General features: G+C 38.1%; 1 protein-coding gene across 5 annotated transcripts; it reads left to right on the top strand.

Moving 5' to 3' along the window:
- Positions 1–82,052: 82,052 nt before the first annotated feature.
- POF1B (POF1B actin binding protein) lies at positions 82,053–280,306 on the top strand. Of its 5 annotated transcripts, XM_053699345.1 has the most exons (21): positions 82,053–82,160; positions 83,067–83,332; positions 164,636–164,698; positions 179,705–179,767; positions 187,609–187,671; positions 188,905–188,955; positions 207,067–207,129; positions 220,096–220,188; positions 233,286–233,372; positions 235,126–235,221; positions 256,051–256,181; positions 260,557–260,581; positions 261,225–261,302; positions 261,572–261,664; positions 262,170–262,283; positions 263,319–263,471; positions 264,136–264,255; positions 273,618–273,746; positions 276,232–276,296; positions 276,471–276,579; positions 278,274–280,306. In XM_053699345.1, exons 2-21 carry the CDS (start codon positions 83,117–83,119, stop codon positions 278,292–278,294), a joined length of 1,833 nt encoding a protein of 610 aa, XP_053555320.1. In that variant the 5' UTR covers positions 82,053–82,160; positions 83,067–83,116; the 3' UTR covers positions 278,295–280,306. The 5 variants fall into 5 exon arrangements, with proteins under 5 accessions (XP_053555320.1, XP_053555322.1, XP_053555321.1 ...); XM_053699347.1 differs by lacking the exon at positions 164,636–164,698; XM_053699346.1 differs by lacking the exon at positions 179,705–179,767.
- Positions 280,307–288,358: the final 8,052 nt, after the last annotated feature.

Below are 288,358 nucleotides of genomic sequence, written 5' to 3'. Positions count from 1 at the left end.
CTCCACGACAATCCTTGTCAGCGGTCCAAGATGAATTAGAAACCTTCGGTAGGGTCTCAAATTTCTCAATTAACCTTAATAAATCAGAACTCCTCCCTTTAAATATGCTGGAAGAAGATCTTTTATTAATTAAACAACATTTTCCCTTCAAAATTCAAAATCACGCTTTAAAATATCTAGGGATTTTTCTTACACCCCAGTTAGACGACCTACGTAAATTAAATTATGGCAAACTCTTGGAAGAGTTCTCCCAATTGACCTCCTTCTGGCTCCCAAAGAACATCTCCTGGTTGGGTAGAATTGCCGCAATGAAAATGACCCTTTTACCAAAGGCCCTTTATGTCCTTCAGGCTCTGCCCATCCCTGGCACCAACACTTACATCCGGAAACTACAGGCAATAATCGACACATACATTTGGCATCGAAGACCCCCAAGAATAGCAAAAAGCACCATGTACACCCATAGGGAAAATGGGGGTCTGGGAGTCCCTAACATCTACCTGTATAAACTTGCGGCTTCACTGAGCAGAATAATTGATTGGTGTAGGCAAGGAGAAAATTCCTATAAGAGCTGTGTCCAGTTGGAACAACAAATTTTAGGTGTCCCTTGTTTGGGTGACATTTGTTGGGCCCGCCAAAAACCCTGTATAAACACTATAGCCGCATATCCAATTCTTAAGGAGACTTGGTCAGACTGGCACTGATAAGAAACAAATTCCACCTCATCTCCTCTCACTATTCTCCACTTTCAATATTACACCTGAATAGAGAATTCTCAGTAGACGCTCCTAGAAACCCTTCCATCAGTCCAAACCCAGCCTTTCTGAGAAGCCATATGCCTATATATCTCTTATTAACAAAAGGCCAGCTGTCCTCTAGAGAAATACTGCTGGAGAGAGACTTTACCCAATTTCACTCCTGGTTGTATTATAATCAGGTGAGACATTTCCTAGTATCCCATAAGTCACAGAAAGACTTACTTAGTCCTCTCACAATTTTTGAATCCCTTTGCTCATCACCAACCCCCCCCCCCCCCTCTAAAAAAACAATCTCCCTAATGTATCGATGCCTTCTTAAGTCCTTTCACTCCACAAAACCGACCTACACGCTTAGCTGGGAGAAGGAACTTAACAAACGCTTCTCAGCTAAACAATGGTCATCCTGGTTTAAAGCCACGGCCAAGTCAGCCCACTCGGCGTCGGGGTTGGAGACTAACTTAAAAATCACAACTAACACCACCCCACCCCACCACCACCACAAAAAAGAGAAAAGAAAAAAAAATCACAACTAGATGGTACTTAACCCCGAGTAAACTGAAACATATGTTTACAAAAGCCAGTGATAGATGCTGGAGAGGTTGCGGACAAGTAGGCACCATGTGTCATATTTGGTGGGATTGCGCTGCTATAAAATCTTTCTGGGCACAGATTCATGAAACAGCTTGCACCATAACTGGCATCCAAACAGAGCTTTCCCCAGAGGTGATTCTTTTTAATGCCACCTTCCCATCCCCTTGTAAAATCAGAAAACATCTCTACCAAATTTTAATAAATGCTGCCAAACGTCTCATTCCTTTACTTTGGAAAAAGCCCCAAGTTCCAAACATAAGTCAATGGATCGAACAAGTAAAAAACACATTAATCTTGGAGAGATTCCATTATTTCAAGACAGGCCAGCTAGATTTCTTTCATGACATGACGTTCCTCTGGGAACAATATATTTTTGCAAACACATAATACATCCCTCACTAGACTAGATGATAAGAGGGTTGATAGCTGGGAAGTAGAGGATAGAACTGCCCCTAGCTTGAAACCTCTATTGCATATAATTCCCTGATATGTTTTTGTTTCTGTTTGTGTTTTTGTTTTTACCTTTGAATGCTAAGTTATGTTGTTACTTCAATGTTCAATTGCTTTTACATCTCTCAGTACGTAACACCACCATCAGTGCTTGTGGAAAATGATCCACTTTATCCCTCTTCACAGTTGGACTTTTACTTCCTGAACAGACCTTGGCAACTGAGTGGTGGTTACTGGACATTTTTGCTAAATACTATGTTTCTATATGTGAGATGCTACCATTATGCGTGTTGTAACTTGCATACCTGTTATGTTTGACAAATCAATTTGAAATAAAGAGAAATAAATATAAAAGGGACAGGGAAGGATGGGGCAGCTACACTACAGAAAAGGGGTTGCTTCAGAAAAATAAAGGACAGGGAGGGATGGGGCAGCTACACTACAGAAAAGGGACAGGGAGGGATGGGGTAGCTACACTACAGAAAAGGGGTTGTTACAGAAAAAAGGGACAGGGAGGGATGGGGCAGCTAGATGAGACAGGAAGAGCGATAAAGGAATAGGGATAGATGGATAGACGAATAGATGGATAGGGATATATGGATAGAGGTATAGAGATAGAGGGATAGGTATATTTATTTTCTTTAAAGGGACAGTCTACACCAGAATATTTATTGTTTTAAAAGATAAATAATCCATTTATTACCCATTCCCTAGTTTTGCATAACCAACAAAGTTTTATTTATACACTTTTTACCTCTGTGATTATCTTGTATCTAAGCCTCTGCAAACTGCCCCTTATTTCAGTTCTTTTGACAGACTTGCATTTTAGCCAATCAGTGTGGGCTCCAAGGAACTCCATGTGCGTGAGCACAGTGTTATCTATATGAAACACATGAACTAACTCTCTAGTGTTGAAGAACTGTTAAAATGCCCTGAGCTAAGGGGTGGACTTCAAGGGCTTAGAAATTAGCATTTGAACCTCGTAGGTTTAGCTTTCAACTAATATAAGTAAATTGGAATTTGTATAAAATGACATGTCCTATCTGAATAATGAAAGTTTGTTTTGGATTAGACTGTCCCTTTAAAAATTTTAGCCCGTGTACACGGGCTTTAACACTAGTTTACTATAATGGTGGAAAAGGCTTAATAAAGTTCAAATTTACACAATTAGGTGGAAAAGGCTTTGAAAGTTTAAATTTACACTATACAGTAAGGATTTAGCAATGTTCTTGTCAGTTTGATTCTGGTGTCAGCCTTAAAAATGTGTATGCTTCACTTTTGTTTTTCAGTCTTGACCCCATTAAAAAAAAAAAAAAAAAAAGCTTTACGTAAATTCAAGCTACTGCCCTTATGACATTTCCCATAGGAAATAGCACACACATGGATTTTCATTAGCAATTTCAAATTATCCCCTTAACGAATGTCAAATGTATTAAAAAAAAAAAAATGTAATCACAAATTATTTGTTCTAAAAAAAATATGTCCTTGCACATGCCTATTTTTTATGCTAATATTCTAGCACAGGGAAGTGTAACTGGAATATATTTTATTTCAATAAATACAAAATCAAAGTGAACAATCACTCAAGATAAGTAGAACAACAACACGTTCCCAGAACAAAAAACATGCAGATGAGTATTGCAAATCAGGGAAGCTGCAGATCACATTAAAATGTATTAGAAGCCCCAGGGGCATATTTTGGCCTAGGCAAACAAGGCACTTGCCTAGGGCGGCAGATGGGGTAGTGGCAATTTTTTAATCTATGTTGGGAGTGCTAGCCATGTGGCATGTATTGAGCAGCCATAGGAGAAAACCATCGGCCGGCTGGTAAGTACAGCACTGACTCACAAGGGACTCATCAGAATTTTGAGTGCCTAGGGCAGCACAAAACCTAAATATGCCTCTGAGAAGCCCCCATTATGGTCTCCATACCTTAGGTTAGAAAAACCTGTTTTAGCATATTTTACTAAATTTTGTTTTTCCAGAATACAAGGATTAAGGTTTATGAGGCTACATACAGTACATGTTTGACATCAGGATTCAGTACACATGCAGTAAATTATAACTGCACACTTGTGCTTAGAGGCATAATAAAATAGGTCTGGGAATATCTGCAAGTTGATTTAGTATTTCCTTGTTGAACAAGTTTCAGCTCACTCTGACCTGCAGTTTCTGAAATCCAGTGAGAAATTGATTGATTGATTGCCTGCTTCAATTTGTCCAAGTTGCCATATGTTTAGAGTAATTTTAATACTGTATTTGAGAGTCAATTATGTCAAAAGTGTGTGGGATTTAAATTCAATTTACTGCACTATAAGTTTGCAAAACCAATTGGATTGCAAGACATAAAACAGTAGAACATTCAATACTGACTTAAATGAAAATGCATACATTAACGAGAATGCTTATAATCAGAAATGCCAAACCCCCTAGTGAATATGACACTCTATTTGAGTTCAGTTCTCCAGATCACATTAAAATATGTGACTGTACAAATCTCTTCCTACATGAAATGCCAAATCCCCTAGTGAATATGACACTCTATTTGAGTTCAGTTCTCCAGATCACATTAAAATATGTGACTGTACAAATCTCTTCCTACATGATGTCTGGAGACAACAAGATTAGTCAATGTCAGTTAGTATAAAGTTTTGTTTTACATTTGTCATCAGCTAAAGTGAGTTAGAGAAAGATATGTAGTAAGATTAGCCTTGGGACATCTGTAGTGCACTGAAAGTGACTAGTCTCATCAGCATCAAGGACGGCTCCCCATCTGCCCCCTCCCCCCAACAGTGATCATATACTTCCTTTTCATACCACCACTCACACCCAGCTCCATCTGAATCTGCCCACCAGTGGCATATCCGGTCCTGCATTTCCAGCTGTCAGAATTAGAAACTCTATAATATTCAGAGCTAAATTACATGAAAAGGGGAAAAAATAAATAATTAATGTATATTGAATAGTTGTTTTACTACACATAACTAAATATTTTATATAAAAATCTCAAAGTGTTTACTGTCCCGTCCCTTTAAAAAAGGTAGATTTCATAAACTACGTTCAGTTTATGTATACATAATTGCAATATTGTCTAAAAACAGAACATTTGATATTGTAAATTAGATTATATTGATCAAAAGTACAATAAATCAACATTAACTTTAAAATCTAATGATATCTCAGTTATACTATATTTCAACTTTACAATAATTCATTACATTTTTAAAACATCAACAGAATTTACACCGTTTTAACATTGCAAGTTGATTGGAACCACCGTTTCCTTGTTGTCCGGCTACCATCCTCAGACTAATGGGCTGACTGAGAGAGTGAATAAAGATCTCGAAACCTATCTTAGAACTTTTGTTAATTCTCTTCATACCAACTGGTCTGAGTTGTTGCCCCTAGCTGAGCTAGCAAAGAACACTCATTAGCACTCTCTTCTACGATGTTCTCCATTTCAAGCCTCAGTAGGTTATCAACCTTGTGTCTTTCCTCTTTTTGCTCAGTCCACAGGGGTTCCTGCTGCAGACCGACACCTTACTAACCTCACTACTCATTGGCAACGTATTTGCTCTCAGTTATGTTCAGCTGTCTCCAGATACAAGAGGTTTGCTGATCATCATAGAGCTTCTGTTCTTGCCTTTTTGGTAGGTGAGCGTGCTTGGGTCTCTACTCAACATATTCGTCTACGTCAACCCAGTCACAAATTAGGGCCTAGGTTTATTGGCCCCTACAAGGTCCTTAAAAGACTGTCTCCTTTTGCCTACAAATTGGCCATGCCCAGAACGCTGCGCATACACCCTGTATTCCACATCTCGTTACTCAAGCCTTACATCAAGAACAGATATACTCAGCTCTGACCACCTCCTCCCCCGCTCCTGATTCATGATGGAAAGTACCACTCCAATAATGATGAAAAATGATGAAAAAAAACTTTTTGTTGAAAGCTAAAGCAAAGCCTTATGGTTCATATTTCAATAAAGGTTTTTACATCATTATTGGAGTGCTACTTTCCATAATTTATTTTATATTTTTTGGGGTCTACACAGATAATATTATGCTGTTTTGGAGATATGTTGATAATTAAAGGGACATGAAGTTCAATTTTTTTTGTTCATGATTCAGATAGCGCATGCAATTTTCCAATGTACTTCTACTATCTAATTTACTTCATTCTCTTAGTATCCTTTGTTGAAAAGCAAAACTAGGTAGGCTCAGGAGCTGCTGATTGGTGGCTGCCCGTGTATGCATCATGTTATTGGCTCACCGATGTGCATTGCTGTTTCTTCATAAAAGGATACAAAGAGAATGAAGCAAATTAGATAATAGAAGTAAATTAGAAAGTTGTTTAAAATTGTATTCTCTATCGAAATCATGAAAGAAAATTGTTGGGTTTTATGTTCCTTTAAGTGTTCACCTGGAAAAATATTGAAATTACATTAAAGAATATTGTTAACAGGTTTATTTACTAATACAAATATTAAGATTTCAAATACTCCTTATTCATCTTATTCTCAAAAATAGCAAGTAATAAGTTAGAAAAATATGATTGATAATGAATAAAATATAAATATAAAACCAGTTTGTATATTATTATTATTATTATCAGGTATTTGTAGAGCGCCAACAGGTTCCGCAGCGCTATGAACATGGGTGGTATAGAAAAACGATTACAGGGATCAAATGGGTGAAGGGTCCTGCTGAGAGTTGCAATGTTGTAGTCGGCTCTTATGAAGGTGAGCTACAAACAGCTGGGCGCATAGGCTTACATGTTATGGGGTTTTAGGGGATATCAGTGGAGATAGGAAGGTTAGTGTAGGTTGTAATCGTCCCTGAATAGTAGAGTCTTCAGGGAGCACTTGAATGAAACTTTTAAAACTAGGGGAGATTCTTGTGGAGCGAGGGAGAGAGTTCCATAAGATGGGAGCCAGTCTTGAGAAATCTTGTAGACGGAATGTGAGGAGGTAACAAGAGAGGAGGAGAGTAGGGGATCATGAGCGGAGAGAAAGGGACGGGAGGGAGAGTATCTGGAGACAAGGTCTGTGATGTAAGAGGGAGCTATGCAATTGAGGGCTTTGTGTGTCAGAGTGAGAATTTTGTGTTTAATCCTGTAGTCAAGGTGCGGCAGATGGAGAGCGACATGCAAGGAAGATGAGCCTGGCAGAGGCATTTATTATGGATTGTAAAGGAGCTAGGTGGCAGCTAAGGAGACCAGAGAGGATAGAGTTGCAGTAGTGGAGGCAGGAAAGGATGAGAGAGTGGATTAAAATCTTTGTTGTATCTTGTGTAAGGAAATGTATAATTTTAGCAATGTTTTTAAGGTGGAAGTGGCAGGCTTTAGCCAAGGACTGAATGAGAGGAGTGAAAGAAAGATCTGAGTCAAATGTGACCCCAAAACATCGGGCATGTGTGGTTGGGGTAATGATGGAGTTGTCAACAGTTATAGAGACATGGGGGGTGGAGATTTTTGAAGAAGGGGGGAAAATAAGGAACTCAGTTTTGGAGAGATTTAGTTTGAGGTAGTGAGAGGACATCCAAGATGAGATATGAGAGAGACAGTTAGTGACACGGGTTAACAAGGAAGGAGATAATTCTGGTGCAGAGAGGTAGATTTGGGTATTGTCGGCATACAAATGATAATGAAACCTGTGGGACTTTATTAAGGAACCTAGTGAGGACGTGTAGATTGAGAAGAGAAGGGGAGCGAGGAAACCCCAACAGAAAGAGGTAACGGGGCAGAAAATACCCCAGAGAAGGCTACAATAAAGGTACGGTTAGACAGATAGGAAGAGAACCAAGAGAGAGCTGTGTCGCAGATGCCGACGGATTGGAGGGTATCGAGCAAAATAGAGTGGTCGACAGTATCAAAGGCTGAAGACAGATCAAGGAGGATAAGTAGAGAGAAGTGGCCTTTTGATTTTGCTGTAAGTAGGTCGTTGGTAACCTTAACAATTGCTGTCTTTGTTGAGTGAAGGGGACAAAATCCAGATTGCAGTGGGTCAAGAGGGGAGTTTAATGTAAGGAAATGAGATAAACGTGCCTATACTAGCTTTTCAAGAAGCTTTGAGGCAAGAGGTAGTAGGGAAATAGGGTGGTAGTTGGATGGGGAGGTTGGATTGAGAGAAGGTTTTTTGAGGATAGGTGTGACTAATGCATGTTTAAGAGATGTGGGAACTATACCAGTGCTGAGGGAGAGGTTTAAGATCTGTGTGAGTATAGGGGTAAGGGTAGGAGAGGGTGGGGAGTAGTTGTGAGGGGATGGGGTCGAGGGGACAGGTAGTGAGGTGAGATGATAGTATAAGGGCAGAAACTTCATCCTCTGTAACAGGGGCAAAAGAGCTAAATTTATGGCTATGTAGGTTTTGGATGATTGTGAGCTTTTGAGGGGGTGTGAGACCGGTAGTATGTTGAGAGCTGATTTCAGTTCTGATGGAGTCGATTTTGTTGTTGAAGTAGCTGGCAAAATCTTGGGCTGAGAGAAAAGTTGTGGTGGGAGGAGAAGAGTATTGAATGTGGAGAATAGACGTTTTGGGTTTGAAGAAAGAGTAGAGATAAGAGTAGAGAAGTAGTGTTGCTTATATAGATTAAGGGCAGAATAGTAAGAGTTCAAGATGAACTTATAGAGAAGAAAGTCAGCAGAACTCAGAGATTTCCTCCAGTGTCGCTCAGCAGTATGGAAACATCTGTGTAGGTACTGTGTCAGAGGAGAATGCCAGGGCTGAGGATGAGTGTATGTTTTCTGAGCTATGGTAGGTGGGGCCAGGTTATCAAGGACCGATGTAAGGGTGGAGTTATAGTGGAAGATGGATTCATCAGGACAGGAAAAGGAGGGGATGGAAGAGAGAAGAGGTTCGAGAGAGCTAGCGAGCTGTTGCTGATCTAATGACTTGATTCTTCTGTGAAGTTTAGTGTGGGGGGTAGAAGGAGGGAGAGTTGTAGGGAGGGAGGTGATGGTACAAGTGAGGAAGTGGTGGTCAGAAAGTTTTTTTGTGAAGTTTGAAATAGTGCATCGATAACTAAAAATCAGATCAAGGGAGTGACCATCTTTGAGAGTGGGAGAGTCAGTCCATTGTGACAGGCTGAAAGAGGAAGTGAGTTGCAGAAGTTGTTTTGCAGAGGAGGTAGTGGGATTATCAACAGGGAGGTTGAAGTCACTGAGAATGATGGCAGGGGTATCTGAGGAAAGAAAGTAAGGAAGCCAGGCGGCAAAGTGATCTAGAAATAGAGTTGTGGAGCCAGGGGGGCGGTATATGACTGCAACGCGTATAGAGAGGGGAGAGAATAAGCAAATCATGTGTGTTTCAAATGAAGAAAATGTGAGGGAAGAGAAGGGATGTATTTGTTGAAAGGTGCAATGAGAGGAAAGTAGAATACCAACACCACCTCCTTGTCTATTGTCAGACCTAGGAGTGTGGCTGAACTGGAGACCCCTATGTGACAGTGCAGTAGAGGAAGCAGTGTCTGAAGGCCAGGTTTCTGTGAGAGCCAGAAGATTGAGAGAGTGGAAGATAAAGAGGTCATGGATAGATGTGAGCTTGTTGCAAACAGAGCGAGAGTTCCAAAGTGCGCAAGTGAAGGGGGTGGTGGCTTTAGATGCAAGAGGAATGAGATTAGGGTTACCAGAGTTTTGTTTTTGAAGTCTATTGAAGGGTACACATGGGTGTGCAGGGCAAGTAAATGTGGAAGACCAGGATTAGGGGATACGTCGCCAGCAGCTAGTATGAGCAAGAGGGAGAGTGACATGAGATGAGGTGTGGATTTTCAGTAATGAGATTGTTTTTGTGATGAGTTGCAAGTGGGAGAGAGAGTCTTTAGGAATGTGTAAAGTTCATGAATACAGAAGTAAGGTGAGGTTAAGAGAGATGGGCTAATAAGGTGCAGGTGGTTAGGGATAAGGAGTAATTGAGTAAAGTAGTTTGTTAAACAGACAAAAGTTGACAAAAAGAAATATGAAGATATTTAGCATTTTTTTTAAATAGTCAGACAGTGTATAAAACTCAGTATTAAAACAGAACTCGCCTTATCCCTTGTTCAATTCATAGCAGTGTTAAATTTATAGGCCAGAGCATTCAGCTGAATGCAATAAATTAGGTAATGACCTGATCAAAGACAGTCAAAAGGCCAATTGGGAAAATCTGATTCAGGGTGAGATAAGTTAAAAATAACAGACAATAGAATTTGGGGGAGGCTGTGATTAAACCATTAGTGAAATTATAAATTTAGGAAATAAGATAAGTATTTGCAAGGTTTGAACATCACATAGTTAAAGGCAAGATATCAGCAGGGTAAATACATAATTGATTATACAGACAAATGCAAAAAGAGAGGCTTACAATACAGATGACACAAAAAAACAGGGGAATTGGCAGGATTTGAATGCAGGGACCCAATTCACATACCAAAAAGAGACTTGTAGTACAAATGACACAAAATACAGGGAAATTGGCAGAATTTGAATGCAGGGACCCAATTCACATACCAAAGAGAGACTTGTAGTACAAATGACACCAAATACAGGGAAATTGGCAGGATTTGAATGCAGGGACCCTATTCACATACCAAAGAGAGACTTGTAGTACAAATGACACAAAATACAGGAAAATTGGCAGGATTTGAATGCAGAGACCCAATTCACATACCAAAGAGAGACTTGTAGTACAAATGACACAAAATACAGGGAAATTGGCAGGATTTGAATGCAGGGACCAAATTCACATACCAAAAGAGACTTGTAGTACAAATGACACAAAATACAGGGACATTGACAGGATTTGAATGCAGGGACCCAATTCACATACCTGAAAGCAGAAGAGAAAGTTGGTTAACTCGGCATCCCTTAGCAGATGTCAATAGGCATTTTGTTAGTTAGTAAACAGCAGTGTGGTGAGTATTGAGTTTCAGTCTTGTATAATTCGTTGTTCCTCACTTATAAATGTTCACTTAAGAGATGAGAGTAGATTACTTTCAGTGGCAACACCAGATATGCAAATGAGAACACACTATAAGATATTTTTCAAAGTTCAGGTCTGTATAATACTGATGCTCATATCTGCTTACTAGAGATGCACATTCATCACAAAAATCTGATTTTTGTTTTGTTTTAACGAAATGAAAATCTGAATAAATGCACAAAGAAAATGAAAAAATACTGATGAAATTCTTCAGCATTCATTCATTTAGTTAGTTTTTTAAGCGGTTAAAGTGAAGTTAAAGTTTATTTAATTGTAATATATCTATGTATTCCTTCAACATAGAATATGCTAATCGCTAACTTGATTTTAGAAAAAAAAAATATTTGTCTTTTTTTTTTATCTATATTTTTCCCTACCGTTTTGTGGATAACTCCTCCCAACCTCTATATCCGGTTTTGAAGTGCTGTTACGTATAGAGTGATCCCACCCGGCTCTATACATAACTGCAGAAGTGCGTTCATGATGAGCAATGTAACTGCGCATGCGCGATTCTCAGCACACCTATCTCCCTTCACCTACATAAAGCGGCCTTAAGCAGAAGAAGTACGCATGCGTGAAACTAGAACGCCTGTGTAGTCTTTGAAGAATGAAATAGACTCTAGCGCATGCGCAGTACATCGAGTAGGCGGATGACGTGGGGCCAGAATTTCAACTGGTTGCTCTAAAAACGTGACCAAAAATAAAACAAACAAAAAAAACCAAACGGGTTGATTGTGAATATTGGCAAAAAGGGAATTGAAATAGAAATTACTGGATTTGGAAGTAATATTGTATAAAATCATGAATTAAAGTCCCATTCATTTTCAACAAATAATTGGATTCTGTATCAGTGTCAAGTTAACTTTACCTTCACTTTAATACTTACCTTAGCGCTCTCTCCATGCTCTCCAGAGAAAAAGTAAGTATTAACAAAAACAAATGTGAATGTTTAACTAAAATTCAGTATTTGTTTAGTTTTAAACTAAACAAATAACAAATAGTGCAGCCAGTGAATATTCGGGGAACCGAATTTCACTAAATATTTGGAACACAAATTTTGTCCGAAATGAAATTTTCTTGGCTGCACATCTCTTCTGCTTATTATGTACTCCCACCTCACCCTGTAAAATGCTTTTTCTGCGTCCATCAACAGCAGGGCCGTCTTTAACACAGGGCAAAAGGGGCAGCTGCCCAGGGCCCAGTCTCTGTTGAGGGCCCAAGAGTCCTAAAAATTTTTTTATTTTTTTTATGGTTCATACCAGACTGCTGATGTGACATGGGGAACACACACATTCAGTCCTAATACTGTCACAGTCAAAAGTACTCTGCTTTTTAAAAAAAAAAAAAAAAAACGTGCCGGTGTCATGTGACATGCCAAGCTATTGCCATGTGCTGTTTTAGATGTGCACTGTGCAGCACTGAATGCCAAGCCCTAACTCGGCATCCAGCCATTTCCACTGCATCAGAAAAGGTCCTACTGGGGTTACCACTGTTACCAGGTAACTGCTCTGGTTGTGGGGATTGTTTCTGGGTAGGGCTGACTGTAGGCGCATGCAGCAGAAAGCTGGAGCGGCAGGCATGTGAGGATTTGAGCATCTGTGCAGCTGCATACACTGCTCTCTTCAGTCTTGAGGCTATGTGACTCATCTCACACTGTATCCATGCAGCCTTGGACAGACAGCATCCAGTCTACTGGTCCCCTTAGCCCTGCTCTTTATGCTGTGGCTCTAAGATCAACTAATTGAAGTTTGTTAGGGGAACAGTGCTTTGTAGAAAGGTGTTAGTGGGAAGAATAAGTGAGTGCACACACGCCCCTTCCCATGCAGCATTGTCTAGTGCAGGGTGAGAGGGAACTTGTTCCTAGCAAAGAAGCGACATGTGCTGCTGTGGCTTATGTATAGTGTCATGCTGATAATTCACACATTAATGTAAGGTTTATTTTTTATAGTGTTTATTTTCTCTCTGTCTCAGATTTTACAGCTTCCCATAGTAGTTCTGCTGTTCCAGTCAGTAAACTTATATTTGTCTGCACCTCCATGCTTCCTCCTCAGTCTTTACCTTGCTTAACTCCTGTTGGCTGCCCTAAATCTCTTTAGCCAGCTAACCTCACACCAGAATCACATTCAAAAGAATATTAAATGAATCCACAGTGGAGGAATTTATATATTTATTTACTTATTAGTACTGCTTAGGTCCAGTTTCACATTTTACAATTTATTTCATTTTTTAAATGATTAGCCCAGCAGTGGATGAACCACCGCTGGGCTAATAACTAAAAAAAAATTGATTTAGTTGTTTTTTGGGATGTTGGGGTGGAGAGCGAAATTGCATGGGGTGGGGGGGGCAAGAAAATATTTGCCCAGGGTCCAGTCAATATTAAAGACGGCCCTGATCAACAGGGTGAGGAGGGGTATTCCCATATCCGAGACTTCAGTGAAAATGTTGAGGAGAAATCTTGTGTTATCCGAGCCTTGCCTACCTGGGATAAAACCTACCTGGTCAGAGTTCACTAAAGTCGGGAGGTGTCTGTTTAAACGGGTGGCTAAAATTTTAGTGTAGAGCTTGATGTCCACGGTAATTAGGGATATTTACCTAAAGCTCTCACATAATGCAGGGTCTTTTCCTTCCTTTGGGATAGTGAAGATTGTCGCCTCCAAAATTTGGGGTCGTAAAATACCCTCAGAAAAGGCAGTTTTATAAAATCTCAGTAAGACTGGGGCTAATTGTTTTGAAAAGGTCTTATAAAATAATGCTGTAAACCCATTGGGGCCTGGGGCTTTGTTTATCTGTAATGATTTTATTGCTCTTTTGAGTTCCTCTGCAGTGGGTGGGTTTGTAAGATTATGGGATTCTACTTCAGATAATGCCAGGAGGGCTAGGGATGATAAGAACTGTGTGATTTGGGTAGCGGGTGATTTATTGATTAATGTAGATCTATCAAGGTTATATAAAGACTCGTATTAGCAAGCGAATGCCTTTGCTATTTCTTTGGGGGAGAATACCTGTCCCAACTGGGTTTTGATCATCTGGATACATCTTTGTTGGGTACGAATGCGCAGTTTATGAGCTAGGAGACGGTCTGCTCTGTTACTCTTATAGTAATATAGTTTGAGGGTAAAGAGATTAGACTGGACTCTCTTTTCTTCTAAGGAGTTTATCTTGGATCTGATTAAGGCAATCTGTTTTGCCATCAGTCTGGTGGGGGTTTCTTTGTTGGATCGTTTTAATGTGCAGAGGTCTGAGTACATTTTGGCAAGGGATTGTCCTTGTAGTTTATAATCTGTAGTGGCCTGCTTAATAAAGTGACTTTGCAAAAATGCCTTAGTGGCTGCCCACAAACTGGGGTCATCTGTCTCCCTATTGTCGTTGATTGTGAAAAAGTTGTTGATAATCTTAGCTGTGGATATGGAAGATGGGCCAGAGATCAGGGAAGGGGCAAGTTTCCAAGAGGGGGGACTGAAATGTGAGGGTGAGGAGAGGATTTCAAACTAAACCATATCATGGTCTGGTGGGGCATATTGTGATTTTGGGACGGGAGGGTTTATCAATTAACATGGAGTGGCACAAAAGGTAGTCAATGCAGGAGTAGCATTGGTGTGGGTTTGAGTAAAATGTGTAGTCCCTCTTGGTGGGGGAAAGGCATTTCCAAAAGTCGTATAGATTCTATGGAACATTATGGACTAGAAGGAGTGGGATTGAGAGGTGGTCATTTTGTCTACCGCCTTGTGTGTGAGAGCTTTTTTGTCTAAGGTCGGGTCCCAAGTGATGTTAAAGTCTCTGCCTATGATTAAAGTCCCTCTGCTAATTTGATCAATTAATGGCAAGAGTTTTCTCAAGAAAGGAAGTTGTTTGGTGTTAGGGGCATAAAGGGAAACCAGGGTATATTGGACATATTAGAAATCTGCCCTCCGAGTCTTTTTCTATATATTGAATGTCACAGGTAACCGCTTTGTATATCATTATGGCTACACCTCACTTTTTAGATAGAAGAGAAGCCGTGTGACATATTGGAGAATCATTTAGAATTTAGAAGGAATGGGGATCCCCCCCCAAAAAAAGGGTCAGGGTTAGGTGAGGAACGAGTAGTCCTACTGATCTATTTCTTTTTCCTCAATCAAAAATTGGAGGGGCTTGAGTGTCTATAGAGTTAAAGAGGTATGTGATATAACAAACACAGCCGAAATGTGCTCTAATCTTTGGTATTGAGTAGAGCAGATAAGGTAGGGAGGGGGGCCAGAATAAGTAAGCAAATTAGTAGATGGGGGGGACCAAGCCCAATCTCATCAATTCCTAAGCTATGTTAGAAAGAGGTGAGAGTGACAGCAATGAACAGTAAACATTATAAGAGATAATATCTTAGTAACAGTACGTAGTAACATAGTAACAAAATAATACAATTTAACCGTGAGTGTACAGTATTTCTAATAGTGACTATTGATAGGTAGAGTAATCCTTAATACAGTACCTTTAGGCTACCTGCACAGTGAGCAGAACAGCATAGTAGGTTAAATTAGACTATTTATGTGTAGGAGACCAATGGGAGTAGAGTGTATTGGGATATTGGGAAGTTATGGGAAGGGACAGGGAAATAAAAGGGTGTGGGTGGGCAGATAGAAGGGGTTAGGGGATGGGTGGAGGAGGAATATGGATAGGGGAAATTGGAGGTGGGAGGTTAGTTTCATCAATTTAGGAGGATGGTGATTTTGTAGATTAGTAATTTAGAAGGGTAAGATTGTTAGTCTCATGAATGTGGGCTTTAACCAGGCTGTTCGTCTCCTGTCTTAACTGAAAATTGTAACCTGAAGAGGATAATGATAAGAGAGAATGTCACAATATCAGTACATAATAACTTAATAACAACAGAGTTTAACCGTAGTTGTACAGTTTTTCAACCAGTAACTATTGATAGGCGGAGTAGTCTTAAAGGGACAGTCTACACCAGAATTTTTATTGTTTTAAAAGATAGATAATCCCTTTATTACCCATTCCCCAGTTTTGCATAACCAACACATTTATATTAATATACTTTTAACCTCTGTGATTATCTTGTATCTAAGCCTCTGCAAACTGCCCCTTTATTTCAGTTCTTTTGACAGACTTGCAGTTTAGCCAATCAGTGCCTGCTCCCAGATAACTTCACGTGCGCGAGCACAGTGTTATCTATAAGAAATACATGAACTAACACCCTCTAGTGGTGAAAAACTGTTAAAATGCATTCTGAAAAGAGGTGGCCTTCAAGGTCTAAGAAATTAGCATATGAACCTCCTAGGTTAAGTTTTCAACTAAGAATACCAAGAGAACAAAGCAAAATTGGTGATAAAAGTAAATTGGAAAATTGTTTAAAATTACATGCTCTATCTGAATCATGAAAGTTTTTTTTGGCCTAGACTGTCCCTTTAAATATAAAATAATATAACAAAGTAGTAGGACCAGCACACCTTTAAATGTTTAAATGTCAATTAGACAGCAAAGTGGGTGCAAACAAATATACAGGGAGTGCAGAATTATTAGGCAAGTTGTATTTTTGAGGATTAATTGTATTATTGAACAACAACCATGTTCTCAATGAACCCAAAAAACTCATTAATATCAAAGCTGAATAGTTTTGGAAGTAGTTTTTAGTTTGTTTTTAGTTATAGCTATTTTAGGGGGATATCTGTGTGTGCAGGTGACTATTACCGTGCATAATTATTAGGCAACTTAACAAAAAACAAATATATACCCATTTCAATTATTTATTTTTACCAGTGAAACCAATATAACATCTCAACATTCACAAATATACATTTCTGACATTCAAAAACAAAACAAAAACAAATCAGTGACCAATATAGCCACCTTTCTTTGCAAGGACACTCAAAAGCCTGCCATCCATGGATTCTGTCAGTGTTTTGATCTGTTCACCATCAATATTGCGTGCAGCAGCAACCACAGCCTCCCAGACACTGTTCAGAGAGGTGTACTGTTTTCCCTCCTTGTAAATCTCACATTTGATGATGGACCACAGGTTCTCAATGGGGTTCAGATCAGGTGAACAAGGAGGCCATGTCATTAGATTTTCTTCTTTTATACCCTTTCTTGCCAGCCACGCTGTGGAGTACTTGGACGCGTGTGATGGAGCATTGTCCTGCATGAAAATCATGTTTTTCTTGAAGGATGCAGACTTCTTCCTGTACCACTTCTTGAAGAAGGTGTCTTCCAGAAACTGGCAGTAGGACTGGGAGTTGAGCTTGACTCCATCCTCAACCCGAAAAGGCCCCACAAGCTCATATTTGATGATACCAGCCCAAACCAGTACTCCACCTCCACCTTGCTGGCGTCTGAGTCGGACTGGAGCTCTCTGCCCTTTACCAATCCAGCCACGGGCCCATCCATCTGGCCCATCAAGACTCACTCTCATTTCATCAGTCCATAAAACCTTAGAAAAATCATTCTTGAGATATTTCTTGGCCCAGTCTTAACGTTTCAGCTTGTGTGTCTTGTTCAGTGGTGGTCGTCTTTCAGCCTTTCTTACCTTGGCCATGTCTCTGAGTATTGCACACCTTGTGCTTTTGGGCACTCCAGTGATGTTGCAGCTCTGAAATATGGCCAAACTGGTGGCAAGTGGCATCTTGGCAGCTGCACGCTTGACTTTTCTCAGTTCATGGGCAGTTATTTTGCGCCTTGGTTTTTCCACACGCTTCTTGCGACCCTGTTGACTATTTTGAATGAAACGCTTGATTGTTCGATGATCACGCCTCAGAAGCTTTGCAATTTTAAGAATGCTGCATCCCTCTGCAAGATAACTCACTATTTTTGACTTTTCTGAGCCTGTCAAGTCCTTCTTTTGACCCATTTTGCCAAAGGAAAGGAAGTTGCCTAATAATTATGCATACCTGATATAGGGTGTTGATGTCATTAGACCACACCCCTTCTCATTACAGAGATGCACATCACCTAATATGCTTAATTGGTAGTAGGCTTTCGAGCCTATACAGCTTGGAGTAAGACAACATGCATAAAGAGGATGATGTGGTCAAAATACTAATTTGCCTAATAATTCTGCACTCCCTGTAGAGCCAAATCCTCCAGAAAAGTAGATATCCAAAAGCAAAATGATGCACTCTCAGGTGTGGAAGTGAAAAACCTTTATTAGGTGAACAGCAACGTTTCGGGGCAACTGCCCCTTTGTCAAGCTAAAAATGTAATGCACATACAGACAATATATAGCAGTACTGCTTAAAACAAGGACCAATGGGAACACACATGATGGGCGGGGTTATAAACAATCTCACATCAAGAACTACATCAACAATTTTAACCCTATATTGCCTTTTTTTAATGTGTCCCAAAGGATCTGGATTAAAAACAATCTGAAAAGGAAGAAAGGGGTTTACACAGCCACATAAGATGTATCACTCCCTTGCATACAATTATAATTAAACTATAGACTTAAAGTGATAACTTACGGCTAGATTACGAGTTTGGCGTTAGGCTTAAAAAGCAGCGTTGGCCGGTCCTAACGCTGCTTTTTTACGGCCGCTGATATTACGAGTTTCCCTAACGCCACAAAAATATCCGTCTCCGCTGAAATCGTTTACGTCAACCCAGACCCAGTAGTTAACATATACTGCGAAAAAAACGAATTACAAAAAAAACATTACACAAATTACACTTACACTCATACAAACACTACACTATATTTATTTTTAAGATTTTATTTTTTCACATCAAAATAGAACGGATCAAAGTTACGAGATCTCGGGTGTTTGAAAAAAAAGCCACACAAATCCATTCTTACTTACATAGACAGACGGGAACATACACTCATATAGCTACATCTAACTTTTTATTATGAAATAAACACGATTTAGCTACTTTTTTCACACAAGACCATGACGTCACTCACTTTATGCTCAAAACAAGTCTTGGATTTTATTTCTACACACATTTGTCTCCTCCATTGACTTCTATGGGGAAGACGTGCTCGTGCACGCAACAGCCAGATTTATCTAACGCATGGAAAAAGCATAGACAAGAAAACTCGTAATACCAGCGTTAAAATTGTGAAACTAACTCATGTTTTCTTGCGTTAGTTCTGCTATGACAAATAGATCAAGAAATGGCTAGTTCTTTATGGAGTTAGGGCTTTTACTTCTGTGAAATTCACTACAACATCAAATTGTTATAGAAATTTACATTACATCAACTACAAATCACCATCAACAATACGAAATATATTTAATAAATTACATCATATTTAAAAGGACAGAAAAATAATTTGAACATTTCATTATTCATAAACAGTAGACAATTGGAAACACCTCTTATTTACCTCTATTATAGCATTTCATTTATTCAACTCGTATGCTTGCATGAACAGCATATCTACATAGGCTTAACACATGATCATTAATGGATGCACATACATGACTTTTATCATTCACTCATACATGTGCATTGATATGATGGGAGAAAAACACATTAGATTCTCTCTATAAATTTCCCCTTAGCCCTGCTCTTTATGCTGTGGCCCTAAGATCAACTAACTGAAGTTTGTTAGGGGAACAGTGCTTTGTAGAAAGGTGTTAGTGGGAAGAATAAGTGAGTGCACACACACCCCTTCCCATGCAGCATTGTCTAGTGCAGGGTGAGAGGGAACTTGTTCCTAGCAAAGAAGCGACATGTGCTGCTGTGGCTTATGTATAGTGTCATGCTGATACTTCACACATTAATGTAAGGTTTATTTTTTATAGTTTTTATTTTCTATCTGTCTCAGATTTTACAGCTTCCCATAGTAGTTCTGCTGTTCCAGTCAGTAAACTTACATTTGTCTGCACCTCCATGCTTCCTCCTCAGTCTTTACCTTGCTTAACTCCTGTTGGCTGCCCTAAATCTCTTTAACCAGCTAACCTCACACCAGAATCACATTCAAAAGAATATTAAATGAATCCACAGTGGAGGAATTTATATATTTATTTACTTATTAGTACTGCTTAGGTCCAGTTTCACATATTGCAATTTATTTAATTTTTGAAATGATTAGCCCAGCAGTGGATGATCCACCGCTGGGCTAATAACTAAAAAAAAATTGATTTAGTTGTTTTTTGGGATGTTGGGGTGGAGAGCGAAATTCCAGATAACTTCACGTGCCCGAGCACAGTGTTATCTATAAGAAATACATGAACTAACACCCTCTAGTGGTGAAAGACTGTTAAAATGCATTCTGAAAAGAAGTGGCCTTCAAGGTCTAAGAAATTAGCATATGAACCTCCTAGGTTAAGTTTTCAACTAAGAATACCAAGAGACCAAAGCAAAATTGGTGATAAAAGTAAATTGGAAAATTGTTTAAAATTACATGCTCTATCTGAATCATGAAAGTTTTTTTGGCCTAGACTGTCCCTTTAAATATAAAATAATATAACAAAGTAGTAGGACCAGCACACCTTTAAATGTTTAAATGTCAATTAGACAGCAAAGTGGGTGCAAACAAATATAGAGCCAAATCCCCCAGAAAAGTAGATATCCAAAAGCAAAATGATGCACTCTCAGGTGTGGAAGTGAAAAACCTTTATTAGGTGAACAGCAACGTTTCGGGGCACCTGCCCCTTTGTCAAGCTAAAAATGTAATGCACATACAGACAATATATAGCAGTACTGCTTAAAACAAGGACCAATGGGAACACACATGATGGGCGGGGTTATAAACAATCTTACATCAAGAACTACATCAACAATTTTAACCCTATATTGCCTTTTTTAATGTGTCCCAAAGGATCTAGATTAAAAACAATCTGAAAAGGAAGAAAGGGGTTTACACAGCCACATAAGATGTATCACTCCCTTGCATACAATTATAATTAAACTATAGACTTAAAGTGATAACTTACGGCTAGATTACGAGTTTGGCGTTAGGCTTAAAAAGCAGCGTTGGCCGGTCCTAATGCTGCTTTTTTATGGCCGCTGGTATTACGAGTTTCCCTAACGCCACAAAAATATCCGTCTCCGCTGAAATCGTTTACGTCAACCCAGACCCAGTAGTTAACATATACCGCGAAAAAAAACGAATTACAAAAGAAACATTACACAAATTACACTTACACTCATACAAACACTACACTATATTTATTTTTAAGATTTTATTTTTTCACATCAAAATAGAACGGATCAAAGTTACGAGATCTCGGGTGTTTGAAAAAAAAGCCACACAAATCCATTCTCCATTGACTTACATAGACAGACGGGAACATACACTCATATAGCTACATCTAACGACAAATATTATCACATACATACACTAATCGATGCATACAAACAATATACAGCACATTAAATACACAAATAAGATTTTTATTATGAAATAAACATGATTTAGCTACTTTTTTCACACAAGACCATGACGTCACTCACTTTATGCTCAAAACAAATCTTGGATTTTATTTCTACACACATTTGTCTCCTCCATTGACTTCTATGGGGAAGACGTGCTCGTGCACGCAACAGACAGATTTATCTAACGCATGGAAAAAGCGTAGACAAGAAAACTCGTAATACCAGCGTTAAAATTGTGAAACTAACTCATGCTTTCTTGCGTTAGTTCTGCTATGACAAATAGATCAAGAAATGGCTAGTTCTTTATGGAGTTATGGCTTTTACTTCTGTGAAATTCACTACAACATCAAATTGTTATAGAAATTTACATTACATCAACTACAAATCACCATCAACAATACGAAATATATTTAATAAATTACATCATATTTAAAAGGACAGAAAAATAATTTGAACATTTCATTATTCATAAACAGTAGACAATTGGAAACACCTCTCATTTACCTCTATTATAGCATTTCATTTATTCAACTCGTATGCTTGCATGAACAGCATATCTACCTAGGCTTAACACATGATCATTAATGGATGCACATACATGACTTTTATCATTCACTCATACATGTGCATTGATATGATGGGAGAAAAACACATTAGATTCTCTCTATGAATCATGAAACATAAAATAGGGATTTTACTGTCCCTTTAACATCACGATTCACTCAGAATATACCATTAGGAATTACGTACAATAAGAACATCATTAGAACAGATTACAGCTGTCACTTTTTGGGAAGGAACAACAATGCTATACTGCTTTATAGAAGTCAACATATGTGGGAGAGAATCACAATATATATGTATATGTACATAACACGCATCACGCAACCACAAAGCACACATTTATATATTTATTTATTTATTTTAATATATTTTTATTTTAAATAAAGGTGCATTAACAATACAATCAAACATTTTTGCAAGTTATTGTACATGGGTGGAATACATAGATTGCATAAGGTACAAGACGGCATATTGTATGAAACTTAATATTACTATTATTAGTCCAGAATGCCTGTCACAAGATGGTGGACAAATCAGATGATACATTGCTTGACATGACTAGTTTCGCCATATCTGTTTATACTAGTAGCTCTATAATAGTTGCATTTGAGCAAAAACAAGAATAAATACATGCATAAGGGCAGAGCAGAACCAGAAAGAAATATACTTAAATACCTATACAATTTGTTGAGAGTGTAACTGTCTACACTAACAGGCCTATCACGCTAACACTCCCTTCAGAAATCAAGCCAAGGTTCTCTTGCTAGGGAGAGGAATCATCCACAAAGATTGTGAGACAGGAGGGATGGGGTAGCTGGGGTAAGAAAAGGGGGAGGAAAAAGTGAGAGGGGGGGATATGAGGGGAAGGGGGATAATTAGTATTGGTAAAGGGGAAGGGGGAAAAGGGAAAACCCGATTCTTCCAGGCGCCCCCCTAAAGACACGGCGGGGTCTCCTGGTTGGAGTATATAGCATTTAGTAGCACAAGCCTTAACTGCTCAGTCACTAGTCGCTCACACTTCTTAATGTTTATGTTGCGACAGATATGTCTCCCATGGTTCCCATATGAGGCTATAGGCCGCTGACTAGTTCCTCGATCTATAGACATAGTCTTCCATGGATTTGACATAGGCCAGATAATCTACTACACCTTGCCATCTCGGGGGGAGCACTTTTTTCCAATTCCTAGCTATCAACATTTTAACTGAGGTGAGTAGGTATAGGAGTAGGGATCTCCTATGGGTAGGAACCTTCTTTATTCCCAAATGTAGGAGAGCTAAACCAGGATTGGAAACATCTGGTAGCTCCAATTCAGAACACACATTATTCAGTTTAGTCCAAAGCGGCTTAAGTTTGGGGCAAGACCACCACGTGTGTAGCGGGGTACCCACCTCACCACAATCTCTCCAACAAGCGGGAGGATGGTCAGGATAAAGGGCTTGCAGTTTGTTCGGGACAAGATGCCACCTAGAAATTACTTTAAAATACAGTTTGTACATCGCAGTACAATGTAGCACAGCTTTAGAGTTTGCTATGGCTTTAGGCCATTCATTCTCTGTGTATGTAACTTTTAGTTCTGTTTCCCAGGCGATCATATGCCTCGTCTTTGTGAGTCCTGGGTCTCCCAAGAGACATCTGTAGTGTGTCGTGAGAGGTTTGTACAGCTGAAGACCAGTTTTCCATCTGGTCTTCCAGGTTGTGGGATTTCTAAGTTTTTCCGTCAGAAAACCCCAAACTTTCATCAGTGATCTCAGTCTCAAGAGTTCAAACTCCAGATGGCGTGGGAGGTCAAATTTAGTCACCATATCTTGGTGCGATAAAAGACGGTCTCCCATGAAGAAATCTCCAACTGTGGAGATCTCCATCTGTTTCCAAACGTTTATACTCACATTGGGTAGGCCTTGTAGCAGAGGAATTATAGGATGGATAGGGGAGGTGTGAGGGGCTATCAATACATTATGTCGCAATTTATACCACATCCTCTGGCATCCCCTGACCAATTGATTTGAAATGGTGAACTGGGAAGTTAGATGCGAGGGGAACCATAGTAGGTCAGAGAGGTCCATATACGCCGGGAGAGACGCTTGTTCCAACTCCCTCCACCTTGTGGGCGGGAGATCTTGTCCCCATGCTGAGATGAGCGAAATCATGGCGGCCTCATAATACTTACTAATGTTAGGGTGGCTCAGACCCCCTAGCTCTAGAGGGGACTGCAGTATGGCAGCCGCAACTCTAGGTCTCTTATTGTTCCAGACATAGGTATTAAATAAGGCTTGGAAACTCCGCAGCAACCTCGTTGGGACTGACAGAGGAATACATCTCATAAAATACGTCAATCTAGGGAGAACCATAATTTTTAGGGCCGCAATCCTACCCATCCAGGAGATTTCATCGTACTTTTTGGATTTCAGGGTTCTGTCTACCGCCTTCAAGAGAGCGTGGTAGTTCTCCTGAAGAACAATGTCCCTACTATGAGACAGGAACACTCCAAGATGTCGTCTCCCCTTAGTGGACCATTTAAAGAGATATTGTTTTCTCAGAGCCCGCTGCTCATTTTGGTCAATATGTATCATGTAGGCTTCAGTTTTGGCTACATTGATTTTATAGTTTGAAATTTCACTAAAGGCATCAATTACAGCCATCAAAGATGGGAGTGAGTGGGTCGGATCTACTATAAATAGCGTGAGATCATCTGCAAATAACTCCAACTTCTGAAGCGAGTCATGCAACAAAAGGCCCTGAATTCGGTTATCTTGCCTGATCGCCTGTGCAAGTGGTTCTATGACAAGAGCAAAGAGGAGCGGAAACAGGGGACACCCCTGTCTGGTTCCATTATTTATTCGAAATTCTGGGGGAGCAAAAACCAAGTCCCCTAACCACCGCCATCGGGAAGGTATATAACGTCTCTGCCGCTTTACAAAAATAGTGCGTGATGCCAAAGATCTTCAGAGTTTCAAACATATACTCCCACCTCACCCTATCGAATGCTTTTTCAGCATCTAGCGACAGGGTGAGGAGGGGAAGTCCCATATCATTAGCTTCCATAAAGATGTTCAATAATCTACGGGTATTGTCAGTACCCTGTCACCCCTGCATGAATCCCACCTGATCAAGGTGGATTAAAGTGGGCAAGTGTTAACCCAATCTGGCCGCAAGGATTTTTGAATAGATCTTGATATCAACGTTAATTAAGGAGATAGGTCTGTAACTCTCACATTCCGTGTGGTCCTTCCCCTCCTTAGGGATGGTCAAGATGCTTGCTTCTAAAAATTCTTGGAGCAGGCTACCTTCCTCGGCCATTCCACTATATAGGCGAAGAAGCAACGGGGATAGTAGTGGGGCTAAAGTACGATAAAATAAGGATGTGAAGCCATCCGGGCCCGGGGCTTTATGAGGCTTAAGGGTTAGGATTGCTGCTTTTACCTCATCCAAAGTAAAAGGACTCTCCAGGTCTTCTATAGAGTTCTTATCTAGGGTAGGCAAATGTAAATTAACCAGGAACTGCCTCATAACCTCTTTACTTGGTATTGGTTTGTCGGGGGCATTATCAAGGCCATAAGGGGAAGCATAATATTCCGAGAATGCCTTGCCAATCTCTTTGGGCGAACGGACTATCCCTTGATGTGATCTAATAGCAGGGATTCTGCTTTGCACAGCTCGATTCCTAAGTTTACGTGCTAAGAGCCTGTCGGCCTTATTCCCTTTGCTATAGTAGAGCTGTTTTAGTCTAAATAGATTAGCCTGTACTTTCAAGAGCTCCCTTTTATTGATTTCCGATCTAATGGTTCCCACTTGTGCAGCAAGGGCGAGATCAGGAGCACTTTTATTTAATAACTCAAGGCGTCTAAGTTCTGCATATAGTTTTGCAAGAGAGGCCTTATTCTTGGTCTTCCATTGGGCATTCTTTTGGATGAAGTGACCCCGCAAATAAGCTTTGAGGGTAGCCCACACTATTTCTAGGCTTGTATCTCCCGTGTCATTGACTTTCAGGAACTCAAGTATAGTTTCCGTCAACTGAGAAACCTCAATCTCAGCAAGACACTGATCTGGAAGCCTCCAGGGGGCTCTAAAGTCTGGAGGTTGCAGAAGCAAGAAATGAGCACTCACTGTATCATGATCAGACCAGGGGCAAAGTCTAATTTTTAGGGTATGAAATTTGTCAAGGGCCCAGGAATCACATAGCAGGTAATGTTTCCGTGCGTAGGAATTATGTGGTTTTGAATGGTGAGTATAATCTCGGTCTGTGGGGGCCAAACACCTCCAGACGTCAAACAAACTATATTGGTGCATAAGCTTACGAAAAGCATTGGATTGTGTAGTTATATTTCAATCAATTGGAAGGGTTGCCCTAGTTTTCTTGTCTAATATCGGATCCCAAACAAGATTAAAATCACCCCCTATAAGAACATGCCCTCTCTTAAATTCATCTAATCTGCTTAAAAACTTCCGTAAGAAGGGGAGTTGTACCGTATTAGGAGCATATATGGAGGCTAGTGTGCAGAGAATCCCATTCAGAGTGCAGATCATGATGACACATTTATATTTTAATCAGCACACAATAACAATGTAGTAAAATACAACAACAGAATGAGGATTTGATAACTAGACAGGCAGGTTGCTAATATGATGACGTCATTAGAAGCTTCAACCATACACATTACAGCTTTAGGACTGTACCGCCCCTTTCAGAAGTTTAACACTCAATACTACAATACTACATATACGTAAACAACAGTTTAGAACATCATTATTATTGCGATTTTAAAGGGACGCGTACAATATTGACATCTCGCCAATCACTTATATATACAATATTATAGATGTCAGCCGGAAGATCTTCATTATTATTGCGATTTTAATGGGAAGCGTACAATATTGACATCTCGCAAATCACTTATATATACAATACTACAGATATCCGCTGTTACTTTATTGTTTACAAACAATATTGGAGCAACATTGATCCATCAGATTCTATGCCATTACACACAAGTATGCACTTTCATTCATGTTAGCGTGGACATGTGCTTTTTACTATAAGATTGCGTTTATTAAGTATTTATTATGCATATTAACAAACATTACGAAGATGCACTGTATATGTTACATTTTATACTTTCACATTGCGATTCATTGGGGGAAAACAAAATTTCAGTAAACACCTAAAAAAACAGCCCACTTTGAAAGCATTTGCGCCGCTCACATCCAAACAAGTTTATACAATCAGTAATCATTACGAACTCACTACCATTGGACTAATTGCACTATAAAACCCCCAAACAACATGGCCAAAGCGTCTCTTGTGATCAACATTGTATCAAATCGCTTTTGTGTTTTTGCATACCTTGTTACTCCTTGTGCGTTTGCTCTACTGTTTGGCTGTGTGCTGTTTGGCTTGGCAAATATGGATGATGCTCAGTTAGATGCTGCTGGTGCTGCTGCACAAGTAGCGTTCAATAGAATCAGGCGGGCTCGGCGGCTCCAAGGGAGACAAAGGGCTCGTTTGGTTCGAGGTCCTCGTGTTCACAGGGTGAGGCCCACCTTGGACAACATGAGTGACTTTGAGGTTTATGACAAGTATAGGCTCAATCACGAACAGCTCATTAGCCTTTGCGATGTTCTTAGAACTCATATGGAGCCACGTAGACATATGGCAATGGCAATCCCTGGTATGACCAAGATGCTTAGTTGTATACATGTCCTGGCCTCTGGGAGTTTTCAATCTCGAGAGGGGTACATGCATGGACTTGCTCAGGGTACTTTCTCTGTGGTTTTTGACAACTTTCTGGACGCCATGGTACGAGTCAGTAAGCGTTACATAGGATTCCCTCAGAATGATGGTGATTGGAGGCGCCTGAAGAGGGAATTCTTTGCTATCGCTCGAATGCCCAATGTCTTGGGAACAATAGATTGCACCCACATTGTGTTGCATGCTCCACAACATGACTTGCCCTTCCGAAATCACAAACACTTCCATAGTCTCAACGTGCAGTTTGTTTGTGACGCACGTATGCGTATTATGCAGGTGTGTGCGAATTTCGACGGGGCTTGTCATGATGCCTGCATCCTCAGACAGTCGTCCCTGTGGCGGCAGTTTGAGGACAGAGAGTTTCCACCTGGGTGGCTCGTTGGTGAGTACTTGTGCACAACATGGTTAATTAGTTAGACAATTGCCACTGTAGTCTTCAAACCCAGTTGTGTTTGTGTAATGTGCAAAATGTGCAGCTCTAGGATGCAATTTAACCATTTAATTGTCTTTCCGCAAATGTCTAGTTTTAGTTCAAAACAGATATGTAGCATGTCTTAGCTTAAATGGGCAGATAGAGAATGCAATTTAACCATTTTGTTTTTAGTTTAGCAAATGTCTGGTTTATGCGAAATACGCATATGTAGCATGTCTTAGCTTAAATGGGCAGATAGAGAATGCAATTTAACCATGTCATTGTCTCTTTCCGCAAATGTCTAGTTTTAGTTCAAAACAGATATGTAGCATGTCTTAGCTTAAATGGGCAGATAGAGAATGCTATTTAACCATTTTGTTTTTAGTTTAGCAAATGTCTGGTTTATGAGAAATACGCATATGTAGCATGTCTTAGCTTAAATGGGCAGATAGAGAATGCAATTTAACCATGTCATTGTCTATTTCCGCAAATGTCTAGTTTTAGTTCAAAACAGATATGTAGCATGTCTTAGCTTAAAGTGAATGTAAATTTTGATGCTAAAGTGCCCGGTTTTTAAAACTTTGATTAAAAACAGGGGCACTTTAATTCATCAATATTTTCATTTCACTCCTGTTGTGAAAATAAACTTACTTTTTAATCTTCACAGCAGCTCCAGCTTCCTCCACCTGTTTCAAAGCCTCTTCCTGGGTCTAAAATGAGGTATCTGGCTTCCTCCAATCACAGCAGTGAATCAGACACTGAATCCCCCGGGGGGGAATCTGTGATTGGAGGATGACCTATCAATCATTTCTGACATCAGAAATGGCTTGTGAGACCGGAGGAAGCAGCAGCTGCTGTGAAGTTTAAAAGGTAAGTTTTTTGTCACAACAGGAGTGAAATGTAAATTTTGATGAATTAAAGTGCCCCTGTTTTTAATCAAAGTTTTAAAAACCGGGCACTTAAACATCAAAATTTACATTCACTTTAAATGGGCAGATAGAGAATGCTATTTAACCATTTTGTTTTTATTTTAGCAAATGTCTGGTTTATGCGAAATACGCATATGTAGCATGTCTTAGCTTAAATAGGCAGATAGAGAATGCAATTTAACCATGTCATTGTCTCTTTCCGCAAATGTCTAGTTTTAGTTCAAAACAGATATGTAGCATGTCTTAGCTTAAATGGGCAGATAGAGAATGCAATTTAACCATTTTGTTTTTAGTTTAGCAAATGTCTGGTTTATGCGAAATACGCATATGTAGCATGTCTTAGCTTAAATAGGCAGATAGAGAATGCAATTTAACCATGTCATTGTCTCTTTCTGCAAATGTCTGGTTTATGCGAAATACGCATATGTAGCATGTCTTAGCTTAAATGGGCAGATAGCGAATGCAATTTAACCATGTAATTGTCTCTTTCCGCAAATGTCTAGTTTTAGTTCAAAACAGATATGTAGCATGTCTTAGCTTAAATGGTCAGATAGAGAATGATATTTAACCATTTTGTTTTTAGTTTATCAAATGTCTGGTTTATGCGAAATACGCATATGTAGGCCAATTATAGTCTCAATGGTACATTACTGACTGTAATTAAAGAAGAAAGGGATTTGTGAATTATTATTTCAGATGATTTAAAATTTGTTACACAATGCCGCAGTGCAGCCAGCAAGGCCAGTCAAATGCTTGGTTGCATTGGAAGAGGTTTTAGTAGCAGAAATAGCAAGGTTCTTATGCCACTTTACAGATCATTAGTTAGACCAAATATGGAATACTGTGTACAGTTCTGGAGACCATATCTTCAGAAAGATATAAATAAACTAGAAGCTGACCAAAGGAGGGCTACTAAAATGGTACATGGTCTAAAATATAAAACGTACAAAGAAAGACTCTATGATCTAAATATGTATAGTTTAGAGGATAGAAGGGAAAGAGGTGACATGATAGAAACCTTCAAATATATGAAGGGACTTAATAAAATAGAGGCTGAAAGCATTTTTCACACAAAAATAAATGCCAAAACAAGGGGTCACAATCTAAAGTTAGAGGGTAGTAGATTCAGGAGAAATTTGAGGAAGCATTTTTTTACAGAAAGGGTGGTGGATTCATGGAATAAACTTCCATTTGAGGTGGTAAACACAAACACCTAGATTTAGAGTTTTGCGGCCAAAGGGATGCATTAGCTACGCGTGTTTTTTTCCCCCCGCACCTTTTAAATAACGCTGGTATTTAGAGTTGTCTGAATGGCTGCGTTAGGCATAATTTTCCGCCACTTCAACTCTCAATACCAGCGTTGCTTACGGACGCGGCCAGCTTCAAAAACGTGCTCGTGCACAATTCCCCCATAGGAAACAATGGGGCAGTTTGCGCTGAAAAAAACCTAACACCTGCAAAAAAGCAGCGTTCAGCTCCTAACGCAACCCCATTGTTTCCTATGGGGAAACACTTCCTAAGTCTGCACCTAACACCCTAACATGAACCCCGAGTCTAAACACCCCTAACCTTACACTTATTAATCCCTAATCTGCCGCCCCCGCTATCGCTGACCCCTGCATTATATTATTAACCCCTAATCTACCGCTCCAGACACCGCCGCAACCTACATTATCCCTATGAACCCCTAATCTGCTGCCCCTAACACCGCCGACCCCTATATTATTATTACAAGTAATTTTGTAATTATTTTAACTAGGTAGCTATTAAATAGTAAATAACTATTTAATAACTATTGTACCTAGTTAAAATAAATACAAAGTTGCCTGTAAAATAAATATAAATGCTAAAATAGCTACAATATAATTATTCGTTATATTGTAGCTAGTTTAGGGTTTATTTTACAGGTAAGTATTTAGCTTTAAATAGGATTAATTTATTTAATAAGAAATAATTTATTTCGTTAGATTTAAATTATATTTAATTTAGGGGGGTGTTAGGGTTAGACTTAGCTTTAGGGGTTAATACATTTATTATAGTAGCGGCGAGGTCCGGTCGGCAGATTAGGGGTTAATAAGTGTAGGTAAGGTAGCGGCGACATTGGGGGGGGGGCATATTAGGGGTTAATAAATATTATGTAGGTGTCGGCGATGTTAGGGGCTGCAGATTAGGGGTTCATAGGGATAATGTAGGTTGCGGCGGTGTGCGGTCGGCAGATTAGGGGTTAAAAAAATATATTAGAGTGGCGGCGATGTGGGGGGACCTCGATTTAGGGGTGCATAGGTAGTTTATGGGTGTTAGTGTACTTTAGAGCAGCGGTCGCCAACCAGTAGTCCGTGGAACACTGGTGGTCCACGAGAAGATGTAGGTGGTCCCTGACACCATCAAGCAGGAATTAATCTTCTCTGATGGTGTCACCCTTGTTGCGCCGCAACTCCCTACAGTGCCTGGCTGGATATCAGTGAAAACTGACACAGGAGTTCAATTACAATCTCCCTACCCATGTTGCATAGTACTGCGCAACTTGCGTAGATCGATTGTATATTTAACTCCTCCTGCCCGGCGCTCTGCTCAGAGAGGTTGATATAGTCTTGGCTTGAAATAGTGAAATTATAGTATATATAAAAAGAAAATCTTAAAAAAAAAATCTCTTATATTTTATTTATTTTCTTCCCTTTACCTGTCTCTTTGTAGTAGTTTTCCTAATTCCTTCAGATGGACTTACATCACTGTTTGTCTTCCTCCCCTCAATTATTTTATTTTTTTATTAAATATTAATTATTTTTCATTTTAATAATTTTCCAGCACACAAAGCCATTCCACCTGAATTCCATTAATTGCCATCAAGCAGATCAGCCATATCCCACCAGTATTATAGTAATTGCCACTAACATCAGTTGTTGTTAGCTCACATCCATATTGAGAGCTTTCTGATGTAAACTTAATTTATGACTCCAACGTCTTTCCTTGATCATAAGTAGTTTTGAACAATTCATAACTGGGGAGGTAACTTGGAAGTCTTGTGGTCCTTTTAAACACAATTCTTTTTTCCCCACTTTCTGCCTCTTTGTTTCCAGCTCAAAAGTTGACACTCACCCTTCATCTGTCATGTTGAAGTATTCTCTCAGTTCTGTCATTCAGTTAGTTAATTCCAAAAAATAATTCTTAAAAATGTGTAAATATATACATAATGTAAACTTAGCTATGGTCATACTAGTTATTTACAGTATGCGTGTATATATATATATATATATATATATATATACATACATACATACATACATACATACATACATACATAAATACACACATTATAGAGGTTTGTGCCTTTTTAAAAAAAATCATGTTAGTGGTCCACGGGATTCAAAATTGTGAGTTTAGTGGTCCCTGAGGTCCGAAAGGTTGGCGACCCCTGCTTTAGAGCACAGTAGTTAAGAGCTTTATGAACCGGCGTTAGCCCAGAAAGCTCTTAACTCCTGACTTTTTTCTGCGGCTGGAGTTTTGTTGTTAGAGTTCTAATGCTCACTTCAGCCAAGACTCTAAATACCGGCGTTAGGAAGATCCCATTGAAAAGATAGGATACGCAATTGGCGTAAGGGGATCTGCGGTATGGAAAAGTCGCTGCTGGAAAGTGAGCGTTAGACCCTTTCCTGACTGACTCTAAATACCAGCGGGCGGCCAAAACCAGCGTTAGGAGCCCTTAATGCTGCTTTTGACGGCAGAACTCAAAATCTAGGCGAAAGACTGTAAAGGAATTTAAAAATGCCTGGGACATGCATAAGGCTATCCTAAGGAAAAAGTAACATGTAATATGGGTAGACTTGATGGGCCTTTTTGGTTCTTATCTACCGTTAAATTCTATGTTTCTATGTTTATGTTTCTATGTCTTAGCTTAAATGGACAGATAGAGAATGTAATTTAACCATGTCATTGTCTCTTTCCGCAAATGTCTAGTTTTAGTTCAAAACAGATATGTAGCATGTCTTAGCTTAAATGGGCAGATAGAGAATGCAATTTAACCATTTTGTTTTTAGTTTAGCAAATGTCTGGTTTATGCGAAATACGCATATGTAGCATGTCTTAGCTTAAATGGGCAGATAGAGAATGCAATTTAGCCATGTCATTGTCTCTTTCCGCAAATGTCTAGTTTTAGCTCCAAACAGATATGTAGCATATCTTAGCTTAAATGTGCAGATAAAGAATGCGATTTAAACATATAATTCTTTTTTAAGGAAAATGTTTATTTTAGGGGATTTTCGTGTACACAAATGAAAAGTATTTTAATATAATAATTATAAATAAACTATTAATATTTGTCATTTTGTTATGTTCATTATTTATAGGTGATTCTGGTTACATGAGCCGGCCTTGGCTCATTACGCCTATACGTAACCCCACTGACGAGGCCCAGGAGCGCTATAATAGGGCGCACAAGCGGACTAGGGCTGTAGTGGAGAGGATGTTTGGGCTCCTAAAAATGAGACTAAGATGCCTGGACAGGTCTGGAGGAGCCCTCCAATACAACCCTAGTAAGGTGGCGAAGATCGTTATAGCCTGCAGCGTCCTGCATAACATTGCACAGCGGGCTGGGATGCTGCAGGCCGTCCAGGTGCCCCAAGGCCTCCTCCAAGATGAGGAGGACAACCCTGTTCTAGAGGGGCCATTCTGGGATGAGGGGCTCAATGTCAGAGCAGACATCATCAACCGCCTCTGCAGACGGTTAATAATAGAAGCTAGATTGGAGTATTGCGAATATGTGTGAATTCTAGGGAAATGAGAAGTAGAGAATTGTGCAAACATGTTAGGATTGTTCATCAAATGATTATAAAAATTGATTTTGATTATTATAGGTGATGCTCCTGGCATTGGGTCCTGTAACGACTTCACCACCTGGTTTTTAAAGACATCAGCTGGTAAGTATAAATAATGTATGGACTGTGGCTGGCGGGAATTTGGCACAATCACCCATCATATGGCATACATTTTACAAACTAGTATTTAGTTTACACATTACTAGAAATTTGGATACTCAGAAAGGGATCCTCTAGCAAGACTATATGCTTCAAAGTCATATTCAAAGTCACACATCAGAGGTTAGGTCTGCACAATGTATGACTCATCTTCACACTTGATTGATAGAACATAACACAAGATTCTACACATGCTTAGTAAGCTAGTGATAGAAATAGTTTCAGAAATGGGGGGGTGCAGAACTACACACTTCTATTAATATTTTTATTTTCACTTTTTCAGCCATCAGGGAGATGACTTCATCTAAAGACTGAAAGTGAAGAATTCAAGACTGAAAGTGAAGAATTCAAGCCTGAAAGCGAAGAATCCCAGACTGAATGTGAAGAATCCCAGATTGAAAGTGATGAATACCAATGTGATCATGTCTGGCATTGTCTTTCAAATGTGCTGACCTTGAAAACCATACAAAGACACGTTCACATGGTAAGTGGCAACAATTTTATGGACTAAGGCTGTGGATGCATCCTATTTCTTTTAGAGCACTCTTTCTCGGAATACTTGCCCTTATTGGATAATCCTGAATTCTCACCCGGAATTAATCAGAAAGTATTTAGAAGTTGGGCCAATAAGGGTCTTAAAGCAGTCCACCAATTTTTTACAGCTGATGGACAAATAGAAGTGTTTGATAATTTGATAGTTTGATCTACCAAGTAATAATTTTTATGCCTATCTTCAAATTCACCATTTTATAAAATCTAAGAAGTGGAACGGCATTGAGACAATTGCATGGTCTGAGTTAAGAGCTAGTATTACTATCTCTAGAATTAATTCACCTTCAATTTCACTACTTTATAGTATTATGTTGACCAAACAAAGCGACTCCTGGCTGGAAAACCTTAATCTAAAATGGAGAGTAGTGACCCCGGGAGTTGATCGAGAAAAAATAAGAGCTAGCTTTAATTCAATCAATAAAATTCAAATACCAATAAACTGGAAAGAGAGTCATATGAAGGTAATGCATAATTTTTATTATACACCTCAGAGATTGGCTAAAATATATCTTAATAAAATCTTTTCTTGTCCACGATGCTGCTATATTAATGCAGACAGCCTACATATGTTTGTATCTTGTCCTAGAATTTATCAGTTTTGGAAAAAGGTAGCTTTTTGGTTTAACACTCTGTATAGAACTAATATTTACTTTTATCCAGACACCATTTTTTTTCTTGATCAGTCTACTTGGGTGTCTTCTCCATATAGAAAAAGTGTAAATGTAATCATCTTCCTTGTCAGACACCTTACATTAAAGAACTGGAAAGCTAAAAAGATGCCGGGCTTCTCAGTATTTGTGAAAGAAATTCAGATGCAAATAATTTTTTAATCTTTCCACCTGAGAGAAGCTAGTGAAAGAGAAGTTAGGAAGTTCTTATTAAGATGGTTACCAATTATAGTCATATCCAGAAGGAGCTCAAAAAACAATCCTATATCCATTTTTCAGTTCAGATAGTTTTAGTGATCTGGTTCTACTGGGTGATTTCCCAGCGGAATGGATTAGAGGTTATAGAGACCCATAATAGTATAGTCCGGAATTGAAATAGTTAGGATATATTTCGATATTTGACATGCTGCTAAAGAGAGTGTGGGGGGGTGTTTGTTATTTCTTTTTTTTCTTCTTCTTCTTTCCTCTCCTCCTTTCCAGTTTTCTCTTTTTTTGTCCCCGGTTTTTTATGTTAAGAATAAAATAAGCCAGAAGTGTAAAGAGCAGATTTTGCAACGATTATTTTTGATTTATTAAACTTAGAGAAAGTGGATAAGAGTTGTCTGTTTGGTGGATGTTACGGTATATGTTTCTTTTGTTGATTATGTCAGACGATTTTTTTTTTTGTTTAACTGTATCCACTGAAAATGTTGCCCTGCGAGGCCTGCAATTTTTTTGTAATATGTATAGCTTCTACACTGATGGCATGTATAAATAAATATTTAAAAAAAAAATTAAAAAAATCTTTATTTTAGATGGTATTTCACAATCCTCTATTTTGAAAATGATGAATAAGACACCTAATGAAGATAAACTGATATTTTGAAGATAATTGCCTTTCAAAGACCATACATCCAGGTTAGTTTGCACAATGCATGCTAGTTAAGAATCACAGGAGGAAGAATGTTAAAAGAATTAGGAATAGATACATGTCCTATATTAGAATATGTTTATTTTACATACATTCCCCTATTTTGTGCTAGAGAGGGCTCACATTCTGACCAATCAGACAAAGGAATACATTCTATAGTTGATATAGAGGTATATTATTTGAAGGGACATGAAATATTACATTCAATTATGTTCAGCATACAATATAAATAGATTTTTATAATGTGATATGCATTATTTTGTCTAATTTAAAATGCTAATGTTTAATTCTAAGATTGATTAGACAATATAATGGTATTTCTAATTATGGATAGATATAGATTTCATGTCTGAACCTTTTTTTTAATATCAAGACCAAAAAAATACATGTTAGAGCATAGACACAAGATGATTTAACAATTATTCGAGTTAATGAATATTTTAAGACATGTGTTCATGAAATAACTGTTTATAATATTTTTCTTTCTTTTTCAGAGTTTCATCTGTGATGATTTTTTTTTAAGAAATTTTATTTATTTTCTTGTCAATACATTTATTTTCATACTATATCTTCTATTGTTTGTATTAAAATACATATTCTTAGAGACATATCTCTATCACAGTAAGATAAGAAGAAATATATCCATCTAATCTGACAAGTAAACCAAATATTACTCCCATGACTGTTAGTCATCTATTTTACAAACACATGCCAGATATAAAATAGAATAATTTTGATTAATTTATTGAATGTAAAATATCAACACAGCTTATTCAGATAATGTTAAAGTCAAGTATCTTTCAACAATTTAATTTGGACTTAAATACATCTATGCTTTTATTGTGTGATTTATAGATGTTAAAATCATAAAATGTTTATGATGAGGATATGTAGTCTAAATTATACAAAACAACATTGTTCATTTCACTTTTAAGAAAGGAAAGTGTTTAACTTACATTAAAGTGACAGTGTAGTTGAATGTTAGATTTACATAATAATATCTTGGATTTTCCTTAGGTATCCAAAAACATTATTACAATAAATATAGGTTATTCATCTTTAATTTTCTTAAAGGTAATATGTTAGAAATTATTTGTAAATGAAATTGTATGCCATATTGATTACTTTTCAGTTCTAGTGGAGTCATTTGAAGGGTCATTTAACTATAGATAGATCAAAAGATAACTTATAGCAATTATTCTCCTTACCTCTTGGATAGATATTACATAACTAGATGTATTTTCACTCCCCTTTAGTTTCTTTATACAATGTTAACTCCACATATTCCTAATGGTTTGGTCCTTAAAGGGACATTCCAAAAATATTTCATTTAGTGAATTATAGACAATACAAATTTTAGTTAAACACCATTTAAATGTACTATTATTATCTAATTATATTCAGTCTTTAGATATCCTTTGTTAAAGAAATAGCAATGCACATGGGTTAGACAATGGCATAAGGCATCTATGTGCAACCAACAATCAGCAGCAAAAGAGCCTATCTAGATATGGTTTTCAGTCAAGAATATAAATGGAAAAAAAATTAATGAGAGAATAACACTAAATGTGACGTTGTTTTAACATTGTATTATCCATCTAAATCAGTATAGAACATATAGCTTAATGTCACATTAAGGTAAAGCTGTATAAATACAGTCATTAGAAGATATTTTATTCACAGTGGGGCAAACAATACAGAAGGTAATACAAATATGCTTGATTCTCATGTTATACTAATTTTTAGAAAGGGAGGTGCATAGGTTTATGATCAGCAAAGCATTACTGGGAAATATCTACTTAATTGTGGCATATTTACAATGTTTAGACAGATGTATTTAGATCAAGTTCAAGATTGCATATTAGCTCATGAAAGGGACGGTAATTAAAAAGCGTTTCTTTCTGGAATCATAAATAAAATTTAATTATTAACATTTAATTCTATCATCTATTTTAAATCATTATTTTTGGATTATTTCCTTTACAAAAATATCTAGATATGCTCAGTAGCTGAAGATTGGTGGATGCACAGAGATGCCTTGTGTGATTGGCTCAACCATGTGCATTGCAATTTCTTCTGTTAAGGATATCTAAAGATTAATCTAAATAGTTTCATTTTAAAGTATAAAAATGTATTATACTGTATTATATGTATTAAAAATTCAATTCGAATGTCATGCAATAGCACACAATCGATGTGCATTATAAATACATTTAATAGAGCAATGTTAATACTTCACAATAAGTCCAGAAATTTATTGAATAAACAATAAATACATACAATGTTAAATTTGTATTATTACAACTTATTTGTATTAAAGAACATGATCGATATTAAACATCGAAATGTGTAAAACATTTACTAATGTGACTGGATTATATTTCCCAAAAAAATATTTCAAATGAATTTTTAATGGATCACGTATATTACATCTGCGTCACACATATCCGCATAACAGTCCCATGAGTTACAAATAAGTCTACATGAAAAATGTAGTAACAGCACCCCCAGGAGGTATGTGTATGGAAGTTACTAAGATATGAAACATTAAGGAACAACCAATCAGAGTTCATCACACAAACATAACTTGAGTCATTATGGTCTCACAGACATGATAACAAAATTTCAATATTTTATCCAATCAGATGTACAAATAACATGTCCCATGGTGCATCTCATGTTTACTTCACCATATAAAAGTCCATTACACGTTGCCATCTTTGTCAGTTCTCTAATGCCTGCTGGCAGTGTATATATTATATACAGTATATATATATATATATATATATATATTATTTTTTTGTGGACTAGCAGGCATGACGCCTCCCAGGTTCACCAAGCCGGAGAGTGCAGCACTGGTCAACGCCGTCCAGGACTTCTATCCGCAGCTATTTGGGAACAAGAAGAAGTCGACGAAGCAGAGCATTAAGAAGGCCCTCTGGTGACTATCACCAATGATTTTAATTTGGTGTTGGGCGTCCAGAGGAGCCAGGATCAGATCATGCAGAGGTTTGGAGATATGAGGTTGCGTCAGCACAAAAAAGTTGACCTCATAAGGGACTGGGTAAAAGCCTGCAAGAGTGATGGTAAAAAATTGAAGCCTCAACGGAAACTATACCCTTATGAGGTGACTTTATGCAACCTCCTCAATCTCCGGGTCCCCCGCAGATTTAGATCCTCTCGCTCCTTGGCTGCTTCTTCTTCCCCCCCAGCTGCTGGATCAGAAAGTCCTGATCCGGAGGGCAGTGCAGCTGCTTCTCCGTCCGGTGGCCTGGGAGAAGAAAATAGAGAATCTGAACCAGGTAAATATCCAACTTCGCATATATTTATATTTGAGTAGACTTTTTAAGAAATGTGTATATAGTCATATATTCAACATATATAGATCTCACAACATACGCTACATATGATGTTCAGATATCTGATTTTAGATTTGTCACACATGAAATAGGAGTGATGTTTCTTGCGCACTACAGAATATGCGTCACAGAGCGAAAAAGGAATTGCGCATCTAGGAAATACCTATCATCCGCCATTTCATACATTGACTATCGAATCATAACACAGTTCAAAATATTATTTGTTATTGTTCAATATTAACTAATATCCAATTTGAATCTCGTAATACACCTAATTGCCAATATATTTGAAGTCTTTATAAATGATAATCATCACACTACTATATCCAAAACAATTCTGAATCACGGATGCGCAATTCCGCTTGGAATCATTGCTCAATGATCACGAAAGATAGAATTGCGCACACACGTGAACATGTGTTTACTGTAACTGGTATCGCTTTAGACATGTTGGTCAAATCACGGATGCGCAATTCAGCTTGGAATCATTGCGCAATGATCACGAAAGATAGAATTGCGCACACACGTGAACATGTGTTTGCTGTAACTGGCATCGCTTTAGACATGTTGTTCAAATCACGGATGCGCAATTCCGCTTGGAATCATTGCGCAATGATCACGAAAGATAGAATTGCGCACACACGTGAACATGTGTTTGCTGTAACTGGCATCGCTTTACAGATGTTGGTCAAATGTATACGTTAATTAGTATATATGGGAAGAATACAATATCCTTATTTACAATCTTGTACATTATAAAAGCTATACTAGCAAGATCAAAATAAACAATGAACTATCTCTATTAATTGTTGAGAATGCAAAAAGACACAAAATGAATTAAAGCTACAGTCAACATCATAAAAGATTGAAAATAAGAATACAGGATCTCTTTATTTAGACATTAATTGAGGAAACAATGAATTCATGTAAATACAAATAGATTTGTACTTTGTCAATTAGAATTGAAAAATCAGATTGTTTGTCTCCATGACCTGATTTGTATTAATGATATCCAATCCTCAATGAATATTTTACAGATCGTGATGTTGGTGCTGGAACCTCAAGCCAGGGTTGGTCACAGCATGATATGTCTCATATTAATTTACCCTTGTCTTACAAACCTGGACATAACATTACATAATACATTCACATTGTTCAATATTTATATGGATACTCTTACTATCTTTTCTGGTTATTTTAAAATAAGAATCACGAATCAAAGTTGTGATTACATTGTAATATGAAGGATATCCCTTCTATACTTGATATCTTCATTTTAATTTAAGCTTAGGTTCCTGCCCATTTTATATTCTGCCCCTGTGTAGTTCTTGCGATTTTTTGGATACATTTAGACAACACTAACACATTTTTGAAAAAGTGCCGAATCTAAAATATACATTTCATAATTGTTTATTCTTATCATTAAAGGGACATGAAAACAAACATTTCACTTTTAGGATTTAGACACATGTGATTTCAAAATAATTTCAAATTGAATTTGATTTTCTAAATTGCTTCAGTCTATTGTTATTCTTATTATAAAATCAAATCACATGATGTCATAATGATTTTTTTTCAATATAACTTCAGTTTTGCATTGTGATCAATATGTGTTGTGTCCAAAAAAAGATTAATGTACATTGCACAAATGGATCTATGCGCCACATGGCTTTGGTTTGATTTTTCACCAGTTGTTATTCAGTGTTGTTTCTGTGTATTATTTCAAAAACAACTATCAATAGGTATATTTAGATATGCAATAGAATCATATGAGATTAATAGTCTGTCTAAAGAAATTAAACATATGTTAAAGACATAATTTTCTTTATAATCAACTTGATTAACTCATGCATTTATTGTTCATATTAGTGGTCTATTCTTCACATTTCTAAGTATATTCTTTTGAAAATTCGATACTGATGGGATTTAGTGATGTCCAAACTGTGTTCACTAATATATATCTATATCATTAATAGATATAGTTGTTGTGGGGAGCCCAGAGGGATCAGTATATTTTTAATGCATTATTGATGTGTGTCCTTGAGCAACAGTAACATATGTTATAATATCTGATATTAACGTGTACACAACATGTTATGTTTTACAGAGATTGATGTAACATGTGAGATGGAGGAGGAAGAGGCTCCCTTGGAGTCTGATGGTATGTCAAATATATATAACATGTATCCAACATGTATTATTGTTTGAAAACATTCTCTGGAAGAAAAACAAAGTCTACAGCTTTGGCACTTTAAAAATTATTATTCCATTATTTTTAGAAAACCCTACTGCCCCCCTTTTTATATCATGCAGCATGAACATATGTTTGTATTTTTCTTTCATTTATGTATGATTTGTCATTAATGACATCATGATGTCACATGCATATTCCATGCCAAACCACAATAATCATCTTCTGATTGTACAGACAGTCATTGCTATTCATCTGAGTGCCTATATGCAGACCATATCCTTATGTCAACACTGTTTAGAAATTCAAAAGCACTTCTAAGTATACATAAAACATAATCATGTTTAAATGCCTTGATTTCATTTCATGATGTATGAGATGTTAATATATTTTTATTATCAATTTCAGATGGACCTTCCTCTTCTGGGCATCAGCCTCCCGACCCTACCCAGTCCCCTCCCAAGGTAGAAGTCCCTCCCCAGAGAGAAGCCCCTCCCGGACCTTCCCATTCCTCCTGTCTTGTCCCTCCCAAAAAAACGCCCCTTTAACCCCTCTCGCCACTCTCCCCGTATTTTGGCCCGTACAGCTCCCCCACCTGACCAGCCCCCAATTCACCAGGCCCCTGACTCCCCAGCTGTACAGGCTAACCCAGAGTGGCAGCCCAATCCCATCCCTTCCCCCTTACCTCCCCAGCCCAATCCCAACACTCCCCCCAGTCCCCACCTTCATTGTCCTGGGTGTCAGATTATCCTTCCCAGGCACAGTTGTAAGTATAATTCTAAATCCACATTATAACATATTTGATCTCATATCACTCCATATGCCAATCACCACTACTTGGATAGAACAATAGAAAAACCCACTGGGAGTGTAATTTGTTCTGCTTGCTGTGTTTACTCAGCTTGGCCTTGAAGCCAAAAGGTTTAAGGATAGGTGTGGATCCCACAGGCTAACTCAACTTTTTCAAATGCCAATGTAAGGACAATGGAAATAAATTTAAACAATTTAATACACTCAAGCTGGTAAAGTGGATCATTGTGAACATATTAAAGGGGAGAACATGTTTGACCCTTTATTGGTTTATGTGTGAAGAACATATTTAATGTGTAAATCTTCGAGATAGAATATTTAATTATAATAATGATTTGTCTTTATTATTACAATGTATCTTTGCTCTCTTTTTATTATGTTATGTAACTATCATTAATATTCTTTGTTTGCTTTATTTTAGGTTGTGACTCAGCATGGCTGATGCTAGAGACTCTAGCACGTATAGAGCAGGCCGTGCTGAGGAACAGTCTGTTCCTGGGAAGGATATATGACACCATGCATGCCCAGCTACAGGTTGAGCAATTGACTCTACGACATATGATGTGTGTAGAGTCAATACTTGAATCTGTAGCTGGACATGCACAGGACGATGAGGGTAATGCTGATGACCCATAAGTGGAGGATCCAGAGATGCTCCGAGGGCGCAGATACTAATCTTCCGTCCACATGTTACCATATTTACAGTTGTTGCTGTTGTTGTCATTTGGCCTTTTTGTTTTTTGTGTTGTGCCTGTTGCACTCTTTTACCTTGTCAAATGGCTCCAATGTGGCTATGTTGGCCCTTGTCAACTCCCGCCAAGGACTTTGATGCACTCTTTTACCTTGTCAAATTGATCAAATGGGGCTGTGTTGGCCCTTGTCAACTCCCTCCAAGGACTGTGATGCACTCTTTTACCTTGTCAAATGGCTCCAATGGGGCTGTGTTGGCCTTTGTTGGCTTTTGTCAACTCCCTCCAAGGACTGTGATGCACTCTTTTACCTTGTCAAATGGCTCCAATTGGGCTGTGTTGGCCTTTGTTGGCCCTTTTCAACTCCCTCCAAGGACTGTGATGCACTCTTTTACCTTGTCAAATGGCTCCAATGCGGCTGTGTTGGCCCTTGTCAACTCTCTCCAAGGACTGTGATGCACTCTTTCACCTAGTCAAATGGCTCCAATGGCACTGTGTTGGCCTTTGTTGGCCCTTGTCAACTCCCTCCAAGGACTGTGATGAACTCTTTTACCTTGTCAAATGGCTCCAATGGGGCAGATTTTTAAATATGTTTTTTTGTAATGTTATCTTATTTCTTTATGTTTTATGACATAATAATAAAATACATGTAATTCCAATATTATTTGTCCTCTTTATTCATGTCATTGATTGAAATCTATAGTTTATGTGGTTAATCCTTAAAGGGACATGAAACAAAATAATGGTCTTTCATGATTCATAAATATAATACTATTGTCAATAAATGTAATATTTACATCTCAAATTGAATTTGAGTCATTTTCTTGATATACTTTTCATAAAGGTTTATCTTTGCAAGATTATGATTAGCATAGGACTGAAGTTATCTATATATATATTGCTCTAAACTATTTGTGAATTGATGCACCTTTAACAAATGATTCCAAGATTGATATAATGATATAACCTATGTAAATTGAAAATTTTATGTAAATAGTATCCTCTCTGTGAATCCAGAAACTTAATTGTTTGTATTTCATGTCCCTTTAAGTGATGCTGACCACAATTCTTAAGGAATGGATATGCATTTCTAATGTATTTGTGTCCTTTTTACATCAACATGGACATATAATATTTATAAAAACAGACTCTTAGTTGAATGTTGACAGCACATGTATTCCAATTTCACTTATATCTTATTGTAGTAGTGTACCAAAATCAATCACTGTGTGTAATGCGCATATTTTAGATGATTTATATCTTTCTCTTATTCTTTTTTCTCTTTAATTATCCTATGATATATTGCTATAGGTAGGCTGACCATATCAATCAATATGTGTCATTATACATGTGTTATTATTGTTATTCCAAATAAATCTTAACATATCTTAAAGGGACAGTTCACCCAAAAACTTTCTCCCCTTTAAATTATTCCCAGTGATCCTTTATACCTGCTAGAGTGTATTAAATTGGTTGCAAGTAGCTCCTTTACTCATATTTCAGCATTTGAAATAGCTGATTTAGCTTGTGGTGTCCCATCCTATACTGAAAGTTTTGATACTGGCGTATATGCTATTGACAAGCCTAAGTAAAGACAGCCAGCAGAAGAGATTACACCCTCAGTGGGGGCATGATAGTTAAGTAATAAAATTATAATTTTCCATTGTTCTCTCTATGTATTGAGCTTTGGTGTTCCAGACAAATATAACATAAAGAAGCAAGTCTGTATACATAAAAGTGATAACATAATGAGATCTGATATTACCTGAAGCTCAACCCATTGTAATAGGCTGTGGTTTCAAAGCACAAAACCAGCTACTTCAGATACACAAATAAACCCGAAAATGCAATTTCTCAAATATTTTATACTCTGCAGTTGGTATAACAAGTCATTTAAAATACATTTATGGAAAAACAATTTTACAGTGTACTGTCCCTTTAAAACATCCCTGACATATGTATTTCTCAAAAAACATGAAACACAATAATCCAAAGATTAAAATTCAATGTGAAAATGTATTTCAAATTGCAATGTCCTACATAATAGTGTAACATAAAATGTTGTTTTCAGGTCTATTTAAACCCTGTTGCTTGCTAAATAGTTAATAATCCTCTGCTTCTAATGAAATATATCCTTAGTTTCAACAATGGATTCTATTTCATATATCACAGTATTACGTTATCTAGCGGAACATTGCTAGCTACCAATATAGCACATACTAGTTTAAAAAATATAAATACGTTTCTTATTGACATGCCAAGCTGTCAAATGAGTCCTTGTATTGGCTAACATTTTTACGCGATCTTGGATGCGCCATGTTGCTTAAGACATCACCTGCCAAGCTGACAAATGAGTCCTTGTATTGGCTGACGTTTTTACGCGATCAAGGATGCGCCTTTGATTGGATGGCGTTTTTACGCGATCAAGGATGCGCCTTTGATTGGATTGCGTTTTTACATGATCAAGGATGCGCCATAGATTGGATGGCAATTTTACACGATCAATGATGCGCTATAGATTGGATGGCGTTTTTACACGATCAACAATGTGCTATATTAATTAAGACGTCACATGCCAAGGTGTTAAATCCGTCTGATTGGATTACGTAGTCCTGCAATATTTGAATTTGCACGTAACCCAGGTTTGTGAATGAGAAGACAAGTTTAAAACCATGTTGAGTATGGATTGTGTGAATCATGTACATTGTTGAACCATAGATGATAAAGAACACAAAAATCTCTTTTGATGGCTGTCTCGTTGAATAAACGAATGAAAGCAATATGTTTTCCTGCATAAGATATTTTGAGGCAAGTGCAAATCCATGAATATAGTCCATCTTGTTTAATATGTTTGTCAACAATATTTTCCTTTTTATAAATAATGACTGTGTTGTGTTGAATTTTCTACATATCTAATTCCTAAAGATGCGCTATTGTATTTGAATCAAGTAAGCAATATGCACTGACCTTTATCATATGCTAAATATATGAGATGCCTACTTATTCTAGATGTTATGTTGTGTTATTTTTTATTAAAGGGACAATATACACTCATTCTTTCAACACATATATGTTTTTTCAATCTATTTATATAGTCCTTTTTTATAATCAATGTCTAGTTTTGCTTATGTTTAAATAACATTGCAGTGATTTTCTGACTCCTACCCAAGCCTCAAAGTTTTATGTGAGTACCATCAGCTACCTTCTCAAGCTTGCTCCTGTTTGTGTAAAGGGTCTTTTCATATGCAAAGGAAGGGAGATTGTTTTATTTCCCACTTGGAATGGGCTTTCAAGCTAACTTTTCAACATAGCTAAACAGATTTTCTAAGTAAGTCTTTAAACTGTTTTCTCATGGATTTTGATATCAGTATGTGGTCATCTTGTTGTTTATAGTAGTGTCTATTACATGCAGTTCTCTGAAAATGATTGTATACTGTCCCTTTAATGTAAATGCTCAGTATTGTGTCATGTATGAGTTCCACATTGGTTATTCTCCAAATATATTAGTGTGAGCATATATTTCTAAAGTAACTCGTAAAAGGACATGAAACCATATTCCTTCTAAATGAAATGTCTTTCTTAAATAATTCAAACACAATAATGTCTCTTTAAGAAAATAGACTTTATTTAACATGTCAATAGAAATATGGAATACAGGCTTAGTATCCTATTCCAATATTTTCATGTTTGAACAAGTACATGTAGATATACCAACAATCCCTAAGGATTAGTATATGTTAGCATATGTTATTTTTTTAAAGGGACAGTCAAGAAAAACAGTAATGATTTTAATGTTGAAAAATGCATTTTTATCAAAACTATATCTCAAACGTTTATCACCAATTTTGCTTAGTTCTCTTGTTATTGTTAGTTGATATCTAAACCTAGGAGGTTCATCTGCTCATTTCTTGAACAGTGCATCTAATCTGAATGCATTTTGACCACTAGAGGGCATTTTTTTTGCATGTTCATATAGAAAACATTGAGCTCATACAGTATAGTTACCCTGGATTGATCAGTGATTGGCTGAAATGTTGGTCTGTCAAAAGAACATAAATAAGTGGTCATTTTTCCGAGGCAAATATACAAGGTTAATCACAGAAGTAAAATGTGTATTTCTCTAAGTGTTGTTTTTCCAAACTTGATAATGCATAATAAAGTGTTTTCTTTGTAAAAAAACAATAATGTTCTGACTGTCCCTTTAAGCTGTGTTGTTGGCATTCAAACAGTAATATGTCATCATGTATAATTGTAATGGTCATTTTGTTTGAGATTAGGGAAACAGTTTGGACATCACATCACAGAAACCAATCAATGTAATGAACAAGGATAGGTATGTGATGATGTGGTGTCCACACACTTGTAGCCCACACTCTGCAAACAATCTGCCTCCATGGACCTGGTCCCATAGAAGCAGATTATATACAGCGTGTGGTCCACAAATGTAAGAAGACCACATCATCACATACCTATCCATTACACATTAAATAAATAAATATATATATATATATATATATATATATATATATATATATATATATATATATAGGAAAAAACATCCTTCCTCTTCCTTCCCCTCTTCCCACAAGACTGAGACTCTGGGGGGGGGCAACTGCCCCCTCCGACGGGTTCTCATGGGAGATGTTTGTGAAAGAGGGGAAGGAGGAGTACTGGGATGACCCGGCTGAGGAGGAGGTTGAGGAGTACCAGGAGCAGATGGCCCAGGATCAGATAGCCCAGGATCAGATGGCCCAGGATCAGATGGCCCAGCAGCAGATGGCCCAGCAGCAGATGGCACAAGAGCAGATGGCCCAGCAGCAGATGGTGCATTATGCGCCTCCCAGAGGACCTGCAATATATCTCTGAGAGTATTTAAGATCTTGTTTTGTCCTTGGATAATGTCTCTTTGGCCTTGTATAAGCTCTCTTTGGCCTTCTTGAATGGCATGAATATCTTCTGTCATCTGCATTCTGCTTTGAAGATTTTCCCTCCAGGAGGCACGCATCTGTTCTTGAAAATCTGCACCTCTGCTATCTCCTCCTGAGGGGCTGCTGGTGCCCGGCGGGCTGCTGGTGCAGGGGGGGCTGCTGGTGCAGTGGGGGCTTCTTCAGAGGAGGAGTATAGAGGGATGTCTTCCATGTCTCACCACCACTCTCATACCTGGGTGAAGGAGGAGCCTGTAGTTGCTGTGCTGCCTCCTCCCCAGACTCTGTATATTGTAAAAAGAAAGAAATGTATATATTAGCATAGTTCCAAATAAAGATGTAAATGCTTTTGCTTACAATAGAATTACAAATGCAGCCTCATTAATCCACTTTGAAATATAACAATCAATACGATTTCCGCATTTTCCAAACCGTGTTTCTGATATCTATCTGGTTAATCTGAATGTTTTTGTGTTTGTTTTCAGTCTGTTTAAATGCACACCTAACCTGTAGCCTAGATACTAATGTAATCGCAAGTTAATTGTGAATGCGTTTACGTAATAATGTGTTAAAAAGCGTAATAGCATTAATGATATCCTTAAATACATTCTTTATTTTTGATGTTACAAGATTATTAAATGAGCTTACCGTCAGATGAGAGTGGCAGGTTCCCGGTATCGACTCCTCTGATCCCGACTATGGCCACCTCGGAGATGCTGGGAAGCAACATTTCCTCCCATCTGGAATACTCCACGGTCATTTCTGGCCCACCACCGGTCCCTGTTGTGTATTGGTACTCCCTCGATATATTTTTTTTTAGTTCCATTTTTCAGTCCCGGTAGCGGTGCTTGATTGACTCGACATCCCTGTTACGTGCCCCCACTGCATTAACTGCATCCGTTATCTCCAGCCATAACTTCCTCTTCTCCCTAGGGGTGGCCTTCTGAGCCTGCAGCCTCCTAGCCCTCTGCATATAAGCCTCTATGAGGGCCTCCTTCTCCTCCATGGTATACCTTGGCTCCCTAGTCAGCTTGACTTTCCCCTGTGATGGTGTCCTCTGATTCCCGGACTGTGAAGCTCTACCCTGTCCGCCACTGGGCCCAGCCACTTGTTCATCTTGAACCAAGTGGCCGGATCCACCCACTGCTTCCTCCCCCCCACCTTCCTGGCCCCCTTCCTGTCCTGTTCCTCTCCCTCTCCCCCTATCCCCCCTCCTGACATACTCCAGCAAAAAGTGAATGTGGCCAAATGAAAGGGGGTCAAAATAAATAACAAAAATGCAAAACAAAGTGCTCAAAGTGTGAAAGGGATATAAATAAAAGAGAGTAAGGAGTATTTAACAAACAAAAATGTATAAGAAGACTAAAATGAGGATATGTAAACAAAATCTAACTATGGGATGGGTATGGGCTTACAGGGAATGGGGTATGGGATTACAGGGAATGGGGTATGGGATTACAGGGAATGGGACTACAGGGAATAGGGTATGGAGTGTAGTATGAGAGGGTATGGGGTATGGAGTGTATGTAGTGTTATTGATAAGTGTATGTATGTATTGAATGTGTTTGCGTGTAAATGTGTTAAGTATAGAGGAAAACCACTTGCACACTCACCCAAACCAACTCTCGCTCACTACCGCTCTCTTACTATATCACACTACAACTAACTAACTCACACTACCACTAACACACTACCACTAACACATTACCACTAACTCACTCTACCACTAACTCACTCTACCACTAACTCACACTACCACTAACTAATTCACACAATAACACTAACTCTCACAATAAGGCACTAAATCTCTCTCTAATCTCCAAAAACCCACCATCAACACAGTCAAATAAGCCATGCTTGTGGCTTGCTTATATACCCTGTGTAAATGTTTAAAGATGTACCGGTTTGCCTTGTAAATTCTGTTCAGGTGTGCTTTGTTAGTAATTAGTATGTGTGCAATGTGTATTAGTTGTGTGAATTTGCGCATGCTCATATTGAGTTAGTATTTGTGGAATGTGTAGAATGCGTTGATGTCATAGTGATCATTTTCCATAACATTGTCCAAAAGTATTATGTGTAAATGTTGATTTGTGATGGTGTCGTATTTGTGAAGTGTTGTAAATGTTTGTTTGTACTAATATTACATAATGTTGAATGCGAGTGTTTTGCTTGTGTATGAGTGTGCATTTTTTTTTTCGTGTTGTTTTGTTCCGTGTTGCAGGATCATAAGGTATATCTGTATTCCCCGTTTAGTGTAATTTTTTATTTTTTTTCCTGCTTGTGAATGTGTAATTCATCTGTGCTATGTTGTGTGATTGTTGTTAGTACATTTGCTGTGTGTTTTTGTTGTGCATTATGTGGTATACGTAATATGACAGAGCAGTGCGTATTTCTCACAAGATCGAGTGTTAGGTGAAAAATGCGTGCTTCTCTGATTTCTCATTGATCTCCATGGGAGACTGTTTAATGCGGGCGTGATTACGCGTATAAAATAAACGCGGTAGGAGTCGCGTTAGGAGGTTGTTTTGAGACTCGTATTACCTATGTTAAAAAAAGTGCACGTAAGACATAAAAGACGCGTAGCTAACGCACCCCTTCTAACGCAAAACTCGTAATCTAGGCATTAGTGTAATAACTAGATAGAAAAATCACAGAATTGGATTAAGATCAAATTCCCTATTCATGCCTTTAGGGTGTAGTGTGCCTAATTTCCATATCCATTTTGCCTCTTTGTAAAGAAGCTCTCTCTGTCTATCACCCCCCCCCCCCCCTAGGTTTTCTGATGATTTGGTCTAGCACCATAAAATGTAGTTGATTGACCTGGTGACCCATTTGTAAAAAAATGAGCCAGTACAGGGAGGTCCTTAGCCCCTGTATTTCTAATGGTGGATTTATGTTGGCCTATATGATCCCTTATCCTTTGTGTGGTCTCATCTATATATAAAAGCCCACAGGGGCATTTTAGGGCGTATACAACATAGGATGAATTACAGGTATACAGGGAGTGCAGAATTATTAGGCAAGTTGTATTTTTGAGGATTAATTTTATTATTGAACAACAACCATGTTCTCAATGAACCCAAAAAACTCATTAATATCAAAGCTGAATATTTTTGGAAGTAGTTTTAAGTTTGTTTTTAGTTTTAGCTATTTTAGGGGGATATCTGTGTGTGCAGGTGACTATTACTGTGCATAATTATTAGGCAACTTAACAAAAAACAAATATATACCCATTTCAATTATTTATTTTTACCAGTGAAACCAATATAACATCTCAACATTCACAAATATACATTTCTGACATTCAAAAACAAAACAAAACAAATCAGTGACCACTATAGCCACCTTTCTTTGCAAGGACACTCAAAAGCCTGCCATCCATGGATTCTGTCAGTGTTTTGATCTGTTCACCATCAACATTGCGTGCAGCAGCAACCACAGCCTCCCAGACACTGTTCAGAGAGGTGTACTGTTTTCCCTCCTTGTAAATCTCACATTTAATGATGGACCACAGGTTCTCAATGGGGTTCAGATTAGGTGAACAAGGAGGCCATGTCATTAGATTTTCTTCTTTTATACCCTTTCTTGCCAGCCACGCTGTGGAGTACTTGGACGCGTGTGATGGAGCATTGTCCTGCATGAAAATCATGTTTTTCTTGAAGGATGCAGACTTCTTCCTGTACCACTGCTTGAAGAAGGTGTCTTCCAGAAACTGGCAGTAGGACTGTGAGTTGAGCTTGACTCCATCCTCAACCCGAAAAGGCCCCACAAGCTCATCTTTGATGATACCAGCCCAAACCAGTACTCCACCTCCACCTTGCTGGCGTCTGAGTCGGACTGGAGCTCTCTGCCCTTTACCAATCCAGCCACGGGCCCATCCATCTGGCCCATCAAGACTCACTCTCATTTCATCAGTCCATAAAACCTTAGAAAAATCAGTCTTGAGATATTTCTTGGCCCAGTCTTGACGTTTCAGCTTGTGTGTCTTGTTCAGTGGTGGTCGTCTTTCAGCCTCCAGTGATGTTGCAGCTCTGAAATATGGCCAAACTGGTGGCAAGTGGCATCTTGGCAGCTGCACGCTTGACTTTTCTCAGTTCATGGGCAGTTATTTTGCGCCTTGGTTTTTCCACACGCTTCTTGCGACCCTGTTGACTATTTTGAATGAAACGCTTGATTGTTCGATGATCACGCTTCAGAAGCTTTGCAGTTTTAAGAGTGCTGCATCCCTCTGCAAGATATCTCACTATTTTTTACTTTTCTGAGCCTGTCAAGTCCTTCTTTTGACCCATTTTGCCAAAGGAAAGGAAGTTGCCTAATAATTATGCACACCTGATATAGGGTGTTGATGTCATTAGACCACACCCCTTCTCATTACAGAGATGCACATCACCTAATATGCTTAATTGGTAGTAGGCTTTCGAGCCTATACAGCTTGGAGTAAGACAACATGCATAAAGAGGATGATGTGGTCAAAATACTCATTTGCCTAATAATTCTGCACTCCCTGTAATAACCAGGTATTTTAAATTTACAGCCTAAGTAGGGATGGCAAATCTCGCCACCCTTAATGACGCTGTTGCAATGGGAACACCCAAGACATGGGAAGGTACCATTTTTAGGTTTACCAAAGAATGGGGATACTTTAGTGTCTGAATTAATGAATGCTTTGGTTATCCTTCTCCCACATGTATACCCTTTACGGTATGCTGCTCTAGGTATTTTACTAAACTCCTTAATGTCAGGACAGGAATCTCTTAGGATATGCCAATTATGCTTAAGTATACCCTGTATCTTATTGCTAAGAGTATTATATGTACTAACAAAGGTGAGTCTGTCATTTTGTGGTCTGTAGCTTTTATTATGGAAATTTGATCTCACATAGAACAACTCTTTATTGGGATATCCCTGTTTTTCAAAATTAGATTGAATTTCATTCAATCTGCATTCTTTTTTAATAGGGTCCGATTTGGGCACTGATTTAAAAATAGCTAGTGGGTGAAAGCTATTCCTATGCAATAGTGTATTTCTATCAGTTTTCTTAAAAAATAGGTCAGTCTTTAAATGACCATCATCTTTATACACTGGGGTGTCTAGGAATTCAATTTGTGTGTTGTCATGTTTAGATGTAAATTGTATGAACGGCACTGATCTCTCAATGTCATTTCTCAATTGTGTGAGGCATTCAGTGGATCCCTGCCAAATAATAAACAAGTCATCTATATACCTGTACCACGCTAAACAATGTTGTTTAAATAAAGGGTGATTATAAAAAACAGATTCTTCTATATGATACATTACCAAACAGGCATAGGATGGGGCAAAATTGGACCCCATCGCTGTGCCCGTTTTTTGCATGTAAAACATCTTATCAAAAATAAAATAGTTTTGTGTCGAAATAGCCTCCAATAAATCCATCATAAATCCTATTTGAGATTTACTGTATTTGTCACATTTGTCAATTTCTTTCTGAACACAGTCAATACCCACCATATGTGGGATAACAGTATATAGACTGCAAACATCCCATGTGGCAAGCACAGTATTGTCATTTGGGCCTTCAAATTGTTTAATATTACCCAAAAAATCATTGGTGTCCCTAATGTATGATTTGCCTTTCTGAACTAGGCGGGCCAATACTCTATCCATAAATTTAGCGTCATTACTCATGATGGAACCAATTCCAGCCACAATAGGGCACCACAATAGGGCGCCCTGGTAGATTAACTGGGTTTTTGCGGATCTTATGGGTTAAATAAAAGGCAGGTACAATAGGATGTTTGATAAAAAGAAAATCATATAGTTTTTTTACTGATGATCTCATGTTGTAAAGCATTATCTAACATAGATTTAAATTGGGCTTGGATCTTAAGAGTAGGATCACCAGGTAATTTAGTATAAACTGATGTATCACATAATTGGCACAGGGCTTCAGCTATATACATACTAGTGTCCATGACAACAACCGCCCTGCCTTTATCAGCACTTTTTATCGTTATAGCAGTATCCATTTGTAAATTTGTTAACACACGTTTTTCTTTAGCAGTTAGATTAAAGGTATTGCACCCACATTTGTTGCTATTCTTTTTATTAACCAAAGCCTTATACTGACTATCAACAACCTTAATGAACGTTTCTACCCCAAAGTTAGTACAAGGGGGAGTAAAGTTGCTTTTATTGCGCAAACCAAACGCAGCAACATCCAGAGTGTCTTTAACTACAGTCTCAGTGTCTTGTAGCACATCTGGATCTGTGATCTTTGGTTGAGGGATGTTACTAAAGAAAGCTTTTAACCTTAATAGCCTGAAGAATTGTGTTAAATCAACATTTAGATAAAATATGTCAGGCAGTTCTGTGGGGCAAAAAAAAAAAGAATTAAAAAAGAATGCAGATTGAATGAAATTCAATCTAAATTTGAAAAACGGGGATATCCCAATAAAGAGTTGGTCTATGTGAGATCAAATTTCCATAATAAAAGCTACAGAACACAAAATGACAGACTCACCTTTGTTAGTACATATAATACTCTTAGCAATAAGATACAGGGTATACTTAAGCATAATTGGCACATCCTAAGAGATTCCTGTCCTGACATTAAGGAGTTTAGTCAAATACCTAGAGCAGCATAGTGTAAAGGGTATACATGTGGGAGAAGTATAACCAAAGCAGTTGTTAATTCAGACACTAAAGTATCCCAATTCTTTGGTAAACCTAAAAATGGTACCTTCCCATGTCTTGGGTGTTCCCATTGCAACAGCGTCATTAAGGGTGGCGAGATTTGCCATCCCTACTCAGGCTGTAAATTTAAAATACCTGGTTATTATACCTGTAATTCATCCTATGTTGTATACGCCCTAAAATGCCCCTGTGGGCTTTTATATGTAGGTAAGACCACACAAAGTATAAGGGATCGTATAGGCCAACATAAGTCCACCATTAGAAATACAGGGACTAAGGACCTCCCTGTACTGGCTAATTTTTTACAAATGGGTCACCAGGTCAATCAACTACGTTTTATGGTGCTAGACCAAATCAAGAGAAAACCTGGGGGGGGGGGGTGATAGACAGAGAGAGCTTCTTTACATAGAGGCAAAATGGATATGGAAATTAGACACACTACACCCTAAAGGCATGAATAGGGAATTGGATCTTAATCCAATTCTGTAATTCTTCTATATATACTAGTTTAGTTATTACACTAAGTTATCACATTAAGTCTATAGTTTAATTATAATTGTATGTAAGGGAGTGATACATCTTATGTGGCTGTGTAAACCCCTTTCTTACTTTTCAGATTATTTTTAATCTAGGTCCTTTGGGACACATTAAAAAAGGAAATATAGGTTTAAAATTGTTGATGTAGTTCTTGATGTGAGATTGTTTATAACCCCGCCCATCATGTGTGTTCCCATTGGTCCTTGTTTTAAGCAGTACTGCTATATATTGTCTATATGTGCATTACATTTTTAGCTTGACCAAGGGGCAGGTGCCCCAAATGTTGCTGTTCACCTAATAAAGGTTTTTCACTTCCACACCTGAGAGTGCATCATTTTGCTTTTGGATAAAATAATATGATATAACATGACATAACATAGGACCCTTATGCAGCCCACACTGTGGGTGAAACAGTATGGTAGGTTTAATGAGACCATTTGTTTACAAGAGACTAACTGGAGTAGGATGTGTTGGGATATAGGGAAGTTAGGAGGTTGGACTCGTAATAGGAGGCAAATAGAAGGGGGAAGGGGATGGATGGGGAAGGAGAAGGAGTCTTAATAAGGTTATAGGGATAGGGAAGTTAGCTTCTTAAAATTATAGGATTGGCAATTCTCAGAGATTTGCAGATTAGGAGGGTAAAATCGTTAGTCTCAGAAGTGTGGGCTGCCACAAGGCTAATCGCTTCCAGTCTTGAATGAAAACTATAACCTGGAAAAGAAGAATGATCATTACAACATTATGACATAATAACAAAATAACTAAATTTAACCTTGGTCGTATAGTCTTTCAACCAGTGACTATTAATAGGTATAACAATCTTTAACATAAGCCCTCCAGGCTACCTGCACAGTGAATGGAGCAGCGTGGTGGGTTAAATGAGACCATTTGTGTATAGGAGACTAAAGGGAGTGGGGCGTATTGGAATATAGGGAAGTTATGGGATATGACAGGAAAAAGGGTATGGGTGGGCGGGTAGGAGGTGGAAGGGAACGGATGTAAGCAGGAAAAGGGATGTGGATAGGGGGTATAGGGATGGGAGGTTAGCTACTCAAAGTTATAAATTTATGAATTTAGGGGATTGGCGATTTTGCTGATTTTGTAAATTAATAGAATAGGGTGTTAGTCTCTGTAGAGTAGGCTTCCGCCAGGGTGTTAGCCCGCTGTCTTAAGTGAAACTGTAACCTGAAAAAGAATAAAGTACAGTATTACATTATTAAACAATTTTGCCTTAATACACTAGAAAGGATACTGAAAGTTCCAGATGGATCACAGTGGATCATCTGGATAGGTTAATGATCCTGGGCTGCATCTTTACAAAATAAACAAGCTGTAAGGATAAAAGAGGTTGATAGTCACTCAACCTCTTGTGCTGAGGACAGGGTCTGTTTCTGGGTTAACTTCTGTGGGCCCTTTATCTTCACCCTAGGTGGTAGTTGCTTCCAAGATGGGGTGTCCGCACAAAGATTTGTTGAGGTTGTGCTGGAAGATGGGGGTAAAGTCTGCATCGGAAGTTATTCCCATTTGGTGAGGAGGTCTCAGGCTTGACCTGGGGAAATAATGATGTGCTGGACTTCATCTCTAGAAATTAACAGTCTGACCGGGAAGCCCCAGCGGTATTTAATTCCTTGGCTCCTCAGAATTTTGGTATACTCTTGGTAGGTGTTCCTCTGATGCATGGTATACGGAGAGAGATCAGGAAAGATTTGAAGCTGTTCAAACATTGTGGATCTAAGAGACCCTGAGTTGACAGCTCTGAGAAACTTTTCCCTTAAAGTGTAGAAGTTGAGCCTCACCACCACATCTCTTGGTTTGACGTCAGATATAGCTCTTGGTCTGATGGCCCGGTGTGCTCTATCTATTAGGGATTCAAGATCCTGTAGAGCACCTAGGGCTGTGGTGAATAGGTCCTGCAGGTAAGCCTGAAGGTCCTTCGGTGAGATGTATTCCTCCAGGTCTGTTAGTTTGCTCTCCAAGGTTTTGATTTGCTCCGCTAGACATTATGAACAAGAGACCAGATTAGAGTGATCCTCCTGCTTACGCTCTAAGGTATCAGTGCGCTCACCAATAGAGGCTATGGGGCATATTTATCAAGCTCCATATGCAGCTTAAAGCCATGTGTTTCTGACGTGCCTGAAGGCTCGCCAGAAACACAAGTTATGAAGCAGTGGTCTAAAGACCGCTGCTCCATAACCTGTCTACCTGCTTTGAGGAGGTAGACAGTGATCGCCAAAAATCAACCCAATCGAATACGATCGGGTTGATTGACACCCCCTGTTAGCGGCCAATTGGCCGCAAATCTGCAGGGGGTGGCGTTGCACCAGCAGTTCACAAGAACTGCTGGTGCAATGCTGAATGCGGAGAGCATAATGCTGTCCGCATTCAGCAATGTTTGTCGCACATGATCCGCTTATCGGATTAGGTCGGACAGACATTTGATAAATAGGCCCCTATATTTATTCTTAGATCTAGACAGGATTTGTCAAAGCATTTACAAATATAATCATGGTGAGAGGCCAGAATGTTTTTTATTGTGTCGACCAGATTGTTATTTGCTCCCGTCAGTTCAGGCAAGTTTAGAGGTATAGTAGTGGTTGATTGTCCATGATAGAGGTTGATTGTCTGATAACTCATCATCTGATCTGGTCTCTAGGACTGGTTGGGAGTGTTGAAAGTAATCTCTGACTGTCCTTTTAGGGGTGGGAAGAACCTTCGATTTTTTTCTAAGGGCTTGGGCCATGGTTCCCAGAATTGTTGATTAGTTGTGGAGTACTATGTGATTTTAGGATGTCTTAGGGTTGAAGACTGGTAAGGCACTTGGATGTGATGTGAAGTTACATATACATTTGCTGTTTGCTGCTCAGGAATTGTAAGTGGGACCCTAATCCATGTCTATCCTCTAGCCACAGAGCATGGTGAGCTCCCAAGCGTTTATGCTAACCTATAGAACCTGTTATCAGCAGGGTGGCAGGAATGATATTTTGTTTCCTTGCTTTAGGACCTATGAAAATACAGGGAGTGCAGAATTATTAGGCAAGTTGTATTTTTGAGGATTAATTTTATTATTGAACAGCAACCATGTTCTCAATGAACCCAAAAAACTCATTAATATCAAAGCTGAATAGTTTTGGAAGTAGTTTTTAGTTTGTTTTTAGTTATAGGGGGATATCTGTGTGTGCAGGTGACTATTACTGTGCATAATTATTAGGCAACTTAACAAAAAACAAATATATATCCATTTCAATTATTTATTTTTACCAGTGAAACCAATATAACATCTCAACATTCACAAATATACATTTCTGACATTCAAAAACAAAACAAAAACAAATCAGTGACCAATATAGCCACCTTTCTTTGCAAGGACACTCAAAAGCCTGCCATCCATGGATTCTGTCAGTGTTTTGATCTGTTCACCATCAACATTGCGTGCAGCAGCAACCACAGCCTCCCAGACACTGTTCAGAGAGGTGTACTGTTTTCCCTACTTGTAAATCTCACATTTGATGATGGACCACAGGTTCTCAATGGGGTTCAGATCAGGTGAACAAGGAGGCCATGTCATTAGATTTTCTTCTTTTATACCCTTTCTTGCCAGCCACGCTGTGGAGTACTTGGACGCGTGTGATGGAGCATTGTCCCGCATGAAAATCATGTTTTTCTTGAAGGATGCAGACTTCTTCCTGTACCACTGCTTGAAGAAGGTGTCTTCCAGAAACTGGCAGTAGGACTGGGAGTTGAGTTTGACTCCATCCTCAACCCGAAAAGGCCCCACAAGCTCATCTTTGATGATACCAGCCCAAACCAGTACTCCACCTCCACCTTGCTGGCGTCTGAGTCGGACTGGAGCTCTCTGCCCTTTACCAATCCAGCCACGGGCCCATCCATCTGGCCCATCAAGACTCACTCTCATTTCATCAGTCCATAAAACCTTAGAAAAATCAGTCTTGAGATATTTCTTGGCCCAGTCTTGACGTTTCAGCTTGTGTATCTTGTTCAGTGGTGGTCGTCTTTCAGCCTTTCTTACCTTGGCCATGTCTCTGAGTATTGCACACCTTGTGCTTTTGGGCACTCCAGTGATGTTGCAGCTCTGAAATATGGCCAAACTGGTGGCAAGTGGCATCTTGGCAGCTGCACGCTTGACTTTTCTCAGTTCATGGGCAGTTATTTTGCGCCTTGGTTTTTCCACACGCTTCTTGTGACCCTGTTGACTATTTTGAATGAAACGCTTGATTGTTCGATGATCACGCTTCAGAAGCTTTGCAATTTTAAGAGTGCTGCATCCCTCTGCAAGATATCTCACTATTTTTGACTTTTCTGAGCCTGTCAAGTCCTTCTTTTGACCCATTTTGCCAAAGGAAAGGAAGTTGCCTAATAATTATGCACACCTGATATAGGGTGTTGATGTCATTAGACCACACCCCTTCTCATTACAGAGATGCACATCACAAAATATGCTTAATTGGTAGTAGGCTTTCGAGCCTATACAGCTTGGAGTAAGACAACATGCATAAAGAGGATGATGTGGTCAAAATACTAATTTGCCTAATAATTCTGCACTCCCTGTAGGTAAATAGGTTGCTGTTGTTCTCTATTTGTGGATAGGTGATTTAGGAGAGTTGCACACCTGCTGTGATTATTATTGCGGCCTTTTCTATTATTTATAATCAGCTCAAGAAACTGAAAGCCCTAGGCCCTGGTCTGATCGTAGGATGAGTGTAGGTGTGGGTTTAGGCCAATAAAACCTTTTTGAGTGTCTTTAGGTTTTGCACCGGGCAGGAGGTGTGGGAAGCAATCCACTTTAACGTGAACAGAAGAAGCTTGTCCCCTTGACTAAGTCTTGCCAACCCTTTTTGTATCTCTCCCCTAGGGACTTGCCCCCTAAGGACGATGTTGGTAAAGGGTAAGGGGGTATGACCTGCAGGCAAAAAGGGCCGGTGGGAAAGGGAGGGGAGAGAGCAGTAGGCAAAAAGCAAAGGGTTTGGACCCAGTTGGTGGAAGAAAGAATAGCGTTCAGGTATTTGTCACAGTTCTAGGGTTGGAGTATGTGTTTATGTTCACAATAGTAAAGTACTTGCTGTGTCCCAGTTTCCAGGTCATTGGATGCAGGGCAGGATGATGATGTTACATGCTGGGAGAGACCAGCACAATCTGTGTGTGCCTTGAGGATCCACCTAGTCACTGCGCTGTGTGGTGTATATTTTCTCTCTTTCTTTTTCTTTAGCCGTGAGACTGTACTCTATCATGTGGCTGTGGTGTTGGTCCTGTGAGTCTCTGGTTCACTTTGACAGTTTTATAGCTGCTAGGGACTGTGGTGAAAGGTGTGGATCAGGATTCCCAGCAATCTGCTATTTGTTTGTTTGTTAGTGCTGCTGCACTTATGTTGGGCTTGCAGGCATAGTGGAAAGATGGCAGCATTTTGCGCCCAAAAGAGCAAGGGCCATGTGTGGAGAAGAAGCCTTCATGGATGCCGGTTAGTGACTTCTATGGGGCGAAACAGTACTAAGGCTTAACTGTTGGTCTGTCCTGAAGACCCAAATCTCATGCAGATCTGTGTCACTGGCCACCTCTAATTCACGGGCTACAATATTGGTTCCTGGAGCTGCTGATTATCAGTCATTAGTTCAAAAAAGAAAAAATAATTAGTAAGCTCAACTACAGATAATACCTAATATATTATATTCTTATTTCAAATCTTTAAATCAGAAGGTGCAGCCTGGTAAGTAGATATACATATATCAGTCATTAGTGACCGGACTGTGGGAGACCTAATTTCACGTTGGCTGTCCTGATCTCCAGAGCGGAGCTCCGACCCTCCTGAGTGCTGTGAATAGCTATGAGTTAGGTTTGGATGGCGATCTGCTGCTATCCGTAGTAGGCTGCAGCCGCGGCTTCGTAGAGCTGCCGGGTCTGTTCTGTTGATCTGCTGATCCACCTCAGGCCCAGGGATGGGTGACGGTGTGGGTGATTAGATACCGGGATTTAAGTGCAGAAGGGTAGTTTCCCGGTGTTATATGTCCAAATATGTGTTATTTGGATGTAAGGTCGCAGAGCTCCCAGGCTATGCAACTTTTCAGCTCGGCGGTTAACTTTGCCCCCATACTGTTATTCTATATATAGGTAACACTGAATGTTAGGACAGTGGGGAGGCCATACTGGGGGCAGGACATACATGGGGGGGGGGGGAATAAGAGTGCTGGGCTGTGGGTCCCCACATATTTGTCTTGCCCAGGGCCCCGCAAATGCTAAGAGTGGCCCTGTTTCCAGGAGATGTCAATTAAAATATATCCTAAATATTAGCTCCTTTGCTGTAGCCAATTAGACACAGTTAAAAAGAAGAGCTTCTGCACATATCAAACAATCAATGTACAACATATAGGCAGGTAAGGGTTCTGCATTTCAAATAATGTACACCAGCCTCTCATGAGGTAGTGGGAAAACTAAAGTTTAAGTTTAAACAGGCAAAATAAATAATGAAAGTGAATTGAAACTTTTTTTTAACTCAATTTGAGTTTCATGTCCCTTTAAGTAACTGAGAATAGAGAGCTTTTTTTATAATTTTTGTGGGTTTGTTGTGTGAACATATATTCATATACATATATATTTAAATTAGCTGCCCATTGCTGCACGACTTAACCCCTTCGATGTACTAGGCTCTCATGTCGTGTCTCACGGCATGCGATCAAGGCTCTGATTGGAGCCTATGGAATCGCACTGCTTCCGTGCAATGCGTTCGCATTGCACCTTACTTGTAAAGCAGTGCACATTTGCGTGCACTTGCATTACTGAGTGAAGCGCTAATATCGTGCTCCCGCAAGTGATATTTTGCGCTCCACTCGTAATCTGGCCCTAATTGTTTAGTGGAATGTTAGTGTTCTGTTTGCTCTGCTACTTTTATAGTTTATGTCCTCCCCTGTACCAAGCCTGTACTTTATTTTTACTTTGCCCTGGCTTGTCTGCATGAATGCTGGCTGATAATCTTCCTGCACCTGACCACTGGTCTAACAGCCTGTCTGCCCCTGGCTATTGATAACAGCCTGCCTGTACCTGACCTTACAGCCTGAATGAACCTGATTGTTGTCTTTACCTCAGGCCTATCAGTTGTGTATGACCTTATATCTAACCACAGGCTTATCATAGCTGTCTGATGTCATTTTCCAGTCCTCTGACCTGCTCAATCAGCCTATAGCTACCCTCTGACTTGCCTGACCTGTTGATATCATCCACTGCATGCACTGCTGAAAATGCTTTGCTTAAAAGGGACAGTAAAGACCAAGTAAAACTTTCATTATCCCAATTTGGCATTTTAAATAATTTAACTTCTGTTAGCTAATTTGCTTTGTTTTCTCCAGATGTCCTTTGATATAAGACATACCTAGGTATCCTTTAGGAGCAGCAATGCATTTACTGTGAGCATGCTGCTGAATGGTGGATGCAAATAAATGCCTCTCGTCACTGGCTTATTGGCTCCCAGTAGTATTTGCTGTTCCCTCAATAAAGGATACCACAAGAATAAGCAAATTTAATAACATTAGTAAACTGGAAATTTATTTGTAAGGGTACTCCAGAGTTTGGCCCTCATTTCCCCCTCCCCCCAATGTAGCTATTGTAAAAATGCATATCAAAGAAAGCTGTGTTTCTCCTTTCTACCCTCAAGCACTCCTAACAGGGCAGAGTGTGAGTATTTCCAGCATAGGTTGGATTACTGCCCAATCACTGATTCACCTCAAATTGCTAAAACCTTAGATAATCTGACATAGGAGGGCTGGTGTTGAGCTTCACTGATATGAACAGAGAAAGTGTATTACTGTGACCAAATATCACAGAGACAAGTGGCAGATAAATGTGCCACTGTGAAATAGGTAAAGTGCATCATACTGTAGTGTGCAGCAGTAAAATGAAACAGATAAACTGGGCATGAAATGGTTATTAAAAATAGAACAATGGTAAATATGACTTTCCTCATGCTTATTCTTTATTACCTATTGTTACATACCAGACAAGCTTCTTGCAATGGGTTCTGCATCTATGGGCTTGTAAAAAGTACATGCAACTTTTAAATACTGATTGTTTCTTAGCAACAGAAAATGGCCACCAAGCTCCGCCCACAGCTTTCTTCTTTGCCAATTAGCTGTTTTCTTCTATGACAGCTAAGCAGTGCCCATTTAATATTTTTCAGTTAGCTATTTAAAATTGCACATGCACAAATCAGCGGGTACAAGTAGGAAAACGTATCCACGAGTCGATCGTGATTGGAGAAACTTAACATACCAGAATATAAATGCAATAGGTGGGCGGAGCTTGGCGGGCAATTTCAGTTCCTAACAAACAATTTAAATGTTTCATGTACTTTTTACAAGCTTATACGTGGGGCCAGTTGCAGGATTCTTATGAATGGGATCAGCATGATTTATACTGCAGGAAAGTTCTTTTCTGTGAAAGCACATGTAGGGCATAAAGAGATTGCATCCTGGGTTGGCACCATCCCATAAGGCAGGCTGCTGAGCTCTATGTGTCTTCAGTTGAGTTTTTCTCTTTTCTGTTTTTCTGTATGATGAAGTTCACTTTGGCATTCTAGTGAAATTTTCAAGTGCAGTGCTTCATGTTGAGCTCCCAGACCTGTTTCGTTCTCCATATGGACCACAAGATTTGACTGTGAAAAGTTGGGTTCTTGAGAGGCAGATGAAGAACCACCCACTTCAATTGCAGCTAGCAACAACTTTCAGAGATGTACACATCTTGTGAACCCAATTACTGCCAATTCCAATTGCCAACTACTCCCAATTAATGCTGTGGAAATGAGTCATCTTTGGCATAAAGGCATCATGTCCAGCCATCTAAAAACAAAGCCCAGCTTACAATGAGTGGATATATCACTTTTGTTATTGTTCATGCAACTCTCCAGGTTAGCATGGCCTAGGTGGCAACCCTAGTTACCACCCGTTTACACTAGCAATGAAAACTAGACCATAGTTATATGCAGGAAACAGTGAAATAATAAACTGCTGCTGCTCTAACACTTTGAATCATTTAAATTTTTTGCTTTTATGTCCCTTTAAATTTCTCTGAAAACTCAATAAATATCTATTTTTTTTAAAAAAGGCTGTGTGAGACAATTATTTTAGACTACAAGGATTTGGGATGATGTTAGGGTGTGTTTGAAAGCTAAAGTCTGTTTGAAATGAGACAACCTTACACAATGCAGTTGACTGTTGTAGTCTATACTTGAAAGACCTAGCTATGTCCATTTATCTATTACCTGTGAAAGAAACTTCTGATCATCATTTGACCACGTGGATGTCCATGTGGGAGGAGTAAATGGCTACAAAAGATTTGTTTAGCTGTTATTTCAAGATATCTTGAGAAAAAATGCTTGTTTCCTTATTGCAGAGTTTTTTGTTTAACTATTGAGCTAAAATGCCATTAGAATAGGTACCACTCTCCCTTTATTATCTTTGAAGCAGTGCTACAACATGGTGAACAAAAATTACTTCTAGAAATATAAGCTGTTACAAGAAATGGGTTTTATTTGAAGGCTTTTTACAGAAAGGCCCAATATTGTCTCTGGCGTCTGGGAATGCGTTTTTCTCCGTTTTACAACAGCTATTTAATATAACACCTGGAGGCTGTAGTGACACTTTTTCTACCTGGCCCTCTACTGTCCCAAACAAAATATAGTATGTATTGCACAGTGGCGGTTTTATGCAGTACTTGTACAGCAAGCATCTCATGTGACTCATCCATTTTGCATATGAAGTTAGGAGAGAGCTTTCACTTTTTCTATAACTTGTTCATTCTTCTTCTCCCTCTAGTAAAAATCCAATATTTTTGTCTATTGTTGTAAGTATATACATAGGCTTATGCATATAGGCGTTTTTGGATTACTTGTTAACCTTTGACATCATGCTGGTAGCACTTACATTAATATGTTTACTGCAGGTACCTAGTCTTTAGCAGGTAAAAGTGTGCCATAATAGCTATTGATCGTTGACATCACAAGTCTTAATGGGTGCTTATATTGGCCACATGACACATTTGCACAATTTTCTCTTTATTATGCTACATATTCTAAAGCGTTTTCTTGTGTGTTACACCACAACATTCCTGCATGTGCGTGCACTCATTATGAATAACTACTAGTACTGTACTTTGGACAACTCACCCATTTCTGGCTTGATCATCTGTCTAGAGTCTGGTCCTAAGGATAAGGAAAAAAAAATAGCAGCTGTACACACATATATATATATATATATATATATATATATATATATATATATATATATATATATATATATATATACAGTATCTCACAAAAGTGAGTACACCCCTTACATTTTTGTAAATATTTAGATCTTTTTATATAACACTGAAGAAATGACACTTTGCTACAATGTAAAGTAGTGAGTGTACAGCCTGTATAACAGTGTAAATTTGCAGTCCCCTCAAAATAACTCAACACACAGCCATTAATGTTTAAACTGTTGGCAACAAAAGTGAGTACACCCCTAAGTGGAAATGTCCAAATTTGGGCCCAAAGTGTTAATATTTTGTGTGGCCACCATTATTTTCCAGGACTGCCTTAACCCTCTTGGGCATGGAGTTCACCAGAGCTTCACAGGTTGCCACTGAAGTCCTCTTCCACTCCTCCTTAACGACATCACAGAGCTGGTGGATGTTAGAGACCTTGCGCTCCCCCACCTTCCATTTGAGGATAGGGTTTAGGTCTGGAGACATGCTTGGCCAGTCCATCACCTTTACCCTCAGCTTCTTTAGCAAGGCAGTGGTTGTCTTGGAGGTGTATTTGGGGTCGTTATCATGTTGGAATACTGCCCTGCGGCCCAGTCTCCGAAGGGAGGGGATCATGCTCTGCTTCAGTATCTCACAGTACATGTTGGCTTTCATGGTTCCCTCAATTAAATGTAGCTCCCCAGTGCCGGTAGCACTCATGCAGGCCCAGACCATAACACTCCCACCACCATGCTTGACTGTAATCAAGACACACTTGTCTTTGTACTCCTTACCTGGTTGCCGCCACACACGCTTGAAACCATCTGTACCAAATAAATTAATCTTGGTCTCATCAGACAAAAGGACATGGTTCCAGTAATCCATTCCCTTGGTCTGCTTGTCTTCAGCAAACTGTTTGCGGGGTCTCTTGTGCATCATCTTTAGAAGAGGCTTCCTTCTGGGACGACAGCCATGCAGACCAATTTGATGCAGTATGCGGCGTATGGTCTGAGCACTGACAGGCTGACCCCCCACTCCTTCAACCTCTGCAGCAATGCTGGCAGCACTCATATGTCTATTTCCCAAAGACAACCTCTGAATATGACGCTAAGCACGTGCCCTCAACTTCTTTGGTCGACCATGACGAGGTCTGTTCTGGGTGGAACCTGTCCTGTAAAACCTCTGTTTGGTCTTGCCTACCGTGCTGCAGCTCAGTTTAGGGTCTTGGCAATCTTTTTATAGCCTAGGCCATCTTTATGTAGAGCAACAATTCTTTTTTCAGATCCTCAGAGAGTTCTTTGCCATGAGGTTACATGTTAAACTTCCAGTGACCAGTATGAGAGAGTGTGAGAGCGATAACACAAAATTTAACACACCTGCTCTCCATTCACACCTGAGACCTTGTAATACTAACGAGTCACATGACACCGGGGAGGGAAAATGGCTAATTGGGCTAAATTTGTACATTTCCACTTAGGGGTGTACTCACTTTTGTTGCCAACGGTTTAGACATTAATGGCTGTGTGTTGAGTTATTTTGAGGGGACAGCAAATTTACACTGTTATACAGGTTGTACACTCACTACTTTACATTGTAGCAAAGTGTCATTTCTTCAGTGTTGTCACATTAAAAGATATAATAAAATATTTACAAAAATGTGAGGGGTGTACTCACTTTTGTGAGATACTGTATATATATATATATATATATATATATACAGGGAGTGCAGAATTATTACGCAAGTTGTATTTTTGAGGATTAATTTTATTATTGAACAACAACCATGTTCTTAATGAACCCAAAAAACTCATTAATATCAAAGCTGAATAGTTTTTGAAGTAGTTTTTAGTTTGTTTTTAGTTATAGCTATTTTAGGGGGATATCTGTGTGTGCAGGTGACTATTACTGTGCATAATTATTAGGCAACTTAACAAAAAACAAATATATACCCATTTCAATTATTTATTTTTACCAGTGAAACCAATATAACATCTCAACATTCACAAATATACATTTCTGACATTCAAAAACAAAACAAAAACAAATCAGTGACCAATATAGCCACCTTTTTTTGCAAGGACACTCTAAAGCCTGCCATCCATGGATTCTGTCAGTGTTTTGATCTGTTCACCATCAACATTGCGTGCAGCAGCAACCACAGCCTCCCAGACACTGTTCAGAGAGGTGTACTGTTTTCCCTCCTTGTAACTCTCACATTTGATGATGGACCACAGGTTCTAAATGGGGTTCAGATCAGGTGAACAAGGTAGCCATGTCATTAGATTTTCTTCTTTTATACCCTTTCTTGCCAGCCACGCTGTGGAGTACTTGGACGCGTGTGATGGAGCATTGTCCTGCATGAAAATCATGTTTTTCTTGAAGGATGCAGACTTCTTCCTGTACCACTGCTTGAAGAAGGTGTCTTCCAGAAACTGGCAGTAGGACTGGGAGTTGAGCTTGACTCCATCCTCAACCCGAAAAGGCCCCACAAGCTCATCTTTGATGATACCAGCCCAAACCAGTACTCCACCTCCACCTTGCTGGCGTCTGAGTCGGACTGGAGCTCTCTGCCCTTTACCAATCCAGCCACGGGCCCATCCATCTGGCCCATCAAGACTCACTCTCATTTCATCAGTGCATAAAACCTTAGAAAAATCAGTCTTGAGATATTTCTTGGCCCAGTCTTGACGTTTCAGCTTGTGTGTCTTGTTCAGTGGTGGTCGTCTTTCAGCCTTTCTTACCTTGGCCATGTCTCTGAGTATTGCACACCTTGTGCTTTTGGGCACTCCAGTGATGTTGCAGCTCTGAAATATGGCCAAACTGGTGGCAAGTGGCATCTTGGCAGCTGCACGCTTGACTTTTCTCAGTTCATGGGCAGTTATTTTGCGCCTTGGTTTTTCCACACGCTTCTTGCGACCCTGTTGACTATTTTAAATGAAACGCTTGATTGTTCGATGATCACGCTTCAGAAGCTTTGCAATTTTAAGAGTGCTGCATCCCTCTGCAAGATATCTCACTATTTTTGACTTTTCTGAGCCTGTCAAGTCCTTCTTTTGACCCATTTTGCCAAAGGAAAGGAAGTTGCCTAATAATTATGCACACCTGATATAGGGTGTTGATGTCATTAGACCACACCCCTTCTCATTACAGAGATGCACATCACCTAATATGCTTAATTGGTAGTAGGCTTTCAAGCCTATACAGCTTGGAGTAAGACAACATGCATAAAGAGGATGGTGTGGTCAAAATACTCATTTGCCTAATAATTCTGCACTCCCTGTATATATATATATATATATATATATATATATATATATATATATATATATATATATAAAAAAAATTTAATGTCTTATTACATCCTTGCTTGATAATGTTCAAAATGTATCTTTTACAGTACATGTTCAAATATAGTTGTGTCCACACAGTAACTCAGCTTTTTACCTGACCCTTCACTGCATAACTATGTGCTATAAAAGGGACATAAAGCAAAACAAAAATCTAAAAAAAATGTTAAACACGTATAGTAAAAAATATCCTTTACAATATTGTTTAATTATTCATTATTTATTTTGTCCCTTTTTCCTGTAATTTAACTCTTTAATTTATTGGGAAGTGGGCAGAGCTAGGCAGGATGAGAATGGGGGGGCGGGGGGGGGGGGTAGCTAGAAGTCCTTAGTAAACAAATACTGTTATAAAATTCTAGATTGATACATGAGGGACAGAGTGGACATAGTTAACCAAAACGAGGACAATTTCACAAATTGTGGGTCAGTTGGGATCTCTGTACTCCAGACTTCAGAAGTGACTGTTTTCTCACTGTGGTAGCTCATTTATATCTGTCCATAACTGGTCTCAACAGAGAAGACAAGATAAGAGGCTTTTAAAATGGTATATCCTTGGAATGCAAAGTAATGCAAACTTTGTTAAATAAGTTACACTTTAAATGCTGTTAAAACATGTATTTTTATATTGATGTGGTCCAGTATTTAATTGTTGCTTAATACTAGTTTTATGTTTCTTTAAGCATTCCAATCAAATTATATTGGGTCAGATTACAAGTGGTGCAGTATTTAGTGATTTTGCTTATGCGCAGACACCGTCAGAAGTAAACACATGTGGGTTTGTGTGCATATTACAAGTTGAAAGCAAAAAAACATTGCATGCTAACTTCAGGACTTCGGATATTGTGACCGTGGTAACATCTCCCGATAGACGTCAATAGAGCGTGCAAACCGGAAGAAACCTAACACTTATCTCACACGTGGTAACTCAACAACACTTTAGATTAACTTTGCTAACCCGAAGGTACTGTAGCTATGAATGTTTTTACATTCCAATGTTCTTCACATAGAAGATTTTTTTTTTTTTTTTAAATAGATATTTCTATATATATATGATTATATATAGGCATAGGTTTATATATATATAGCTATATATAAGAATATTTAGTAGAACATTGTCCCCTAAGTGAAGAATATTGGTATGTAAAATATTTACAGCATATACACAGTAAAACACATTATTAGATATTACAATTGACTAAAAATTATTTTTCTTCTTTTCAGGTATATGACTGAAAAGGGCTCCAAAGTATATATATGTACAGTATATGTGTATACATATGTATATATGTATATACATATATACACATGTAAACATAAATACACAAGTATAGGCCAGGTGAGAGACATGGTGGCGGTTTTGGAATCTTACTCCTTCCTCCTGCTTCTATCAGTACATACCTCCATTTCCATCTGTCTCATTGTCCTGCTTTGAAGTCCACTGCATTTGCCTCTTCTCCCCCCTCTCTCTCTCAGAGTGGCAGTTATCTATCACCCCCCTGATCCAACCTCCCAATTCCTTGACAACTTTGCTGCCTGACTTCCTCACTTTCTCATTACAAATACACCTACTCTAATTCTAGGGGAATTCAACATCCCTATTTATAACCCATCTGCCCCGGCTGCCTCTAAACTTCTCTCACTCACTAACTCCTTTGGCCTCTCACAATCCTCTCTATTCCCCACTCACCACGATGGACACTCTATCGATCTGGTATTATCCTATCTCTGATGTCACCTGTCGTTTCTCTCCCTTGCCCCCGCACCTGCAGAAATCTGCACACTGTGAATCCTCTCCAACTTTGCAACCGTATTCAACAACACCTCCCCTACACTTCCACGATATCCTGCCCTGACCTTGCTACAACCCACTACAACAGTACTCTCTCCTCTGCACTTGACACTGTTTCTCCTCACCAACTACGCAAAACCCCACGTCATCAGCTCCAGCCCTGGCACTCTTAGCAAACACGCCACCTACAAAAATGCTGCCGAACTGCTGAATATGCCTGGAGGAAATCCCGCTCTGAACCTGAATTCATCGACTATAAATTCATTCTTTATTCTTACACCTCTGCCCTTCACTTAGCTAAACAAACCTACTTCTCTTCTCTTATATCTACTCACTCCTCAAACGCTAAACGACTCTTCCATTTTCAACTCTCTCCTTTACCCATCTGCACCACCCCTTTCATCTGCCTTTAGTGCTCAAGACCTGGCAGACTACTTTTTCAATAAAACACTTACAATCCAAAACAACATCCCAACACAACCCTGCAATCTTCCATCTTTTCCCCCGGTCACCCCCTCTGCCACTCTCTGCACCCTCCCCCAACAACTGAGAATGAAGTGTGGTCCTTATTGTCTTCCACACACTTTATTACCTGCCCACTTGACGCTATCCCTTCACATCTAATACTTTCTCTGTCATCCACCATCACTCCAGCTCTTACTCACATATTCAACCTATCCCTTACTACCGGTTCATTCCCATCTTCCTTCAAACAGGAAAAGGTCACCCTCCCTCAATCCTAATTCTCCTGCAAGATACCGCCCCATATCAATGCTCACTCATCAACAAATATACTCCAGCCCCACCCCTAAGATCCAACAATGACCTGCTCCTTACATCCTCTACCATCACATCCTCCCACGCTATACTGCAGGACTTCTCTCATGCAGCACCAACCCTCTTGAACGCACTTCCTCGAGCTATCAGACTTTCCCCTAACCTGTTTAAATGCTCCTGAAACCTTTTTGTGCAGGAAAGCCTATCACCCAACTCAGTAACAAATTAATTCCACTTACCTAACAGTTGCCCTCATCTAACTCTGCACTAACATTATTCTCACCTTTGCAGTCCCCATCTCCTGTTTCTCATCCTCCTTCCAATCTAGATTGTAGGTACATTTATAAAATAACAAGCTTTCGGAAGAGTGTCTTCCTTTTTCAAGTCTGAAGCAATACTGACCAATTTGATGGAATTTACAGATTATATCTTAAAACACAGGCTAAAAAGACAAAGTGTTACAGAGGTCTGAATGCAGGGGGAGGAGGGGTGTCGTAAAAATCATGATGGGGGTTTAGGAGACAGGCAGATAGTGTCAATAAAAGATTACAGGAAGGGGAAATATTTGGTAATACACAAAGCATATACTGACATAAAGTTATATATCAACATAGAATCCATGTGAATAAAGATGGGAAATTAGGTATACAGGGGAATATAAAATAGTCAAAAAAGGACTGCTTCAGACTTGAAAAAGGAAGACACTCTTCCGAAAGCTTGTCATCTTATAAATGTATAGTTAGTCCAATAAAAAGGTATCATTGCTCAATGCAATACTCTTGTTATTTTGATATATATATATATATATATATATATATATATATATATATATATATATATATATATATAGATATAGATATAGATATGTATATACACATTATAGACCTCTCCATTCAAATGCATTATAACTTTTTTCAAATATTTATATGAATACTTATTATCATATAGTTTATATATATATATAAATATATATATATATATATAAATATATATATATATATAAATATATATATATATATGTGTGTTACACTTTATTTTAATGTATTTATATTGTGTTTGGTGCAACTTTTTATTTAGCCCTAACCCTTTACGCAAGGACTTCAGTCACGTTAACCAATCAAGTGCAAATTTAGGTTGCGCATGTGATGCTCCGTTTACTTTTAATTTGTAATATGAGTGCAAGTTAGCCTGGGTGTGGTATATCAATATTGTGCGCTCACTAACGTTTTCATGCCACATAAACAAATGTTTTTAAGTATTTTGTGCATGTGCAATATTGCTTCAGTATTCCCCTTTGAAAATGAGCAACTGGAATCTAAAATTTCATAAAAATGAATACCTCATAAGTAGTGTGCCCAAAAGGTAAACCAAGATCTGACTGGTAGATTGTTGAGCAAGTAAACTTAGAAGCTAAATTAATGCAGCAAAAGATTGGTAAACTGTATTAATATTTCTGATAAATAGAGTATAAATTCTCTAAAATGTAAGTAAAGTTAAATTTACTTTTATATTTAAACAATACGTAGTATATCCACATAGAATCAGAATGATCCTATAACATGGACTAGCAGACCTCCTCTGTGTGTAGAGAGAAATGGATGTTCATTATGGGTTTGGTCAGTTAAAAATTGGTGGGCTGGCTAATGGCCCCCAAATTCTTACATTGTACAACATTTGAAAAACGTAAAGAAAAAAAAAGAAAAAAACGTCTTGACATTAATTTCACCTCTTGTATAAGATTTATAATATGCCTTATGTTTTACATTGAAAGATTGTTCAATTTTGCCTCATAGATAGGTCATTTAAATGGCCACTGATGCTTATACAGGATATGCATGAAGTGTATATTGTGACACTACCAGTTTTACTGGGGCTGTTGTCTGACGCTATCCCTTCACATCTAATACTTTCTCTGTCTTCCACCATCACTCTATGTCAGGGGTGTCCAAACTTTGCTCTCCAGAGGTTTTGGAACTACATTTCCCATGATGCTCAGCTAGATAAAATGCTGGCTGAGCATCATCGGAAATGTAGTTCCAAAACCTCTGGAGAGCAAAGTTTGGACACCCCTGCTCTATGTAAAGTTATAAGACACAGACAGTTATGAACATCTTAGACAGAACCCTACCAACAGGTTTCAACGAGAGCTAATGCACCTTCTAGATGGAGCAGTAGAGGATGGGCTTATTGATTTAGAAACATCTAAGTACCTTTATGTGGAACATCCAGTTATCCCACTATTTCACCATCTACCGAAGGTGCATAAAACTCTAGTAAATGTACAGGGTAGACCTATAGTCAATGGTATAGGCTCAATGTTGGAGCACCTTTCTGAGTGGCTGGATGGGGTACTTCAACCTTTGGTCAAATCCCTCCCTAGTTATACTAGGGACTCCAAACAGGTGTTGAATAAAGTTGAAGACCTGAGATGGTTACCGGATTGTGGTTGGCTCACTGTGGATGTGGTCTCATTATATACCTCTATACCCCATGTTTGGGGTCTAAAAGCAGTCGCTTATTTTCTAGAGAATGGGACCACACACAGTGAACCTTTCAGAAATTTTGTACTGGAGGTGACACAGTTTTTGTTGTCACATAACTATTTTCAGTTTGAGGGGGAGTTCTATTTGCAGAGATGCGGGACCGCCATGGGAGCCAAGTTTGCGCCAACCTATGCTAACTTGTTCATGGGTTGGTGGGAGCGGTCCAGCATCTATGCGGATAGAAACCCCTTCAGACCTGCCATCCTGCTATACCTACGCTACATAGACGACCTGTTGTTTGTCTGGCAGGGTGAAAAAGAACAGGCTGAATGTTTTGTGGATTACTTAAGAACCAATGATGTAAACTTACGGTTTACACTTGAGTTTAACAAGCACATAGTGCATTATCTTGATTTGGAACTGAAGGGATGGCCAACAGGTAGAGTCACCTCTGAAGTGTATAGGAAACCAATATCAGGCAACAGTCTCCTACATGCTAAGAGCTGTCATCCGAAACAAATGCCCTATTCGGTAGCTAAGGGGCAGTTTGTGCGATTGAAACGCAATTGTACTCTACCCCTCAGCTACAAGAGACATGCAGACGAATTAGAACAATGTCTACTACAAAGAGGGTATAACAAAAAGATCATTAAAAAGGCTCGGTATGAGGTTAATTCCCTGTCTAGAGAACAACTCCTAAAGGATAAGCAACCGTATAGGGATGATCAAGAAAATAAACTAACCTTTGTCACAGATTACTCAGCTCAATATGGAGAAATCTGTGACATAGTCAGAAACCATTTCCACCTATTGGTGGCAGATGATGCCCTTGCTGTGACTGCTAGGAATGGCTGCAGATTCTCCTACAGGAGAAATAAAACTATTGGGAATTCAGTGTCGCCATCTATGCTTAGGAAGCCAGACTCAGCGGCGGTACTATCTTCCTCCTGGCTTAGACACAGGGGTACCTACAGGTGTGGCTATTCACAATGTAAGGCCTGTGAATATGTTCAGGTGGGGAATAGCTTCTCTTCGGTGGTGACCGGAGGAACTTTTGAAATTACCTCTTGTCTAAATTGCAGGTCGACCAATTGCGTATATCTACTCTGGTGCTCAACCTGTGAACTTCAGTACATAGGTTTAACCACCTGGGATGTCAGATCCAGAATTAGAGAACACCTGTCGACCATACGGGTGGGTAAAAGCAGCACACCCCTGGTGTCCCATTTCGTCCAGCGACACGACAAAGACTGTTGTTCGTTGAAATGGACGATTGTGGAAAAGGTTCAACCTCAAAAGAGAGGGGGGAACTTATTTAAGGTCCTGTCCAGACAGGAAATGTATTGGATTTTTAGACTCCAAACTAAAAGACCTTTGGGCTTAAATTCCGAATATGATTTTATTAATCATTGGAATTAGATCCTAGCCACCTTTAATATAATTACATATAAAATTTAAATTTGCACACAAGGTTCAGGAGACATAGGGGCACCTGAATAGGGAAGATCAATCTAATTAATCAAATCAATTAAATAAGTCTTTTGTAAGTGGGTACCAACAAATGTTTAACATACATATAATGGATACAAATTAATCTTTTGTCCTTTGTGGTACATGCTTTGTGGTTACTAGAAAATGCCCCACAGAGTGTGTCTTATTCTACAATATAATACAGTAACTTAGAGCTAACTATTTAAGGTGTATGGTTTGCATTTCAGGGTTTGGATACATATGTATCCTTTCCCAAATTTTGGGATATAAACACTGTCTCCCTTAAATGGTAGGCTATTTGATACTTGGTGTGCTAGCTGGAGGCGCTGGTTCAGCTTGTACACCTCCACTCTTCAAAAACTACTTATGGAAGCATTTAACCAAAATATAATAACAGAAGAGGAATTTGATTTTCTTTATAAAACAGATTCTAAGACCCCAATCTTTTATTTTTTACCCAAATTACATAAGCATGCAACAAGGCCACCAGGAAGGCCGATTATCAGTGGGATAGATTCTTTAAGTTCAAACTTGTCAGCATTCATAGATTTTTTTCTCCAACCCTATGCACAGAAGGCAAAATCTCATTTAAAAGATACCAAACATGTTTTACAAATCATACAAAATATACCCTGGCAAGAAAATTACTTTTGGGTCACCATGGACGTGACTTCTTTGTATACCATAATTGATCACAAAAAAGGGATTGAGGCAGTTAAATGGAAACTATCAGAAGATAAAGATTTATCACCAAAATTACTAGATTTCATACTTAGAGCCATAGAATTTATTCTATATCACAACTTTTTTTGGTTCAATGGGAACTACTATTTACAGATTTGTGGGACTGCCATGGGCACCAGGTTTGCACCAAGTTATGCCAATATTTACATGGACTATTTTGAGACGACTCATGTATGGCATAATCAAGAATTTGGTGCAGACCTGGTGTCCTGGCATAGATATATAGATGACATTCTGTGCATATGGAAGGGGGGTGAGTCCAAACTCATAGAATTTGTACAAATACTTAATAACAATAATCAGCAAGTCACATTATCAGTAGAATATGACAAAAAAGAAATACATTTTTTAGATTTAACTCTTTACACTATAGATGAAAAAATTCACAGCAAAACATACTTTAAGAAGTGTGACACTAACACCTACATTAGACATGATAGCTGCCACCATCCTAACTGGCTAAAGTCAGTACCAAAAAGCCAATTCCTACGAATACGCAGGAACTGCAGCAATATAGATGATTACGAACAACAATCAAGAATACTCAAAGAAAGATTCATACAAAAGGGATATGACCATAGAGCTTTAGAAAAAGAAAGAAATGAAGTTGGAAATAAAATAAGATCAACCCTGTTAGAAAACAAACACAAAAATGAGACCTCATTTAACAATAATTTCCCTAAATTTGTGACCACATTTAATGTAGAACATCATACAATCAAAAAAATTATACAAAAGCACTGGCACATTATAAAAGAGGATGAATATCTAGGACCTATAATTCCAGCTAAGCCCACAGTTATCTTCAGAAAAGGACAAAATTTGAAACAAAAATTAGCTCCCTCACTCATAAAAGGCATAGCCCCCAAAAAACCTTTACAAATAAGTAACATGACAGGTTTCTTCACTTGCGGCAAATGCAAAGGTTGTAACTACACCAGAAGAACACACAAAACATTTGACTCCACAGTTACGGGAAAAAAATTTGAAATAAAAGAATTCATTACTTGCAAAAGTAAAAATGTGATATATTTGTTGCAATGTGGCTGCAAAATCCAGTATTTAGGACAAACGTCCAGATTTTTAAAAACAAGAATCATGGAACATCAAAATAAAATAGAAAAGAATCATGATGACCACGGAGTGCCGCTACACTGCAACAATTGTGAACATTTCACAAAAGAATCCTTTCTATGGATAGGAATTGAGAAGGTTGAACTTCATTGGAGGGGTGGTAATCTGGCAAAACAACTAGACCAAAGAGAATTAAAATGGATACATACACTTAGAACATATGCCCAATGGGGTCTAAATAAGGACACAAAAATTGCTGCCTTTGTCTAAAAAACTCTTAACATAGGAAAGGGGGGACAAAATAAATGATAAATTCAAAAGATGAAAATATGGGGCCTAAATAAATCAGTAACATTTTTTGTTCCTGTTGAGGTGAATACGATTATAAGGACACACACAGAAAAAAAAAAAAAAAAAAAAGGGGGCAAAATAAATATGTATTTATACAGACAGTTCATGTCATATCATCACACTTAATGTTTATATATACACATATTGTACAAAAGAATATAATTCTCACACTTAATTTCAAGAAATTATATGCAACACACAAGTCGCTGAGTCAATATCTAGCATTCAATAAATATAGAAGACTATTTATAATATGAATGTTTAATTATGAAAAGTATCTATTCCAACTTGTAACATACTTCTAAGTGGCAATTTATTCTACCTCCTCTAAATATTTGGATAAGCAGAATTCATATAAGAAACTTTGTATCTGTGAATAACACTTATGTCTTTTTATTTTGAGAAAATCAGAAACTGTTTTTCATTGGACATTCGATAACATGTGATACCCACTGACATATCAGACCTGAATGGGAACCTAAAATAGAGAACTACCTGAAAGGGAACTACAAAACATCACTATACCAGAAACTGAATTTCATTGGACAACCTATAACATGTGATCTTCACTGACATACCGGACCTGAAAGGGAACTTGAAACAGAAAACTACCTGAAAGGGAACTACAAAACCGGCAAAAATGATGATATCTACAGAAATTTTATATTTTAAAACAAACTTATAGTTTCTAATATAATTAATATTGTTTTTTATGTTTTTTTAGATGTTTATTTTAAATTTACAATTGAAATTTTGAATCGGGTGTAAACCTGCTCTCCTCCAATGGGGAAGCAGGTAGCGTAACTGACATGTATTTAAAGGCCGCCTGTGCAGCGGAAAGGTATGCTTTGGTTTGTAAAGCACTTTTATTGCTCTTGAGAAAGACGGCTGGGACCGTTGAAACGCTTTTGCGTTGAGCCAAATAAAGACAAACTTTTTTACTGAATCTGTGATATTGTCTTTTCATATTGGGAAGGAGCCGGTAACCTGCAATATACACTGTGAGTAGATATTCACCTTTGTATGGTGTATTGTCTGATATTTCAGCACCACTATTTTGCACCTAGACTTATACAACTGAGGAAGGAAAGGAAAGGAAGATACCAACGACTGATACAAGCTGAACCAGCGCCTCCAGCTAGCACACCTGATATATTCACACAGACCTTGGGAGAGACTGTGGGACGGCTGCGGTTCACCAGAAGGGGAAAGTATTAATACATATTATACACCTGTTTGCATGTATATTTGATACTTGGACTCTAATCAATCTTAGGGATCAGATTACCTATGACTCTTTTATAGGGGGTCTAGATAGACTTATGTAAATCCTAATAATATAAATGTATATTTATTGTCTACAAAATGTTTGAATTTCATAAGTGAATGATGTTTTTTTTTTTATTAAGCTAGCAGGCTAAATTGCATGCATATAGATCTATGTTTATGTAGCATATCTACTAACTTAAAATTGTTTAACAATGCTCCATCCCCCGTATGCCTTTAAATCTTAATTAGTAACCCACCAATGATATGTGAGCACTGGATTGAAAAGGCGGTTTGTTTTTAAAAGTTTTTAGAGACTATGATTACGGCGTTTTGTGCCGAAACATGTCAGTCTGTTTAACTTTAGGGGTATCTTATCCCCTCTCTCATTATATTTTAATTTTGACTCAATAAAGTTTACTATTTTTAAGCTATTGAAGGTGCCTGGCGAATTCTTCTTTTTCCTCTTGGACTTCCTTTTGCCACTGCTAGGCACCTAGCTGCATTTGCCGGCTGGAGACGCGGACCAAAGTTTTTGCTGATCAAAGACACAGTATCCCGCTGCATAGAAACATAAGTTTCCCTACACCCGGTACAGTTTACTTTTGGTACACAAGACATTCACATTGGATTACTGGGACTGTTGAGATACATTTCTCCGGTTCCTCCGATTCAACTATATTGCGTCAGAGGCTTGACTCCCCACAAGGACCAATCAGTGAGGAGTTTAGAGACACACCCAGGTCCGAGACACAGTCAGGCTGTTGGAGACGGCGTTCGTTCCGCTAATGGTGGACGGGCTGGGGCCCGGTGAAGCGCACACAAAAGACTCCCGGGCTGCCGGAGAAGGATCTCATTCCGCGGTTAGTGGACGGGTCGGTACCCGGTGTAAACGGCAGCCGGTGAGTGAAACTAGCCTTATGTTTGAAGACTGTTTGGTCGGTATACCTGCCTCTGAAATTCTACCTTTTGATATCTGCAACTAACTTACCGGGTAACAGGGTTGTTTACATATGGGATCGAAAGTTCCACTTATGGAAAATATTTACTCAGGACTTTTATACCTTTATTATCTGGGAACCTTTTTTTAGCATTGTATTGGTCTGCTTACTATCCTCCAGGATTGCGGGGTATTGCCAAGTGATTAAAGTGATTGATTGAAGTACAAATCTTCGAATGTAACGAGCATTTGCCCCTGCAAGATATACTAAGATCTACTATCTGGCTTACATATATATATGTTTGATTAGTGACAATACAGGTTGGGTCCTCCTCCTTTTTTCATTTTATGTAAAGTTATAAACCTAGGACTAGATCCATTATGTTTTGCTGTATAGTACACTGTATCTAACATTACTGTCAGGACCGTCTTTAACACAGGGCAAAAGGGGCAGCTGCCCTGGGCCCAGTCTTTGTTGAGGGGCCCTATAGTCCTAAAAAAAAAAAAATTTTTTTTTTTTTTTTTTTTAAGTTCATGCCAGACTGCTGATGTCATGTAACATGGGGGACACACACAGTCAGTCCTAATATTGTCACAGTCAAACGTTCTCTGCTTATATTTATTTGTGAGAAAAGGTGCCAGACCGTGCCAATGTCATATGACATTCCAAGCTAGTGCCATGTGCTGTTTTAGATGTGCACTGGATGCTAAGCCCTAACTAGGCATCCAGTCAATCCAACTGCATCAGAAAAGGTCCTGCTGGGGTTACCACTGTTACCAGGTAACTGCTCTGGTGGTGGGGATTGTTTCTGGGTAGGGCTGACTATAGGCGCATGCAGTCGAAAGCTGGAGTGTCAGGCACGTGAGGATTTGAGCATCTGTGCAGCTGCACACACTGCTCTCTTCAGTCTTGAGGCTGTGTGACTCGTCTGTATCCATGCAGCCTTGGGCAGACAACATGCAGTCTGCTGGTCCCCTTATCCCTGCTCTTTCTGCTGTGGCTCTAAGGTCAACTAACTGAAGTTTGTTAGGAAAAAAGTGCTTTGTAGAAAGGTGTCAGTGGGAAGAATAAGTGAGTGTACACATGCCCCTCCCCCATGCAGCATTGTCTAGTGCAGGATGAGAGGGAACTTGTTCCTAGCAAAGTAGTGACATGTGCTGCTGTGGCTGATGTATAGTGTCATGCTGATACTTCACACATTAAGGTAAGGTTTGTTTTTATAGTTTTTATTTCTCTCTGTTTCAGATTTTACAGCTTCCCATAGTAGTTCTACTGTTCCAGTCAGTAAACTTATATCTGTCTGCACCTCTATGCTTCCGCCTCAGTCTTTACCTTGCTTTGCTCCTGTTGGCTGCTCTAAATCTCTTTAACCAGCTAACCTCACACCAGAATCACATTCAAAAGCATATTAAATTAATCCAAAGTGGAGGAATTTATATATTTATTTACTTATTAGTACTGCTTAGGTCCAGTTTCACATATTGCATTTTTTTTTTAATGATTAGCCCAGCAGTGGATGATCCACTGCTGGGCTAATAATTTTAAAAAAATAAATAAAAATAAATTGATTTAGTTGTTTTGTGGGATGTTGGGGTGGAGAGCGAAATTGCATGGGAGGGGGGCCCAAGAAAATATTTGCCCGGGGTCCAGTCAATATTAAAGACGGCCCTGATTACTGTTATACACAGTGCATGATAAGGTAACAGTCTGGTTATGTCATGTCATTACAAAAGTATTCCCCAGTTTCAATGTCAAATTTGGATACATAAATGTTTGCAATATACTTGTATTAGCAAACTATCAATGTTTTCATAGCATACACATGCACACAAAAACTGCTCCATCTCAAAGAATAAAAGGAGAGCATTTTAAAGGGATATGAAATCCAATTTTTTTCTTTCATGGTTCAGATGCAGCATGCATGCATACTCTAGAGTCTAGCTGAATCATGAAAGATATTTCCTTAATACCCAATCCCCTGCAAACACTCTTACTGAAAGCATTTTTTATATACACGTATTTTACAAATATGATTATATTCAAAACTGAAATGCACCCCCACCTGTTTAATTTAGGTTATTATACCCAGCTGGCTACCTCTGTACAAATGACAAATATACAGTTCTAATTATAGTAAAACATTATAATGCCTGACACTGGTTTTGTGGTAATTAGAAATGATACATTTTAAATACAAATAGAAAACAAATATGTCCTTGTCACGTAGAAAGTATGACAAATTATTTACGGTGCAATGTATTATTTTAATAACATCGTTTGTAACGTAAAGTGAAAAGTATAAATAATAACACTGCAATGCACGGCAAAGTACAGCAGCTATAGCTTCACTGTCATTTTTTCCTAGTAACCATGTGAGCAGGTTCCCCAGCAGCACTGCGTGGTGTCAGCTCTGTGAGTTACACCCATATCTGAGAGACTGCGAGAGTAATCTGAGCTGTTTGAGGCCTCAGGTAAACATACCTGTAACCAATCACGACAAAGCATCACATAGCTGATATCTTCCCTACCCAATCACAACTCAGGCATACTGTAAAGTCCCTCCTCTTGCTTCTAGCACAATGATTGCAGCTTGGGAAGTTATACACAAGAAGCTGAGAGAAAGAACTGGCTGGGTCAGTTGCTGAAGAATCTCTCTGTCGGGTGCAGGTAGGTGATCCAGGGATTTTCTTTATTTCTGATAAATAATAAAAAAAAGCATGTGACGTCCCTGTCTGCTCTGGCAAAGAGGCAGTGGATCTCTACAGGTAGATATGGAGAACAATGGTTCCAGTGTATCAGGAAATGTGACAGTGGGTGTGTATAAAATACGACATAACTCTGGTTATTTATCGTGCAAATTTGATGTAGTTCACTTTTTATATGTATTACTGCTAATAAGTTAGGTTTTAAATATCTATTTTATTTTTATGGCATTCTGTTTATAGGGCAGACGGTATCATTTTAAATTAGCACTGTGCAGCATCGTTATGTTCTACATTACACAGATAGATAGAAAGATAGACACATTTCTGCCATATAAGTAATATTTGGCACTGCAATAAAACAAGTATTTCTAGGGACACTTAGAATATTATCTAATTCTAGTGGTACTTACAATATTGTCTCAAAGTTGATTTTAGTAAAAGTTTGTTATAGGTCTACAAGGGCAGAAAAAAAAGATAAAACATACTTTTTAAATGTATTATTTTTCTTAATTAGTATTATAGGTGTCATATTAATCATATAATAATCATATTTACAACACTTTATTAACCAGAAATGTTTATTTGTGTTGCTAATGATACTTTCTACTGTCATCTGGAGTTTTATTTTTCTGTGCCCTGGGTGTTGAACACATAGAATTTCTTGCCTTAAGCTATTAAACAGGTTTGTTTTAAGTGGGATAAAAGAAACATGTCAAGCTAGCAGGACCTTTTGAATTTGTTTTTTGTTTCCAATTTCCAAGTGTAAAAATGTGAAAAATGTTGCAAGCATACATAATATACTTTAATCGTAAAGGGGGGAATCTCAAAAGTGTCAAAATAAAGAATTAAACATCTGTTTGTTTAACAGGTTTTGAGAGTCTTAGTAATTCATAGAAGTTGACCTGATCCTGAAGAGAGATGTCCACATCCTCTGGATATTGGGTGTCCGAGAATGGTACCTCTGCTGACAAGGACAATGTCTTTTATGAAAGAGTGAGATCCTACAACCCTGTCACCAAAATGGTGCAGTTGGTGGATACCCCTTTATCTCCGAGAGCTGCTTCCCCCAGCCCAGGATACCAGTCTCCTGCCACCTGGTCCCCTGAGCCACACCAAGTGCACCATGTTGTCCAGGTAAAACTAGCTTTACTGTTCATCTTATATAACATTATTGTCCTATGCTTACTTATAGGAACTCAAAGGGACATTACAATATTTTTATATTGATAAAGAATATATTTGAAACTGCTAACTGTATTGCAAACATCTTGCACATAAAATACATTGGTTATAAATATTGATAATTTCAATTCAATTGTGAAATGTGCATTATTTTGTTTTTTTCCAGTAAAGGACATAATTACATTTGCTCCTGCAATGATTAAGCAACCACTGTGCAGCATGTAGCTAGGTTCTGCAGGATTGATTCTATGTTGTGTAAGGAGTGGAAACCATTTCTATATTTAGGAGTAAATTCCATAAAAAGCAGGAAAAAATAAATAATGAAAGTATAATATTTTTAGATCTATACATTTTTTTGTGTAGCGCTTACTCCAATATATACTCAACAGCACACTGTTTTAAAAAGTTATATTATTTTCCCTATACCTAGCATAATATGTAAAATATAGCTGTATCCACATCAATTTTTAAACGTACCTCTACAAAATAGGGTGTTAATCCTCCATAGGGCCTGCTAAAAGCTAAAATTAGCTTTTCTAAGCTTTGACGGACCTCTCAGTACTAATGACACATCTTCAATACTTGCACTAGACTAAAAAAAATAGACCCTTAATTTAGTTTTGCACTTGATTTCTGCTCAAAAATATATTTCAGTATAACTTAATCTTTTATAATAATTCATTCATTAAGTTGTGATTAAATGTTCAATATAAAAATAATTAATAGGTGATAAAAGCAGCACTTTTGCACACTAGGGCCACACCAACATGCATCAATCTGTCTGTTTATTCTTTAGATTTGTTGTACTTGTCACTGTTTCTGCACATTAATCTGTCTCCAGGAGCCGGGGAATGTCTGTTTCTGAATGTTACAGTTTACACCCACACTGATCATTCAAGGTTCACATCTAGCCTGCTGCCACACCTATTTTCTCTGTCAGTTCATTCTCACCATCTTATATACACAACACATTTGTGTTTTAAGTTTTTTAGTCTCTTTGCTGCTTGTTTTCTCCTCACAATAATTTAATAAGTATACTATTTGCTATTTAATCTGTGCTAAAAATTGTGTTTAAGGAGAAATGATAAACTGCTTGCATGTGCAAAAAGGGTCAAACACAAAAACTCTAGACTAGCTTTGTGCTAAACTTGATCACTTAGCCAATCAGGGATGACATATGTGTGCAGCCACTAATCACTGTCCAGGCTCAGCTCAGGATGACAAGGGAATTGGTGCAATGGAGCTGAATTTAAAGGGCTATTATAGTAATACAATGACATGCTCTAATTCATAAGAACGTGTAACTTTATCACTAGCAACGCTGCAACTCTGTGTTGAACACAGCTGGGTCGTACAATAATAGCTGCTGATTGGATCAGCTGCAGTTTCTGCTCGAGATCACCATTGCTCTGCAGGTCAGGATCAGTATTTTAACTGTGTTAACCCCTTAGACTTGCAGCATTAAATGTTCTGTAATGCATTAGATCATGTAATTGATCACTGAAATGGCCCTTTGACTGTATGGTTAAGCCGTTTGCATACAAGAGTATTTTATAATGGTTTCTGTATGTCTCTTTAAACAAATGATAAACCATTTATTGTAAAGTCCATTTTCCTTAAAGGATATTAAACGGTATGAAATTATAATATAAAATGTTTAATTTTGTGTAGTTAAACTTTGTAATATGTTTACATTTTATTTGTTTTGTACCCTTTTCTTGTAATTTAAATCTGAAAATTGTTGTTTTTTTATTTACGAGTTTCTATAAAGTAATGGGCACATCATTGTTTTAACTTAGGTTTTCCCATTATCTCATTCTCCTGCTTAGAACAATTAGGGGCATTTATAAAACAGGCAGTAACAGACTGTCCAAACAAGGCTGTGTGGAACACAAGATTAATAGGGTTAACACGCAGCCTTGTTTACTCAAAATCTTATTTTATTAACTGATGTATTACATAATTTACTGTCTCTAATTGTTCTCAGTGTAAAACAGAGATAAATCGAATACTAGCTCAAACAGAGCACTACTGGTCCAAAGCAGATCTGCCGCTGATCCAACAGTCAGCACAAGTTACACATCTGAGTCGCGTGGTTTACGCTTGGGATCCACAATGCTCTGCAGGTCACAAGCAGTACTTCTACTCTGTATTTAACGCCTTTACGGGGAAACACACAGTAGTGCAGGGTCAATATTTTTAAAATGACAAAAACATTTTCAAGTGTTGCAGGTTTTATGACTAGTTACATTTTATGTTTTTGGAGATGTATCCAAACTGGGTTTACCAGATAAAAGTTTGAGGTTAACCACATTTAAAAAATACTTAAAGGGACATTCCAGTTAAAATTTCAATGCACATTGATTTATTACATCTTTGAATAGAAACATATTTGCAATATACATGTATTGGCGAAAATGCTTCTGGTAAAAGTTATCACTGTTTTGTTGTTAACATTTTTCTCTGCACGTGCATGTGAAGCATAGCTAGATATTCTCAGTGCACCAGCATTTTAAATACTACAGCTGATCAGAGTGCCAGTGTGGCTTGTACTATTTCAGCAATTAACAAATTGAGTCATTACCAGATGGTAAAAATACCTTAGGCTTTCTGAGCAAGTGCTGTGCTTAAAATGCTGGTGCACGATGCATACTTAAATACACTTTTGAAACAGCTATAACTTTTATTAGAAGCATTTTTGCTAATACATTTATATTATAAAAATGCTTCTATTCAAAACTGAAATGCATCAATGTGGATTCCAATTTTGGCTGGAATGTCCCTTTTAAATATGTTTTTCCTAAAATATTGCACTGTCATTTTATCTTTATAGTATTGGAATGTCTAGAAATGGATTGCATTGCTTATGGATTTCCGTGCTCTATAAACATTTGTAAGTGCTGTACCTCTATGTAAAATGATTGACAATAATTACAAAGTCTCCACTGATTGTAAATCATAATCTTTAGTCTAACGATAATATATTTGGCAGTTATAAAATGTAATTTAGGCGGGAATAGCCTTTGTACTTTTAACAGATTATTTATATCAGCTTGTAAATTCTGAATGCAGCACTTTTATGAACACTAGTGTTTTGTGAATGAGAATTGTGTAGGCTGTAGTGCACTAGTAACTGTTTTTAATTTTATTGCTGGATATATAATATAGGGTGGATACAAATCAAAAATTACAAACAATTAAATTTTTTTTATTTAAATCTGATTTTTTTTTTTTTTAATTTAAATTAGGATTTTTAAAAATGTTTTTTTATTAATTGAAAAGTCTATCTAAATATTTATATTTAAGGTACATTAAAATGCAAAGGTTATTCATCCTAAAATGATGGTTCGTTTTTAAAGTGATTTGTAAAGTTTAATGTTTAAGTGCCCGGTAACTAAAAGTAATCTTAAAAACGGGCATTTTCATTCATTCATTAAACTTTACAATGACGCTTATTTTTTAAAATACTTACCTTTTTCGTTATGGTAAACATAACGCTGATCCTCCGCCCACAGATCCTGCTTTCTTTAGCAGATCGATGATGAATCCTACTTCCTCCAATCGTTGTGTGTTCCGTTTCGCGTTTAGCTCGTAGGTACCAAGAGAACGAAGCAAATTAGATAATAGAAGTAAATTGGAAAGTTATTTAACATTGCATGTTCTATCTGAATCATTAAAGTTTAATTTTGACTTTGCTGTCACTGTAATGCTATTGCTCACCTGCAAATATGTACATAGAATCAACTCGTACTAGTTTCAAGAAGCTGAATGAATAGAAGATAGTTTGGAGTGGACTAGATCTGCACAAGGACCTAAGTGTGAGAAAGAAGGGACAAGCATTAAAATTAAAATTGAAGCTCTTTTAATTGTTATTCCTGGTCAGTCAACTCCAAAATTGTTATTGTTTAAAAAGACAGATAATCACTTTTTTACCCATTCCCTAGTCTTGCACAGCCAACAGGGTTATATTAATATACTTTTAACCTCTGTGATTACCTTGTATCTAAGCCTCTTCTGACAACCCCCTTTTCACATGGGTATAATTATCTTATGACTTGCATTTTAGCCAATTAGTGCTGTGTCTTGCACAATGTTATCTGTATGGCTCACATGAACTATCAGTCTCCTGTTGTGAAAAGCAAATAACTTATTTACTTATGTTATCAAATTAATTTGTTGTCTTGATATTCTTTGTTGAAGAGCATATTTAGTTAGGCTGAGCAGTTGTAATGCTGTACTGGAAGTTAGCTGGTGGCTATGTACACGTCTCTTGTCAATGGCTCACAGATTAGCTAGATGCATTGCTGCTTTGGATCTATTCTTAAACATGTCTTTAACCCTTTTTTTTTTTTTTATAGGAAAATTAGTAAATAGTGTCTGTTTTTACCCGCATCTGACAGGTGATACATTTAGTAAGGTCCCTGGATTTGTTATGCATTTTAGTAGATGCTTATAAGTTTGCTTATTTTTGTCTGGGATCTTTACTTGTTTGACACTGGCCTTCAAAGGCTTTTCATGTTATTAGTGTCTGCGGTATTTGGAGTATTCTGTGTGTTTGCAGACACTGCAGGGGGAAGATGTGCTGGCCACACCTCTCTCAGCCCTAGCAGTGCCATAGGCCAAACACAACTCACTACCACAGACATTTCACTACCTGAACATTCCGTAAATTATTTACTGCACTTAACCCTAGCAGGGAACTTTGTTGAAACACAGGACAGACAAATGTAGCATCTGAGATATATTATTTTTTTTAAATCTAAAAAGGCCATTTAAAATGTTTTTCTTTTCTAAAAGCTCTAATTATTAGTAACTGTAATCGATAGAAGTGAAATAAATATATATGTATGTATAGATAAGGTGTGGCATGCCATGCATGGTTATTGATAAGAAACCTTTTCAACCTCTTTGAAATTTGTAAAACCTGTATAGAGGTTATCTTGAAAAAGCTTCCTCAAAGTGTAAATATAGGAACGTTTTTAAAAATGTAAAGCTAATCTTGTTGGCACCTGGAAGCTGTTATGATTTGATTGGTGATATTAATTTCTGTGAATTGGATATATTTCTGCCAATGACAAAGTGGAATAATAAAAATAAATACAATCCTTATGTCTGTTTACTCTGCTACTACTAACCATGACTATTTATTAGTAAGTAGTCATAAACTAAACCAGAGCTTGATTAAAGTGAATGTAAATTTTGATGCTAAAGTGTCCGGTTTTTGAAACTTCGATTAAAAACAGGGACACTTTAATTCATCAAAATTTTCATTTCACTCCTGTTGTGAAAAAAGACTTACCTTTTAATCTTCACAGCAGCTCCAGCTTCCTCCGCCCGTTTCAAAGCCTCTTCCTGGGTCTAAAATGAGGCATCCGACTTCCTCCAATCACAGCAGTGAATCAGACACTGAATCCCACGGGGGGAAGCTGTGATTGGAGGATGACCTATCAATCATTTCTGACATCAGAAATGGCTTGTGAGACCGGAGGAAGCTGGAGCTGCTGTGAAGTTTAAAAGGTAAGTTTTTTTTTTTTTTGGTCACAACAGGAGTGAAATGTAAATTTTGATGAATTAAAGTGCCCCTGTTTTTAATCAAAATTTTAAAAAACGGGCACTTTAGCATCAACATTTACATTCACTTTAAGCTCTGCAGCAAGCATGATGTTCTGATGCATGGTTTTTGTTCCCATACGCAATACTTACAGCTGAGAATGAACATTCTTTAAAGTGCTCCAGACATGTCAATGAATGGGTGGTATGGCATTAGGCTAAGGGGGCAACATTTGGGTTCATACAGTTGTGCTCATAAGTTTACATACCCTGGCAGAATTTATGATTTCTTGGCCTTTTTTCAGAGAATATGAATGATAACACAAAAACTTTTCTTTCACTCATGGTTAGTGTTTGGCTGAAGCAATTTATTATCAATCGACTGTGTTTACTCTTTTTAAATCATAACAGAAACCACCCAAATGACCCTGATCAAAGGTTTACATACCCTGCTGATTTTGGCCTGATAACATGCATACAAGTTGACACAAAGGGGTTTGAATGGCTATTAAAGGTAAACATCCTCAACTGTGATCTGTTTGCTTGTAATTAGTGTGTGTATAAAAGGTCAATGAGTTTCTGGACTACTGGCAGACCCTTGCATCTTTCATCCAGTGCTGCACTGACATTTCTGGATTCTGAGTCATGGGGAAAGAAAAAGAATTGTCAAAGGATTTGTGGGGAAAAAGGTAGTTGAACTGTATAAAACAGGAAAGGGATATAAAAAGATATCCAAGGAATTGAGAATGCAAATCAGCAGTGTTCAAACTCTAATCAAGAAGTGGAAAATGAAGCGTTCTGTTTGATAACATACTTCTTTCATCTTGCCATCAATTCTGACCAAATTTCCTGTGCCTTTGTAGCTCACACATCCCCAAAACTTCAGCGATCCACCTCCATGTTTCACAGTAGAAATGGTGCACCTTTTATCATAGGCCTTGTTGACTCCTCTCCAAATGTAGCGTTTATGGTTGTGGCCAAAAAGCTGAATTTTGGTCTCATCACTCCAAATGACTTTGTGCCAGAAGGTTTGAGGCTTGTCTCTGTGCTGTTTGGCGTATTGTAAGCGGGATACTTTGTGACATTTGCATAGTAATGACTTTCTTCTGGCGACTCAACCATGCAGCCCATCTTTCTTCAAGTGCCTCCTTATTGTGCATCTTGAAACAGCCACACCAAATGCCCTGTATTTCACCTAAAGTTATTTGTGGGTTTGTCTTTGCATCCCCAACAATTTTCCTGACAGTTGTGGCAGAAACTTTAGTTGGTCTACCTGACCGTGGTTTGGTTTCAACAGTTCCCCTCATTTTCCACTTCTTTATTAGTGTTTGAACACTGCTGATTTGCATTCCCAATTCCTTGGATATCTGTTTATATCCCTTTCCTGTTTTATACAGTTCAACTACCTTTTCCCGCAGATCCTTTGACAATTATTTTGCTTTCCCCATGACTCAGAATCCAGAATCGTCACTGCAGCACTGGATGAAAGATGCAAGGGTCTGTCAAGAGTCCAGAAACTCATTGACCTTTTATACACACACAAATTACAAGAAAACAGATCACAGGTGAGGATGGTTACCATTAATAGCCATTCAAACCCCTTTGTGTCAACTTGTGTGCATGTTATCAGGCCAAACTTACCAGGGTATGTAAACTTTTGATCAGTGTCATTTGGGTAGTTTCTGTTGTTTTTATGATTTAAAAAGAGTAAACACAGTTGATTGATAATAAATGGCTTCAGCCAAACACTAACCCTGAGTGAAAGAAAAGTTTTTGCGTTATCATTAATATTCTCTGAAAAATGGCCAATAAATCATAAATTCTGCCAGGGTATGTAAACTTATGAGCACAACTGTAAATATAGGTATTGGGCCTATTATTTAGTCATAAATACCTCTGCCATGGATTTGTCAAACCATGAACTAAACAGATTGCAGTTATTCTTCCATTTGCCTGGTATTACTGTTGTAATGAATTAGATTGAATTCGATTTGATATTGTGTGAATCCACTGCATTTACTATTTGTAAAGAGCAGCCTTGCATTTTTCATTAATTGCTTAAGGGGCAGCACTTCTTATGAACTGTCTGTGGAAGCAGCAGCCCTGCATACTTTACGAACTGTTGGTCAAACTCATGATGAGCCATTTTTGATTGGTTGACATGGAACATTATTTCTATTTGTGTCTTCTTAATTATATACATTCATCTGTAACTTTTCTTATTATTTCTGAGGATCATACATTTTGACTTATAATAGCTACACATTTCTGCTTCCCACAATGACTCCTTTAATTATCTTGTAATTTTGATAAATACTGACTACATGTGGAGATTTACATTGATGTCATCCTGAGAGTGGCATCATGTCAAATGTGCTAATATTTTTCATTAACTTAAACCTTGAGGAACATAAAACAGGCTAACCTTTTTTTATAAAGCTATTAGGGGGCTGCACAATTAATCGCAAAACGGGGCTATGCAATATCTAAAGCGCATGAGGTTGCCGCTGCCATCTTACTTGCCTCATGGTTTGTTGCTCCAGTCTTGAGGTGTGTACAGTCATGAAAGGTGGCGGGCTAGCTGGGCTCTTTTCTCTGGCCTATTCGATTTGCCGTGCAGACTGCAAATGGAACAAGCTGCTGTTTTTAACAGTTAAATGCATTTTTGAATGCAAAATGTATGTCGAAAAAATATTTTAATAAAATCGCAAACCCGTATCGCACAGCCCTAATGATGACCTCTATCTTATAATAAGAGAAAGCACTACTTCTATCCCAAAACTTGCTTAAAAAGGCTAAATATCCATTATGTTAGAACATTGTATAACATTCAGTAACCATGAGGTATATTCTGCATACAACAGGGTTGTTAAAGTCGACACTGCTTTGTTTTAATTAAAGGGATATAAAACTGTAATAAAAAAACACTAAGCAGCATACTTAACATAAATCATTGCAATATGTATTATTTTATTATTTATTTATTTTTTAACTTAATTTGTGCAAAGTCTGTTATTTCCTGCCACAGCCCCATAACGGGGCTGGGGTATCTACTGGAAGGCAAAATAGCAGTTTTTCCTTTGAAGTGTTGCTAAAATATGTCTAATCTAGCTGCAATCAGTTTATTGCCCATGTTCAGTAGATTCATTTTGCTGCAAAATAATATGACAATAGAACCTAAGTTCTGTAATATCTGCTGTGCTATCTAGCTGCAGACAGTGACTACCCTGATAATTTATATGTGCTCATTTAGCAAGAAAACAAGTAAGTAGTTTGCTGTTTTTATTTTTATTTTCTAAACAAAATCTATATGATTTTGCATATTTTTTTCTACCAAAAGATCACTGTTCCATATGCTTTTCGAGTTACCAAGTTTTTTTTTTTTTTTTTTTTTTTAAATAAATTATTTCAATGTTGTGGAACACATGAATAGAATTGTATATAAGATTTTATGAGCTGATGAAATTGCATTGACAAATTTAATCACTCTTTTTTGATGCAGAACATGTGGTTTATATGGACACCCATATCCCAAAATAAATAAAAAAACTAATCAAATCTATTATGCAAAGTTATCAGCATGGATGCTATATATTGTGTATATAAATTATATTTAAATGTATATAAATTTTGTTTGCTGTCCAGTGGTCACATGCACTTTGGTTCTGCTCTACCAAGAATAAATATATCACACACACACACCAATATATTTTATCTGGTATTACCGTTGTAATGAATTAGATTACATTAGGTTTTATATTGTGTGAGTCCACTGTATATACTATTTGTAGAGAGCAGCCTTGCTGGCTTCATTGATCTTATTGACTGGGTGTGGAAGCAGCAAACCCTTCACATTTTATAAACTGTTGGTCAAACTCATGTTGAGCCTTTTTTGATTCCCTGACCTTAAATATTTGTGTCTTCTTAATTATATACGTTGGGTGGTAACTTTTCTTATGATTTCTGAGGATCATGCATTCTTACTTATAATAGTTGCACGTTTCTGCCTCCAGCTAAACCCAGAATTAAAAGTCTAGAACTGCCCTGGCTCCAGAGATGCGTATTCTTTAGTGAAACTCTGATGTAACATTCCCAAACACTTAGATTTCCTCCCTTAGTTTCACTTGTCTATTTGGTTGGGTGTTTCTAGTAGTAAGGCTCCACTATATCCTACCATAGTGTAAATTAAACGAATATAGAAGGGTGTATTTGAGGCAAAACCCATTAATTATATATCATTCAGCCATCCATGCTGACTATACAGGAGAGACTGAAACATAAATCAGAAACCTTATCTCATTTCCTTTACAAACGGATGTTTATGTAACGTTGAAGGATTTAGTCTGGTACTCTGATCTTGTTAGGTGCACATCCCTACAAGTGCTTGCCACTAGGAATTCCTACTTATCACCCTAGTGAACTAGGCTTACTGTGTAAACATGTCAGTGTAACAGTTTTCATAACCCAGACAAGTGCAATTGCCCAGAACATTTATGCTATCTATGTAAGGTTATGTTTGGAGCTATGGTTATCCAGGTGGAACTGTTTACATTTTAGTACCTGTCTATGCTGTTTGAAAATCTAAACCACTTCAATTGATTTTTTTTTTAACAAATTTGTACTCTCCTAAGTAGAAAAAGAATTTAGAATGTCTGAGGGGATAATCATACTTCAATGCAAGGTCAAACTAAAGGGTTGTGTTTTTAGAGTTTTATTTTTTAAAGGACATGAAACACTCATTTTATTTTGCCCCACTTTAATTTAATTTAACTCTGGAAATTGTGGGTTTTCCAAGAATTGAAAGTGCATATTGCAGACTTGACAAGCCTAACCCTGCTATCTATGTGTTTCTATCTGAGGTGATGAAATATGATACCTTAAAACAATGGATGTTTTATTAAATAATGACCGTGTAATTAATTGCTTCTATAAATAAGACAAGTTTGGCCATTGAAAAAACATTTGCATCAAACAACAAAGTAATATATTTAGAAAGCTTTAATATTCCACCGGCATGTTCATTTACTGCAAGACAACAATAAAGTCTTGTAATTACATGGCATTTTATGTCCTTTTAGTTGGCCTGTTAAGACATGGCACCAGCTTAAAGTGATGATAAATCCTAGCGTTTTTGAAACGCTACGACTTACCAGTGCTATAAATAAAGGGCTATCTTGGCTATTGGATCAGAAGTTAAAAAATTGTGTTTTGCTGTGCGCGGCCAGAAGCGTGCAGCTCGGCATAAACTTGCGAGCAAATAAAGGTACTTACAGCAATAAGTTTTTTTTTTTTTATACTTGATAACTGAAAGTCCCCTTTATTTATAGCACTGGTAAAACCTAGCGTTTCTAAACTGCTAGGATTTAAAATGACCTTTTAAAGGGATTCTAAAGTCAAAACTAAACTTTCATAATTTAGACAGCATGCAGTTTAATGAGCATTTCAAATTTACTTCCGTTGTCAAATTGCAAGAGTTCACTTATGAGTCTGTTATTGGCTGAAGGCCAAAGGGGCTGGCAAATTAAAGTAAATTTTGTTAGGAAAACATTTCTTCAGAGTAACTTCTATTGCAATGTGTTTTTAATTATGCACTTGTTGATTATGTAATTCTACTGTATTTGACGGCCCTTTAAATGAAAATAGTTCATGCTTACAGAATCAATGGAATAGGCTACATAATTAAAATTAAAGGTTGCTCAGATTATTTGCAAGGTTACAAACGGTATTCAAATGCACAGATTATGATAGTTTAGTTGTTTCAAATATCTGTTTAGTTGAATAATTTAACCTACCTTTTCTTCTAACTTCTGATGTTAATTAACAAAGCTGTATTAATAATAAGCTGTATGAGACGGACAAGGAAAATAAGGTGTGTTTTATAATTGAAGCTATAAACTGTGTCTTATTTTAATGAACTAAATTGTTAATAGTTGGATATTGTCAAGTTGTAACTTTTATTTTAAAAGAGATACTTTATTAACTTCTAGATATCATATATATATATATATATATATGATATAGATGCAGGGACACGGCACACTCCAACAGTTCAATCACCTGGTGCTTTGCAGAAAATATGTATACACAATCACTGGATGTTACCCACGGCTGGCAGCCGTAAATCCTGGGATATCCAAAAAAGCAGGCAGACACAGGATTTCCTCAATCGCCTTTATTCAGCAAGGAATGGCTAATTTCCGAACGTTTCGGCTCTCACAGGAGCCTTTCTCAATGGAAGCCAAACAGACATGTTTGGCTCCCATTGAGAGAGGCTCCTGTGAGAGAAAAATTTTTCTTGATGCCGATGGTACCTTTTTTATTTTATTTTAAAGTAATGTTAAAAAAATAAAATTATTTTGTATTTTCTATACAAGCTTAACGGAATGCTAAACCCAATTTTTTTTTTTTTCCTTTCATGATTCAAATAGAGCATGCAATATTAAGCAACTTTCTAATTTACTCCTTTTTATCATTTTTTTGTTCTAGTGTAGTGGTGCCCCTCATTCCACTAAATTTCTGTAGTGTAGAACCCTATCCCTCCCTTCAATTTTTTTATTTTGTCTGCAGTATAGGCCCCTCCCATTTCCTCCCCCCTCCACCTGTTTTCCCTCCCAAACCACCTGCTGGCACCAGCAAATGATTGTTCCAGAAGTGTCACTGTCTGTAATGATCTGGCACCTGCCTTCATATGGTAATTGTCATTCTCTGTTACCAAATAGGAGCAGCTGACAACCGAGACTACTGGAGCTTCCTGAAGCTGCAGCATATATCTACATTATGCGGTATGATGGGCTTCGTAGATCTACGTCAAATTAGCTTAACGAGTTAAAGGAATGTGAAACCCAATTTTATTTTCATGATTCAGATAGAGCATGTATTTTTACATTTACATTCTCTTGGTATCCTTAGTGGAAAAGCATGACTAGGTAGGCTCAGGAGCAGCAATGCATGCTGCTAATTGGTGGCTGCACATAAATGCCTCTTTTCATTGGTTCACCAGAAGTGTTCATCTAACTCCTAATAAGGCATATCAGCTCCTTCAACTAATTATTACAAGAGAATGAAGCAAATTTGATAATTGAAGCAAATTGAAAAGGTGTTTAACCCCTTAACGACCAGCGCCATACCCTGTACGACGCTGGTTATTATGCCCTTAAGGACCAGTGACGTACCCTGTACGCCATTGCAGTCCTGGGCTTCTCTCTGTCGTGATCTCGCTAAAAATAGCGAGATTATGCTATTTCTGCATGCCCCACAAGTGGGGCACTGCAAAAATAGTTTTGCAGAATTACCGATGCATTGAACAGCAGTGGTGCTGATCGTGGGTGTGAGGGAAAGGAGGGAGGCGGGTGGGCAGCCCATTGCTGTAGGGGGCGGGAGGAGTAGTGCGGGAGCGGGTTTGGACCGCTACGCCACACAAGCGTTGAATAGAAAAAAAAAAAGATGCGTCAGTGAGTGGGGAGGAGGGGCAATGAGGTGGATCCTATCTGGGATCCGTTGCCAGAAAGTGATCTGGGAGGGGGGTAGGGTATTGGGAGGGGGGGGCAGCTACACTACAGGAAAAAAAAGGTATTTATATTTTAATTATTATTTTTTTAAATTGCCTACTTTGCTGCAAACTTGGTACTGGCAGACAGCTGCCAGTACCTAAGATGGTAGGAAATAGGTAGAGGGGGGAGGGTTAGAGAGCTGTTTGGGGGTGATCAGAAAAAAAAATATTTAAAAAAAACAAACAAAAAAAAATAATATTTTTATACTGGCAGACCTTCTGCCAGTACTTAAGATGGGGGGTGACTTTTAGAGGGGTGGGCAGTGAAGAGAGCTATTTGAGAGGGGTTAGGGAGGGATCAGGGGGTGGGATGTGTCAGGTGGGTGGCTGATCTCTACACTAAAGCTAAAATTAACCCTATAAGCTACCTAATTAACCCCTTCACTGGTGGGCTATATTTCTGTTTAAATGTAGTGATGGTAAAAATGCTCTGGTCTTTTGGGGAAGTTTTTGTATAAAATGCCCAGTCCTTAAGGGGTTGAAATCACATGCTCTATCTGAATCATGAAAGAAAACTTTTTGAGTTCTGTGTCCCTTTAACAGTCAAGAAGTTGATGTGATAACATAAATCTATTTTCTCATTTTTATTATTCACTAGAACATTTTGTTTAGAAGCAGTAATGGCAGGATATATCAATTCAATATCAACAGGTTGATCTGTCTTCATCTGTGTAGTTAAAAATCGGCCCTGTGTGTTGAACATACAGAATTTTTTAATTTTTTTTATGTATTAATTTCGCAGGGGACTAATCATTGTTATTTTTACCAACTGACAAATGTGCTCAAAGTTTATAAGGCAGAAATGTTTTGGATCTTGACATGATGCTGAAAAATTGGAGGTACTATTGATTTGGTTCGATTGCTTGTGATGGTTATTGGGCAAAAAAAGCAGACAACATAGGGTGTTTTTATTATGCCTCTGTTGAATGACAAGTTAATCTTCTAATAAGCTGTTCGTCATAATTATATTTTATGTGTTATTTTGTTAATCACTTAGAGTAATTATGAAATTGTTTGGGAGGCAACAAGTCATTTCACAATTAGTTTGAATACTGAGGGGATTTTTTTTTCTTCTTGACAACAAGGTATCCTAGGCCTGCTAGACCTTGGAGTCGATACTGGGTAGATGAGTTGTTACATTGTTATATGGCTGACCTAATAATGCCTGAGGAAACAGTCTGAGACTGAGAAACACGTCGCAATCTATTATTATTTTATTAAAGTGATTTTAACTTTTACTAAAAACACTTGCTGCCTATGAATTGTTTTTTATCTGAGGATATAACTGACCTAAAGACCACCGAGAGGACTATTGCATGCTGTATGCCACGAGTTAAGTCTGTTGGGTGACTGAATTAATCCCAGCCTGTCTCTATAGCATCATTGGGGATGCTTCACCAAATGTGAGTTCAAAATCTTATACTACTATCTGGTGTGGAATCACTCTAGTCATACAATACTAGGCTATATAGGCTTTTTTGTGTTTTCTATTTTACATAGACCCTGAACAACTCGAGAGGCCGGTCTGCTGGGTGACTGTTATAGATCCCAGACTGTGTCATTTGCACCAAGTGAGGTGCTTCAATACATGTGAGTTCAACTATATAGTAAAATCTACATACATTTGGAAACTACAATATTGGGCCATGTGGCGCATCTGTCTCTGTTTGATATTTTAGATTGCTTAATTGGATCCTGGTCTGGACCACTACAGATTGCTGCCCTGGTATTCTACTATCAAGATTCTTATAAAGGACAATATAGTGATCATTATAACCCTATAACCACTATCTTTGAGTGAGATACAACTGTCCTATTAACATTGTGTTTATCAATTGTATAGGTTAATATCTATTTACTCTATTCACAATATATATACAAGTTACTATTGAATCAGTGTATCATCACTTATACTGAAAGGTACATTCCTATTGGTAACATATGAGCTACCTCATATATCACATATTATCATTTTTTTATTAGATACTCTCAAGGGCGCCCCCTTTTCTTTTGTTGTATAGAGTAATTATGAAATTGTTTGGGAGGCAACAAGTCATTTCACAATTAGTTTGAATACTGAGGGGATTTTTTTTTCTTCTTGACAACAAGGTATCCTAGGCCTGCTAGACCTTGGAGTCGATACTGGGTAGATGAGTTGTTACATTGTTATATGGCTGACCTAATTAATATTGAGTTGCTCATTTTTATTTTTTTGCTGTTTCCAACTGTGCTTAGCGTTTATGTGAATTAACATTTAAAGAACTGGCCATTCTTATGAAAAAGATGGACCCATGCAGAGTTTAAAGGACCATTTAATACAGAAGAATTGTGTAATCGTGAAATGAATTATATAAAGACAATGCAAAGTACAAATGAGCAGTACATTTTTTATTCTAACAAATTTTCAAAATTTCCTTTAATTTGCTGCCCCCCCTGTATCATGTGATAACCATCGGCCAATCACAGGCTTATATATTGATACTGTAAACTCTAGCACATGATCAGTAGAAGCTGTTGCCTCATAAATAGTGCATATAAAAAGATTGTGCGCTATTTGATAATGAAAGTAATTTGGAAAATCTCTTAAAACTGCATGTACTATCTGAATCATGAAAGTTTTATTTTGACTTTAGCGTCCCTTTTAAGGTTGCCTTGGTAAGGGCATATTTTGTGTAGGTTTAGTAACTCAGCTTTTGTTGAATTGTAACAGACATTAACACCATTGTTTTATATATGCATAGTATACAACAGCAATTAAGCTTTGCATTGCAAAAGTCATAGAAAAAGCATTTAAACCCGTCACTTTATTAATGATTTGCATAAATACTTTGAAACTCTGAGTATTGTTATCTTATCTCTCTTAAAGGAACAGTAAACACTTTGCGATTTGACTATAAAATGTTTTGTTATGCATAGTAAAACAGCTTAGTGATATACTTTGCCCCCTTTTCTTAAATTGCAATTTTCTAATTCTCAGAACTGAAAAAAGCACACTGCAGATTCAAGGCTATCCATGCTACATATATTTCCCTAACTGGATTTAAAGGCACATTGTAGCAGGGATAGGCAAGGTGTCCGTACACGGACACTGTTGTTCGTGACTAGCCCTTGCAGTGTCCGCCACAACCTTAGTATATATTTTTTCTTTCTGATTAAATAATAGGAATAAAATTAGTGACTTGTCAAGAGACTGCTAGCGATATTGGGTGATAAGTTATGGAATAAATAAAGCCTAAGTGAAATACTGGATGTGTATCTGCATCTGTATAATAACACCCAGCTCTATACAAAGACACAGTAGTGACACTGGCACATGCGTATAGCCAGACAAAGGCTGGTTGTAGGGTCAGTGGTATCTGCAATCTGTATTAGTGTAACACCCAGTGGTGACACTGGCACATGGGTATAGCCAGAGGAGGGCTGGTTATAGGATCAGTGGTATCTGCATCACACACAGCGCTATATAATGACACAGTAGTGACACTGGCTCATGGTTATAGCCAGAGGAGGGCTGGTTATAGGATCAGTGGTATTTGCATCAGTATAATAACACCCAGCACTATATAATGACACAGTAGTGACACTGGCTCATGGGTATAGCCAGACAAGAGCTGGTTATAGGATCAGCGGTATCTGCATCAGTATAATAACACCCAGCACTATATAATGACACAGTAGTGACACTGGCACATGGGTATAGCCAGAGGAGGACTGGTTATAGGATCAGTGGTATCTGCATCAGTATAATAACACCAAGCACTATATAATGACACAGTAGTGACACTGGCACATGGGTATAGCCAGAGGAGAGCTGGTTATAGGGTCAGTGGTATCTGCATCAGTATAATAACACCAAGCACTATATAATGACACAGTAGTGACACTGGCACATGGGTATAGCCAGATGAGGGCTGGTTATAGGATCAGCGGTATCTGCATCAGTATAACACCCAGCGCTATATAATAACACAGTAGTGACACTGGCACATGGGTATAGCCAGAGGAGGACTGGTTATAGGATCAGTGGTATCTGCATCAGTATAATAACACCAAGCACTATATAATGACACAGTATTGACACTGGCACATGCGTATAGCCAGACAAGGGCTGGTTATAGGGTCAGTGGTATCTGCATCAGTATAATAACACCAAGCACTATATAATGACACAGTAGTGACACTGGCACATGGGTATAGCCAGAAGAGGGCTGGTTATAGGGTCAGTGATATCTGCATCAGTATAATAACACCAAGCACTATATAATGACACAACAGTGACACTAGCACATGGGTATAGCCAGACAAGGGCTGGTTATAGGGTCAGTGATATCTGCATCAGTATAACACCCAGCACTATATAATAACACAGTAGTGACACTGGCACATGGGTATAGCCAGAGGAGGGCTGGTTATAGGGTCAGTGGTATCTGCATCAGTATAATAACACCCAGCACTATATAATGACACAGTAGTGACACTGGCATATGGTTATAGCCAGAGACGAGCTGGTTATAGGGTCAGTGATATCTGCATCAGTATAATAACACCAAGCACTATATAATGACACAACAGTGACACTAGCACATGGGTATAGCCAGACAAGGGCTGGTTATAGGGTCAGTGATATCTGCATCAGTATAACACCCAGCACTATATAATAACACAGTAGTGACACTGGCATATGGTTATAGCCAGATGAGGGCTGGTTATAGGATCAGTGGTATCTGCATCAGTATAATAACACCAAGCACTATATAATGACACAGTAGTGACACTGGCTCATGGGTATAGCCAGAGGAGGGCTGGTTATAGGGTCAGTGGTGTCTGCATCAGTATAATAACACCAAGCACTATATAATGACACAGTAGTGACACTGGCACATGGGTATAGCCAGAGGAGGGCTGGTTATAGGATCAGCGGTATCTGCATCAGTATAATAACACCAAGCACTATATAAAGACACAGTAGTGACACTAGCTTATGGGTATAGCCAGAGGAGGGCTGGTTATAGGATCAGTGGTATCTGCATCAGTACAATAACACCAAGCACTATATAATAACACAGTAGTGACACTGGCACATGCATATAGCCAGACAAGGGCTGGTTATAGGATCAGCGGTATCTGCATCAGTATAATAACACCAAGCACTATATAAAGACACAGTAGTGACACTGGCACATGGGTTTAGCCAGAGGAGGGCTGGTTATAGGATCAGTGGTATCTGCATCAGTATAATAACTCCCAGCACTATATAATGACACAGTAGTGACACTGGCTCATGGTTATAGCCAGAGGAGGGCTGGTTATAGGATCAGTGGTATCTGCATCAGTATAATAACACCCAGCACTATATAATGACACAGTAGTGACACTGGCACATGGGTATAGCCAGAGGAGGGCTGGTTATAGGATCAGTGGTATCTGCATCAGTATAATAACACCAAGCACTATATAAAGACACAGTAGTGACACTAGCTTATGGGTATAGCCAGAGGAGGGCTGGTTATAGGGTCAGTGGTTTCTGCATCAGTATAATAACACCCAGCACTATATAATGACACAGTAGTGACACTGGCACATGGGTATAGCCAGAGGAGGGCTGGTTATAGGATCAGTGGTATCTGCATCAGTATAATAACACCCAGCACTATATAATGACACAGTAGTGACACTGGCACATGGGTATAGCCAGAGGAGGGCTGGTTATAGGATCAGTGGTATCTGCATCAGTATAATAACTCCCAGCACTATATAAAGACACAGTAGTGACACTAGCTTATGGGTATAGCCAGAGGAGGGCTGGTTATAGGATCAGTGGTATCTGCATCAGTATAATAACACCAAGCACTATATAAAGACACAGTAGTGACACTAGCTTATGGGTATAGCCAGAGGAGGGCTGGTTATAGGGTCAGTGGTATCTGCATCAGTATAATAACACCCAGCACTATACAAAGACACAGTAGTGACACTAGCTTATGGGTATAGCCAGAGGAGGGCTGGTTATAGGGTCAGTGGTATCTGCATCAGTATAATAACACCAAGCACTATAAAATAATGTTTTTAATTTCAAATGTACCTTGGTGTCCTTCACTAAGGTCTGTACTTTGGAGAATGTCCGCCACAGCCTTTGTCTGTGCCTATCCCTGCATTGTAGCCTAGATTTTTCTTTGCATAAATGTTTAGTAAATGATTTGTGTATATAACCGATCTGGGAATGTTTTTGTAAAAATGTATAGTTCTGCTAATGCTTATTTTTAAATATAATTGTGCTGATTTTCAGACTCCTAATCAAGCCCCAAAGTTTTAGATGTACAGTATACTGATGACATCAGACTCCTAGTTGTTTAATGGGTCTTTTCATATGCAGGGGAGGGGGGAGTGTCTGCTGTCCCTGCTTTCCCAGCCCCTTTCAGTAGGTGTCCCCACCTAACCTCATCAACAGTGGTAAACTGGGAGCTTCTGAGTAAGTTTTTAAGATGTTTTATACTGTATTTTATATCAGTATCTGTGCATATTCTTCTTCTTTATAGTAGTGTCTATTATGCCGACCTCTCCTTTTGGCGAGCAGCAATCCGCTGTCCGAATTTAACATTGCACATGAACGCTCCTTTGTGTTTGCGTGCAACCCCGCCCTCTGGCCGTTCACAGCCAATCACGCACGGGCAGGAAATGTCAATCTCCCGAGTCAGACTAGACCGGGGAGATTGAAATACCCCACCTAGGAGGTGGAGAACAGGTTATGGAACCAGTGGTCTGATGACCGTTGCTTGATAAAACCTGACTGCAGGTTCTCTTGTGCGAACTTGCAGTCCAAGGGAGGAGAAGGCCTTGGTAAATCGTGTGTGTGTGTGTATGTATATATATATTATTCCATGCAGCAATTTTTGCAACAAAAATTTGACGGGTTCTGACACAATCTGCCCTTGAGAATAAATAGAAATTCTATTAGCATATACAGTGATCTGTACTTCTGTATAAATAAATTAGTTAGGCAATTTATTTGAATATAAAAAAATGAAAAATCACTTTTTGCAGAAAAGAGGTACCGTCTGTTTGTTGTACATGAGAACAGGTAGAGGAGTCACGTGTGAGGGGAATGGTGACCTGACTTGGCTCTACATTGGGATAGTAGTGCTGAAAATAAATGAATCATTACAAACCAAATCTTACAAATTGCATAATATTTGGTAAGAGAAACTTTTATTGTGGTTACAAATTTTAACGAATGCTGGTTCCTGTAATGCTCTCTGCGTGTAACAAATTGCTCCGATTATGGTGACAATTTATTAAGTTTACAACCTCATTTGGGTGTGTGGTGAATTGAAATGTTTGATCCTCAGAGCATCAGGAAAGGAATCCTCCTCCATTTTCAGGATCCGACTTTGTTTGGCTGAAACTGAGTGAGAACAATAAATGCATCTAACTACAATTACAGGCGTTGGGCGTGTGAGCTCTGTGGCTTAGTCACAACTTGTTCTTGTTTTCATACTGGTTGGGCTGTCCTTTTTTTTTTTTTAAATGCACCAACCCGATCTTTTGATGGAGAAGTATGTGATGCTGGTCCAGTGGATAAACCAAACAGCCAGAATTAGGTCTCTCTGTCAGCACAGATGGATAAGATCGGCAGAGGCTCTGCTTCTGTATCTGAGCTAAAACAGCAATCCTTAAAGTAAATGTTTAATGGTGTAGCATGAATACAAAAGCTAAGATTTATGCAGAAATAAAAATGAATGATTTAAAGGGACATGAAACACAATTTTTTTTTCTTCATGATTCAGATAGAGAACACAATTTTTTCAAAAAAGTTTCCAAGTCACTTCTATTATCAAATTTGCTTTGTTCTCATATTATTCTTTGTTGAAAATATATCTAGATAGGTAGCGTGCACATGTCTGGGGCATTACGTGACAGGACATGGTGCTGCCATCTAGTGTTCTTGCTAAAGTATAACATTGTTGCAAAAGTGCTGCCATATAATGCTGCAGACCTACGTGCACACTCCTGAACTTACCTTCCTCATTTTCACCGAAGGATAATAAGAAAATTAAGAAAAATTGATAATATAAGTACACGGGGAAAATTGTTTAAAATTGTTCTACCAGAATCATGGGTTTAATCTCCCTTTAATGTAAAGTTTACCTCAGTGGCTAGATTCCTAGACACTCGCGAGAGGAGTTTCATTGCTGCAACTTTTTCTTTTTCTGCAAGATCATAGTATAGTTTTATTCAATCTTTTTCCCCTCAAGATAATATGGATAATAGCTCAAGGTTTAAAGGGATATGAAACACAAACATTTTATTTTGTAAATCAGACATGGCATACTATTATAATTTTTTTTTTCCAATTACGTATTTTATAAAATTTTGCTTCATTTCCATTGTATTCTTCGTGGCAGAGATACATAGGTAGGCGTCTGGAACACTGCATGGCAGGAAATAGTGCTGCCGTAGACACACGCACGCTCCTGAGCTTGTGTCCAAGAGAACAAAGTTTTATAATATAAGTAAATTAGAAAGTTGTTTAAAATTGCATGTTCTGAAAATTTTGGGGGTTTTATGTCCCTTGAAATATGTATCTGCTTCAGCTAAACGTAGAAACAAATGTAAGATTATAGCTTTTTGACTTGTAAAGGGCCGTTAAAGATGTAATCCCTAATAAAATGTTTAAAGGGACAGCAAAGTCGAAATTTAACTTTCACAAGTCAGAGCATGCAATTTTACAGTTTATATTGTATGTATGTGTGTATGTATGTATATATATATATATATATATATATATATATATATATATATATATATATATATATATATATATTTTATGTGTGTGTGTATATATAACACATAAATACATATGTACACATATATAAACACATATACAAGTGCATTGGAGCCCTTTGCATATAAGTAGATAAAAACATGTAAAACCATATTTATGCAATATTAATTTTTAAGAAAGGTTTTAACTTTGTATTTACTGTAAATATTCCAAATTCCAATGTTCTGCACATAGCAGAATATGTTCTAAGTACTTTTAAATAGATATTCCTATATATAATCATGTATAGATAATTATTGTACCAAAATACCATCCAATATATATTAGAAGATATTCTGCTATCTGAAGAACATTGGAATGTTTAAAATTCATATCTTCATGTCAGGTTAGCGCAAATGAGAATATGTGACCGGGTTTGCGCAAGAGTTAGGTGTTTTGTTGTTTTTTCCCAATTTTCATGCTCCATTGACTTCTCTGGGGAAATATGTTAACATGGTGGCTATATTCTAACTCTGGCTTTTTGCACGCTTTGGGTTATCGCTCAAGCGAAAATGTGCTACTTTCAACTTGTAATATGCACGTGCAAAAAATTACTTCAAACCGAGTTGGTGTGGGAGCGATAAATAGCACTCCACTTGTAATTTAACCCATCATTTTTGCAAAACTCTTCAAAGTTTGGTAAAATTATATGCAGATATGCTCCTGCCCTAATTTAAGCAATCAATGTATAGTAATAGACTGGTTTTTCAGAATGAAAAAAGGAACATTTAAATATTATGCAGCCGGCAACACATTGTTTATGACTCAAGGAAGAAGTTAAAGTGAAGGTAAACTTTGATGAATGAATGCCCGTTTTTAAAAAAAAATACTATTAAAAACAGGGGCACTTTCATTCATCAAAGTTTACAAAGCAGCTGTTTTGATTAAAAACTTACCTTTGTTTTTTACAGCCAGAGCAGCTTCCCCCCACCCGGAGATCCTCTCTTCACACATCATCAATGCCTAATCCAGTTTCCTCCAATCACGGCTTTCCCCCCAGGGGTAGTCATTGCCTGAGGCCATGCCGTGATTGGAGGAAGCTGGATTAGTCATTGAAGACGTGTGAAGAGAGGATCTCCGTGTGGGGGAAGCTGCTCTGGCTGTGGAAAAAACAAAGGTAAGTTTTTAATCAAAACGGCTGCCTTCTAAACTTTGATGAATGAAAGTGCCCCTGTTTTTAATAGTATTTTAAGAAAACGGGCTTTCATTCATCAAAGTTTACCTTCACTTTAAGTTTTGGGAGTCATGTTTTTGTCTCCTAGGGTTTGTCAGACCCTGTATACAAATGATTGTATATTTTAAAGAGACAATAGAATAACAACTCTTTAGGGTAGAAAAGCATTTATATGCTCTTTTTTTTTTTTTTTTTTTTTCTCCATTGACTTCTATACGAACAAATGAATAGTTGACCATCAACTCATAATACAAGCAAAATCCGAAGAGCACAAAAAGCTTACTTCTAGCGCAATTAACGCTCGAGCCGGAACGTTAATTTGAGCTCCATTTGTAATCTGCCCCTTTGCTGCAATTGTTTTTCAATAGCCAAACTCCACTCACCGTTTGCCTTATTTGTAGGAGCCAATCCAGACTAAAACTAATTTCTCTTGTTAAGTGTATCCAGTCCACGGATCATCCATTACTTGTGGGATATTCTCCTCCCCAACAGGACGTTGCAAGAGAATCACCCACAGCAGAGCTGTTATATAGCTCCTCCCCTCACTGTCATATCCAGTCATTCTCTTGCAACTCTCAACAAAGATGGATGTAGTAAGAGGAGTGTGGTGTATTATAGTTATTTTCGAACTTCAATCAAAAGTTTGTTATTTTTAAATGGTACCGGAGTGTACTGTTTTATCAAAGGCAGCATTAGAAGAAGAATCTGCCTGTGATTTCTATGATCTTAGCAGAAGTAACTAAGATCCATTGCTGTTCTCACATATTCTGAGGAGTGAGGTAACTTCAGAAGGGGAATGGCGTGCAGGTTTTCCTGCAATAAGGTATGTGCAGTAAACATATTTCTAGGGATGGAACTTGCTAGAAAAATGCTGCTGATACCGGATTAATGTAAGTTAAGCCTAAATGCAGTGATTTAATAGCGACTGGTATCAGGTTTATTAACAGAGATACATACTCTTTTAAAAGTGTAATATAAAACGCTTGCTGGCATGTTAATCGTTTTTATATATGTTTGGTGACAAAACTTATTGGGGCCTAGTTTTTTCTCCACATGGCTGGCTTGATTTTTGCCTAGAAACAGTTTCCTGAGGCTTTCCACTGTTGTAATATGAGTAGGAGGGGCCTATTTTAGCGCTTTTCTGCGCAGCTAAAATTACAGACAGAGACACTCAGCTTCCTTCTGCATGATACAGGACATCTCTGAAGGGCTCAAAAGGCTTCAAAAGTCGTGTTTGAGAAGGGTAACAACCACAGTAGACTGTGGCAGTTGTTGTGACTGTGTTTTAAAAACGTTTTTGTCATTTATTATCCGTTTTTGGTATTAAGGGGTTAATCATCCATTTGCAAGTGGGTGCAATGCTCTGCTAACTAGTTACATACACTGTAAAAATTTCGTTAGTGTAACTGCCTTTTTTCACTGTTATTTCAAATTTTGCTAAATTTGTTTCTTTTAAAGGCACAGTAACGTTTTTTTATATTGCTTGTTAACTTGGTTTAAAGTGTTTTCCAAGCTTGCTAGTCTCATTGCTAGTCTGTATAAACATGTCTGATACAGAGGAAACTACTTGTTCATTATGTTTAAAAGCCATGGTGGAGCCCCATAGGAGAATGTGCACTAAATGTATTGATTTCACCTTAAACAGTAAAAATCAGTCTTTATCTATAAAAGAATTGTCACCAGAGGGGTCTGTCGAGGGGGAAGTTATGCCGACTAACTCTCCCCACGTGTCGGACCCTTCGCCTCCCGCTCGAGGGACGCACGCTAATATGGCGCCAAGTACATCAGGGATGCCCATAGCGATTACTTTGCAGGACATGGCTGCAATCATGAATAATACGCTGTCACAGGTATTAGCCAGATTGCCTGAATTAAGAGGCAAGCGCGATAGCTCTGGGGTTAGACGAGATACAGAGCGCATAGATGCTGTAAGAGCCATGTCTAATACTGCGTCACAATATGCAGAACCTGAGGACGGAGCGCTTCAGTCTGTGGGTGACGTCTCTGAGTTGGGGAGACCCGATTCAGAGATTTCTAATTTAAAATTTAAGCTTGAGAACCTCCGTGTATTGCTTGGGGAGGTATTAGCTGCTCTGAATGGCTGTGACACAATTGCAGTGCCAGAGAAATTGTGTAGGCTGGATAAATACTATGCAGTGCCGGTGAGTACTGGTGTTTTTCCAATACCTAAAAGACTTACAGAAATCATTAGTAAGGAGTGGGATAGACCCAGTGTGCCTTTTTCCCCACCTCCTATATTTAGAAAAATGTTTCCAATAGATGCCACTACACGGGACTTATGGCAGACAGTCCCTAAGGTGGAAGGAGCAGTTTCTACTTTAGCAAAGCGTACCACTATCCCGGTTGAGGATAGTTGTGCCTTTTCAGATCCAATGGATAAAAAATTAGAGGGTTACCTTAAGAAAATGTTTATTCAACAAGGTTTTATTTTACAGCCCCTTGCATGCATTGCGCCTGTCACTGCTGCGGCGGCATTCTGGTTTGAGGCCCTGGAAGAGGCCATCCATACAGCTCCATTGACTGAAATTATTGACAAGCTTAGAACACTTAAGCTAGCTAACTCATTTGTTTCTGATGCCATTGTTCATTTTGCCTTTGGAAATTTCAAGGCAAGTGCAGGATCAGCTCCCTCTACTTCAAAACAAGAGGGAACTTTTGCTCAATCTAACCAGTCCTGGAACAAGGGCAAGCAGGCCAGAAAGCCTGCTGCTGCCTCCAAGACAGCATGAAGGAGTGGCCCCCTATCCGACAATGGATCTAGTAGGGGGCAGACTCTCTCTCTTCGCCCAGGCATGGGCAAGAGATGTTCAGGATCCCTGGGCGTTGGAGATCATATCTCAGGGATATCTTCTGGACTTCAAAGCTTCTCCTCCACAAGGGAGATTTCACCTTTCAAGATTATCTGCAAACCAGATAAAGAAAGAGGCATTCCTAAGCTGCGTGCAAGACCTCCTTGTAATGGGAGTGATCCATCCAGTTCCGCGGACGGAACAAGGACAGGGATTTTATTCAAATCTGTTTGTGGTTCCCAAAAAAGAGGGAACCTTCAGACCAATTTTGGATTTAAAGATCCTAAACAAATTCCTCAGAGTTCCATCATTCAAGATGGAAACTATTCGAACCATCTTACCCATGATCCAAGAGGGTCAGTACATGACCACAGTGGACTTAAAGGATGCCTACCTTCACATTCCGATTCACGAGAATCATCAACGGTTCCTGAGGTTTGCCTTTCTAGACAGGCATTACCAGTTCGTAGCTCTCCCATTCGGGTTGGCTACAGCCCCAAGAATTTTTACAAAGGTTCTGGGCTCACTTCTGGCGGTTCTAAGACCGCAAGGCATAGCGGTGGCTCCTTACCTAGACGACATCCTGATACAGGCGTCAAGCTTTCAAATTGCCAAGTCTCATACAGAGATAGTTCTGGCATTTCTGAGGTCGCATGGGTGGAAAGTGAACAAAGAAAAGAGTTCTCTATCTCCTCTCACAAGGGTTTCCTTCCTAGGGACTCTGATAGATTCTATAGAAATGAAAATTTACCTGACGGAGTCCAGGTTATCAAAACTTCTAAATGCTTGCCGTGTTCTTCACTCCATTCCGCGCCCCACGGTGGCTCAGTGCATGGAAGTAATCGGCTTAATAGTAGCGGCGATGGACATAGTGCCATTTGCGCGCCTGCATCTCAGACCGCTGCAATTATGCATGCTCAGTCAGTGGAATGGGGATTACACAGATTTGTCCCCTCTACTAAATCTGGACCAGGAAACCAGAGCTTCTCTTCTCTGGTGGTTATCTCTGGCCCATCTGTCCAAAGGTATGACCTTTCACAGGCCAGATTGGACCATTGTAACAACAGACGCCAGCCTTCTAGGTTGGGGTGCAGTCTGGAACTCCCTGAAGGCTCAGGGTTCATGGACTCAGGAGGAGAAACTCCTCCCAATAAATATTCTGGGGTTAAGAGCAATATTCAATGCTCTTCTAGCTTGGCCTCAGTTAGCAAAACTGAGGTTCATCAGATTTCAGTCGGACAACATCACGACTGTGGCTTACATCAACCATCAAGGGGGGACCAGGAGTTCCCTAGCGATGTCAGAAGTCTCCAAGATAATTCGCTGGTCAGATACTCACTCTTGCCACCTGTCAGCGATCCATATCCCAGGGGTAGAGAACTGGGAGGCGGATTTTCTAAGTCGTCAGACTTTTCATCCGGGGGAGTGGGAACTCCATCCGGACGTGTTTGCTCAATTGGTTCTCCGTTGGGGCAAACCAGAACTGGATCTCATGGCGTCTCACCAGAACGCCAAGCTACCTTGTTACGGATCCAGGTCCAGGGACCCAGAAGCGGCACTAATAGATGCTCTAGCAGCGCCTTGGTTCTTCAACCTGGCTTATGTGTTTCCACCGTTTCCTCTGCTCCCTCGCCTGATTGCCAAGATCAAACAGGAGAGAGCATCGGTGATATTGATAGCGCCTGCGTGGCCACGCAGGACCTGGTATGCAGACCTAGTGGACATGTCATCCTTTCCACCATGGACTCTGCCTCTGAGACAAGACTTTCTAATACAAGGTCCTTTCAATCATCCGAATCTACTTTCTCTGAGACTGACTGCGTGGAGATTGAACGCTTGATTCTATCAAAGCGTGGCTTCTCCGAGTCAGTAATTGATACCTTAATACAGGCACGAAAGCCTGTCACCAGGAAAATTTACCACAAGATATGGCGTAAATATCTTCATTGGTGTGAATCCAAGAATTACTCCTGGAGTAGGGTTAGGATTCCTAGAATATTGTCCTTCCTCCAAGAGGGTTTGGATAAAGGATTATCAGCTAGTTCTTTAAAAGGGCAGATTTCTGCTTTGTCTATTCTTTTACACAAGCGTCTGGCAGAAGTTCCAGACGTTCAGGCATTTTGTCAGGCTTTAGTTAGAATTAAGCCTGTGTTTAAACCTGTTGCTCCCCCATGGAGCTTAAACTTGGTTCTTAAAGTTCTTCAAGGAGTTCCGTTTTTGAAACCCTTCATTCTATTGATATCAAACTTCTATCATGGAAAGTTCTTTTTCTGATAGCTATTTCCTCGTCTCGAAGAGTCTCAGAGTCAGGGATAGGCACGAGCCAAGGCTGTGGCGGACATTTTCTAAAGTAAAGACCTTTAGTGAAGGACACCAAGGTACATTTACAATTAAAACTATTATTTTATAGTGCTGAATTTTATTATACTGATGCAGATACCACTGATCCTATAACCAGCCCTTGTCTGGCTATACGCATGTGCCAGTGTCACTTCTGTGTCTTTGTATAGAGCTGGGTGTTATTATTCAGATGCAGATACACATCGAGTATTTCACTCAGGCTTTATTTATTCCATAACTTATCACCCAATATCGCTAGCAGTCTCTTGACAAGCCACTAATTTTATTCACACAAAATATTTTCCCTTTCCTATTATTTAATCAGAAAGAAAAGATACTAAGGTTATGATTCACAACCTTACTATATCTTTTCTTTCTATTTAAATACTACTTATAATAAACCTCAGGTGCTGGTTAAAGTGCTTTACCTTTGCATATAAAGCTCCAGGGACACAGTGGCAGCTTGCTTCTTGAATCTTCCCTCTCTCTCTGTCTCACTCAGTCATTTTCTGGTACTAAGCGGCTTCATGTGTGAGTGGCCACAACCCTGTAAAACGTGGCGCCTCATGTGTTGAGGAGGAGTCAGGAGCAGTATTCATCTGTCTTACTCCTCCCTCCCCACAGCAAAATGGGCGGTGGACACTGCAAGGGCCAGTCACAGACACCAGTGTCCGTGTACGGACACCTTGCCTATCCCTGCTCAGAGTTATCTGCCTTACATTGTGATTCTCCTTATCTGATCTTTCATTCAGATAAAGTAGTTCTGCGTACAAAACCTGGGTTTTTACCCAAGGTGGTTTCTAACAAGAATATCAACCAAGAGATTGTTGTTCCGTCATTATGCCCTAATCCTTCTTCAAAGAAGGAACGTCTTTTGCATAATCTAGACGTAGTCCGTGCGTTGAAGTTTTACTTGCAGGCTACTAAAGATTTTCGTCAAACATCTAACCTGTTTGTTGTTTACTCTGGACAGATGAGAGGTCAAAAGGCCTCGGCAACCTCTCTTTCCTTTTGGCTTCGGAGTATAATCCGTTTAGCGTATGAGACTGCTGGACAGCAGCCCCCTGAAATAATTACAGCTCATTCTACTAGAGCTGTGGCTTCCACCTGGGCCTTTAAAAATGAGGCCTCCGTTGAACAGATTTGCAAGGCTGCGACTTGGTCTTCGCTTCATACCTTTTCAAAATTTTACAAATTTGATACAATTGCTTCTTCGGAGGCTGTTTTTGGGAGAAAGGTTCTTCAGGCAGTGGTTCCTTCCGTTTAAGTTCCTGCCTTGTCCCTCCCATCATCCGTGTACTTTAGCTTTGGTATTGGTATCCCACAAGTAATGGATGATCCGTGGACTGGATACACTTAACAAGAGAAAACATAATTTATGCTTACCTGATAAATTTATTTCTCTTGTAGTGTATCCAGTCCACGGCCCGCCCTGTCCTTTTAATTCAGGTCTAAATTTGAATTAAACTTCAGTCACCACTGCACCCTATGGTTTCTCCTTTCTCGATTTGTTTCGGTCGAATGACTGGATATGACAGTGAGGGGAGGAGCTATATAACAGCTCTGCTGTGGGTGATCCTCTTGCAACGTCCTGTTGGGGAGGAGAATATCCCACAAGTAATGGATGATCCGTGGACTGGATACACTACAAGAGAAATAAATTTATCAGGTAAGCATAAATTATGTTTTTTTTTTGCAGTTATCTGCTGAATCAAAATAGGGGCATATATGTAGCAAGATTAGCCTGCAGGGTGCATTTACGGTTATGAGAAATAAACCCCCCACAAGTTTTCAAGGTAAATGAAATGAAGTTGGCAAAATAAATAAGTAAAACACACATTTTTTTTCAATGAATAGCTAAACTTTTTATAATACATTATTAATAATTAACTCTCCATTTTATGTACATTATATTAATTTAGGTATTGTTGTTATCTGTTTTTTTTTTTGTTTTGTTTTTTTGCCTCCTAAAAATATTTTTTCAACCTTCTTATATACTTTCTCTGTAAAGCCTCAATTGGCAAGTGTGAATTGCACATGTTGGGTTTTATAAATGTTATTTTGGCATAATCCTTCTAACCACTAGTTAGCTATTAAATATACAGGGCCAGATTACAAGTGGAGTGCTATTTAGCCCGTTTGCTAGATCACTAATTGTGCTAGAAGTAAAGTTTTTATGAGTTGAATTTAAAAAGTTATTGCTCTGGTGCTAACCCGACGTGCACTAAAAGCCAGACTTTTGTAAGGTAAGGGTTACCTCTAATTTTATTCCAAGTGACGTGGTCACCTAACTAAAAAAAAAAAAAAAAAAAACCCAGTCGATGGGCCTGCTGTCCCAAATTGGTATTTTTGCCACAAATAATACAGCTTTAAAAATCAGCCGCATTCTCTTTAATAATAAATACAGCCACACTCTTTACTTACTGCAAGAGCTCTCTTTACGTCACGGTTGGACCATAAAGCAACCTTATCTGTGTACCGTGCCTGTGTATGAATAAGTAGTCTCACACTCAAGACAGCTCGAGTCTAGGGCTCGCGGAATAGTCAAGCCTGGAACACATGGGAAACCCACAGCTCAGGTACAACAATGACAATGAACTATTCTCAACCAATCATAGACAGACTCATTCTACAAAGTAATTTTATTGGCTGGACGCTATGTCAGGTTGATTAGGGGGCAGGTCCTGTTGGCTGCTCTCCACCCAACTGCTACTAGCTGAAGACTACTGCAAATAGTTGTGACAGTGGCAGGACCTGCAGGCTCTGTACCGCCTTACACAGCAACCAGAGACTGGTATAGCAGCAACAGCACTGACCTGCACAATTTGGTGACAACAAATTCTAGGGACAGAAAGCTGCAGAAACTAGCACAGCACAAAGTATAGCTAATATTAGTGTGTCAGAGAAAGTATCAGAGAGCAGCATCAAAGCCTGGTACAGAGTAAGTAAAAGAACCTGAGGGGGAGTAACAGACCCTGTGGGAAAAAAAACAACACCAGAACATTCACCCAGCAGAGCCTGGTGACAAGTAACAGAGGACAGAACTAGAAAGTAGCAGTAGAATATCAGACAAAGCAGGACCTGAAACTGCCAAACCCAGGGATACCGAGCAGCATCTCAGCCTGGCGCATGAAGAGTCTGTACTATAGACTGACCGCTCTTGAGGCAAAAAGTAAGAGTTTGGGACAGGCAGTAACCCAAGCTGGGGCAGCGAGTTCAGCTACAGCCGCGTCGCGCATGCTGAAGTACACAAACCGCCGTCATAGACTTATGCAGACTTTTGAAATCGGCTATAAGAGAAACATTTATCATACATCTACGGTGGCGAGGCTCTTCACTCAGAATCTAGATGTGTGAGAAATGTTTCTCTTATTATGCAAACTTTTGAAATCTTCCAGGCGGTCGCCTTAAAATTCACTCGCGGTCCACTGGTAGACCGCGATCTACCTCTTGCCCACGCCTGATGTATATACATAGAACATGCAGAACATTGGAATCTCAAATATTTACAGTATCTATGTTAAAGCCAATTCCCTGCCTTTTTTCCCCATATCTTTGAGCCCTTATAAACTTTTTTGTGCAATATTTTTTAAAATTATTTTATTAGTGTTATTATGAGTGTAACTGCATTGTGTATTTTTGATGTGTTTTGTGACACTTTTTTTGCAAAACAGTTAACAACACAGCTCTAAGATTGCACTAACCAGACGAGTGTTAACTTCAATTGTGATCAAGTGATCGTGTTTGCTTTCAACTTGTAATATGAGCGCACTTTAATTGGCGAGCAAACAAACCTGATACTGCTTGCGTGCAGACGTTTGCACTCCACTCATAATCTGGCCCATAGTTTGAAATGTTACTTAATAGGATTACTGTATTATATTCACTTTTTAATTTTCATACTTTGCTTCCATAGTTACTGTCTCACTTTTCTTCTTCCTTTTTGCGTTTAGTTTATTACTTTTTAGTTCTTTATAGTAAATGTGATGCTATTTACAGTACATATTGAGTCCTGTTGTGGTGCAACTGATATCTTAACAATATATGACATTTTCGTATTTAAAGGAACATGAAAGTCATGATTAAACTTTCATGATTTAGATAAGGCATGCGATTTTAAAGGGACATGAAACTTATACAACTTTCCAATTTATTTCTATTATCAAATCTTTGTTTTCCTGGCATACTTTGGTGAAAGTAGGGATGTAAGCTTGGAAACGTCTACATGTCTGCCGCACTATGTGGCAGCAGTTTTGCAAGAATGTTATACATTAGCAAGAGCAATAGATGACCACACTTTTTCCTGCCATATAGTTCACATTACCTAACTAGGTATCTCTTCAACAAAGAATAACATACGACAGAAGCAAATTTCTCATTTTACTTTTGTTATCAAATTTACTATATTCTCTCAGTATCCTTTGTTTAGAAGCATACTTAGGTAGGCTCAGAAACAGCAATGCACTACAGGGAGCTAGCTGTTGATTGGTTTATATACACATATGCCTTTTGTCATTGGCTCACCAGATGTATTCAGCTAGCTTCCAGTAGTGCATTGCTGGACTGGAGCTGACTTTGCAGGGGTTAAACACATATAGGTCAATCAAAATCCTTTAGAAAAGATTATGAAATGATTTATGTACAAAAATCCCCATAAACTTTAATGGTGAATTTTGTAGATAACTCATTTGATAAACATTTCTAAAGGATTAGTATTGACTCCAAATGTATATGACCATTTTCTTTTTGCACTTCTATGCCTCTCGTGAGTATAAAGTCACAAACTAACAAGTGTGGATAATTGTTTTACAGGCTTGAGATATTTTGTTGCTAGATGACCTATACAACTGAATGTGGAAATTTTGAAAAGATAATCGGGTGCACGTTTTCTTAGCTAATGCCTATAAAAACAGATAGTGACGAATGTAGAAAAACATCCTGTTTTTGTTGCTCTGTTACGGAGTGAAAAAAGGAAGTCTGGATATGTATTCTTTACAACGTTTTGTCTTTACATTATTGGTGTGGAATATTTGGGGGTTCATCTCCATCAGTACAATAATATATGAGTTTGATACTGGTCACCAATCATTTTTGTGACCATATTAAAGGGACAATAAACCCCATAATTTTATTTCATGATTCAAGTAGAGCATACAGTTCCAAACAACTTTTCAATTAACTTATATTATCAAATTTGCTTCATTCTCTTGTTATCCTTTGCTGAATGAACAGCATTGCACTGCTAGTAGCTAGCTGAACACATCTAGAAAGCCAATTCAGCAGCTTGCTCCCTCTAGTGTAGGGTATGTGTATTCTTTTTTTTTTAACGGGATACCAAGAGGAAAAAGCACATTTGAACATACCTGTAGGAGGGAATTTAAAAGTGTCCTAAAATGACATGTTCTATCTGAATCATGCAAGTTTAATTTTGACTTTCCTATCCCTTTTAAGGTTACAGATAAAGTACCTTGTAATATAAAGCCACAAAAGTCCAAAAGTAATTTGTGATCTCCTTAGTTTTTAAATATTTAGGTATTTTTGTTTGTAATATTTATTGCACAGAATGGTTTATTTTGTTAGCAGGCTAGTCATAAATTGATAAGCAAAAAGTTGGTTTGTGTATTTGACTTTAATTTGTAATAACAGGGCAATGATATCAGAACTGTCATGGAAAAAGATAGGAAGTATTTAGTTATTTGATGTGAAATAACAAGGATATTTCAAGTCACCGTGGATACAAGCTTCAAACTTCATTACCTTTATGTAAGTCCACAGACCTATGCTTATAGGGAATATCCAAAGTGTAAATACAATACAGAATGCCATGAGTCAAGGCTTTACAATCACAGGGGCTAGGGAACCTAAAACATATTACCGTTCTCTGAACAATGTGTGGCTTACAACCCCAGAGGCAGACTTTTTTTTTTTTTTTTTTTTTTTTTTTTTTTAATACACTTTCTGCAATGAGATTTGTTTTAGTGAAAACATTTTTCCAGTCATTTCGAAATGAAATTCAATTTACAGTATATTCGGCAGTTACATTAATGCACCATCTGAATTGCAATGTGTTGATTAACTGGAGAATAAAGCAATTTATAAAGTTTTATAATATATTAATGCAGTTAAAAATTGCATTGAAAATTAGCTGCAGAGTAAAAAAAGACATTTTGTTAAGATTTTAAAATGTCTCTTGAATAAATGTATTTCCTTTGCTCTTGGCTTAACATCACACAATTATAAGGTGAAAATGTAGCAATAAAAAAGGTGTATTACAAGAATGTCTTACATTCAGGAGTCAAAGCTTTGCAGACCAAGACAGCCTAGGGGGCGGGGTTGTAAACATCTATAAGAGCCAGTTCTGCTCCATATTTGACTGACTGTTCTCTTCAAACTGTGCTTCTGTGTTATGGAAAATTTACACAGTGCAGCCAGAGCACAGTGCTGTTCGAAGAGAAAGGTATGATGCGGAGCAGCACTGCAAAGCGAAAGAGCTAACAGTTCCTGCATATGTCATGTTCTTTCTGCAGACATGTTGCATTTTCTGCGATGACCTCTCACATCACAGCAAGTTCTGCCTTGGGGCTTACAACTCAAGGGAAGGGAGGAGAGACGCACAAACTTGCTCCCATACCCACAGCTGCTCAAGTGACAGTACTCATTAGTGCAGGGACACAGGTGTGGTGAAGCAGTGTGGCACACATGGCAGCCTCCACCTCACTCCAATCTACAGGTCCACAATGTTCTGGCTAGCTTATAGGTTGCATACAATTATAAATCAATTCTTTCAGTATAAACTCCCCTCAGCTGTGCTTAGTCATTGCTGCTTGTTACTTATGCAGAGTACCACATACAAGCATATCAGCCAAACTGTGCTCTATTTCCCTTCCTTCATCTGCCTGCATGTCTGTCCGAGACAGTACATGGTGCATGGGTCACTGAAGTAAGTAAGGGAGGATTAAGTCATTACAACATGAGTGGGGTTAAATCACTTCTGTGAGAGTGTTATGCAACAGTGATTTAACACCTTCATTAGTCATATGTGTTAAGTAATTATGGGGTTGAATAAATACGGTGTATTATAACAAAACAAAAAAAGCTAGTGGTTAAATTACTGTTTTAGAAGGTAGTGATTTAACTACTTGATTACCTGTGTGTTACAAGCAACCAATGTGTAAATATTGATGTGTGTGTGTGTATTCTTTCTATATATATTTATATATATATATTACAAATCTCCAAAATCTAGAAGCCATGCCAATAATGTAGAAAAAAAAAATGTTGTCGGTCATGGATTAAAACATACATGCACAATAAAATATATTATTTTTAAAAAAAAAACAATGCTAGGTCTTATATGAGATTTCTTACTATAATGTCAGTTGTTTCATTTAGAGCTTACAGATCCATTAAAACACCTTAGAACTTAGCCCAGAGGTTCACAACTAGTTATGATCTGATGGAATAATACATTTTGCACATTAGATGCATTAGTTTTTGTAATGGATTGTCCTGTTCCTAATAAAATGACTTTTAGTTTTGATGCCGGTAGATGCACATCCAGCCGAGTCCACCAATATTTTCCTACGGCATGAGTTGTGCACAAACATGCATTTACTGTTAGTTTGAGTATCAGTTTAAACAGCTCGACCTTACAATGCATTGTAGAAATGTTTTTTTGTAGTGAGACTGGTTGTAAAGTATTGTACAGGTACAAATTCCCAAATCTGGAATTCCAAAAGCCAAACTTGTTAATTAATATTTAAAAATTCCTGCCTCTCGACATGTGTTTTTGGTTTGGCCTTTATGTTCTAAAATGCAAATAATAGTTATATATTTAAAACAACAACTATTACCTTTCTTATTACAGTACTGTACTATCTTTCTGATAGTACTATGTATACAAAAGTATTACAAATAATATAAAACTACTATCTTTAGGTTGCATGTATAAGCTGTATTATGACATGTTAATGTTGCCTAAATGACATAATACATTGTTGTTTACCCTTAGTTCCATCCCCTCTCCAAACTGTCCCATTTTAAGGATGCAAATATTCCAAAATCCAAACCTTTTCTAGTCCCAATCCGTTTGCATAAGGTGTTTTCTACTTGTATCTTTATACCCCTCTGTTCTGTGCACTTTCAGGTTTGTTGTTGTATATTATATTACTTGAGTCAATGGGTTGTCGCTGGCATTTAAAAAAATTAACTAAAAATGTCAGATAAATTTGAGAAATATGTCAGGATTGTACCAGACCAAAACAGATTGAAAATTGCTGGCTTATTCTGGCCTTAAATTATTGAAACAAAATGGAAATGCTTTGTTAATAGTGTCTAAAAGTAATGTAGGGCTCTTGTCAGTCTCTATAACAGGTAATCCAAAATCTGTTTCCATTTACTTGTAGCACAGTTAATCACATTTAACAGAACAACATAGTTACATGGAGCACAGTTTAGGAACATGTTTAACCATAATGTGAAGTGATCAAATAGTACACGTTGTTGTTCTTCTATATTTTGTTACTGTTATCTAACTCAGGGGTTTTCAAACTTTTCCCCCCACTACCCAGTGCAATGATACCCTATTTTTGTGCTTGGTCTAAAGTTTTTGAAGTAATATACAAGATAGCTGCAATTTTTGGCAAAGTGAGTAAAATGTGTGCGTTCTTTATACCTGATTGTAGTCAAATTTGAAAGTGTTGTTAAAGGTAATAACACACACACTCTCTCTCATACAACACACACACACACACACCCTCTCATATTACACATATACACACACACATTCTCTAATATTACACATACACACACCCCACACTCATATAAACACACACACTTTCCTACAGCACAAACACACAACACACACACACTTCCTACAACACACACACCCTCTCATATTACACATACACACACCACACACCTTCCTTCAAACCACACATTCTCTAATATTACACATACACACACCCCACACTCATTTAAACACACACACACTTTCCTACAGTACAAACACACACATTCTCTAATATTACACATACACACACCCCACACTCATATAAACACATACACTTTCCTACAGCACAAACACACAACACACACACACACTTCCTACAACACACACACCCTCTCATATTACACATACACACACCACACACCTTCCCTCAAACCACACATTCTCTCATATTACATATACACACACCACACACTCTCCTATAAACACACACTCTCATATTACACATACACACACACACACACACCACACACTCTCCTACAACACACACAAACATGCATACTCTCATAATACACATACACACACTCTCATATAAACACACATACCACACACTTTCCTGCAACACACACACACTCACTCTCCTATAACACACACACTCTCTCTCATATTACACACACCACACACCTTCCTTCAACACACACATTCTCTCATATTACATATACACACACCACACACTCTCCTATAAACACACACTCTCATATTACACACACCACACACACTCTCCTACAACACACACACACAAACATGCATCATCTCATAATACACATACACACATACCACACACTTTCCTGCAACACAAACACACACCACACACACACTCACTCTCATATAACACACCACACACGCACTCTCATATTACACATACACACACCACACACTCATATAAACACACACACTTTCCTACAGCACAAACACACAACACACACACCCTCTCATATTACACATACACACACCACACACCTTCCTTCAAACCACACATTCTCTAATATTACACATACACACACCCCACACTCATATAAACACACACACACTTTCCTACAGCACAAACACACACATTCTCTAATATTACACATACACACACCCCACACTCATATAAACACACACACTTTCCTACAGCACAAACACACAACACACACACACACTTCCTACAACACACACACCCTCTCATATTACACATACACACACCACACACCTTCCCTCAAACCACACATTCTCTCATATTACATATACACACACCACACACTCTCCTATAAACACACACTCTCATATTACACATACACACACACACTCTCCTACAACACACACAAACATGCATACTCTCATAATACAGGGAGTGCAGAATTATTAGGCAAGTTGTATTTTTGAGGATTCATTTTATTATTGAACAACCATGTTCTCAATGAACCCAAAAAACTCATTAATATCAAAGCTGAATAGTATTGGAAGTAGTTTTTAGTTTGTTTTTAGTTATAGCTATTTTAGGGGGATATCTGTGTGTGCAGGTGACTATTACTGTGCATAAGTATTAGGCAACTTAACAAAAAACAAATATATACCCATTTCAATTATTTATTTTTACCAGTGAAACCAATATAACATCTCAACATTCACAAATATACATTTCTGACACTCAAAAACAAAACAAAAACAAATCAGTGACCAATATAGCCACCTTTCTTTGCAAGGACACTCAAAAGCCTGCCATCCATGGATTCTGTCAGTGTTTTGATCTCTTCACCATCAACATTGCATGCAGCAGCAACCACAGCCTCCCAGACACTGTTCAGAGAGGTGTACTGTTTTCACTCCTTGTAAATCTCACATTTGATGATGGACCACAGGTTCTCAATGGGGTTCAGATCAGGTGAACAAGGAGGCCATGTCATTAGATTTTCTTCTTTTATACCCTTTCTTGCCAGCCACGCTGTGGAGTACTTGGACGCGTGTGATGGAGCATTGTCCTGCATGAAAATCATGTTTTTCTTGAAGGATGCAGACTTCTTCCTGTACCACTGCTTGAAGAAGGTGTCTTCCAGAAACTGGCAGTAGGACTGGGAGTTGAGCTTGACTCCATCCTCAACCCGAAAAGGCCCCACAAGCTCATCTTTGATGATACCAGCCCAAACCAGTACTCCACCTCCACCTTGCTGGCGTCTGAGTCGGACTGGAGCTCTCTGCCCTTTACCAATCCAGCCACGGGCCCATCCATCTGGCCCATCAAGACTCACTCTCATTTCATCAGTCCATAAAACCTTAGAAAAATCAGTCTTGAGATATTTCTTGGCCCAGTCTTGACGTTTCAGCTTGTGTGTCTTGTTCAGTGGTGGTCGTCTTTCAGCCTTTCTTACCTTGGCCATGTCTCTGAGTATTGCACACCTTGTGCTTTTGGGCACTCCAGTGATGTTGCAGCTCTGAAATATGGCCAAACTGGTGGCAAGTGGCATCTTGGCAGCTGCACGCTTGACTTTTCTCAGTTCATGGGCAGTTATTTTGCGCCTTGGTTTTTCCACACGCTTCTTGCGACCCTGTTGACTATTTTGAATTAAACGCTTGATTGTTCGATGATCACGCTTCAGAAGCTTTGCAATTTTAAGAGTGCTGCATCCCTCTGCAAGATATCTCACTATTTTTTACTTTTCTGAGCCTGTCAAGTCCTTCTTTTGACCCATTTTGCCAAAGGAAAGGAAGTTGCCTAATAATTATGCACACCTGATATAGGGTGTTGATGTCATTAGACCACACCCCTTCTCATTACAGAGATGCACATCACCTATTATGCTTAATTGGTAGTAGGCTTTCGAGCCTATACAGCTTGGAGTAAGACAACATGCATAAAGAGGATGATGTGGTCAAAATACCCATTTGCCTAATAATTCTGCACTCCCTGTACACATACACACACTCTCATATAAACACACATACCACACACTTTCCTGCAACACAAACACACACACACACTCACTCTCCTATAACACACACACTCTCTCTCTCATATTACACATACACACACCACACACCTTCCTTCAACACACACATTCTCTCATATTACATATACACACACCACACACTCTCCTATAAACACACACTCTCATATTACACACACCACACACACTCTCCTACAACACACACACACACAAACATGCATCATCTCATAATACACATACACACATACCACACACTTTCCTGCAACACAAACACACACCACACACACACTCACTCTCCTATAACACACCACACACACCTACCATTACACACTCTCCTACAACACACACTCTTTAATATTACACATACCACACACTCTCTCATATAAACACATACACCATCACACACACTCCTCCAACACACACACTCTCATATTACACCTAAAAATACTCCCATATAAACACACACGCACACTCCTATTACACACACACACTCCCTACAACACACACACTTTCCTACAACTCACACACTCATATTGCACATACAAACACACTTTTATCTAACAAACACACCACACACACACATCGTGACCCAGTAATGTGTCCTGACCCATGGTTTGAAGAACCCTGATCTAACTAGACCAGGTTTTTCAGGCTGCCAACAGAAGATGCATCATTTCATGTGGACCATTTATTTGGCATTTGCAAGGTATAGAGTATTAAAATCGGTTAATTTATTGAAGCTACACAGATTTTCATTATTAAAGGGACACTAAAATTAAAATTGAAACTTTCATTATTCAGATCATGCAGTTTCAAGAGACTTTACAATTTACTCACAATATCAAATTAAGCACACTCTTTTTATATTCACACTTTCTGATGCATCAGCTATTACTGAGCATGTGCAAGAGTTCACAGTATATTTGTATATGAACCTGTGATTGGCTAATGGCTGTCACATGATACAAGAAGTACATTTTGAAATGTCAGAAAAAAAGAGTAAGTGCTATTGCATTGTATTTTTTTTCTGAACTTTGATTATGTAATTCTACTGTATTAACTGGACATGAAGCACCTCTTGCTTTTTGTGTAAAACGTGTGATTTGTCCCATGCTCCCTAGAGAGACCAACATACAAAATGTATAACTTAGGTTTTCAAAATGCTCCAAATTGCCTAAACCCACAATCTGACCTGCAGCATTTGCAGGTTACAGCATTTGCTTTTTGGCCTCTCTGGTGAGTGTGGGACAAGCAAAATATATATACACAAAAAGCAAGAGGTGTCTAATTTGCTAAACTACTTTAAAATCTGGGGCCCCATCCGATATGCAGCGTCGCCCGCAGAAGCCGGCGATGCCAGATTTTGCGCGGGTTTGGTATCACATATACGGCGTAACATAGAAGTTACGCTCGTATATTTCTGCCTTCACCCGTAGTTTTTTGCCCCATAGAGTGATATACAAAACACACGCAATTTGGTATCCAATATACAGCGTAAGGACTTACGTGGCGAAAATGGAGAAATCTTACTCCATTTTCACCTCGCCACAAAATGCAGGCGTAGCAAGCCTTGCGCTGAGTATTGGAGCCCCGTAACTCCCTAAAATGCCTGCAAAATAAAACCTAATGCATGCGCAATGTCTATCTACCTGTCAACCGCAATCCCCCACCGCAATACCTAATAAAGTGTATTAACCCCTAAACCGCCGCTCCCGTACCCCGCCGCCACCTACATTAAATGTATTACCCCCTAATCTGACCCCCCTACACTGACGCCACCTATATTAAATATATTACCCCCTAATCTGATCCCCCTACACCGCCGCCACCTATATAAAATATATTAACCCCTAATCTGATCCCCCTACACCGCCGCCACCTATATTAAATATATTACCCCCTAATCTGATCCCCCTACACCGCCGCCTATGTTAAATATATTAACCCTAACACCCCCTAACTTAATTATTATTTAAATAAATCTAAATAATATTACTATTATTAACTAAAGTATTCCTATTTAAAACTTAATACTTACCTATAAAATAAACCCTAAGATAGCTACAATATAATTAATAATTACATTGTAGCTATTTTAGGGTTTATATTTATTTTACAGGTAACTTTGTATTTATTTTAACTAGGTACAATAGCTATTAAATAGTTAATAACTATTTAATAGCTACCTAGTTAAAATAATTACAAAATTACCTGTAAAATAAATCCTAACCTAAGTTACAAATACACCTAACACTACACTATCAATAAATAAATTAATTAAATAAACTACAGTTATCTAAACTAAAATACAATTAAATAAACTAAACTATAATACAAAAAAAACAAACGCTAAATTACAAAAAATAAAAAAATATTACAAGAATTTTAAGCTAATTACACCTAATCTAAGCCCCCTAATAAAATAAAAAAGCCCCCCAAAATAATAAAATTTCCATACCCTAAACTACATTACAAATAGCCCTTAAAAGGGCCTTTTGCGGGGCATTGCCCCAAAGTAATCAGCTCTTTTACCTGTAAAAAAAAAACAATCCCCCCCCACATTACAACCCACCACCCACACACCCCTACTCTAAAACCCACCTGATCCCCCCCCTTAAAAAAACCTAAGTCTAACCCCCAAGTGGTCCTTACCTGTCCTGAAGACCGGCAGAGAGCTACTGTAATTCTATTGGCTATTCAAATCAGCCAATAGAATTACAGTAGCTCTTATTCAATTGGCTATTCAAATCAGCCAATAGAATTACAGTAGCTCTCATCCGATTGGCTGATTTGAATTTGAAGGCTCAAATCAGCCAATAGGAATTCAAGGGACGCCATTTTTAATCGCTTACCTTGAATTCCTATTCAGTGTACGGCGGAGATTGTATGAAGAGGATCCTCCACGCTCCATGGCTCCGTGGTCTTCAGTTCCAGCATCGCCAATCTTCAGTTCCAGCGTAGCCAGTCTTCAGTTCCAGAGTCGACGGTCTTCAGCTCCGCGGTCATCGGTCTTCAACTCCTCTGCGCTGGCTGGTTCCTGGAAGAAGAAGAGGTCGCCGCTTAGTAGAAGACTTCACCGCCTGGAACAGGACCTTCTCTGCCGGTCTTCAGGACAGGTATGGACCGCTTGGGGGTTAGACTTAGGTTTTTTTAAGGAGGGATCGGGTGGGTTTTAGAGTAGGGGTGTGTGGGTGGTGGGTTGTAATGTGGGGGGGATTGTTCTTTTTTTTTTTTTTACAGGTAAAAGAGCTGATTACTTTGGGGCAATGCCCCGCAAAAGGCCCTTTTAAGGGCTATTTGTAGTTTAGGGTAGGGAAATTTTTTTTTTTTTTTTATTTTATTAGGGGGCTTAGATTAGGTGTAATTAGCTTAAAATTCTTGTAATATTTTTTTATTTTTTTGTAATTTAGTGTTTGTTTGTTTTTTGTAATATAGTTTAGTGTATTTAATTGTATTTTAGTTTAGATAATTGTAGTTTATTTAATTTATTGATAGTGTAGTGTTAGGTGTATTTGTAACTTAGGTTAGGATTTATTTTACAGGTAATTTTGTAATTATTTTAACTAGGTAGCTATTAAATAGTTATTAACTATTTAATAGCTATTGTACCTAGTTAAAATAAATACAAAGTTACCTGTAAAATAAATATAAACCCTAAAATAGCTACAATGTAATTATTAATTATATTGTAGCTATCTTTGGGTTTATTTTATAGGTAAGTATTTAGTTTTAAATAGGAATAATTTAGTTAATAATATTAATATTATTTAGATTTATTTAATTAATAATTAAGTTAGGGGGTGTTAGGGTTAGACTTAGGTTTAGGGGTTAATATATTTAATGTAGGTGGCGGCGGTGTAGGGGGGTCAGATTAGGGGGTAATATATTTAATATAGGTGGCGGCGGTGTAGGGGGATCAGATTAGGGGGTAATATATTTAATATAGGTGGCGGTGTAGGGGGGTCAGATTAGGGGGTAATATATTTAATATAGGTGGCGGCAGTGTAGGGGGGTCAGATTAGGGGGTAATATATTTAATATAGGTGGCGGCAGTGTAGGGGGGTCAGATTAGGGGGTAATACATTTTAATGTAGGTGGCGGCGGGGTCCGGGGGCGGCGGTTTAGGGGTTAATACTAGGATAGGTTTATTGCGGTGTGGGCTATGGCGGTTTAGGGGTTAATAATTAGGCTTATTGCGTTGTGGGGGTTGTCGGTCTAGGGGTTAATACATTTATTGTTAGGAATGAGAGGGGGGATTGCGGATAGAGGGGTATATGTGTCGGGCTATGTTTGGGAGGCGTGTTAGACAGTTACGGGAGATTTAAAAGTTTAGTTAGTTTTTGTAAGCGACTGTAGTTTCTAAAGTGCTGTAAGTCACTGGCGACTCCAGAAATTTGTAGTTACGCTTATTTCTGGACATGGCTAGTTTGTCCGACTTACGGCACCTTAGCAACTGCCGCCGGGGTAAATGTAATACCCCGATGTGCGAGGTGAAACTACGGGCGGCGCGGGTTACCTCGCTTGCGTTGAAAAGTACGCCGTGTATCGGATCGCGCTCCAGGTATGTATGTTTAACTTTTCCCCACTTAATTGCAGCCTATTAGGGCTAGCTGTAAATGGTTTTGTCTATTGACCTAAGCAATCACTATGCAGTATGTAGCTAATTTAGGGAATTTGCAATGTTTTGAAGGAAACTAAGGTTACAGAATTTGCTTTTTAGGCTCTCTGGGAAATATGGGACAAACGCCATGTTTTTACAAAAGCAAGTTATTTAATAGCAATATCAAGCAAATATATAATGACTGTATATTGCAATTTTATTTGCTACACAGAATGAAATATTTTATGTTACAGTTTCAAAGTGTTTCAAGTACATCTACAAACGCAACAATGTAATTAATAGAGTACTATTTGTGCATAAGTAAATCACCTCCATAGCTCAAATTATCTTCAGAAATGTCACGTAAACACATAACAGTTTTGCAAACGTTATTAATTTTTAAGTGTGTACAGTGGATTTCAATAACTTTATTAGTCTCAATCTAATACAGTATCATTTAAATATATTTAAACCTACATGTTCCTGTCTTAGCTCTGAGACATCAGGAAACCGTCTGTTGAGTCTAACCTGAAGTAAGTGACGACAGATTCTATTTTTTTTTCTCCACAAAATAACTATAAGATAAAGTCTACTTCTGTAGTACAATTTTAAGATTTGTTCACATATAATATAATATTACATTACATTGTATATGATCCTATATACTTATACAGACACACACAAACCCTCAAACCAGTTACAATGAAGACGAGGTAGCTTTTCATATGCTTCAGCAGTGCGCTGTATGGCCATGTCTTGTGGGTGTTACTATGTGTGTTGCATATGAAAACAGGTAGAAGAGTTGTGTGGGATCCATCAAAGTATAACAAATTATCACCATGAACCAAACATAGATATTTAGGAAAAATGAGATGTATACAGCCAGAGAGGCACTGGAGGGTCACTGTATTGCCTTTGAGTCTTAGGTTGGACAATCCTCTCATATGTTGTAGTACACAGTAACTGCAAATCGTTAAACTTTCTGGTACTACCAATGCAGATTTAGGCAAACACTTTACATTATGATATGTAGTTTTAGTAATGGAACACAGTATAAAAGCATATCATGCAGAAAGAAAGTGTGCATTGCGTACTAAATCATTAAAAGACTGACATGACTTTTCCACAGATTCAATATGATTCTGATACACTAAATTAGATTTGGTACATTTGGTGAGACTTCCCTTCTGTGTAAATGACTCTTATTCATTAATTAAGCTGACCCACTTCGCTAAATCTACACTGGGGGCATGCAGAAATCACTGATCTGAGAAAATAGCAAAATTACATTTCAACATGTTTAAAAATATGATGCTGGTACCAAATATTTGCATTTATTTCACATCAAGGCATGATATATATATTTTTTTTAAGTAATAGTGATATAGTTAATGCTGGGAGATGTACCCACGTATATTGATTTTCGCTGCATGTTGTTTTCACGTTTCACTGTTAATATTCACTCCTCACAAGTGTATCCCAAGACTAAATTAACATAAAAGTCTGATATTTGTTTATAACTTGCAATCTCCTGACACTGGGCTGTAAAGCTGGACACTCTGTAATTCCCTAAATTAGAGAATGTAATATATACATAATATACTAGGCATCTCTATCAGCTTTAATGAAAGTATTAAATAAAGTCAGTCTATGTTATAAAAAGGAACTTTAAATCAGGGCTTGGTATATTCCAAGATTCAACGAGCCACAGATTATAGAATTTTACTTCTAACTTTGATTATTTTATTTACTGGTACATGGAAACAAGCACTATCTCCTAGCTACTAAAAAACATGTCTGGTTGCACTATGCTCTTGGTGGGTCCTAAATATGATATACACACTTTTCTACCCTACAGAGTTGTTTTTCTATTGTTTCTTTAAAATATACAAACAATCATTTGTATGCAGGGTCTGAAAAATCCTGTGAGACAATTACACAACTCCCAAAAATTAAATTCTTCCTGGATTCATAAGCAATGTGTTGCTAGCTTAAAGGGATATGAAACCAATTTTTTTTTTCATGATTCAGATAGAGCATGTAATTTTAAGCAACTTTCTAATTTTACTCCTATCATCAATTTTTCTTAGTTCTCTTGGTATCTTTATTGGAATAAGCAGGAATGTAAAGCTTAGGGGCCAGACTATTTTTGGTTCAGAACCTGGTTAGCGCTTGCTGATTGGTGGATACAAATGAGCATTTGTTAGTTCATGCACTGAAACTGGACAAGAAGGACTAGCTCACAATCAGCATTCCAGTTAACCTGAAAGGTGTTCAATGGGGTTGAACTCTGGGCTTTGTGCAGCCACTCAAGTTCCTCCACCTCAAACTCATCAAGCCATATCATCATGGACCTCGTTTTGTGCATAGGGGCACAGTCATGCTGGAGTAGGAAAGGGCATTCTCCAAACTGTTGCCACAAAATTTGAAGCAACTGTCTAAAATGTCTTGCATCTGTAGCCATAACATTACCCTTCACTGGAAGGGGCCTAGCCCAAACCCTGAAGTACAGCCCAGACCATATTCCCTCCTCTACTAAACTTTTCAGTAAGTACCGTACAATGAATCCTGGTACCAATCTTCAGGCGTCCTCCACACCCAGATTCTTACATCGGACTGCCAGTTAAGGAAGCTTGATACATCACTCCAGAGAACACATGTCCTCTACTCCAAAGTCCAGTGGCAGGGAGTTTTATACCAGTCAAGCTGATGCTTGGCATTGCTCATATCGATGTGTTCAGCTGCTCAGCCATGGAAACCCATTTCATGTAGCACCTGAAGTACAGTTCTTGTGCTGATGTTGCTTCCAGAGGCAGTTTGGAACTCTATAGTGAGAGACGCAAAAACTGATTTTTCGTGCTATGAGCTTCGTCTCCTCCCTTTGAGTTTGCACTTTCTACAACTTTGTCTCTTGGCGGCTGTTGCTTCTTCATGCTTCCACTTTTCAATAATAGCACTTACAGTTGACCGGGGTAGACTGATTTGTGGCAACGGTGGCATCCTATTACATTGTCAAGTTTTTAGTCACTAAGTTCTTCAGTACCACCCATTATACTGCCAATATTTGTCTATGGAGTTTTGGTTTCATGCACCAATTAGCAATGGGTGTGGCGGAAACGCCTAGACTCAATAATTAATATAGGTGTCCACATACTTTTGATCATATAATATATATTAGAATATGCTTATGTGTGTGTTACTGGCCACAATAGGAATATTAATTGATGTTATTGTTAGGCTACATGTGGTTCTGGCACACCCGCATCCTGCCTTTATTGATTGATTGATAATACATGACTGAACGCCATCCACAAACTATGTACAGCATTTGCATATTTGCACATGGTTACTGCCAGCTATACAACTAAGTAAGCTTAGTGTTTGTTTTATTTTTTTTATTTTCTATCGATAAGTTCAGTAGCCACTAGTTCAGTAGTTGCTCCACTTGGCAACTAATGTAATAATATATTTGGGTTGGTGTTTGTTCACATTTATTTTTTGAAGCCACCATACACATTTGACGAGATTCGTGTTTTGTATGCACAATGTGATTTATTAACATGATTTGATACAATTTATTTGCATTACATTGTTTATTACTGAATAAATATGATATTGGGTATCATTTTTGAATGTTTTGCATATATATGTATGCATGTATATAAACATTATGCTTGTGCATTTAGTTTCGTTACGAATGTAAATTTTGTAAAGAAAATATGGATATTCGTTTTGTTTTAACAAAATTAATATCCAAATGAATGCACTAACTAACTTAAAAAATAACGAATATAATTCATTAGTATATTCTTTAAATTAAGTATATATTTACCTATAGCGTGTTAGGGAGTCTCACTAAAGAACCCTAGAGTGACAGCTAAAAACTTAAAGAAATCATTGGAACTGCTTAACATGAGTCTGATATATGGAAAACATTGAACAGACATGGTGTTCATGGCAGGACACCACAAAGAAAGCAGCTGCTATCCCAAAAAAATATTGTTATGCTGAATGTTGCCAAAGACCACCTTGTCAGTCCACAACACTGCTGGGAAAATGTTTTGTGGACTGATGAAACTAAGGTTGAGTTGTTTGGGAAGAACATGCAGCACTACGTATGGTGTAAAAAGGGCACTGCATACCAACATGATATCATCCCAACGGTTAGGTACAGTGGAGGGAGCATCATGAATTGGGACTGCTCTGCTGCTTCGGGGCTTGGATCACTTGCCATAATTGAGGGAAAAATGAATTCCCAAGTTTATCAAGATATCCTATAGGATAATATCAGGGTGGCTGTGTGCCAGCTGAAGCTCAGTAGAAGTTGGGTGATATAGCAGGACAATAATCCTAAACATTGAAGTATATCCACTATAGAATGGCTTAAAAAAAAAAAGAGAATCCACATTTTAGAGTGGCCCAGTCAGAGCCCAAACCTTTACCCCATAGAGATGCTGTGGAATGACCTCAAGAGAGCTGTTCACACCAGACATCCTAAAAATATGGCTGAGCTGTAGCCGTTCTGTAGGAAAGAGTGGTCCTGAAATCCTCCTGATTGTTGTGCAGGTCTAATCCACAGCTGCCAGAAGCACTTGGTTGAGGTTATTGCTGCCAAAAGAGAATCAACAAGCTATTAAATACAAGTGATAACTTACTTACTCCACAGCACTGTGAATATTTAATGGGATGTGTTCAATATAGACATGAGAGATTATAATTGTATGTGTGTTGTTAGCTTAAAGGACCACTAAACACAAATTGTAAACTACATGATTATGAACCTTCATATCTGATAATTTTGCAATGAAAACTGCAGCTTTATTTTGTCAAATGAGTATATTGTTTTATGTCTATTAATTTCACAGATTTACCTGTCCCACAGAACACAAGAATCATTGCTAACCAATCACAAACTAATATTCAGATATAGCACAAACTGTTTGCACATGTGTAGTTGACAGAGACTTTGGAAGCCTGCCGGGTTCAGCACTGATTCAACTTCTTTACTATTGCAAAGAATGCTTCTCCTAACATAATTGTTGATGCAAAACTGATAATCCACCTTTTACAATCATGTTACTGCTGAGAATCTTCAGTGGGAGGGTGAAGTAAACAAAACTTTTATAAACTGCCTAAAGTATTAACTCAAACCTCCTTGGTAGAAAGTGAAACAAGCACATTTTGTAGATGTATTTTACAGCAAAAGGTAGCAAAATAAATAATGAATGTATATTGCAATGTTTTACTTGCAGTAATGAAACATTTTATACATTATCGAAATGTCAAGTTTAATGGTCCTTTAAGCAAATTGTTTTTGTCTATACTTGTGACTTTGATTTAGATGAGATGACATTATTTATATATATATATATATATATATATATATATATATATATATATATATATATATATATATATATATTAAATTTTCCTTTATTGAAAGAATATGCATATACAAACATAGATATCGAAATGTCTCACAATTAGCATAATTAAAACAATGGGTATCCATGTAGAAGAGATTACATTTTATGACCACTTCGTTCAGAAAACCAACTAACTCCAAAGGTTTCACATACTTTTTCTTGCCACTGTAAAAGATGTCTCTTTAAATAATAGTAAAGAAAAGCAAAGTTGGAAAAATTTTGGTGCATAAAGAAAATCCAAAATCATTATAAATAAATAAATAAATAAATAAAAAAACAACTAAAAACCAATCATGTTTTGCCTTTTCAGAGGTAATATATACTCCCACTACTAACACCTTTATGCGTAAGCTCTTAAAGGGACATGAAACCAAACATTTTCTTTCATGATTCAGGTAGAGAATATAAGTTTTAACAACATTCCAATTTACTTCTTTTATATAATTTGCCTAATTCTCTTGGTATCCTTTGTTGAAGAAGTGCACTACTGGGAACTATCTAAACACATTGGTCATCCAATTACAAGAGATATATTTGTGCATCAACCAATCAGCAGCTCCTTGGTCTGCCTAGGTATCCTTTTCAGCAAGGAATATCAAGAGAACAAAACCAATATCAAGAGAACAAAACCAATTGGATAATAGAAGTAAATTGGAAAGTTGTTTAAAATCACTTGCTCTATCTGAATCATGGGAAAAAATGGATTTTATGTCCCTTTAAATATGTCCAAAATGGCAGCTTTTATTTCCTTTTTGTTCCATATTTTTTTATTTCTTTACTTTTTTTTTAATTTTTATTTATTACAGCTTTTATAGCTGTAATAAAATTGGTGTGAAATTAACCCAGCTATATAATGTAAGTCAATGGGCATTAAATGAGTTAGGGTCCATGCCCCTCTTGAAATTGACATTAGATGTGTAATATTATATAATTCACTCTGCAAAATGAAAAACAGCAATATAAAAATATCTGCTATCAGTCAGTAGTAGTTGTTAGTGAAGGGGCTACCAAAAAAAATAGGTATCAGTTGTGCTTACTTAGCCCTTTAGCAACAGTTTGTACAGAGCTAGTAGAATTACCTGGCTTGTCATACCTACATTGATGCACAGTGACCTGCTACATCCTCCTAGTCAGGGAAATCTGAAACCTCACAGAGCTTTTAGAACACTGTTTTAAACTTGCCAGACAAGTAATGCAAAGATTGCATGTTGTAATTTGTTAGAGCATGTTATTTTTATATTATTGTTCTAAATAATCTAAATCTAAATAAGATAACTAATACTTGGGAGCTGTAATGGTTGTGGCTGCTGAGCAATAATTACCCCAGAACTGTCAAATCACTGAAACAGTGTGACACAACATTTCAGGTGTGTTCTCTAGATCAGTAAAATCACACTATAATATAAAAATTCAGATTGTGTGGATCTGCCTGTGTGATCACCCAGGGTTTGAAATATGTAATACATTTACATTTGTCATATTTAACATATATTGTGAATTTGTTACTTTAAAAGGAAAGTAAAGACAAAATTAAACTTTTATGATTCAGATAGGGCATGCAATTTTAAACAACTTTCATCATCAAATTTGCTTTGATTTCTTGGTATTCTTTGTTGAAAGCTAAACCTAGATAGGCTCATATGCAATTTCTAAGCCCTCTTATCTCAGTTGACAGTTTTTCACAGTATGGCCCCTGATTATTTAAAGCACCGACAAATTCGAATAAAAGGGGTCAGCAAGTGGCAATATGTCTCTCATAGGATATAATGGGGAGCGCTATGTCAGCAAAACATCACCAGCATAGTCACTCGTCTGCACTGTGTGTGTGTGGGGGGGGGGTATTTGAAGTGTTCCTACACAGCAGAGACTGTCAAAAACTGCCTCATACTGAAGTCTCGCCACTGTAAAGGTGGCGAGACAAACATGGCTGACACCCTACTAGTAACCTGTACTTCAGAGACTGGAATATCTCTCACTGCTGACAATGTATCCCAATCAAAGTACAGGTTACTTCCCCTGTAATGCCCGGCTAACTCCCACAGACCACCTACAACTACGTCACACTTTAGCTACACTCCCCTGACACGCCCAATTAACTCCCACAAACTGTCTACACCTACTTAATGTCTGCAATCTACCTGACTAATCAAGGTATAGAAAAAAAAACTCCTTATTTTAACTATAGGAGTCATGTCGCTACATTAATATACAATGTTTAACTAATATGCATTATACATGACAGGTCATATCAGTTTAAGTACTTAAAGGGACAGTCTAGTCCAAAACAAACTTTTATTATTTAGATAGGGCATGCAATTTTACACAATTTTCCAATTTACCTCTATCACCAATTTTGCTTTGTTTTCTTAGTTGAAAGCTAAACCTAGGAGGTTCATATGCTGATTTCTAAGCCCTTGAAGGTCGCCTCTTAGCTCGGCATTTTTACAGTTTTTCACCACTAGAGGGTGTTAGTTCATGTGTTCACGTGGAGTTCCTAGGAGCCAGCACTGATTGACTAAAATGCAAGTCTGAAATAACTGAAATAAGGGGCAGTTTGCAGAGGCATAGATATGTTAATCACAGAGGTAAAAAGTGTATTGATAAAATTGTGTTGGTTATGCAAAAATAGGGAATGGATTATAAAGGGATTATCTATCTTTTAAAACAATAAAAATTCTGGTGTATACTGCCCCTTTAAACTAATATGCATTATACATGATGGTGCATATACCGTATTGTTCCGAGTATAGGCCGCTCCAGATTATAAGCCGCACCCTTAAAGTTTGGTGCTATTTTAAGAAAAATATTTTTTTTACTTTTCTTAACTTAAAATAAAAATACACATTAGTAAAACACAGACCACTCCTTAATGTCTTAGCCTCCCTTTCTGACAGATAACTGTCTCCTTACCCTGCCCCCTCACAGGCTGCCCACTTCACGTCCTATTACTGGTAACTACCTCCCCTCTGCCCTCCTCAAGCTTTCAGCACCCCTATCTCCCTCACACACAGACCCCTCCTTAATGCCTTAGCCTCCCTAACAGATATCAGTCTCCTTACCCTGCCCCCTCACACACACACAGCCCCCTCATAACCCTCAAAGGCTGCATCTTCTTAAACCACTCAGCCTCCTTCCCTCACACAGTGCAGAGTGTACATTTACTGTTAGCCCCACAGTGAACTGCTCACAAGTATGGCAATCATATACTAAAAATCAATAAAAATCAAAGACTCATCATCTGATCTACCGTAATATCGACCGCTGGAAATGCCGGTAAAAGTAAATGCCCTCGGCTCCCAAGTCAGTGTGCAGAGCTACGGATGCCTCATAGGGATGTGAACTATGGCTGCCTCACAGGGAATGATGAAGGGGACTGTGTGAACCCTGAAATGTTAATAAACACTAAAGCCTTTTGGTTGACCCACTATTGAGAAGTCCTGTGAGTGCTTTCTATATCTGTGGTATAATTTTTCATGTTAGAACCCAGGCTGCTGGCCCAGGAGGACGGATTTACTACTAGGAGGAGTGTGTGTATATGTGTATATATATGTGTATATATATATATATATATATATATATATATATATATATATATATATATATATATATATATATATATATATATATATATATATAAACAAACTGTAACAATAGCACTTCATCCATCTTCTACCCCATGCGTCGTCTTTTCTTCTCATCTTCTGATGTTTCATCCCAGCATCCTCTTCATGCGGTTACCCGCTGCACACTGAATCTTATATAGGGCTACCCTTGAATTCCTATTGGCTGATTTTTCAAATCCAAATTCAAATCGGCCAAAAGAAAAAGTTTTCATTCTATTGGCTGATTTGGGTTTAAAAATCAACCAAGTGGAGCTAACGCTGCTGATTTGAATCAGTGACATTTTCTGCTCAGGACCAGCAATTCTCTGCAGGTCTTGAGCGGTAATTCTACTGCGTGTTTAACCCCTTTGTATTAGACACACAGTAGTGCAGGGTCAATATTCTTAAAATGACATGCTCTAACAACTACAATGGCCTTTTAATACAAACCATTTTCATTTTAAACATATTTCTATATATTTTAATCACACTTTATTAAGCTATAGTGTTATTGTTAGTTGTAATATTTCTTCTTTGCTTTTATATTTAGCAGTGCAATGTGAAAAGTGCTGTGTGTGCACCCAGCAGGTAATTTATAATGGGTGTTTTCTAAGGATCGGCTGCTCTCACTATAAAGCTGAGCACAGACACATTGATTAGATTCCTCTCTCCTCAAACGCTGTGTGCCTGAGGCGGGGGATCAGATTTAAATGCTTAGTAGGAAAAGGTGTGTGCTGTTTTTATTTAAAAATTTGAATTAGTAATGAAGCCTTAACATTCAGGTTATGTGAAAATGTTAACAGCTTGGTTTGTATAGCAAATTGCTTCTAAGATTATGTGATTTAAGAAACAGTAAGCATTATTGTAAATGCTAATTATGTAGCAGAAACATTACACACTAAACTACAAGACAGAAAATAAGGCAAACGGGGTTCGACAAATCTGATAACTAGAGAGCTACAACTAAATATTTTTCATCTGGCTTCTATAACTATCTATCATATATCTAATTTATCTATCTATGTATCTGTCTGTTTGTCTATCATCTAATTTATCTATCTATCTGCAATCTATCGATCCAATAGTCTTGCTTGGTGCTAAGCTGCATATACATTTCTTAGTGTTTAAAGTAGGGTTGCCACCTCGGCCATGTTTTCCTGGACATTTATGAGTTATACATGCTGCAGGGAGGAACATGAATAGTGCTGTCCAGGCTCACTATTTGTGTGCTGTCCAGAGGCGCAATACATGTTACCCTCTGCACACCCTTCAGCATGTGTAACTCATAAGTGTCCAGGAAAACATGGCTGAGGTGACAACCCTAGTTTAAAGGGATGTAAAACTGCAGTATCTGTGTTAGGGCATTTTTTATTGCACCATTGGTTGTCATGATCTCAAGTTGAAGAGTAGCAGGTTCAGGGGTAATTTGCAGAAACACTTATTTACAGAAAGGGTAGTCAGATTCATGGAATAAACATTGTTAAAGGTAAACACTGTGTGGAGACTTTAAGAATGCCTGTGATAAACATAAGGCTTTCCTAAGAACCAGTTAAAGGGATATGAAACCCCATATTTTTCTTTGATGATTCAGATAGAATATGCAATTTTAAACTACTTTTTAATTTACTTCTATTATCAATTTTTCTTTGTTCTCTTGGTATATTTAGGTCCATTTCTGTAGCACAATATGGCAGTAGTTTTGCAAGATTGTTATCCATTTGCAAGAGCACTACATGGCGGCACTATTTCCTGCCATGTAGTGCTCCAGATGCCTACCTAGGTATCTCTTAAACACATAATATTATGGCAAATAAGCAAATTTGATAATAAAAGTAAATTGGAAACTTTTTTTAAAATTATATGGGTTTCATAAACATTTAAGCCTATGGTTCGTATCTAATCGAAGTTTCTACGCTGCCAATCCTGAGCTGAACTCAGGCCATTAAGCCAATCACATCAATAAGTGACATGTGTGTGGCCTTTAGTAACTGACTCCTGTCTTGCTTTTTTCTCTATGCTTTTATGCATTTTCCAGTGATTGAACACATGGTTATACAAAATTACAGTTAAAGGGCCATGATACCCAAATGTTGAAACACTTGAAAGTGCTACAGCACATATGTAAAAAGATGACTATAAAATATCACCTGAACATCTCTATGTAAAAAAGAAAGATATTTTACCGCAAAATGTCCTAAGTATTCAAACCCCATTGCAAAAGACTTTAAGCAGCAAATCAGTATGCCTCGTACACACTCATGTTATTTCCCTATTCAATTTAAGGAAGTTTACTATGAAATCTCATGAGATCTCAGTAAAAGAGTTCACGACCTCAGCACTGTTGATGCCGATTGGCTGCAGTTCATTTCTTCCTTTTTTTTTTTTTTTTACCTGCAGCTGGGCTGCAGCTGAGTATAACTTTTTACACAGAACTTACTCTGCTGAGCTGAGGAGATTGTGAGGTAAAATATCTCCCTTTTTCACATAGAGATGCTCAGGTGATATTGTCCTGTTAGCTTTTTACATTTATACGGCATCAGTTTCAAGTGATTTGGCATATGAGTATTTTGTCCATTTAAAGAACAGTAAAGTCCAAATCAACTCCAGTTTTATAGTTTATATTGAGCATGCAATTTTAAACATTTTCAGATTTTCTTTTTAAAAATGCTTTGTTGAAAACCATATCTAGGTAGGCTCAGGAGCAGTAATGTCCTACTAGGAACCAGCTGGTGATTAGTGGATGCACATATATGCCTCTTGTCATTGGCTCAACAGATGTGTCTAGCTCCCAGTAGTTGCTAGGTTTACCTAGGTTTACTCTTCAACAAAGAATACCAAGAAAATTAAGCAACTTTTATAATAGTAGACTAAAATGTATTTTTTAAAATTACATGTTCTATTCTAATCTTTTTTATTTTGACTTTTCTGTCCCTTTAAGCAATAGTGCAATATAAAAATGTAGGCATGGCCAAACTAGAGTCAGCCAGCTAAGCACATGCAGCCCTCCAATGTGACCAACAAGCAGAGTACAGACTTTATCTAAAAATCATCAGGTAATTAGAGGGACATATAATTTCAACTTTCATGGTTTAGATAGAGCATGCAAAAAATAGACTTTTCAATTGACTCTAGGGCCCGGCCCATGAATTTAGAAGCAAGAAACTTTTTTACATGAATACTTTTATTATTATTATTATATTCTTTTCATGTTTATTTTTCTACACATTTATGCCAAAAACATTATATGAATACAATTTATATTTTAGTTTTTATGATTTTGGAGCTTATTATTAGTTTTATGTTTATAATTTTCTGTATAACATGATGTCAGTATATTTATGAAAATCTTAGTAGTGCTCTCCAAATAATATATCAGCTTATGGCAGGGTTATAACACAATACAAATAATAATTATCCTTAAAAATAGAAACCCTTAACCAACATGCATCTACTAGAAACCATACAATTAATATAAATATCTGAATTCTTTTATTTAGTTAATATCCATGAACATTTTTGAAATATATTTGCAATATCAGAATATGACACAATATTATATACGTTAAAACCAACTATTAAGATATGCTATCCTTCTTATAAAACCCAGAAAAATGTATCTTTAAAACCAACCTTTCATTCAGAGCTGCATTTAAAATATTACAATGAGACTAAAATCTTTCCCTTTTAACATCCAAGCAATACGATTCTAAACAGTGCTTATAAACAATAGGATAATATATATTATGCTATTTAACTGTAATTTATCCTAATACAATATTGATTTAAAACATCAGAACTTTCAGAGATAGGTTACTTAATCTACCAGATACAAATTTAAACAATAATACATTATACACTTCTGAATTATTATTATATATTTGCATAGATAAACAATTTAAGATTGGGATTATTTTAACAATACATAGGCTATGAAATGCTAACTTGAAATATAAACTATTTCCTTAAATCTGCTTATTATAATTTAACTGTAGTGACTATTCATATAACTTATCTTACTAATAACCTTGTATACTTTACCAAATAAAGAGCAGTTTATATCCAATATTCCTTAATAGGAATTATTTTACCTCAGATGACCAATAAGTGTATATCGCAATCAATGAGAAAGTGGTAGATCAGCTTTGCCAAAGTAAAATGGTCTTTTTCACGTCCAGCATCCAGTTACAATTTAGCTTAGCAGAATCTGTCCTTCTCTATTGCATTCACTTTTTATCAGTTTTCCATCATGGGTAAATTATGGGTATCCCTCCTGGTCCCTTCTGATTGGATATTTGGAATACCTGATTGGATTGGCCCTAGTGCTTGTCCCTGGTCCGCCCTTAGAGTTGAAACATGTTTACCATGGCAACGTATCTTTTGAACAGTTAAATTCCCTTAACTGTCCTACCGGTATTGGCCCTTAGGTGGCAGCAGTCATACAGACAAAACAAACTCACCCCCACATTTCTAAAACATTTTTGACAAGTTAATTATTCTCATAACATGGATATTTAATCAGATCACACTCTTTGCATTAATCATATATAACCCCAATTATAGATGGTTAATATTAGGTTATTTTTTCTGATTATTCTGATACCAAATATGTTATATTATTAACATTTTATTATATTAAGGCAATTTAATACTGCTAATTATTAGCTTAACATGCCTATTTCTCCTGTTAAGTGTGGTCAGTCCACGGGTCATCATTACTTCTGGGATATTAACTCCTCCCCAACAGGAAGTGCAAGAGGATCACCCAGCAGAGCCGCTACACAGCTCCTCCCCTCCACGTCACACCCAGTCATTCTCTTGCACCCAACTAATAGATAGGATGTGTGAGAGGACTGTGGTGATTATACTTAGTTTTATACCTTCAATCAAGAGTTTGTTATTTTAAAACAGCACCGGAGTGTGTTGTTCCTTCTCAGGTAGAATTTGAAGAAGAATCTACCTGAGTTTTTGGATGATTTTAGCCGGCGTAGTTAAGATCATCTTGCTGTTCTCGGCCATCTGAGGAGTGAGGTAAACTTCAGATCAGGGGACAGCGGGCAGGTTAACCTGCAAGGAGGTATGTAGCAGCATATTATTTTCTGAGAATAGAATTGACTGAGAAAATACTGCCATACCGATATAATGTAAGTTCAGCCTTAAATGCAGTAGTAGCAACTGGTATCAGGCTGTCATGTATGTATATTTACACTTCAGTATTCTGGGGAATGGCACTTCACTGGGATAATACTGTATGCATAAGACTTTAGCCTAACTTGCAGTGGGACTAGCAACAGGCTTTCTAATGACATTTCATTTATTTGATGTTAAACATTTTTGCTGGCATGTTAAAATCGTTTAATTATCTGAGGTACTGGGTGAAAAATTGTTTGGGCACTGTTTTTTTCCACTTGGCGGTCGTTTTATTTAATTTAAGACAGTTTACTGATCTCCCTCACTGTTGTGTGTGAGGGGGAGGGGCCTATTTTGGCGCTTTTGTTACGCATCAGAAAATTCAGTCACAAGTCTGTTTTCTTCCCTGCATGATCCGGTTCGTCTCTACAGAGCTCAGGGGTCTTCAAAAGTTAGTTTGAGGGAGGTAATCACTCACAGCAGACCTGTGAGATTGTGCTTTGACTGTGATAAAAAACGTTTATATTCTGTACATTTTAAAAAACGTTTATATTCTGTACATTTTTTCTGCTATTCAGGGTTAGTTATCCATTGCTAATGGGGGCAATCCTTTGCTAAAATTGTGTTTTACCGGAAAGAATTTGATGTTATAGTTTCTCCGGTTTATTATTACTCAACTGTCATAACTTTTTCCGTGCTTCTTAAAGGCACAGTACGGTTTTCATATTATTTGTAAATTGCTTTGAAAAGTATTTCCAAGTTGCTAGTTTAATTGCTAGTGTGTTAAACATGTCTGACTCAGAGGAATATCTCTGTGCTATATGTGCTAAAGCCAAAGTGGAGCCCAATAGAAATTTATGTACTAATTGCATTGATGCTACTTTAAATAAAAGTCAATCTGTACAAATTGAACATCATTCACCAAACAACGAGGGGAGAGTTATGCCGACTAACTCGCCTCACGTGTCAGTACCTGCATCTCCCGCTCGGGAGGTGCGTGATATTGTAGCGCCGAGTACATCAGGGCGGCCATTACAAATCACATTACAGGATATGGCTAATGTTATGACTGAAGTTTTGTCTAAATTACCAGAACTTAGAGGTAAGCGTGATCACTCTGGGGTGAGAACAGAGTGCGCTGTTAATAATAGGGCCATGTCTGATACTGCGTCACAGTATGCAGAACATGAGGACGGAGAGCTTCAATCTGCAGGTGACGGTTCTGATCCCAATAGAATGGATTCAGACATTTCTAATTTTAAGTTTAAACTCGAAAACCTCCGTGTACTGTTAGGGGAGGTATTAGCAGCTCTGAATGATTGTAACACCGTTGCAATCCCAGAGAAATTATGTAGGCTGGATAGATACTATGCGGTACCGGCGAGTACTGACGTATTTCCTATACCTAAGAGGCTTACAGAGATAATTACTAAGGAGTGGGATAGGCCCGGTGTACCCTTTTCCCCCCCTCCTGTGTTTAGAAAGATGTTCCCAATAGACGCCACCACACGGGACTTATGGCAGACGGTCCCTAAGGTGGAGGGAGCGGTTTCTACTCTGGCTAAGCGTACCACTATCCCGGTGGAGGATAGCTGTGCCTTTTCAGATCCAATGGATAAAAAATTAGAGGGTTACCTTAAGAAAATGTTTGTTCAACAAGGTTTTATATTGCAACCCCTTGCATGTGTTGCGTCTGTCTCGGCCGCGGCCGCTTTTTGGTCCGAGTCCCTGGAAGAGACTCTTGACTCAATAACTATAGATGAGATTTCAAGCAAGCTTAAAACACTTAAGCTAGCTAATTCATTTGTTTCAGATGCCGTAGTACATTTAACAAAACTTACGGCTAAGAATTCCGGATTCGCCATTCAGGCGCGCAGAGCACTGTGGCTAAAATCCTGGTCAGCTGACGTTACTTCTAAATCTAAATTACTTAACATACCTTTCAAAGGGCAGACCTTATTCGGGCCCGGTTTGAAAGAGATTATCGCTGACATTACAGGAGGTAAAGGCCATGCCCTGCCTCAAGACAGAGCCAAACCTAAGGCTAGACAGTCTAATTTTCGTTCCTTTCGTAATTTCAAGGCAGGAGCAGCATCTACTTCCTCTGCTCCAAAGCAGGAAGGAGCTGTTGCTCGCTACAGACAAGGCTGGAGACCTAACCAGTCCTGGAACAAGGGCAAGCAGGCCAGAAAACCTGCTGCTGCCCCTAAGACAGCATGAATCGAGGGCCCCCGATCCGGGAACGGATCTAGTGGGGGGCAGACTTTCTCTCTTCACCCAGGCTTGGGCAAGAGATGTCCAGGATCCCTGGGCGTTAGAGATCATATCTCAGGGATATCTTCTGGACTTCAAATCCTCTCCCCCAAAAGGGAGATTTCATCTGTCAAGGTTGTCAACAAACCAAATAAAGAAAGAGGCGTTTCTACGCTGTGTACAAGATCTTTTACTAATGGGAGTGATCCATCCGGTTCCGCGGTCGGAACATGTACAGGGGTTTTACTCAAACCTGTTTGTGGTTCCCAAAAAAGAGGGAACCTTCAGGCCAATCTTGGATTTAAAGATCCTAAACAAATTCCTAAGAGTTCCATCGTTCAAAATGGAAACTATTCGGACAATCCTACCCATGATCCAAAAGGGTCAGTACATGACCACAGTGGATTTAAAGGATGCTTAGCTTCACATACCGATTCACAAAGATCATTACCGGTATCTAAGGTTTGCCTTCCTAGACAGGCATTACCAGTTTGTAGCTCTTCCATTCGGATTGGCTACGGCTCCAAGAATCTTCACAAAGGTTCTGGGTGCTCTTCTAGCGGTACTAAGACCGCGAGGAATTTCGGTAGCTCCGTACCTAGGCGACATTCTGATACAAGCTTCAAGCTTTCAAACTGCCAAGTCTCATACAGAGTTAGTACTGGCATTTCTAAAGTCGCATGGATGGAAGGTGAACGAAAAGAAGAGTTCTCTCTTTCCACTCACAAGAGTTCCCTTCTTAGGGACTCTTATAGATTCTGTAGAAATGAAGATCTACCTGACAGAAGACAGGTTAACAAAGCTTCAAAATGCATGCCGTGTCCTTCATTCCATTCAACACCCGTCAGTGGCTCAATGCATGGAGGTGATCGGCTTAATGGTAGCGGCAATGGACATAGTACCCTTTGCACGCCTACATCTCAGACCGCTGCAATTGTGCATGCTAAGTCAGTGGAATGGGGATTACTCAGATTTGTCCCCTACTCTGAATCTGGATCAAGAGACCAGAAATTCTCTTCTATGGTGGCTTTCTCGGCCACATCTGTCCAGGGGGATGCCATTCAGCAGGCCAGATTGGACAATTGTAACAACAGACGCCAGCCTACTAGGCTGGGGCGCTGTCTGGAATTCTCTGAAGGCTCAGGGATCATGGACTCAGGAGGAGAGTCTCCTACCAATAAACATTCTGGAATTGAGAGCAGTTCTCAATGCCCTTCTGGCTTGGCCCCAGTTAACAACTCGGGGGTTCATCAGGTTTCAGTCGGACAACATCACGACTGTAGCTTACATCAACCATCAAGGAGGGACAAGAAGATCCCTAGCGATGATGGAAGTATCAAAGATAATTCGCTGGGCAGAGTCTCACTCTTGCCACCTGTCAGCAATCCACATCCCGGGAGTGGAGAACTGGGAGGCGGATTTCTTAAGTCGTCAGACTTTTCATCCGGGGGAGTGGGAACTTCATCTGGAGGTCTTTGCCCAAATACTTCGACGTTGGGGCAAACCAGAGATAGATCTCATGGCGTCTCGACAGAACGCCAAGCTTCCTTGTTACGGGTCCAGATCCAGGGATCCGGGAGCGGTTCTGATAGATGCCTTGACAGCACCTTGGACCTTCGGGATGGCTTATGTGTTTCCACCCTTCCCGATGCTTCCTCGATTGATTGCCAGAATCAAACAGGAGAGAGCATCGGTGATTCTAATAGCGCCTGCGTGGCCACGCAGGACCTGGTATGCAGATCTAGTGGACATGTCATCCTGTCCACCCTGGTCTCTGCCTCTAAGACAGGACCTTCTGATTCAGGATCCCTTCAAACATCAAAATTAATTTCTCTGAAGCTGACTGCTTGGAAATTGAACGCTTGATTTTATCAAAACATGGTTTTTCTGAGCCAGTAATTGATACCTTAATACAGGCTAGGAAGCCTGTTACCAGAAAGATTTACTATAAAATATGGCGTAAATACTTATATTGGTGCGAATCCAAAAGTTACTCATGGAGTAAGGTTAGGATTCCTAGGATATTGTCTTTTCTACAAGAAGGTTTAGAAAAGGGTTTATCCGCTAGTTCCTTAAAGGGACAGATTTCAGCTCTGTCCGTTCTTTTACACAAACGTCTGTCAGAGGTTCCAGACGTTCAGGCTTTTTGCCAGGCTTTGGCCAGGATTAAGCCTGTGTTTAAAACTGTTGCTCCACCATGGAGCTTACATTTAGTTCTTAACGTTTTACAGGGTGTTCCGTTTGAACCCCTTCATTCCATTGATATCAAGCTGTTATCTTGGAAAGTTCTGTTTTTAATGGCTATTTCCTCGGCTCGTAGAGTATCTGAGTTATCAGCCTTACATTGGGATTCTCCGTATCTGATTTTTCATTCAGATAAGGTAGTTCTGCGTACTAAACCTGGGTTCTTACCTAAGGTTGTCTCTAATAAGAATATCAATCAAGAGATTGTTGTGCCATCATTGTGTCCGAATCCTTCTTCAAAGAAGGAACGACTTCTGCGCAATCTAGATGTAGTCCGTGCCCTGAAATTTTATTTACAGGCAACTAAAGATTTTCGCCAAACTTCTTCCCTGTTTGTCGTTTATTCTGGACAGAGGAGAGGTCAAAAAGCTTCTGCTACCTCTCTCTCTTTTTGGCTTCGTAGCATAATACGTTTAGCCTATGAGACTGCTGGACAGCAGCCTCCTGAAAGAATTACAGCTCATTCCACTAGAGCTGTGGCTTCCACTTGGGCCTTTAAGAACGAGGCCTCTGTTGAACAGATTTGCAAGGCTGCAACTTGGTCTTCTCTTCATACTTTTTCCAAATTTTACAAATTTGACACTTTTGCTTCTTCGGAGGCTGTTTTTGGGATAAAGGTTCTTCAGGCAGTGGTTCCTTCCGTATAAAGAGCCTGCCTGTCCCTCCCGTCATCCGTGTACTTTAGCTTTGGTATTGGTATCCCAGAAGTAATGATGACCCGTGGACTGACCACACTTAACAGGAGAAAACATAATTTATGCTTACCTGATAAATTCCTTTCTCCTGTAGTGTGGTCAGTCCACGGCCCGCCCTGTTTGTATGGCAGGTCTAAATTTTTTAAATTATACTCCAGTCACCACTGCACCCTTTGGCTTCTCCTTTCTCGTTGGTTCTCGGTCGAATGACTGGGTGTGACGTGGAGGGGAGGAGCTGTGTAGCGGCTCTGCTGGGTGATCCTCTTGCACTTCCTGTTGGGGAGGAGTTAATATCCCAGAAGTAATGATGACCCGTTGACTGACCACACTACAGGAGAAAGGAATTTATCAGGTAAGCATAAATTATGTTTTTTATATTTCCAATAGTTCTGTCTGCATTGTGTTCTAAACATGAATATACCATATTTTATGTTTCTAATAAGCCCTGGATGTATGAATCTTCTTCATGCAGATCTGAAATTATATGCCTGAAAAATACAAACAATATAGAGGTTATTAAACATTTTAGACTGACTAAATAGTTACCTCCCAAGCTTAGCAAATACCAATGTAATAATAGAGAATTAGACAATTTCCCAAATTTCTATATTTAATACATTCTGGGGCATGCATTCAGGGATGATTATTTGCTGTATGTTCAGTAAGTTTCAAAGTCACACCTTAACATGTGTCTTTGAGATTCCAGCAGTCTAATTTCCATCTCATCAAGCTTCAAAAAGGGAGATTCCAGACACACCGTTTTTTACTCACCACATGGGGTCTTTTGCATCTAAGTGTAATGCTGAAATTCTCACAAAAACATGTTTGTATTTTCATCTAGGCAGCAAATGCTTTAGTGTCAAGCCTTTGGAGACATCCTGTCTGCATACTAAATGGGGGGAGAGCTGAACATGAGTGAAGTCAGTTTGTCTGAAAGGAATAAATCACTTTCTCCTGATCAGTCAGATATTTGATTAAACATATATATTTATTAACCTTAAAATATATATATTTATTAACCTTACATATACCTTGACAATGAGATAATATTAAAGTATGCATATTCAATATATATGTATTATCAAATATTAAGGTTTCTGTCCTCTTTTTAATGTCTAATATGGTTTATTGTTGGTAATTATTATTTATTTATTTTATTAACAAATGCACACATATGTATGTTTGTATTTTTATTTTTTTATTTTTTATTATTTTTACCTTTATTTCTGTATATATGTATATACTTATGTCCTTTCCATATTGCGAATACTTTTAATATTAGTAGACTAATTATATAGTCTTTCTGATATGGAGGGGGCGTGATACACTTGTAAAAATTCTATTGGTGCAGTTCAGCTTTAAAAGGTGTCCACCTGTTGTGGGATATCACCTCTGATGAAGCGCAGGTACGCCTGCGCGAAACATGTCAGGTGTTTTTCTGTCTGACTATGCTTTCCTTGTGGATCAATAAACCCTTCTGATTGAACCAGCACTTGAACAGTCTGAGCAGTGTTTGCTTTCTATTTTTTGTATTGGAGATTTAGCGGCTACAGAGAGCTGCTCCCTCGCACTGCCTGTACAACAACTCCCTAACTGCTCGACTCTTGTAGGATCGTCTATTCTTTCACTCACCCCAGACACAGTCAGTTCTACGGATTTTTGCTTTCCCGTGGCTGGTCACGCACTCAATTCCTGGTCAGCCTTGGAGGAACCAACCCCCGAGACGCAGGCGCATTGACGTCATCGTGACGAATCGGCAGCCAGTGTAGAAGACGCTGGGGCCATACCTGTCGACTACACACTGGTGATCGACGCTACTTTTCCTAATAAACAAATGGCTAATGGTGAGTGAGAGTCGTCTCTACCTGGATAGAGAACATTACTATATGATACTAAAAGTGTTTACATTGCCAAATATCCTTTTACCACTGTAAATGTTCCATGAACTGATCAACACCGAGTTTGGATTATACTAATTTTGTTCAGTTCCGGATTTCACTTGCAATATATCCACTACACTAATACCTCAGCTATCTGGTCACGGACTCACTTGTCTTAGATATATTTGGGACTTTCAGTACAGGACTTTTTGGATTTATATATCATCTTTTTTCTATCGCAGTGTTACAGTTTGGGACTGATCCTCATATACATGGAACTGTTCATCTACATTTGGGATTATATTAGAGCATCATATCAAGTGTCATAATTCTTTTCTCCTATTTGAATTTAAGATTCTAGCTCTGGACACTTGATATAGCTTGTGTTGTTATTCTTGTGCTGTCATTATATACGCTTTTTACCTAATATTTATACTGGTTTAAAGATCCACATATAGGCTGATATTGATATAACTAAGAAACATTTGTGTTATAACTTAGGTAATATATATATACTTTACGTTAGGATATACCTCATTTAACTTAAATATATCCATATTTATATATTTATTATTACCGTTATTCTTAGATTACTACATAATGGCTACTGATCACATACCCACAGGGGTTATAGATTTGACTAAAAGAAAGCTAATTATGACCAATGCCTTAAAGGGACATACTCAGATTTCTGATTCCATATGTGAGGAAGATTTATCTATGGTGTTCTCTTCTCTAGAGAATTTAAGATTTAGAGAGACTAACTTATGGTGGGATATTGAATTTCTTGAATTATATATTGCAGAAAATAGAGTACCTAGGGGATTGAGAATGAAAAAATTCCCTACATTTGCACTAACTATACCTGAATTTATGGAAGAATGGAACACTAATTTAACTAATTGCTCCATTATATGCATGCAACAACTTGTTAAATATAAAAAAAAAAGAGAGAGATAATATATTACAAGAGATTGATAGATTGTTTGGTTTACTTAAACCTTTTGACAAATCTAAACAGTATAGTGACTACCAACTTCAGCTAGATGAAACTATTAATAAACTGGATTCTGAGTTATCAGAAAGGAAAGTTAAGAAATATCAAAGAGATGTCAAAGACTATGAATTAGATATTGTCTATTCATGGCAAAAAAAGTATTAGAAGGTCTAATCAAACTACTAAAGAAAATACTAATTCTGACACCAAGGCAGATAAGAAAAATAAAAATAAGAAACACCGCAGACAGCAATCTAAGAAAGTTACTTATTCTAGTATTGATACTGATCACCAAGATATTGACCCTACTACATCAGTAGAAAGTGATCATACTGATGAAACACCAGGGCCTAGTAATTGTACTTTATCAGTAAGATAGGCTTTGAAATCACTTGTTCAATTACCTCAACAAACAAGCACACCAAAAAAGGGAGAGGGCAATTTCAGGTACCCCAGCAGAATATGGAAGAATCACAAAAAATAGGGGTAGTAATTAACCTCTCCAAATGTAATTTGAGTTTAGCACAGTTATCACTTTTGAATAAAGGTTTAAGTTTTTCACCAACCACAAATTTTGATTTATTTAACACAATTTTGGACGTAAATAATTTTATACGTAAAATAGTACTGAAGAAACATTTTTCTAGTATAGATACTGAGCAAAATATTCAAGTCTCTACATCACTACCTACCTCACATTCACCTTTTCCTTCAGTAGGTTTACAATACACAGAATTGAAAGATCTCACACACCTTATCACGTTATCTTCACAAGCTATAACACATCAACAAACTACACCAGACACTAAATTTAATTTTAAAGACAAATCGTACTTTTACCCGATACATAGCAGAGATACAAATATTGACATGTATCAAAGAGCTATAGAGAGAGATCTGATATCTCTAAATAAACATATACAGACTGGGTCATATAAATTAAGAGACAATCTTTCCAAGGCAGAAAGGAAAGCACTATACCACCTTAAAAATAACAAGTATATTGTTGTCACTCAGGCAGATAAAGGAGGAGCAGTTGTCATTATGGATAAGGAACAGTACCATACTGAGGTTATGTCACAACTTAATAATGACAAATTGTATATCAAACTGTCCTATAATCCAACTTTGTCTTATAGACACATTATGATGTCCTTGTTAGATACTGCCATAGAAAATAATTTTATGGATAGAGAACTTGTAGACTACTTATTAATTGAGGACCCTAGAATACCATACTTTAGGATTACATCGAAAATTCACAAAACCACACATAATCCACCAGGGAGGCCCATTGTGGTGATTAATGGGTCACTTTGTGAGAGATTAGGTGACTGGTTAGATAATATATTACAGCCTATTGTTTTAGCCCTCCCAGGTTACATCAGAGATAGTTCCCACCTAATACAACAACTAAAAGGGATGGTATGGGAAGAACAGTTTTGTTGGCTTACAATAGACGACGTAGCCTTGTACTCCAACATCCCACATGATTTGGGGCTTGAAGCCCTAACCAATATGTTACAGAGACATACCGAATATGATAGTTGCTTTATAACATTTATTGTAACAATTACAGAATTTCTTTTATCTCAAAATTACTTTGTCTATAGAGGTGATTACTATTTACAAAAGAGTGGGACGGCTATGGGGGCAAAATTTGCCCCTGCCTTTGCTAATATCTATATCGGCTGACTTGAATATTGTCTTATCTTTTCTGACTATTGTCCCTTTTCTGATAGTATAATAATGTATGGAATATTTATCGATGACCTCATATTAATATGGAAGAAAAATGATACAAACCCAATTGATAATTTTCTAGCATACCTTAACTCCAACAAATTCAATCTTAACTTCACCATCTTAAGTAATAATACTGAGATAGATTATCTAGACATTCATCTTAACATTGCGAATAAGAACCAAATAATGACCTCAATATATAGAAAACCCTTGGCCAAAAATACAATATTACATGCAAATTCTTGTTATATACCACATGTAAAGAAAGGCATACCAAAGGGACAATATTTGAGAATACATAGAAATTGTTCCAATATGGTTATGTATTTTAAACAAGCTGATAAAGTTACTGAAAGATTTATATTAAGAGGTTACAATAAGAGAATGCTAACACAAACACAGCGACAAGTGTCCAAAATAGACAGAGCTACATTTTTTCATAAAACTAGAAACCCAAAGACTAGAATTCAGGATGATAATATTTTATTCATTACCAAATATATTTTACAATATGCAGAGATTTGTGATATCCTCGCTAAGAATTTACCCATATTGTATGTTGATGATAATCTGAAATTGATTACCAATAGAAAAAAATTAAAGTTCATAGCGAGAAGAGCACAAACCATAGGAGATATCACTAGATGTGATATGTCTGATAAAGAAAAAATTAAATCTAAATCAAAGTGGCTTAATCCAACCAATGGCTTCTATAAGTGTGGCCATGTCCCCTGTAAGAGTTGTATATTCACTCAAAAGGATAAAACTTTTAGGTCTACTAATACAGGTAAGACATATGAAATTAGAAGTAGGATAGATTGTACCACACAATTTGTAATATACTTAATAACTTGTCAATGTTGCTTTTCACAATATGTTGGGATTACCACTAGAACTTTAAAAGAAAGAATTAGACAACATTTATTATCATTAGAAGATAAAGAAGCGAAGACCCATGTAGCAAAACATTTTAGACTACATGGGAAAGGGACCAAATATTTCTCCTTTATAGGTATAGATAGTGTACACAAAACAGTTAGAGGAGGGAACAGAATAGACCTATTGCTTAAGAGAGAAGTCTTTTGGATAATAGAATTAAATACTAGAGCCCCTAATGGTATAAATAAGCGACTAGATGTAGATGCATTTATTCATTGATACATATCCTCTATTAGACCGTTATGGATTAGTATTCACTGTACTTTTTTCTGAGATAAAACATTTTGAAAAAACTAGTTGAAAAAACTAGTGTATCATTATTGTAGCTAAATTTCAGTAGTCTGATATTCTAGACTACATTAGTATGAGATTTCTTATATAGAATAGACTAAATATTAAATATATTAAAATGATAAGTCTTTTAGATATCAGATTTCAATACTAGAGCTCTTAAAGACATACTCAAGAAACTAGATTTAAATGTATTTATTTATTGATACATATTTCTTACTAGATTATTATGGATTGGTATTTACCGTATTTCTCACTTATTGATACTGAGCAACCTACTATTTTATATATTACATTAGTATAAGATATATAAGGTATCAATTTATATAAACTACCTATAGTTCAGAATCTCTCTATTAAGTTATATTAAATTCAATATATTGCTAGAAAACATTTTTAGTGCAATCTATAACATAGATTTACCTTCCTCCCTTACCTATTTATCTAGCCTGAGTGCTAGTTAGAGTTGAATTTAAGTATTGATATACATAGTAAGGATTTATTTACACTTTTATTATTATTATATTCTTTTCATGTTTATTTTTCTACACATTTATGCCAAAAACATTATATGTATACAATTTATATTTTAGTTTTTATGATTTTGGAGCTTATTATTAGTTTTATGTTTAATTTTCTGTATAACATGAGATAATATTAAAGTATGCATATTCAATATATATGTATTATCAAATATTAAGGTTTCTGTCCTCTTTTTAATGTCTAATATGGTTTATTGTTGGTAATTATTATTTATTTATTTTATTAACAAATGCACACATGTATGTTTGTATTTTTATTTTTGTATTTATTATTATTTTTACAGTTATTTTTACCTTTTTATTTTTGTATATATGTATATACTTATGTACTTTCCATATTGCGAATACTTTTAATATCAGTAGACTAATTATATAGTCTTTCTGATATGGAGGGGGCGTGATACACTTGTAAAAATTCTATTGGTGCAGTTCAGCTTTAAAAGGTGTCCACCTGTTGTGGGATATCACCTCTGATGAAGCGCAGGTACGCCTGCGCGAAACATGTCAGGTGTTTTTCTGTCTGACTATGCTTTCCTTGTGGATCAATAAACCCTTATGATTGAACCAGCACTTGAACAGTCTGAGCAGTGTTTGCTTTCTATTTTATATATATATATATATATGTGTATGTATGTGTGTGTGTGTGTATATATATATATATATATATATATATATATATGTATATATGTATGTATATGTATATGTGTATGTATATGTGTGTATATATATGTGTATATATATATATATATATATATATATATATATATATATATATATATATATATATATATATATATATATATATATATATATATATAGTAGGAAAATGATTCAAAGCACTCTCTGGACTTTTGATAATAAAGGCAAATTTAATTGTGATAGTGACGTTTCGGGACCAAACCTGTCCCTTCTTCTGACAGTCAAACAATGCAAAAACCAAACTTAAATAGGCCATTCAGACCCTCCCCTGTATTGCTACCAATCACAGGTAAGCGTGTGCAAAAGTGAAGACCACACCAAAATAAGGTGTGGAAGAGTGGTTGTGTACAATGTGTAATTATAAAGGTGTCACAACTTATATAAAACTGAAATCTCATATTAGTGTGATACTCATATATGTTTCTAAGTGAGCTTTGATCAAAATAGTTAAGTTATAAGAGCAATTACTGCAATTTTTCAAAATACATATCAAGGATTCACCCCTCCTTTAGAGTGCACCAAATGGATGCTACCACTATTCAAAGGAACCACCCCTATTCATTGATAGGTTCCAGTCCATAGTCATAACATTACTACATAATATAACTATCCTGGTCATCTAGCCACTGAACACAGCTATTTTCTATTGTTATAACTTCACAGCACCCCATATATGTGGTATTATTGAACCACAACACAAAAACGATTATACACACCCTGCGATCAACTAACCATTAGATGCTATTGATATCGTCGCATTTGCTGACACACCCCTCCTGCTCTCATAGGTTACGCCTAAACAGCACCTCTCAATTTTCATATGTGTCAAAAATAAAATAAGCGTTAGCAACCAGATCCTTATAAGATTAAATGTCAGAGACTTTGGGTACATATCTGTCTTAAGGTGTTTGCCACTCGGATGTTCAGATTATAACAGTATATATCGTGCGATCAGACCGCAACTGAGATCTGTTGTCATCTGTAAACACACCCCTCCTACTCTCATAGGTTAAGTCTAGACAACACCTCTAAAATTCCCTATGTATTGGAAAATAAAATTAGCGTTAACACCAGGATCCTGCTCTCATAGGTACAGTCTAACCATCACCTCTCGATTTCCATATATGTTAGAAAATAAGTTAACATAAGCAACAAAGTCCTTATTTGATTAATATAATTACAACAATGTAAGCCGTGCGATCTGATCGCAACTGTAATCAGCTGTCATCTGGAAACACACCCCCTCCTGCCCTAATAGGTCAGGAGTAAACCGTGCCTCTCCACTTTCATACCTACACAAAAAGCAACAACATGTATACATAGTTTAGTTGTTGACACCTTAATAGTGCCTCCCCAATAGGCTTATAGCAGAATAGGAAGTGTGATCAGATCACCGCTGAAGGTAACAGTCATCCTGAAATCTGTCCCTCATGTTGTTATTGATCACAAATAACAACCGCTTCTCGCCCCAAGCGTAATCTAGAAAGTAAATAGGCAAAAAACAAACCTATCTAAATCAACCCCTAGGGAATTACTAAAACCAAAATGCTACGTGTTAGCAGTATATATGCTAAGATCCCACTGTCCAATCACAACCATACTGGAAGTCTCAGACGTGACGTTCTATATCGCTAATACCCTTCAGTATACATTTCATCAAAGCAGTCAAAAACTTGAAGGCACAGAGCCCTTGTTAGTAATCAGGTAGGTGATGCCTCAGCATCACAGTAATCACTATTTCAGTATAAGGTAATATCAAACACAATAAGCAACAATCAAAACAACACAAAAAGGCATAACACCTAAGAGCTAATATAATACAAAATGTGAACATACAAAAAGAAGTTACAACCCCTACGTCTGCTATATAGATCCCTTATCGAATGTATGTTCCCAGCATCGAAATAATTAAAAAGCAAATTAAATACCAAAACATATACATGAATAACAAAACCTCTATGAAGGCTATGAACAGGAGGGGTCAAAACGGTAAAATTTAGGTATATAGGGCCAAAAAGTTACCTAAAGACAAAAACTCCCAATTGGGCACTCAAGGGGTGTGAATCTTACCAATAGAGTTGATCAGGCTCTAATGAAAATAAGTGAACATATAACGGTGTATTACAAAACTCTATGTGATGCATAGTGAAATGTGCAAATAGTTAAAATCATATATTACACATACTAGACATAAAATTAAAATAAAAGCACTGGTATCTATTGTATGAAGACATAACTATAATGGGAAGAACCCATATGTACTGGGCCCCATAAATAATACTAAATAAATGGAAAAGGCTAGGAGTAAAATACTGTTACATAAGAGGCAAAAGCATGACTAGGCCATCATATTCTTTCCTTTATATATAATGAATCAGGACTCTCATTTGATCATAATGTCCTTGAGTTAACCCAAGAAGGCTTGCCATCCGGATTGTATGTTGAGACCTCTGGGCACCAATGTACCCAATTCATGGATCCAGCGAGCCTCCTTTTGGAGCAGGATCTTTGCTCTGTTGCCTCCCCGTCTTAATGGTGGCACGTGATCAATCAGGCGAAACCTGAGATCAGTGACTGAGTGGTTATTGTCAAGAAAATGTCGAGCAACAGGCTGTCCCGATTTTCCACTATCTAGTGCAGCTCTAATGCTTGAGCGGTGGTTAGCCATTCGAGTTCTGGCATCATCTGTCGATTTTCCAATGTAAAATTTCCCACATGGGCAGTTGAGGAGGTATATAATATGTGTGGTAGTACATGTTAGGAACCAGTTGATCTTATACTTCTTCTTTTTTTCGGGGTGTTGGAACACATTACCAGTGTGCATACTATTACATGTAACGCAGCTTAAACACTTAAAGCACCCCTTTTTCTTTTTGAGCCATGATTGTTTTTCACTCAGTGGGGAAATATCAGTTTTCATAAGACGGTCTCGTAGACTTCGCCCTCTTCTGTATGATAGTCTTGGTGCCTTCCAATGTTTAAACGGTAAGTTACTGTCTGTTTCAATAATCTTCCACTCATCTTTGATTGCTCTCATGATACGATACTGATCTGGTGAATACGTTGTGACAAATGTCATTTGTTTCTCAGCCACATTACTAGTGGTCTTAGCCTCCGTCTGGTTGGTCCGATCACAAGTGGCAAGTAATTCTTTCTTCTTATACCCTCTTTGTGTGAATCTTTCTGTCAACTCAGTCAGCTGAGTGAGGCATAAATCACCATCTGTGTTGTTTCTCCTGACCCTCTGGTATTGGGCTTTGGGTATATTCCTGATCAGTGATGGTTGATGACAGCTTCTGGCATGTAATACCGTATTCCGATCTGTGCTTTTCCTGTAAAGTGTAGTGCCAAGTACGCCATTCTTCTTAAATACTCTTACGTCCAAATAATCAACAGTGTCTTTACTGGCCACATATTGGAACCTAACAGTACTCTCCATGGTATTCAGTGTATGTATCCATTGGTTCAAGGATTCTTCGTCACCTCTCCAAACGAGGAATAGATCGTCTATATACCTGCAATAAAAATTGATTGATGAATTTTCATAGACGCTCATCAGAGTGGTTTCATACTCCTCCATAAACAGATTCGCCAGTGATGGGGCCACATTCGACCCCATCGCTGTTCCAGCAATTTGTAGGTAAAAGATGTTGTTGAATTTAAAGTAGTTCTTCTCAAGGCACATAGAGAGGAGGTCAATCAGGACATATTCTGGTGGGCCAACATAAGGCATTCGTCTTAGTGCTTTTACTACCGCTGTTATTCCTGCAGAATGAGGAATGATCGTATAAAGACTTGAGACATCCATGGTGACAAGTAGATCAGTTTCCCTAATATCTTTCAAAGAGATAATTTTCTGTATAAATGTTGTTGAATCCTGGGTGAAAGATTTCATTCTTCTCACTAGGGGTTGTAAGAAGTGATCCACAAATATGGCCAAAGATTGTAGAAGTGACCCCCTTGCCGAAACAATATATATATATATAAAACCAAGGGAAAACAGCGCTAAAAAATGTATATACTATAACATGAGAAGACAACATAAAAGATCTAATAAAAAAATTATATGATCGGTTTCAAATTAGTCCAAATATAACAGAATGTAAAGATGATCACCTTACCAGAAATGACCTCAATCTTATGAGGTAAGTTGCCGCATCTGCAAGGGGAAAAGATATCTAGCAAATATATTCCTTGTATAGGAAGTGATGTTATCAATGTTCTGTTCACCTTTTGGAGTATGTAGTCATAAACCGTCTTTCCTCTGCTTATTTCCACTCAGGAACAGATGCTCAGAGAAGGAGAGAAAGGAACAAAAATAGTGTAATATTGCCTTTAATAAATTGTTAAAAACACAATATAAGATATATACACTCACATGGTACACCCTCAAACAATATGAGGTATGAATAATGTGTAAGTACAAAACTCCAATCTGTATCACAGGATACAAATTGTGTGTAATGAGAGTCCTGATCATCACCCAGCAAATATTCCCTATAAAGGTACATAAACCAATATCAGCCGGTATTAAAAGTATAAAAGAAAGCCCTAACGCGTTTCAAAGGATTTGATAATTCCTTCTTCCTCAGAGGGATAAATGGACTATTAGACCATATAAAATCAGACTACTGGAACACATTGAGATGGGTTTCATAAAACAGTGTATCAAATCACTTTAGCATTCATCACAATAAAGATCCTAGCAGTCTCAGAGGTACAATCTTGGAACACATTAAAATACCCCCTGGAGGTGTTAGTAGGGAACTCCATTTGAGAAGAATGGAAACCCAATGGATACATAGAATGGGCACTATGTCCCTGAGAGGCCTTAATAAGGATATATATATATATATATATATAGCAGCCTTCTTGGTACAAATAAAGATTTTACTGTTTTTTTTTTTTAAATAATTTTTTTATTGAAGTTAAAGCATATATCATCACAACAAGGACTCGCCCTGAGGCCAAAGTTACAACAAAGAAAATAGTACATTGTCTATAAAGAGGTATTATTAAGTAAGCAATATGCATATACATTTCAAATCTGGATATGAAGATAGACAGTATCTTAGGCGAGATGAAATAGAACTTCATTTTATTTTATCAGCGTATGAGCTCCACATTCCAATAGTATTTTACCTAAGATCAAAATATTAGTCTGTGGAGATTTAACATGTGCATCAGCCACTCTTGGGCCGAGCTATATAGGGGGGAGGGGGATATTCAGCGGGTAAGCACCGCTATGCGCATAGGGGAAGGAGGTGGGGGGGGCGTAGCCATGTTTGGATGTAAGTAACAGAGAGCGCCTGGAGTGGGCATAAAGGTGTCCGATCGTAGTGATCTTATGTTATTGGAGTCTAAATATTGTCAACGTACTTTACACTATATATGGAACTAAGTGGGGAAGTTACTAAGGTCTTCTGTAGTTACATATAGGCTAAAGAGTAGATGGGTTGCAGAAGGGTTGTTTTAGGTTGCAAAATTTATGTGTCTGTATAAGATAAAGCAGATGCTTTCTTGTCTGGGCTAGTAGCTATTGTCTTAGGAATAAATATCCAGTTATTGGCATATGTCAAGACGTATGTGGTGTCGTGTAGCAGACACTGCATCTATCTTAGTACATTTGAGAAATATTTTAAGCATATCTAAGACATAGAAAACATGAGGAAACTAAGACAAAACAGACATCGTATAGCATAAAAATTGTATATCAATTAGCCAACAAAAATAGATACCTGTAGGTCTAAAAATAGAATTGAGTCTATATAACACCATACAAAGAATAGAGCATGCTTAGACATACGAAAGTTACCTCTAAAACAGTAAGGAGCTGCGGACCTATACTACGTGTAAATCTAACATATATCATTCCTGATAGGAGTTAATATTAGAATAAGAAGTGATCCAGCAATGCATAGGACTAGGTTGAATATGAACCAGGATGCTAAGGAACACTTAAATACATATTTATAGGCACATAATATCTAAGGGTCAGATAGACCTAACCAGGTCAAGTAACTGCTATATTTAATAATATCACAAGGCCTTTATTATTATCTTGACTTAAAACGCTATTCAATATAGTTATAGCCATTAGCAATGGGGGCTAAGCGTAGGGGAGCACATATTGAGATGAGGGGGAAAGCTGGATTGGCTGAGGAGAGTGGAGAAAGATTAAACATTCTCATATGTGATGTACATACTGTAACTAGAACTTAATACACATATGAGCATACTACAGAGCTGCACTACACATAACTAAACGTGTTGTTATGAACATAGCCTAGATAATTAAGCCAAACATTTTGCTGTTTGAAATCACTTATGGCCAAATACCACAGGGCTTGTGTACAAGGATATGCACCCACTAGGGAGTAAGCTGTGCAGTAGAACATTAGTTACGTATTTATAGTACACTACAGTGACAGTGAAGTCTGAGTTACAGAGATAGATATGAGAACGTCATATATTGTGAATATCCCGGTTCCCTTTCTAAAATGTTCTAATAAATAACAAATAAACAGCCTATTGGTACAAACATAAACTAACCACACAGTAAGGTGCCATACAGTGATTGTGTTACAACTCTTAAACAGGAGCCACAGGATCCAGTGTAGGAACTAGCTGATATGCCTATTAAATATACATAGAACCTTAGGAAAAATATCTAGTGTTCATTGTTAGTGAGCAAACTCACTGTAAGCAATTCTGGCATAAGGATTAAAGTAGCAACATAAAATTCCCTGACCTTATTTCACTAGGTTAGGCCAACACTCTAACTGAACCCATCTAGAAAGAAGTACTTCTCTATAGCATTGGAATATCTGAGCCTGTCATATATAGAGATTTTCTACAGTTATTTAGATAGCTATTTGACATTAGAAGAAAATAATTACTGCTTGATAGCTGCTCAATAACAGGGTGAATCCTCCACTGGTACCAGGTGGTATAGTGGGTAGCAGTTTATGGCTAAACATCTATACTATAAGGAACGGTTGTTGCATAATTAAAAATAGAATCCCATACTAGATGAAGTGGCTTTATAGTAGGCTGTTCTGAAATCCTTAATGTGTATCCTGAATGACAGGGGGAGACATTGCAGCAATCAGCATTTAACTCATACTATGTGAAAGTAACATGGTGGATACCTGTGCAAAACTGTAACTAGCATATTTAAAGGAATCCATCAGGAAATGAAGTTAGATCAAATAATAAGCTAAAAACTAACTTTTAAACTGAATGAGAACTAACTTCAATTAAGTGATAGCATGTATATAGATAAGGATCCAGCATCTTAAATATCTTAGCTAAAAGTTAGCTTTACTAAAGAGAAATAGCATTAGTGGGATGCATAATGAGAACTAGGATAAGAGTGTATAAACTTGGTAAATGACAGGCATAGCAGGCTGGACATAATTATCAAGTTTGAACAATTACAATATGCTTACCTTAGTGATACTATGATAGCTATAATTGTAGGCCAATTAGGTAACTGAAATAAGTAGGCTAAAACCTCTATATGTTTCATGGAGCTAGTCAGTCTATATCTTATGCTGACTAATAAGATACATCAGCAGCCTAAGTCCCGGCTGCATAATACATGTACTCAGAAGCATTATCTAAAATTCTAATTCATGCCTGACACAACCCCTGCAAGTGTTACACGGTTAAGCATATCTCAGTATTTACTAGGAGATGCAGCATTAAAACAAATTACATTGCAGTCTCATGATAACAATCCCTACAACACTATAAAGTGAACAAAAATACATCGTTAGAAATGCAAACTAACAATGTGAGGAATGGCATGATATTATTCTCTCTGCAGATGAGTGCGCATCTATATATAAATAAACTACAAGCATCGCAGAGACATCCCGAGCATGGTAGGTCTATGCTAGGAGTACAGACATGAGAGAATAGCAGACCCTAGAGTTAGAAACAATAAAACCTAGTATTCAGTCATAACATACTAACTAAGCACACAATAAAGAAGTTGGAGCATGTAGCATAGAGAAGTACAACTATATATATTATTAAGTAAGTATAAGGCATATGTCCCATCAACACATCCATTCCATCAAAACTGTTGACGGTGGTGTAGTGATTAATCCCTTTATGCATTAGGGACTTGTGCAATAGTCTCAGAGTCTAAGTGAAAACACGCCGGACTTGCTGTGTGCGAAATGCCTTAGTCCTACAAGGTGTACAGCAATGTCTCATGACTTAGCCTATACCTACAAGTAGAAAGATCCTTCTCAGGGAAAACTGCCTTCTGGGCATATAAAACATACCTCTTGCTCTAGGGGAGGTGTACAAAAGGCTGCGTGAGTTCCATGTAGATAATTTAGAGCGCCTGAAGTGAGTTTTAGGTTTTAGTATGGCTAAGTACTTTCGCTGCTGGGGGTTATGGCGCTGGGCAGTTAGATCAGACCAGTTCCATTTGCGAGCGGCAAGGCTCCCCGCCGGCACAGGCCCCCACGTCACCTTACTTTTGATTGCCTCAGCTAAGCGATGCCTGGATAGATTACTCTTCAGGAGAGCACGATGAGCTCTCGCTGTGTTCAACCGCCGCTTTTTGGCAGCTGTATTGCCAACAGACGTATCCTCTTGTTTCAGCATGGTGCAGGTGCTAAAGGAGCTAAGTTGCATGTTAAGGCCATAGCGCTGTGTTAGTTGGGTGGCATTACTTGTAGTGCGAGCACTGCTGGGTTCCCTCCTCGGTATCGTATCCTTTGAGGTTAGTTCGCCTCCTCTAAGTGGTGTCAGATGGTCTTCCTTAATGTTATCAGTGAGGAGTTCAACTTGCGTGGCCCGCACCCGCGGGGAACCGGCATCGCCGTCCGCCATCTTGTATACCGCATTTTCTTCAATGCCATGTGGTGCTCTGATCATAAGCGATATTTCAAGAAGATTGTTGTGCATCTGTGTCTCAATCTTAGAGAGGAGTATCCGGATCTCATCCATGGTCCTCTGTTATAGTAACCCAGGTTCAGTTATAGTATATCAGTAGTGGTGAAAACAGGACTGCGTTTCTATATATCCACGATAGACAAGCTGCCTCTCTGTAATATCTCATGTACAACAAACTGGTCTGCCTTCCAAGAGTGTTCCTAGGTTAGGGATTAACCTTCTGGTATGATTGTGTTAAAGAAAGTCTATATTTCAGCAATAAATAGATATATATTTTGGTCCCAAGTCAGGAGCCTAAAAAATATGCGTCTGGTTCCAGCTACTGTTGGCTCCGCCCCCCCAAGATTTTACTGTTTTATTATATTTTTTTTTAGATATTCCTCTTACAAATAGATTAATAGACCCATGTGCATCTTCTTTGTGTTGTGTTATATATATATATATATATATATATATATATATATATATATATATATATATATATATATATGTGTATATATATATATATATGTATATGTGTTATTATAATACCTTAGATATATAATGGTATTCCACTGTTTTAGTGCATATCTATTACATGTATTATGTATAATATATATTATGATTGTGATTGTTTTATACATGTACATACTCAGACATTTTAACTTATTTATTAATTGTCTTAATAGTTTTTTAGATATTGTTCTTAGTCCCCATATTATCAATTGCGCTTTTGATATGTTTAGTTTAAATTTATTTTAATGTCGTATACATATTCTTATACTTTTTATATACTCTGATTTTTACTACTTGCATGCAACTAAACTTATATCTCATTTGACTCGATAAAACTCACAAGACCGATAGTTCCACTCTCTCTGATTTCTATATTTGGACTAACTTGAAACTTATTCGTTTTATCCCTTTGCAGGAATTATACAAATAGCTATATGAAGCAATAGCACAATAATAATGTCCTTTAAGTATGCGCATTTGTACCAAAATTGAGTAGCATATACAGTTAATTTAAAGTCCTAAATATTAGTAATTGTCGTTCGTAACTAAAATGAATGTAATTTTGAGGTGTTTTATCTTTACCATGTGTAAGTATAATGTAGTCCCACTGTTAGTGACTGCACCTTCATACAAAAAAAGGTTTGTGCGTCTCTGCTCTAATGCATTCCATATTCTTCTTGCATCCTATTTGTCTTTATTAAACTTCTAATCATTATTCCCTCTGTCCCACACATGCTGCACTTATGATATACAACAGAATTTATTTGGAGTTATTTAACATGTACAGTATAACTATTGCTTTATGCATAAAATAATTCACACTAACCAAACTGTTGATTTCTTGCAGGAAGTGTCACCTAATTACACCCAGGGCACGTTAAGAAGATACCTCGTTCAAAACTCTGAACCGGTAAGAGCTTATTAGTCATTTTCATGCAGTTTATTTGGTGAAATTGCCTAAATGTATTTATTGATGCCCTTGAATAAAAGCTTCAAGGACAATTACTTAGTGAAGACTGACTCTCACAACACACTGACATAATCCTAAGTATCGGTTTTGGGTGATTCAACTGTAAGCAGTTTTTTAACCTCTTAAGAGTCTTATACTTTTTATATCTCTTTAGTCATAATAGTGAAAACGTTCTTGTGGAAAAAAAAAGTCCAGCATGTAAGTAGGTTTTTATCTTGAATGATTTTTGTTAAATGTGAAAAAGTATGATCATAGCAAAGACAAAATCGGTAAAGCAAAATCGTTTAGTGTTTGTTAGTCGTGTACATATATAAATATATATCTGATCAGCCCAAACCCTCTCCTTCTGTGAATAATGCCCAGATTATTGTTGTGTAAGTTATGCCTATTTTATTCACTTCCCACCCCTTCGTCCATTCCTCTTCCAATCACAAGCCACTTGCAGTTTTTTACATTAGGTGGTGACACAGTTAAATGGATAAAAAAGTGCAAAAAGACAATGCACTTAAGTTGCACCATTTTATTATTGTACTATTAATTGTATATATTGGTCTGTTTAACCCTTGTAAAGGGATTAAACACATATTTAAAGTCCGCTCCAGAGCAGCAGTGCACTTTTAGTAGATAGCTGAACACTTCTGGTGAGCCATTGACGAGGTATATTTGTGTAGCCACCAATACCAGCTAGCGCTCAGTAGTAGGATATGTATATATTATTTTTCAACAAAAGATACCAAGAGAACAAAATATAAGAACATTTAAAAATGTCTTAAATGTTCTATCTGAGTCATACAAATTTAATTTTACTTTCCTATACTTTAACTGCAAGTAATTTAGAGACTAAAATAAGTGATTGATTTGGGATTGGTATTTGTCTCTCAGAAGGAATTTAAAGCACATTATTTTTCAAGACAGAAAGTTCTAGTCCAGTAGAGGAATTTCTAATAAGGGTAGTTTATTAGCAAAACAACAAATGACAAGTTAGAAGGAAGAAGGGCTGGAAAGAGAATGTTCCTAAGTGTCAGTGCCTTAAATTACGTAGGAATTGTTCAAGAATAGAAAATTATTTAGAACAAGCAGATATTTTAGAACATAAATTCATAGGAGAATACAAAAAAGAACTTCTTTAAAATGCAAAAAAATGAAGTAAAACTAGTGGAAAGAGTAACGTTATTACAATACAAAGAGAAAAAGTGAGACAGCCCTAATACAGTAGACCTGATAAGTGTACCTTTGGTAATGGATTATAATGATGAATTTAAGATTTTAAAGAAAATTATGAACAAACATTGGCATCTGGTGCAAAATTATCCAATAATAGGAAATAAAATCACTCCCTTCCCAAGAATAGTATATAGGAGAGCAAAAAATCTAAAATCAATACTAGCTCCCAGCAAATTTAGAGAAGAAAAACAAGAGACAGACCTTTTGAGGAGGGATTTGAACATTCCCCCCCCCTTCTTTATTTTGGGGTAAATCATGTCGGCATAGTTCAAAAATAAAAGAATATAAGTCACAGCAAACGGGTAAAAAATATCCTATTAATGATCTGATTAGATGCCAAAATAGAGGGGTAATTTACATAATCAAATGTACGTGTAAGAAACAATACACAGGGGAGACAACTAGAACATTGAGAGAGAGAATCAGGGAAAATCTATGGATCATAGAAAATGGGAAACAAGATACTTACCTCTACCAGCATTTTCAAGAAAAACATGCAAATAAGTTAGATAATTTTGGGGTATTAAAAAGGTGAAACCCAATTGGAGAGGAGGAAACCTGGAGTTGGAACGGTACTATTAGAATATATGGTATTATTGATATTTTCCCCTCAATTATGTTTTAAGTTGGTAACTAAGTTTGTAATGTAGAGGAAAATGAGCTTTGAAAATCCATGTTTAAGATATTCACAATACGTTTAAAAATTGTATTTAGTTTTGGAACAAAGTTGCACCGAATATGTAAGACACACAAAAACTATTCATGTGTGGGCCCGCACATCCCTCCCGTACCTAAAACCCCACTCTCATATCTACTCCCCCTCATCCCCAACACTAAACATCTATACCCCTCTACACTTACTCCAAAGAATCACCCCATTGACACGCAAAAACACCTATCTCTTCTAATAAAATATAGCCACAACACTTTTGGTATATCCCTCAGATCCAACATCCACTACAAACCCACGCGCGCACTACTTTTTATGATAAGGTGTATATATACATTATGCCTACACAACTGTTTGATATTCTATAACTTATTGTATCCTGTAATGACAATGACTATTTGAAAAAAGGGGGACTATCATACCAGAATATGAACAATATGGATCAGTTATCACATACCCCTTACGATTGAAAATTCTACTTATTTTGTCTTGGCTTTGTCACAGATAATGTAATTTAATTGTATATCTGCTAATATTCAATAAAAGTTCTTAAAATAAAATAAATAAATTGTATTTAGTAATACTTCATTGTTCCAATAATATAGCTAATTGACTAATACTACCTTTAAATAAGAATTGAATATGTAACAACTCAACAGTTCCACCTTAATTAAAATGAAGGTATGTAGAAATCAACATAGTCCGATCAAAAGAAAGAAAATTTGACCAATGACTGGCAATTGTCCCCTTTAAATATTTGAACCGACATTAGTGGAGTATCTTTATAAAGCCCTAAACTGGTGAAACACGTAGAATATACTCCACGAGATTAGAGAGGAGACCCTTCCAACTGATGAGCCTGTAAACTTGTATGCAGCTAGAAACTAAAGTGTTTCTTGTAATCAAGAAACCCAGTGAAATTTCTAGGAGTACATTTAGCACAGTGAAGATGGGTGCCTGAAAATAATGAGGATCTGCAACAACTGATCTCCAGCATTGCTGGATACGGAACACTTTCACACTCGGCGATAACCAAACAAAAAGCCGTATCTGCAATGCACCAAGAAAACTGAAGAATGCACCAACAAAATTCCTCATCGCATGCTTCTGTACCATCTGGATAGATACAGTATCACTGTTGTTTGATACATTCGAACAGCTTTTGGTATCGTCTTTCAGGAGGAACGTCAGCCTATTGTGGAAACACATAAATAAAAACAGAGAAGCGCTCAACCTGGGAACGAACATTAGCATAATAGCTTGTTCTATGGCTAGTTACCACCCAAGAAGAAGCCTCTTTTTGCTCAACATCTGCCTTTCACAGAGAAGAACGTTCCTCTAGCATATCAGTCTGATCCTGACTTAACAGTGCAGTCTAGCCCCGAAACACCAGACAATCCCTCTCTGAACTAGAGAAACGGCAAAACACCAGACGTTTCATTCGGCCTATTGTGGGCCTCGTCAGTGAGGTGCAGGTGAGTGTGGAAACACGTCCACCAATCAGATGAGAGATGAATCGGCTCACTTGTTAACAAAAACACAATGCTGTTGACGAAAATTACCTAGTTGGGATTCATAAAACAGTAAGGTGCCTTATTACTCATTCTTGAATGATTTTATTGATGACATTTATAAGGAAGACATCCCATATTGGATTTTATATTCAACTAACCATTTAGTTCAATCATGCATATGATTTTTAGCAAGTTTGATCAATCATAGATATCTTTTAAAAAAAATATATATATTTATTGATTTGACTTGGTATGGATATCGCATTGATTCCTATAACAGTATATATCTTGATATTATTATAACATATATATATATATATATATACAGGGAGTGCAGAATTATTAGGCAAATGAGTATTTTGACCACATCATCCTCTTTATGCATGTTGTCTTACTCCAAGCTGTATAGGCTCGAAAGCCTACTACCAATTAAGCATATTAGGGGATGTGCATCTCTGTAATGAGAAGGGGTGTGGTCTAATGACATCAACACCCTATATCAGGTGTGCATAATTATTAGGCAACTTCTTTTCCTTTGGCAAAATGGGTCAAAAGAAGGACTTGACAGACTCAGAAAAGTCAAAAATAGTGAGATATCTTGCAGAGGGATGCAGCACTCTTAAAATTGCAAAGCTTCTGAAGCGTGATCATCGAACAATCAAGCTTTTCATTCAAAATAGTCAACAGGGTCGCAAGAAGCGTGTGGAAAAACCAAGGCGCAAAATAACTGCCCATGAACTGAGAAAAGTCAAGCGTGCAGCTGCCAAGATGCCACTTGCCACCAGTTTGGCCATATTTTAGAGCTGCAACATCACTGGAGTGCCCAAAAGCACAAGGTGTGCAATACTCAGAGACATGGCCAAGGTAAGAAAGGCTGAAAGACGACCACCACTGAACAAGACACACAAGCTGAAACGTCAAGACTGGGCCAAGAAATATCTCAAGACTGAATTTTCTAAGGTTTTATGGACTAATGAAATGAGAGTGAGTCTTGATGGGCCAGATGGATGGGCCCATGGCTGGATTGGTAAAGGGCAGAGAGCTCCAGTCCGACTCAGACGCCAGCAAGGTGGAGGTGGAGTATCATCAAAGATGAGCTTGTGGGGCCTTTTCGGGTTGAGGATGGAGTCAAGCTCAACTCCCAGTCCTACTGCCAGTTTCTGGAAGACACCTTCTTCAAGCAGTGGTACAGGAAGAAGTCTGCATCCTTCAAGAAAAACATGATTTTCATGCAGGACAATGCTCCATCACACGCGTCCAAGTACTCCACAGCGTGGCTGGCAAGAAAGGGTATAAAAGAAGAAAATCTAATAACATGGCCTCCTTGTTCACCTGATCTGAACCCCAATGAGAACCTGGGGTCCATCATCAAATGTGAGATTTACAAGGAGGGAAAACAGTACACCTCTCTGAACAGTGTCTGGGAGGCTGTGGTTGCTGCTGCACGCAATGTTGATGGTGAACAGATCAAAACACTGACAGAATCCATGGATGGCAGGCTTTTGAGTGTCCTTGCAAAGAAAGGTGGCTATATTGGTCACTGATTTGTTTTTGTTTTGTTTTTGAATGTCAGAAATGTATATTTGTGAATGTTGAGATGTTATATTGGTTTCACTGGTAAAAATAAATAATTGAAATGGGTATATATTTGTTTTTTGTTAAGTTGCCTAATAATTATGCACAGTAATAGTCACCTGCACACACAGATATCCCCCTAAAATAGCTAAAACTAAAAACAAACTAAAAACTAATTCCAAAAATATTCAGCTTTGATATTAATGAGTTTTTTGGGTTCATTGAGAACATGGTTGTTGTTCAATAATAAAATTAATCCTCAAAAATACAACTTGCCTAATAATTATGCACTCCCTGTATATATATATATATATATATATATATATATATATATATATATATATATATATATATATATATATATATATATATATATATATATATATATACATTTAAAATTAGGGGGAGGTAAAAGGTAAGTTTAAAATCCTCCACTACGCACAAAATATAGAGAAAATAACTCGTGTATTTCATTAACAAATCTAGACAGGCCAGAAGGCTTGTTTTTTCCCCACAGAAAACCTCTGGAATATATTGTTTCCAATGCAGCAAAGGGTTCTGGGTAAGATATGCAAATTAGGTTCACAATGACACTCCTTTTTACTTCAAGTCTGCTTTTCAGCAGATTCCCTTAACACCAAAGCATCGCTGTTCGTTCATATATATATATATATATACCTAGGTTTTTTTCTGCGCCATTTGTACTCTAGTTTGTTTGGTAGCACTATTTCCTAATACCAAAATGTTCACACACTCTGCAAATAGCGTAACAAAATGACCTGTGTCCATATATGTGCTGCAATCAGGGACTAGTGGCAGGGAAAAATTGGTTATGTGCAAATGTCTCTTATACAGATAATGCTTGCTGGCTCACCGCGTCCAGTCCTAGGGTGTGATCCTATGTGCTAGATCATATCAGTCACGGCATCTTTCAGTGCTTATAATCAAATAAAGATTGCATAATATTCTCCATACCTTTTCTTTCGTGTAGTCACTCAAAATCTTCACGCCGCCATATGACTGTCCACATTCCTCTGACGAAACATAGATCACGCCCTCCTCAGACGCATGCAGCAATTCCTTGCTTCCTTAATGTAGAGACTTAGATTGCCACAACCACTCTTACTCCTTAGGTTCAATCCGGGATACAGAGGGGGGTGGGAGCTACTTTCCTGAGCCAATCCCCAGTATGCCTTAGTCCGTGCTCACTTAGTGGAAATCCAATGGAACTTAATACAGTAGTATTAAGCACTATTTCCTGTCATGTAGTGTTCCAGATGCTTACCAAGGTATCTCTTCAACATATTGGGTTTCATATCTATTTAAGCATAAATATGGGCAGACTTGTTGGGCCTATTGCTCTAATCAAATACATGTTACTATTTTTTTAACCCCTGTAAGGTAAACTCAGCCAATCCTGAGCTGTACTCACTCAATCGCATCAATGGCATATGTGTGTAGCATTTTGTCACCGACTCCTGTCTTGCTTAGGAGCTTAAAGGGACATAAAACCAGTATGAACTAAAATAAGTTTCTAAATATATAATGCAGCCACGGCTTACCTGCAAAATGGTTTCTGTATTAACCCCTTCTAACCTCTTAAGGACATATGACAGAATTTTTCCGTCATAAAACAATTGAGCAAACTGAAAGCTGTGTCCTTAAAGGGTTAATTCAGGCATAGTTTTGTTTGCAGGAAGATCCCCTCTTGGCATTCCATATATGGAAGGTGCTATCCAAGCCATAGCTTCTGCGGAAGGGGGCAAAGTCCCATGTCACATGACAAAAGCAGTGCACAGTATAATGCTGAAGCTTTCACAAAACATGTGACATTATTCCCATGGAAACGATCAAGCCTCTTGGCAACAAACAAAAGCAGTGCCTGCTGTCCTTAATCAACCCCCCTGGCTTGCATAAGTATTTATCCTAGCGTAGACACTTTGTTACATGATACCAAAAGGTTTGGAGTAGGGCACTGATAAGGGGGGGGGAGCAGGCTACACTTGGCAACACTAAAGTGTAAGTAATTTTGCAGATTTTTGGAAGTTTTATTAAAATAATTATAAGCTTTCCCCCCCCCCCCCCCCCCCACACAGACTGTTTTTACCTCAGTTGACCCTTTTATAATATGCACATAACTCAAAATGTTTTATGGCACTTTAAGTGTGTTGTTTTTTTTTTACTATTCTTTATGCACTTTCCAGTGATTGAACACATGGCTATACATAATTACAGGTAAAGGAACAGTAAAGTTAAAATTAAAGGGACATATACATTAAACTTTCAAGGATCGGATAGAGCATGCAAAAAAAAGAGACTTTTTCAATTTACTTGTTGTAAAAAAAAATTCTTACTCTAGGAGCCAGCCTATACAAGAAGATACTTCTGTACATGAATATATATATATATATATATATATATATATATATATATATATATATTGTGACAGAACCCAAGGCATAGTAATGGAAGGTGTCTATATTCCCTCAAAAGTGCTGCAGTGCTGGGTATGGTCTGACAACCCCAGGGAGAATTGTTATGTTTGTTTGCCACATAGAGAAAATATGTGATTTATTTCTGGGTCCCTGGGGTGGAGTATTTGGAGAGTAGGGTGGGCCAGTGCTCCACCCCGCAGTTTGCAGGTAGCACATTATGTCAAAAAGTCCAGTCCAGGAATTCTGTCTGACTCAGCTAGCTACTCACCTGCATATGGTAATTGACAGCAGGTGCTAATAAAATCCCCAGTCAGGGTTTGAGAGGTAGATTTTTGCCAGCAGTAAAGGAAAACTGCAAACACTCTCCTGAGAGACTGAGAGGAATTATATCTAAAGGACAAAGTTTGAAAGGTCTGTGCAATATTACTTTTGTGAAAAGCTATTTAGTGCAGACAGTTGTACTTGTTAGTAAGTGCTCAGTGGAGCAAGCCTCTTTTGTTTTGTTTATGTTTATTTTGCCTGTTTTTGCCAGACCTGATAATAAACAGACTGTATTTTATAAAGCTACAACCTTGTGTGGTGTTTCCAGCTTTGAAGACTGTGTGTTTCCAAGATCCCAGGTCACATATGGTGGAGGTAGCGGGCAACACACTGATAGTCTGTTAAGGAAACAATACCACACTTAAAATGGAGGAAGTTGTAAAGGCTTTACTACAGGCTACGGCCTCACAGCAACAGGCCACTGCCACACAGCAGCAAGCTACTGCCAGCCAGCAAGAAAATATTGCAGTGCTACAAAAACTGGTATTAACACAAAGAGAGGAACAGCAGAATATCACACGTACCATGCAGCAGGAGATTCGAGGCCTATCTGAAAGACTGGGCAGGTGTGCTGCAGAAATTCCACACAGTTCTAAGACTCTGAGAGTGAGTAACTATTTGCAAAAGATGGTGGCTACAGATGATGTGGAGGCTTACCTGATGGCTTTTGAAAGGACAGCCGAAAGAGAAGGGTGGCCTGCGTCTGAATGGGCAAGTCTCCTTGCGCCATTTCTGAGTGGAGAACCTCAGAAGGCATATTATGATTTGGAGCCTGAGCAGGCCAGTGACTATAAAAAGCTAAAAACAGAAATCTTGGCCCGCCTGGGAGTAACGACAGCAGTAAGGGCCCAGCGATTTCACTCCTGGACTTACAGTCAAGACAAAGCCGTGCGGTCACAGATGTTTGACTTGATACATCTTGCCAGGAAATGGCTACAGCCAGAGGTCAACTCAGCTAGTCACATTGTGGAACAGCTCGTGATGGACCGGTTCCTGCGAGGATTGCCTGTTTCCCTGCGGCGGTGGGTCAGCCAGAGTGAACCTAAAACTGCTGACGGTCTAGTTGCCCTGGTGGAACGCTATTTGACTGCCGGAGAGTTTCTACAAATCCCCAACCAGGAAAGACCTATAACCCCGAAGATCCAGAGTCCCAGTAAATTGGGTAAGACTGTTCCGGGGAAAAGGGGGTATCGGGAGGAGCAGATGGGTTTTTACAACCCGAGAGACATTACAGCAAGGGACAAGAGTTTTGTGAGGCAGGAAGGGTCCACAATAGCCTCAAAGATGTTGTCTAATGCTAATATTAAATGTTTTCAATGTAAAGAGTATGGACATTTTGCAAAGGACTGCCCTGAGAATGATGTTGCTATGGAATGTAATGTTGGCAATATGAGAGACAATTATTCATTGTACTCTCGCTCAGTATATGTAATTACCAAAAATGATTGTTTAAATGGCCACCCTTGGTGCACTGTAAGGGTGGAGGGAAATGAAATTAAAGCTTTGCTGGACTCTGGTAGCATGGTTACGCTCATAGACAGGGGTCTGTTGAGAAATACTCCTATTGATAATTACCAGAACCTAGATATTGCTTGTGTCCATGGGGACATACACAAGTATCCAACTGCTAAAGTACTTATTGAAACTCAAAATGGCCCTATAAATCATAGAGTTGGTTTAGTGTATAAATTAGTCCATGAAATGATAATAGGCAGAGATTTTCCCCATTTTTTGAATCTATGGGATGCTGCTGAGGAAAATTCACCGGATTCAGTAGAGGGCGCTGTTTGTGACTTTCCCTTTTCTGATTTATTGGGGGATGACTTAGACAAAATAACTCCTGCTAGAGGGAAACACTCAACCCCTATGGAAACCCTGGTTGGAGGTAATACTGAACAGAATAATACAGGTCAATCTAATATATCTGAACCTGATGTAGAAATAACTGACCTAGAGGTTAGCCCAAGTAACTTTAGGGCTGCACAATGGGAGGATCCAACTTTAGCTGCGGCTAGAAACTATATTTCCGTAAGAAATGGCACCCCCATTAATACTGATAAAGCACTCACCTATCCATACTTTGAAGTGGAAAATGATTTATTGTACAGAGTTGGGAAAAAGGAGTCTGTCAAACAGCTGTTAGTACCCCAGGCATATCGACACACTGTATTAAATCTGGCACATAGCCACATACTTGGGGGGCACTTGGGGATTGAAAAAACCAGAGAGAGAATTCTTAGGAGGTTTTATTGGCCAGGTGTAATGGCATCTATCACAAATTATTGTTCTTCTTGTCCTGAATGCCAATTAACTGCCCCTCTTACAGCATACCGTAGCGCCTTGGTGCCCTTACCCATAATTGAGGTCCCATTTGAACGCATTGGTATGGATTTTGTGGGTCCTCTTGTAAAGTCTGTAAGGGGGCACCAGCATATATTGGTAATAGTAGACTATGCTACACGTTACCCTGAGGCAATACCCATGCGTACTACTTCAGCAAAAGCAATTGCTAAGGAGTTAATGTTAATGTTCAGCCGTGTTGGGATTCCCAAAGAAATATTAACAGACCAAGGCACTCCATTTATGTCGAGAATTACAAAGGAGTTGTGTAATTTTCTTCATATAAAGCATCTGAAAACATCCGTATATCACCCACAAACTGATGGTCTGGTAGAGCGATTTAATAAAACACTAAAGGCTATGCTCAAAAAAGTAATTGATAAAGATGGAAAAAACTGGGATTTCCTTTTGCCTTATTTAATGTTTTCCATCCGAGAGGTCCCTCAAGCTTCTACTTGGTTTTCGCCCTTTGAACTTTTGTATGGAAGACACCCCAGAGGGTTGCTAGACATAGCTAAGGAGACTTGGGAACAGGAGTCAACCCCTCACAGAAGTGTGATTGAACATATAACTCAGATGCAGGATCGGATGACAGCCATTATGCCCATAGTTAGAGAACACATGGAAAATGCCCAACAGCACCAGCAGAAGAGCTATAATAGAAATGCCAGGGTTCGTGTGTTTAATCCAGGAGACAGAGTACTAGTCCTGGTTCCCACTGTAGAGAACAAATTTTTGGCAACATGGCATGGGCCATATGAAGTCATTGACAGAGTGGGGGAAGTAAATTACAAAGTAAGACAGCCTGGGAGGCGAAAGGAGGTACAGATTTACCATGTGAATTTACTTAAACCGTGGAAAGAAAGAGAAACACTTGTGGCTATAAAAACAGCAGACCTCCCTACAATGGAGGAGCATGAACCCGTAGTCAATATCTCAGAAACCCTGACTATCCACCAGAAGAGGGAGGTATCAGACTTCATCAGATTAAATAAAGATGTTTTCTCCTCAGTCCCAGGAAGAACTACGATAATAGAGCATGACATTGACACTGAACCGGGAAAAAGGATAAATCTAAAGCCATATAGAATACCTGAAGCCCGGAGGGAAGCAATCAAATTGGAAGTAAAGAAAATGCTGGACCTTGGGGTAATTGAAGAATATAATTAGAATGTCTTCCAGCGCCCAACCTAATTCCTTAAAGCTCCTGGATAATAGGGTACCTAGCTTACCCTAATTAGAAATACAAATACAACAATAGTCCAAGAGCGCCAAAGAGAAGGCAAAAGGAATAATCTGATAAATTAAGTGAAAATAAGTTAAAATTGGTCAAACATTTATTAACAAATCATAATTATTAACATGGATCCATGTGTACTATACATACATACATATACAAACTAAAAAGATTGAATTTTTTGAATATTAAAGATTGAATTTTTCGAATATAAAAACGATGTAAATGTAAAAGAAATATCTTATGAGGTCTCTCCAAAATAGGGAGATCAACAGATACGGAGATCAACAATGGGAGTTAAAAAACTTGCAGTGATGTAATATTGCATCTACTAAATGTGTCCAATAATTGTATTGTATCCAATGGACGTATCCAATAGATGTGTTCTGATAGTAAGACTTTCAATAAGGTAAATCCATAAGAAAAAATCCAGTACTGAAAACTAGTGAAGTCCAAACGAAAATTATGTGAATTCCATGATAAACAATATATATATATATATATATATATATATATATATATATATATATATATATATATATATATATATATATATATATATATATATATATAGTGAAAAAATTAAAAATGTAAAAATTATGAAAAAAACTGTAAAAAATATATATAAAAGATATATAAATATATAAAAATATATAAAAAATAGAAAAAATATATAAAAAATTGAAGAAGTGAAAAATGTGGAAAAAATGTGTTATAAATTGGTGAATAAGTACAATGAAATAAGGAATAGGTGTAATCCAAATTGATATTGAGTGTTAATAAGTGATCCTCCTTATAAGTGTTTCCTTATAGGTGAATGTCTTGTATGTATCCGTGTTGGTAGTGGAAGTTTTTCCTTCTGGTATCCTTTCAATAATTTCCTAGTAGTTCCTGTGAATAACAAAATATAACATAGTGCAATAACGTTTCCAAATATAAATGATATTAAAATAATGCTCACCAAATTGTCAACGCGTTTCGGCCTCTATATCAGGCCTTTCTCAAGACTCTTGAGAAAGGCCTGATATAGAGGCCGAAACGCGTTGGTAATTGAAGAATCCCAAAGTGACTGGAGTAGCCCAATTGTGCTTGTACCAAAGCCTGATGGCACAATCAGGTTTTGTAATGATTACCGGAAGCTGAATGCAATATCTAAGTTTGATGCATACCCCATGCCAAGGGTTGATGAACTTGTGGAGAGACTCGGGAGAGCCAGGTACCTTACCACATTGGATTTGACCAAGGGTTATTGGCAAGTGCCGCTTACAGGACGGGCAAAGGAAAAGACTGCCTTCTCTACTCCAGATGGGCTCTTCCAATACAAGGTGTTACCTTTTGGCCTACATGGTGCTCCAGCAACATTTCAAAGAATGATGGACCGGATCTTAAGGCCACATGCTCATTATGCTGCAGCTTACTTAGATGACGTGGTCATACATAGCGAAGATTGGGAGTCTCACTTGCCAAAAGTGCAAGCTGTCCTTAATTCCATAAGAAATGCCGGTCTGACAGCAAATCCGAGTAAATGTACCATTGGCTTGGAGGAGGCCAAGTATCTTGGCTATTCCATTGGAAGAGGAATAGTAAAGCCACAACTTGCTAAAGTTGAAGCCATAAGGAATTGGCCACGACCTATGACGAAGAAACAGGTCAGAACATTTCTTGGGCTTGTTGGCTACTACAGAAGGTTTATCTCCAACTTTGCTACTATAGCAGGTCCTTTAACTGACCTCACTAAAGCAAAAGCTCCAGTAATAGTGAAATGGTCCTCTGAAGCTGAACAGGCATTTCAAAATCTCAAGGAAGCCATCTGTAGACAACCAGTGTTAGTCACCCCTGATTTTTCAAAGGAGTTTGTTTTACAGACGGATGCCTCTGATGTAGGGCTTGGAGCAGTGCTTTCCCAGGAAAGTCAAAGTAAAGAGCACCCAATACTATACCTGAGCCGTAAACTTCAACCTAGAGAAAAGAACTATTCGATTGTTGAAAAGGAGTGTCTAGCAATTAAATGGGCTGTTGAAACTCTCAAATATTATTTGTTGGGCAGAAAATTTAGACTAGTTACTGATCATGCACCTCTCAAATGGATGAGTCAAAATAAGGATAATAATAGTAGAGTTACACGCTGGTTCCTTAGTTTGCAACCCTATCTCTTCTCAGTAGAACACAGGGCAGGAAGTAAACAGGGTAATGCTGATGGCCTTTCACGTATGCATACGCTTTTGGCCATGGTCGCTCACCCCACTAGGTCTGAGCTGGCGGGGAGGATGTGTGACAGAACCCAAGGCATAGTAATGGAAGGTGTCTATATTCCCTCAAAAGTGCTGCAGTGCGGGGTATGGTCTGACAACCCCAGGGAGAATTGTTATGTTTGTTTGCCACATAGAGAAAATATGTGATTTATTTCTGGGTCCCTGGGGTGGAGTATTTGGAGAGTAGGGTGGGCCAGTGCTCCACCCCGCAGTTTGCAGGTAGCACATTATGTCAAAAAGTCCAGTCCAGGAATTCTGTCTGACTCAGCTAGCTACTCACCTGCATATGGTAATTGACAGCAGGTGCTAATAAAATCCCCAGTCAGGGTTTGAGAGGTAGATTTTTGCCAGCAGTAAAGGAAAACTGCAAACACTCTCCTGAGAGACTGAGAGGAATTATATCTAAAGGACAAAGTTTGAAAGGTCTGTGCAATATTACTTTTGTGAAAAGCTACTTAGTGCAGACAGTTGTACTTGTTAGTAAGTGCTCAGTGGAGCAAGCCTCTTTTGTTTTGTTTATGTTTATTTTGCCTGTCTTTGCCAGACCTGATAATAAACGGACTGTATTTTATAAAGCTACAACCTTGTGTGGTGTTTCCAGCTTTGAGGACTGTGTGTTTCCAAGATCCCAGGTCACAATATATATATATATATATATATATGTGTGTGTAAAAATAACATCATAATATATAGTACATAAAAATGGGTGTCTTGTGGACTTTAAACCAGGGCACCATTGCCTAGTATCAAATTTACTTCATTATCTTGGTATCCATTGATGAAAATCTTACTTGGGTAGGCTCAGGAGCAGAAATGCACTACTGGGAACTAGCTGTTGATTCATGGCAGCACATATATGCCTCTAGTCATTGGCTCATTAGGTGTGCTCAGCTAGCTCTCAGTTGGGCATTGCTGTCCTGGAGCTGACTTTATTTGTTTTATTTGTTTGCAGGGGTTAAACAAATAGCTATATGAAGTAATAGTGCAATAATAATGCCCCTTTAAGTATGCACGTTTTGTACCAAAATTTTGTATATACAGTTAAAGTCCTAAATATTATTAATTGTCGTTCGTAACTAAAATGAATGTAATTTTGAGGTGTTTTATCTTTACCATGTGTAAGTATAATGTAGTCCCACTGTTAGTGACTGCACCTTCATACAAAAAAAGGTTCGTGCGTCTCTGCTCTAATGCATTCCATATTCTTCTTGCATCCTATTTGTCTTTATTAAACTTCTAATCATTATTCCCTCTGTCCCACACGTGCTGTACTTATGATATACAACAGGATTTATTTGGAGTTATTTCACATGTACAGTATAACTATTGCTTTATGCATAAAATAATTCACACTAACCAAACTGTTGATTTCTTGCAGGAAGTGTCACCTAATTACACCCAGGGCACGTTAAGAAGATACCTCGTTCAAAACTCTGAACCGGTAAGAGCTTATTAGTCATTTTCATGCAGTTTATTTGGTGAAATTGCCTAAATGTATTTATTGATGCCCTTGAATAAAAGCTTCAAGGACAATTACTTAGTGAAGACTGACTCTCACAACACACTGACATAATCCTAAGTATCGGTTTTGGATGATTCAACTGTAAGCAGTTATTTAACCTCTTAAGAGTCTTATACTTTTTATATCTCTTTAGTCATAATAATGAAAGGAATAGTCTATTCAAAATTAAACTTTGATTCAGATAGAGCATGCAAATTCAAGCAACTTTCTAATTTACTCCTATTATCAATTTTTCTTTGTTTGTTATCTTTATTTGAAAAAGCAGGAATGTAAGCATAGGAGCAGGCCCATTTTTGGTTCAGCACCTGGGTAGCGCTTTGTAATTGGTGTCTAAATGTAGCCACCAATCAGCGAGCGCTACTAGGTGCTGACTCAAAAATGGGTTGGCTCCTAAACTTGCATTCAAATAAAGATACCAAGAGAAGAAAGAGAAAAATTGATAAAAGGAGTAGATTAAAAAGTTATTTTTGACTAGACTATCCCTTTAAAAATATTCTTGTAAAAAAAAATCCAGCATGTGAGTAGGTTTTTATCTTGAATATTTTTTGTTAAATGTGAAAACGTATGATCATAGCAAAGACAAAGAAATAGAAGTACCTGGTAAAGCAAATCGTGTAGCGTCTGTTAGTTGTGTACATATATAAATATATATCTAATCAGCCCAAACCTAGAAAATGTATGTCTCCCTCTCCTGTGAATAATTCCAAGATTATTGTTGTCTAAGTTATGCCTATTTCATTCACTTCCCACCCCTCCGCCCTCCTTATCCATTCCTCTTCCAATCACAAGCCACTTGCAGTTTTTTACATTAGGTGGTTACGCAGTTAAATGGATAAAAAAGTGCAAAAAGACAATGCTCTTAAGTTATACCATTTTATTATTTTACTATTGATTGTATAATTGTATAGGGATTAAACACATATTTAAAGTCTGCTCCAGAGCAGCAGTGCACTTTTGGGAGATAGCTGAACACATCTGGTGAGCCATTGATGAGGTATATTTGTGTAGCCACCAATACCAGCTAGAGCTCAGTAGTGTAGGATATGTGTATATTATTGTTCAACAAAAGATACCAAGAGAACAAAATAAAAGCACATTTAAAAATGTCTTAAATGTTCTATCTGAATCATACAAATTACATTTTTACTTTCCTATACTTTAACTGCAAGTCATTTAGAGACTAAATACTAAAAAATTGACTAATACTACCTTAAATAAGAATTGAATATGTAACGACTCAACAGTTCCACCTTAATTAAAATGAAGGTATGTAGAAATCAACATAGTCCGATCAAAAGAAAGAAAATTAGACCAATGACTGGCAATTGTCCCCTTTAAATATTTGAACCAACGTAAGTGGAGTATGTTTTATAAAGCCCTAAACTGGTGAAACACGTAGAATATACTCCACAAGATTAGAGAGGAGACCCTTCCAACTGATGAGCCTGTAAACTTGTATGCAGCTGGAAACTTAAGTGTTCCTTGTAATCAAGAGACCTAGTGAAATTTATAGGAGTGCATTTGCACAGTGAAGACAGGTGCCTGAAAAATCACGAGGATCTGCAACAAGTGATCTCCACTTTGAGAAGCAAGTGAAGAGAATGCCGAATAGACTGAGGTGCATGTATAAGGTATTACAAATTTATTATACACAGTAGTATAAAACACAAATAAAAATTGAGTTCATGGATCCATGATTGACAAATTAAAATCAACAATCTGAATATTAAAGCAGCTTGAATATATGCAGTGGATAAGAAGGGGGGGGGGTCCAATTTGGATGTAAATAGTTAATTCCAATGGTATTGTCATAATAAAGTTATTGTGCAAAAAATTGTCCCAAGCAAAAAACAAAAATATATAAGTTTGTGTTGCTGTAAGAGAGTATCCAATAAAGTAAAAAGTGGTGGTGTGGAAACATTTGTGGTGATGAAATTCCAAAGTCACTCCAATGTGACAATAAAAAAGTGAAAAAAATTAAAAAATGTAGTGAAAAAAAAAAATGGTTTGAAAAAATTTGTGGAAAACAATCAAGTGGAAATTTCAAAATGAAGTAAAAGTGGTGAATTAGGCCTTCTATTTCTAGTGTTCCATCAAAAAATGTGCCTAAGTTATCCTGTGAAGCAAAAAGAAAACAATATTGTAGATAATGTGATACACCTTATTAAGGTATAGGAAATAAGCTTGTCAACGCGTTTCGGCCTAATAAACAGGCCTTTTTCAAGACTTTATAACTAAGTAAGCTGACTTGGTGTATATAAAGTAATTGTTCCAATAATTGGTGTTTGGGCGCCAAGATTTACTTCCACCCACTTCCTGTACAGTGTATTGTGAGTTTGGACAGATCGATATGGTAAAGTGCTGTTTATAAATGTTACTTACAATCTTTTGTTACCATATTAATTGTTTGCCCCAAGTGTATATGATATTGTGTTTCTTGTGACTTCGTTTATTCCAATTTAATTACGATGTATTCTGTTGTTGGTATCAGCTGATAACGTAATTTCCAGTTTCTGGTATATGACGTAATTTCCGGAACGTCACTTCCGGTTTCAATTTAGCCGGATGTTTTTTTTTTTTGTTTTTTTTTGTAAAGAATTTTTTTATTGAGGGAATAACAGTTACAAGGACCGTAAACGGTTTGCTCCATCAAACTTATGACAAAAAGGAGATGCAAAATATATATCGCGGACATAAGAAATACATAGACACATATTTAGGGATAGTTCCCTTATTATAACAGTTACATAGTGTTCCCAAGTTGAAACATAGCTCAAATGATGATGTATTGGGGAGCAAACCTAAAAGCGCCCTCTTTTTCCTCAGACACCTGAGGCCACTTTTGGACCCCAATAGAATCAATTTGCTAATCAGAGGATTTTTGGGTAATGCAGGCCCAATCAAGGCCTACACTTTACAGGTTCCTTCATATGTCTACTAGGACCCTGGATAGGTCCGGAAAACTAGTATCAAAATTGAAGGAGATGGTAAACTTAAACATAACATTAAAAATACACATGCTAAACATTATATCAGTGTAACAAAGGTAAAGGAATATAACTAATCGCAGTCAAGTCTAGTTGCACTATGTTGATAGAGGAGCGATCATGACATCCCTAGGTGTCCATACACATCCAGTTTATAGTTAAAATTAACCAATGTCTCTATTCATTTTTATTCATCCCATAAGATCCTATTCTGTGGAAACGTGGGAAACACTTATGTTAGTTACCTTAGACCTTCTAGCATTTGAGCAACCTACCAATAAATCTATCATATATATTGAATATATACTTGAGCTAATATTTATACCAAAATTGTAGGGGCAGCCAGTTTGTAGACTTTGATACACAAAATAATACAGATAATACATCTTTCAATATTAAGATCCGGAGAGCCATTCCTACACGCATACACGTAAAAACCATACCAGAGGCTCCACGAATAGGACAGAGACTGCCTAACTCTGTCAAATAGTGAGTGTGGAGGATAAACTATTTATCCCTTACCTCACAGTGGGGGGGGGGGGGGGAGGGGCGGCTTCAGGGTTGGTGATGGAGTCCCCTTCCTTGGATAAGCCATGTAACCTAAATTATATTTGGTGTAAAAGTTCTCCCCCTCACATCTTATATTATCAATAGGGGACCACCATAATTTTCAGGGAGCTGACTCATTACAATTGTATGTGCAAAAGAGTCCCAGGAGAGGTATAATAGGGCTCTAGGGATGTTAACTTTAGTGAATATATATTTACCGGAAATAATTAACCAGATTGATTCACTAACGGATACATAATTAGTCTAAACATCAAGGTCCTTACTTAGTATACTTATTTATCGGCTTAAATTGACACTGAAGTTGTAATGCATAGATAGCACTCTCATAACATTTAGTTCCACATATAGTCTTTGTCCAGCCATCCAGCACATAGAGTGCAGTGTTAGTTCAGCCCAAGGGCTTCATAAAAACAGTATATACCGTTCAGCAACTGGACTCTTAATAAACTGTAAAATTAAAATCACCAGACATCACATCAGCGAAACGTCAATGTCCTGTAACTCAAATCAGCATTCAGTGTTTCTCTTCAGCCTACTCCTGTCCTACAGGCCGGTGATAAAGCTGCATGGCCAGGCTCCACACAGCCCGTTGGGGCAGTTTCAATCACAGCTAGTCTCCCAAACAGGAGCCTGGGCAAGACCAAAGATGGCTGACCTGCACTGAATTCCTGCGAAGGGGAGCGCCGAATACTTTTTTCCTGCCAACCCACGGCACGTTGTGGTCTCAAAACCAGGGGACCCAGGAGACATGGAGTGGGTAACGCCATCATCAAGAAATAACCCCCGCCCAGGAGACCCAGCCATGTGCCCGTCCAGCAGACTCCCCTCACTCGGGGAGCGCAACAATTTCTCAGTGAAAGTTAGCGTGGGCTGAGTAAATATGTCCTCTCTAGGCAGCGAATACAGGTTGGGCTGCATATCTCTACATTTGACTCTGACAGGGCCCGTCTCCCCCACCGCCACTACCGCAGCAGCAGAGTACCGAAACTCCATCAGACTGCATTTTCATTAAGAGGGTATCAAACCTGGCCAGCATTGCGATTTCAAAATCTTTCAGCAAGGCTTGTGCTGCGCTATATAGTTCCTTCATTTTGCAAATTATTAGAGTCCGTGCAGTGCAGATAGTAACGGTGCGTAGTGCTGCATAGGGGCTAGATCCTCTCAAACAGCAGATCGAGTGTCCATGTCCAGCTGGTAATGATCCTTATGACCCTTGCGATTCTGGGCTGACAACGCTTACCCTTCAGGGTGAGGTGAGGGATCATTTGCGGTAAGGAGTCCCAGCTGCTCTTACCATCTCGGCCTAAGGGCCCAAGGCTGGAGTTCCCCCAGTTCCACTACTCTCGGCTTTTGCTGGCACATCAATGACAGCCTGACTGGTCACTTAGTTACAAGGTTGATCTAGTACAAATTTGTATGTAGTAATATTGATTTTTATCTCACTTATGCATAATTATCTGAGGAGCTCTGGTCACACACGTCTGCTCTGGGAGCTAGCTAGCTCCGCCCCCCTTAGCCGGATGTTTTGACCGGATGTTTTGCTGTGTTTCGTACCGGACAAATTATAGACCTCTTTTATGATTGGTCTAATTTAACATTCTTGTCCATTTAAACACTGTTTCGAATAGTCCTTCAAAATAGCCTTTTTATTGGATCTATATAACTACATTTTTTAATCCATTGCATAATATCATCCTTAAGAAGATTTTATTGCTATTCAGCAAGTTCCCAAAGTGATTTCTGTCAGTACATGACTGTATGTCTATAATTTGTCCGGTACGAAACACAGCAAAACATCTGGTCAAAACATCCGGCTTAATTGAAATTGGAAGTGACATTCCAGAAATTACGTCATATACCAGAAACCGGAAATGACGCTATCAACCGATACCAGCAACAGAAAACATTGTAATTAAATTAGAATAAACAAACTCACAAGAAACTCAATATCATATACACTTAGGGCAAACAATTAATTAATATGGTAACAAAAGATTGTAAGTAACATTTATAAACAGCACTTGACCATATCGATCTGTCCAAACTCACAATACACTGTACAGGAAGTGGGCAGGACCAAATCTTGGCGCCCAAACACTTACCAACTATTGGAACAATTACTCTATATAAACCAAGTCAGCTTATTCAGTTATATAGTCTTGAAAAAGGCCTGTTCAGGCTGAAACGCGTCAACTAATTGGTAAGCTTATTTCCTATACCTTAATAAGGTGTATCACATTATCTACAATATTGTTTTCTTTTTGCTTTACAGGATAACTTAGACACATTTTTGATGGAACACTATAAATAGAAGGCCTAATTCACCACTTTTACTTAAAATTGAAATTTCCACTTAACTGTTTTCCACAATTTTTTTTCAAACCATTTTTTTTCACTACCTTTTTTTTAAAAATGTTTTCACTTTTTATTGTCATATTCGAGTGACTTTGGAATTTCATCATCACAACTGTTTCCCCACAACCACTTGTTACTTTATTGGATACTCTCTTACAGCAACACAAACTTATATATTTTTGTTTTTTGCTTGGGACACTTTTTTGCACAATGACTTTATTGGGACAATACCATTGGAATTAACTATTTACATCCAAATTGGAACCCCCCCCCCTTCTTATTCACTGCATATATTCAAGCTACTTTAATATTCAGATTGTTGATTTTTAATACAAACATTGTATTTTATGCTATTAATGCTGTTGATTTTAATTTGTTAATCATGGATCCATGAACTCAGTCTTTATTTGTGTTTTATACTACTGTGTATAATAAATTTGTAATACCTTATACATGCACCTCAGCCTATTTGGCGCTCTCTTCACTTGCTTCTCAAACTGATATTTATTAGGTCTACTAGGAGACCTATTGAAGTGAGCAGTAGGTGTACCCACCTGCGCTAGGTCTACTAACTTACATACACTTCCACAAGTGATCTCCACCATCGCTGGAAACGGAACACTTTCACACTCTGGATATCGCAAACAAAAAGCTGTATCTGCAATTCACCAAGAAAACTGAAGAATACACCAACAAAATTCCTCATCACATGCTTCTGTACCATCTGGATAGATACAGTATCACTGTTTGATACAACAGATTTTGGTATCGTCATTCAGGAGGAACGTCAGCCTATTGTGGAAACACGTCCACCAATCAGATGAGAGATGAATCGGCTCACTTGTTAACAAAAACACAATGCAACTTGGACAATTTCTGTTGACAAAAATGACCTAGTTGGGATTCATAAAACCGTAAGGTGCCTAACTACTCATTCTTGAATGATTTTATTGATAACGTTTATAAGGGACACGTTCCATATTGGATTTTATATTCAGCTAATCATTTGGTTTGCATATGATTTTTAGCAAGTTTGATTGATCATAGAGATCTTTTAAAAAAAGATAAAAAAATATTATTCATTGATTTAACTTGGTGTGGATATCACATTGATTGCTTTAACAGTATATATCTTGATATTATAACAGATTATATATATATATATATATATATATATAATGTGTGTTTTATTCAGCGCAATCCTACTCTAGTTTGTTTGGCAGCACTATATCCTGCCATGTAGTGCTCAAGATGCATACCAAGGTATCTCTTCAACAAATTGGGTTTCATATCCATTTAAGCATAAATATGATTAATTAATGGCAGCACATGTATGCCTCTAGTCATTGGCTCATTAGGTGTGTTCAGCTAGCTCCCAGTTGTGCATTGCTGTCCTGGAACTGACGTCATTTGTTTTATCCCTTTGCAGGGGTTAAACAAATAAATATATAAGGCAATAGCACAATAATAATGTCCTTTTAATATGCACATTTGTACCAAAATTGAGTAGTATATACAGTTAAATTAAAGTCCTAAATAGTAGTAATTGTCGTTCGTAAATAAAATGAATGTAATTTTGAGGTGTTTTATCTTTACCATGTGTAAGTATAATGTAGTCCCACTGTTAGTGACTGCACCTTCATACAAAAAAAGGTTTGTGCGTCTGCTCTAATGCATTCCATATTCTTCTTGTATCTTATTTGTCTTTATTAAACTTCTAATGATTATTCTGTCCCACACGTGCTGTACTTATGATATACAACAGGATTTATTTGGAGTTATTTAACATGTACAGTATAACTATTGCATAAAATAATTCACACTAACCAAACTGTTGATTTCTTGCAGGAAGTGTCACCTAATTATTCCCAGGGCACGTTAAGAAGATACCTCGTTCAAAACTCTGAACCGGTAAGAGCTTATTAGTCATTTTCATGCAGTTTATTTGGTGAAATTGCCTAAATGTATTTATTGATGCCCTTTAATAAAAGCTTCAAGGACAATTACTTAGTGAAGACTGACTCTCACAACACACTGACATAATCCTAAGTATTGGTTTTGGGTGATTCAACTGTAAGCAATTATTTAACCTCTTAAGAGTCTTATACTTTTTATATCTTAGTCATAATAATGAAACATGTTCTGGTAAAAAAAAAAAATCCAGCATGTAAGTAGGTTTTTATCTTGAATGATTTTTGTTAAACGTGAAAAAGTATGATCATAGCAAAGACAAAGAAATAGAAGTACCTGGTAAAGGAAAATTGTTTGTCTATTAGTCGTGTACATATATAAATATAAATCTGATCAGCCCAAACCCTCTCCTTCTGTGAATAATGCCCAGATTATTATTGTCTAAGTTATGCCTTTTTCTCTTGTAAGGTGTATCCAGTCCACGGCTTCATCCTTTACTTGTGGGATATTCTCCTTCCTAACAGGAAGTGGCAAAGAGAGCACACAGCAGAGCTGTCCATATAGCTCCCCCTCTAGCTCCACCCCCAGTACCTATTTTATTCACTTCCCACCCCTTCACCCTCCTCGTCCATTCCTCTTCCAATTACAAGCCACTTGCAGTTTTTTTACATTAGGTGGTTACGCAGTTAAATGGATAAAAAAAAAGTGCAAAAAGACAATGCTCTTAAGTTGCACCATTATTTTATTTTACTATTGATTGTATATATTAGTCTGTTTAACCCTTGTAAAAGGATTAAACACATGTTTAAAGTCCGCTCCAGAGCAGCAGTGCACTTTTAGGAGCTAGCTGAACACATCTGGTGAGCCAATGACGAGAGGTATCATTTGTGTAGCCATCATGCAAATTAAACTTTTATTTTCTTATACCTTCAACTGCAAGTCATTTAGAGACCACAATAATTGATTTGGGATTGGGATTTTTCTCTCAGAAGGAATTAAAAGCACATTATTTTTCAAGACAAAGTTATGATAAGCTAGAGGGAAGAAGGGCTGTTTAAATGATGGCGTGTTATCAAAAGCCTAGGTAATATGACAAGAACCTTGGCATTCTTACCCAGTTTGGCACACACACAAAAAATTGTTGGCATGAATGGGCTACTATAATAATTATCACTGCTAGTGCTAGACTGCTTTTTAGAGAATTTTGCAAATAAATATATTTTTTTCTTATAGGAATTACAGTCAGGAACTGTCAGAAGGTATATTGTTCAAAACCCTGAACCGGTAAGTTCTGTACTTCACACGTTGTACACCTGGGGAAAATGCCCCTCTGTCAGTTGTTGCTAAAGGTTACTGTTTTTATGAGATTTAGCTTTTATATATCTTTTGCTTTTATTACACATGGTATTTTATAATATTATTTGCCTTCACAAGTGTACTAAAATTGTAGTGCTGACCAATATTTTTAAATATTTGTATTTAGCGTTATTTTACATCCATTTATTATCTTTAGCTGTGCATAAAAAATAATGACATTGTGTATTTAAATATTAGTTTTTGTTTTCTTCAACAGAATGGCCAAGAAAAATCTTTATTTTAAGTGAACCTGTTATATTGTAGTTGAGCTTTATTTATCATTCAAAATATATTTCCATGTCAGAGTGCTCTCCTGCGAGTGTCTATTTTTTTTTTTTTTTATTGAGGTTGTGCAAATAGTACAACATAACTGGGTTACCCCAAAATACACAAAACATGAATAACAAAGCCTTCATATAAACATTCAAAGATATAGAATGATAGGATACACCAAAGAAGACATAATAGATATATATCTGGAACCTCAGTTTTATAATCTTTCCTTTAAAGGATTCCTCATATGGCACATAAGGTCACTCTTGTACCTGAAAAAAACTTATATAATCTGGAGGAAAATTAGCTTTTGAGATGGCCACTTTTGGACCTGTATATATGTTTAATATGAAATAGCAATTTATATTCTAAATGATTCACATATAGTTAGTAGAATAGAACCAAGGAACCATGGGGATTAGAAGCATAAGGAATGGACCAGTAGTAACTAAAGTCTGACATAACATAAAAAAGAAGAATAAAAAAAAAATACAGACTCAAAAGCTTTAAGACAGCATTGTCCACACGAGCAGTGTAAAGTACACGTATATAAAAAATATATAGTATAACCCAATTTTTGACAGCTAGGTATGGAATTTCGCTAGTGAAGGAGGATTGAGAGACTCACTTAACCTTTGTTGGGGACAAAGTGAAGCAATTGCCTGCAAATTAACCCTCTGACTCATATAGGCTTACTATATAAGGAATAACACATTGGCATCTGTTTAATACTGCTGTGCAATGTCAGGAATAGCGCCGCGGCCGCAGGCGTTAGGACCATCAATTCCAGTGAGCAGCATATGCAATAATAAAACTAAAGGGCAACCATATTTCATATATCATATTATACGTTATGCACTATTATCAGGGATAGAAAAATGAGAAACAATAGGAGTCTACATGCAGTACAACAGGGTGGCAAAGTCTTCTGTTACTTATCAGACAACATGTCTTCATACTTTAGGGCAGATCTTTGAGTAATAGAACCCCTAAGCTTGTTGGGAGGGGCTAGAAAATATAAACTTGCTATATAAATAGGTGGAACAACTAATAGGGATATAGGCAGGCATAAATAAAAATAAATAAAAAAATTCAACTTAGTGGGAAGCAAAACATAGGTTGGTGCTATATGACACAGTTAACCCCTAATAGCCCCAGAGATTTAAGTCCACTTCCATTTTCAGTTCTTTTCTGAAAGCTAAGCTTAATGTCAGAAATAAAAATAAAATACGGAGCTTCCATTATACTAACACTCAATGTCCCCAAAAACTCTAGCCCACTCCCACCTTCAGGCCTTTTGAGGAGAGGTGGCTACACCAAAAGATGTCACATGAAGAATGCATAAAAGGGTAGAGGGTCAACCGTGTCCTAGATCAACCTACTGCCACCTTCAGTCCTTTTGGTAGATAGATGTTGATACTGGGGGTAAAGCAGAAATGGATCTCCACCAACTGTGCTTCCAAGATAGAAGAGGTCATATATAATGAGTTAACAGTGCTAGACGGTACCCGCAAGACAGAGTCCACGGCTGCTGCTTGAATCTGTGAACTAAGTCCATTAAGGGCTTTTACAGGCGGATCGAAACAAAGTTTACCCTGTCGGTTCTCTGGAATGGTGACTTTGATCTGAAGAGGCTTTTCCTCACCCTCTGAACCAGTGACAACCACTTTATCCTCTCTCTGCGGCAGCTTGCTCCGCTATAATACACTCTAGCTCAGTCCCATTAATGAAGACATTCTGGTCGTTTCCGGGGACATCTGAAATGTCCATTTGCTGATGAGGGCCGCTAGCATTAACTTGATCGAAGGGGTGCATCGTCGCAAGCCCTCGTTCAGGAGGCGGGTCACATACAGTTGAAGGTATAGATGATGGTTGTATTCTCCGGGCAATCAAGTTACAATCTGCTCTCAAAGCTCTCCATTTCTCTTGAAATACTGTAGTAAGTTGCACGAAGTGAGCAGTAAGTAGATCTTCCACTTCCTGCAATCTTAGCTTAACTGCTGGCTCCATTTTAGCTAGGTCTGTGCATAGTTGCTATGTGGCGGTTTTTCTTTTGTCTTTACCTTTGACCACAAGTGGGTCCGCAAAGCAATCACAGTGTTCTGTCCCCACAGTTCCAGTTATTGCAGTTACCAGAACTGCTTCACCCGGATAACTGGGGGGGGTCAAAGAGAGTGTAGTATGGCCGGCGCCGCCTTCCCTCTAACGGTCCAGACTTGGGCTTCAAGTGAGGCAAATCTGACCAAAATAATATCAGTCAATAAAGCAATGTGTTATAGGTCATTGATTGTATCCCAATAAAGCTGATGGGTCAAACAGCCCCTGATAATCGGCGGATTATTATGATGTTAGACAGAGCTCCAAGTATTGCAGCCGTTCATGGCTGCCGCCAGGACACGCCCCCCGCAAGTGTCTATTTTTGTAAATTCTGTATTGCAAGTTCTATCCTGTTCACGTGGTTTGTAGAACCATAAAAAAAACATAAAATAAACCAGAATATAAGCGTACACACACACATTACATGTATAAGAGTAGTACAAACTTTGAATATTTATCATTACTGAAAAAAACATTTGACAAAGGGAATATAAGATGCAGTACTTTATTTCTCTTCCTACAATTCTTGTCACTACTCCATCATGGGTTAAATCACAATCCTTTTACAATTATTTATATTAGAAGAAGTAAAGTTGGCACTCCTGTTGGAAGTAGTTAGAACACCTAGTGAACTCCTATGGCAATAGCTTTCAACAAGTTGTTAGTGTCTGTGCTTTCTTAGACAGTGCAAATTGCATTGAACACAAGCTCCACAATCTACTCGCAATTACTTGGGAGCTGTTGATTTTCTCATGGAAACCTTTTTCCTGTTATACCTGTCTTGAGCTTGTGTTCTAACCGCAGTAGCAAGGCAAGCGTAATGTCATTGCAGAGTAATCGTAATCTCATTGCATGTATTTTAAATCAGTTCATTAAATTTAAGCGAAATGTGCTTCCATGTTTATAATGGTACTTGTATTTTGTTATGTCAATATTGTTCTTGTCACACTGTGCCTATCTGGTGATGGTGTTACCCTCTCAGTTGCTTGCAGTAATTCTCAGGATATGTTATAATCTATATTTCCAGAGTTTTGAGGGTGGACACTATAGAAATGATGTCCTGTTGTACTGCATGGAGCCAGAGCAAAGCTACTGTCAGGTTTAAATGGGCAGTGACACTAAACAGGGAGGGCAGGCATCACACTCTGTTCCCTATATATTGTAAAGTACTTCTAAAATAAGTTTTCTTTTCCATTAGGGCCAATTTGTCCTCATCCTGTATCTGTAATAACCTACTTTGTGTCAATTTGTCCTCATCCTGTCCAGTGTTCTCCAGTTGCTGGATTGGTTTACATTTCTACCTAGATTAGTTCTGCAGTTTTCAATCTCTACTTATATATTGCTAACCTCAAGTATTTGTCGGACTTCAGTTCCTGCTGCTGCCATTGCATTCAGCCTATCCATATGAACTGTGCCTGCCTCTGAATAAGCTTCCACTCCTGTATCAGTTTGTCTGTAGTATTAAAATGCAGAAAATGAAAGTTACACCATCACAATTTAACTTGCTGTTTATTCCAAACTACCTGTGGTTAAACGTGGTTTAGGGTGTGTACTTTTTGAAGGGTAGGTGTATGTGGTAGGTGTACTAATGTGTTATGTTGAGTTTAGGTGAAATTGCTTTGTGGACTGCTAATGATCTGTGTTTGTGGTGTTGTCAAGAATCCTGGTTAAGGTTAATAAGACGGCAACTGGCCTGGGGATTATAGGATATTGCACTTTTACTGATTTTATATTAGATCAAACCAGTGATTAGTTATTTTATTTTACTTTTTTAATGCAGCATGAATGAGAGGCTCTTTACTAGGTACTTATTGTCACTATCTTGAACAAGAGATATTTATGAATTTGCAAATACTGTACTATTAATTAAAAAGTCACAAAAAACAGAGTCCACAGCAATCTGTGCCGTGGACTCCGTTTTTTGTGACTTGAGGGGTGTTTGCAGTTGCCCTTATATTGCTGGCACCAGTTATAGTGCCGTTTGTCATTTGGACTGTTATTAAATAAAAAGTGGGATTGCAATAAAGAGGCTGAAATTGAGCCAAAAAGAAAACAATAACTGCCATTGTTTAAGTGACGTTGGGAAGCAAGAGAAAGATTCATGTAAAGTAGGTGATGGTTGTGTGGTCAGTTAGATTTAATGGGACTTCACTCATTGCTTGCACGGTTCCATTGCTTATCTTTATTAATCTCATATTTGGTGTAATGGGTGATGAAGAGTATAAGATGAGTGACAAAAATAACTCAAAATGGGAAATGCTTGATGGGAACGGTGAGCGCTTAGTGAGACATAGCACGTTTTTAAAGAGGAATAGGAAGACGAGAGAGGGGAAGGAACATAGGCTTTAAGGCAGGGCTTCCCAGATTACATCCTTGGGCCACACCTGGTATTTTGTGTGTCCTTCACACCACAGAGCAGTAAGCAGAAATCAGTCATTTGCTACCAAATACTCAGTTCCACATTCCTCATTATATATAATTAAACATGTATATTTGTATCAAATGCTACACATTTCCTATGGTGTTTTTTGTTTTTTTGTTTTTTAACTACATTTTGATTATTGAGGCATTGTCTTTAGGATTTAGGGTATGGGTACTGTAATGTGTCCCCCAGCTGCCCCTGTTCCAAGAGGAAGAAAATAAAACAAGTTTTGGGTGAAATAAGGAAATAAGGCTTTGGGGAGGAGACAGTGGAAGATTGTAGGCCACTCTATGGACAAAAGGAAGATGAGGCTGTAGGATGATAATATGGGAGGGACAGAGCTGAAGGAATCTCTGGGGGGATGAGCACTTGCACATGACACAGCAAATCCAAACTGGGATAAAATGTAAAAGACAAAACATTTTATTAGTCTTGTGCAATGGCATCCTAAATAACAGACCAGAGGGGAAATCCTAAGCATTGTGTGCACAAAAAAGCAGTCTGTCAGGGATAAGTGTACACTGACTGGCCGTTATATCATTCAGTCTATTAACCCTTTACTTTGGTTAAGAAGTTGAACTTAAAGGGACAGTAAAGTCAAAATTAAACTCTCACGATTTTAGACGGAGCAAGCAATTGTAAACAACTTTCCAATTTACTTCTATTATCACATGTGTTTGTTCTATTGGTATCAATACCCAGGTAGGCTCAGGAGCAGCATTGCACTGATGATTAATGGCTACACACATATGCCTTTTGTCATTGGCTCATGCAATGTGTTCAGATTGGTCCCAGTAGTGCATTGCTTCTTATGAGCCTACCTAGGTATGTTACTTCAGCAAAGGAAGTATATTGGAAATTTGCATTCTCTGTCTAAATCATGAGAGTTTAATTTTGAGTTTACTGTCTCTTTATAGGCAAACATAACATTATACATTGTGGAAAATCAAATGTTCATAATCAAATGTTCAGTTAAAGGGACATTAAACACTAAATAAGTGCTAGATAGAATGATGCATTTTAAAAAAAATTAGTCTGAGAATAACATGTAGATGTATTTTTTAAAGTTTCATTAGTTATTTAAATATTGACAAAATAATTGTAATGTTTTAGTGTCTATAAAACAATGGGAGCTGCCATGTTGTAACTTAGGTTACCTTCTCTACTGTGGCCAATTAGGGACAGTTATAAATAGGTCACTAGAGTGTGCAGCCAATGGCTGTGTGGAATATAACAGTGTTCTGCACTTCCGTTTCTAACAGGAACTGAAAAGCTCACAATTTCAGATTGGATTTACAGGAAAAGGGGATAAAATAAATAATGAAAGTCTATTGCAGAGTTGTTTATATATATATATATATATATATATATATATATATATATATATATATATATATATATATATTTTTTATCATTTTATATTACTATCTAAAAGTGTTTAATGTCCCTTTAAGGTTTTATATATTGTTTATTTGGCACAATTCTTTTACCAGAATTCCAGGCAGAACCTTTTGACAGTAAGTTGTATAAAGATTTCCAGCTACTTCAATATCCAATATAATTATCTCCTGTATCCTCTTTTAACATAAGAAACAGAGTATGTGTTTTATCGGATTTAAAAGTGTGTTTATCATCATCAGAAATGAAGTGAAATAAAAAGTTAACAGGTGGTTTAGATAAGGCATCTGCAGTCAGTGCAATCGCTTTACGGATTTGAATGAGACTCATTACTGGAAAGGCCGTGAACAATCTGAGAAATGCTCCCTCAACATGATGCTCCTGTGCTGTAAGCTACTCAACCATCAACAGAGCTTAATGTTAGGCAAATCAGGAGCCACAGCCAGCGTGTGTATTTCATGCTACCCAATTTAATTCACATATACAGGTATACCTCACTTTACAGCGCTTCACTTTACAGCGATTCGCTAATACAGCGCTTTGTGGAGCTGAATTTCAACCTCCCAAGGATTATGAAACAGTGCTGTAATCATTGTGAGATTGCGAGAAAAGTGACTGGCACCATTTTGTTATGCACAGTTCACTCTGTTTACAGCTTTATGAGCGGGGTATACCTGTAATTTATCATCCAGATATATACTGTTGAACTGAAAGGTACATGAAAGATACAATCAAACCATCTTCTATTATATACTTCTGTTATCAAATGTACGTAGGTGTCTTGGTATTCTTTGTTAAAGGGACAGTCTACCATAGAATTGTTATTGTTTTAAAAGATAGATAATACCTTTATTACCCATTCCCCAGTTTTGCATACCCAACACAGTTATATTAATATACTTTTTACCTCTGTGATTACCTTGTATCTAGGAACCTTCTTCCAGCCCCCTGATCACATGACTGTGACTGTTTATTATCTATTGTCTTAAATTTAGCATTGTATTGGGCTAAATCTTAAATAACCCCCTGTGCCTGAACACAGTGTTATCTATATGGCCCACGTGTACTTTCTGTCTCTTTGTGTTGAAAAGTGATTTAAAAAGCATGTGATAAGAGGCAGCCCTCAAAGGCTTAGAAATTGGCATATGAGCCTACCTATGTTTAGTTTAAACTAAGAATACCAAGAGAAAAAAGCTAATTTGATGATAAAAGTAAATTGGAAAGTTGATTAAAATTAAAAGTCCTATCTGAATAATGAAAGTTTAATTTATACTAGACCGTCCCTTTAATGAGCCAAGAAAAATAAGTAAATTGCACATTCTATCTGAATCATGAAAGTTTAATATGAACATTGAGGCTCCTTTAAAGTGACGTGAAAGTCAAAATGAAACTTTCATTGTTCAGACATTGCATTTCATTTTAAAACGTTTCAATTTACTTCTTTTATAAATGGGATTTTCCTTTTGTTGAATAGCATACCTAGGCTGGCTCAGGAGCAGGACTGCTGGGAACTAGCAGGTGAATGGTGGCTACACACGTGTGTGTCTTGTTCTTGGTTCATCCAATGTCTTCAGCTAGGTCCCAATAGTGCTCTGCTGCTCTGAAGCTGACTTTACAGGAGTTTAACACATAGAACACTTTATTATTGCATTATTGTTTTCATACAACACATTTTGATCATTTCCTTTTTGCACTTTTATGTCCCTTTACTTATTTATGTCCTGATTGTCTAAAAATTTCACTTCATACAATTTTAGATTTTTTTTCAGCAACTTCTATATTTGGTCACTCTGTAAGAGATAAAAACTGTAAGCTCTATAGTTTAAAGTACAGGGGTTTTAACCCCTTAATTACCACAGCACTTTTCCATTTTCTGGGACCAAGTCTATTTTTACATTTTTGCAGTGTTTGGGTTTAGCTGTAATTTTCCTCTTACTCATTTACTGTACCCACACATATTATATACTGTTTTTCTCTCCATTAAATGGTCTTTCTAAAGATACCAATATTTTTATCATATCTTATAAATTACTATAAAAAAAATTTGACCCCCAAAATTTAACTTTGACCCCCAAAATCTGTTACACATCTACAACCACCAAAAAACACCCATGCTGGGGGGGGCGGAGCCTAGCCACGATCTGAGATGGTCACACTTTGTTAGAACTCTGAGGTTCCTGTTGCTTTTCGCATAAAGTCAATGTCTCCCAATCGTAAAAAAACCCCATTGAAATACACCTAAGAAGGTAGCTGAGCCATTATCAAGTAAAGCCGAGTATTGCTGAGCACCGGACGCTATAATCGGCATGTAACTGCACTCACAGAGAAAAAAACACTCTGCATGATGTCCCAGTAGCCTGATCTGAATTGGGAAAAGAACTGGCAATCAAGCTGACTTGCTGGCGATACCAGGTACTTACCTCGTACCTCCTCCAGACACTCAGACCCGACAGCAGCAACCCCATTAGGCCTCACATACATCCCCATAAGGGCCTTAACATACGACCGCATGGACCAAACTTAAGCGCACCCATGTGGCCAGACCGGGGCTCATAGTGCTTAGGCCTGGGGCACAAGGCATATCAAACTCAGTCAGCACAAGGTCGCAATCACCTGCTGCAGATATATCACTAAACAGGGACTCGGCAAGACAGTGAAGATATCATCTGAAAGGGTGGGGGACCCGGCAAGAAAGGCATAGCGGTGCAGTAAAAGAGCCAGTATTAACAAATTCAAAACACAAGTAATCATCCTATATACGGCTTCCCTGTCTTGTTTAGCCGTGAGTCAAATAAAGTCATAACAGAGAAGAGGATTGAGTTACCCTAGCCAGGCATATCAACTGCAGGGGAGGAACAACCGCTATTATTTTAACATCACAAACGCAGGGGTAATATTCGAACTTACTTAGAAAATTTAACATATCACCGTGCATAGCACGCAGCTCCTATACAGCAGATCAATTGCACTATATCAGAAGAGCAATAATGGAAACTAGAACTGAACGGATACGTCCCTTCTCAGATTAGAAACAAGAACACATAGTCGGGGGAGACTCTGTTCCTCCTAGAGAAAAACACTACTATATGTAATGGCAAGCAAAAGACACGCTAAACCACCACGAAGCACACATGCCTCAGCCATGGAGAATTACTTGATCCCAGCAGAACCAGCTTTGCCCTCTGTGGGGACCGCCCATGACTCTCCCATGCAAATTACCACGGCCCAGGAACATGACCCCGGACCTCGAACCCAGACCCAAAGCTATCTTACAAAAGAAGACATAGGGCACTTATCCTCGAAGGAGGACATAAAAGAAGCCATGCAGGATTTTAAAACCATGTTTGGGGAGCTGAAAAGAGACATTGCTGCAGTGGATCAACGTGTCACCCAAATAGAAGAAAGGCAAGAAACACTTAGCTCTGACTTACAACATCAAACCAGTTATATGCAAGCTCAAGAGGGCACGGTGCAAACACTTATGGACCGCATAGAGGATCTGGAAAATAGGAGCAGGAGGAATAACCTTCGATTGAGGGGGATATCAGAAGCAGTCAATCCTCCTGCTCTACAGAACTATATACAAGAGTTCATTAGATACCTCAAAAACTACAATACTGCTCCAGATGTACAGATATAGAGCCCACAGGGCCCTACGTCCTAAGCCACCAAGTAGAGCACCTCCCAGGGATATAATAATGAAGTTTTTATCCTTTAAAAATAAGGAAGAAATTCTAAGACTTGCCAGAGCACAACATCCACTTGAGTTTAGGGGCTCAGAGCAAGGCCGCCATCAGGGGGTGACAGGGGTGACTCCTGTCAAGGGCCCAATGGGCCAGGGGGGCCCCATGAGGCAGTCACCAGTGGGTACTACAGCAGAGTGCTAATTGATCATGGGAAATGTTATTACAAGGAGTAAAGTATTAGCATTTGAGATGATTTCTGAGCGTGCACTAAACCACTATGCACAGTGTGAGACAGACTTGGCACTTTGTTTGTACAGTGTGTGCCAGAGTCAGGCGGCAAATCACTTTAATTTGCAGAGTAGGTAGGACTTACTTAGCAAATGGTTTTAAGTTCTTTGTGCAATTTTGGATTGTAACTTCAGTGTGGTAGAAGTTGTATGGTGGGGCCAGGGGTCCATAAAAACAATTTTTTTTAGAAGCAGTGTATTTATGATTATTTAACAATGCTGTAGAAATTCTATATTTAAAACCATGCATAAATGTTTCCTCCTAAATACACAAATGACAGGTGCCCTTTTGGCAGATATGCATTTTATATATATATATATAACAAGAATACAAGAATATTTTTATAAGACAAAACTGATTAGGTACTGAATAGTCCCATACAATTTAAACTGGATAGTCTATGGAGCTATAATTGTTCATATAGTCCTTAGTTCTTGTTCCTGTGTGCCACAAAGTCTGGCAGCCCGTCTGGTAAAGAGAAACCCCCCGTAGAAAGAGGTCCCTCCGGAGTGTTTGAAAAGGTATAGAGGTAGACAGGCGCACAGAAGCACCCCTAGTGTAATACGTTCTATATAAATGTACACAGAAACAGAAAGTGAAATATCCACACTCACTTGGTTTAACCTCACGATATGAGGTATTTAAATAGCACTTGTGTTAGTAGGTGTTCACTCCTGGCTGATTCCTCAATCCGGTATCCTCCCACACTTCTTCTTGAAGAGAGGGATCTCTCAGAGGACTGCCGCTGTAGCTCCCAGTGTACAGACTATCTTGCACTGTCAGCTCTTTTTGTAGGAAATCCAAGCCTCAGCGTGTAGCAATCAGCCGCTGCAGCTACCAGTGTACAGACGATCCTGCACTGTCAGCTCTTTATTGTAGGGAATCCAAGCCTCAGCGTGTAGCAATCTGCTGCTGTAGCTCGCAGTGTACAGACGATCTTGCACTGTCAGTTCTTATTGTAGGGAATCCAAGCCTCAGTGTGTAGCAATATAAAACCACTGCATTGAGAGCAGACAGCAGCAGCCTCTTCGTTATGACCGCAGCGATTACACTTGCAAATGTATACTGCCCCAATCAATCTCAGCACCTTTTTCTCCCAAGAGTCATTCATAAAATACTTAAAATGCGGGTGGGTGCATTGTACCTTGGGGGGGTGGGGGGATTATAACGCACCTTTCAACCCTTCTTTAGATACATCCAATGGTATCCCCAGCACTCCCCACAAAGTACTGAAACATATGACTGCCTCACTAGCAGAATTAGCGGTACATGACATCTGGCGTACACACCATCCATTAGTTAAAAATTATACCTTTTATTCACATCCTCATAGAAAATATTTGGCGATTACTAAAAGCAGCAATATTTACGCCATCACATGGTCAGACCATGCTCCAGTCGGCTGCTCTATCCTATGGCCCAATGTCCCAATCACACCGTATATGTGGAGACTGGATGACACGCTTTTGGATGACCCAGTTTTCAACTTCGATATACGTAGAGCAATAACAGAATTCTTTCACCTTAATGCAGATGAACACATTGAGAACACTACTATATGGGAAGCGCATAAGTGCACTATCAGGGGCCTCCTGATTAAGAGGAGATCCGGCCTAAATAAAGCTAGGAGAGAACGTTATCAGACTCTGTTGACTCAAGTCGAGAAAGCAGAGCAAAACCACAAAACACAACCGAATGACGAGGCTAGGATGAAAGTATTGGCCTCGGCCAGAGAGGGCTTGTTACAGTTTTTACAGGAAGACTATAAAAAAAAAGCTTTGATACTGAAGCAACTTTATTTTGAGCAGGGGGACAAGGCTGGAAAATTATTAGCCAGAGTGATTGCAAGGAAAAAACTGAAGGCTTATGTACACCATATGGTAGATAGAGAGGGAATGGTAAAAGCAGATGCTGAGTCCATAGCTGCCACCTTTAGAACATACTAGAAGTCTCTCTATAACTTACAACACACCAATCTGGAGGGTGAAGAAGACCCTCTACTGTCACAACATAATGAAAGCTTACTAGACTACCTTAGGGATGTTGATCTACCCAAACTCACAGAGCAAGAAACGGAATCATTGGATTCCCCAATCACAATAGGAGAAATTAAAAAATCAAAGACCTTCTGTCGGGGAAAAGCCCTTGGCCAGATGGCTTCGGACTTAAATATTATAAACTATACGCGGATACCCTAGCCCCAGTATTGATAAATTTATTCAACACATTGTTGCAATCCCCCAACCCCCCAGGCTCCATGCAGGAGGCCTATATCATGGTGATCCCCAAGCCAGGGAAACTGCAGGATAAGCCTGAAAACTTTAGGTCTATCTCTACTGAACTCCGATGTAAAGATTCTTGTCAAAGTGATGGCCAATCGAATGAATACACTGCTTCCTGGCTTGGTCTCTACTGATCAAGTGGGCTTTATACCAGCACCCGAGGCAAGGGATAACACCCTGAAACTCTTGCAAATGATCACACACGCACAACTTCATAGGATGCCACTCTCCTTGGTCACAACGGATGCGGAAAAAGCATTTGACTGGGTGAGTTGGTTATTCATTCGACACACACTGCAGAAATTCGGCTTAGGACACAAATTTATAAATATAGTGATGTCCCTTTATTCAACACCGAACGCAAGGATCAAAGTTAATGGTACACTCTCTAACGCCTTCATGATCAAAAACGTGACCAGACGGGGCTGTCCCCTCTCACCACTATTATTCACCCTCACGATCGAGGTTTTGGCAAGCAAAATCAGAGCCAATCCACGGATCAGAGGGTTTCCCATTGGCGGTAACAAGCATAAACTCTCGATGTACGCTGATTATATCTTACTGACTATATCGGACTCACCCAACTCATTGCGTGAAGCTCTGGCAGAATTTTCAGCCTTTGGGGAAGTCTCAAATTTTCTCCTCAATCCCCAGAAATCCGAGATCCTGAATATTACTGAATCACCCACCCTGTTTAGCGCCCTTAGTATAAACTGCCCGATCAAAATAGCTCAACACTCCATAAAATACTTGGGGATAGTAATTGCACCCGATATAAATGAGAGCAGACCTTAACTATATATGTATTCGGGATGAGGTCCTTAACCTATCTAACTGGAGAAACAAGACCATCTCATGGATGGGTCGAATTGGGGTGGTCAAGATGAATATCCTACCGAGAGTGTTATATGTGATGCAAATGGTCCTGATCACACCAGCAACACAATATATACAGCAAATTCAGACAGCTATGGAAGCTTATATTTGAAACGGGTTGAAGCCCAGAATCAGAAATCATACTACTTACATGCCCAGAGACAGAGGAGGACTGGGGATCCCTCTTTTGAGGGAATATCAGAGAGCTATCTCTCTACAGAGACTGGTGGAATGGAGCCAAAACCTGTGTAACAAAGCATGGGTACAGATTGATAATGACATTCTACGGCGAGGAAATGTTGGAGCTTTAGCTTGGGTCTCCACAAAAAATCGCCCTGCTATCGCACAATACCCTATGATGATAGAAATCTTCAAGAGGTGGGATAAACTGATTAGTGAAGATTCACATTTATCTACTTTTCACTCACCAAACACCCCCATTTGGGAGAACCCAGACTTGGACATGGAATATAAACCACATATCCCAGGGGAGTTCTATACCCTAACAGAGGCCTCCATAGCCAATATATTTCGCCAAGGCAAACTCAAAACACAGGCTGAACTTTCCGACTGGGCCCCAGATATCTTCACATCTTGGTATAGAGTAGCACAGATAACACACTATTTCGAAACACACAAGGAAAAACCAACACTGGCGAGACGTAGATCACTTTTTAAAATACTTTGTACAATGTCGCAGACTCTGGCCCATCTAATATCACAACTATATAAGCTTCTTATGACAAGGGGGGGGTCTCTCCTCCTGACATACGTTTCAACCTGGCAGGCTGACCTTGGTCAAGAGATAGAGGATAAGGAATGGATTAAGATTTTTGGGAGAGCAAAAAAGGTCTCAGTCTCGATGAGAATACAAGAAGCGCATTATAAACTGTTAAGTAGTTGGTACATGACACCTCATCGACTACACAGAATTTACCCACATGCCAGTGGGGGGTGCTGGAGAGGCTGTGGAGGAGAGGGAACCCTCCTTCATGTTTGGGGGACCTGCCCACATATACAGCCATATTGGGAGGAGGTGCTGGGAGAAATGAGCAAAATTCTTAAGATTATCATTCCGCCAAAACCTTCATATCTGATCTATCACGATCTACCCAAGATTGTTGGGGAAGATAAGTACCTACTCCTCTTGCTGAATGGTGCAAAGGGACTAATTCCGGTGCACTGGAAAAAGTCACGAGTCCCGAGCTTACAGGACTGGAGGGCCAGGGTCGGGGAATTGCTTAGACTAGAAAGATACCATTATCTTAAAGTGGGCAAACTAGCTACATACGATATGATGACATTGACTTGGGCGTGTAGAGGGCTTTAACTTAGCTCGCTAGATCATCAGAAGACAAATTGACTATTAGGTCCTACTCCACCTTCATGAGATGCCGCTCCTTCCCTTCATCCCCTTCCACCCCCTTTTTTTTTTCTCTCTCATCCCTATTCCCCTCCCCTTCCTCTCGTCACCTTCCTCTTTATCTCCTATGACACTACTTACTCTGTTTTCCTCTTCATACACCCGTTTGGGTGGCAACATCAGGGATTAAAATAACCTCCATACGAAGAGAGAAGTGCTCTACCAGGAACGAACAACAACTCAGTGGCTTGTTCTATGGCGATTTACCACCCGGAAGCAGCCTCTTTTAGACCAGTGTGCTTTTCACAGAAGAAAACTTTCCTGAAGTATATCAGTCTGATCCTGCCAAGTAAGGTCAGTGCAGCCCCGAAATACCAGGCAATTCTCCTCTGAACAAGGAACATGACAACCCCAGACGATCGTTTCGGCCTCCTATGGGCCTCGTCAGTGAGGTGCAGCCACATTCCTCTAAGCACACTGGGCAAGGAGTCCACGTCTGGTTTCCCCCGTCACCCATAGGGAGACTTCCCCAGGGTCATAATAATTTATGGCTGCACCTCACTGACGAGGCCCACAATAGGCCGAAACGTACGTCTGGGGTTTTGCTGTTTCTCTCGTTCAGAGAGGGATTGCCTGGTATTTCGGAGCTGGACTGTACTGTGAAGTCAGGATCAGACTGATATGCTTCAGGAAAGTTCTTCTCTGTGAAAGGCACATGTTGAGCAAAAAGAGGCTGCTTCTTGGGTGGTAACTAGCCATAGAACAAGCTATTATGCTATTGTTCGTTCCCAGGTTGAGCGCTTCTCTCTTTTTATTTATTAAAATAACCTCAGCTGTATGTAGCAAATAAGCTGAGTACCTTTATGATTAAGATAACCAGGAACCTGATGTTAAGTTTCAATGAATATGTTTGTTTGATGATATGGACTATATACCAAAACGAGCAATTCAGCTCATTGAGACAAGCTCAAAGTTAATGTACCAACTACAAGCGGCATTTGTTGAGAAGATGACATGACTCTTTGGCTTGAGTGCAACGGCCATATGTAGCTCTCATGAACTCAAGGGCATATTGTTATGTACAAACCAATGTTAATACCATAATGTATGTCTAACTTATAAGTGCATTGTATCACCACTTTTCTCACCAATAAAGCTTGTTTGGGGGGGGGGAAACACCCATGCTAAATAGTTTCTAAATTTTATCCTGAGTTTAGAAATACCCAATGTTTACATGTTCTTTGCTTTTTTTGCAAGTTATAGGGCAATAAATACAAGTAGCACTTTGCTATTTCCAAACCATTTTTTTCAAAATTAGCGCTAGTTACATTGGGACACTGATATCTTTCAGGAATCCCTGACTATTCCTTGACATGTATATATTTTATAAGGCATCCCAAAGTATTGATCTAGGCCCATTTTGGTATATTTCATGACACCATTTCACCGCCAAATGCGATCAAATTAAAAAAATTGTTCACTTTTTCACAAACTTTTGGTAATTACAAGGCCGCTAAATGCCGCTGCACATCTCACGTGTATTATGTCTAGCAGTGAAGGGGTTAATTAGGGAGCTTGTAGGGAGTTTGTAGGGTTAATTTTAGCTTTAGTGTAGTGCAGTAGACAACCCAAAGTATTGATCTAGGCCAATGTTGGTATATTTCATGTCACCATTTCACTGCCAAATGCGATCAAATAAAATAAATTGGTCACTTTTTCACAAACTTTTTTACAAACTTTAGGTTTCTCACTGAAATTATTTACAAACAACTTGTGCAATTATGACACAAATGGTTGTAAATGCTTCTCTGGGATCCCCTTTGTTTAGAAATAGCATTTATTGTTTTGGCGTTGCTTTTTGGTAATTACAAGGCCGCTAAATGCTGCTGTGCATCTCACATGTATTATGTCTAGCAGTGAAGGGGTTAATCAGGGAGCTTGCAGGGTTAATTTTAGCTTTAGTGTAGTGATCAGCCTCCCACCTGACACATCACACCCCCTGATCTCTCCCAAACAGCTCCCTTCCCTCCCCCACCCCACAATTGTCCCCGCCATCTTAAGTACTGGCAGAAAGTCTGCCAGTACTAAAATAATAGGTATCTTTGTTTGTTTTGTTTTTCAGCATATTTACATATGCTGCTGCGTAGGATCTCCCCCCCCCCAAACAGCTCTCTAACACTCCCCCTCTGCTTTATTGGGGGCCATCTTGGGCCAAATGTTTTTTATTTTTTCCCCCCGTTTTTTTCTGTAGTATAGCTTCCCCCACCCCCTGACTAATCATTTTTTACAACTTGCCTCCCCCCCTTTTTCCCACTTTTCACTAAAAATGTTCTGTAGTGTAGTGGTTCCCACCCGCTCCCCCCCCCAGTGCACGTGCGCGCCCCCGGGTACCCCTGCCCACGATTCCACCCCCATACACATCACAGGGCCCATCGATGGCCACCACCCGCCTCCCACCTCGGAACCCACCCACCAACGCTGTCAGAGTGTCTCTCTCTGCATCGGAGTGGCCAAGGAGTGTTATTGCAGAAGGACTTGATATCGAGGCATCACTGCAATAACCGGAAAGCGTCTGGAAGCGATCAGGATCGCTTCCAACGCTTTCCCAGACCGACGATGTACAGGGTACGTCCTCGGTCGTTAAGGGTATTTTTTTTGAGGACGTACCCTGCAAGTCGTCGGTCATTAAGGGGTCAAATTGTTATTCCTTTTTAATAATCTATTACACCCATTAAAGGGACATTGAAGTCATTAGTAAGTGTTTATGATGCAGATAGAGTGTACAGTTTGAAAAATATTCCACTTTACTTTGTTTTGTGTTGTTTTATTAAATACATATCTTGTCTGGATGTCGATCAATCTTTAACATTTTGAAAGTTGACTTATGTGGCACCTGAAATATGTTTTAGATTTGTTTCTCCTGTGTTTTTCTCAAGAATCTGACAGTCGCACACAATAAATAAAGAACTTGCTTGCCCTCCCTTTCTGAGTAATAATGAGCTACTGAAGCACACCAGCCATGCAGAAACCCAGCGCTCTCTTGGGAGTTGGGATGCTAATCCTTTGGGAGGATTTAGCAAAGTAAAAAAAAAAAGCTGTGACTCATTTTTAACGTCTACTTTTTTAAATCATTATTCTAATTAAATGAATTCTGTCAAAACAAAAAAAACATTAATGCCATGTTTATTACCTAATACACCGGAGGGATTTTCCCGAGAAAAAAGAAAACTATTTCTGGCAACATGTTGTTTGTACTTGGCCAAATAATTTTTTATTTTTTTTTTGCCAAGCCCAAAATTCCTGTTGCGAAGAGAATGTTACATTATCCATCCATAACTTGTCGATTTTTTTCAGGAAACACAAACACCTTATCAGCATGAAACCATTAGAAGATATATTGTGCAGAATCCTGAACAGGTGAGTTACAGGCCAGGTTGCCTTTGCATGTTGTATCAAAGCAAAGATAGATTTAACCTTAGTATAAACTTTTAAAATTTTCAGTTTAGTTTAACAGTCTTAATGCTAAACAACCTTCTAGCATTTAATAAAACTTACCTTACTTAAAGGTGTTTAGATTATTGGGGCCTGATGATCTAAAGCTCTCTGGGCTAACAGAATTATTAAAGACTGCTATATGAAATGGTCTCTAATGCCAGCGTAATTCTGTAAAGATTTTCGCACTACAGTTCTCAACATTTTTCTCGCAAACTAAAAGGTGGCAAGTTTTTCTCAAAACACTCATAACCCCAATTGAAAAACACATGTATACAACAATATAGGCAATTGTAAAATGCTGTACATAGAAAGCAGCATAATGTGATTTATATTGACTGCAGGATTTAATTTTCAAAGTGTGCTCACTGCTAACTTCACTCCACGGTGTGAAGCGTCCCTTTCCAGCAAACTCCATTACTTTCAAAAGGAGTCATCTCACAGCTCGCAGCCACCGAAGCAGCCCCTGCGAGCGTCGGTGAGAAAAACGACGTCTGAAATTGAGAGGTTTACATAATCGGGCCCTTAGTGTATGGATCTATTGCTGTATCCCATGTTTTTCCCAGGAGATATTAACTCATCTCCTTCGCCCTCTAATCTCTCCTTATAGTATTCTCAGTCCTCCCCATATCTATTTCCCTCTCCTCTCTGTATATTGCTCTCTGGGGTTGCCACCCAGGAGCTAATGTAGAGTCAAGGCCGGTATTTCTAAAGTTCAGGTCAAGGTAGATAATAAAAAGAATATATGGTGCTATTGTCTCTCTCTTTATTTCCGTCTGTCTTCTCTTCCTTACTAATATATAGCACCTTGTCTCTCTCTTTTTTGCTGTCTGTCTTCTCTTCCTTACTAATATGGTGCTATTGTCTCTCTCTCTTTATTTCCATCTGTCTTCTCTTCCTTACTAATATATAGCACCTTGTCTCTCTCTTTTTTACGGTCTGTCTTCTCTTCCTTACTAATATATAGCACCTTGTCTCTCTTTTTTACGGTCTGTCTTCTCTTCCTTACTAATATATAGCACCTTGTCTCTCTCTTTTTTACTGTCTGTCTTCTCTTCCTTACTAATATGTAGCACCTTCTCTCTCTTTTTTTTTACCGTCTGTCTTCTCTTCCTTACTAATATATAGCACCTTGTCTCTCTCTTTTTTACCGTCTGTCTTCTCTTCCTTAAAAATATATAGCACCTTGTCTCTCTCTTTATTGCCGTCTGTCTTCTCTTCCTTACTAATATGTAGCACCTTGTATTTCTCTTTTTTACCGTCTGTCTTCTCTTCCTTACTAATATGTAGCACCTTGTCTCTCTCTTTTTTACTGTCTGTCTTCTCTTCCTTACTAATATGTAGCACCTTCTCTCTCTTTTTTTTTTACCGTCTGTCTTCTCTTCCTTACTAATATATAGCACCTTGTCTCTCTCTTTTTTACCGTCTGTCTTCTCTTCCTTACTAATATGTAGCACCTTCTCTCTCTTTTTTTTTACCGTCTGTCTTCTCTTCCTTACTAATATATAGCACCTTGTCTCTCTCTTTTTTTACCGTCTGTCTTCTCTTCCTTACTAATATATAGCACCTTGTCTCTCTCTTTATTGCCGTCTGTCTTCTCTTCCTTACTAATATGTAGCACCTTGTATTTCTCTTTTTTACCGTCTGTCTTCTCTTCCTTACTATTATATAGCACCTTGTCTCTCTCTTTTTTACTGTCTGTCTTCTCTTCCTTACTAATATATAGCACCTTGTCTCTCTCTTTTTTACTGTCTGTCTTCTCTTCCTTACTAATATGTAGCACCTTGTCTCTCTCTTTTTTACCGTCTGTCTTCTCTTCCTTACTAATATATAGCACCTTGTCTCTCTCTTTTTTACTGTCTGTCTTCTCTTCCTTACTAATATGTGGCTCTTGTCTCTCTCTTTTTTACCGTCTGTCTTCTCTTCCTTACTAATATATAGCACCTTGTCTCTCTCTTTTTTACCGTCTGTCTTCTCTTCCTAACTAATATATAGCACCTTGTCTCTCTTTATTGCCGTCTGTCTTCTCTTCCTTACTAATATATTGCACCTTGTCTCTCTCTTTATTGTCGTCTGTCTTCTCTTCCTTACTAATATATAGCACCTTCTCTCTCTCTTTTTTACCGTCTGTCTTCTCTTCCTTACTAATATATAGCACCTTGTCTCTCTCTTTTTTACCGTCTGTCTTCTCTTCCTTACTAATATATAGCACCTTGTCTCTCTCTTTTTTACCGTCTGTCTTCTCTTCCTAACTAATATATAGCACCTTGTCTCTCTCTTTATTGCCGTCTGTCTTCTCTTCCTTACTAATATATTGCACCTTGTCTCTCTCTTTATTGCCGTCTGTCTTCTCTTCCTTACGAATATATAAGCGGGTTAGAGTTAATACAAAGATTCTACACTCAGACTCTTAGCTAATCCCAAATGGTGATGTAACCTCAAAAACACTATCACCGAGTTTAGAAAAGGGGAAAGAGTGGTTGGGATAGCGCTATGCAGCTGCGAGTCTTATACAGGGAAAATAAATAAATATTAGTTTGGATCTATTTATATCTGCATATGAGGGTGTCCCTGTTTTGGTTATTCAACTTTGCGATTTTTATTTTGGTATGTGAAGTTCCCCAGTTTGTTTGAATCATATAAGTTGGATAATAAAGTATTTACTATATTTTTTAAAAAACAGTCTGATTTGGATCGTATAACCTGGATGATAAAGTTTTTACTATATTTTTAGAAATAGTCTTGTGTCCTATGTTTTTCATATATATGTATCTTATAGATATTTTTATAAAAAATGATGCATAATTATAAAAATAAAAGATGATGCATAAGAAGAAAGGGGAGCAGGTGCTTTAAGATATATGTCATATATATCATTTATTTCTTCATATTCCTATGTTTTAAATAGAAATATATATTGTGGTCTCAAACGTGTAGAGACCACAATATATATTTCTATTTAAAACATAGGAATATGAAGAAATAAATGATATAAAATGATATAAGTTGATTAAGAATAAAAACCCCCCCAAAAAAGCATTACAAAAAAAACATTTAAAAAAAAACATTTAAGGAAGAATGGAGCATAGGCTTGAGAATGGTGTTCTTATTTCTATTTGCATTTGTACTTTCATCTATATCTCTATTTTCACGATAAATAACAACACATATGCAATCACAGATGAATTAATAAATTTAATAACAACAGGTCAGGATGTATAAAGGATAGATAATCTTATATTAACAACATTAAGGAATATGAGACAACCTGCCAGGAGGAGGAACAACAAATAAACAATAGGGATTGGTCAAGAACAAGATCCAATCAGGAAGATGGAGACGATATTTAAATCCAGACTGCACAGCACACAAGCATCTTGATAAAGGCCCCAGGCTGAAACGCGTAGAGATTGCTGACAGTCACAGGAGATCCAAATACAGAGCCCAGCAGGTGAGAGGTGTCTCTGGCGTTCGGGCTGGCTAGGATAGGTACATCGAGCCATATCCCACTTTCTAGGGACAGACTCCATATGTGCAATTCCTATCCAAGGATCCAGTAACCGTTCCAGCCTCAATCACCTGGCTCAAGGGCTACACAGACACAAGGAGAAAATCCACAATTGGATCAGGAAACACCAGAAGAACCCGGATTTTTAACCTAAACAGAGGAAAACATACGGAACTACTTCACCAAAGGACCGGCCGGTCACAACTTTAACGGAGGAGATCCAGAATATGGACAATGTAAAAAGGTTTTTATAACAAGAGACAATCTGCTTATACACGTATATACGTATATATGACAGATAAATCCACTTTCTACCATTTACTGCTGTAAATAACTACCATAGACCTGGAATATCGCTGTCTAAGCAAAAATACGTGGTATTCACATTAACCTAGCTTATATATTGTAAAACTAGATCTGCACTGAAAAATTGTAATTGTAACCAACAAAATATACGATACATGTGTGTCAAGTAATAGAAACCTATTGTTGTTTATCAGGTGTTGCCAATCAGAGCTGCTTTCATAAAACCACGGGTATAGTCCCAAACTAGCAGTAATACTGATAGAATAAAATAAGAATAAAACAAGTACAAATTTCAAACTGAAACTGTTTTTTAAATCTAGATGCCGGCATCTATGTGTTAGGGTACTTATCATAAAATAGTAAACAATAAAATCTAACACATAGATGCCGGCATCTATGTGTTAGATTTTATTGTTTACTATTTTATGATAAGTACCCTATCTGTATAGGAATAAAATACATATATCTTAAAGCACCTGCTCCCCTTTCTTCTTATGCATCATCTTTTATTTTTATAATTATGCATCATTTTTTATAAAAATATCTATAAGATACATATATATGAAAAACATAGGACACAAGACTATTTCTAAAAATATAGTAAAAACTTTATCATCCAGGTTATACGATCCAAATCAGACTGTTTTTTAAAAAATATAGTAAATACTTTATTATCCAACTTATATGATTCAAACAAACTGGGGAACTTCACATACCAAAATAAAAATCGCAAAGTTGAATAACCAAAACAGGGACACCCTCATATGCAGATATAAATAGATCCAAACTAATATTTATTTATTTTCCCTGTATAAGACTCGCAGCTGCATAGCGCTATCCCAACCACTCTTTCCCCTTTACTAATATATAGCACCTTGTCTCTCTCTTTTTTTACTGTCTGTCTTCTCTTCCTTACTAATATTTAGCACCTTGTCTCTCTCTTTATTTCCATCTGTCTTCTCTTCCTTACTAATATGTAGCACCTTGTCTCTCTCTTTATTTCCATCTGTCTTCTCTTCCTTACTAATATGTAGCACCTTGTCTCTCTCTTTTTATCTGTCTTCTCTTCCTTACTAATATGTAGCACATTGTCTCTCTCTTTATTTCCATCTGTCTTCTCTTCCTTACTAATATGTAGCACCTTGTCTCTCTCTTTATTTCCATCTGTCTTCTCTTCCTTACTAATATGTAGCACCTTGTCTCTCTCTTTATTTCCATCTGTCTTCTCTTCCTTACTAATATGTAGCACCTTGTCTCTCTCTCTTTTTTTACCGTCTGTCTTCTCTTCCTTACTAATATGTAGCACCTTGTCTCTCTCTTTATTTCCATCTGTCTTCTCTTCCTTACTAATATGTAGCACATTGTCTCTCTCTTTATTTCCATCTGTCTTCTCTTCCTTACTAATATGTAGCACCTTCTCTCTCTCTTTTTTTACTGTCTGTCTTCTCTTCCTTACTAATATGTAGCACCTTGTCTCTCTCTTTTTTTACTGTCTGTCTTCTCTTCCTTACTAATATGTGGCTCTTGTCTCTCTCTTTTTTACCGTCTGTCTTCTCTTCCTTACTAATATATAGCACCTTGTCTCTCTCTTTTTTACCGTCTGTCTTCTCTTCCTAACTAATATATAGCACCTTGTCTCTCTCTTTATTGCCGTCTGTCTTTTCTTCCTTACTAATATATAGCACCTTCTCTCTCTCTTTTTTACCGTCTGTCTTCTCTTCCTTACTAATATATAGCACCTTCTCTCTCTCTTTTTTACCGTCTGTCTTCTCTTCCTTACTAATATATTGCACCTTGTCTCTCTCTTTATTGCCGTCTGTCTTCTCTTCCTTACTAATATATAGCACCTTCTCTCTCTCTTTTTTACCGTCTGTCTTCTCTTCCTTACTAATATATAGCACCTTGTCTCTCTCTTTTTTACCGTCTGTCTTCTCTTCCTAACTAATATATAGCACCTTGTCTCTCTCTTTATTGCCGTCTGTCTTCTCTTCCTTACTAATATATTGCACCTTGTCTCTCTCTTTATTGCCGTCTGTCTTTTCTTCCTTACTAATATATAGCACCTTCTCTCTCTCTTTTTTACCGTCTGTCTTCTCTTCCTTACTAATATATAGCACCTTCTCTCTCTCTTTTTTACCGTCTGTCTTCTCTTCCTTACTAATATTTAGCACCTTGTCTCTCTCTTTATTTCCATCTGTCTTCTCTTCCTTACTAATATGTAGCACCTTGTCTCTCTCTTTATTTCCATCTGTCTTCTCTTCCTTACTAATATGTAGCACCTTGTCTCTCTCTTTTTATCTGTCTTCTCTTCCTTACTAATATGTAGCACATTGTCTCTCTCTTTATTTCCATCTGTCTTCTCTTCCTTACTAATATGTAGCACCTTCTCTCTCTCTTTTTTCTTCTGTTAAGTGTGATCAGTCCACGGGTCATCATTACTTCTGGGATATTACTCCTCCCCAACAGGAAGTGCAAGAGGATTCACCCAGCAGAGCTGCATATAGCTCCTCCCCTCTACGTCACTCCCAGTCATTCTCTTGCACCCAACGACTAGATAGGATGTGTGAGAGGACTATGGTGATTATACTTAGTTTTATATCTTCAATCAAAAGTTTGTTATTTTAAAATAGCACCGGAGTGTGTTATTACCTCTCTGGCAGAGTTTGAAGAAGAATCTACCAGAGTTTTGCTATGATTTAGCCGGAGTAGTTAAGATCATATTGCTGTTCTCGACCATCTGAGGAGTGAGGTAAACTTCAGATCAGGGGACAGCGGGCAGATGAATCTGCATAGAGGTATGTAGCAGTTTTTATTTTCTGACAATGGAATTGATGAGAAAAACTCCTGCCATACCGATATAATGTCATGTATTGTATACTTTACACTTCAGTATTCTGGGGAATGGTACTTCACTAGAATTACACTGTAAGAAATACATAAAGCTGTTTAATAACTAGAGATTATGTTTAACGTTTTTGCTGGAATGTAAAATCGTTTTCATTTGCTGAGGTACTGTGTGAATAATGTTTGGGCACTATTTTTCCACTTGGCAGTTGCTTAATCTGTTTTTCTGACAGTTTCTGTTCTCCCTCACTGCTGTGTGTGAGGGTGAGGGGCCGTTTTTTGGCGCTTTTACTATGCATCAAATATTTCAGTCAGCAACTCATTGTATTCCCTGCATGATCCGGTTCATCTCTACAGAGCTCAGGGGTCTTCAAAACTTATTTTGAGGGAGGTAATTTCTCTCAGCAGAGCTGTGAGAATTATAGTTTGACTGAGATAAAAAAACGTTTATTCTGTAATTTGTTTCCTGCTTTCAGAATTTGTTATCCTTGCTAATGGGATTAAACCTTTGCTAAAGTTGTGTTGTTTACAAGGATTGAGGCTATAACTGTTTCAATTTTTTAGTAATTTTCAACTGTCATAGATCTTCTGTGCTTCTTAAAGGCACAGTACGTTTTAATATTATTCTAATTGAATTGTATTTCCAAGTTGCAAGTTTATTTGCTAGTGTGTTAAACATGTCTGATTCAGAGGATGATACCTGTGTCATTTGTTGCAATGCCAAAGTGGAGCCCAATAGAAATTTATGTACTAACTGTATTGATGCTACTTTAAATAAAAGTCAATCTGTACAAATTGAACAAATTTCACCAAACAACGAGGGGAGAGTTATGCCGACTAACTCGCCTCACGTGTCAGTACCTACATCTCCCGCTCAGAGGGAGGTGCGTGATATTGTAGCGCCGAGTACATCTGGGCGGCCATTACATATCACATTACAGGATATGGCTACTGTTATGACTGAGGTTTTGGCTAAATTACCAGAACTAAGAGGTAAGCGTGATCACTCTGGGGTGAGAACAGAGTGCGCTGATAATATTAGGGCCATGTCAGACACTGCGTCACAGGTGGCAGAACATGAGGACGGAGAACTTCATTCTGTGGGTGACGGTTCTGATCCAAACAGAGGCTCAATGCATGGAGGTAATCGGCTTAATGGTAGCGGCAATGGACATAGTACCCTTTGCACGCTTACACCTCAGACCACTGCAACTGTGCATGCTAAGTCAGTGGAATGGGGATTACTCAGACTTATCCCCTTCTCTGAATCTGGATCAAGAGACCAGAAATTCTCTTCTATGGTGGCTTTCTCGGCCACATCTGTCCAGGGGGATGCCATTCAGCAGACCAGACTGGACAATTGTAACAACAGACGCCAGCCTTCTAGGTTGGGGTGCCGTCTGGAATTCTCTGAAGACTCAGGGACAATGGAGTCAGGAGGAGAGTCTCCTGCCAATAAACATTCTGGAATTGAGAGCAGTTCTCAATGCCCTCCTGGCTTGGCCCCAGTTGACAACTCGGGGGTTCATCAGGTTTCAGTCGGACAACATCACGACTGTAGCTTACATCAACCATCAGGGAGGGACAAGAAGCTCCCTAGCTATGATGGAAGTATCAAAGATAATTTGCTGGGCAGAGTCTCACTCTTGCCACCTGTCAGCAATCCACATCCCGGGAGTGGAGAACTGGGAGGCGGATTTCTTAAGTCGTCAGACTTTTCATCCGGGGGAGTGGGAACTTCATCCGGAGGTCTTTGCCCAAATACTTCGACGTTGGGGCAACCCAGAGATAGATCTCATGGCGTCTCGACAGAACGCCAAGCTTCCTCGTTACGGGTCCAGATCCAGGGATCCAGGAGCAGTCCTGATAGATGCTCTGTCAGCACCTTGGGACTTCAGGATGGCTTACGTGTTTCCACCCTTCCCGTTGCTCCCTCGATTGATTGCCAGAATCAAACAAGAGAGAGCATCAGTGATTCTAATAGCACCTGCGTGGCCACGCAGGACTTGGTATGCAGACCTGGTGGACATGTCATCCTGTCCACCTTGGTCTCTACCTCTGAAACAGGACCTTCTGATACAGGGTCCCTTCAAACATCAAAATCTAACTTCTCTGAAGCTGACTGCTTGGAAATTGAACGCTTGATTTTATCAAGACGTGGATTTTCTGAGTCAGTTATTGATACCTTAATACAGGCTAGGAAACCTGTTACCAGAAAGATTTACCATTAGATATGGCGTAAATACCTATATTGGTGTGAATCCAAAGGTTACTCTTGGAGTAAGGTTAGGATTCCTAGGATATTGTCTTTTCTACAAGAAGGTTTAGAAAATGGTTTATCTGCTAGTTCATTAAAGGGACAGATCTCAGCTCTGTCCATTCTGTTACACAAACGTCTGTCAGAAGTTCCTGACGTCCAGGCTTTTTGTCAGGCTTTGGCCAGAATTAAGCCTGTGTTTAAAACTGTTGCTCCACCATGGAGTTTAAACCTTGTTCTTAATGTTTTACAGGGCGTTCCGTTTGAAACCCCTTCATTCCATTGATATAAAGTTGTTATCTTGGAAAGTTCTATTTTTAATGGCTATTTCCTCGGCTCGAAGAGTCTCTGAATTATCAGCCTTACATTGTGATTCTCCTTATTTGATTTTTCATTCGGATAAGGTAGTCCTGCGTACTAAACCTGGGTTCTTACCTAAGGTAGTTACTAACAGGAATATCAATCAAGAGATTGTTGTTCCTTCTTTATGCCCAAATCCTTCTTCAAAGAAGGAACGTCTATACTGCACAACCTGGATGTAGTCCGTGCTCTAAAATTTTACTTACCAGGCAACTAAGGAATTTCGACAAACGTCTTCTCTGTTTGTCATTTACTCTGGGCAGAGGAGAGGTCAAAAAGCTTCCGCTACCTCTCTTTCTTTTTGGCTTCGTAGCATAATTCGTTTAGCTTATGAGACTGCTGGACAGCAGCCTCCTGAAAGAATTACAGCTCATTCTACTAGAGCTGTGGCTTCCACTTGGGCCTTCAAGAATGAGGCCTCTGTTGAACAGATTTGCAAGGCTGCAACTTGGTCCTCCCTTCATACTTTTTCCAAATTTTACAAATTTGACACTTTTGCTTCATCGGAGGCTATTTTGGGAGAAAGGGTTCTTCAGGCAGTGGTTCCTTCTGTATAAAGAGCCTGCCTATCCCTCCCGTCATCCGTGTACTTTTGCTTTGGTATTGGTATCCCAGAAGTAATGATGACCCGTGGACTGATCACACTTAACAGAAGAAAACATAATTTATGCTTACCTGATAAATTCCTTTCTTCTGTAGTGTGATCCGCCCACGGCCCGCCCTGTTTTTAAGGCAGGTAAATATTTTTTAATTTATACTCCAGTCACCACTTCACCCTTGGCTTTTCCTTTCTCGTTGGTCCTTGGTCGAATGACTGGAGTGACGTAGAGGGAGGAGCTATATGCAGCCTCTGCTGGGTGAATCCTCTTGCACTTCCTGTTGGGGAGGAGTAATATCCCAGAAGTAATGATGACCCGTGGACTGATCACACTACAGAAGAAAGGAATTTATCAGGTAAGCATAAATTATGTTTTTACCGTCTGTCTTCTCTTCCTTACTATATGTAGCACATTGTCTCTCTCTTTATTTCCTTCTGTCTTCTCTTCCTTACTATATGTAGCACCTTCTCTCTCTCTTTTTTTACTGTCTGTCTTCTCTTCCTTACTAATATGTAGCACCTTGTCTCTCTCTTTTTTTACTGTCTGTCTTCTCTTCCTTACTAATATGTAGCACCTTGTCTCTCTCTTTATTTCCATCTGTCTTCTCTTCCTTACTAATATGTAGCACCTTGTCTCTCCTTTTTACTGTCTGTCTTCTCTTCCTTACTAATATGTAGCACCTTGTCTCTCTCTTTTTTTACTGTCTGTCTTCTCTTCCTTACTAATATGTAGAAACCTTGTCTCTCTCTTTATTTCCATCTGTCTTCTCTTCCTTACTAATATGTAGCACCTTGTCTCTCCTTTTTACTGTCTGTCTTCTCTTCCTTACTAATATGTAGCACCTTGTCTCTCTCTTTTTTTACTGTCTGTCTTCTCTTCCTTACTAATATGTAGAACCTTGTCTCTCTCTTTATTTCCATCTGTCTTCTCTTCCTTACTAATATGTAGCACCTTGTCTCTCCTTTTTACTGTCTGTCTTCTCTTCCTTACTAATATGTAGCATCTTGTCTCTCTCTTTTTTACCGTCTGTCTTCTCTTCCTTACTAATATATAGCACCTTGTCTCTCTCTTTTTTTTTTACTGTCTGTCTTCTCTTCCTTACTAATATGTAGAACCTTGTCTCTCTCTTTATTTCCATCTGTCTTCTCTTCCTTACTAATATGTAGCACCTTGTCTCTCTCTTTATTTCCATCTGTCTTCTCTTCCTTACTAATATGTAGCACCTTCTCTCTCTCTCTTTTTTTACTGTCTGTCTTCTCTTCCTTACTAATATGTAGCACCTTGTCTCTCTCTTTTTTTACTGTCTGTCTTCTCTTCCTTACTAATATGTAGCACCTTGTCTCTCTCTTTATTTCCATCTGTCTTCTCTTCCTTACTAATATGTAGCACCTTGTCTCTCTCTTTTTTACTATCTGTCTTCTCTTCCTTACTAATATGTAGCACCTTGTCTCTCTCTTTTTATCTGTCTTCTCTTCCTTACTAATATGGTGCTCTTGTCTCTCTCTTTTTTTACTGTCTGTCTTCTCTTCCTTACTAATATGTAGCACATTGTCTCTCTCTTTATTTCCATCTGTCTTCTCTTCCTTACTAATATGTAGCACCTTCTCTCTCTCTTTTTTTACTGTCTGTCTTCTCTTCCTTACTAATATGTAGCACCTTGTCTCTCTCTCTTTTTTTACTGTCTGTCTTCTCTTCCTTACTAATATATAGCACCTTGTCTCTCTCTTTATTTCCATCTGTCTTCTCTTCCTTACTAATATGTAGCACCTTGTCTCTCTCTTTTTTACCGTCTGTCTTCTCTTCCTTACTAATATGGTGCTCTTGTCTCTCTCTTTTTTACTGTCTGTCTTCTCTTCCTTACTAATATGTAGCACCTTGTCTCTCTCTTTATTTCCATCTGTCTTCTCTTCCTTACTAATATGTAGCACCTTGTCTCTCTCTTTTTTACTATCTGTCTTCTCTTCCTTACTAATATGTAGCACCTTGTCTCTCTCTTTTTTACCGTCTGTCTTCTCTTCCTTACTAATATGTAGCACCTTGTCTCTCTTTTTTACCGTCTGTCTTCTCTTCCTTACTAATATGTAGCACCTTGTCTCTCTTTTTTTACCGTCTGTCTTCTCTTCCTTACTAATATGTAGCACCTTGTCTCTCTCTTTTTTACCGTCTGTCTTCTCTTCCTTACTAATATGTAGCACCTTGTCTCTCTTTTTTACCGTCTGTCTTCTCTTCCTTACTAATATATAGCACCTTGTCTCTCTCTTTTTTACTGTCTGTCTTCTCTTCCTTACTTATATGGTGCTCTTGTCTCTCTCTTTTTTACCGTCTGTCTTCTCTTCCTTACTAATATATAGCACCTTGTCTCTCTCTTTTTTACCGTCTGTCTTCTCTTCCTTACTAATATATAGCACCTTGTCTCTCTTTTTTACTGTCTGTCTTCTCTTCCTTACTAATATGTAGCACCTTGTCTCTCTCTTTTTTACCGTCTGTCTTTTCTACCTTACTAATATGGGGCTCTTGTCTCTCTCTTTATTTCTGTCTGTCTTCTCTTCCTTACTAATATGGTGCTCTTGTCTCATTGCTGTCTAGCAGTCTATTTTTTTGTTATTACTGTATTTTTTTTCATTTCTCCTAAATGGTGTTGTTTTGTCTTTAAAAACTTCTCTCTCCTTTTTCCATCATCAACTTTCCTCTTCTCACTTGATTTTATTCTGCCCCTCAGTGCCTATTGCTTTCCCAAATCCCATAGCTACTTCACACCATCCCCTAGATCAATACTGTCTACTTCCTTCTAATTATTACTTATTATCCACTATATGTCTCCCCCCTTTTCTATACTGCCTGATTTTGCAACAAGCTGTTTGTGTTCCTCATTGCACAAAAGTCTTTGAAATGCATTATGTAATTGGTAGCTTGTCGCATTTTGTGTGTTTTTTACTCTAAATTGTAGTAAAAAAAAAACTCTCTCTAAAGCATGTGCAATAATGCCCTGGGCTTACATATTTGTACTCTTGTTTCAGCAAGCATATTTGAAAGGGGTCAATTACATCCCAGGAAACAATGTTATCTATGAAAAGACCATAAGAAGGGTTGAAAAGCAGACTCCTGAACTGGTATGTAATATGTGAGCCTTGACAATGTTGCAACCTGTTCATGATAGAACAGCCATACACTTAAAATGGTTCAGTCGAGCTTAAAGGACTACTAAATGCAGTAGAATTAAATAACGGACAAATGCACAATAATACGACTATCAAATAACACTTACTTTGTATTGAAAATGAGCAGTAGAATATTTTCTGGCAAATTTCAAAGTTAATCTATGTTTCCCCTCCCCCTGTATCACGTGACATCATCAGTTAATTGCAAAAGGTTTATACCTATATACTGTGCACTTTTGCATATGCTCAGTAGGAGCTGGAGTCTGAGAAAGTGTGCATATCAAAATGAATGTGCACATTTTGATAATTCAAGCATATTGTAAAGTTTTGTTTTTTTTTAAATCACATGCTTTAGCTAAATCATGAAACTTTAATTTTGACTTTAGTGGTTCTTTAATTGTTTGAGGCCTAATACTAAATGCTTCTTTTATTTCAACATTGAAAAACGGACTCACTTTGAGTTGCCACCTTTAGTTCAGGCCAAACACGAATACTCTTGCACCATGCACAGCATAATAGCACGTAAACACAAATACACGCTCTCTCACTCACACACTCTTACAAACTAACGCACTAACACACTCTCACACATAGACTAACTCACACACACTCTCAAGCACACACAAACACACTCACTCTTTCACACACACAGAAAGAACAACCGACAAACACAAAGACACACTCCCCACACAAAAGCAAACACACACATACGAGAAAAATAACTAGGCATGCACAGTACATCATAAATGCACAATCATACCTACCTGGCTGTGGCTGTTTCCCACCAAACCCGGACATTTGCATGTACAGACCTGACTTGACTTCAAACCCGGACACACAATTTGAAATCCAAACTGTCCTGGTCACTCCTGGACAGGTGATAACCCTATTATGGTCTGATGGTCTAAATCTCCCCAAGGTCATGTCAGTACTGAAAAGTCCCTCAAAGAATTTTGGAAAAGCTTTAAAGCTATTTATATATGTATGTGAAGAAGAGACATTTGTTTTTTTTTAAATAAAAAAAATAATATTTCATGATTTCTCCACATTTCTGGCACGATTTTGATCATTGGACCCTAAGCAAGCTGTGTGAGATCTAGATATTCCAACAAACACACATACAAAACCGATACAAATTGAGCAATTAAAATTGTATATTTCATAAAAAATATAACTGTAAACTTACTATGATGATCTGAATGATAGGTTTGAGGAGAGAAGGGAAGGGATAATGAGAGAGAACACATTAAACATAGTAATTAATAAAGTCCAGGAGAGGGAAAAAAACACATTTTCTTAAATTCACAAAAGATGGGACGAGATGGGATAGTTTAAAACTGAAAAGCAGAAGCTGTTTGCATAATTTATATTGTAAATAAAGGTTATTTAAAACAGTTTGCCAGTGAATGTTGGGTGATTTAGTGCACTCACCGTGCATTGGACTTGGATAAAACTATTCAGAGTTGTAATTGATTGTTATTTGTGTGGGTCTCTTTTTTTTTTTTTTTTTAAACATATATTTTTAAAATGTTTTTAGAAGCTCAAAATACACAGTGACAAAGGTAAGTACATAAACCCATGATGATCAGACCAAAAGCATCAACCAATACAAAGAAGCAGCATGGTAGAATCTTATAAAAAGACAATATAAACAGGCAGGGATCTTCTGTAAGTGCAGTTATGTTCTTCAAGGGTTATGATTATAGTTTTGTGGTTTTTGCACAGTTGTTGAGATGGTTACAGGCAGCAAACCTGTGTAAAGTATACAGGTTATTGGCTATAGCTAGTCATTGGTAGATGCAGTCATCAGTGTGTCTGTGATATATCTGGTCACTATTAGAGGTAGTTAGAGGGATAGAGTTATATTTTTATACTTCAGAAAAGGACTTCTATCAAATTCACCATCAGGTTTTTTTTGTAGATGTTGCTGAGCTTTTCTAAAGGCTTAGACCAAACCTTAGTGTCATTGTAAAAGTTGCTAAGCATAGCTGTCTGTAGATATAGAAAGGTAGTGGATAGGTAGTGAAACTGTTGAGTCATACTATTTCAGACATTTCCTACAAATACAGGGAGTGCAGAATTATTAGGCAAATTAGTATTTTGACCACATCATCCTCTTTATGCATGTTGTCTTACTCCAAGCTGTATAGGCTCGAAAGCCTACTACCAATTAAGCATATTAGGTGATGTGCATCTCTGTAATGAGAAGGGGTGTGGTCTAATGACATCAACACCCTATATCAGGTGTGCATAATTATTAGGCAACTTCCTTTCCTTTGGCAAAATGGGTCAAAAGAAGGACTTGACAGGCTCAGAAAAGTCAAAAATAGTGAGATATCTTGCAGAGGGATGCAGCACTCTTAAAATTGCAAAGATTCTGAAGCGTGATCATCGAACAATCAAGCGTTTCATTCAAAATAGTCAACAGGGTCGCAAGAAGCGTGTGGAAAAACCAAGGCACAAAATAACTGCCCATGAACTGAGAAAAGTCAAGCGTGCAGCTGCCAAGATGCCACTTGCACCAGTTTGGCCATATTTCAGAGCTGCAACATCACTGGAGTGCCCAAAAGCACAAGGTGTGCAATACTCAGAGACATGGCCAAGGTAAGAAAGGCTGAAAGACGACCACCACTGAACAAGACACACAAGCTGAAACGTCAAGACTGGGCCAAGAAATATCTCAAGACTGATTTTTCTAAGGTTTTATGGACTGATGAAATGAGAGCGAGTCTGGATGGGCCCGTGGCTGGATTGGTAAAGGGCAGAGAGCTCCAGTCCGACTCAGACGCCAGCAAGGTGGAGGTGGAGTACTAGTTTGGGCTGGTATCATCAAAGATGAGCTTGTGGGGCCTTTTTGGGTTGAGGATGGAGTCAAGCTCAACTCCCAGTCCTACTGCCAGTTTCTGGAAGACACCTTCTTCAAGCAGTGGTACAGGAAGAAGTCTGCATCCTTCAAGAAAAACATGATTTTCATGCAGGACAATGCTCCATCACACGCGTCCAAGTACTCCACAGCGTGGCTGGCAAGAAAGGGTATAAAAGAAGAAAATCTAATGACATGGCCTCCTTGTTCACCTGATCTGAACCCCATTGAGAACCTGTGGTCCATCATCAAATGTGAGATTTACAAGGAGGGAAAACAGTACACCTCTCTGAACAGTGTCTGGGAGGCTGTGGTTGCTGCTGCACGCAATGTTGATGGTGAACAGATCAAAACACTGACAGAATCCATGGATGGCAGGCTTTTGAGTGCCCTTGCAAAGAAAGGTGGCTATATTGGTCACTGATTTGTTTTTGTTTTGTTTTTGAATGTCAGAAATGTATATTTGTGAATGTTGAGATGTTATATTGGTTTCACTGGTAAAAATAAATAATTAAAATGGGTATATATTTGTTTTTTGTTAAGTTGCCTAATAATTATGCACAGTAATAGTCACCTGCACACACAGATATCCCCCTAAAATAGCTATAACTAAAAACAAACTAAAAACTTACTTCCAAAACTATTCAGCTTTGATATTAATGAGTTTTCTCCAACATTGGTGTGTCGGTCCACGGCGTCATCCATAACTTGTGGGAATATTCTCTTCCCCAACAGGAAATGGCAAAGAGCACAGCAAAAGCTGTCCATATAGTCCCTCCTAGGCTCCGCCCACCCCAGTCATTCTCTTTGCCGTTGCACAGGCAACATCTCCACGGAGATGGTGAAGAGTATGTGGTGAATTAGTTGTAGTTTTTTATTCTACTATCAAGAGTTTGTTATTTTAAAATAGTGCTGGTATGTACTATTTACTCTGAAACAGAAAAAGATGAAGAGTTCTGTTTGTGAGAGGAATATGATTTTAGCAGCAGTAACTAAAATCGTTTGCTGTTTCCACATAGGACTGTTGAGATGAAATAACTTCGGTTGGGGGAAACAGTTAGCAGACTTTTCTGCTTAAGGTATGACTAGCCATTTTTCTAACAAGACTGTGTAATTCTGGAAGGCTGTCATTTCCCCTCATGGGGACTGGTAAGCCATTTTCTTAGTCTAAAACAAACAGAATAAAGGGCTTAATGTGGGCTATAAAACTGGTAGACATTTTTATGGGCAAGATCGATTGCTTTATTTGGGCTTTTTATAAAGATTGATTGATATTCACACTTATAAAATTTGGGGAACGTTTTTTTTTTTTAACGTCAGGCACTGGTTTAGACACCTTTTCAGTCAGGAAGGGCCTTCCCTGTAGTAGGCTGAGCCTCATTTTCGCGCCATTACTGCGCAGTTTCTTTTGAGAGCAGGACATGCAGCTGCATGTGTGTGGGTCTGAAAGTATTTGAAAAGGTTCCTAGAAGGCTTCATTTGGTATCGTATACCCCCTGGGTTTGGTAAAGTCGCAGCAAAGGCTGTAGCTGGGACTGTAGAGGGGTTCAAAACTTTAACCGGCTCCGGTTTCTTCATTTTAAGGGTTAAAGGTCTCAAATTTGGGGTGCAATGCTTTGAATGCTTTAAGACACTGTGGTGAAAATTTGGTTAATTTTGAACAATTCCTTCATAGTTTTTCACTTATTCAGTAATAAAGTGTGCACTGTTTAAAATTTAAAGAGACAGTAACGGTTTTGTTTAAAAACGGTTTTTGTACTTTATTGACAAGTTTAAGCCTGTTTAACATGTCTGTACCTTCAGATAAGCTATGTTCTGTATGTATGGAAGCAATGTGTCTCCCCCTTCAAAATTGTGTGATAATTGTGCCATAGCGTCCAAACAAAGTAAGGACAGTACTGCACAGATAGTAAAGTTGCCCAAGATGATTCATCAGATGAAGGGAGTAGACATAGTTCTACATCATCTCCTTCTGTGTCTACACCAGTTTTGCCCATCAGGAGGCCCCTAGTACTTCTAGCGCGCCAATGCTTATTACTATGCAACAATTGACGGCAGTAATGGATAACTCCATAGCAAATATTTTTATCCAAAATGCCTGCATATCAGAGAAAGCGTGATTGCTTTTTTTAAACACTGTAGAGCAGGAGGGCGCTGATGATAATTGCTCTGTCATACCCTCACACCAATCTGAAGGGGCCGTGAGGGAGGTTTTGTCAGATGGGGAAATTTCAGATTCAGGTAGAATTTCTCAACAGGCAGAACCTGATGTTGTGACATTTAAATTTAAATTAGAGCATTTCCGCGCACTGCTTAAGGAGGTGTTATCTACTCTGGATGATTATGACAACCTGGTCATTCCAGAAAAATTGTGCAAGATGGACAAGTTCCTAGAGGTTCCGGTGCACCCTGACGCTTTTCCTATACCCAAGCGAGTGGCGGACATAGTGAATAAGGAGTGGGAGAAGCCCGGCATACCTTTGGTCCCCCTCCTATATTTAAGAAATTATTTCCTATGGTCGACCCCAGAAAGGACTTATGGCAGACAGTCCCTAAGGTCGAGGGGGCAGTTTCTACACTAGCCAAGCGCACTACTATTCCTATCGAGGATAATTGTGCTTTCAAAGATCCTATGGATAAAAAAATTGGAGGGTTTGCTTAAAAAGATTTTTGTACAGCAAGGTTACCTCCTGCAACCTATTTCGTGCATTATTCCTGTCACTACAGCAGGCGTGGTTCTGGTTCAAAGAACTAGAAAAGTCGCTCAGTAGAGAGACTCCGTATGAGGAGGTTATGGACAGGGTTCATGCACTTAAGTTAGCTAATTCCATTATTTTAGATGCCGCTTTGCAGTTAGCTAGATTAGCGGCGAAAAATTCTGGGTTTGCAATTGTGGCGCGCAGAGCGCTCTGGCTAAAGTCTTCTAAAGTCTTGGTCAGCGGATGTATCTTCCAAGACAAAATTGCTTAATATCCCTTTCAAGGGTAAAACTCTTTTTGGGCCAGAATTGAAAGAGATTATCTCAGACATCACTGGGGGTAAGGGCCACGCCCTCCCACAAGATAGGCCTTTCAAAGCCAAGAATAAGTCTAATTTTCGTTCCTTTCGCAATTTCAGGAACGGACCAGCCTCCAACTCTGCAGTCTCTAGACAAGAGGGTAATGCTTCGCAAACCAAACCAGCTTGGAAACCGATGCAAGGCTGGAACAAGGGTAAGCAGGCCAAGAAACCTGCTGCTGCTAACAAGACAGCATGAAGGAGTAGCCCCCGATCCGGGACCGGATCTAGTAGCGGGCAGACTCTCTCTCTTTGCTCAGGCTTGGGCAAGAGATGTTCAGGATCCCTGGGCACTAGAAATAGTTTCTCAGGGTTATCTTCTGGAATTCAAGGAACTACCCCCAAGGGGAAGGTTCCACATGTCTCACTTATCCTCAAACCAAATAAAGAGACAGGCATTCTTACATTGTGTAGAAGACCTGTTAAAAATGGGAGTGATACACCCAGTTCCAAACCGTGGACAAGGAATTTCTCAGAGTGCCATCGTTCAAAATGGAAACCATTCGAACGATTTTTACCTACAATCCAGGAGGTTCAATTTATGACTACCGTGGATCTAAAGGATGCGTATCTACATATTCCTATCCACAAAGATCATCATCAGTTCCTAAGGTTCGCCTTTCTGGACAAACTTACCAGTTTGTGGCTCTCCCATTCGGGCTAGCCACTGCTCCAAGGATTTTCACAAAAGGTACTCGGGTCCCTTCTAGCGGTTCTAAGACCAAGGGGCATTGCAGTGGCACCTTACTTGGATGACATTCTGATACAAGCGTCGTCTCTTTCAAAGGCAAAGGCTCACACAGACATCGTTCTGGCCTTTCTCAGATCTCACGGATGGAAAGTGAACATAGAAAAAAGTTCCTGTCTCCGTCGACAAGAGTTCCTTTCTTTGGGGACAATAATAGATTCTTTAGAAATGAAGATTTTCCTGACAGATGTCAGAAAGTCGAAGCTTCTAAACGCTTGTCAGTTCTCACTCTGTTCCACGACCTTCATAGCTCAGTGCATGGAAGTAGTAGGGTTGATGGTTGCAGCAATGGACATAGTTCCTTTTGCGCGAATTCATCTAAGACCATTAAACTGTGCATGCTGAAAACAGTGGAATGGGGACTATACAGACTTGTCTCCAGTGATTCAAGTAGATCAGAAGACAGAGACTCACTCCGTTGGTGGCTAACCCAGGATCAGCTGTCCCAGGGAATGAGCTTTCTGCAGACCAGAGTGGGTCGTCGTCACGACCGACGCCAGTCTAGTGGGCTGGGGCGCGGTCTGGGACTCCCTGAAAGCTCAGGGGCTATGGTCTCGGGTAGAGTCTCTTCTCCCGATAAACATTCTGGAACTGAGAGCGATATTCAATACTCTCAGGGCTTGGCCTCAACTAGCAAGGGCCAGATTCATAAGATTCCAATCAGACAACATGACGACTGTTGCTTATATCAACCATCAGGGGGGAACAAGGAGTTCCCTGGCGATGAGAGAAGTGACCAAAATCATAAAATGGGCGGAGGATCACTCCTGCCACCTATCTGCGATCCACATCCCAGGAGTGGAAAACTGGGAGGCGGATTATCTGAGTTGTCAGACATTCCATCTGGGGGAGTGGGAACTCCACCCGGAGATATTTGCCCAGCTGACTTAATTATGGGGCATTCCAGACATGGATTTGATGGCGTCTCGTCAGAACTTCAAGGTTCCTTGCTACGGGTCCAGATCCAGGGATCCCAAGGCGACTCTAGTGGATGCATTAGTAGCGCCTTGGACCTTCAACCTAGCTTATGTGTTTCCACCGTTTCCTCTCATTCCCAGGCTGGTAGCCAGGATCAAGCAGGAGAGGGCCTCGGTGATCTTGATAGCTCCTGCGTGGCCACGCAGGACTTGGTATGCAGACCTGGTGAATATGTCATCGGCTCCACCATGGAAGCTACCTTTGAGACAGGATCTTCTAGTACAAGGTCCATTCGAACATCCAAATCTAGTTTCCCTCCAGCTGACGGCTTGGAAATTGAACGCTTGATTTTATCTAAGCGTGGGTTTTCGGATTCTGTAATAGATACTCTGGTACAAGCCAGAAAACCTGTAACTAGAAAAATTTACCATAAAATATGGAAAAGATATATCTGTTGGTGTGAATCCAAGGGATTCTCATGGAGTAAAATCAAAATTCCTAGGATCCTTTCCTTTCTCCAAGAAGGTTTGGATAAGGGATTATCAGCGAGTTCTCTAAAGGGACAGATTTCTGCTTTATCTGTCTTGTTACACAAACGACTGGCAGCTGTGCCTGATGTTCAAGCTTTTGTTCAGGCTTTGGTCAGGATCAAGCCTGTTTACAGACCTTTGACTCCTCCCTGGAGTCTGAATTTAGTTATTTCAGTTCTTCAAGGGGTTCCGTTTGAACCTCTACATTCCATAGATATCAAGATGTTATCTTGGAAAGTTCTGTTTTTGGTTGCTATTTCTTCTGCTAGAAGAGTTTCTGAGTTATCTGCTTTGCAGTGTAATCCACCCTATCTGGTGTTCCATTCAGATAAGGTTGTTTTGCGTACTAAACCTGGTTTCCTTCCAAAGGTTGTTTACAACAAGAATATTAACCAGGAAATAGTTGTGCCTTCTTTGTGTCAGAATCCAGTTTCAAAGAAGGAACGTTTAGATGTAGTTCGTGCTTTAAAGTTCTATTTAGAAGCAACAAAGGATTTCAGACAAACGTCTTCTCTGTTTGTCGTTTATTCTGGCAAGAGGAGAGGTCAAAAAGCTACTGCTACCTCTCTTTCCTTTTGGCTGAAAAGCATCATCTGATTGGCTTACGAGACTGCCGGACGGCAGCCTCCTGAGCGCATCACAGCTCACTCTACTAGGGCTGTGGCTTCCACATGGGCCTTCAAGAACGAGGCTTCTGTTGATCAGATATGTAAGGCAGCGACTTGGTCTTCCTGCACACTTTTGCCAAATTCTACAAATTTGATACTTTTGCTTCTTCGGAGGCTATTTTTGGGAGAAAGGTTTTGCAAGCCGTGGTGCCTTCTGTTTAGGTAACCTGATTGGCTCCCTCCCTTCATCCGTGTCCTAAAGCTTTGGTATTGGTTCCCACAAGTTATGGATGACGCCGTGGACCGGACACACCAATGTTGGAGAAAACAGAATTTATGCTTACTTGATAAATTACTTTCTCCAACGGTGTGTCCGGTCCACGGCCCGCCCTGGTTTTTTAATCAGGTTTGATGAATTTCTTTCTTTAACTACAGTCACCACGGCACCTTATAGTTTCTCCTGTTTTTTTCTCCTGTCCGTCGGTCGAATGACTGGGGTGAGCGGAGCCTAGGAGGGACTATATGGACAGCTTTTGCTGTGCTCTTTGCCATTTCCTGTTGGGGAAGAGAATATTCCCACAAGTTATGGATGACGCCGTGGACCGGACACACCGTTGGAGAAAGTAATTTATCAGGTAAGCATAAATTCTGTTTTTTGGGTTCATTGAGAACATGGTTGTTGTTCAATAATAAAATTAATCCTCAAAAATACAACTTGCCTAATAATTCTGCACTCCCTGTAATATTATTGAGAAGCATTTTTTTTAAATTATCAATGAAAGGTCAAAGATTTCCTCACCCTGCTCAAGATCACATTTTGGCTATTAGTTTCTTGGAGCAGGACACACAAATGTAAATACACGCATAGACTAACTGTCTGTCTCACATCTTATCCTGGATGTCCTCTCACTACTTTAAGCTAAATCTCTCCAAAACTGAGCTCCTTATTTTCCCACTCTTCTTCCAAATTCTCCACACCCCATCACCTTCATAAAAGCTGACTACAACCGTACACGTCTCGGCAGGGCCCTCTACCCATTTGATCCCTATAAATGTTACCTTGTATACCGCCTATGTTTATAGCACAGCGGAATCTGTTGGCGCTCTACAAATAAATTATGATAATAATAATAACATAGATACACACGCATATACGTACACACACACACACACATATATACAAACACATACACAACTGTACAATATTTCGAGGTGTATAGTCATATTTTAATTGGTTTAACATGTAAGGTCAGGCTTCTTGTTTTAAGAACATGTTTGTAAAAAAGATGCTTTTGGATATAACTGCACAGTTTCCTATACAGGACCCAATTTTTAATACACAAGTACTCAAAGCTGATGTTACAGAAGAGCAGTTTCCTCTGCTCTGCATCTGACTTAATCCGTTATAGCTAATAAGGTTTAATATGTATGTTCTAGGATTGTGTGTTAATTAGGTCACTTCAGCAACTATAAAGCAAAACCATACATCTTGCTAAAGAATTGTCATATGAGGACTGTTTATATCAAAAAATATTCTGTTGTCTTTGTAAACTGTTTTCATGAGCTTATAGAGTTATTATGTGAGTGAATTGTGCTTTATAATGCCATCGGAGACAAGCTGACTGATACCTACATGAGGAGTGCCAGGCTACTGTCATCACCAGCTTGTTGTTCTACTAAGAAACCTGATAGTGCATTGTGTCATATATTTATATATCCTATTTGTAAGCAGTATCAATAAAATAAACAATTTGCTGCTTTACATACGCTAATCTGCTTGGTTTTACTCTCTTGTATCTGGAATATCAACAGTGTAATAATATTGTGATATTCTATTAACCTCATAATAGAGCATTTTCTTTAATTTACTCTGCCATATTCTTCACACATTCATTCTGCTAAACTTGTTACATAACATATTCAATTTGCTACTAATATTTACATTCATTCTGCTGTTATACTCAAAACATTAGTATTACTAATACGCATAATCATTTCACTCCCATTCTACTGTTAGGTACATTTGAGAGGTGTAGTCCCAACATGTAGCTTTAAGCAAAAAAAAGTAGTTAAAAAAAAAAAACTGTTTTTATCTTTTTGAGATAATTACCTTTTACACACCCTGGGCAGTCATGAGCATGCAGAACTGCTAATCATATGTATGAGGGATGTATACACTTGTTTGGCAGACATAAACACCAATCACTCTTTGTATCTGAAACTGGTACCGGGAAAGTGAAAATGGTACTATACTTGGAGGCTAAAAGCACAAGATTTTACACTGCTTATTACAATAATTCATTAAACTGCATGATAACATTTATGTTTTATTATTTGCATTTAAATACTTTGTATTTTTTGCTTCTAATAAATACCAATATAACATCACACACAAAAAATATCTTTCAATATTATACGAAACTCATAATACAATAAATGCATTTATACAACCGAAAAAGGAAACAATATAGCACTGTTATATGAGAGTTTTGTTACACTTTGTGCATTGTATTTTATATTATGATTGATTTCAATTTGGGTCCTTTCAGTATTATTGCATTTTAAACAAGCTGGTCTGATTTGTTTCGCCAGCTGTATGCAGGAGAAGTTTGCTCAAAATTCACAGTACACTTATTATAACTAACAGAAAAGTAATACAGTATATACTAAATTATAGTGAAAGCATTTCAGTTTAATAAGGGATTAATGCAAATGGAGCCTCTATATCAGCCCCAGGGGTTCTCCAGTTACCTTCTCTCTACCATGTGAAATGTATAACAGAGAACTTAATTTATTTTTATGGAAGGCATCTCTCATTTCTCTTGGACCTCCATGTTCCACCCTTTTTATTATAGAATTCAGTGAGTTCAGACCCTGTGAAGTCTGCACTATAATTTATCTCCAAACTAAAAAATGTTTGATTATATGGCCGTAGCAAGTAATGAAGCTCTCTGAGAAACTGAAGCTTTGTTTTTTTTAAATGCAAAGTGCAATGTCATTTGTAAAAGATACACATAAATATACAAAGTATGAATCTAATTTGTTACACAGAAACTGTGAAAGCATAATCAGAATTTGAATCACAATCCTAAATACACTGCTGAATACAAAATAAAATACAAAATAGAAAGTGCAAATTTTAAATGTAATTAAATGTAATCTGAAGTGTAAAGTGATATAAAATAGAAAGCACAAAGTGTAAATGCAGCCAAACTGTCATGTCATGTCATGCAATGCTATATTGCACTTGGCTTGTCTCTCCTTCACATACAGAAATGCAGGGAATGCCCCACAGAGTAGTAAAGCAAAATCTGCGTTTTGAAAAGGTTCACTAGGGATCTCGCAGTGCTGAAGGATCCTTTTAAGAATATCTTACCTGAGCGAGAGGTTGAATATCAGTGCCTAGGGTCTCTTAATGTATTCATTTATTGCCAAGTTGTGTCATTTTGTATTGCTAAATGGAAAAAATGATTTGTCTTTGTTGATTGATAGACTGAGATTTAATTGGATACTTCTATTTACCTATACATTTTAAAATATTTTCAGCTTTAGTTTGTTTTATCCAACTGTTCTACAATTAATTTGTATCAAATTAAGTAATATTAAAAAGCTTGGCGAGCATTTCGATTTACAACACTTTGAATACAAGTTTTATGGCCAATATCGATAGAACATCAAAATCATAAAAAGATAGTTCTTATATTCATATCAAATAATATTATTTGAGTAACATCTGGTTTTAACCTTATCTTAACAGGTTTATTTATCCAATGTATTTCTTTAAACCAAAACTTTTTAACTTTTGGGCAGGGCCACAAACAATATTTGACATCTGGTAAAGTAAAGTTACATTTCAACCACTTCTTTAGTAGTTTAGAAGTATAATCTGCATTATATAAGAGCTTTACATGTGATTCTCTTAAAGGGACACTCAAGTCAAAATAAACTTTTATGATTCAGACAGAGCATGCAGTTTTAAGACACTTTCCAGTTTACTTCCCTTAAAATTTTGCACAGTCATTTTATATTCACACTTTCTGGGGAATAAGATCCTACTGAGCGTGTGCACCAGCTCACATGGTATACATATACTAGTCTGTTATTGGCTGATGTCTGTCACATGATACAGGGAGCCGGATTTGAAATTCAGAGTAAGTGCTATTGCATTGTCTTTTTATAATGTACTTGTTAATTATGTAATTCTGCTGCATTTAGTGGTCCTTTAAATCTGCTGATATAGTAGCAGATGGATAGATCAATACTATTATTTGTTGGGGGTTTTTTGCCTTTAAATACTTTACCCTTTTTCTTATTTATTTGAATAGGAGAAGCAGATTACTATCTCTAAAGGAAGTACCACATCTTCAGTAAATGAACAAGTTATCGAACAGGTTTCAGTTCAGTCTGAACAGGTAATCCACATAATCCATCATCAACCTCTGCTGTTTTGTTTGTTTCTTTAAAGGAACATGAAACACAATTTCAATCTTTCTATATTCAGATGGAGCATGTATTATTAAACTTTCCAGTTTACTTCTATTATCAAATTGGCTTCATTCTCTCTGTATCATTTGTTAAAAAGCATACCTAGTTAGGCTAAGGAGCACTAGAGCGGTACTGGGAGTTAATTGCTGATTGGTGGCTGCACATAAATGACTTGTGTCATTGGCTTATTCACTGTGTTCAGCTAGCTACCAGTAGTGCATTGCTGCCCCTTCAACAAAGGATACCAAGAGAATGAAGCAAATGTGATAATAGAAATAAATTGGAAAGTTGTTTAAATCTGAATCATGAAAGAAAAAAAAATGGGTGTCTTGTACCTTTGGATGCTGTATATCAAAAGGATCTATGTTTCTAGATTTGTGAAAAAGGAACATAATTCAAGTTTTATTTTGTGCACTGCTAAATATTGTTGAGCTGATTTTTTAATTAAACTCTCACTCATTCATTATGTTATTTATTGCATCAGGAAAAATGGTATAATTACAAATAGTTTTATGTCCCTTTCAAGGAACATTCTATTCTTAAAAGGGCAGTAAACACATTGAGATTGTAATATCAAATATTGAATTATAAATAGTAAACAACTTTACAATATACTTTTGAAAGTAAGCTCTGAACATTTGGATTTTCTCATTAGAATTTATATGCTGCTGACTTCTGAAGGTTAACCCTACTACATATCTGTCCATAATTGGCTTTAACTGATAAATACAAAACAATACCCTTAATCATAATATTATGACAGTAGCTAACATTGTCCGCTGCAGACTCAAGACTAGAGTGGCTCCTACGAATAAAGCAAGTAGTGGGTGGAGTTTAGCTATAGAGAAACAACTGCAGCAAACACATAATTAAAGTGAAAGTAAATCTTAGCGTTGTATAAACGCTAGGATTTACTATTGAAATAAATAAAGGGTACTTTCATTTATGAAGTATAAGATACTTCATGTAGAAAGCTCCTTTAGTTGATTCAATCGGTCGCCGTTTTTAGCTCCTACAGCAGCCCATGGCTAAAAAATATTTGGCTAAGAGGTGACGTTTTCACCTCTTAGCCAATAGCCGTGCGGTAAATCCGGCTTGGCGCCCATGGGAGCCGGATTTACCGCACAGCTAATAAAGGAGCTTTCTGAAGTATCTGATTTGTTTCAATAGTAAATCCTAGTGTTTGTACAACGCTAGGATTTACTTTCAATTTAATTAGTTTTAAAAATGTTTATAATTGGCTGAACTGTTATTCCATAGCAAGAAACCTCTAAGTATTTTACTTACAATGTGTTTACTTCCCCTTTAAGTATGTTTGAGCTTTGTAGCCCAACATTAATAACTATGTAATACAATTGCATGTTCTATTATCAAATTTACTTTGTTCGCTTTAAGTGTCCTTTATTAAAAAGCATACCTAGGTAGACTCAGGAGCAGCAATGCATTACTGGGAGCTTTTATGGTGATTGGTGGCTATAAACATATGCCTATTTTTATTGACTCACAGATGTGTTAAACTAGGTAGCAAAAAATAAATAAAAAAAGAACAAATTTCAAAGTTGCATGGAACGACATAACAGAATGTAATCTATTCTTTGCATTGAAATACTCAACCTTTTGCTGTTTATTTATATTGTATTTATATTTTTATGCATTTTATTTATTTTTTGTCTTGAGTAGGAAAAACAGATTAATATCTCCAGAGGAAGTAATGCATCCTACGAACAGGTTATTGAACAGGACGTCCAGAAGAAGGTTTCATTTCAGACAGAGCAGGTAATCACTTAGGCTATAGTCATTCCTTGCTGTTTTGTTTGATTTTAACTGTTTGAATGCTGTGTATCTAAGGGGATTTTATTTTTATTATAGATACACCCCTAAAGTAGTAAAGCATTGTTTCTAAGACGCTAGCAGCGGATGCTAATGGATGTTTTAGTGAATAAAAAGTCTTTATCCCCCTCTAGCACCAAACCTTATAATTTACAACAGAGAGAGTGTCTTTGTGAATAGTCATTGTGCAGACAAGACTGGGGATGATAAATTGCACCTCTAAGTCAGTGGAACAACTGCTTTCTAGGAACACCAACTGAAATTACATTGTAGTCAACTTTTAGTTTTTTTCGTTCTAAAACAGTGAATTTAAAAATGCATTTCTTGTGTGTGTTTTGAAAAACTCATGTTCCTGTCTATGAATATGTTAGTATTCTCTTGTCATGCTCATCAGTAAAGCGCAGGCATTTGTCCTTATCAGCATGCAAGCATTAGTAGGAAGAACAAAACCAAAAAAATAGTATCAGTTTCAATTTAAAGGGACAATAAAGTGCAAATGAAACAAAGTGATGGTAATTCTAGTGTAAAAACGCTAGGATTTAACAGCACTAAAAATAAATAGGACCCTCAGTGATGACTTTGTAAAAAATATTGTGCTAATCGTACCCTTTCTGTGCCGCTACCTCCTCACTTAAGTAAGCTACTCTGGCCACCCTCAGCGCATCACTCTTTTTTTCCAATGAGGGTGCGTTTCTACCTCTAAGCCAATAGCCGTGCAAGCATACAGAACAGTGCCGATTGGCTAGCTCAGCTATTGGGTTAGAGGTAGAAATGTCACCTCATTAAAAAAGAATGCTGCTCTGTGGGTGGCCTTTGCCATTTAGTTTAGCTTGGAGGTAACTCACAGAAAGGGTACGATTAGCACACTTTTTTTTTACAAAGTCACCACTGAAGGTCCTGTTTATTTTTAGTGCTGCTAAATCCTTTAAATGGATTGCATAGTGCAAGCATTTGTAAATATCTTTACAATTTTACTTTGATTATCAATATTCCATAGTTCCCTTGGTACCCTTTGTAAAAGAATAATTGTAAGTGAGCATGTTTTTTTAGCCATCTGATAGCAGTGTTTGCAGCAATTTTATACATAGTGGCAAACACTGCTGCCATAGAATGCTAAGGAAGTTTATGCTTTGAAGAACCTGTCAGCCTATCTAGTTTTACCCTTCAACAAAAGGACGCAAAAAGAACAAAGCACACTTGCTAATAGAAGCAAATTGAATCGTTGTTTAAAATTGCATGCTCTATCTGAAAGGTGAACACTTAATTTTGACTTTAAAGGAACACTAAACCCAATTTTTTTTTCTTTCATGATTCAGATAGAGAATACAATTTTAAACGACATTCCCATTTACTTCTATAATCTAATTTATTTCATTTTTTTAGATATCCTTGGTTAAAGAAATAACAATGCACATGAGTGAGCCAATCACACGAGGCATCTATGTGCACCCACCAATCAGCAGCTACTGAGCCTATCTAGATATACTTTTCAGCAAAGAATATCAAGAGAATGAAGCAAATTAGCTAATAGAAGTAAATTAGAAAGTTGTTTAAAATAGCATGATTTTTCTAAATCATGAAAGAAAACAATTTTGGTTTCATGTCCCTTTTAATGTCACTTTAAATTTAAACAACTTTAATACTTTTAATACAGGCCTTTGTGCCCATTATTAGCTCATACTGGCAGTATATGATTTGTAACTAAATTTGCCCAAGCAGTCCACAAGCAGCTAAGAAATAAAATACAGAAGTAATGTATCAAAATCTTTAATCACAAGATTCAGCCGTTTATGTAGCTCTCATAGTGGGTCACTGCACACATGCAATCAATGAGTGTATTATAGCATAATATATATCTTTTTTTTTTTTTTTGCAACATCTTAATATGATGCATTGCTTATAATTATTATATATCCAGTTGTGTGTAGTTTTGTGAGTATTCCTCATGCATATGAGTTGCTGCACTCGCAATAATCGATCCAGGTGAAACTATGCTTGTTAAAGTAGTATATAGTTGGTGTTTTAGATTAATTTTCCAGATTTATAAATATTGTTTAATATGTTTTAAGAACACACTTTGCCATCTACCTGTATTTTGTTATACAAACAATGTATTTTGTCAAATTTCCAAGTTATAAGGAGTTAGCACATCCTCTGCAGAGAAGACTCAGTCCGATTTCTGTACATTTTAATGTACATCCTCTCTCTTCTTTAAAGAATACTTCCAGCTCATAAATATTATTATTATTATTATAATCTTTTATTTGTAGAGCGCCAACAGATTCCGCAGCCCTATAAACAAAGGGGGAGTACAACAAAACAATTATAGGGATCAAATAGGTAGAGGGCCTTGCCAAGAGTCACACTGTTGTACTCATCTCTTAAGAAGGTGATCTACAAACAGCTGGACTCTTAGGCTTACATGCTATTCTTAGGCTTTCCTGCATGTGCTGCATGATTGAGATCAGCCCAGATAATTTCAATAATTTAATAATAATATTTTTTTCTAGAGACTGTAAAGACCCTTCCTAAACCTTAATCTTTGGGGTTTTTTTTAGCTAAATCTTCATTGATGTTTAGGTGTTTTTTGGATAATTTACTTTTTTTGTTTGTTTTTGGAACGTCCAACCTTTTTCCAGGTTCAGTTTCTACACTCACTGAGGGATAAGAGCTTTAAGGATGTGTTAATATTCAGTCATCAGACCACAGCATTTGGCTCTAAAATGCCTATGGCTTATCTATGTGCTGTCTGTGTTGCACACTTCAGAGTTTGAAAATTGTAATGGAATTGCAGGTAAAGTTTGTTTCTGCTGATGCTCCCATGCAAATAGTATTTGTACAAGCATCATTGTACATTAGACCAGTGCACCACTACTCCGGTGCCAGCTACATCTTCCTACAGGACCATTGCAGTGATATGGCGGTTTTGTTTTGCTTTCTTGACCACTCTATGAGCAGTTCTACTGGAGGCTTTTCTTGGTCTTCCAGATTTTGTCTTCACTGTAACTGTTCCTCTTAGCTTCCATTTCATAATGACGTTTTGGACAGTGGATACTATAAGCAGAAATATTTAGAAATTATCTTTATTTTCTGATCTGCTGCAGTCTGCTGCTTAGAGGAGCCCATGGTTGTTGAATGTAAGTAAAACACTCTGAGAGGTTCCAAGAGTCAAGACCAAAGGACTAACCAGTCAATTTAGACAGTAATGTCTAGTTTGTTTGTTTGTTTTTCAAATCCGTTAAATTCGGCAAATAAATAGTAAATCTGCATTACAATTTGCAAAAATACGTTGAGTTAATTGTGTTCACTGCAGCACTTCAACAAAATGTCATTTGGTCAAGGGTACCCAAATTTTTATATACAACTGTATAGGATATATTCTAACTATAAGGCAAAACAATTGAGATTTATTGAGATTACTGCTAGCTTTCTGCAAAACTTTTACTGAAGCTGGACAGATAGCTCAGCATGCTAAGGCAGTGCATGCTAAGGCACTGTGGCTGAGCTCTGTAGCAACCAAAGGGTTGCAGGTTTGATCCCCGGTGAGGTCTACTCAGAGGTCGATAAAATGAGCAGCCTTGAGACCCTTACGGGTGATTAGCCACGCTTTACAAGTACCCAATACATACATACATACTGCACTTCCAAATATATGTTTTTAACCAGCAAACTGTTAAACAAAGGTTCATCACAAACTGAATAAATTAGGGTTGTAATCTACTGGGCACAGGTGGTACACGGGAGTCACACAATGAACATATATTTTTCATACTATGTGTAGATTTTATCCCCTTAGCTGCCAGTAACACACAAATCAATTATTTTATTTATTTGGCTGCCAATAACACCCACAACAACAGATTGCCAGTAGCACACATAAAGCCCTGTCATGGTTCCCCATACAATACCTTATGGGGTGATTAGCCGCAATGTACAAGTACCCAATACTTTTTAACCCAAGAGACGTGATTTTAACTGAGTGGCTAAACACGCACAGAGCAGTATCTTAACATGCTACAGACTGCCAAAAACACTGAGTAGTGCGTGTGCAATATCTCTCCTTTTCGGGCCATATTTGTAATGCATTGAGGCATAGGAGGCCTTCAAAATGTAGCTGCCACTCTGGTTTTTCCAGTATATTTGTATAGATTTTACTGGACAGCTTGCTGAAATACTGAACTGTAGGGATGAATACTGGACACCTGGCATCACTATACTCAATACAAGATTAATGCTGTGTAACATAACTATGTATATTATCTGAATCGCTCAATACGTGTTAATTTATTATTTTATACCTTATTTTTTTATTGTGCTATGCTGTACAATTTAAAACCAGAAGATACTTTATTATGTCACATGCAGAACAGATCATACAGAAAGGGGGTTTTCCTGGGTAGTTTATCTTGCAGACTAATGCTAGGAGAACCTAACAAGCTGTTTACTTAAAGCAATAAAAAAAATATGTGATACAGTCTCAGCACTATTAAGCCCCTGAGGAATGTGAGTGGGCGGGTGTCCAGCTCCTGCACTGTGGCTCTGAATAGCTTGGCTCTTTCTTTGCTTTAAGTTTGAAAAAGGAATCAATGAATCGTGGGAAACCTCTTCATATACTAATACATTGAGTGCAACCAAATAGCTCAGTTTATTTAGTCAAATTGTCATTAGCTAAATAACAAATACATAACATTTATTTAGTCATGTTTTTAACAGAACATGCTTTACAGATGGCAGTTTTTTTTTTAAGGAAAACTTATTTTGACCAGGAAGATTTTATAAATTAATTCTTCCTGACCTAACTGCTTTTCAAACTATCTACAGCTCTGTATTGCCTTACCTTAAAGGGACATGCTACCCACATTTTTTCTTTTATGATTTAGAAAGAGAATGCCATTTTAAACATCTTTCTAATTTACTTATTTTATCTAATTTGTTATATTCTCTTGATATTCTTTGATGAAAAGCATATCTAGATATGCTCACTAGCTGCTGATTGGTTGCTGCACATAGAAGCCTCGTGTGATTGGCTCACCATGTGCATTGCTTTTTCTTCAACTAAGGATATTTAAAAAATGAAGCAAAATAAATAATGGAAGTAAATTGTAATGTTGTTTAAATTTCTATTCTCTATCTGAATCATGAAAGAAAGATTTTGGGTTTAGTGGCCCTTTAATTTAGAAAGTAAAAAAAATGTAGATACCTTTTGTGCAGGATGCCATTTAGAATCTGTATCGGACCTACTTAACAGAGGACCCTGCTGCAAATTGTTTTGGGGGGCCCCCAAAGACAACTCAGTGTTAAGCAATAATAAATATATATATGCTGACCTGTATAATAATTTTGAGGATAGACCTGCACTAATAAGAGGCTCCCCTGCATTAGGATTGTACACATTCTGCACATACCTAGGTATAGACTGGCTGCTATAGGTTCCCCAGCACTTGGCCCCTAGTGCCACCACTGTACCTGATGCACCAATAATATTTCCGTCCCGTGTAGAATTTACCAAACATTAAATAACTAATTATGTAGCTCAAAAATGAACCACCTATAAAGATGTTTAATTGTGAGCGTTAAAAAAACAAAACCTTTATTTTGCACACTCTTTCACTGATTAAACGCTGAAAATCATTTTTTCCTTCTGCTGGGTGAGTCCTGCAGGATTCTGAACCTGAATATTGCAACATTCTACGCACTGATTGCAAAATCATTATAGAAGCTGATTTAGATCTACCTCTAATTGTCCATAGAAAATATGAATTTAAATAAATATATTCAAGATGCTTTTCAATGAATTGCAAGTTAATGCAAATCTTGATAAGAAAATGATTAAATATTTTTAAAAGCATTTATTTTGTGTTCAGATCTTTTGCATTGTAGTGATTAATAAGTGGCAAATACATTGTCTATTTGTGTGTGTGTGTGTATGTATGTATGTGTGTGTATATGTGTTTATTTTTATATATATATATATACGCACACACACACACACACACAACACACACACACACTCACTCACTCACCGGCTACTTTATTAGTTACACCTTGCTAGTACCGGGTTGGACCCCCTTCTGCCTTCAGAACTGCCTTAATTCTTCGTGGCATAGATTCAACAAGGTGTTGGAAACATTCCTCAGAGATTTTGGTCCATATTGAAATGATAGCATCACGCAGTTGCTGCAGATTTGTCGACTGCACATCCATGATGCGAATCTCCTGTTAACCACATCCCAATGGTGTTCTATTGGATTGAGATCTGGTGTGGAGGCCATTGGAGTACAGAACTCATTGTCATGTTCAAGAAACCAGTTTGAGATGATTTGAGCTTTGTGACATGGTGCATTATCCTGCTGGAAGTAGACATCAGAAGATGGGTACACTTTAGTCATAAAGGGATGGACATGGTCAGCAACAATACTCAGGTAGGTGTGGCATTTTAACGATGCTCAATTTGTTCTAAGGGGCCCAAAGGGTGCCAAGAAAATATCCCCACACCATTACACCACCACAACCTGAACCATTGATACAAGGCAGGATGGATCCATGCTTTCATGTTGTTTACACCAAATTCTGACCCTACCATCTGAATGTCGCAGCTGAAATCGAGACTCATCAGACCAGGCAACAGTTTTCCAATCTTCTATTGTCCAATTTAGTGAGCTTGTGCGAATTGTAGCCTCAGTTTCTTTTTCTTAGCTGACAGGAGTGGCACCCGGTGTGGTCTTCTGCTGCTGTAGCCCATCTGCTTCATGGTTCTGATGCTCGGTTTGAACTTCAGCAAGTCGTCTTCACCACGTCTAGATGCATAAATGCAAAGGCATTGAGTTGCTGCCATGTGATTGGCTGATAAACAATTTGTGTTACCAAGCAATTGAACAGGTGTACCTAATAAAGTGACCGGTGAGTGTGTGTGTATATATGTGTATATACATGTGTATATGTATGTGTGTGTGTGTATATATATATATATATATATATATATATATATATATATATATATATATATATATATATATATATATATATATATATATATATATATATATATAAGCATAGAATAAGCTGCAGCACTCCAAATTTCTTTTTGTGTTATTTTATTACAAGCAGTAAGACATATGCGACGTTTCGGGCTTTCGCCCTTTCTCAAGCCACTCTCACTTGGCTTGAGAAAGGGCGAAAGCCCGAAACGTCGCCTTTGTCTTACTGCTTGTAATAAAATAACACAAAAAGAAATTTGGAGTGCTGCAGCTTATTCTATGCTTCTATATTTACCTGTCTGGGTGGGACAGAGGTAGCTTGCACCCAGCAACTAACGGAGAAACTGGTGCCGGACTTTACCTGTATTATATATATATATATATATATAATATATATATATATATATATATATATATATATACACACACACAGAGAAAACCCAGCACTCACTTACAAGCTCTCAGCTACGATTTAAAAGCAAAAATGGAAAGGTAGTTACCCGCATTTGGCCAAATGGGACAAGCCCAGGTACCTCGTCAAGGTCCTTTCCAATACCTGGGAACCTAAAACAACCACACAATGCAAGCTCTCAAATCCAAACAAACTGGGAACAAGGGAAGGGTGCACAGGCTTATGTAATCACCCTAGACATATACAAAACACGGAAGGGGACTGCACTCTCATGCTGGACCGGGTACACATCCCATGACCCTGCAACATACTCAGCCCTGGGTGCTCACGGGCACTCACAGGAAGTTGTGCTGTCCCCAGAGTCACAGACAGTTAACCCCAGACAGGTCTGGGTGCAAGAACCATAGGGAAAATTACAAAACAAATTAATACAACACACAGAGAAAGTCCAGCACTCACTTACAAGCTCTCAGCTACGATTTAAAAGCAAAAATGGAAAGGTTAGTTACCGCATCTGGCCAAATGGGACAAGCCCAGGTACCACGTCAAGGTCCTTTTAGGGTCCCAGGTATTGGAAAGGACCTTGATGAGGTACCTGGGCTTGTCCCATTTGGCCAGATGCGGTGACTAACCTTTCCATTTTTGCTTTTAAATCTTAGCTGAGAGCTTGTAAGTGAGTGCTGGGTTTTCTCTGTGTGTTGTATTAATTTGTTTTGTAATTTTCCCTATGGTTCTTGCACCCAGACCTGTCTGGGGTTAACTGCCTGTGACTCTGGAAACAGCACAGCTTCCTGTGAGTGCCAGTGGCACCCAGGGCTGAGCATGTTGCAGGGTCATGGGATGTGTACCTGGTCCGGTATGAGAGTGCAGTTCCCTTCCGTGTATATGTGTATAATATATATATATATATATATATATATATATATATATATATATATATAATCACTTTAAAGGGAAGCCCAAAATTTTTATTTCATGATTCAGATAGAGCATGCAATTTTAAACAACTTTCTAATTTACTTCTATTATCAATTTTTCTTCATTCTCTTGGTACCTTTTGTTGAAAAGCAGGGACAATATGGCAGCAGTTTTGCAAGAATGTTATCTATCCGCAAGAGCACTAGAGCGCAGCACTATTTCCTGCCATGTAGTGCTCCAGATGCTTCCTAGGTATCTCTTCAACACAGAATATAATGGGAGTTAAGCAAATTTGATAATAGAAGGAAATTGCAAACTTTTTTTTTTTTAAATTGTATCTTCTGTCTGATTCACAAATACATTTTTTGGGGGTTTCATATTACTTTAATGTCCCCTTAAAGCCTGATCTTGTGATATTAATTAATTGGATATTTTAATATTACTTGATACAGCAACTTATTAATTTTTTAGTTTCCCACAATTAAATTTTGCATACGCTATGAAAAAAACTTTTTATTTTTTGTCTCCTAGAAAGCCTCAGGGAGCCTATGAAACATTCACATTTGCTTCTTACTTACTCCTTATAAACTAATTATGTTGCTATAAAGTGTTTTACTTGCTGTTGTGATTTAAAGGCTATGGAAAGAACAAGTCAAAACAGGTGTCAGGGTGTGACCATAAAGTTGTTTGAATGAACCACACAGGAAAATGGGATTGCAAGAGATGGGTTTTGACAAAACTGCAGTACAAGTATTCTACACGCCAGACTCGCCAGAGCTAGACGTGAAGCAATTATAGATGCCAAGTTAGGTACCGTGTTTGTTAAATGGATTAAAATCTGTAGACTGAGATACTCAAACCATCCCACTCCTTTTCTGTTACAGAGATGCATTAGTAGCTTGTGTACAAGATTGTAAAATACGTGATCCCTCTACACTCCCAGAAGATTAATAGATTTATGTACAACAATGGGAAATACTTAGAATCACACATTTTAAAGGAAAGCTAAAAGTGAAAATTAAACTTTCAAGATACAGACAGAGCATACCATTTTAAATAACTTTTAAATTCACTTCTGTTATCAACATGTGCACAATATTTTTTTTTTTTTTTTTTTATATAATTTTTTTATTGAAGTTCAGAAAGGTAACATATTACAATCCATTGCTAGACAGGTTACATAGCTTTTCATATGTTACAGTTGGTTATAACATGGCAGGAACAATTGAAACAAGTAGACAGACATATAACATTGAATCTCCTTATGAACATTGAACTTCTCTTGCTAGGTTTCTTATCTCTTTTTCTTATCTTGTCTTTTGAAATAAACTATGCACATATTAAGCTATTGGTGGGTTTCAGATGTCTATATTATTGTGCGAGTTTGGGAAGAGCATAATCACAGTTGGGTGTGGCTAATAAGGCCAACACCTAGGGTGGGAAGAAGAAAGAAAAAAAAAAAGAAAGAGAAAAGAAAGAAAGAAAAAAAAAAAAAAAAAAAAGAAAAAGGGAAAGAAGGGGGGGAAAGGGGTCACAGGTGGGGGAAAATGGGAATGGGAGGGGGAGATGACTGGCTTGTATGTCTATCGTTCCTGCTTGCTATTCAGCGTGGGAGTTAGGTCATCTGTCTCCATGTTTCCCAGATTTCTGAGTGGAGGAAGATTTTATTGTGGTGAGTGAAAATCGGGCCTTCCATTGTCTCGAGATAGGTCATGGTTCTGACAACTTCCTCCCAGGTGGGAGGGTTTTTTTGTCTCCATAATCTCGCAATGGCCAATTTGGCTGAGATAAGGATGTAGACAAGAAGTAAGGATTTTGAGGGTGAAGCTGTGTCTATGTTTAGGTGCAGCAGAGCCACTTGTGGGGAGGTCCTAAGGTGAGGAAATAGATTCCTGCATTGGTGTGAGACAGTACTCCAGAAGAGGGCAAGTTTTGGGCATTCCCACCAGATGTGTGCTGGCGAGCCCACCATCCCACATTGCCTCCAGCATAGTGGGGAGTTAATTTGGGAGATTTTAAATAGCCTGAGAGGCGTGAGGTGCCATTGCGTGCAAACTTTGAGATATAATTCAAGTAGGGTAATGCAGTGGAGTGCCCGTTTGGTTATAGTTACTGCTCTGGCCCAGTCGACTTGTTCTGCTTGAAACTGGAAAGCGTGCTCCCAGGCCCTAGCATAAGCCGACCTGAGGTAAGTGGGGGAGTTCATTAAGTCTCTATAGGAGACCGACAGGGCTCTGGGTATCTTCATGTTGTTGGCCCATCTTTTTTCCCACATAGTGGGATCACGGAGGGGCTGGCTTAGAAATCCCCAAGATTTCAGGAGGCTCCTGAGCCTCCAAAACTCAAACAAGAGAAGTTGATTCGGGTTGTAGGTATTGGTGAACTGTTCAGTGGAGAGAAACTTTTTATTGAGGTATAGGTCCGCCACGTGGAGTATCCCGTGCTCTTGCCATAGGCCAGGGTTGGAATCCCTGAGGGCCGCTAGCAGGCCCGTCAGGGAATGGATGGGAGAGGGGTGGGGAGCTATGTGAGGGAGTGAGCGTAGCCTGTCCCAGAGACGGAGGGCATGGGTAATGACTACGTTCTGTATTTTATAGTATGACCTAATGTGTTTGGGCAGCCAGATCAGGTCCCGAAGCACGAGAGGGCCGGGGAGCGCCGCCTGTTCCAGGATTTGCCACTTATTTTTACTGTCAACGTTATTCCATGCCAGAATATGGGAGAGTCTCGAGGCTTCGTGGTAATGGATTAAGTTGGGGGCGCCCGCGCCACCACTTAAGAATGGCTGTTGCAGTATTCTAGTAGCCACCCTAGGGTGTTTATTTTTCCAGATATATTTGTTGCAAATTTGTTGGAATTTGCTAATTAAGGACTTGGGGACAGGGATAGGAAGCGAACGGAATAGATATGTGAGTTTGGGAAGTAAGAGCATTTTGAATGCTGCTATGCGTCCTAGCCATGAAATGCATGGAACACTCCATTTATCAGTACTAGACTGAAAATGCTGCAGGAGGGGGTAAAAGTTAGAGTCAATTATTGTAGGGATGCTCCAAGATAGATAGACCCCCAGATGCCTAATCCGATGCTGAGACCAATTGAAAGAGTAATTTTGTTGGAGTACCGCGAGTGTCGCGTCTGGTACATTAATGACATAGGCCTCTGTCTTGTTGACATTGAGTTTGTAATAGCTAATATGCCCGAACCGGTCTAGTAGCTTGAAAAGATAGGGGAGAGAGTATAAGGGGTCGCTCAGGAATATGGTTAGATCATCCGCAAATAGTGCGGTTTTTTGTAGGGTGCCCTCAATCTCTACCCCCCGAATGTCAGGGTTAATTCTTATCGCCTCGGCCAGCGGCTCCATGACTAAGGCGAAAAGTAACGGAGAGAGGGGGCAACCCTGGCGTGTCCCATTTGTGATGGGAAAAGGTGAAGAGCAGAACCCCAGTCCCCTTACCGAGGCCGTGGGGGCCGCGTATAAGGCCTTGACGCAAGAGCAAAAACCAGGGGGGAATCCAAACTTTGTTAGTACTTCGAATAGATATGTCCAATTTACCCTATCAAAAGCCTTTTCGGCATCTAGGGCTAAGGTTGTACAGGGAAGATTGCGTCTCTTGGCCTCAAGATATATATTTAGGATTCGGCGGGTATTATCCGGGCCCTCTCTGCCGGGAGTAAAGCCTACCTGGTCACCATCCAACAATGATGGTAACACAAGATTCAATCTGAAAGCCATAAGCTTCGCCATCAACTTCACATCAGCGTTAATCAGTGATATGGGCCGAAAGTGTTCGCACACATTAGGGGTCTTGCCCGGTTTCGGTATGGTCACAATGATCGCCTGTAATAATTCCGACGGTAGGGTGCCTGACTGCCTAGCTAGGGAACAAACTCTGGTTAGAAGCGGGGCGAGCTGCAGGTGAAACGTTTTGTAAAACAGAGCGCCATAGCCATCTGGTCCTGGGGCTTTATGCGGTTTTAGAGACTTGATGACGGAGAGGACTTCTTTGGCACTAAATGGGGCTTCAAGTAGTTCTATCTGGGCCACTGTGAGAGTCGGTAAGGAAAGGGTGTCCAGGAAATTCTGAATATGTTGTGTGGATGGAACCTGGTGGGCTGGAGAATCTACTAAGTTATACAGCTTGGAATAGTAAGAGGCAAAGGCCTTCCCTATGTCTGCAGGTAATCGGACAGTTCCTTGGGATGTTTTAATGTATGGAATGCGAGCCTCCGCAGTCCTTTGTCGGAGCTTGTTAGCCAGTAACCTGTCAGCTTTGTTTCCCTTAGCATAGAAAGTCTGTTTAAACAAACGGACCTGATTTTGGTGCCTTTTTAGTTCTAGGGCAGAGATTTGCGCCTTGGTGGCCTCAATTTGAATAAGAATCTGGGGGTCTAACGATTCCCTATGCAGAGGAGTAAGTCTCCTTAGGGTGGTGTGGAGTTGGGCAAGTGTACTACCTAAGCGCTTCCTATGTTCTGACGTCAGCTTGATGAACACTCCTCTGAGGTATGCCTTGAGGGAGCTCCAAAGGCAAAAGTCATTGACCGCACCGTTGTCGTTTATGTTTAGGTATTCTAAAATCTCTTTCTGAATGAGTGTAACCTGATCTGGACTGGAAAGTAAATATTCTGGGAGTTTCCAAGAAGGCCTAGGCAGGGCACCGGTGGGGTGATTCAGAACAAGCTGAACCGAGGAGTGGTCAGACCACGTGCAGTCAGGCATGTGTGTCGACTGGACCAGGTCAAGCAGTTTTGGTTCACAGAAAAAATAGTCAATCCTTGTGTAGGAGTTATGCACTCTAGAATAGTAGGAGTAGTCCCTGGAGGTGGGATGGTGGGAGCGCCAGACATCAAATAAGTTATATTGGGCTAGAAGATTACTAAATTGCTTTGCGGTCCTAACAGTTTGTTTATCGCAGGGCTTAAGCTTAGGGGAGCGCCTGTCTAATACAGGGTCAAGTAGCATATTGAAATCCCCTGCCAGGAGTAGGTTCTGTGTTTTATGGGATGTCAACAGTCGTAGAAACCTTCTAAAGGCTCGTGTTTGACAGGAGTTTGGGCCATAGTAATTAGCTAGAGTATATGGAATATTATCAAGTCTGCAGTTTAGTTTCAAGAACCTCCCTTTTGCATCTTTAAAGGATTCTGTTTTTTCAAAAAGTATGGACTTGTGTATCAATATTGCTACCCCCCTGGATTTTCCCGTGAAGGAAGCCGCCTCTACTATCGGGTACTGTTTACATTGTAGAGAGATAGGGGAACCCTCCACCCAGTGTGTCTCCTGTAGAAAAGCTATTTTAGTTTTAAAGCGGGTCAGATAAGAGATTAGTCTGCTTCTCTTGTCCGGAGAGTTAAGCCCTCTGGTGTTAAGGGAGGAGCAGATGAGCGCCATCTTTAAATAGGTTAAGGGGGGGTAAGGAGGGTGGGGGAAACAGGGGAAGACAGGGGGAGTAGCTAAGAAGATCGGAAAGAGGGGAAGGGGGAGAAAAAGGGTAAAAGAAAAAAAAAAAAAAAAAAAAAAAAAGGGAAAAGAAAAAAAGGGGGAGAAAACCCAACTGGTGCTGTTCCTATAGCTTGGACTAATTCCCAAATATTATAGCTCAGAATAGACTATGTTGTTGTGAAGGTGAGTTAAAAACAAATTAAAGATCGCGGTATGGCCAAGATAAACCGCATTAATCGTCTTCCCAAGAAAGGGAGGCACATTCAAAAAATAGGGGGTGGGGGTCTATTGCTGGGGGGAGGAGGTGGTGGAACCTGTTAAAGGAAATTGCAATTCTTAATATTATTATTACTGGCGGGCCATATGGGGGGGGACCAGCCGCACCATGACAGATTAAGTGAAACTTAAGTGAAGGGGGTCAGAACTGAGATTGTCGGCCTTGTGGCCTGTCACATGAAAGGAATGTATGTTAGCTGAGATTGTACAACAGTGATAATATATAGCATACAGAGAACATAACAGATAACAGTAATTTCATACCTGGAACTACTATAACGATAACAACAGTTATAACATCATAATGTAAAAAAACAGGGAATCAACTTTACGACACCCAGTGGGCCCACGCGATGGAAACTAGGGTTTGTGAATGTGGTGCCGGAGGAATGCTTTGATGGCTACCTGCTAACTCTGACTAGCCAAGCATTGAGGAGATGTGTATGCTCTGGATGCGGGTCATGCGGCTAACGCTACCGCGCTGCATTGTAGAAACCATGTGCTCTGTAATATGATGAGATCGCCTGCATCGCTCATTTAGGAGTGTGTGAGAGTGTCAGCTAGCTATGTCGTGCCCTGTACATCTATCTATGGTGTGATAGTTCTACTGTTGAGTTAACTAGACAAAGGTGTTAATGAGAAAGTTGTTGACTGCGCTCGCAAGCTAGCTTACCTCTCTAGTTATTCACCCCACAGCGCTAGAGAGTGTCATGTTCGAATTCTATGAGTATATCTGAAAAGTAACATTGGGGGCGACCGTGCCAAACTGTTCTACAATGTATACTATGTACAATCGTAAATAAGTGCTATCAGACAAAGACATGTTTGTTTAATGTGCAGGCTACGTGCTTCGGCTGGGCCCACACCAAGCACTCAAGACCTGCGGACCAACCCGTCCCCGACTAGCAAGGTAATCATCACACAGTTGAACCAGTAGGGGCTAAACTAGAGCTTACTGTACAGATAGGACAATATTACAGTCTATACACAGAAATGGTAGCTGGGTGGTATGAAGATCTCAGCAAATTTATATACACAATGGCAGAAGCATCTTGAAAACACATTTTTATTAATAAGAAATAGAGTCTAAGAAAGATACTTATCGTCCATAGGCCACAGTAGTCAGCAGGCAGGACCAAGGAGTGTGAAGGATGCTGGATCGCTTTCCTCCAACTAGCACAAAAACAATGTCCCTCAAGAACCGTTTCCGTTAATGGGACCACAGGATGACATCACATCTTCGGATTTTAGGAATGAGATGATCCAGATCTGTGTCTTTGGGGAAGAGAGGACCATTCTAGAGCGTCATGTCGCTTCTGTGGCCCAAGACCACGAGCAGAGGGAGTTGACAAATCCTTTGGCCGGGAGGCCTCTGGAGCACCCTGTCGGCCAGCAGGAATGTTGGAGTCTGTCCATTCTGCTGCTGATGCACTCAGTTGGGAATGCCTGGCTTGTGGTTTTTCTTTATCTTTTTGGGGGGGGTATAGGTTCCACATCTTTAGAAGTTCGTATCCCTTGGTTGAAGTTTGGACAGTGAATAACTGATTGTTTCGGAAAATTAACAGCTTAATGGGGTAGCCCCACCTGTACCTAATTTCGTTTCTCCGTAGGATGGAGGTTATTTCAGCGTAGGTCTTTCTTTTTTGTAAAGTTCTCACTGAAAGGTCAGGGAAGATCTGCAGGTTTTTGAATTTTTCCGGGAGAGGTGGTTTCTGGAAGTGCGCTCTCTGGATTCTCTCCTTGTAGGTGAAATAGTGAAGCCGTACTATTGTATCCCTAGGCTGATCGTCTGAGAGACCTCTAGGTTTAAGTGCACGATGTGCCCGATCCATTAAGGCTTCTAATTCTGTGGCGGGAGGGGCGAGCACTTGAAACAGTTCTTTCAGGTATGGTTGAAGGTCAGCTGGGGAGATTGTCTCGGGGATACCTCGGATCCTCAGGTTATTCCGCCGAGATCTATCTTCTAGATCAGCTATTTTGTCGTCTACCACTTCAAGATAATCTGCTAAGCGCTGCGTGAAGGATTGCAAGTTGGAATGCTCAACAGCAGCGTCCTCCTGCCTTCTCTCTAGAGAATCTATTCTTTCATTAGTGGATGAGATCTCTTTTTTGAGTTCAGCTGTGGAGGCTGCCATTTGGGCTGTGAATGAGGCATGGTGCTTGTCCAGCAGGGATTTTAGAGAGTCCATAATGAAAGATGGAGTAGCTACCTCGGGTTGGGCATGCTGTATATTTTGTATGGCCGCAAGTGCAAGATCTGAGGCATCAGACCTGGGGGAGTCTGGGGGTTCCATGTCACACTGTGATATTCCTCCCGAGGGACCAAAGTGGTCCATCACAGTTTTTTTTGGTAGGAAAGGCTGCTTGTTCTTTTTCCCTCTTGCTGATTGAGACATGCTGAATGTTAGATGAGATGTGAACACTGTGGCGGAGGTGCTTGGTGGGAGCGTGTGCAGGGGTGTCAAGGTATTCCCCCTAGGGTGGCTATAATAATCACTGTGTGGTAGACAGGCCTAGGAGGCCTAAAGGAAGTTATTCCATATTAGATAGATCCAGTTTCTGTCAATTCTGAAGGAGCCACAGGCGTTTGAGGTGTCTGTCTGACAGCTTAAAATGAGTCAGGTGCAGTCTTTTTCAAGTTGGCAGATCTCTCTGAACTAGGAGTCAGCGTTTGGCACCCCCCCTGGGGAAGTTGCCACCTCTGGGCCAGTCCGGTGAAGGGGAGATGGGATATGACCTGCTGTAGTGAAAACAGCAGGAAAGGGAATGGGAGAGTGCCCACCCACTGCACTAAATAAAGATTGCTTAGGTAAAAGTCACTTCTGTCACTTCAGAAAGAATCACTGTTCAGTGGCCTGAAAGATTGAGTGTCCAAAAGCAGTCCCCAAATCTGAGCTAGGTGCCTGGAGGAGAACCTGCAGCGTGTAGCTGGGGAGGCCAATAGGGTTTTCAGTTAGCAAGTGAGCATTAATTTAATTCCCCTTGAGTGTATTGTCAGCTCAGATGTTGGAGTGGGGCACTGGAGATTGCGTAGCCGTTGCTCTGTAACAAAAATTTAAGGCCCCAAAAGAAGCGGTGTGCTCCACGTGGGCAGCCGGTGAGGCGATATGTAAAGCTATAGGCCTGCCAGCAACCTCACACTTAGATAGGTGCCAGAAACAAACTTATAGTGAGGCTTGATATGGGTGGTGACCAGGAGGTAGCGTGGGCTTAGGGCTAGAATGGCTGCTTGTTGCAGTGAAGTGCTGTGCAGGCTAAAATGGCGGCTTCGCGCCACTTCACTGGGAGGCCTGTAGCTGCAATGAAGCCCCAGCTATCAGTCCGGAGCTATGAGGCAATGCCCCTGTGTCTGATGCGCTGTCCCTGAGGTGTGTTAGTATGAGCGGGAGCAAGGCTTATTTGGTCGCAGCTTGCGTATTGGGTATTAGGTACTCACTTGAAACTCGGGTGAGGAGAGTCCGCCTGGAGGGACTAATTAGGTTTTAAGGTGCGGGTTCCGGAGCCGGCGCCAGTAGTGAGAGCCGCTGCTCCGATCTGGAGCCTGATGTTGATAGCGCAGCTTCCAGTGCGGCTCACTTTAAGGTAGTTGCGGGCGGGTTCCTCTAACCCAGCTGTGAGATGAGCTTCGGGTGCTGGGAAGCGTGTTGGGGCTCTGTTTCTGCACAGAGAAGAAGGTAAGGCAGCGATCCGGATGCGGAGTTCGGGTGGGAGTGAAACCACCGTTGCCTGCGATACACTCGCTGCAGTTGACGTTGTCCAGGGGTATGAGGAGCTGTCACACTATGGTAGAGCCCCACAGCCTGCTCCCAGATATTAAAAGTAGGTAGAGACAGGAATTAAGGGATATAGACTAACTGTAACAGTGCCCCTTAACTGATATGTACAGAGAGCTCTGACTATGTGCGGCCAGCCATGATGGAAGTTGGCTCCGCCCCCCCATGTGCACAATATTTTAATAGCCACACTATTTGAGGCATTTTGCGATTGGCTGATGGCTGTCACATGATACAGGTGGAAGGAAAATGGAACTAACTTTGAAATTTGTCAGAAAAGCATTTGCTATTCATTTGAAAGTCAAACTAATTGTTTTTCTGTTGTCTTTTTTGTTATGCATTTGTTTATGCAATTCTACTGTGTTTTAAATTGTCCTTTAAAGGGACAAGAGCCTTTCATTTTTGCATTACTGACTCTAGATAGGTATGTCAGGACTCCATTCCTGGGGGGGGGGGGGGGGGGGGGCAGGTTAAAGGGACACTAAACCCAATTTTTCCTGTCATTATTCAGATATAACATGCAAGTTAAATTGTTCACTTTTTCACAATTTTAGGTTTCTCACTAAAATTATTTACAAACAGCTTGTGCAATTATGGCACAAATGGTTGTAAATGCTTCTCTGGGATCCCCTTTGTTCATAAATAGCAGACTTATATAACTTTGGCGTTGCTTTTTGGTAATAAGAAGGCCGCTAAATGCCGCTGGGCACCACACGTGTATTATGCCCAGCAGTGAAGGGGTTAATTAGGGAGCTTGTAGGGTTAATTTTAGCTTTAGTGTAGGGATCAGCCTCCCACCTGAAACATCCCACCCCCTGATCCCTCCCAAACAGCTCTATTCCCTCCCCCACCCCACAATTGTCCCCGTACTAAATAAAAGGTATCTTTTTAATTTTTTCTTAACCCCCCCCCCACATTTTTACATATTCTGCTGTGTAGGATCCCCCTTAGCCCCCAACCTCCCTGATTCCCCCCCCCCCCCAAACAGCTCTCTAACCCTCCCCCTCTACCTTACTGTGCACCATCTTGGGTACTGGCAGACAGTCTGCCAGTACCCTGTTTGCCAAAAATAATGTTTTGTGTTTTTTTCTGTAGTGTAGCTGCCCCCCCCCCCCTCCCAGATCCCTTAGATCAAAATCCCCTCCCTACTCTCTCCCACTTTGTGCCAACAAAATGTTCCATAGTGTAGCGGTACCCACCCGCCCCCCGGGCACGCGGGAGCCTCCGGCGGGCCCCTGCACGTGATCCCGTCCTCTCTGACGGCAACCAATCATTGATGGCCGCCCACCTGCCTCCCACATCGGCTCCCACCCACCAACGATCGTGGCCATCGATGTCCGATGCAGAGAGGGCCACAGAGTGGCTCTCTCTGCATCGGATGGCTAAAAACTATTATTGCAGGATGCCTCAATTTTGAGGCAACTCTGCAATAACAGGAAAGCGGCTGAAAGTGATCATGATCGCTTCCACCGCTTTAAGGAACCAACGACGTACAGGGTACGTCCTTGGTCGTTAAGGACATTTTTTTGTAGGACGTACCCTGTACGTTGTTGGTCTTTAACCTCTTAAAGGGACACTGTACCCAAAATTTTTCTTTCGTGATTCAGATTGAGCATGAAATTTTAAGCAACTTTCTAATTTACTCCTATTATCAAATTTTCTTCATTCTCTTGGTATCTTTATTTGAAATGCAAGAATGTAAGTTTAGATGCCAGCCCATTTTTGGTGAACGACCTGGGTTGTCCATGCTGATTGGTGGATAAATTCATCCACCAATAAAAAAGTGCTGTCCAGAGTACTGAAACCAAAAATAAGCTTAGATGCCTTCTTTTTCAAATAATGATAGCAAGAGAACGAAGAAAAATTGATAATAGGAGTAAATTAGAAAGTTGCTTAAAATTGCATGCTCTTTCTGAATTACAAAAGAAAAAAATTGGGTACAGTGTCCCTTTAAGGACATATGACGGAATTTTTCCGTCATAAAACAATTGAGCAAACTGAAAGCTGTGTCCTTAAAGGGTTAAGGGGTTAATCAGTAACCACCTGCCTACCTATAGTTGTTCTATCCTATTATTGAGAGTTTTGTGGGCTTCAATGCTTGGGTATTGGATCCCACATGTGGTGATCTGGTGGGCTCTTATCATTCTTTGACAAAAACGAAAACAGAATTGTTGCTTACCTGATGATAAATTAATTTCTTTCAGGATGGTGAGTCAATGAGCTTTGCTTTATTACAGCTGATGGCAGGATAGGACTCTGCACTCATTTGCCCTGATTTGTTCCTTTCTCCCCTTCTCTAGGGAGTGGCCGTGGGGAGGGATAGGATATAAGGGAGGAACAGATCTCTAGAGTGTAGGGGTTGTTTTGCCTCCCCTGGTGGATAGGTAATAAATATGTGATGATCATGTGAACTCTTGCCCTTCTAAAGACATACTTTTTGTTTGTTTTTTCACCTTGTAATTACAAACCTATTGTCATACCACTGCAGAATGTTTTTGAGCTTTAAAAAATTTGATGATAATAATGCTAATGTCACCTATACTGAGATGTCCCCATGCATGACATACAACTGCTAGAGTATATCAGATAACCTAAAGGACAGGTGAGCGGCTGTATTGAGTTTTTTGGATTTATGCCATTAGTGTGATTAACTCTTTAATGCTCACTGGCATTCAAGGCAAAAATTATAGTTTATTCTCAGTGACAATGTTGTTGCAAGATTGTTGCACAGGTGACATTGCTGCAGCCACACTATGTGCATGATGATATTGTGGTTACCCTACTGTGGAAGCTATAATATTGCTGTCAGTTATCCACAAATAAATCTGTTGTTGAAAATAGTTGAATGCAGCCATATTCAGCATTTTGTTTTTGTAAATGAATGCTGAATAGCACATTTTCTCCCGTGCCGCCTATTCATTTTGACGATGCATAAAAGATAGTATTATTGGTTCTAAAGTAGTCTTGTTCTTTCATCAGAAGCGCAGTGTGGATTTTGGGCCAGAGCAGCTGGATGCAAAATATTTTGGAGAGCTCCTTGCTGACCTAAGCCGTAAAAACAATGATCTGTACAGCTGCTTGATGCAGCACGTGGAGAAGATCGGAGCAAGGTAAGAATAAGCCCTATTGTTTGAAAATAGCAAATCCTTGTGATGAATGTTCTATTATCTGTAATCATCTCACGAACAAGAGCTGCTAATTATCACAGCTTGCTTAAAGGGACAGTGAAGTAACAACTATACTTTAATGATTCAAATAGAGCATGCAGTTTCTTTCCGCTTTATTTCTATTATCTATTACCTAGGTAGGCAGGGGCTCAGGAACAACATTGCACTACTGGAATATATATAAATACAAGAAAGTGGCTAAGGGGAAATTGTAAAATGAGAAGTGGAAAAAGAGACACAATAATGTAACAAAATCCTTAGGCACTTGGCTCCAGGAGTGGAATATTTTCCCTTTCCTGCCACACCTCTCTGTGATTCCCTTCACTCACTCTCTATATGAATTCCACTTGCCTAATAATTGCCCTCCTCTAGCTCTGCACTAGCATCATTCTCACCCTTGCAGTCCCCACCTCCTGTTGCTCACCTTCCTACCCTTCTATATAGAAAGTTCCCACGGGAATAGGGCCCTCAATACCTCCTGTATTTGTTTAAAAAAGAAATTACAAGTAACTGAAAAAATAGTAATGACATAGAATAACCAGACTTAACAGGACATAAAAGTGCAAAATGAAGATGCTGCGTCAAAGCATTTTATTATAAGTTGTTTTAACTGTGGGTTTGGTTGACCAGAATCCCCTTAGAAAAGGCTATCAAATTCCAAAATTATCCATAGATTTTAATGGTGAATGTAGAAAAAAGTATTACATAAACTTTTCTAAATGATTGTAATCAACCCCTATGTGTTTATCCCCTGTAAAGAGGTTAAAGACATAGTTAAAGTAAGCTCCAGAGCTACAATGCACTACTAGGATGTAGCTGAACACATCTGGTGAGCCAATGACAAGAAGCATATGTTTGCAGCCACCAATCAAAGTTTGCTCCCACTGCTGCTGCTGAGACTACCTAGGTATGCTATTCAACAAAATATATCAAGAACAAAGTAACAGGCAGTACATTTGATACTAGAGGTAAATAAAAATGCTCTATCTGAATCACTAAAGTTTAATTTTAAAATTGTATATTTAAATATATTTAATTATTATTCATACTCTGGCGATATATTTGTGTGCTCTGGAAAGATATCTGAATTTCTAAATTTTGCCTTTTAAGACATGTTGGAACTTTTAGAAGGGTGTTCTTAAAGGGACATAATACTCATATGCTAAATCACTTGAAACTGATGCAGTATAACTGTAAAAAGCTGACAGGAAAATATCACCTGAGCATCTTTATGTAAAAAAAGGAAGATATTTTACCTCACAATCTCCTCAGCTCAGCAGAGTAAGTCTGTGTATAAAGTTATACTCAGCTACTCCCAGCTGCAGGTAAAAAAAAATAAAAAGTGAAGAAATGAACAGCAGCCAATCAGCATCAGCAGTGCTGAGGTCATGAACTCTTTTACTGTGATCTCATGAGATTTCATAGTAAGCTGAATAGGGAAATAATATGAGAGTGCACGAGGCTCATCTCCTAAGCTGTCCCAGGACAGACACACTAAAATGTTGCTTAGGAACTTTTGAGGTAAAATATCTTTCTTTTTTACATAGAGATGTTCAGGAGATATTTTCTAGTCAGCTTTTTACAGCTATACTGCATAACTTTCAAGTGTTTAAACATTACATTTGGGTATTATGGCCCTTTAATGCAGCCTATTACAGACAGCAGATTATAAAGTTTAATTACAATATCCTTTGTAACAAACAGAGATCATGGAAGTCAAATTATGTTACCAAACAATGATGTAAATGATTTTATACATTGCTCTAAGAAATCACTGTGTAGTATGTTAGATTGATCAGAAAAGTTGCATTGGGTTACTTGATTTGCCTTCCTGTGTGAGACAAGCACACATAGTATTTTACAAGCAAAATAAATAATGGGAGTATACTGCAGTGTTGATGCATTGCCGATACTTTATGAGGAAATTACATTTTTATTTGAATGTCCCTTTAATCGAATTCCGTATACATGGTATTAAAACAATTAATTTACTTTTCCAGGATATTGTAACTTAAAGGGATAGTGTACTGTAAATTGTTCTCCCCTTTAATGTGTTCCTAGTCATCTATTTTACCTACTAGAGTATATAATTTTTTTTACAAATAACCCCTTTACCTTTATTTTGTCCTTTGCTGTTTTTGCCTGTTGAAACAATACAGAAGTATTGACAATATAAACACCATAAAATAACACTCAGTATTGGTCTTTGTCTATACAGCGAGGTATAAGGATGACTGTATATATAGAGAGATATAATAACTAGGTCTACTTTTCTTGAAAGCTCAGTCCATTAAAATTTCATATACAGAAATATACCAAAAAGAGCAACGCCCCATACATATTAAACAGGTAACTGGAAACACATTGGGCCCAGGTTACGAGTGGAGCGATATTATTAGCGCGAGGAGCGTAAAAACACGATTGCGAGTTTGCAGTCTTCTATACTATCAAATCCATATTACAAGTATCTGCTGTTTAAATTTACGCTCCCTATATTTTCTATGGCCGGCGTTGAGTGGCAATGTCTGCTTGTATTACAAGTTTACAGTAAATGCAATTGCTCGAACGCAATCACATTTACAGCTCAAACATTGGTCAGAGGAAACGGTTGCACTAAACTTCTATTAACCCCTGAACCGCCTCACCCCCATCACAAAGTACCATTACACTATTAACCCTAAACTGCCACATACCCCATCACAAAGAAACTCCCTAACACCCCTAAGTTACCCAAAAAGAGACTAACTTTATCTTTAAAAAAATAACAAAACAAAAAAAACTAACATTATCTTAAAGTAAAAAAAACTGAAAAAGTAAAAAAACCTAACTCTACCTTTAAAAACCCCCCAACAACATTACTTAAAAAAAACCTAACATTACTTAAACCCCCCCCAAAAACCTACCATTAAAAATAAGACATACAAATTGGCAAAAATAAAATAAAAATAGTTATGCCTATTCTATAACCCCACTGAAAAAAACAACCCATCTTCACCCTGACGGCAGTTCATCATCTTATCTTCCTCCCAGTGGCAATCTTCATCCTGTCAGCGATCTTCTTATCTTCATCCCGGTGGCGGACCTTTTCTAATGTTCACCACCGATTGATTTTACTGACCACATTTTTATCCAATACTAAGCTAAAATGAGCCAACATTAAAAATCTTCAATTTGTTTTGTAGAAATTATCATTAAATTATGCAGAAAATGTTATTATATTAGAAAGTATTACACTGCCCCTACCCAGCTACTTCATAATGCCACCCAGCTGGCAAACATTATCTATGGAGAACACTGCATTACCAAGAACCTTCTGTGAAAATAAATAACAAGCAGGCTTGTTCGGGTCAGTAGTCTGGACCATCTCTTTCCAGTGTTTGGCTTGAGAGCACAGAAGCTTTCCCAGATGTCTTTCTTCTTAGGCTGTGGAAGTCTTGAATAGCTGGATTTTGAATGTGTCCTGATTTATTTAAGCGCATTGGAACAGAAACTTGTAAGCTGTAGACACCCAGATTTGTTATAAAAGACAGAATAGACCCGTTTGTATTGTTTTTTACTTTTATTTTATTTTTATTATGGGTTGAGAGCTAGAGGGACATAGTACAGTAAAGTTAATTTCCACTTACTATATTCTACCTACTGCAGAGAATTAAATTAATGGGAAATTGGTTCTTCAGGTTTATTTGTGTATTAGAAATAGCTGTATTTGCTAATTGAAATCATCCTCTAGCTCTCTCAATTGCTTGTTATTTTAAATAGACCGAGCTTGCAGGAAGGGGTCACCTGATCATGCTGTCTCTTTTTATACACAGATGAGAATAGTTAGGTATTTACATGTTAATTGTGGGTGGGTGTTAATGAACAAAACCAGCTCTTTCACATACAACATATTAGGGATTTGCACGTCTTAGTGTGTTAAACTTTCACAAGAAGAAATCCTGCTCCAAAAAGACCCAAAGGCTGCCAGCAGCCACCTTCTTCCTTATTCGGCAGCTAACAAAGCTGACAAAATCTCTCTCCAACCCCCCACTGAGAGTTTGATTTATGGAGCTGCCTCCTGTTTATTTAGCTGTTCTACAAATAATACACAGAATATTCAGTATAGGTGGTTTCAACAGGCAAACATAGCTTTTTCAAATGACAAAATAAAGGTAAAGGACTTATTTGTAAACAATTTATAACTCTCCATCTGGTAAAATGGATCACATGGTAACACATTAAAGGGGAAGACATTATTTTACAGAACTGTACACTACCCCTCTAGTTTTAAATCACATGCAAGTACTTGAGTTTGATAGTCTCTTATTTCTATTTTCAGGAAGCCATCAGATTCTGAATACCAAGTAAGTAATTGCAGTTTGAAATATATTCTAATCCTTTCTAACACATTGTATTTATGTGTTTCATTAGTTCTTTTTCTTTTCTTTTTTGTAGTAAATTGCACTAAATATTTGCCTTTTATGTCAAATCTGGACTTAAACGTTCCAACAAAACTGGCCCTGAGAGACCTATCAATCTAATTTTTGTTAACATTAGTTTTAACAGCCAATATATTTACTTGGGTCTTGTCTGAGACCTGTGATAAACATTAGGGCCAATTCTAGGGATCTAAGAGATCTTCCACTCTCCCAACTTATTTTTTTTACAATACATCAACATTTAGCGTACTTGGTGATGTTCTTGTATGAATGAAAAAAAAATATCTCAAACTATTGGGAAATAAGCACTTGTATACAAAATGTTGAGCAGGTTTATGCTTATCTCATGGAGTACAAAAAGTACATTTTATACAAAAATGCTGATTTTCTCTAGTGTTGTAAAAACAGCAGAATATTATTTCATTTGATCTGCATATACTGCCCTATTCTAAATGACACCCAAAAACATGATTGCATGCACTTTTCTTCTTTTTGGTTTCGATTAAGACACCCAGAAATATTTTTAAACATATATATCTTTTTTTTTTTTTTTTTCTCTTTCTTACAGTCAGCAGATGATATTGAATCTTTGATCCCTAAAGGAGTGTCTGAACTCACAAAGCAACAAATACGATATCTCCTGCAGGTGGGAAAATAAACAACTTGAAGCACTCTGTAAAAATAAGCATTACAGATACATGCTGGTATTTTGCAGTTTAATGATATCTGAAGAACAGCTTCCTTGTATAATGATATTTATGTCATGCAAATCTGAATGTGCAAATATCTGTAAATATTTTGTGAAATAGCATGTGAGAAATATCAACAGACTAGAGAAGCTACATAAATAAAAAAAAAAATCTAAAATACTTAGTTCATTCAAATTAAATTTTATGTTTGATGTTTCACTTCTAGATGAGACAGACATCTGACAAATCCATGAGACTGGTTTTATCTACATTCTCCAGCCTACGAGAAGAGTTGGCCCATTTGCAGAATGATTTAAATGTAAGATTGTATATATTGAAATTAAGATATTATACATTTCTTTCCTAAGATATGGTTAGTACACGGCTTGAGTAATTACTGTTGGGAATATAACTCCTGGCCAGCAGGAGGAGGCAAAGAGCACCACAGTTAAACTGTTAAGTATCACTCCCTTACCCACAACCCCCAGTCATTCTCTTTGCCTTCCGTGCATGGAGGAGGTGAAGTTTAGGTGTCTGAAGAAAGATTTTGATTTCATCTACAAGCAAGTTTTGGGGTATAGCCATATTCCACGTCATTCCTTGCAGTTGGGTAGTAGTGACCATTTACTGATTATTAGTTTATTTAATATACAGATTCTAACTAATACATGTTTTAATTTTGAGTAAAATTTCAGTAAATCATTCCCTTTCTATATTATGGTGTAGCAAAACTAAACCAGTGTAATATGTATGTTGGAGAAAATATTATATATTAGAGATAGACTGTTTTGAATCATGTTTACAATCTAGTATTTAATTTGCAGAAATTAGAATTCGACAAGAAAGCTCTTGAAAGAGATTTGACATTTAAGGATACTCAAATAAATGAGTATGAAGCCATGTTGCAAAATGTACGAGAAAAGAATCGCCAGCAGCAGGTGAGCTTCAGCGCATTCTATATTTTTGCTGTTTTGTTTATTTTGGACAATTATAAATATTTTGGAGATTCAAGTTAGAGCATTATTAGCTGATTACTAAATAATACAAAGGAAAGTACTCGTAAAGGGTGCCAGTGCAAACAAGATTTGGTATTTACTTCTAAACTGCTTACCATTAAAGCTCTGCAGTTGAGGTCTTTGTGCTTTCTGTGAGTATAAATATATTTATAAAGTTGAAAATTATTTCTTAGTACCCATATATTTATTATCAATTATATCTTATTTTTTTGTTTTATAATTTTGAATTAATTAAATGGACATTATAGTCAAATTAAATGCATGTACTGTATATTGCAGAAATGGTTGTATTCAAAAGAGAAAATGCACTCTGTCTTATGAATAAACTTTATATAAATTACATAAAATGTTTATTTCTCTGTCCATTAAAAGGAACACTAAACACAAGACATTTCTGTTGTCTTGCTACGGAATAACATACCAGCCAAGAATAATATTTTTAAAACAAATTAAAATCTTGTTTGCTGTAATTGCCTTATGTGTAGGAGACAATCTAGGCTTTCTTCTGGAGAAGGTACCATCAGTATTTTAGTATAAACTGAATTGTTTTGTAGTTGCTAAAGCCAATTGGGGAAATAGAAGTTAGCAGGGTTATTCTAGAGAAGTCTACAGGTTGCATTTCCAGTTCTGAGAATTGGAAAATCTACTATTTCTAGGGGTAAACTCCATGAAAAGAGGGCAAAATAAAATAACAAAAGCATATTGAAACGTTAACAAAACCATTTTTATATAAAAATCTCAAGGTGTTTACACTTCCTCTTTACTATTTTGCACACTGTTTGAAAATGTGTATCCATTGTCTAATTTAATAATTTTGGACTATAAATTGGAGTTGTGCTAGTCATATTATTTCCAAACACAGAAATTAGATAAATATATTGCATTGTCTGCTTATTCGTGGCACCATCTTTATTTAAGACTGTATCGCTTGTGAATACTCTGTTATGTCCTTTTTAGCAAGAATTAAAGGAAAGCGCTCTAAAACTCCGCAGCTTAGATGAAACAATCCTGTCCTTCAGGAATGCAGAAGCTGACAAAGATTATCGACTAAAAGAGCTAGAATATGCAAAAAATGCTCTGCAACAAGAGATCCAAACCCTGAGACTGCAGGTAGGTCTGTCTGAACTTCATTTGAATTGATACTTCAATATTTCCTTAATATACATAGTATTCTTCAAACACTGTTATATATTAACTAAAATAAATATTGTGGTAAGAAATATTGTTTCAAATAGGAAAATGTATGCAAAGTGAAAGGTCTGGTATTGTGGTGAGGCTTGGCTGATGTTCAAATACTCACTAAACTTCTTTTCTTCTCTTGATATACAACATACATAGAAATCACATAAACTCTTTCACACCCCTGTGCTAAAGTCATTTTTTTTTAGACTTTTGGTCTCTTGGCTTTTAAACTTTAATTTCAGTTACCCATACAATTCATATGTTTTTTTTTTTTTTTATCAGACCAAATAATTGGCTTTAGTGGTAAAATCAGTATGCAAGGTAAATTAATGGAAAAGCAGGCAAGATAAATAATTTATTTGATTTCTTGCTTAATTAAACATTTTATCTAGGAATTAATTTTAAGCTTAATGCCCTTTCAAAAATATCCTTACATCATAAAAGAATGTGTTTCTAAAACTTAAAGCCAAAACCATTGCTTTGAAGTATTTGACTCATTGTATAAAATATATTACTGCCTTTATCATGAGGTATCTCTGTGTGTGGAAGCTGGGTGAACACAACATTCAAACATATATTGTATGTTTTAAAGGTCTCCGACACCTGTTCCAGCTCAATGCTTCAAACCAAGACTGATGAGATTTCCAGGCATTACAAGGAAACAATCAATAGTTTGAGAGATGAAAAGGACAAGGAGATCCGCACTTTAAGGGTAAGTTGGATGTCAAATAGTGTCAGACAGTGTTTTAAATTTGTTATATATTTTTTTAAACAGTATTGTTGGCAACACTTTGTCCAAACTATTTACTGTAAACCGCATGTGCCAAACATTTGGTTTAGAATTACCAATAAGATAACAAGGCTTTGATTTCTCATTCAGCCAGTAGTGATACTACAGGCTCAAGTTAAAACAATGTAAAATGTGTTTTGCACATGCATTTTCTGCATCACTTTAGTAGCTTCACTTAAAACAAAAAAGTGCTTCAGCACAAGACAATTAGTCTCCGTTTTGAACAAAGATCAGTTTCTTCGTGCAAGCTCATAGTTTCGTATGCCAAGCACACAAGCATAAGTAGATCCCACTAACAAAATTCACAAAATGTTTTCCCCATCTCACAAAAGTATTGGCGCCACTACTGTACACAGAATTCTAATTTAGAATGCAAAAGTGCCTGATTAGTGTTACATGACTTATAATAACTCTAGGATGCAGCAATTCTGCCACAGAAACACATACGCATATTTATTATATATTAGTATATTAGTAGTCTTACTGAATATCTTATTAAATGATTTATCAACAACAAATGGAATAAAATAAACCCCATAATTTGAAAGCTCTAAGTTAGCATAGTGTACAATAGAATTTGATCCCGATTTGATAAGATATTATATGTCACACTTTATGGTGATTGGTTACACACATGCTAGGTAGAAATTTCAATTCATAAAAAAAAAATACAATCATGATCATCAAGGTATTACCACATTGGAATGCAATTTTATTTGTTAGTTTATTTGTAGAATTAATGATCTCTTTTATGATACCATGCCAGGATTACATTTTCTGGTTCAGCATTAAAGGAGCAATTTTGAAAAATCGGCATGTAAAGACATAGCATGTCCCTGCGGGTTAAATACATTAATGGCTGCAAACACATCAGCTTTATTTCAATTTTAATTTGAAATCTCTAATACTGTAAAAGAAGAAAGTCAAACGCTTGTGGGCAGAGCTGTTTTAGCTGGAGTAACAAGATAAAATGAATTATATATTTATGGCACAATGAGTCTATTCTTTTATAAAATGATGCTCAACCAGTCAGGAGCTATAAATATTTAACCTCTTAAGAACCCTGAATTTTAGAGAAAAATTTTACTCAAAGTACCTCATTTTTAGCATTTTTCTTTCATGTAATTGGCAAGAGTCCATGAGCTAGTGACGTATGGGATATACAATCCTTCCAGGAGGGGCAAAGTTTCCCAAACCTCAAAATGCCTATAAACACACCCCTCACCACACCCACAATTCAGTTTTACAAACTTTGCCTCCTATGGAGGTGGTGAAGTAAGTTTGTTCTAAGATTTCTACGTTGACATGTGCTTCTTAGCATTTTGAAGCCTGATTCCTCTCAGAGTACAGCGAATGTCAGAGGGACGTGGAGAGTATCACCTATTGAATGTAATGATTTTCCTAACGGGGGTCTATTTCATAGGTTCTCTGTTATCTGTCGTAGAGATTCATCTCCTACCTCCCTTTTCAGATCGACGATATACTCTCATTTACCATTACCTCTACTGATAACTGTTTCAGTACTGGTTTGGCTATCTGCTATATGTGGATGGGTGTCTTTTGGTAAGTATGTTTTTATTACTTAAGACACTCTCAGCTATGGTTTGGCACTTTATGCATTTATATAAAGTTCTAAATATATGTATTGTACTTATATTTGCCATGAGTCAGGTTCATGTATTTCCTTTTGCAGATTGTCAGTTTCATATTTGGGGAAAGTTAATATTAAGAAATATTTTTCTTACCTGGGATTTAGTCCTTTTTTCAATTGACTACTTTGTTTCAAATTGCGGGCTGACTTAGGCTCGCGGGTGCGCCAAATGCTACACTTTATTGCGTCATTCCTGGCGTGAAAGGCACGTCCGTTGACGCAAGTTCGTCATTTCCGGCGTCGTAATTGACGCAGAGGTTTTACACAGGGTTGCGTCATTAGTGACGCGAGTGTGTCATTTCCGGACAATTTTTCAGTTGCGTTGTGCATCATACTTGATGCCAAACTTTTTTCATTATTTATTGCCCCATTGCTTTTGCCTCTTGCCTTTTTCTATGTCAGAGGGCTATGCTATTTGCATTCTTTCCCATTCCTGAAACTGTCATATAAGGAAATTGATAATTTTGCTTTATATGTTGTTTTTTCTTTTACATTTTGCAAAATGTCTCAATCTGATCCTGCCTCAGAAGTATCTGTTGGAACTTTGCTGCCTGACATCGGTTCTTCCAAAGCTAAGTGCATTTGTTTTAAAATTGTGGAGATTATATCTCCTAATGTCATTTGTATTAGTTGTCATGATAAACTTTTACATGCAGATAGTGCGTCCATCAGTAATAGTACATTGCCGGTTGCAGTTCCTTCAACTTCTAATGTACATGATATACCTATGAATTTTAAAGAATTTGTTACTGATTCTATTCAGAAGGCTTTGTCTGCATTTCCACCTTCTAATAAGCGTAAGAGGTCTTTTAAAACTTCTCATAAAGTTGATGAAATTTCAAATGACCGACAACATAATGAATTATCCACCTCTGATGAGTATCTATCTGATTCAGAAGATCCTTCCTCAGAGATTGACACTGACAAATCTACTTATTTATTTAAAATGAAGTATATGCGTTCTTTGTTAAAAGAAGTGTTAATTACTTTAGATATTGAGGAAGCTAGTCCTCTTGATATTAAAACCAGTAAATGTTTAAATTCTGTTTTTAAACCTCCTGTGGTTACTCCAGAGGTTTTTCTTATTCCTGTTGCTATTTCTGATATGATTTCTAAGGTATGGAATAACCGGGTACTCCTTTTAATCCTTCTGCAAGGTTTAAAAAATGGTATCCTTTACCAGCAATTTAAATAGAGTTTTGGGAAAAGATCCCCAAAGTTGATGGGGCTATTTCTACTCTTGCTAAACAAACCACTATTCCTATGGAAGATAGTACTTCCTTTAAAGATCCTTTAGATAGGAAGCTTGAATCTTATCTAAGGAAAGTCTATTTATATTCAGGTCATCTTCTTAGGCCTGCAATTACTTTGGCTGATGTTGCAGCTGCTTCAACTTTTTGGTTGGAGAATTTAGCGCAACAAGAATTGGATTCTGACTTATATAGCATTGTTCGTTTACTATAACATGCTAATCATTTTATTTGTGATGCTATTTTTGATATTATCAAAATTGATGTTAGATCCATGTCTTTAGCTATTTTAGCTAAAAAGGCTTTGTGGCTTAAATCTTGGAATGCTGATACGACATCTAAGTCTAGATTACTATCTCTTTCTTTCCAAGGTAATAATTTATTTGATTCTCAGTTGGATTCTATTATTTCAACTGTTACTGGGGGGAAGGGAGTTTTTTTCCTCAGGATAAAAAAACCTAAGGGTAAATATAAGGCTTCTAATCGTTTTCATTCTTATCGTCAAAATAAAGAACAAAAACCTAATCCTTCCCCCAAGGAATCTGTTTCCAATTGGAAGCCTTCCTCAAATTGGAATAAATCCAAGACTTTTAAAAAACCAAAGTCAGCCCCTAAGTCCGCATGAAGGTGCGGCCCTCATTCCAGCTCAGCTGGTAGGGGGCAGATTAAGGTTTTTCAAGAATGTTTGGGCAAATTCTATCCAAAATCAATGGATTCAGAGCATTGTCTCTCTGAGATACCGAATAGGATTCAGAGTAAGACCTCCTGTGAGAAGATTTTTTCTCTCACGCATCCCAGCAAATCCAGTAAAAGCTCAGGCTTTCCTGAAGTGGTTGTTTCTTCAAAAACATGGTTGAAGGATCAATTTACCAAAAAGTTTTTTGATTCCTCAGACAAGGGTCACCTTTTTAGGTTTCCAGATAGATTCAGTGTCCATGACTCTGTCTCTAACAGACAAGAGACGTTTGAAATTGGTTGCAGCATGTTGGCACCTTCAGTCTCGGTCATTCCCTTCAGTGGCTATTTGCATGGAAGTTTTAGGCCTCATGACTGCAGCATCGGACGCGATTCCTTTTGCTCGTTTTCACATGAGACCTCTCCAGCTTTGTAGGCTGAATCAATGGTGCCAGGATTATACAAAGATATCACAATTAATATCCTTAAATCCCAATGTTCGACACTCTCTGACGTGGTGGTTAAATTACCAGCGTTTAGTTCAAGGGGCCTCTTTTGTTCGGCCAACCCGGACTGTGATCTCAACAGATGCAAGTTTTTCAGGTTGGGGAGCTGTCTGGGGATCTCTGACAGCACAAGGGGTTTGGAAATCTCAAGAGGCGAGATTACCAATCAATATTTTAGAACTCCGTGCAATTTTCAGAGCTCTTCAGTTTTGGACTCTGTTGAAGAGAGAACCGTTCATTTGTTTTCAGACAGACAATATCACAACGGTGGCATATGTCAATTATCAGGGTGGGACTTACAGTCCCCAAGCTATAAAAGAAGTATCTTGGATACTTGTTTGGGCGGAATCCAGCTCCTGTTTAATTTCTGTTGTTCATATCCCAGGTGTAGACAATTGGGAGGCGGATTATCTCAGCCGTCAGACTTTACATCCAGGGGAGTGGTTTCTCCATCCGGATGTGTTTTCTCAGATTGTTCAGATGTGGGGTCTTCCAGAAATAGATCTGATGGCTTCTCATCTAAACAAGAAACTTCCCAGATACCTGTCCAGGTCCAGGGATTCTCAGGTGGAAGCAGTAGATGCAGTGACACTTCCTTGGTGTTATCAATCTGCTTATACCTTCCCGCCTCTAGTTCTTCTTCCAAGAGTGATCTCCAAGATCATCATGGAACAATGATTTGTGTTGCTGGTGGCTCCAGCATAGCCCCACAGGTTTTGGTATGCGGATCTTGTTCGGATGTCCAGTTGTCAACCTTGGCCACTTTCGTTAAGGCCGGACCTACTGTCTCAAGGTCTGTTTTTCCATCAGGATCTCAAATCATTAAATTTGAAGATATGGAAATTGAACGCTTAGTACTAAGTCATAGAGGTTTCTCTGACTCAGTAATTAATACTATGTTACAAGCTCATAAATCTGTCTCTAGGAAGATTTATTATCGAGTTTGGAAGACTTACATTTCATGGTGTTCTCATAAATTCTCTTGGCATTCTTTTAGAATTCCTAGAATTTTACAGTTTCTCCAGGATGGTTTGGATAGGGGTTTGTCTGCAAGTTCCTTGAAGGGACAAATCTCTGCTCTTTCTGTTTTATTTCACAGAAAGATTGCTAATCTTCCTGATATTCACTGTTTTGTACAGGCTTTAGTTCGTATTAAGCCTGTCATTAAATCAATTTCTCCTCCTTGGAGTCTTAATTTGATTTTGAAGGCGTTACAGGCTCTTCCTTTTGAGCCTATGCATTCTTTGGATATTAAACTACTTTATTGGAAAGTGTTGTTTCTTTTGGCTATCTCTTCTGCTAGAAGAGTTTCTGAGCTATCTGCTCTTTCTTGTTAATCTCCTTTTCTGATTTTTCATCAGGATAAGGAGGTTTTGCGGACTTAATTTGAATTTTTACCTAAGGTTGTGAATTCTAACAACATTAGTAGAGAAATTGTTGTCCCTTCCTTGTGTCCTAATCCTAAGAATTCTTTGGGAAGATCCTTACATTCTTTGGATGTGGTGAGAGCTTTGAAATATTATGTTGAAGATACTAAAGATTTCAGGAAGACTTCTAGTCTATTTGTTATATTTTCTGGTCCTAGGAAAGGTCAGAAGGCCTCTACTATTTCCTTGGCCTCTTGGTTAAAGCTTTTGATTCATCAAGCTTATTTGGAGTCGGGTAAAGAGAATTACAGCTCATTCTACTAGATTAGTCTCCACTTTGTGGGCTTTTAAGAATGAAGCTTCAGTTGATCAGATTTGCAAAGCAGCGACTTGGTCCTCTTTGCATACATTTACTAAATTCTACCGTTTTGATGTATTTGCTTCTTCTGAAGCAGTTTTTGGTAGAAAAGTTCTTCAGGCAGCTGTTTCAGTTTGATTCTTCTGCTGATGTTTTAAGTTTTTCTTTTCTTCATGAGAATAACTTATATTTTGGGTTGTGGATTATTTTTCCAGCATTTTACTGTTGTTTATTTTTATCCCTCCCTCTCTAGTGACTCTTGTGTGGAGTTCCACATCTTGGGTATTGATATCCCATACGTCACTAGCTCATGGACTCTTGCTAATTACATGAAAGAAAACATAATTTATGTAAGAACTTACCTGATAAATTCATTTATTTCATATTGGCAAGAGTCCATGAGGCCCACCCTTTTTATGGTGGTTATGATTTTTTTGTATAAAGCACAATTATTTCCAAATTCCTTTGTTGATGCTTTTTACTCCTTTCACCCCACTACTTGGCTATTCGTTAAAACTGAATTGTGGGTGTGGTGAGGGGGTGTATTTATAGGCATTTTGAGGTTTGGGAAACTTTGCCCCTCCTGGTAGGATTGTATATCCCATACGTCACTAGCTCATGGACTCTTGCCAATATGAAAGAAATGAGTTTATCAGGTAAGTTCTTACATAAATTATGTTTTTGCTATCACTCTATTTAAATATAAATAGAGCCTTTTTTTATTTACCAATCGACTATATATTTTTTTTTTAGCAGACAACCCAAGGTATTGATCTTGGCCTATTTTAGTATATTTCATACCACCATTTTGTCTCCAAAGGTGATCATATTAAAAAATCATTAACTTTTTCATAAACATGGGGTTTCTCACTAAAATTATTTACACACAACTACTGCAGTCATAAGACAAAAGGTTGCAAATGCTTCTCTGGATCCTGTTTGTTCAGAAATAGCAAACATGAATGGCTATGCCATTGGTTTTTGGCAATTAGAAGGCCGCTAATTGCATCTGCACACCACACTTTTAATATTCCTGGCAGTAAAAGGGTTAATCACATTTTTTTTTTAATAAATAGTTTCTGTAGTTTAGCGATCCCCCCCCTCTTGAAGCAATCATACATATGGACCCCCTGCAACCTGCCATTATACTTTTATTTAGCGTAATGGCCCATCCTTTTCCTCTCCCTCAGCAAATCTTGTTTTCTAACAGAGAACGGCAGCACGCGAGTGGTTAATATATAAAAATATAACTTTATTCAAAAACTCTTAAAAATACACACAAGTATATGGAAGAAGGAGATTAACCTTACACGTTTTGTGCCCTGCGGCATTTAATCATTGGGTGTTACATACATGATCTCCCTGACCATTTAAACCTGCACTAGCCAATTGGCAATAAGCACCATTGCCGCGGCAGCCCAGGTAAACAATGGTCTCACATAGCAACATTTAAATAACAAGTGATTAAAATCATTCAATTTGAAACGGTCTTAGTCTGAATAATTCATTCAATAGTAATATAACTTAATAACTTCATTAAAGATATACAATGTATTTATTTTTAAACTCTGTTTAGTTATAATTTATTACTTAATTGAAAGGATATAAAAATATAAAATATGTTTTATGCATTCACAAATGGCTCCTCATATGCAAAAAGTTCTAAAAAACAAAAGATAAAGCTGCAGTATCAAATTATAGCTTTCAAACATATACAGTATTGTCGATTTCCTGGGTTATTATCTTAAATTAATTTCTTAAGTTATGTTACTATTGAATGAATTATTCAAACTAAGACTGTTTCAAATTAAATGATGTTAATCACTTGTTATTTTAAATGTTGCTATATGAGACCATTGTTTACCTGGGCTGCTGCGGCAACAGTGCTGATTGGCTAGTGCAGGTTTAAATGGTCAGGGAGATTGTGTATGTAACATCCTATGATTAAGTGATGCAGGGCACGGAATGCTTAAAGGTTTATCTCCTTCCATATACTTGTGTGAATTTTTAAGAGTTTTTGAATAAAGTTATATTTTTATATATTAGCCACTCGAGTGCTGCCGCTCTCTGTTTGACTTGTACTTTCTGCTTGCGCAGCTGTTCTTGTGTACCGTGCCAGTTTTTTTAAATTACCTGTCTACCCGTAGTACCTGTGATGCGCCACCATCCCCCCCCCACACACACCATCCACGGTATCACCATAAGCCGATACAGACAGTGACACGGAGTCTTTATTGGCAATCTGCCTTCTTATGGTAAAGGAAAAACGATCAACGCCGACAGCAAGGACCGCAACATGAGCCAGACTGTTGGACATAGGTACTACGTTAACCGGGTACACTAGGCAAAGTACTCTATCACATAGTACCTATGTCCATTTGGCTTAAGGGGTTAATAAGTGTGTTGCTGATCACAGCAAGAATAAATCAAGCCACTTTCTATGCAAATAGGGGTAATGCTGAAAGGTTGTTCCAATCCAATTCTAAACAGAAACGTTTCTGTACTGTCTAAATCATACAGTTTGAAATGCATGTCATAAAATAAGTCAATCCTATGTATGCATGTCTGTGCGCAACTCATCATTGGCATAGCTTGCACATTGGCTCATAAGGACAAGTCCTCTTACATTTCACAAGCATAGAAACAAATTATGTTTTTAGCACAAAACATAAAGTTCAAACACAAATACATTTTAAAATACTCTGTTAGATGTAACAAAGGAAAATGACTTTAATGTTTGGACAGTTAAAGGGACATTCTACTGTAAAAATAAATAGTATTTGCCTAACATTTTTTGCAGTACTGATTAATCCTCTTAGATAATCTTGACAGAGCAGAGAGCTTTATATCAACAAGCCCTACGCGTCTAACTCTGTCAAAACATTTAAACAAGTTCTTGAAGCCACACTCTTGGAACACCCCTTTTCAGCACTACTTGAGGATGCTAAGAAATGTTTGGAGCATATGCTTGTATGCCCGCTCCTGATTGCTTAAACAAGTAATAAAAGAAATGCATTTGTTTAAAAAAAAATTCTCACAGAATAGAGCACCTTATTTATACACTAGCACACAGTGTCCCTTTAAATGCAGTGCTAAACTAGTAAAAAAAAAAAATGTTACTTACTCTTTTAATGGATAACCAATAGGTGTTAAAACAGCTTTTCCAATCTGTCCTATAAGTCTAGTAACGATAGATTGGATCCTTAAAGCAACTTTTCTTCATTTTGAAGCATTAGTGACTGATGAGTTAGAGAACATGTTTTCTTAGATTTTATTTGATTTATACATTGCATTCACACCAGACTATCCTCGTGTTTAGTTCCATGACCATAACGGTCTTCTTCAGACCCTCCACAGGGTTAAGACTCAATTCCTTTGATATATACATTTTCAGATTAAAGCCAAGTAGTCTTGCTTTCTCAGCTGGCCTTAAGAATTTTGTTGTTGATGGCAAACTAATATATTATGTAATTTCAGTCCCAGATTTCCAAATTCCAGCATGATGTCTCAGCTCGTGAAGGTTCCAGCAGTGATTTGCAAATGAGGTTGCTCGAGCTCACTGCTTCTTTGGAGGAGAGGGAGTCCTTAATTAAGAGACAACAAGAGGTGAGAGCGAACTGATGAGTCAGAAACCATTATCACCTCTGAAGTTTATCAGAATTACAAAATGATAACAAAGAAAAATGACCTCTTCACATCAACTGCAAATAGTGCATATTTTGAGTAGATTCATTTGAATTGGTAAAATATTGAGTATCTGCTTTTTATTTTAATAGAGATGAATGGTCATATTCTACTTGTAATAAACATATACTAGCAAGTTGTCACTCACATATACTTTTTTAATTACAAATCACAAGGTAAGTTGTCAACAAATTAGTCTTATATCAATTTCCAGATCTTATAAACACTTACACCCAACTGGCCATCCAAATCCTCAAAAGAGCTACACGGTTATGTTACCTTTATTAGAAACATGAGCTACACAGTTATGTTACCTTTATTATAGACATGAGCTACACGGTTATGTTACCTTTATTATAGACATGAGCTACACGGTTATGTTACCTTTATTATAGACATGAGCTACACGGTTATGTTACCTTTATTATAGACATGAGCTACACGGTTATGTTACCTTTATTATAGACATGAGCTACACGGTTATGTTACCTTTATTATAGACATGAGCTACACGGTTATGTTACCTTTATTATAGACATGAGCTACACGGTTATGTTACCTTTATTATAGACATGAGCTACACGGTTATGTTACCTTTATTATAGACATGAGCTACACGGTTATGTTACCTTTATTATAGACATGAGCTACACGGTTATGTTACCTTTATTATAGACATGAGCTACACGGTTATGTTACCTTTATTATAGACATGAGCTACACGGTTATGTTACCTTTATTATAGACATGAGCTACACGGTTATGTTACCTTTATTATAGACATGAGCTACACGGTTATGTTACCTTTATTATAGACATGAGCTACACGGTTATGTTACCTTTATTATAGACATGAGCTACACGGTTATGTTACCTTTATTATAGACATGAGCTACACGGTTATGTTACCTTTATTATAGACATGAGCTACACGGTTATGTTACCTTTATTATAGACATGAGCTACACGGTTATGTTACCTTTATTATAGACATGAGCTACACGGTTATGTTACCTTTATTATAGACATGAGCTACACAGTTATGTTACCTTTATTATAGACATGGCAATGTTGGAGAAAATGTTCTTATGAATTAAAGCAGTTAATGTGTAAAATAGGAATATCGTCTCTGCTTTGGAAGAATGAATACTTGACCACCGGGGAAATTCTGCGGACTGTCAGTGGCCAACCAATTCATTTAAGGGATACATGTTAATCTATTGAATGAAAAGTTTATAGCTGGAACAAATTGCTATAGTTTACTAAGTGAGCAAGACAAAACATACTGGACCACATTTGTATTAAATTTAGAAAAACAACAACATAATTTCTCTCAAGACCGAAGTTAAGCGACTAATGAAAATGCTGAGTCCTTTTTATTATAATATCTGATTTCATCGCACAAACAATGCCCACTCTGGAGTGACAGAAGGAAGAGTGGAAAGCCAAGTGCTGTCTGTAGCTCACTTTATCTAATGGATTTACATAAATGCTAATCATGGTTATTACTGATATGCACAACCAAAGGTTAGTGGGATTATTAAAGGGATATAAAACCCAATCATTTTCTTTCATGATTTAGGTAGAACATACAATTTTAAACAACTTTCCAGTTTACTTCTATTAACCAAATTGCTTCATTCTCTTGGTATCATTTGTTGAAGGAGCAGCAATGCAATAAACATTTCAGCAAAGGATAACAAGAGAAGGAAGCAAATTAAATAATAGATGCCAATTGGAAAGTTTTTTGAAATTGTATTCTCTGTCTGAATTGATTGTCTGTCTAATTATGACTTTACTGTCCCTTTAAGTCTTGAGAGTGTTTAAGGGATGCATTAACATTACCATAAACACAAACTTATTAAATGAAATGACTAAAATGACTGCTATTAAACTGTTGATCCCATAGAAAAGTTCCATGAAACATAATGGATTATATGTTCCAATTCACAAAAATGCTGGAAATTAATGTATTTCTGTTTCTTAAAGTGACAAACACATCATGCTTTTGTGTAAATATTATGATTGCCCCATACTCTATACAGAGGTCAAAAAGCTAATTTCTGTAACCTAGGTTTTCTTCAAAATGCTGAAAACTAGCATTTGATTTGCAGCATTTTGAAGGAAACCTAGCTTACAGAAATTTACATTTTGACCACTGTAGGGAGTATAGGACAAGAGCAATCATCATCTTCCATATTTCATTTGTAAATGCAGCTTTATGTATCAGTTATGTACATTTCCTGATATAGTGGTATTTATCTATGAATTGTACAGCTTGGTATAGACACACTTTAGGTTTCTAAGGTTTTACCAAAAATACTCAATTTATTTTTTAAAATATTGTTAAGATACTGTATCAAATGCTCCATCACAAATAAAAGGAATTCTGCGTCTCTTCATGCAGGAGCTCTTTCGACTGCGCCATGATAGAGACTCCAAAAACGTCACCAATACAGTTGTTACTCAAAGGTAAAATGCTATTAGCTGCTTTATAATATAGTATTAAACTTAAGCATAACTATAATGTCCTCAATTTCATAACTATGGGCAGTGATAGAAACGTATTGATACATAATTACATTGTTATTATGCAGATAAAAGCTTTACAAGTTGTTAAAATTAAACTTTCTTATTTACACACAGATATAGAACCCAGTATCCCATCCTTAGGCTGTTGTCAGACCAACCTAACACACCTTTCAGAGATACCGAGACAGTTGTGATTGAGAGGACCGGTGAAACAAGGAAACAAGTAAGAAAACATGGTGGTGTATTTGAGTCACCAATGGTTCTCCAGGTGTAATTTAAAAGTAAATTGTGCATTAAAGACAGGGGACCATATTAACACTCACAAGAGGAGATGAAAAGTTGTCTTAGAATGCCGTGTTTGCGCTTGCATGTATTAAAGTGCTGAAATATTCCTTTAGCAAAAAAGAAACACATAAGATAAATATCAGCCATGACATCAAGTAACAGAAAGTAAAGTACCATTAAACTCACATAATCCATTAGTTGTTAAGTAGTTGGCTCTTAAAGAGACATTAAGTCCATACATTCACAGTTACATATTGAAAATGAGAGCAATTTTAAGTTAAAATGTACTCTTATGCATTACTTTTGTTTCAATTTTAGATTTGACTGTACAGGTGCGCTTAGCCAGTCCACTGTCTGTTTCCTACCTGAGTAAGGCATGGGAGAACGGATTTAGGGCCCGAGTATCTAAATTTCACCAGATTAGATGTGGTTTTTCACACCAACCGTCTCACAGGGGCTGCCCTGGTGGAATTATCATAAAAAGGGGCAGTCCCTGCTGGTAGCAAGATGTCTCCTATTAAAAGTAATGGAGCACTGAAAAGGGACACTTCACTCACTAGAGCAAACGGCTATGAGCAGGGGGCACACTTTAAAAATCATATCCTGCAGCCAATATAAATCACATTATCTGCTTAGCCAAACGGTTCACAATCTTCCATGGACCACATGAAGTAGCAGAGCTAAGCATACACTTTAGAGGCCAAATGTTTATAAACAGACAGGCCGTACAAACTTGTACGTGAGATGATACACATGCGCAATATTGGCCTAAGGGTTCCCTTTTAAGTAGGTGTAGATGGTGACTCTGAACTCTAACTCTGAATCACAGTTTACACATGAAATAAAAGGGAATAATTTGCGTTGCAGGAATTTAAATTATATTAAGATATTAAGTATAGTGAACTATTCAGATTATAGATATATGGGTATGTAATAGTTAATGTAATAGAGTCTCTGTGCATGTGTATTAGTGTGTGCTTTGCTACCTATGTAATGAGTGGGTGGGTCTGCTCTCTATGTCACTAGACTTCAGAATCAGAACAGAAAGGACGGAGGATACACAGAAACAACTAATATTACAAAATATAAAACAATTTATAGCGTTTTTTTCATGTGTATTCTATGTAGATTCAAATAATGCATTCATGATATTCATAATATACCATCCCTTTAACATTCTATAAAGACTTTACCATCCCTTTAACATTCTATAAAGACATTACCATCCCTTTAATATTCTATACAGACATGTGTTGATTATTGTACTTTATCTAAGCATGTAATAGTACTTTCCATTATTCTGAGAGCTATTAAAAGTTATGTTTCCATTTTAATAAATTATGTGGAATCAAAAGAATATATGCTATTGTTTTGTAAAGACTAGCCTCAGATTATTATACCGTATGCTGTGTCAAGATGGACTCTGGTTCCAGATTGCTTAAAACTTGGTCATTTTAAATCTCCTGAGTTGGTATAACCTAGTTCCTATCCATCAGATTTGAGGCAGAAATGATCTTGTAAATGCTTTTAATGTATGGAGTAAAGAGAGAGAATTTACTGCATTTAAAATAAGAATTTGTGCTTTTGTTGATCTTAAAATGTAATAATTTATTTTATTTTTTTTTATGCCAGGAATACTTCACCAGACCTTAGAGAACTACTTCTTTCTTCTTAATGAAAGAGACTGCGCTGGAGTAGTCAAAAGAAGAAAGTCGAATGTAATCTGGGAATTATGCCATATAATGTCTTCTGTTTTTCAGTTAAAGAAGGTCCAGCTCTTTACTGATATAAATATATGCCCTAGACACTGGTAATGCCAGATGCGTAGCAGCACATAAGCAACTTACGGGGGTTCTTAGGCTGTTGGGCCTAGAGAACTGCCTCATCTAGAAAGCACTTTGTCCTGGTATTATTGCTCATTTAGAATTTCAGATGGCCTTTACTGTACAATATTAATAGGCTAGTATTTTTATATAGAACTACCATAGTTCCATTAGATGTACAGCATTTTAAAAAGCAAATCTGAGCTTAAAATAGGCATTTTATCAGCAATTTGTCAGAGTTGCAAAGTTCTGTTTTAATTTCATATCTTTATGTTTAAAGCAGATTAGTGGCACTCTGTGGAAATACACGTGGACTGGATCTTTGTTTTACTGAAAAATAGATGTGAATATTTTATATATATATATCTCAAAATTAGCTTGTGGGCTTACAATAAGTGTCAACGTGTCTAGATCTTGTTCATAAAAAAAAAAATCTGTCACGTCTAATACCTATTTAGTTCTTTAATGTCAAGGTTGGGTGTTATGTGTTAAGGTGGAGCCGGGAAAATACTTTTTTTCCCCCCTTTAAATATGTTATAAAGATTGTAACAGTTCTATGGAAACTGGGGATTCCAATATTATGCTCTTTACATTGTGGGTCATGTATTGTTAGCTTTAGAAATATACCAGCAGCATGACTGGGCTTGTCATTAGTGAAGAAGAAACAATGCACCAGGGGTCACAAAATGGAGGTCTGTAAGTAACTTCTGCCCATGTGTGCCAGAGATGAAAGTCCGGCTGTACCGTGTAATCAAGATAGCATCATGTATGTGCAGGAACATTCTCCTGGGACTCTCTACTGCTGAGTGAGATACAGGTTATTACAGGTGGAAGGATATAAGCTTTACACACTAAAGCATTTTAGGCACACTATGAAAAATTGATGAATCCCCAATATGCAGATGAAATTGATTCTGAACATTAAGTCATATGACTCAGAAACAAATATAGATAGGATAGGACATAGTTAATATATACTAATAGCAGGAGCATTTTATTAGTTTACAACAAAGGAGTAAATAGAATTCTTCTGGGAATGGGAGAGCTGAGTGGGGCAATATAATTCAGCTAGAATTAAGTGCTATATATTGTATTCTATTCTTTACTAAAGAGTTTAAATCCTATGGTTGACGGTAACGTATGTTTGGTTAAGATATATTGGGGGGGGTAATAATGCCATATATTTAATGTCATCTGATCAGTGAATGTATGGGGTACATATTACTATAGTTTACTAAATTAGCTGAAGTGTCTGCTTGATAATGGGTAAGTTTTAAGTGTTTATGCTGCATTACATTTAAAAAAATATATGAATTTTTCTTTTCTTAAAGGGACAGTCAAGTCCAAAAACAACTTTTATGATTTAAATAGGGAATGTAATTTAAAAAAATCTTTCCAATTTACTTTTATCATAAATTTTGCTTTGTTCTCTTGGTATTCTTAGTTGAAAGCTAAACCTAGGTGGTTCATATGCTAATTTCTTAGACCTTGAAGAATGCCTCTAATCTGAATGCATTTTGACCACTAGAGGGCATTAGTTCATGTATTTCATATAGATAACATTGAGCTAAAATGCAAGTGTCAAAAGAACGGAAATAAGGGGGCAGTTTGCAGAAGCATAGATACAAGGTAATTGCAGAGATAAAAAGTGTATTTCTATAACTTTGTTGGTTATGCAAAACTGGGAAATAGGTAATAAAGGGATTATCTTTCTTTCTAAACAACAAAAATTCTGGTGTTGACTGTCCCTTTAAGACATTTTGAATTCATGTTCCATTGTTGGGTTTTACCATGTGCAACATGTCAGTCTACTGCTTTTAAATAAAGAACAGCTAAAAACAAGTGAGTGTGTCAATATATTGCACCTGGTTATGATTACAATTCTAGTAAGATGGATAAAGTACAGAAAAAAACTAGAGAAAACGTCGGTTGAAACCTCGAATGATTCAAAAAGAACTCCAAAAGGGTTTGAACGTCTGCTTCTGGCACAGCAAGTAGTAAAATGAATATTATTTTAAAATTTCAAGATGAACATAACTAAACTACATCAACCGTTTTTAAGTATACAATTGATTGGCTTGTCAATAAAAAAACATATATATATATATACATACATACACACACATGATTATATTGGTATAGATATATACAGATATACATTTTAATAGCTATTTTAAAATACATGGAACATATTCTGCTATGTGCACAACATTGGAATGCATAATATTTACAGTAAATATGCACTATAACACTTTATTAAATATGAATATTGCATAAATATGATTTGTATGTTTTCATCTATTTGACTGCATGGGGCTCCAATGCATAGGGAGTGCAGAATTATTAGGCAAGTTGTATTTTTGAGGATTAATTTTATTATTGAACAACAACCATGTTCTCAATGAACCCAAAAAACTCATTAATATCAAAGATGAATATTTTTGGAAGTAGTTTTTAGTTTGTTTTTAGTTATAGCTATTTTAGGGGGATATCTGTGTGTGCAGGTGACTATTACTGTGCATAATTATTAGGCAACTTAACAAAAAACAAATATATACCCATTTCAATTATTTATTTTTACCAGTGAAACCAATATAACATCTCAACATTCACAAATATACATTTCTGACATTCAAAAACAAAAACAAATCAGTGACCAATATAGCCACCTTTCTTTGCAAGGACACTCAAAAGCCTGCCATCCATGGATTCTGTCAGTGTTTTGATCTGTTCACCATCAACATTGCGTGCAGCAGCAACCACAGCCTCCCAGACACTGTTCAGAGAGGTGTACTGTTTTCCCTCCTTGTAAATCTCACATTTGATGATGGGGTTCAGATCAGGTGAACAAGGAGGCCATGTCATTAGATTTTCTTCTTTTATACCCTTTCTTGCCAGCCATGCTGTGGAGTACTTGGACGCGTGTGATGGAGCATTGTCCTGCATGAAAATCATGTTTTTCTTGAAGGATGCAGACTTCTTCCTGTACCACTGCTTGAAGAAGGTGTCTTCCAGAAACTGGCAGTAGGACTGGGAGTTGAGCTTGACTCCATCCTCAACCCGAAAAGGCCCCACAAGCACATCTTTGATGATACCAGCCCAAATCAGTACTCCACCTCCACCTTGCTGGCGTCTGAGTCGGACTGGAGCTCTCTGCCCTTTACCAATCCAGCCACGGCCCATCCATCTGGCCCATCAAGACTCACTCTCATTTCATCAGTCCATAAAACCTTAGAAAAATCAGTCTTGAGATATTTCTTGACTCAGTCTTGACGTTTCAGCTTGTGTGTCTTGTTCAGTGGTGGTCGTCTTTCAGCCTTTCTTACCTTGGCCATGTCTCTGAGTATTGCACACCTTGTGCTTTTGGGCACTCCAGTGATGTTGCAGCTCTGAAATATGGCCAAACTGGTGGCAAGTGGCATCTTGGCAGCTGCACGCTTGACTTTTCTCAGTTCATGGGCAGTTATTTTGCGCCTTGGTTTTTCCACACGCTTCTTGCGACCCTGTTGACTATTTTGAATGAAACGATTGATTGTTCGATGATCACGCTTCAGAAGCTTTGCAATTTTAAGAGTGCTGCGTCCCTCTGCAAGATATCTCATTATTTTTGACTTTTCTGAGCCTGTCAAGTCCTTCTTTTGACCCATTTTGCCAAAGGAAAGGAAGTTGCCTAATAATTATGCACACCTGATATAGGGTGTTGATGTCATTTGACCACACCCCTTCTCATTACAGAGATGCACATCACCTAATATGCTTAATTGGTAGTAGGCTTTCGAGCCTATACAGCTTGGAGTAAGACAACATGCATAAAGAGGATGATGTGGTCAAAATACTCATTTGTCTAATAATTCTGCACTCCCTGTATATATATATATATATATATATATATATATATATATATATATATATATTTATATGGGACGTGCACTCATAGGAGGCAGGGGAGGCAGTGCCTACCCTGCCATATGGGACCAAAGCTTAATTAAATTATAATAAAAAAAAAAGAATGCAGTGAGCAGGATCATGTGACACAACTGGAAGCTGAGTTAACCTAAGAACAGATGACACCAAGCAGAAGAGTAAAGTAGTATTCTACATCTCTTGTGATTCACAAATTGTGTTCAGATACAGCTCATTAACAGGGGGACAGTAAGTGAGCATAACCCAAGCAGAAGAGTAAAGTAGTATTCTACATCTCTTGTGATTCACAAATTGTGTTCAGATACAGCTCATTAACAAGGGGACAGTAAGTGAGCATAACCCAATACTGATGGGAAGTCAAAGGGTCAATTTAAATTTAAATCCATAATTTAAAACCCAGAGTTTGAAGCTAAGTGTGCAGTGTCCACATTATTTAAACTAAAGTTTTTGACATTGAATATTGCTAAGCCTCCCTTTTTCATGGTTATTTGATTTAATTAGGTACAAACTCCATATATGTTATGTCTGTTCAGTCAGAGGATGCAGTATCTATTTTTATCTGTGTCTCATTTTATTTAAAGACTGCTGTTAACTTGTAATTCACAAATCAATTAAAAGCTGTTGCATTGTGTTTTTAATATGTGCTGCTTTTATACAAGTTTATATTAATAAAAGGAGACAAGTCATTTAAAAATATATGTAATTATTGCAGTTGTTAAATGTTTTTAGAAATAATGCCACTGTAAAGTAACTGGTTAAACACATAGTCAAAGGGAGAGGACATTTAAAATTAAACTTTCATGATTGAGGTAGAGCATGCTATTTTAATCGACTTTTCCAGTTATTTATATTTTTAAAATTAGCATTAACTGTTACTGGCCCCATGTCAGCAAATGAAATTAGTTTTTGAAAGGAACATGAAAGTCACAATTATATTAAATTTCCATCATTCAGATAGAAATTGCACACAAAACTTTCTATTTTACTTTTATTATTATGTACTTCATTCTTTTGGTATCTTTTGGTGTCCTTTGTTGAAGAGCATACCTAAGTGGGATGTGCACGTGCGTTTCTTGAGCACCATATTGCAGCAGCTGTGTTGGCAGTATTGATAACTTGTCCTTTGTGTAAAATTTGTATGGTAAATTATTTCTATTTTTACAATACAGTAGTGAGTAGAGAAGACATTGTGTATCATTCTAATTGCTTAGTAACTGGCACTGTGCCACAGAATTGTGTGAGTGTGTATGTGAGCAGAGTGTGTGTGGGTGTCAGTGAGCAGAGTATGTGTGCATTATTCTCCAGGTAATCAATACATTTCCGATGAGCTGGTGCTTTAGTGCAGTGTTTCTCAGCAATGGTCTTCAAGTACCCCCAACAGGCCAGGATTTCATTATAGCTGAATCAGTGCAAAGGTGACGTAATCAGCTGATCAGTAACTCAGTGGTTACTAACTTGCTCTCACCCATAAGCTGATTATTTCACCTGTGCACTGGTTCCGCTATAATTTAAACCTGCCCTGTTGGGGGTACTTGCGGCCCTCTGTATATGTGTTTCTCCGGTGTATCATATCTAGTGTCTCACCAGCCTCTGACCTCACTGCACGTTATATATATATATATATATATATATATATATATATATATATATAAATAATGTGTGTGCATTGGACACAGAGAATGTCCCAGCACTCGCTTACAAGCTCTCAGCTAAGATTAAAAGCAAAACTGGAAGAGTTAGTTATCGCATCTGGCCAAATGGGACAAGCCCAGGTACCACGTCAAGGTCTCTTGCAAAACTTGGGTCCCTAATACAGCCATACAAATGCAAGCTCTCAATCAAACAAACTGGGAATGTCAGGGTTCACATACTCATGTAATCTCCCTAGACATATACATAGTCCAGTTTGAGAGTGCAGTCCCCCTTCCGTGTTTTGTGTATATATATATATATATATATGTCTGTAAATACACATAAATATATCTGTACCCAAATATATATATATATATATATATATTTATATATGTATCTCTATGTAAAAGCCCTCTGCAGTCTCTCTTTTGACCCACCTGAGACCTTATATACACACCTGAGACCTTATATACTTGTTCCCTTATAACTTTTTAATGCAATTTATTTTATAATTTTATCAGACAGTGTTATTTTGAGTGTAACTATACCTTTAAATGTATTTTTGATGTGTTATGTGCAAGTTTTTATTCAAGCGTAATAGTTAACCAGAGCTCTGAGGTTGTGGTAATCATTCCAATGTAAACCGCAATTGTGCTCATGCATTCATATTTACTTTCAACTTGTAATACGAGCAGAATTTAACTTGCATGCAAAACGGCCTTGAAAACCCAATATCGCTGGAGTGCAAACGATAGGGATCAACTCGTAATTTAGCTCTCAAAGTAAATTGCATACAAAATGCACAAAACATTACATATTTTAGTACTCAATGTAATCTGTTAACTGTAGGGCATCTACAGACACCAATTCACCAAAGTAGATGCATTATTATACTAATCTGCTATTCTCATGGAAAGTAAACACTTTCTTATGCCATGCATGCTTATTAGATATATGGAGAGACTAGAAGTTTGTTTTGGACTGATCGTCACTAAAAAACATTTTTGTTCCTTATGTCCGATATTTGCTAAGGGGGTTGTTTCAGGGGCAGACTGAACAGCCGGGCAAATAGGACCTAGACCGAGGACCCAGCATGTAGGGGGGGCCCACAAATAGTATCTTAGGGGTCCTGGTGTGCTGCTTAAACACAATTAAGTGTGTGTTTAGTGGGGGCCTTGAGCCTGGATGTGGGGTTTGTTGCTCGGGGGCCCTAAAGTATGGGGGTCCTATCGGGGGTCTGTCACTATGAGGGCCATAGAGTAGGTGTTCTGGCCCTGGAGGGGGGCAGCGTAGCAACCATATTTATTTGCATACATTTGAATAGATTTGAGACAGTGGGGGTCCTTCCTTAATTTTTGCCCGAGGCCCTGATTGGTCTCAGTCCGCCCCTGGGTTGTTTAGAATTTAACAAAAAACATAATTTATGTAAGAACTTACCTGATAAATTCATTTCTTTCATATTGGCAAGAGTCCATGAGCTAGTGACGTATGGGATTTACATTCTTACCAGGAGGGGCAAAGTTTTCCAAACCTCAAAATGCCTATAAATACACCCCTCACCACACCCACAATTCAGTTTAACGAATACCCAAGTAGTGGGGTGATAAGAAAGGAGCGAAAGCATCAAACAAGGAATTGGAATAATTGTGCTTTATACAAAAAAATCATAACCACCACAAAAAGGGTGGGCCTCATGGGCTCTTGCCAATATGAAAGAAATTAATTTATCAGGTAAGTTCTTACATAAATTATGTTTTCTTAAATGTAATGGCAAGAGTCCATGAGCTAGTGACGTATGGGATAGCAGATACCCAAGATGTGGAACTTCCACGCAAGAGTCACTAGAGAGGGAGGGATTAAATAAAGACAGCCAACATTCATTCATTAGACTCTAAACACCGACTGTGATGGATCCCATGGAGTATTAAATGACAGTGTTAATATTGTATTTCAAAGCTGTGTGAGTCACCAAGCTTGATGATAATTTTGTACTCTTCTGGTGGAGCACTAAATGGTATGTAAGTATATTCAATTTTATAACGTATTTATATTAAACAACCGGCATCCACTAGTGTGATATAGTGTAACAGGTGTGTATGTGTCCTTTCCACTGGCGTATATATGCTCTGAATATATATCTTTATATTCTCTTCCAAACAGATATAGAATACCACAATACACAGTCCCCACACCGGTATCCAAAAAATGACTTTGTAATCACAGTAAATACTGGTATAGATTCCGGTCCTACTCACCGCAGGAAGGGCAAATTTCAGTGTTAGTGGTTGGAGCTCTGATCCAAGTTGATTCTTCTTGGTTGACCTTACACGCTGTACACACCTGCAGGTTAGCTCAGTGATTGACTGCTATGCAGACTATGGTAGCTTTGAAAAACACACTGATCGTAGGATGCATACACCCCTCCTCAGCGTTTTCCTTGCGCTGACATGATGCATAAGAAATTCCAAAAGAAGTTAGTGGAGGTGAATGCAGGCAGCACAACTTAGTTAAAAATTAGTAGACTTTATTGAATCATTTTAAAACTGATATAAGCACAGATACAATGTTACCCAAACACACAGGGGGAAAGACTGCCTTCCGACGCGTTTCCTGCTCAAACTGAGCACTTCATCAGGGATGGCAGGTGTCTCCCTTTCAGATTATTTATTGGAGTCGAAAAATTTTAACCCTTAGTGTACTACACTTTTAAAAGAAACATATTCAGTTCAGTTAATCAACAAATGTTACTACCGAACTGGGGTTATAAATCCTAAACTCCAATAAATCTCACCTTTTCATAATATGAATAATACATAGGTTTATACAATATTTACATTAAAACAAATTTTACATATTGAATTTGTTTGCAGTTTAAAGGATTGGATAGAGTTACAATGCTGGTGGTACATTTCAGGCTTAACATTATGCTTTTTTATTTAGGCAGGATGCTTTTATATGTCTTATTGTATCTTAATATGTCTTTTTAAGTTTGCATATATAGAATGTAAAATCTATCATTTGCAAAAATATGCGTGTGCACTTAATTTGTTTGTATGATACAGATTATGGACTGTATGTACTACCCTTAAAGGTAATTTAAGTATTTATTTCCCTATGAACTAACTTTGGAGTCACTAACAGTGTATTATACAGCTTTTACAATAATTTCAATTTTTTCAATTTTTCCAGTTTTTTCAATTTTTTCACTTGATATGTTTTTTACTCATAATTATATACATGTAGCCCTTATCTGTTGCACTAGGAACTTATTCTACATGCTAAAGTGATGACTTTAATCTATTTGTTTGTTTATTTTTCAAACGGGATTGTACCCGGTTAATGTCTTACTGGGAGCTAGCTCTGAGTTCCGAAATTTTTACAATTTTTTGCTTTTTGTAATGTATGTATAATTCTTATCTGTTATACTGAGAGCTTTTTTCACATGCTATAGTGGTACCTTTAATCTCCTTAATTGGCTAATGGGTTAGTACCCAGCATTTATCTTACTGTGAGCTAGCTCTAAGCTCCAAATCAATGAACTCTGTATAATTTGGTTAGTTTATATAGACTATAATGCTGTTATGAACATATATATTCCATGTTTGTATACGGCACAGGGTAACTGCTAATTCTCATTATGATGTATTAGTTGCCAGTATATAACTGTAGATCCCATATTTTGTTCATCCCATTGGGAAATCCTGTTTTTAGCTTGTATATCCAAAAGGCCTCTTTTTTATTAAGTTTTGCTAGCCTGTCACCTCCAGAGATTCGATTTGGCACCCTATCTATAACTTGGAATTGAAACATTCTAAGTATCTCTTCCTGCATGTTTTTGTTATAATTGGTTCCATGCCTATGTGTTGCAAAATGTCTAGCTACAGGAGTTTTGGGTTCCTTTGCCTCAATAGACAAAAGGTGTTCACGTATTCGTTCCTTTATGGGCCTTATAGTACGACCTGTATACTGTTTGCCACATTTTAGGCAAGAAACCAAATATACTGCATAGTCTGACTGGCAATTAAAGTGGAAAACTGGAATTATAAGCAGAAGAATCAAACTGAAACAGCTGCCTGAAGTACTTTTCTACCAAAAACTGCTTCAGAAGAAGAAAAAACATAAAAATGGTAGAATTTAGTAAAAGTATGCAAAGAAGACCAAGTTGCTGCTTTGCAAATCTGATCAACAGAAGCTTCATTCTTAAATGCCCAGGAAGTAGAAACTGACCTAGTAGAATGAGCCATAATCCTTGGAGGCGGGGATTTACCTGACTCCACATAAGCATGATGAATCAAAGACTTTAACCAAGATGCCAAAGAAATGGCAGAAGCCTTCTGA

The sequence above is a fragment of the Bombina bombina genome, chromosome 1, assembly GCF_027579735.1.
Source record: "Bombina bombina isolate aBomBom1 chromosome 1, aBomBom1.pri, whole genome shotgun sequence".
NCBI classification, from domain to species: Eukaryota; Metazoa; Chordata; class Amphibia; order Anura; family Bombinatoridae; genus Bombina; species Bombina bombina.
This window is presented reverse-complemented; position numbering and strand designations above follow the sequence as displayed.

Excerpts from the sequence above, each read along its gene's own strand:
- POF1B (XM_053699345.1), top strand. The coding sequence starts at position 83,117 with ATGTCCACATCCTCTGGATATTGGGTGTCCGAGAATGGTACCTCTGCT. Across the intron at positions 187,672-188,904 it reads TCGTTCAAAACTCTGAACCG|GAATTACAGTCAGGAACTGT; the intron begins GTAAGAGCTTAT and ends TTTTTCTTATAG. Across the intron at positions 260,582-261,224 it reads CATCAGATTCTGAATACCAA|TCAGCAGATGATATTGAATC; the intron begins GTAAGTAATTGC and ends TCTTTCTTACAG.